Source organism: Salmo salar, chromosome ssa16 (assembly GCF_905237065.1).
Source record: "Salmo salar chromosome ssa16, Ssal_v3.1, whole genome shotgun sequence".
NCBI classification, from domain to species: Eukaryota; Metazoa; Chordata; class Actinopteri; order Salmoniformes; family Salmonidae; genus Salmo; species Salmo salar.
The window spans coordinates 53,265,771-53,523,864 of record NC_059457.1 but is presented as its reverse complement, the minus strand read 5'-3'; the positions used below and the strand labels follow the sequence as shown (position 1 = coordinate 53,523,864).

General features: G+C 42.3%; 5 protein-coding genes, 2 long non-coding RNA genes and 9 other non-coding genes across 23 annotated transcripts; 3 read left to right on the top strand and 13 right to left on the bottom strand.

The window, feature by feature from the left end:
• Positions 1–15,551: 15,551 nt before the first annotated feature.
• Positions 15,552–35,073, bottom strand: mfsd8l1 (major facilitator superfamily domain containing 8-like 1). Its single transcript, XM_014149862.2, has 13 exons — positions 34,852–35,073; positions 34,438–34,518; positions 32,518–32,703; positions 29,461–29,523; positions 29,080–29,199; positions 28,309–28,388; positions 27,479–27,983; positions 27,202–27,275; positions 26,644–26,857; positions 26,227–26,349; positions 23,633–23,763; positions 17,519–17,615; positions 15,552–16,970 (listed from the first exon to the last, which is right to left on the bottom strand). Exons 2-13 carry the CDS (start codon positions 34,511–34,513, stop codon positions 16,966–16,968), a joined length of 1,674 nt encoding a protein of 557 aa, XP_014005337.2. The 5' UTR covers positions 34,514–34,518; positions 34,852–35,073; the 3' UTR covers positions 15,552–16,965.
• A 2,235-nt stretch (positions 35,074–37,308) lies between these two features.
• On the bottom strand, positions 37,309–39,812 carry polr2h (RNA polymerase II, I and III subunit H). Its single transcript, NM_001146652.1, is given in 6 exon segments — positions 37,309–37,981; positions 38,226–38,309; positions 38,405–38,498; positions 38,621–38,704; positions 38,826–38,918; positions 39,649–39,812. Coding segments are annotated over 5 exon segments (453 nt in total). The 5' UTR covers positions 38,899–38,918; positions 39,649–39,812; the 3' UTR covers positions 37,309–37,863.
• Positions 39,813–42,822: 3,010 nt separating this feature from the next.
• Positions 42,823–139,962, top strand: armc9 (armadillo repeat containing 9). 6 transcript variants are annotated; one of them, XR_006759786.1, is made up of 26 exons: positions 42,823–43,018; positions 43,433–43,526; positions 47,817–47,942; positions 48,151–48,321; positions 51,168–51,323; positions 51,457–51,549; positions 56,600–56,624; positions 57,560–57,717; positions 59,347–59,445; positions 60,712–60,747; positions 63,758–63,792; positions 67,065–67,176; positions 67,653–67,745; positions 76,703–76,793; positions 79,965–80,088; positions 82,241–82,380; positions 85,975–86,051; positions 90,813–90,887; positions 91,248–91,338; positions 91,808–91,866; positions 94,520–94,618; positions 94,860–94,978; positions 110,057–110,217; positions 121,539–121,632; positions 121,892–121,979; positions 130,450–130,585. XR_006759786.1 is itself a non-coding variant. In XM_014149853.1 (26 exons), the coding sequence occupies exons 2-26, from the start codon at positions 43,452–43,454 to the stop codon at positions 138,138–138,140; spliced, it is 2,577 nt and encodes an 858-aa protein (XP_014005328.1). In that variant the 5' UTR covers positions 42,823–43,018; positions 43,433–43,451; the 3' UTR covers positions 138,141–139,962. The 6 variants fall into 6 exon arrangements, 4 of the variants coding, with proteins under 4 accessions (XP_014005328.1, XP_014005329.1, XP_014005330.1 ...); XM_014149853.1 differs by lacking the exon at positions 121,892–121,979 and adding an exon at positions 138,079–139,962 and having other exon boundaries at positions 130,450–130,655; XM_045697413.1 differs by lacking the exon at positions 121,892–121,979 and adding an exon at positions 138,079–139,962 and having other exon boundaries at positions 42,825–43,018; positions 43,437–43,526; positions 130,450–130,655.
• Positions 139,963–169,576: 29,614 nt separating this feature from the next.
• b3gnt7 (UDP-GlcNAc:betaGal beta-1,3-N-acetylglucosaminyltransferase 7) lies at positions 169,577–185,339 on the top strand. Of its 2 annotated transcripts, XM_045697412.1 has the most exons (3): positions 169,589–169,868; positions 179,379–179,481; positions 182,751–185,339. In XM_045697412.1, exon 3 carries the CDS (start codon positions 182,752–182,754, stop codon positions 184,015–184,017), a length of 1,266 nt encoding a protein of 421 aa, XP_045553368.1. In that variant the 5' UTR covers positions 169,589–169,868; positions 179,379–179,481; position 182,751; the 3' UTR covers positions 184,018–185,339. The 2 variants fall into 2 exon arrangements, with proteins under 2 accessions (XP_014005331.1, XP_045553368.1); XM_014149856.2 differs by lacking the exon at positions 179,379–179,481 and having other exon boundaries at positions 169,577–169,868.
• A 28,398-nt stretch (positions 185,340–213,737) lies between these two features.
• LOC106574188 (uncharacterized) lies at positions 213,738–217,912 on the top strand. Its single transcript, XR_001321497.2, has 5 exons — positions 213,738–213,835; positions 214,249–214,357; positions 214,497–214,714; positions 217,197–217,268; positions 217,462–217,912. It is a non-coding gene; the product is annotated as an uncharacterized lncRNA (long non-coding RNA).
• Positions 217,913–221,847: 3,935 nt separating this feature from the next.
• Positions 221,848–224,223, bottom strand: LOC106574187 (uncharacterized). Of its 2 annotated transcripts, none has more exons than XR_001321494.2 (4): positions 223,609–224,223; positions 222,759–222,841; positions 222,446–222,572; positions 221,848–222,101 (listed from the first exon to the last, which is right to left on the bottom strand). It is a non-coding gene; the product is annotated as an uncharacterized lncRNA (long non-coding RNA). The 2 variants fall into 2 exon arrangements; XR_001321496.2 differs by lacking the exon at positions 223,609–224,223 and adding an exon at positions 223,322–223,339.
• LOC123727946 (small nucleolar RNA SNORA57) lies at positions 222,174–222,310 on the bottom strand. The gene has a single exon (XR_006759908.1). It is a non-coding gene; the product is annotated as a small nucleolar RNA SNORA57 (small nucleolar RNA).
• LOC123727942 (small nucleolar RNA SNORD82) lies at positions 222,638–222,710 on the bottom strand. The gene has a single exon (XR_006759904.1). It is a non-coding gene; the product is annotated as a small nucleolar RNA SNORD82 (small nucleolar RNA).
• Positions 224,106–224,242, bottom strand: LOC123727945 (small nucleolar RNA SNORA57). Its single transcript, XR_006759907.1, has one exon. It is a non-coding gene; the product is annotated as a small nucleolar RNA SNORA57 (small nucleolar RNA).
• A 916-nt stretch (positions 224,243–225,158) lies between these two features.
• ncl (nucleolin) lies at positions 225,159–232,883 on the bottom strand. The gene is made up of 16 exons (XM_014149857.2): positions 232,604–232,883; positions 231,445–231,546; positions 231,243–231,357; positions 230,943–231,050; positions 230,461–230,568; positions 230,014–230,163; positions 229,451–229,534; positions 229,139–229,265; positions 228,658–228,794; positions 228,083–228,209; positions 227,842–227,978; positions 227,521–227,653; positions 227,060–227,205; positions 226,711–226,840; positions 226,096–226,382; positions 225,159–225,888 (listed from the first exon to the last, which is right to left on the bottom strand). The coding sequence occupies exons 1-16, from the start codon at positions 232,619–232,621 to the stop codon at positions 225,827–225,829; spliced, it is 1,971 nt and encodes a 656-aa protein (XP_014005332.1). The 5' UTR covers positions 232,622–232,883; the 3' UTR covers positions 225,159–225,826.
• Positions 226,536–226,669, bottom strand: LOC123727939 (small nucleolar RNA SNORA75). Its single transcript, XR_006759901.1, has one exon. It is a non-coding gene; the product is annotated as a small nucleolar RNA SNORA75 (small nucleolar RNA).
• Positions 227,272–227,402, bottom strand: LOC123727938 (small nucleolar RNA SNORA75). The gene has a single exon (XR_006759900.1). It is a non-coding gene; the product is annotated as a small nucleolar RNA SNORA75 (small nucleolar RNA).
• Positions 228,867–229,003, bottom strand: LOC123727947 (small nucleolar RNA SNORA57). The gene has a single exon (XR_006759909.1). It is a non-coding gene; the product is annotated as a small nucleolar RNA SNORA57 (small nucleolar RNA).
• Positions 229,330–229,402, bottom strand: LOC123727941 (small nucleolar RNA SNORD82). The gene has a single exon (XR_006759903.1). It is a non-coding gene; the product is annotated as a small nucleolar RNA SNORD82 (small nucleolar RNA).
• LOC123727940 (small nucleolar RNA SNORD82) lies at positions 230,242–230,314 on the bottom strand. Its single transcript, XR_006759902.1, has one exon. It is a non-coding gene; the product is annotated as a small nucleolar RNA SNORD82 (small nucleolar RNA).
• On the bottom strand, positions 230,667–230,801 carry LOC123727944 (small nucleolar RNA SNORA57). Its single transcript, XR_006759906.1, has one exon. It is a non-coding gene; the product is annotated as a small nucleolar RNA SNORA57 (small nucleolar RNA).
• Positions 232,884–258,094: the final 25,211 nt, after the last annotated feature.

The window sequence follows — 258,094 nt, the reverse complement described above, 5'->3', positions numbered from 1 at the left end:
CACTGAAAATAAATCATCCAAGAAGAGTGCAATCCATATTTTCCCCTGCAACGTGAATTTTCCTTATATCAATGTTTTGAGTGAAAGGTTCATGAGCAAATGAGTTATGAGTCAGCGGGTCATGCTCGACTATCATAAATTAAAGGATAGTTATGAGTCAGCGGGTCATGCTCGACTATCATAAATTAAAGGATAGTTATGAGTCAGCGGGTCATGCTCAACTATCATAAATTAAAGGATAGTTATGAGTCAGCGGGTCATGCTCAACTATCATAAATTAATGGAATAATAAAGGAAAGGAATATAATAGATGAATAATTTAGTAACCATAGGACGCAGAAAAATTATGGGAATTCATATAAAAATATGACAGTTCTCTACTCAAGTACGTTAAGACGATTATGCCAGTAAAAAAAAAAGTTTAATATATTTATTTCTGCTTTTCATTTGATTATATCTTAAAGTGGCAATCAGCAGTTGAAACAATAACAAAGTGTCCCCACCCCTGTCTCGGTAAAAAGCTGCTGGAGAAATGTAACCACTCTCAAATTCATAGACAGAGCTATGGATGAAAGGACTGACCATCCATGAGATGAAAATTATAGTTTTAACCACGTTTTGATGCTGTTTGTTTACATGTATTGTGTAAAACAAGCTCATGTTTCGGTTCTGATGGGGTACGACAGTTTAACTAAGCTCATGAAGCATTTCTAAGTTACATTCTTTAAGAATCAATGGGTACATACCATTTATTAATTAATTTAAGTCCAAAAATGTATGTAGCAACTGCAGATTGCCCCTTTAAATAAATATATACAGTTGAAGTCAGGAAGTTTACATACACCTGAGCAAAATACATTTAATCTCAGTTTTTCACAATTCCTGACATTTAATCCTAGTAAAAATTCCCTGTTTTAGGTCAGTTAGGATCACCACATTATTTAAAAAATATGAAATGTCAGAATAATTGTAGAGAGAATGATTTATTTCAGCTTTTATTTCTTTTATCACATTCCCAGTGGGTCAGAAGTTTACATACACTCAATTAGTATTTGGTAGCAATGCCTTTAAATTGTTTAATTTCGGTCAAATATTTCGGGTAGCATTCCACAAGCTTCCCACAATAAGTTGGGTGAATTTTGGCCCATTCCTCCTGACAGAGCTGGTGTAACTGAGTCAGGTTTGTAGGCCTCTTTGCTCGCACACACTTTCAGTTCTGGCCACAAATTTTATATAGGATTGAGGTCAGGGCTTTGTGATGGCCACTCCAATACCTTGACTTTGTTGTCCTTAAGCCATTTTGCCACAACTTTGGAAGTATGCTTGAAGTCATTGTCTATTTTGGAGACCCATTTGCGACCAAGCTTTAACTTCCTGACTCGTGAGATGTTTCTTCAATATATCCACATAATTTTCCTCCCTCGTGATGCCATCTATTTTGTGAAGTGCACCAGTCCCTCCTGCAGCAAAGCACCTCCACAACATAATGCTGCCACCCCCGTGCTTCACGGTTGGGATGGTGTTCTTCAGCTTGCAAGCCTCCCCCTTTTTCCTCCAAACATAACGATGATCATTATGGCCAAACAGTTCTATTTTTGTTTCATCAGACCAGAGGACATTTCTCCAAAAAGTACAATCTTTGTCCCCATGTGCAGTTGCAAACCGTAGTCTGGCTTTTTAATGGCGGTTTTGGAGCAGTGGCTTCTTCCTTGCTGAGCGGCCTTTCAGGTTATGTCGATATAGGACTCGTTTTACTGTGGCTATAGATACTTTTGTACCTGTTTCCTCCAACATCTTCACAAGGTCCTTTGCTGTTGTTCTGGGATTGATTTGCACTTTTCGCACAAAAGTACGTTCATGTCAAGGAGAAAGAATGCGTCTCCTTCCTGAATGGTATTACGGCTGCGTGGTCCCATGGTGTTTATACTTGCGTACTATTGTTTGTACAGATGATTATGGTACCTTCAGGCATTTGAAAATTGCTCCCAAGGATGAACCAGACTTTTGGAGGTGTACAATTGTTTTTCTGAGGTCTTGGCTGATTTCTTTTGATTTTTCCATGATGTCAAGCAAAGAGGCACTGAGTTTGAAGGTAGGCCTTGAAATACATCCACAGGTACACCTCCAATTTACACAAATTATGTCAATTACCCTATCAGAAGTTTCTAAAGCCATGACATCATTTTCTGGAATTTTCCAAGCTGTTTAAAGGCACAGTCAACTTAGTGTATGTAAACTTCTGACCCACTGGAATTGTGATACAGTGAATTATAAGTGAAATAATCTGTCTGTAAACAATTGTTGGAAGAATTACTTGTGTCATGCACAAAGTAGATGTTCTAACCGACTTGCCAAAACTATAGTTTGTTAACAAGAAATTTGTGGAGTGGTTGAAAAATGAGTTTTGATGACTCCAACTTAAGTATATGTAAACTTCCGACTTCAACTGTGTGAAGGTAGAATGCCATTCACCATTCCCATTGATTCATACAGTAAACACGAGGTTGGATTTCAGCTTTCTGCAGAAGAACACAGATCACCCTCCATTTGCTCTGATGAAATTCAAGGCTATTTATACAGCACAGTAGCACATAATTATATTAATTTGCAATTCGTTCCCAAAGGACAATATAGGAATGAATCCATTAAGTACAATGAGTTATGTGAAAACAGACATTACATTATTTTTCTGTGATTCATTTTCTGCTCCAGTTACCAGTACGCATCACTTATCTATCTCTACCCATCCAGTCTACCATAGCAACTCTTCCAGTCTACCATAGCAACCCATCCAGTCAACCATAGCAACCCATCCAGTCAACCATAGCAACCCATCCAGTCAACCATAGCAACCCTTCCAGTCTACCATAGCAACCCATCCAATCAACCATAGCAACCCATCCAGTCAACCATAGCAACCCATCCAGTCTACCATAGCAACCCTTCCAGTCTACCATAGCAACCCATCCAATCAACCATAGCAACCCATCCAGTCAACCATAGCAACCCATCCAGTCAACCATAGCAACCCATCCAGTCAACCATAGCAACCCTTCCAGTCAACCATAGCAACCCATCCAGTCAACCATAGCAACCCATCCAGTCAACCATAGCAACCCTTCCAGTCTACCATAGCAACCCATCCAATCCACCATAGCAACCCTTCCAGTCTACCATAGCAACCCATCCAATCAACCATAGCAACCCATCCAGTCAACCATAGCAACCCATCCAGTCAACCATAGCAACCCATCCAGTCTATCATAGCAACCCATCCAGTCTACCATAGCAACCCTTCCAGTCTACCATAGCAACCCATCCAATCAACCATAGCAACCCATCCAGTCAACCATAGCAACCCATCCAGTCAATCATAGCAACCCATCCAGTCTACCATAGCAACCCATCCAGTCTACCATAGCAACCCATCCAGTCCACCATAGCAACCCATCCAGTCCACCATAGCAACCCATCCAGTCCACCATAGCAACCCATCCAGTCCACCATAGCAACCCATCCAGTCCACCATAGCAACCCATCCAGTCTACCATAGCAACCCTTCCAGTCCACCATAGCAACCTGTCGTGTCTTTGGGGTACCATTAAACTGAAGACATGTTTATCAATTAACTCCCTGTAATTATTATCACGCGATTAAACTGATTAATCGTTTAATTGTAATTAACTAGGAGATCGGGGCACCAAGGAAAATATTCAGATTACAAAGATATAATTTTCCTAATATAACTTTCCTATATTATAACATTATATATTATATTCTGTTATAGTATAGGCCGATTATCTTCTGGTGTATTTTACCTCGCGTCCAGTCTCATTCCAAACGTCGTAAATTGTTGTATCTGCACAAACCCAGTCTTTACTAAGAGTCATCCATACATCAATTGTCTTAAAATCATTTATTTACTAAACTAATTAATTCACAGAAAGTATACAAACAGTAATTATCATCACAAAGAATTGGTAGAGTAATGTGCCCTAGTGGTCTAAAACAGGCATGGCTGGTGTCTTGTTGAACAATGGGTCATAAAGGGCAGCTGAGAAGGTACACAGAGTTCATTAATATTAACAATTGACAATTGAACGCTCACTCATTCGGGAACAATTGCAATCAATATATATTTACGCTCAGTGTGTCGTCGGGATCCTTGTTGGAGCGTCGTTCGGTTGGAGAGTTTTGTCCGCGTTCTCTCTCTCTCTCTCTCTCTCTCTCTCTCTCTCTCTCTCTCTCGGTTAGAATGGATCTTTCAAAGCGACATTCATTAATGTCGTCATAGAATGGATGTTTCGTTGGTCTTCGCGTTCAATGATATAATTTACTTAGCTGCAGACTAATAATTAATATCAAAGACTTGTTCTTATTCTGTTGGTATCGATAGTCTAAAAGTTAACCACGTGGTATAGTTCACTTTCAGTAGAGTACTTGGATGGTCAAACCTATTGGCCAACTCGCAATGGAGTGGAGGCCGGGGTCTGGAGAAATGTAAATCAGTGTATAGTTTTATAGTGACCATAGAACAGGCTTGTCAAATGACGCCTGGTCCTGTATGTGTCCCTGGGGGCGTGCCGATGACTGAGTTAAGCTTGGTACAGAAATATAATTCTATCACATTAACATCAGTACATAGCATCTCAATGTATTACAAATAGCTTTATCCTTATTAATACATTCTATACAACCATGTGAATGCAAGTCTCAAGGCTGAGGCTATTATATTAACCGTTTTATGGTAATATGGCTATATTGTCTCTTCTGAGTATCACAAAATTGTACCAAGCGGACCAGTTCGTAGCTGGATTCTTCACCAGTCTTCCATACCTTCTCCAGAACACAAATGTCGCTTGGCTCCCCAATTCTGTGAGTTGGAAGAATTTCCTGTGTCTCTCTATGGGCCATGTGGCCAGAGACTCTCCTGGAATTTTACCACTCCTTCACACAGGGACTGGGTGGGGGAAGGTAGGTTGGGGGATGGTGCAAAGGGGGGAGGGGGTCAACTGTCCTCCCTGTACTCAAAGAGGCCAACGTCATGACAAACCCATCCAGTCTACCATAACAACCCATCCAGTCTACCATAACAACCCATCCAGTCTACCATAACAACCCATCCAATCTACCATAACAACCCATCCAATCTACCATAACAACCCATCCAATCTACTATAACAACCCATCCAGTCTACCATAACAACCCATCCAGTCTACCATAACAACCCATCCAATCTACCATAACAACCCATCCAGTCTACCATAACAACCCATCCAATCTACCATAACAAGCCATCCAGTCTACCATAACAACCCATCCAGTCTACCATAACAACCCATCCAATCTACCATAACAAGCCATCCAGTCTACCATAACAACCCATCCAGTCTACCATAACAACCCATCCAATCTACCATAACAACCCACCCAATCTACCATAACAACCCATCCAATCTACCATAACAACCCATCCAATCTACCATAACAGTAATCAAGTACAGATATTATTGAATCTTTAATTGACATCCTCTGATGCACCGCATTGTGCCACCACATTCCATAAGAGTGACCTTGAAAATCATAAAACCTTGTGTTTTACCATTCTGAATTGTTATCATTGCTTACAGCAGGCAGTTGCATCTGCTTTTCCGCAATCAGACAAAACATCAAACTAGGACATTTCTGTGCGTGTTTCTGTCTTGTTTTTTTTCTTTACAGCTCTCGTTACAGCAGGACTACAAACTGTATCTCTATCTCTCTCGCCTTTCTCTCATATACACACACTCAGCTTCGCTCTCTCTCTCGCTCCATTCCCCTGCCACCCTCCCTCTGCCCAATTTTCCCTCGGTTCAGTGGCAGGGCACTGGGTCACAGCATACGCTTGATTTTCACACTGTTTCTCCACAGAACGCCACATCAAGTTAATCAGGGTTAACAATCCCGGGCGCCTCGCTGAGCAGGGCACCCATCAGCTTAGCACTACAGCCTTGCACTGGCGATACAGACGCGGCGTAATCCCTGGGATGGAAGGGAAAGGGGGTTGGGGGGGCAAGCCAGGCAGAGGGAGTGGAGTGGGGGGGGGTAGCCATCACAAAACAAAAGTTGGGGTGAATGCGGAGGTTGGTGCAGGATGGTGTGATGGGGGTTGAGGTGGTGTGAGGTTTTGGTTGTACACACTGTACTTAAGAACATTATATTGTTTTTCCCGAAAAAGGAGGAGGGTGGAGGAGAGTGACGTAACTGACCCCTTTCCCCTCTGTTTTTGTTTGTGGTAGAGATGTGATCCGCCATGTGGCGACAGAGCTTTGGCAAACACCACCTGTTGGGATGCTGGGGTCATCTAGGTGGAGAGTGTTAAAGGGGAGCTGGGGTCATCTAGGTGGAGAGTGGGGGGGCTGGTTAAGGGGAGCTGGGGTCATCTAGGTGGAGAGTGTTAAAGGGGAGCTGGGGTCATCTATGTGGAGAGTGTTAAGGGGAGCTGGGGTCATCTAGGTGGAGAGTGTTAAGGGGCGCTGGGGTCATCTAGGTGGAGAGTGGGGGGCTGGTTAAGGGGAGCTGGGGTCATCTAGGTGGAGAGTGTTAAAGGGGAGCTGGGGTCATCTAGGTGGAGAGTGTTAAGGAGAGCTGGGGTCATCTAGGTGGAGAGTGTTAAGGGGAGCTGGGGTAATCTAGGTGGAGAGTGTTAAGGGGAGCTGGGGTCATCTAGGTGGAGAGTGTTAAAGGGAGCTGGGGTCATCTAGGTGGAGAGTGTTAAGGGGAGCTGGGGTCATCTAGGTGGAGAGTGTTAAGGGGAGCTGGGGTCATCTAGGTGGAGAGTGTTAAGGGGAGCTGGGGTCATCTAGGTGGAGAGTGGGGAGGGGGCTGGTTAAGGGGAGCTGGTTAAGTGATGTACAGGAGGCAGGATGGAAGAGATGTGTTATTTAAGGAAACATGTCATACAGTTGAGAGGACTCAACCGTGACCCCATCTGAAAAGACAGGGCCATCTGTATGAGATGTGACCAGCTATGGGGGGAATACAGCCCTGGGTGTCTGCTGCTGCGTGGGCTATGGAGTGTGGACACGATCAGCCATCCAGTTGGAAAAAAAACCACATGACTGTTGTACTTTACTGACAGACCAAAAGGATGTCAAGATCAGTTCAAATGTCAAACAGCACCAGGGGCAATTTCACAACATAAGGGCATTGCAAGAGGCGCTTACGTAGGACTTAAAAACAACATGAGCAACTATAGAATCGGAATTGTGTTTTTCAAACTTTTATCCTAAAAATGTTCAACTATCAACTGAATGTGACATGAATTCACATTTCACTCTAGAAATAGCGTGTGATAACAGTGAGTTATATAGGTAGAGAGATGTAGAAACGGAGGGTAATGGTGAAAACAGTGAGTTATATAGGTAGAGCGATGTAGAAACGGAGGGTAATGGTGAAAACAGTGAGTTGTATAGGTAGAGAGATGTAGAAACGGAGGGTAATGGTGAAAACAGTGAGTTATATAGGTAGAGAGATGTAGAAACGGAGGGTAATGGTGATAACAGTGAGTTATATAGGTAGAGCGATGTAGAAACGGAGGGTAATGGTGAAAACAGTGAGTTGTATAGGTAGAGAGATGTAGAAACGGAGGGTAATGGTGAAAACAGTGAGTTGTATAGGTAGAGAGATGTAGAAACGGAGGGTAATGGTGAAAACAGTGAGTTATATAGGTAGAGAGATGTAGAAACGGAGGGTAATGGTGATAACAGTGAGTTATATAGGTAGAGAGATGTAGAAACGGAGGGTAATGGTGATAACAGTGAGTTGTATAGGTAGAGAGATGTAGAAACGGAGGGTAATGGTGAAAACAGTGAGTTATATAGGTAGAGAGATGTAGAAACGGAGGGTAATGGTGATAACAGTGAGTTATATAGGTAGAGAGATGTAGAAACGGAGGGTAATGGTGAAAACAGTGAGTTATATAGGTAGAGAGATGTAGAAACGGAGGGTAATGGTGATAACAGTGAGTTATATAGGTAGAGCGATGTAGAAACGGAGGGTAATGGTGATAACAGTGAGTTATATAGGTAGAGCGATGTAGAAACGGAGGGTAATGGTGATAACAGTGAGTTATATAGGTAGAGAGATGTAGAAACGGAGGGTAATGGTGATAACCGTGAGTTATATAGGTAGAGAGATGTAGAAACGGAGGGTAATGGTGATAACAGTGAGTTATATAGGTAGAGAGATGTAGAAACGGAGGGTAATGGTGATAACAGTGAGTTATATAGGTAGAGAGATGTAGAAACGGAGGGTAATGGTGATAACCGTGAGTTATATAGGTAGAGAGATGTAGAAACGGAGGGTAATGGTGATAACAGTGAGTTATATAGGTAGAGAGATATAGAAATAGAGGGTTATGGTGATAATAGTGAGTTATATAGACTACCGTTCAAAAGTTTGGGGTTACTTAAAAATGTCCTTGTTTTTGAAAGAAAAGCACATTTTATGTCCATTAAAATAACATCAAATTGATATAGTGTAGACACTGTTAATTTTGTATATGACATGTAGCTGGAAATTGATGATTTTTAATGAAATATCGACATAGGCATACAGACGCCCATTATCATTAAACCATCACTTGTGTTCCAATGGCACATTGTGTTAGCTAATCAAAGTTTATAATTTTAAATGGTTAACTGATCATTAGAAAACCCTTTTGCAATTATGTTAGCACAGCTGAAATCTGTTGTTCTGATTAAAGAAGCAATAAAACTGGAGCATCAGCATTTGTGAGTTCGATTACAGGCTCAAAATTCTGAAACTCGTCAGTCTATTCTTGTTCTGAGAAATGAAGGCTATTCCATGCGATAAATTGCCAAGAAACTGAAGACCTCGTACAACGGATGTTGACCTTCTAGGCAGAGTTGCAAAGAAAAACCCATATCTCAGACTGGCCAATAAAAAGAAAAGATTAAGATGGGCAAAATAACACAGACACTGGACAGAGGAACTCTGCCTAGAAGGCCAGCATCCCGGAATCACCTCTTCACTGTTGAGGATGAGACTGGTGTTTTGCGGGTACTATTTAATGAAGCTGCCACAACAAATTCAGATTTACAATGATGGCCTACCAGATCTGGGGAAGTCTGATGAAACCAAGATTGAACTCTTTGGCTTGAATGCGAAGCGTCACGTCTGGAGGAAACCTGGCACCATCCCTACGGTGAATCATGGTGGTGGCAGCATCATTCTGTGGGGAAGCTTTTCAGGGGACTGGGAGAATAGCCAGAATCTAGGGAAAGATGAACGGAGCAAAGTGCAGAGAGATTCTTGATGAAAACCTTCTCCAGAGCGCTCAGGAACTCAGACTGGGGCGAAGGTTCACCTTTCAACAGTTCAATGACCGTAAGCACTTAGCCAAGACAACGCAGGAAAGACTTCGGGACAAGTCTCTGAATGTCCTTGAGTGGCCCAGCCAGAGCCCGGACTTGAACCTCGATCGAACATCTCTGGAGAGACATGAAAATAGCTGTGCAGTGACGATCCCCATCCAACCAGACAGAGCTTGAGTGGATCTGCAGAGAAGAATGGGAGAAACTCCTCAAATAAAGGTGTGCCAAGCTTGTAACATCATACCCAAGAAGACTTGAGGCTGGAATCGCTGCCAAAGGTACTTCAACAAAGTACTAAGTAAAAGGTCTGAATACTTATGTAAATGTAATATTTCAGTTTAGTATTTATTTTTTTTTACATTTGCAAAATGTATAAAAATAATGGCTTTGTCATTATGGGGTATTGTGATGTCATTATGGGGTATTGTGATGTCATTATGGGGTATTGTGTGTCGATTGATGAGGGGAAAAAAACTATTGAATCCCTTTTAGAAGAAGGCTGTAACGTAAGAAAATGTGAAAAAGTCACGGGGTCTGAATACTTTCCCGAAGGCACTGTACAGGCAGAACATGGCTCCTATTGCCAATAAAAGGCTCTATAGGTAGAACATGGCTCCATCCTGTGCTGCTCGACCACAACAACACTACGCTAGTCTGCACTGTCACAGCAGCACATCTTTAACATTCCTGGCTTACCCCACACCACACCAACCCCACCTGATTTAGTCATTCCCAGGGGATGAGCTTTCAAAAAAATAAAATCTAGCACTCCCCTTCTCTCATGCTTCTGCATATTTGGGCCCCCCCCTCCCAGATGCCCTGCCGCCGACCCCAACCTGCCCCATTGCCCTCCCCGTTGGAAAATAAAGCTCAGAGTTCACCCAAAGTTCACACTTCCAGTATCATAGACTGCACTGAGCTGCAATTGCCTTCTGTTTAAGTCTCTTAACCCATTTTTTTTATTTATTTATCTTTTTGCGGGGGGAATGGGGTGACGGAACTAACCCACCAACCATTGCCTCAGTCGACACGTTTTCTAAACTTCTGACCCTGATCGGATGGGTCACTGTTCGGTCAGACTGCTCCCGCGGGCGGAGCTAGCCCGGGTTGGTCTAGTAGTACAATACTACAACGTCATTCGCCCCGTGCCATAAGTCCATCCCTCTATCCCCCTGTAACCCCCCGGCGTGGAAAAGGGTTCAACAAGAGTGCAATCACAGTGGCTCCGCCCTCTTCGGCGACATGCCACGCTGTAGACGAGGGGGTCTGGTCTTCAGAAATGGCCCCCCCCCCCTCGCTCCCTTGGAGTTATTTGCTCAAGCCACCTCTGTGGGCCGTCGGCTTGGTCAGCGTCGGTGGAATCGCACGGGCCATATCGACCCCTTCTGGTAGAAATGGAGCGTTATTGTGATAATAGTGAGTTGTATAGGTAGAAAGATATAGAAATGGAGGGTTATGGTGATAATAGTAAGTTATATAGGTAGGGAGATGTAGAAATGTAGGGTTATGGTGATAACAGTGAGTTTTATTGGTAAAGAGATATAGAAATGGAAGGTTATGCTGATACTCAAGGCTCCAATTGCCAATTAAAGGTTCTGCAGTGGCTTCGGAAAGTATTCAGACCCTTTTACTTTTTTTCCACACTTTGTTACTTTACAGCCTTTTTCTAAAATGGATTAAATAAAAAAAATCCTCATCAATCTACACACACTACCCCATAATGACAAAATGAAAACTCATCAGAATCAGAAATACCTTATTTACATAAATATTCAGACTTTGCTCAGAGACTTGAAATTGAGATCAGGTGCATCTTGTTTCCATTGATGATCCTTGCGAGGTTTCTACAACTTGATTGGAGTCCGCCTGTGGTAAATTAAATTGATTGGAAATTATTTGGAGAAAAAAAACACACCTGAATATATAAGGTCCCACAGTTGATAGTGCATGTCAGAGCAAAAACCAAGCCATGATGTCGAAGGAATTGTCCGTAGAGCTCCGATTCAGGATAGTGCTGAGGCACAGATCTGGGGAAGGGTACCAAAACATTTCTGCAGCATTGAAGGTCCCCAAGAACACAGTAGCCTCCATCATTCTTAAATGGTAGAAATTTAGTACCACCAAGACTCTTCCAAGAGCTGGCCGCACAGCCAAACTGAGCAATCGGGGGAGAAGGGCCATGGTCAGGAAGGTGACCAAGAACCCGATAGTCACTTACAGAGCTCCAGAGTTCCTCTGTGGAGATGGTTGTCCTTCTGGAAGGTTCTCCCATCTCTGCAGCACTCCACCAATCAGGCCTTTATGGTATAATGGCCAGACAGAAGGCACATGACAGCTCGCTTGGAGCTTGCCAAAATGCACCTTAAAGACTCTCAGACCATGAGAAACAAGAATCTCTGGTCTGATGAAACCAAGATTGAACACTTTGGCCTGAATGCCAAGCGTCACGTCTGGAGGAAACCTGGCATCATCCCTACGGTGAAGCATGGTGGTGGCAGCATCATGCTGTGGGGATGTTTTTCAGCGGCAGGGACTGGGAGAATAGTCAGGATCAAGGGAAAGATGAATGGAGCAAAGTACAGAGAGACCCTTGATTAAAACCTTCTCCACAGCGCTCAGGACCTCAGACTGGGGCGAAGGTTCACCTTTCAACAGGACAACGACCCTAAGCACATAGTCAAGAGAATGCAGGAGTGGCTTCGGGACAAGTCTCTGAATGTCCTTGAGTGGCCCAGCCAGAGCCCGGACTTGAACGTCGATTGAACATCTCTGCAGAGAACTGAAAATAGCTGTTTAGTGACGCTCCCCATCCAACCTGACAGAGCTTGAGTGGATCTGCAGAGAAGAATGTAATCGCTGCCAAAGATGCTTCAACAAAAGACTGAGTAAAGGGTCTGCATACTTATGTAAACATGATATTTCAGTTTTGTATTTTTCATACGTTTTCAGAAAAAGGTTTTTGCTTTGTCGTCATAGGGTACTGTGTGTAGATTAATGAGTAAAAAAAAAACGATTTAATGAAATTTAGAATAAGGCTGTAACATAACAAAATGTGGAAAAGTCACGGGGTCTGAATACTTTCCCGAAGGCACTGTACAGGCAGAACATGGCTCCTATTGCCAATAAAAGGCTCTATAGGTAGAACATGGCTCCATCCTGTGCTGCTCGACCACAACAACACTACGCTAGTCTGCACTGTCACAGCAGCACATCTTTAACATTCCTGGCTTACCCCGCACCACACCAACCCCACCTGATTCGGTCAATCTTCGGTCATTACCGGGGGAAGAGCTTGCAAAAGAATTAAGTCTAGCACTCCCCTTCTCTCATCCTTCTGCATATTTGGGCACCATCCCGCCCCATTGCCCTCCCCGTCAGAAAATAAAGCTCAGAGTTCACCCAAAGTTCACACTTCCAGTATCATAGACTGCACTGTGCTGCAATTGCCTTCTGTTTACATCTCTTAAGCCGATTTTTTTTTTTATTCTGTTTTTTTTTTTTGCGGGGGGAATGGGGTGACGGAACTAACCCGCCAAACATTGCCTCAGTTGACACGTTTTCTAAACTTCTGAACCCGATCGGATGGGTCACTGTTCGGTCAGACTGCTCCCGCGGGCGGAGCTAGCCCGGGTTGGTCTAGTAGTACAACGTCATTCGCCCCGTGCCATAAGTCCATCCCTCTATCCCCGTTACCCCCTGGCGTGGAAAAGGGTTCAACAAGAGGGCAACCACAGAGTCTCCGCCCCTCTTCGGCGTCGTGCCACGCTGAAGACGAGGGGGTCTAGTCTTCAGGAACGGGCACCCCCCCACTCGCTCCCTTCGCGTTATTAGCTCAGGCCACCTCTCAGTGGGCCATTGGCTCGACCAATGTCGTGGGAATCGCACGGGCCATAGCGACCCCTTCTGGTGCGGTGTGGTACTCGGCGGTACCCAACACGTGGGCCAACGTCCAAAACTCTACTCAACTTCAAATTAATGTAGGGATAATGACCAACTAATGACTTTGCATAGATGTGAAAAGTTCTAAATTCTCCTCCAAAAAAATCCAGTTTTATTACCACAGCACTGGTACTCGTTAGAAATGACAACGGCTGTGTAATTTCATTACAAATTCAGACCGTGTAAGGACAATGACTATCCAAATGCATACAGTAAGTTATCTTGTTAAAATATTATTTTAGATGTGTTATGTTTTTGTGATCATTTTGATCAGGACATTGTGTTATGACTTTAGGGGTTATCTTTGATTCAATTAAGGATATATACCAATTAATTATTGAAGAATATAACTTAGATGCCTTATGAGTTTAATTCATCTGTCGTACCCCATCAGAACCACAAAACATAAGCCTGTTTTACTCCTTTGTAAACAATGTAATTGCAAGAAAATACTAAATAGCCTCAAAACATTGTGAAAAGTACCATTTTAATATCATGGATGTTCAGTGTTTGTATCAATAGATCTGTCAATTAATTTGAGTGGTTACATTTCTCCAGCCCCATCCATTTAAATGTTAGTCATTTAGCAGACACTGCTATCCATTCATTGCAACTTACAGGAGCCCTCAGCTGTTTACCAAAAAAGTGTTGCGGTCGTTTTATTGCTCGAACTGCAGATAGCCCTTAATAAACTACTATATAGATAAGAGAAAAATACAAAGTAAACTATTAAATCATTGCAATGACAAATCACTACAGACACCCTGGTTCGAATCCAGGCTGTATCACAACCGGCCGTGATTAGGAGTCCCATAGGTTGGCGTCATCCGGGTTTGGCCGGTGTAGGCCGTCATTGTAACTAAGAATTTGTTCTTTAACTGACTTGCCGAGTTAAAGGTTCAATAAAAATTGTAATAACATTTTTTTTTTTTTTAAATACTGTATCAATACACGGCCTAAAATAACTGCTTTAGTTACTTAAAAGTTGTCGTCCACTAACCTAAGACAATATATAGTTTAAATACAGTATGTATCTTCTTGCGGCAAAGACCACATTAATCCATACAGTTAATGACTTCGAGAACATTCAGCAATGTTAGTGTAAAAAAAAAAAAGTGTACTTTAATAAGTAAAATATTACTTCACTAGCTATCACTAAACTACACAATCCCATTAAGGCATGTGATATAAGACGTTCATTGAATACCGGTAGTACGTAAGCAGTAAAATAAAACAAAATAAAAAGCATCAATGTGAACAATCTTAAGACACTTGAATGTAGATTATTTTTTACATCCCCTGACGTGTATCACTTTATTTCCACCACATTTCAAAAAAGCTGGACCAGACAAAACTAATTTACTCAAATTATTTTCCCTCAAAATGGTTTGCTTATTAGTAAAGTGATGGCATGTGGATACATTGAGAAATGTATATGGTACAGAACAGAGGACTTTGCTTTCTAAAATGTATTTTAAAGCCGTTTTAGTCGTCAAGAGCGCTGTCAAATGTCAATTTATTATATTTTCAAATGGCTCGATTTGAAATTGATTCAGAGTTCATAAAAACAGATAAAATACTTGGTTTTTCATCTCTTAACAAAAATGAATCCGTTATTTATAAGAGCCCTGTAATTTTGAACATCGGTTTGGAGTTAAGACAGGTTATATTCCTTTTAATAATATCTTTCAAAGAAAGTGAAATAACATTGCCTTGCCTTAGAATTATGACCAAGAGTAATTTTTACTGAAGACATTGTCATTAACCGAAAAGGGCTAGTCTAAATAAAGCTGATATTTGCGTATCATACGTAGAGCGTCTAATTTCTGATATTGAACATTTTAATAAAAAGTTCTTAACGTGGCAATGCATACTCAAGTCAAAGCTCTAATACAGCTCACATTTTGTCCACTTTCCAATGTGGCCTAACACTGACATATTTACTTGGCAGTTAAAGACAAATTGTTACATATCATGTACTAACTGTTAGTTTCTGTAATTACATGTTTGCATTTTAAATATGCATTACATTTGTTAACCTCAAATTGTGGCTAAATCTCTCCGGTTTTACAGGACATAACTCAAGTTACAGTACGCCCCCCTTTACCCGAGATGAATCTCTCACCCTTTAATAATTTTTGTTGAAATTACCATGGCAATCGGGCATCTATTTGAAAACTTTATAAACGGTGCACATAGGACGTCAGTAATATACCAATTAGAACTACTTTAAACACTGGCAAAAAAAACTTTATTAAGGACATTTCATTGTAAAATGATCAAGACACACAATATACTGTTGTACATGTACACCGTAGTGTTGCAGAGACTAGTGTAACATCATTTTGATAGAAAATATTTGACAGTTGATTAACAAAATGGTAGGTAATGTACTAGAAGATTATTCAAATAGCTTTCAAAAACAAATATTTCATCTACGTTCTAGACTTCTCCATTAGTAACCACACAAAAATATTACAACACATTCAGGACCATGACTACTAGCTATGTATAAAATGTGTGTGTCAAATCATATGCAACTTAAAGTATTCAAAAAGAGTAAGGGAAAAATGTCTCAAATAGAAAGGTGAATGGTGGCTATAACATTTAGCATATCCTTTACAAAATGAGACACTGCCGGATAAAAACAGCTATGCTCAAAAAGGGAAAACATGAATTCATTAACTAAGTGGTTATAGAACAGATAGGCGCTGACCAAAATATAATACCTCAATTGCAAAAAGAATACGTAACGGATTACATTGAGCCTTATTCATCTTTACAGCTATGTCACAAGACCTCCAGAACAGTATAACTTACAAACAGTTAAACATAACTCCATTCATAAAGCCATTACGCATTTATTACAGTCAGTAGTGATCTTGTACTTCCTCTTGCCCTCATTCTGTGGAACGTGTGATTTTCAGAAACATGTTCTCTTTGGCTATTTTGTTGCCAGAGTGGCAGTCTGTGCCAACTCCTTGTGACTGTAAACATGTTTGGCTTAACATCGACAGCAATGGCGTCGTCAAGAGCACAAACAGATCTGGGACCAGGATAGCTATCTACTTGAGGCTCTGCCACACAGTCTTCAGTAACGCCACAGTAAAGAAATACAGGATGAGGGCCCCCACCAGTGTAAGAAAAGGGTACTGCATTTCATAATCCTACTCAGCCATCAGAAACAGAACCAAAATGCTTTGATACATTTCCGTTAGCTGAAAACTGGACAGTGTGTGGGGTGAGGCATTATCAATGTTTTGACCATTGTCTGTCTCTCTAAAAAAAAAAAACCTGATCTGTTCATTTCCTATAAAATCTTGTCAGAGTCAGTGTGTGAAAGTACTTCAGTCAGTGGTACAATCATGTGAAATGTGACAGGAGGTTATGAGCAATAAAAATCAGAAACACCTTTACGAAGTTGTAATGTTTTGTGCATAACCAACACCTTTATAAAATGCTTGTACATTACACCTAATTCCAAAGTATTTCGTTTCCATTTTGATACTATAATTAGCAGAAGTACATTCATCTAGTACAGGCCCTACAGTCATCTTGTACAGTGTGTGTGCACAACGTATGGGAGTCTACAGAGATTGAGGAAGCACAGGTCCTGAGATGGATTCTGGGTAGGAAGAGACACTCGCTTCACACTGCAAAGAAAGAGAAAACACATTTGAAATACCGTGCCAAAGCAGATATTTTTTTTAAGTTAATTTTATAGAGTAGGATTTGTTTGGATGATGTGTTATACATGTAAATTGACAAGATCTGACATGGCCCAACAGCTGAAACATTTGTTCTACTCATTTCCTCACAAATGAATAAATATGCATAAAATAACTGTGGACCCTCTACAATGCATTAAATGATTTCATTTGAGACCACGCAACAACTTCTGCAGTTTCAAGAACATTTTGTGGTCCTCTGTAGCACAGTTGGTAGAACATGGCGCTTGAGTTCGATTCACAGGACTAGGGACAATTCACGCCATTTCGATACAAAGTGATTGTTGTAGCAGGTTAGAGCATTTCACTAACCTTAACCTCAGTCTCCAAACCAGCTACGTTAGTTCTCCTAGCCCGCTACAACAACGTCACTTCGGTATCGGAGTGGCATAAAGAGAGATACCCTACATAAAAATGTCCCTTTGGATAAAAGCATCTGCTACATGGCATATTATTTGTAAATTGAGACGTACCTCGAACCCCCCCGCATTCCTCACACTCCTCCAAGCCATCTGCATGTTCCACCACAGTGGGAGCCACCAGGCGGGGATAGGAGATAGAGAACATGATCTGATAGAGAAAGGTTCTCAATGTTAGACAAACATTAAATTAACATTAAACTGATTATTTACAGAGACCAAAATAACAGTTCTTTGGTTTGAGGTAAGCCAACCAAACGCGTTAGATATAATCTCCTCCACACAGTAACTCCGTTCTCACGCAGGCAAACAGGCACCAGTGACATATTCAAAACATAAGTGGTCCGATGAAGCAGATGCTAAATTACAGGACAAAGTTTTGCTAGCACGAACATTATTTATTGGATAACATTGGAGTTCACCACATTAGTCACCCTCTTCAATAATAAGGGCATCGACGACGTCTTCCCCACAGTGGCGCACATACAGTTGAAGTCGGAAGTTTACCTTAGATTTAAACTCAGTTTCACAATTCCTGACATTTAATCCTAGTAAAAATGCCCTGTCTTAGGTCAGTTAGGATCACCACTAATTTAAGAATGTGAAATGTCAGAAAAATTGTAGAGAGAATGATTTATTTCAGCTTTTATTTCTTTCATCACCTTCCCAGTGGGTCAGAAGTTTGCATACACTCAATTAGTATTTGGTAGCATTGCCTTAAAATTGTTTAACTTGGGTCAAACATTTCAGGTAGCCTTCCACAAGCTCCCCACAATAAGTTGGATGAATTGTGTCCCATCCCTCCTGACAGAGCTGGTGTAACTGAGTCAGCTTTGTAGGCCTCCTTGCTCACACACGCCTTTTCAGTTCTGCCCACACATTTTCTATAGGATTGAGGTCAGAGCTTTGTGATGGCCACTCCAATACCTTGACTTTGTTGTCCTTAAGCAATTTTGCCACAACTTTGGAAGTATGTTTGGGGTCATTGTCCATTTCGAAGACCCATTTGCAACCAAGCTTTAACTTCCTGACTGAGGTCTTGAGATGTTGCTTCAATATATATCCATATAATTTCTCTTCATGATGCCATCTACTTTGTGAAGTGCACCAGTCCCTCCTGCAGCAAAGCACCTCCACAACATCATGCTGCCACCCCCGTGCTTCACGGTTGGGATGGTGTTCTTCAGCTTGCAAGCCTCCCCCTTTTTCCTCCAAAACATAAATGGTCATTATGGCGAAACAGTTCTATTTTTGTTCCATCAGACCAGAGGACATTTCTCCAAAAAATACAATCTTTGTACCTATGTGCAGTTGCAAACCGTAGTCTGGCTTTTTTATGGCGGTTTTGGAGCAGTGGCTTCTTCATTGCTGAGCAGCCTTTCAGGTTATGTCGATAAAGGACTCGTTTTACTGTGGATATAGATACTTTTGTACCCATTTCCTCCAGAATCTTCACAAGGTCCTTTGCTATTGTTCTGGGATTGACTTGCACTTTTCGCACCAAAGTACATTCATCTCTAGGAGACAGAAAGCATCTCCTTCCTGAGCGGTATGAGAGCTACGTGGTCCCATGGTGTTTATACTTGCATACTATTGTTTTTACAGATTAACCTTCAGGTGTTTGGGAATTGCGCCCGAGGATGTAACAGACTTGTGGAGGTCTACAATTTTTTCTGAGGTCCCATGCTGTCAAGCAAAGAGGCACTGAGTTTGAAGGTAGGCCTTGAAATATATCCACAGGTACACCTCCAAATGACTGAAATGATGTCAATTAGCCTATCATAATCTTCTAAAGCCATGACATCATTTTCTGGAATTTTCCAAGCTCTTTAAAAAAGGCAGTCAACTTAGTGTGTGTAAACTTCTGACCCACTGGAACTGTGAATTATAAGTGAAATAATCTGTCTGTAAACAATTGTGGGAAAAAAATTGTCATCCACAAAGTGGATGTCCTAACCGACTTGCCAAAACTATAGTTAACAAGAAATTTGTGGAGTGGTTGAAAAACAGGTTGGAGTCATTAACTCATGTAAACTTCCACTTCACATATCCCAACCAGAAGCCATGGATTACAGGGAACGTCCACAATGAGCTAAAGGCTAGAACTGCCGCTTTCAAGGAGGCAGACACTAATATAAGAAATCCCACTACGACCTCCAACGAAACATCAAAAGAGTCAATACAGGACAAAGATCAACTCCTACTACACCGGCTGACGCTCTTCGGATGAGCAAACCATCACGGACTACAAAGGGAAACTCAGCAGCGAGTTGCCCAGCGACGCGAGCCTACCAGACGAGCTAAATGCTTGCCTCAAAGAGCTCATAGAAGACAACATCGAACCATGCATGAGCGCACCAGCTGTTCCGGACGACTGATCTTGCGCCCGTAACCGATGGGAGGATCACCTTTAAACAGGTTAACATTTACAAGACCACAGGGCCAGACGGATTACCAGGATGCATACTTTGAGCCTGAGCTGACCAGCTGGCTAGTGTCTTCACTGACATGACCCAGCTTGTAATACCTACATGTTTGAAAGACCACCATAGTCCCTGTGCCCAAGAACATCAAGGTACCATGTATAAACGACTACCGCCCCAAAGCACTCACATCTGTAGCTATGAAATACTTTGATGGCTGGTCATGGCTCACATAAAACAGACACCCTGGATCCACTTCAACTCACATACCTCCAACAAATCCATAGATGATAATCTACTGCACTTCAAACGTCGCTCTCCCACCTGGACAAGAGGAACACCTACATGAGAATGCTGTTCATTGACTATAGCTCAGTGTCCAACATCACCAGTGCCCCACCCCTCCCCGAGCGCATCACTAAGCTAAGGACCCAGGGACTAAACAACTTCCCATGCAATTAAATCCTGGACTTCCTGACAGGCCGCCCCCAAGTGATGAGGGTAGTCAACAACAATCTGCCACGCTGATCCTCAACACTGGAGCCCCTCAGGGGTGCGTGATTAGTCCCCCTTCTGTACTCCCTGTTCACCCACAGCTGCGTACCCGCACGACTCCAACATTAAGTTCACTGATGACAACTGTGGTTGGCCTGATCATTGACAACGACGAGACAGCCAGTAGGGAGGTGGTCAGTGACCGGCAGTGTGGTGCCAGGACAAGAACCTCTCCCTCAATGTCAGCAAGACAAAGGAGCGGATTGTGGACTACAGGAATCTGAGGACTGAAGTAGAGCGGGTCAAGAGCATCGAGTTCCTCAGTGTCCACTTCACTAAAGGAATTATCATGGTCCACAGTCGTGAAGGCACGACAATGCCTCTTCCCCCTCTGGTTTGAATCCCGGAGTCAACTAGGTGAAAATCTGTCTATATGCCCTTGAGCATGGCACTTACACCCAATTGCTTCTGTAAGATGCTCTGGATAAGCGCATCTGCTAAGTGACAAAAATGTAACCAAGGAGGCTGAAATAAAGTTGGGCATGAGCCCTCTGATTCTCAAACAGTTCTACAGCTGTACCACAGAGAATCTTGACTGGCTGAATCAAAACATTGTATGTTCAAATGATTGGCATCTGACTGCAAGGCACTACAGAGGGTAATGCATAAGGCCCAGTACCTCACTGGGGCTGAGCTCCCTGCACTACAAGGATGTCAGGGACAAGATTGTAGACCTACACAAGGCTGGAATGGGCTAGAAGACCATCGCAAAGCAGCTTGGTGAGAAGGTGACAACAGTTGGTGCGATTATTCGCAAATGGAAGAAACACAAAAGAACTGTCAATCTCCCTCGGCCTGGGGATATGTATTCCAGCATGACAATGACCCAAAACACAGCCAAGGCAACAAAGGAGTGGCTCAAGAAGAAGCACATTAAGGTCCTGGAGTGGCCAAACCAGTCTCCAGACCTTAATCCCATAGAAAATCTGTGGAGGGAGCTGAAGGTTCGAGTTGCCAAACGTCAGCCTCGAAACCTTAATGACTTGGAGAAGATCTGCAAAGAGGAGTGGGACAAAAATCCCTCATGAGATGTGTGCAAACCTAGTGGCCAACTTCAAGAAACATCTGACCTCTGATTGCCAACAAGAGTTTTGGCACCAAGTACTAAGTCATGTTTTGCAGAGGGGTCAAATACTTATTTCCCTCATTAAAATGAAAAACATTTTATAACATTTTTTACATGCGTTTTTCTGGACTTTTTTGTTATTCTGTCTCACTGTTCAAATAAATCTACCATTAAAATTATAGACTGATCATTACTTTGTCAGTGGGCAAATGTACAAAATCAGCTGGGGATCAAATACTTTTTTCCCCTCACTGTAAGTGGTTAGACTGTAAACTCTCCTTCCAGACTCACATTAAGCATCTCCAACCCAATTAAATGTTGAATCGGCTTCCTATATCGCAACAAAGCATCCTTCACTCATGCTGCCAAACATACCCTTGCAAAACTGACCATCCTACCGATCCTCGAATTCGGTGATGTCATCTATAAAATAGCCTCCAACGCTCTACTCAACAAATTGGATGCAGTCTATCACAGTGCCATCCGTTTTATCACCAAAGCCCCATACACTACCCACCATTGGAACCTGTACACTCTCGTTGGTTGGCCCTCGCTTCATACTTGTCGCCAAACCCACTGGCTACAGGTTATCTACAAGTCTCTGCTAGGTAAAGCCCCGCCTTATCTCAGCTCACTGGTCACCATAGCAGCACCCACTCGTAGCACGCGCTCCAGCAGGTATATCTCACCGGTCAACCCCAAAGCCAATTCCTCCTTTGGTCGTCTTTCCTTCCAGTTCTCTGCTGCCAATGGCTAGAACGAACTACAAAAATCTCTGAAACTGGAAACACTTATCTCCCTCACTAGCTTCAAGCACCAGCTGTCAGAGCAGCTCACAGATCACTGCACACAGCCCATCTATCCAACTACCTCATCCCCATACTGTATTTATTTATCTTGATCCTTTGCACCCCAGTATCTCTACTTGCACATTCATCTTCTGCACATTTACCATTCGTGTTTAATTGCTATATTGTAATTACTTCGCCACCATGGCCTATTTATTGCCTTAACTTACCTCATTTGCACTCAATATATAGACTGTTTTATTTTGTTCTACAGTATTATTGACTATGTTTTGTTTACTCCATGTGTAACTCTGTTGTATGTGTCGAATTGCTATGCTTTATCTTGGCCAGGTTGCAGTTGCAAATGAGAACTTGTTCTCAACTAGCCTACCTGGTTAAATAAAAATAAATTAAAAGTGACGAAGCATCGTGGCTATGAAACGTAAATAGACAAGCATGGTCTGTCCATCTGCATTTACCCCATTGGACACCACATCCTGACTGTTTCCATGATTTGTTATTTTATAAATGAATTAGTTAATCACTTTTACAAAGTAGGTTATCGCCCTTTTAAGACAGTTTAGGTGCCGTTAAAAAGGGCAATGCTATTGCTTGAAACTCAGGTTGTAAATGGAGAGAAATAAAACGTGAAAGCAATGTAAAACTGAGATGCCCCCTTTTAAAAACATTTTTTTTACAAAAAGGTTAGACAAAGGGGCATCTCAGTTTTACATTGCTACCACGTTTTATTTCTCTACACTTACAACCCGAGTTTCAAGCATAGTTTAGGTGCAGTTAAACGGGCAATGCTGTCTTAAAAAGGGCGAAACCTACCCAACAGAGCTTGAGTGAATCTGCAGAGAATGGGAGAAACTCCCAAAATATAGTTGTGTCAAGTCTTTAAAATCACTGCCAACGGTGCTTTAAGAAAAGTACTGAGTGAAGAATCTGAATACTTATGTAAATGTATTTTTACATATTTAAAATAAAGTCACATTTCTAAAAGCCGTTTTTTGCTTTGTTATAATGGGGTAGTGTGTAGATTGTTTTTTCTTCTCAATTTCATCCATTTTAGAATAAGTCTAACGTAACCTGTGGAGAAAGTCGAGTGGTCTGAACACATGCACTAGTAGAACATACACCTATGTTTCTAAACCAAGTTATTGTTACTCATTGTATATTTCTCTCTACATTGTTGGGAAGGACCTGTAAGCATTTCACTGTTGTTACTCCACACCTGTTTATCAATCAATTGATATGTTATAAGGTACATTTATTTATATGGGTTATTCTCAATTAAATCAAATCTATTTTACAAGAGACACAGTGAACTCACAGCGAACAGGACCAGTAGAGCCATCATCAAGCCCAGCATGATGTACATGTGCCCCGTCAAACCGCCCCCCCATAGGGGGCCCAAGATAGTGGCCAGGCCCCCCACAGAGCGACGCACCCCCTGGCTCAACCCTGGAGAGAGAGGGACAGGCAGACAAATACCAAAAAGAGACACATACCCGGGGTCATGTTCAGAAATAAATAAACAGTTGTAGTCGGAAGTTTACATACACCTTAGCCAAAAACATTTAAACTCCGTTTCACAATTCCTGACATTTAATTCTAGTAAAAATGCCCCGTCTTAGGTCAGTTAGGATGACCACTATTTTAAGAATGTGAAATGTCAGAATAATAGTAGAGAGAATTATTTATTTAATCACACTCCCAGTTGGTCAGAAGTTTACATACACTCAATTAGTATTTGGTAGCATTGCCTTAAAATTGTTTAACTTGGGTCAAACGTTTCAGGTAGCCTTCCACAAGCTTCCCACAATAAGTTGGATGAATTTTGTCCCATTCCTCCTGACAGAGCTGGTGTAACTGAGTCAGGTTTGTAGGCCTCCTTGCTCACACACGCTTTTTCAGTTCTGCCCACACATTTTCTATAGGATTGAGGTCAGAGCTTTGTGATGGCCACTCCAATACCTTGACTTTGTTGTCCTTAAGCAATTTTGCCACAACTTTGGATGTATGCTTGGGGTCATTGTCCATTTGGAAGACCCATTTACAACCAAGCTTTAACTTCCTGACTGATGTCTTGAGCTGTTGCTTCAATATATATCCACATAATATTCCTTCTTCATGATGCCATCTATTTTGTTAAGTGCACCAGTCCCTCCTGCTGCAAAGCACGTCCACAACATGAGGCTGCCATCCCCGTGCTTCACGGTTGGGATGGTGTTCTTCGGCTTGCAAGCATCCCCCTTTCTCCTCCAAACATAATGATGGTCATTATGGCCAAACAGTTCTATTTTTGTTCCATCAGACCAGAGGACATTTCTCCAAAAAATACAATCTTTGTCCCCATGTGCAGTTGCAAACGTAGTCTGGCTTTTTTTAATGGCGGTTTTGGAGCAGCGGCTTCTTTCTTGCCGAGCGGCCTTTCAGGTTATGTCGATATAGGACTCGTTTTACTGTGGATATAGATACTTTTGTACCCGTTTCCTCCAGCATCTTCCCAAGGTCCTTTTCTGGTGTTCTGGGATTGATTTGCACTTTTCGCACCAAAGTACGTTCATCTCTAGAAGACAGAACGCATCTCCTTCCTGAGCGGTATGACGGCTGCGCGGTCCCATGGTGTTTATACTTGCGTACTATTTTTTCTACAGATGAACGTGGTACCTTCAGGCGTTTGGAAATTGCTCCCAAGGATGAACCAGACTTTTGGAGGTCTACAATTGCTTTTCTGAGGTCTTGGCTGATTTCTTTTGTTTTTCCCCATGATGTCAAGCAAAGAGGCACTGAGTTTGAAGGTAGGCCTTGAAATACATCCACAGGTACACCTCCAATTGACTCAAATGATGTCAATTAGCCTATGAGAAGCTTCTAAAGCCATGACATCAATTTCTGGAATTTTCCAAGCTGTTTAAAGGCACATTCAACTTAGTGTATGTAAACTTCTGACCCACTGGAATTGTGACAGATTATTTCACTTATAATTCACTGTCTATAAACTATTTTTGGAAAAATTACTTGTGTCATGCACAAAGTAGATGTCCTAACCGACTTGCCAAAACTATAGTTTGTTAACAAGAAATTTGTGGAGTGGTTGAGAAAAAAAAAAAAAAAAGTTCTAATTACTCCAATCTAAGTGTATGTAAACTTCCAACTTCAACTGTGTGTATTTTTTTTTTTATTGTCACACTGGATAGGTGCAGTGAAATTAGTTATTTCACCAAGTCAACCATAGTAGTACAGTTGCCCCAAAAGTAAATTAAGGTTTCCTCAAGGGCAGACAGATATTTCACCTTGGTCAGCACAGCTATTCAAAAAACAGGGACCTTTTTGGTCCATAGCAAAACATTTTAAAAATGCTTTGAAACAGAAAAGTAAAAAAAATAATATTTGCATCCACGTGACTAATGAACAATGCTGAGAACATTGGTTCTCAAAGTCGCTTTGTAACTATTCTACTCAGAGGCAGCACAGTACCTGCAGGTTTGTTCTCTAGTCCCTTTACATCACACTGATCAAAAGTAATACAAGTCTGGGAACCTAATCTAAATAACCAAGTTATTAAAAGGGGGACTCTGAAGTTCAGAAATAACAAAGTGGCCACCCCACCCCAATGTTATGATAAACTGCCGAGAGATTCAAAATCCACTCTTAATAAAATGAATTACGGATGAAACCAGGCAGAACAGAACTGGGGTGTATCAGGGTTATGTTCATTAGGGTACACAATGCAAACCATTAAGCAACGGAAAAATGGAAAAAAAGCTTTTCTTATTGGACAAGTCTAGGTGATCCCTCCCTGTTTCAGTTAGTTTTCTTCCGATTGGTGCCTAACGAACACAAAAGACTGGTTTAGAGCACTTAGTTAAACTACAGACATCCATGTCCGAAAGGTGTCCTCTAGAGGGCGGCATTGCTCACCTTGTGACTTTAATGAAGTGATTTTGGAGAAGAGAGACACCTGGGCCACAGCTACAAAGGGGAGCCCCGAAATCTGCAGGAACACCCCAATGATGAACTCTGCTAACTGCCAGGGGAAATTACCTGAGGAGAGGAGAAAGAAGAGACAGAGGACTAATCGATTGGCTTTTATTAGCAATGGAAATATGTCACAAGTTCTAAAGTTATACTCAATGTTACATCGCATTAGTCAGTCAGCATCTTGAATCAGAATTCCTGCAATTTAAAATTTTTCAACATTTTTTTTTTTAGTAAAATTACCTTTCAAGGTTTCTCATTTGCTGTATGGTAAATAGCTTGTCTGAGTAGGCGACATTGTTCGACCTGGATAAAAATCAAAAAGGCCGGCTGAGTAGTGTGTTTGGCAACCTCACTCACCCTGTGGATTGGCCAAGAAGATGAGGCACCATACGCAGGAGATGTGGCAGAGGATGAGGCCCACGGCCAGCACCACCCTCTCGGTCGTGCGGCGGCACAGCCAGTGGACAAACAGGAAGCCTGTGATAACCTCCACACTACAGATGCAGTAAATTATGCTGTTCTCCAACTCCCCGAAGTTAAAGTACTGCTGGGTCAACGGAGTCACGACGGTCTGTGGTGGTGGTAGGAAATCAAGTGACGACACATTTTTCATAAACACTTTATGAATAGATAACAGTGTTATTAGCGCTCACACTAACATAGCATTAACAATGGCATATTCAAGAACATTACTATAAAGTCTAACAAGTACTTCGTAGTCGTCCAGCATGTACTTTAGCCAACGCCTCCGCAACCAAACATAACGATGACGCCATGAGGACAGTGAAAGTTGGTTTAAGGACATTGTGATTTGGCTAACTGCTACCCACTCTCAGTCACTTTTATGCAATGTAGTATGTGAAAGGCTCTTCAGTGAGAGAATAAGGGAGCACATGCACAGTTGGGCGAGCTCACCTCCAGTGCTGTCTGGTTAAACAGTATGACGAAGTGAGCTGTGAACAGCACAACCACCTCTTCCCTTAGGAACTCTAAACAGGTGAGGCACAGATAGAGGGAGAGACAGAAACAGGGTCAGAGAGAGATGGTGTGGAGGAGAGAAAGACAGGAAGGGGGAACACAGCGAGAGAGAAGGAACGAGAGATTTTCAAGTTGGACAGGTACGCCAAAAGATCAATACACATTTAAAAGTACGTATTTTACCAACTTGAGAAACGCATCCATCACCACCCACCTCGGCTCATGCTGAAACTCGCAGATCTAGTGTCACCCACCCCTTCGAGTGGGGGCGAGGGGGTAGGAGAGACGTGAGGCAGGTTGGAGATGGTCGGGTTAGCAGTTGACCTAGGAGGATCAGGGGTCACCACCGAGCCGTAGGACCCCAAGATGTCTGGGCGTGGCCCGAGCAAGGGCTTCCCCTCCCCCACCTCCCCGGCCCCCTCCCAGGCTCCCTCCAGCTCCTCCCCACCCACGGCTCCCTCCAGCAGCTCCTCCCCACCCACGGCTCCCTCCAGCTCCTCCTCCCCACCCACGGCTCCCTCCTCCCCCACGGCTCCCTCCTCCCCCACGGCTCCCTCCTCCCCCACGGCTCCCTCCTCCCCCACGGCTCCCTCCTCCCCCACGGCTCCCTCCTCCCCCACGGCTCCCTCCTCCCCCACTGGCTCCTCCCGGGGAGGGATGTCCCAGAACATGAAGACCACGACCAGCTGGAGGAGGGTCCACATCAAGCACATAAAAAGCTGTGAAAAGGGATAGTCTTGCAGTTAGAGCAGCTAACCGGTATTTACAGGTTTTAAATCCCCGTATGGGGCATTCTGTTTTAACAAAAACACTCACATGAACAAACCAGAGACATTTTAGCAAGTTTGTTCATATCGTTCTACCTCGTTTGTGACCTAAGTCCCAATTCAAACTAAGTATATTTACAAATTATATACACAATGAAATATGACAAAATAAAGTCTATAGATAAGACAACATACAGCATCTTACTACACGTGATGTTACCATATAACTATTTTTACTGTGGAGGGAGAAATGATTCAGTTCTTAAAAATGTCTTACCCCAGGTGCAGTGTACTTGTTCACCACGAACGGCCCCAACTTGAAGTCACAAAGCCTCAGGAAGAGATTCAATACGGGACCTGTGTGTGATTAGAGACATCAGACAGACCCTTACTCTAACAGAGAGATTTGTGGGTGCGTTCCAGGTAGTCTTTTTCACAGTCCTGCTGCACATGTCAGAATAGTGCAATGTCTTATTCCTGAGACATTAAAAACAATTCAAGGCATTGTGAGAGCAGAGGCCAAAATACAAAGTAGGAGTGTTGACCTAGGATCAGTTGAGCATTTTAGATCATAATAAATATGATTATTATGGACAGGGTGGATCTGATCCTAGATACTACTCTGAGGAGCTTTATGAATACAGGCCCTGATTAGGAGCAGGACTGAAAAAATAAATAAATAAAATAAAAAAAGGGACAACCTTGAACATCTCCATAAACCGAGTAAATGCCAACATGCTATGAAGCAGAATCGCATTACTGGAAACAATGCTGTTCTGGAGGGCTGCCCTGGTTGTGGCTAGATATGTTTTGAGTTGTGTCAGGAACAAGTTTAGCATTTTCGCTAAGCCTAAACGCTTCCCTAATTCTCTTAACCTGCTATGTTAATGATCCTAACCTGCTGTCCAAGTTCTAACCTGCTACAAAAAGTCATTATGTACTCCATCTTGTCAAAACCAGGCCTGCATGCAGAACAGCGTGCGTTTCCAAAAACACCATACTCCTACTATGAATGGCACAAAGGAAGCAGACAGACAACAGCACTGACCAATCATTAGGCCAATCTGTCGGCACGCCATGACCGATGCGAACACGGTGGAGCGGTCCTCGTTGGCTGTGCATCGGCCCATGAAACCAAAGATGGACGAACCCGCACCTGTACCAACACCTTTTGGAGCAGACCATGTACACGTTAGTAACATGGAGGTTAGCATTAAAACAGATGCAATAATTCTGAATGTCGTAACTTTTTTCAAAAAATCAATTTTAGAGTGGCCACAAGCATGTCATTTTTACTCTAAAAGACAGACAAAAAAGATGAATCACCCTGCAAACATTTTGATTAGGCTATAATGTAAATAATCTGGTAAATAAAATGTCCTTTACAGCTCAAAACAGCATTGCTCTAGTAGTATATGGGTAGTCTCACCTGCCACTAGTCTGCTAGAGATCAAAAGCCATTTGGAGTAGCCCATGAAATACATGAAGTTACCTAGAGGACAACATGAAATGCATGACATTACCTGGAAAACATGAACTACATGACAACATGAAAAACACATGATGTTGCCTGGAGGACAAAGACAAAACATCAGGGTAGAACGTCACAGTAGAACGACCCGGGGACCATGAGTATCAAGTGTCAGAGGAGTACTGATCTAGGATCAGGTCCACCCTGTCCATGTAATCATATTCACTGTGATCTACATGGCAAAAACTGATCACAAATCAGCAATCCTACTGAGCCACTTGATACAGTACGACCCCACCCCCCCCAAAGGTAGACCCGGGTATCTTACAGTGCCTTCAAAAAATATTCACACGATGAAGGAAAAAGGAAACCGCACACTGCTCTTGAATAAGCTTACGCATCGGCCACACGGCCTTCGTCAGAGCTCTGACGATACGTAAGCTTAAAGATCACTGATACTATCAAGAGCAGAGTGCGGTTTCCTTTTTTCCTTTCATCTTGTTCACCTGTTATCACGCACCTGCAAAAAAGATTGCTTAGCTGTGCAAGTGCCTTTTGAATTTAGAAAATATTCATACCCCTTGACTTATTCCACATTTTGTTGTTACAGCCTGAATTCAATTGACCCCCCCTCCCCCCCCCGTAGAACTAAGGATCTGAGGGCCTATTTCAAATCTTTTCAGCCTCCTGAGGGGGAAAGAGGCATTGTCGTGCCTTCTTAACGACTGTGTTGGGGTGTGTGGACCAAGTTAATTCTTAAAATGTGGACACAGAGGTACTTGAAGCTCTCGACCCGCTCCACCACAGCCCCGTCGATGGGGGGCGTGCTAGGCCCTCTGAGGACTACAGGAAACTATCAGCTCCTTTGTCTTGCGGACTTTGAGGGAGAAGTTGTCCCGGCATCACACTGCCAGGTCTGACGACATCCCTGTAGGCTGACGCATCAATCAGGCCTACCACAGTTGTGGCATCTGCAAACTTAAATGGTGTTGGAGTTGTGCAGCTACGCAGTCGTGGGTGAACAGGAGGGTTACTAAGCACACACCCCTGAGGGTGCCCCCCTCCCATATTGAGGGTTAGCGTGGTGCATTATGGTGTTTTCACGTGTTCATTGTGTCCATGTGGGAAAGGGCATTGTCGAATGCAATAGAGATGCAGATCCACAGATGACACTATGCAAATTGGAGTGGGTCCATGGTGTCTGGGATGATGGCGTTGATGTGAGCCATGACTAGCCTTTCAAAGCATTTCATGGCTACAGATGTAAGTGCTATGGGGCGGGTTGTCATCTGGACAGGTTACTTCGGCGTTCTAGGGCACAGGGACTATGGTGGTTTACTTGAAACATTTAGATATTACAGACTGGGTCAGGTAGAAGTTGAAAATGTCAGTGAAGACACTTGCTAGCTGGTCAGTGCATGCTCGGAGTACACGTCCTGGTAATCCGTCTGGCCCTGCGGCCTTGTGAATGATGACCTGTTTAAAGGTCTTACTCACATCGGCTGCGGAGAGCGTGGTCACAGTCGCCCAGAACAGCTGGTACACTCATGCATAGTTTAGTGTTGCTAGCATCGAAGTGAGAATAGAAGGTATTTAGCTCATCAGGTATGCTCGAGTCACTGGACAGCTCACAGCTGGGTTTCCCCTTCCCCTCGATCTTAGTTCTATATTGATGCTTTGCCTGTTTGATGGTTAGGCGGGCATAGCGGGATTTCTTATACGCGTCCGGATTAGTGTCCCGCTCCTTGAAAGCAGCAGCTCTAGCATTTAGCTCGGTGGACTGATGTGGTAAACTCAATGCCATCAGATGAATCCCGGAACATATACCAGTCTGTGCTAGCCAAACAGCCCTGCAGCTTAGCATCCGCTTCGTCGGACCACTTCCTTATTGGTACATCCTGTTTGACTTTTTGGTTGTAAACAGGAATCTGGAGGAAAGAATTATGGTCAGATTTGCCAAATGGAGGGCGAGGGAAAGCTTTGTCTGCATGTGGAGTAAAGGTGATCTAGAGTTTTCACCTCTAGTTGCACATGTAACATGCTGGTAGAAAATAGGTAAAACAGATTTAAGTTTCCCTGCATTAAAGTCCCTGGCCACTAGGAGTGCCACCTCTGAGCATTTTCTTGTTGGCTTATGGCACTATACAGCTCGTTGAGTGCAGTCTTAGTGCCAGCATCGGTTTGTGGTGGTATATAGAACGCAAAAAGCAAAAAGAAATGAAAATCACTCTTGGTAAATAGTATGGTCTACAGCTAGATATTCTAACTCACGCGAGCTGAACCTCAAGACTTCCTTAATATTACAGATAGCGCACCAGCCGCTAACAAAGAGACACACCCCCTCCCCTGAGCTTCCCCAACATGGCTGTTCTGTCAATGTATAGAAAAAAAAACAGATTGATTTATATTTACCATGTCCTTGTTCAGCCATGACTGAGAAACATAGGATATTAGAGTTCAGAGCACGTTAATAGGACAGTCTTGAACAGAGCTCATCCAATTTATTCTCCAGTGAATGCACGTTCACCAATAGAACAGTGAGTAGAGGCAATTTATCCACCCTCTGACGTAATCTCGTCTGGTATCCCGCATGCCGGCCTCAAAAGCGCCGTCTCCTTCGAGTGTCAGGATTTGGGCCTGAGCCGGGATCATAATCATATGTCTTTCACCTCCGACTTATTGAAATAGAAGTCCTCATCCAAATCAAGGTTAGTGATAGCTATTTCTGATATCCAGAAACTCTTTTCGGGTATAAGAAACGATTGTGGAAACATTACGTCCAAAAAACTAAAAGATGTTGTACAACATTTTTTTTAATTGCACAATTGGACAGGAGCCTGTAAAACAGACACCATTCCCTCCAGCACCATTCTTGGGTATATTGCCCTCTGGTAGGCCAGGTTGAATTGTCTCCATATTGCTTACACCTGCCGAATCAGATCTACAAAAGTGCCTAAGGGGTAGGAGTTGAGGGTTGATTTTGGACTCTGGGTAAGATTTCAGAGAATAACTTACCGACAATTTCAAAGAGGTTTGCAAACAGGATTATCTTCTTGGTGGCGTGTGTCTTGTCAGACCAGTGGCCAAACAGAGGGCCTGAGAGGAGACCAGACAGACTGAATGCCGATAGGCCCAGACCCAGGAAGTAAGGCGCTGCCCCCAGAGTCTGCAGGTACCTCCATATCGTCGGCAAGATAACAGCTGGGGAGAGGGGGGCATGGAATAAAATATTTGCTCCTTTAGTTCCTCCATTTACATTTATGCTGAACAGAGTTTAATCCAACACATTTTAAACAGATAGTTGAAATGGACAGAAACAAAGCACTTTCTTCTGAAACTTGTCAGTCTATTCTTGTTCTGAGAAATGAAGGCTATTCCATGTGAGAAATTGCAAAGAAACTGAAGGAAGTAGTACACAGCGTTGTATGAGATGTTCAGTTTCTTAATTTTTCGCATGGAATAGCCTTCATTTCTCAGAACAAGAAATGACTGACGAGTTTCAGAAGAAAGTTTTTTTTCTGGCCATTTTGAGCCTGTAATCGAACCCACAAATGTCGATGCTGAAGATACTCAACTAGTCTAAAAAAAGGCCAGGTTTATTGCTTCTTTAATCAGAATAACAGTTTTCAGCTGTGCTAACTTAATTGCAAAAGGGTTTTCTAATGATCAATTAGCCTTTTAAAATTATAAACTTGGATTAGCTAACACAACGAGCCATTGGAACACAGGAGTGATGGTTGCTGGTAATGGGCCTCTGTACTCCTATCTAGATATTCCAATAAAATAAAAAAAATAAAAATCTGCGTTTCCAGCTACAATAGTTATATACAACTTTAATGTCTACACTATTTCTGATTAATTTGATGTTATTTTAAATTGACAATAAAAAAAAAAGTGTTTCTCTCAAAAACAAGGACATTTCTAAGTGACCAACATTTGTATTAACCGTAGTGCATGTCTGGGAGCAAGGCTAACTACATTAATTTTCACTAAATGCAAGTCAATGATGACAAACGCTTGCATGTGGCCTGACTGACTTGCACTTGAGGTGTGCGTGTAACTTTTGAAATCATGCACAATGAAGCTAAAGCTTGCCTGAATCTGAGTGCAAACCACATGTGACCAGGGGCAACATCATCAGTTTCCATAGTTCTTAGATTATCAGACGTCATGAGACCGATCCTCTCTCTCCTCTGGATTCCAAGGTTTAAATTGTTTGCGGAAACCTGTCACCCTCTTTACATGACTCTGGTAGCCTGGTCCTACCTCCCAATGGAACTAAGGATTGTGTCGCGACATTGATTTCCTCGTCAAGTCACAAACAGTAGTTTATTCAAATTTGCCCAAAAGAAAATCCTACTCGCGAACTCATGTTTACATTTTACCTGGCTAATAATAACAATCATCCAACATAAGTAGGCCTATCAATGAGGTACCAAAGAAATAAAATAAGAATAGAAACGCTTAATGAATCTCTGTAGGGAGGTTATTTGACAATCAGTGCAGCAAAAGTTGACAAAGACAATTGTTCAGGTGTAAAAACACAATTCCCAATACAATGACTGTGGAATGTGCTGTAAAAATCAGCTGAGTTGACATGAAGCCAAGAGCAGAAATGAGTTAATGAACAGGCTTAAATTAGTAGAAAGACTGGAAAAGATGCAAGGGAGTGATTAGGAAATCAATTGGCCTTTACAAACCCCATGTTTCTGTCCATTAAAATAATTACTCATAACCTCTACACCAGGTCAACGAGCAGTAAACTGCAACATAGGAAAATAAGTGACATTTTATGACCGGGTACAGAACAGTCCTATCAGTGTGGCACTCAAACGTTAACTTCAGTTGAATGAGCATTTTTAATCTATATTGTAATTTGTTCGCATAGGCTACAGTAGCCACAATACACAAGTCCACCCCAAAAAACATACTTACCATATTCCATACCACTTAGAAGAAAGATCAATCCAATTGTGAAGTAAGTCATCTTCTTTTTTCGTTTATACTCCATTGTGCCTGTTATTTCGTGTGTCAATTAACATTTTATTTTGTTGTAGTGTTATCGTTATTCGCAATTGGAAGCAGTTTGCTGAGTAAATTAATCCAGAGGACAGTGCGTCCAATTAAATTCCATCGCAAGGTTCTTGAGGCTGTCTTACATTTAACAAATTCTTAAATGATATGTATTTTTTTGTTTGTTTCATTAAATATGAATCCGCATCTCATCAGGTTACCATCGACTGGAACCCAGTGTAAACGATGTGATTTCGAGATGCACTGTCCAATGCATTATACAATCTGCGAGACTGCAATGGACTCATCGTCAGAATACGTAGTTCTTGAACTCACCCTTCAACTAATGACTTAAATTTGCCGCTCCCAAATTGTTGGTTTTATGTGCAGTGTAAATTATGCAGCGACTACAACTGAAGTGTAAACCAGAAACTACTTTCAGTAGAACGTCTGCCAAAGCATGGAAACGCAAATTAATGACCGCACGACACAATCCCAATGTTTATCTCTTGGAGCTCACTTCCGGTTGTCAGGATGAGTGTGGAATAAAAATATTTATTTTTCAACAAATATGTTAGATTTCTGTGTGGAAATAATATTAATAATATGCCTGAATACACTTTAACTGAATGGCTACAATAACTATTAATAATAGCCTAATACAGTGTTTCCCAAACTCGATCGTTTTGTTTTTTGCCGTAGCACTACACAGCTGATTCAAATCATCAAGTAATCATCAAGCTTAATTTGAATCAGCGGTTCAGTGCTGGGGCTAAAAACCAAAACGTGCACCACTTGGGGTCCCCAGGATCGAGTTTGGGAAACACTGGCGTAATAATAATAAAAGCAACGGCTTTATATAATATTATCCTAAAATATATATCCACTCATATTCAGACTTTTCCCATTTTGGCAAACAGTGATTTTATCACGTTTTCTTAGGAGCCTATTAGGACCAAAATACACTATGAATGGAAGTCACACCTGCATGACAAAATAGCTGAAAAACATGTTTATAGACTGTTTAAAACAATTTTTTATCTTAAGTGCTTGCCAAATCTCCATTCACATTTCTTCATTGCTTGCTATTGCAAGCGTTTCAACCAACAAACCTTTATCAAAACATAAGTTACATTTGAGCATGTGATGTGATGTGTCTAAACTCTAATAAAAAGCATGAGCTGGCAAATTATTTAGTGTAGAGGTGCTGACAAACAGTGAATAAACTGGAAGCTATAGAAACAAAGAGAGTTGCACACTCCATATGTATAACCTCCCAGGAATTTATTGGGTAAAAAAAACCCACCAACGTTTCGGCATCACTTTGCATTCTTCTGGGTGAAATTAACATGAGTAGGCCTAGTTAGTCTTTGACAAGAGACAACACTTTTCCCCCCAAATCTGTGGAGCTGGGAGAGAAAATGCAGACATTATTCAGTAATGGAATAAAAACACTGATTCTGTCTGTCCTCCCAAACCAGGTGGTCACATCATTGACGTTGACCCAGTCCTGTGACTTCCATTACGACTGAAACTGAGAGGGCTGTGTTTGCACACATGGCCGCTTTCAGACGCACATTTAATTCAATTTCAATCTGCTTAGTCTCCACATTTATTTGCTGCCATGCAAGCGAATATCAAACTATGCCCCCCAGGCATGTTGCCGACATGACAGATATGGGGAAAATTCAAGTTATGACATTTTCAAGGGTGGCAATATGTACTGGTTTCCATCTTTCACATTATAAGTAATAGTAAAACTGACAAAATTCATAACTTTACAAGAATTTGCATGCATAATACACACTGAGTGACCAGGGGAATCCAGGTGAAAGCTATGATCCCTTATTGATGTCGCTTGTTAAATCCACTTCAATCAGTGTAGATGAAGGGGAGGAGACAGGTTAAAAAGAAGGATTTTTAAGCCTTGAGACAATATAGACATGGATTGTGTGTCAAATCAAATCAAATTTGTATTTGTCACATGCACCGAATACAACAGGTGTAGACTTGTACTTACAAGCCCTTAACCAGTTCTAAGAAAATACCTAAAAAAAAGTAAGAGATAAAAAAAATCTAATAATTAAGGAGCAGCAGTAAATAACAATAGCGGGGCTATCGGTACAGAGTCAATGTGGAGGCTATATACAGGGTGTTACGGTACAGAGTCAATGTGGAGGCTATATACAGGGTGTTAGGGTCCAGAGTCAATGTGGAGGCTATATACAGGGTGTTACGGTACAGAGTCAATGTGGAGGCTATATACTGGGTGTTACAGTACAGAGTCAATGTGGAGGCTATATACAGGGGGTACCGGTACAGAGTCAATGTGGAGGCTATATACAGGGGGTACCGGTACAGAGTCAATGTGGAGGCTATATACAGGGGGTACCAGTACAGAGTCAATGTGGAGGCTATATACAGGGGGTACCAGTACAGAGTCAATGTGGAGGCTATATACAGGGGGTACCAGTACAGAGTCAATGTGGAGGCTATATACAGGGGCTACCGGTACAGAGTCAATGTGGAGGCTATATACCAGGTGTTACCGGTACAGAGTCAATGTGGAGGCGATATACAGGGTGTTACAGTACAGAGTCAATGTGGAGGCTATATACAGGGTGTTACAGTACAGTCAATGTGGAGGCTATATACAGGGGGTACCGGTACAGAGTCAATGTGGAGGTTATGTTCCAGCCCCCTGACAATGCACTCCAAAAATAATATATTTGTTATATATTTATTATAGAAAAAAATTGTTTAATTTTTTGGTAATAATTTTTTTTTTTTTTTAAATCGGCCCAAAGCTGAATCTAGTTGATGATCCCTGCTTCACGGCTTTCTCAATCGTCTTTCCTTGTGCCTCATCCTCAAAATGCATTGGAGGACATGGTCAAAAGGGAGAGACCATGGAACTTCCCCAATGCGTTGAGAAAGAAGTAATGAAAGATCCACGAGGAAGAACAACTGAGAAAGCGATTATAACATATCAGAGACATGTCTGTTCTACACATTATTTATCTGAACATTCCCCCGACGTTGTATAATACAATAAAAAGTAACATTGAAACTAGCTCTGTACATACAGTAAGTGCACACCACATACAGATTATCAAAAAACATCTTTATTTACACGACTTTGCTTTACGGTCTCTCTAAGTCCATCTCTTTTGGAGAATCTAACGTCACTAAATATTAAAAAAAAACTAAAACATTCTACTGCTTCAAAGTGTCTTTAAAGATGGACATCCTCTCCACATTTTCCATACAGAATCAGAATGTACAGTAGCAGCCTCCAGTTCAGGGGGTACTGTAGACAGAGGAGCCGCTGTGGTCACACTGGGGGGTCTAGAAGGCAAGTTTCTTCATAAGCAGGTAGACTCGGGAGTCCACTTCAAAGCCGTGCAGATTGTTGGCGTCACCTTGTAGCCTCATCAGTAGGCCTCCGTAAGACACATAGGCAGAGCTGGACGGAGGAAGGACAGCGTGCAAACACACACACACCATTAATAATTGTGCTGTGGTCTAAATGAAGGAGCATACATTGGACAAAAACAGACAAGAGCTGAATGCGCAAGAAAACTTTTTGAAAGAAAATAATAATTTCATGAATTAATGAGTTGATTCTTTTCCTTTCCCATTCTTACAAAAAAAACGTGTTTGATTGAAAAACTTGTTTGATTGAACATCACTGCTGGATTGTCACTCACAGACGTGTAGCTGCTTCCGTAGAGGTCTCGTCACCCTCAATCTTGTATACCTTGCCATACATCACATAGTCAAACTGATCCGCCCTGACAGAGAGAAACATGGTTCAGACAACAACAAAAAAATCCAGGAAATCAATGTAGCCCAATATATCCAACACAGCAGTTTCACAATAATATACCTGGACGGCCGATCATCCTGTGGATTATATTCCCCATCGTCAGGAGTTCCATCTTCATATAGTGTGCTGGCTATTACCAATCTGAACTTGTCACCTAGAGGGATAGTTGGAAATGCATAAAATATACAAAACAGGCTACTACAACGGCAATCAAGTTCACATTTACTTAAAAGATTTTATTAGAAATTAGACAAGACACATTCACACGTCACTTACCAAGGTCAACAGGATAGATCTGAATGTTTACATCCAAGATGAGGTCCATCTTGAAAGACTCACTTTCACAGTGCAGACGAGAAACTGAAGCAATGACAAACCACAATAAATTATCATAGCTACTACATCATGCAGCCAGATTTATTTACAAATTTGGGACATGAAGTGCTGTAAAGCTAGCCTAAGCTTATTCCAAAACTCTCACCTCTGTCAAATTTCATCCCATCTGGATCGATGTCTTTCACATCAAAGATGTCCTCAAACAATATCCCAGCCATGTCTGTTCTGGTCTAGTGCCCTGGTCAATGAAACACAGAAAATCCATCCAGTTTACACTTTACTTTGTGCTAGTAGGTAGCCATATCATAGAAACTAACGCGTCTATTGAAGAACAGCAACAGCTCCACGTTACAGCGCTTGTTTAAAGAAGACAAGAGGTAACAAACAGCCTGTGATAATTATGCTGCGTTCAAAACAGGGAACACGGAAAAATACGAGGTCAATTAATGACGTGAGTGATGTTCAGGTCGGAGCTCTAGAAGAAAATGGACCGAGTTTTTCCAGAGTTTGAAAGCGGCATTAACCATACAGCGTATGGATCTGTGCAAATGTGCTTATGTTAAAAGTATAACTTACGTGTATATATTTTTTTAATTATTATAATAAAGATTTTCTTTCTGATGTTTCAAAATCCGTTTCGCTAGCGATGTTTGACGCTTAACCCGTGTCTGAATTGTAGTTCACATGGCCAGCCGTGGCAAAGTTAACGTAGAGGCTAACGTTACTGTTAGCTATGTTTAGTCGCAATGCTTCTGACCACCATTTCGATTATCTTTTACTTTTTACTAGCTAGTTACAGTAGCTAACTAGAGCGAGCATTGTCCACCCATGACGCCAATTTCATAATTTTTTATTATAGCTAGTTAATTTTACAAATTAACTATATGACTCAAAGCATCACTGGTTAGCAAGCTAAATCGGCATATTTAGCAAGTTAGCTTGGCGACAGCAACAACTTAATCACTTACCTTGATTAAGTGAATAATTCCTTTTTTTAAAGTTTTTTTTCGCTAGCTATAGTTGTTCCAATAAGGACAATTGTAATTTAATATGTGCTGAATAACCTAAATCAAACATTAATTACTGTGCCGCGCTGAGAAAACGTGCTCGATATTCGAACTCTAGCTATTTACTTCCGACAATACCCGGAAGTGGGTCTGTGCTATGTGGAATCCTTGGGACGCCCTACTTCTTCTTCTTCTTTAAAGTTTTATGGCAGACTACACCCATTGGTGTATTGCCGCCACCTACTGTTCGGGGCATTGAAACAAAACAACGATAGTATAGAAATTCGGGTGCATGTTCACCACCACAATTGCAGCATTTCGGCACAACTGGCATATAATACTTCTCCCGTCTACATACACTTGACACCACGGGGAGGTTGGTGGCACCTTACTTGGGGAGGACGGACTCATAGTAATGGCTGGCGTGGAATAGTATCAAATACATATGGTTTCCGTGTGTTTGATGCCATTCCATTTGCTCCGTTCCAGCCATTATTATGAGCTGTCCTCACCTCAACAGTCCTCACTACTTGACACAAATAGTTTACATTTATGGGTTTGGGCACGAAGGCTTTCACAGGGAATCTCATACAACCCAAATACACGTGAGAAGGCAGAAACTCTTCAGTTGTTGTGCATCAACCACTTGATCCATTGGGACACCCTACCACATTGAAGTTGACATTTAAAATGGTTAAGATTAGGGTTAGGTAAGAAGGGTAGGGGTTAGGGTAGGGATGCCCCAAGGATGCCAGATAGCACTGATCAGATGGGAAATGGGCTGACAAAGGAGATTTTTTTAAATATTGTAGCGACCTTGTCAAATCATATGTTATTTGTCACATACACATGTATAGCAGATGTTATTGCGGGTGTAGCAAAGTGTTTCTAGCTCCAACAGTGCAGTAATATCTAACGATTCACAACAATACAGACAACATAAAAGTAAAATAATGTAATTAAGGAATATATAAATATTAGGATGAGCAATGTCGGAGTGGCATAGCCAAAAATACAGTAGAATAGAATACAGTATATACATATGAGATGAGTAAAGCAAAAATATGTAAATATTATTAAAGTGACTAGTGTTCCATTGTTAAAGTGGCCAGTGATTTCAAGTCTATGTATATAGGGCAGCAGCCTCTAAGGTGCAGGGTTACGTAACCATGTGGAAGCCGCCTAGTGATGGCTATTTAGCCCAACACATAGCAACCTCATCAAGGGGTTCGGACCTCTTATCGTAATGGTTAAGGTATTGGCTTGATAGTCACTGTACACGGGTTTTAGTCCCAGTCGGGGCTACCCCCCAAATTTCCTACAATATCTTTGAACAAATAGTCATTGTTTGGGAATTATTGCACCAAATCAACTTCACTCTGAAAGTGAAACTTGACTCAAAAGCTATTAGAACTAAAACCAAAAGATAATTTCTGTGCTAAAACTATTTATTGAGCCAAATAATTTAAACTTCTTCTCAACCTAAAGATGTAACCTCAAAATGTAACAAAAAAGAATGTAATAGTTCACTGATCAACTGGCCAAGACCCACACCAGTGTCTGTGCAGAAAGGACAGCTGCAGCTGTCCCAGCCTCCTAAACAGTTGTACAGTGGATTAAACATTAAATAAAGCGTTGTGATTTCCAGTGGAGGCTGCTGAGGGGTGGATGGCTCATACTAATGCCCGTAACAGAGCATATGGAATGGCATCAAACACATGGAAAGCATGATTTTGTTACCGTTCCACTGATTCCGCTCCAGCTTTTCCCATGAGTCCGTCCTCCCAAATTAAGGTGCCACCAACCTCCTGTGGTGATTTCACATACTACTATCTGAATTGAATGTTCATGGCCCACCACAGATCACATACGTCAAAACATATAACTTCTTTTGGTTATCATTGTTATTATTTATATAGGGAGCAAAAGCAATGGCGTATTTTTGAAGACACAAACTCTGCCATTGCTTGTTGGTCACCATAGCAGCACCCACTCGTAGCACTCGCTCCAGCAGGTATATCTCACTGGTCACCCCCAAAGCCAATTCCTCCTTTTGTTGTCTTTCCTTCCAGTTCTCTGCTGCCAATGACTGGAACGAACTGCAAAAATCTCTGAAGCTGGAGACTCATATCTCGCTCACTAGCTTTAAGCACCAGCTGTCAGAGCAGCTGGTGCTTAAAAAAAGTGCAATAAAGCCTCTGAAATCAGGCCAAGCGCCACTGCGGGAAAACAAGTGCAATTGATTCCGGAACATTCACTGCACCTGTACATAGCCCATCTGTAAACAGCCCATCTATCTACCTACCTCATCCCCATACTGCATTTATTTATTTATCTTGCTCCTTTGCACCCCAGTATCTCTACTTGCACATTAATCTTCTGCACATCTACCATTCCAGTGTTTTAATTGCTATATTGTAATTACTTCGCCACCATGGCCTATTTATTGCCTTAACTTACCTCATTTGCACTCACTGTATATAGACTTTTTGTTTTCTTTTGGCCTACTGTATGTTTTGTTTATTCCATGTGTAATTCTGTGTTGTTGTATGTGTAGAATTGCTATGCTTTATCTTGGCCAGGTCGCAGTTGCAAATGAGAACTTGTTCTCAACTAGCCTACCTAGTTAAATAAAGGTGAAATTAAAAAAAATTAAAAAAACCTTTGGGGAAATGAATGTTTTTTGTCAGTTTTCTTGGATAATTGCAAAAAAATAAGGTCTGTGGTAAACACAGCTTTAGGAGATTTTATACGTTTTGTTCTAGATAATCTTCATCAGCTAACTTCACTTTTTGTGAACTTTTAAGCACTTAAAGGATTCATAATTCATAAAGGTCAAGTTAACTGACTGATATTATCTTATCGAACAAAACGTATACAATCTCCTAAACCTGTAACTTCAGACATTATTTCCTGTGTTTATCCCAAAACCATATTCTTTGCCTATTAATTTTCTGGTCAGTGCTATCCGGGATTTTTGGGACATCCCTACCGCTAAACCCTAACCCTAACAACTACTTAACCATAAAACCTTACCATTTTAAATCTTCAAAATTGGGTAGGGACGTCCCTTAGGATTCAGAATAGCATATACCCTGCTGTTTAGGACATTTACGTCATCTGTCTCCACTTTCCAGCCATAGTTTCACAACAGTTCGGTTGCTAGGGATTCTAGGCGTCTTCCTAGTCTGGTTGCTAGCTAATGTGTTAGCTAGCTGTCTGTCTTGTTTTTATGCATAACCTTGCACTTAGTCAACATATAAATAAAGATACATCTATTTAAAGGTTTAATATTAATTCATATTTCGAAGTAGACTGCAATGTGAAAAAGGTAAGGTTGTGCGTGCTATATAACTTTACAACATGTTTGGATGATTAGCTATCGTTAGCTAGCTAGGTCAGGTAAATGCCGATAAACAACTAACGTTACAACTAGCTATGGATGGGAAGGGCAAGTTATGTCTTGTGTAGCTAGCTAGTAGCTAGCTTTGACTTGTGTAGTTAGTACCAGTAACGTTAACTAGCTAACTATATAGTCACCAGTTCTGAGCTGCCTTATGTAACTTAGCTACCTAGCTCCTTAGCTAATAAGCTAAGTGTGCCTGCCTGCTGTGTCAATTATGTCAGTGTTGAAAACCATCCATACATAGCCTCGATTCCAGAAATGGCAGTATTGTTGGGATTTCACACTCACATTGTGAAGTCATGAGCAGAGAAACCAGTGCATGCTTTCCGTGTCTTTTAGCCAGTGTTTACAACTTCACATGAGTTCCGGGGAGATAAAGGAGATGGGGGACATCTTGGCCAATGAAGCTGATCTTCTCGGGATGATCAAGGAGGTATGTGAAAGGAACGGTATATTAACTTTTACACTCGCGGGAATTGGCCTATATGGATAGGGCTATGAACTTTATTTATAATAAGGATTACATGGAGAAAATCGGACATCTCTGAAATGAAAATGGATGGCCCTCCCTTCAGCAAAATATATTTTACCTTGAAAATAAACAAGTGACCCCCCCCCCCTCGATCGTTTAACCTCACTTCTTGGACAGACCAGAGCCTTAGATATGCAGTTTTAGAAACTGTTCTTCTTCCTGTAAGCATTACATGGCAACTCAGGAATTTTGATAGCATAGAGGGCTGCGGGCCAGAAGGTTGTGGGTTCACAGACCACCTCACACAAGAGTAGATAGGGGTGGACAGATCTCCTTCATAGTAAAATAATTGCATGAATCTATCATTGTATTTGCAGGTCAGAGGAAAACATTGAATTTTATAAAAATGTCAAGCAATTCTACATATTAGCATAATCCTTTTTAGTACCCCACAAATTACCAAATTTACAGGAAAAGAATATTCAGAAAGAAAGGCCTGTGTTTTCTTATCATAATTCTCCAATGCCAAATCAGTGTGTCTTGTTTGCAACAAAAGTGTTGGCAAATAATTACATCTGAGCTGTCATTAGGAAGCTGAACATGGTACGTTGAAAAGTTAGGCCTACCTTTCTACCCCAGACAGAGTAGGCCTTCCGACGCAGAAAAAATGTAAGCTTTAACTGCTGGCTACTCGTCTTCCGTGGCTTAACCCAACGAGAAAAGGTCACAAGTGTTTCCCTGAAAGCTGTCTGGGATTAAACATCTTCTATTGTGCAGAAAGTGAATACCTTAATCAATCAATTGATAGTGACAGAAATAGATTACTTCCCAGGCAAAGCACTTTTTTTTTGTCTCCTCAGCTATAGAAGGTTGAAGCTCAGCCTCTGAATGTCAAAGAAATGAAACAATGATATCCTCATATGCGTCAGAGTCACGTCTTTCCCGGGTATTTTACAATTTGTTTGTAGCATAAAGCATTGCCAACCCAAGCACTGTTATAAGTCACTTTTTACATAAATCAGATCCCTTTTATTTTCTTCAAAATATTAAGCTAACAAAGGGTAGGCCTGTGCTTTTTGCCATTTTCTTTAAGAAAAGGTAGACCTATGGCATACCCTCTCATACCCCTTCAATTCGAGTCTTGGTTTTAACTGAACAGCCCTTCACTGACACAGAGGTAGACTACTTAAAGAGTGCGTGGTGGTTGGAGGAACTGGCCGAGAAATCTATGGCTATCGCAGCCTATAGCCTAATGTCTGTCAAACAGGTAGGCCTACCTCTTATTTATTAAATAAGAAGAAATAGGTTCCAACATAAATCCCTCTTGTTGTTAGTAAACTGTAATTAAAAGGAAGTTCGTTGCTATGACTTATGCCTACTCGAGTTTGCCTACTTTCAGCACCGTGAGGTGTACATTTTTCCGATTGATTGTGCTGCGGCTGCTGAAACACAGTGTAAGTTACTTGAATCTTTCTTATTGTAGGGTCAATACATCATGGGGCAAGAAACATTATTTTTATGAAAATCAATTATAGTAGTGGCAGGCTATCAAAGTTGACCTCCGGTCCTCCTTCTCATCTTCGCACTCTTCTTCTCAAACTAAACAGAACATAGGTTATTGGCTAGTTGGCACGCAAGATATAAATAAGAAATTCGGTAGAAGCCTTGGACTCTCCTCCTGAACTGCCACTGTAGGCCTACACAGCACAGCTTTGGTTAGGCAGCACATGGAAAAGGTGTTTGATCAACAAGAGCAGAGCAGACCAGGGCTCAGGGTTGGAGTATCCATTGCAGTGTGTAATGCAGCCTAGTTTTATTTACAAACGTTCCAGCTGTTATCTTAGAAATATAACTTTGCTCTGAGCTTCTCAAAGCATTGACTATAGGTGCATTTGATATTGCGCGCCCAGCAGAGAATCAGAGATGAGGGGCGGCATCGGGTACACATCAATGTATAGCCTAATAAGCAACTCATTCTAAAAATTCTAAAACACTGAGAAATACTGAAAATTACATGATCCTTCAATGGACTAGATTAAAAAAAAAATACTAAACCCTCCCCTTGACTGAAATTGAAAAAGCACGACTTTCCCCCATCTTCCTCCAGGTACCCATTCTGTAAATTTCGATTCTAAATTGAAATATTTCTTACAGAAAAATATGAAAGCATATGCATAACCATGGTAGCAATTGAAGGGGAACAGTTAGGAGATTCTGTGAAAATGATTAGACCAAAGGTGAGGACAAAACAGTTCACCTGACACAGGACTTAATCCAAACATTACAATGTTGATTTTATATGCATTTTACATTTACTGTACTTTTTTCTGCATTTGTTGATAACATTTTACATTACATTTTAGTAATTTAGCAGACGCTCTTATCCAGAGCGACTTACAGTAGTGAATGCATACATTTCATACATTTTTTTTTCTCCGAAATAGGAAAATACCCTGGACACATTCAGTAACACGATAAGAATATTCCTGGAAAATGTGGGGTAGGCGCAACATAAGAGAAAATAATTCCAAGAGTTCTAGTGAGAGGACTAACTGGTGTCTCCAAGTGGACACACACCTCTCCAAAGTGTGCACAGTTCCGAAGTCATTTCAATGCACTTTTGTCACTCAAAGAAGAGTCTTCTAGCGATGCCGTTGAGGAACTAGAGCAAGCACACTTGTAGTTGTTTTGTATGGAACACAACCCTGCATCCCCGCCATCACACAATTACTGTTGTTGTTTAGTCAATCCAAAAATGGCCTTTATAAATCACAATCTGGGTCTTTTGACAGCTTGTGCAATTGCCAACATGACTAGCTAAGTTATAAAATACGATATTACAGCGTCAGGCTTTCACAATTAATTTCAGGCAAACAGTAATTTTGGTGTGCGTAGAAAGGAGTCCTGAGTACATTCAGGTGCATATGCCGTGGCAATTTCTTTTCACAATAGACAAACACAGGCTCATTCTGTTCAGAACAACCCAGGGTATGACGACATGTCAATCAAATTCAATCATCAATCAAATTTATTTATGAAGCCCTTTTTACATCAGCTGATTTCACAAAGTGCTATACAGAAACCCAGTCTAAAACCCCAAACAGCAAGCAATGCAGATGTAGAAACACGGTGGCTAGGAAAAACTCCCTAGAAAGGCAGGAACATAGTAAGAAACCTAGAGAGGAACCAGGCTCTGAGGGGTGGCCAGTCCTCTTCTGGCTGTACCGGGTGGAGATTATAACAGAACATGGCCAAGATGTTCAAATATTCATAGATGACCAGCAGGGTCAAATAATAATAATCACAGTGGTTGTAGAGGGTGCAGCAGGTCAGCACCTCAGGAGTAAATGTCAGTTGGCTTTTCATAGCTGATCATTCAGAGTTCGACAGCAGGTGCGGTAGAGAGAGAGTCGAAAACAGCAGGTCCAGGACAAGGTAGCACATCCGGTGAACAGGTCAGGGTTCCATAGCTGTCGTCTTGTAACTGTACATCAAACATAGAGATCATAAACGTTGACTCTGTATATGACATGAGTTTTATGATTTGGAAATGTGAAGTGCACATTTGGACTCACATGTATTTGGCTGGTTTGTATGACATCAAAGCGGTATTTATTATAATCTGCAACATCTCATCTTTCAAAATACATCGAGTCCTCTTTAATTTCCAGCATTTCCCCGTCACTCAGACAACACGAAAATGTTCAATAGTTGCCCAATCAGCAGGAGTGATGGGGGCAACTTCTCGTTGTGCGGTGCTCAAGTTCAGAACGGCTGTCAGTCAAAACACTGAAGCACAGTTCCAGAGCTCTGATGTCATGTATAGCATGTTACTGTAAAGCAACTGTGTTGCAATTTAGGCGTTTATCAGTGCCCAAATCTGCCATTTTACAACCCGTATACGAGTATGATTGTAAAGGGCTACGGCATCTCATTGGAAAGAGTATATTATGAAGGGTATGGGAAATCAAAGGTTTATTAACACATCTCATTGGTATGTGAAATCCAAGGGTTTAAGACATCTCATTGCGAACACATATGTGTCAAGTCAAATGTGCTTAATGTTGCTAACCATGCAGCGATGCGGCACCAGTGTCATTCTATGTAGCCCGTCTGGGACCAGTCTAACTGTAATCGACTCAGTCTCAGTCACTACATGCAATTGTGTAGTATTTGGATAAAAGTAGGTAGTGTTTGTTGTTTTAATCTGAATTGAAAACTATAACTTCTCTCTTTTTTTTTCTTGACCAGTATTTGAAGTATGGTGAATTTGAAGAGACAGTTCATCACTTTGAGAAGGAGTGTAAAAACAAGGGGAAAGTTGTTCCAAAGCCCAGAGGCAACAGTCTTCGGGACTCGAAAACGCTGATTATCCAGGTAAATGGTTGATTAAAAAAATAAAACAATTAAACAAATAAAGCTGCATTCTATGGCCATTGCTGGAAATGACAGATATCCGTCATAGATACCCCAAATAGTATACTAACCACAGACGTTGAAGTTCTAAAGGACACATTCCAAAATTCCTTGACGAAGATGATAGGTTCTATTTGAATGGTACTAACAAACTCCTGATTCCCTACAGAAGGACCTGTTGAGCTCATTTGATGACGGCGACTTCAAGGTGTTCTTCGAGCTGTGGACAGAGTTTGTCCCTTTGGAGGTCAGGGACTGTGACCCTCATGCCCAGAAACTGGAGTTTTACCTTCATGTCCACTTCACCATCTTCCCCCTGAAAATCCACTTGGGCAGACATGTATGTATAATATTCCTCTCCTTATTCTGAAGTACTACCACTAACTGGATCACTCTGTTGGATGTGCAATTCAAAAAAATATGTTAGAAGCTACACAAGCTCTAATTCTGTTTTAGTATGAGTTCCAGACCCAGGTTCAAATAGTATTTGTTTTCTTTCAAATACTTTGAGTGTGAAATTAAACCTGATTATGGAATGCAAGATGAGCAGTTTTGCCCTTTTTGGTTATCAACCTTGTTCGGTTACTGTACCACCAATGACATTTTGCTTTGCCCGTAGTACCCCTGATGTACATCCTCATGTGCATTTTACCACTAGGCTTATTGTCTCATGAGTCCTTCTTAAATACCTGCTGTGGATAGGCCGAGTACTCCTGCTTGAGAACCACTGCACAAGGCAAGCTCAATCGAGCACACCTTGAAATAACTATTTGAACCCAGGTGTGGTGTATTCCGTTTTCTGTCTCAACGTTGTACCTCTTATATCAGACTTATAGGCTAAGTGTTGCTCTTTTTTAGCACAAGCCTGGCTTTGTGTACTTTTGCATATCAGCTCCCTCATCTCTGTGGTGAGAAAATAGCATACAAAAAAAATGGATCAAATCACCATCAGCCAACAGATGGCCTCGCTGCACCATGCAGCCTTTCCTTAGCAACAAGCCATTCACACTGGTTAGTTTGGTGAAGTTCTCTTCACCACTCCTTGGTTCCCAGTAAATCAAAATGGTGGTCCTATCCAGTGCAATTGTATAACCTATAATCTATAGCATTTGTGAAAGTTGTGCACCATAGATAAGATTAGATTCACTTTGTATTATCCCATCAGAGTAAATTCATTTGGTCACGTGTTTAAAAAACGTAAGTTGTTAATACAATACAGTTCATAAACATATCAATGCATACACAGCCTATACAGTGCATCTGGAAAGTATTCAGACTCCTTCCCCTTTTCCACATTTTGTTATGTTACAGCCTTATTCTCAAATGGATTAAATATTTTTTTCCCTCATCAATCTACACACAATACCCCATTATGATAAAGCGAAAACAGGTTTTTAGACATTTATCCAAATGTATTAAAGTATTAAAGTATTTAGACCCTTTGCTATGAGACTCGAAATTGAGCTCAGGTGCATCCTGTTGCCATTTATCTTCCCTGAAATGTTTCTCCAACTTTGGAATTCACTTATGGTAAATTCAATTGATTGCACATGATTTGGAAAGGCACACAGCTCTCTATATAAGGTCTCAAAGTTGACAGTGCATGTCAGAGCAAAAACCAAGCCATGAGGTAAATTAATTGTCCATAGAGCTCCGAGACAGGATTGTGTCGGGGCACAGATCTGGGGAAGGGTACCAAAACATTTCTGCAGCATTGAAGGTCCCCAAGAACACAGTGACCTCCATCATTCTTAAATGGAAGAACTTTGGAACCACCAAGACTCTTCCTAGAGCTGGCAAACTGAGCAATCAGGGGAGAATGGCCTTGGTCAGGGAGGTGACCAAGAACCCGATGGTCACTATGACAGAGCTCCAGAGTTCCTCTGTGGAGATGAGAAAAACTTCCAGAAGGACAACCATCTCTGCAGAACTCCACCATTCAAGCCTTTATGGTAGAGTGGCCAGACGGAAGTCCGCTTGGAGTTTGCCAAAAGGCACCTAAATGACTCTGACCATGAGAAACAATATTTGCTGGTCTGATGAAACCAAGATTGAACTCTTTGGCCTGAATGCCAAGCGTCACGTCTGGAGGGAACTTGGCACTATCCCTCCGGTGAAGCATGGTGGTGGCAGCATCATGCTGTGGGGATGTTTTTCAGCGGCAGGGACTGAGACTAGTCAGAATTGAGGGAAAGATGAATGGAGCAAAGTACAGAGAGATTCTTGATGAAAACCTGCTCCAGGGCACTCAGGACCTCAGACTGTGGCGAAGGTTCACCTTCCAACAGGACAACGACCCTAAGCACACAGCCAAGACAACGCAGGAGTGGCTTCGGGACAAGTTTCTGTCGTTGAGTGGCCCAGCCAGTGCCCTGACTTGAACCCGATCTAACATCTCTGGAGAGACCTGAAAATAACCTGACAGAGCTTGAGAGGATCTGCAGAGAGGAATGGGAAGCACTCCCCAAATACAGGTGTGCCAAGCTTGCAGTGTCATACCCAAGAAGACTCGAGGCTGTAATCACTGCAAAAGGTGCTTCAACAAAGTACTGAGTAAAGGGTCTGAATACTTATGTAAATGTGATATTTCCGTTTTTTATTTTTAATACATTTGCAACATTTTGGAAAAAACGTTTTTTGCTTTGTCATTATGGGTTATTGTGTGTAGATTTGATGAGGGAAGGGGTCTGAATACTTTCCGCATGCACTGTATACAACAGTGATATGGTAGTACTCCCCTCCCAAATCAATACATACAGAGCCTGTATACAACAAGAGTACTACCGTCCCATATCAATACATACAGAGCCTGTATACAACAAGAGTACTACCGTCCCATATCAATACATACAGAGCCTGTATACAACAAGAGTACTACCGTCCCATATCAATACATACAGAGCCTGTATACAACAAGAGTACTACCGTCCCATATCAATACATACAGAGCCTGTATACAACAAGAGTACTACCGTCCCATATCAATACATACAGAGCCTGTATACAACAAGAGTACTGCCGTCCCATATCAATACATACAGAGCCTGTATACAACAAGAGTACTACCGTCCCAAATCAATAGTCCAATACTCTTAGCAATGTTGTCTCCAGCTGGAGCAGCCCACTACTTTTAATTACCAAATAAATTCAATCAATAATTTCGTTTTGAATGTGTTTCTCCCACAGGACCGAGCGGACTTTGAGGTGAGGATCACCCACTTCAAGAACTACCTGGAGACGCGAGGGGCAGCACTCAGTCAGACCACTGAGTTCCTACCCTACTACGCCCTCCCCTTCGTGCCCAACCCCATGGTGCACCCCTCCTTCAGAGATCTCTTCCAGGTGACACCATTGTCCCTGAACGTACTCACTATACATGTCATATCAACATTAGCTGATTGGGCACATAAATGAATGAATGAATATGCTGTACTTCACTAACTGCCCATGTTTTGCTATGGTATGTTGTTATCAGGATTCCTGGATTCCAGAGATGAAGCAAGAGTTGGAGAAGTTCCTGACTGTGACACTGAAAGTGTCCAACACTCCAAGGCTTCTGTCGTTATATGTATCCTTTTGACAAGAATCGTTAAATGTGACCCATATTCAGTTAAGCTGAGGTCACACCAGGAAGGTCAATCTGAGCAGCATAAAAAAAAAAAACGTTTACAACATACGTTCACAGCATAATATCATATAATAAAACCTATATACACTAGTGAGGCGGCAGGTAGCCTAGTGGTTAGAGTGTTGGGCCAGTAGCTGGATCGAATCCCCCGAGCTGACAAGGTAAAACTCTGTCGTTCTGCCCCTGAACAAGGCACTGTTCCCCGGTAGGCTGTCACTGTAAATAAGAATTTGTTCTTAACTGACTTGCCTAGTTAAATAAAGGTTAAATAAAAATAAATAAATATAATAGTGGCACCTTACGGGCAGGAAATCTTTGGAAATAAAACATTTGTTTCAATGCAATTCCCCCCCTCCAACAAATCAAATATGTGTTTATTTGTTCAGATTTTTGGTCTCAGGATTGTCTTCCAAAATTCTCAAATCTGGACGATTTAAAAAATAAATAAAAAAATCCCCAAAAAGTCAGCGAGATGTGTGATATGCCCGCTCGCTGATACGTGTGTCGGTGACTCGACGGCGGCGGCATGTTTTGATAAGCCTACAATGAACCCATGTTATCCATATCTGTTCTTTAAGAGTAGGCTGCAATAGATGTAGAGTTAGACTTACTATTGGGATCATAATTGCAATGCAAATCAAAATGTGTTCATCTGTTCAGCTTTTTTGGTGTCTGGATAAATAGCGGGAATATGTTCAAAAAAAGGCGCAATGCTCTCTCTTTAAAATGCAATGTTTTGATACCATGAAGCTGTCTTATCTACATTAGAAACAGTAGGCCTATAGGCGAGGGCTGGCATCTCCAATCTGGGAAAGGGGATGTGAATTCATATTTTCGTAATGTCTCTAAAAACCTTTCCCCGACACTTGCGAAATAAGCCCATACAAAGTTTATTCCCTTTTTTTTTAAGGATTCATTTTATTAATTTAAGCTATATATGTTTGGGGAGATGAAACTAACGATCCACTTCGACATTGTATTAGTTGGGATTCAGTTCATTTGCTATTTTTTTATTATTTTTTTATTTATTTCACCTTTATTTAACCAGGTAGGCTAGTTGAGAACAAGTTGTCATTTACAACTGCGACCTGGCCAAGATAAAGCAAAGCAGTGTGACACAAACAACAACACAGAGTTACACATGGAATAAACAAACGTACAGTCAATAATACAATAGAAAAGTCTATATACAGTGTGTGCAAATTAAGTAAGATTAGGGAGGTAAGGCAATAAATAGGCCATAGTGGCAACATAACTACAATTTAGCAATTAAACTCTGGAGTGATTGATCTGCAGACGATGAATGTGCAAGTAGAGATATTGGGGTGCAAAGGAGCAAAAAATAAATAACAAAATGGGAATGAGGTAGTTGGATGGGCTATTTACAGATGGGCTATGTACAGGTACAATGATCGGTAAGCTGCTCTGACATCTGATGCTTGAAGTTAGTGAGAGAGATATAAGACTCCAGCTTCAGTGATTTTTGCAATTCGTTCCAGTCATTGGCAGCAGAAAACTGGAAGGAAATGCGGCCAAAGGAGGAGTTGGCTTTGGGTGTGACCAGTGAAGTATACCTGCTGGAGCGCATGATACGGGTGGTTGCTGCTATGTTGACCAGTGAGCTGAGATAAGGCGGGGTTTTACCTAGCAAAGACTTATAGATGACCTGGAGCCAGTGGGTTTGGCAACGAATATGAAGTGAGGGCCAGCTAACAAGAGCATACAGGTCGCAGTGGTGGGTAGTATATGGGGCATTGGTGACAAAACGGATGGCACTGTGATAGACTACATCCAGTTTGCTGAGTAGACTGTTGGAGGCTATTTTGTAAATGACATCGTGAAAGTCAAGTAGGATGGTCAGTTTTATGAGGGTATGTTTGGCAGCATGAGTAAAGGATGCTTTGTTACGAAATAGGAAGCCGATTCTAGATTTAATTTTGGATTCGAGATGCTTAATGTGAGTCTGGAAGGAGAGTTTACAGTCTAACCAGACACCTAGGTATTTGTAGTTGTCCACATATTCTAAGTCAGAACAATCCAGAGTAGTGATGCTGGACGGGCGGGCGGGTGCGGACAGCGATCGGTTGAAGAGCATGCATTTAGTTTTACTTGCATTTAAGAGCAGTTGGAGCCAAAGGAAGGAGTGTTGTACGGCATTGAAGCCTGTCTGGAGGTTAGTTAACAGTGTCTAAAGAAGGGCCAGAAGTATACAGAATGGTGTCGTCTGCGTAGAGGTGGATCAGAGAATCACCAGCAGCAAGAGCGACATCATTGATGTATACAGAGAAAAGAGTCGACCTGAGAATTGAACCCTGTAGCACCCCCATAGAGACTGCCAGAGGTCCAGACAACAGGCCCTCCGATTTGACACACTGAACTCTATCTGGGAAGTAGTTGGTGAACGAGGCGAGGCAGTCATTAGAGAAACCAAGGCTGTTGATTCTGCCGATAAGAATGCGGTGATTGACAGAGTCGAAAGCCTTGGCCAGGTCGATGAAGACGGCTGCACAGTACTGTCTTTTATCGATGGCGGTTATGATATCATTTAGGACCTTGAGCGTGGCTGAGGGGCACCCATGACCAGCTCGGAAACCAGATTGCACAGCGGAGAAGGTACGGTGGGATTCGAAATGTTCGGTGATCTGTTTATTAACTTGGCTTTCGAAGACTTTTGAAAGGCAGGGTAGGATAGATGTACGTCTGTAACAGTTTGGGTCTAGAGTGTCTCCCCCTTTGACCGTGGCAGCTTTCCAATCTTTAGGGATCTCTGACAATACGAAAGAGAGGTTGAACAAGCTAGTAATAGGGGTTGCAACAATTGCGGCGGATAATTTTAGAAAGAGAGGGTCCAGATTGTCTAGCCCAGCTGATTTATAGGGGTCCAGATTTTGTAGCTTCCAGAACATTAGCTATCTGGATTTCAGTGAAGGGGAAATGCAATGAATCGAATCATGTGAATCTAAATAATAATTTGTGAATCTTAATAATAATTTGTGAATTGCGAACTGTATTTTTGGGATAAAATATTAGATGTAGCCTTTCTTTAAGATAATTTGGAGTAAAAACGTGTTTTTTTTAGATGCAATACTTCCAGTTGATTTAGGCATCCAATATATGGGACATTGCAACTCAATAGATTCTAGTCAGCATACAAAGTAAACACTTCCAAGGTAGCTAAGATAAATATGACTGATCTGGAAAAGGTACATTTCATGAAGATGTGTGTGCTTCCTTCAGCTGAATACAAATATTTGCAGCCTGCCATTGCCACTTGATCTTTGAAATATTGAATGAGCAAATTATTTAAAAAGGCATAAAATGTATTTGTTTGAAATGTTTTACATCAAGGGTGGTCAACCATCCTCCCAGGAGAGCTAATGGGTGCAGGCATTTTTTCCAACCCAACCCATTTTTTCACCAAATTTCCATACACGTTATATTTTTCTTTTTAGGAATCCCAGTTTTCAGTGAAATATTCTTTCAAGTCAGAGAGGGCTATTGCAACATACTACATAAGATCATTTTCCAGTTAATAATCATTCGTTTTTTTGAATTTTAAACACTTTTGAAAACACTTTTGAGTTTGAAGTTGGGATTCTTTGCTCCGGACAAGGGCTTTTCCGGGCATAGAGCCGACATGGAAATGAATAATATTTAAAATCTTAAAGCAAATCTTTCCCCTTATAAAATTCCCCTAAATGTAAATGGCATGGCTTCAGTACATGCTGATGCGAGCTGATGTTAGACAGCTAAATTACCAACCTTCGCGTAAGAGGTGGAAAAATGCCTGTGTGTCAGTTTTTTTAAATGGCAAAATTTGACAACTAACTTTCGTTCGACTCTTTCGACTCCTCATAGTCTGAGAATAGATTATTTACAGTCAGTGCACAACAACAATTTATTTCAGTCTCAAACGACCAATATCAGGATATTGTACTTAGTTTCCTAAACAGAGGGACTGAGGTGTTAACCAACAAGTAGTAACGCTCTATTCTCACCCTGCCAAAGTAGCCAGTGGCCAGTTTCCTAAGGTTCTCTGTATTCAAAGAATGCTTTTACCATCCTTAGTTACAGAGATGGCTTAGAAACTTTTGAGGCGTCAGTGAATGCTAAGTGAAAGTCCTGTAGCGTATTCTAGACAGACAAAGGACTCAAAAAAAAAAAGAAAGAAAAATCAGTGAGTGGGGAACAAAATCTGAGAATGACTCTCTGATTCAAGCCACTCCAAATACAGCTAACTCTTGTTCTCATCTGTGACGCGTATTCAAGACTCCAATAAAAAGCTTTTCTTTCAGCCACTAAAGTGATGGTTAAGGTTCAGGCAATCACTCGACTGTATACTATCCAGCAACCTCCCCAAGCGTTAGGCAGGGGAATAAAACCGATTTTGATATTGTGAAAGCCGGGCTATGTTCGAGTGTAACAACAACCATCTGATTCCGCCTCTGACCCTTGTAATGGTGTAAGGGCAACTGGTGAGAGAATTGGATAGGGCGATGACATCAGAACAATTGTAGCTTTCGTATGAAAACACAATGGATAGATTTTCCTTTCTCGTCCATTCACGTCATTAAACCTTATCCGCCCCGCCTTGAAAATCCTTCAGGATTATAATATTATCGTAATATTTATGGAGCTCAGCCTTTACCCAACAGGCAAGACGACAAGGCTTGTTTACTGTCTGCATGGGAGTTCCTCCACTCCACTGTTCCAGTCTGATGGACATTAATACTGGTAGTGTTGACCAACCAATGTTGACTTGAAACAACTTTCTCCCTTTTTCTGCTGGTGATGCATACCTTTAACAAACATTGAAATGCGGCCGTCATTTCAATTGGAAAGACAAACACCTGTCAGATAGAATGATGCAGGATATCCTTTGCATATTTTGAAAATGTCTCAGTAATCTGTTATCTCTGCTGCCGCATGGCAAGCGATACCGAATATGAATATGATTGTGTATTGTTTCTTTAACCGGGGCATTACGCAGAAGGATGGCGGAAGGAATACCAAAGGTGATTGTCCCCATAGAAATATAATTTATGTTTTCCATTCTATTGTCATTCTATTTCCGTCATTGTCCTTCTCCAGTCTTCTCCAGTTTTTTTACATCAGATGGCCTTTCATACCTTTCACTATCTAAACAAGTCTGTGGAATTCTTTCACTTGACAAAATAACTACTGTAGACTGTGCTGAATGAGCCCCATGAGTCATCATACTTACAATGATTCCTTGTGTTGTGACTTATCCTTCAGTAAACGTGGTATACACACATCTCAATATTGAAGGTTAGAGCCAATGACGGACACATACTGATACTGCAAATGTATTAGTCAATACTGTAACCTAAATGCATGTCAGGCAGTACAGTTGCCAGGGTAATTTGGATTGTTATCAACTGATGCTGAATTGCCATGGTAATATGGAATTTGCATTCACATTTTTGTAATGTCAGCAAAATTGACTGTTGATAAACCGCAAATTGAACCCTGGGCCGATTGCACTAGCTATGTGAAAGTTCAAACTAAGCCTAGTTATAACTTAAGTGTGTGCTTACTAAATTTAGATGTACACTTTACTATATTCAACCAGTTTGCATTTTATTTTCCACCGATGGTTTATACAGTGTTAGCTAGCTCACTGAACTAGCTAGCTAGCTTATTAACTTTCTGGTTAACAGGGTGATTGAGATCTTCTTCTGATTATTGATTGGCTAACACAGACATAGGTTATTACTGACTTGCTGCTGTACTTCCTGTGAATCCCATTCTAGTCATTCTACTGCTATGGAACTAAAATAATTGCTAGATGTTTGTGGGCTTATGTGTGTGACTGTTTGATTCTATTTGTGTGTGTGTGTGTGTGTGTGTGTGTGTGTGTGTGTGTGTGTGTGTGTGTGTGTGTGTGTGTGTGTGTGTGTGTGTGTGTGTGTACTGTATGTGTTTACAGACACCATACAGCAGCTGCAGCTGCAGCTGGCCGAAGCAGAGAAGAGGACCAGCAGCTACATGAGGAGGTTCAATAAGATGCAGGCCGACCACCACAACCTGATAGGAGTCACTGCCGAGCTGGTGGACTCTCTGGAGGCTACAGTCAGTGGGAAAATGGTAGGGCCTAACATGTACAGTTACATTAGCCTGGTCCCAGATCTGTCGACAATGTTTACATACTGTTTTACCCACTTTATACTGTATTCTAGTCATGGCTCATCCTATATAACTACTGCTGTACACATCTTTTCTAGTCACATACTGTCCATACACACCATTTATACACTGAGTGTACAAAACATTAAGAACGCCTTCTTAATATTGAGTTGCTTAAAATTCCTTCTTTATCCTGTCTCCTCCCTTTCATCTACACTGATTGAAAGGATTTAACAAGTAACATCAATAAGGGATCATAGCTTTCACCTGGATTCACCTGGTCAGTCTATGTCATGGAAAGAGCAGGTATTCTTAATGTTTTGTATACTCAGTTTTATATATATATATATATATATATATATATATATATATATATATATATATAACGGACGCTGACATTGCTCGTTCTGATATTTCTTCATTTCTTGTTTTTTACTTTTTGGGATTATGTGTGTATTATTGTATCGCTAGATATTACTGCACTCACTGTTGGAGCTAGAAACACAAGCATTTAGCTACACCTGTGATAACATCTGAAAATCTGTGTGCGCAAAAAATCACCTTTGATTCGATTTGAACTGGGGGGGGCGAAGCCTAGTTTGTTTGCCTGTTTAGCATGACAAGGAGTTGCATGATAGCCAACAGACTGTTATCTACACTACAGATACAACAAACCCTTTGAAACAGTGAACACACACACACATAATTCCTTAGTGATTTAGACACCGAGGAACTTGAAGCTCTCGATCTGCTCCACTACAGCCCCCGTCGATGTGGATATGGGTAGACCATCCGTTTCCTGTAGTCCACGATCAGCTCCTTTGTCTTTGCTTACGTTGAGGGAGTAGTTGTTGTGCTGGCATCACACCGCCACGTCTCACTGACCTCCTCCCTAAAGGTTGTCTCATCGTCGTTAGTGATCCGGCCAACCATCGTTGTGTCATCAGCAAACTTAATGATGGTGTTGGAGTCGTGGGTGAACAGGGAGTACAGGAGGGGACTCAACACGCAACCCCTGATTGGCCCCTGTTTTGAGGGACTGGCGAAATGTCCCCACTTGTCCGAATTTTCCTTGTTTTACAATCCTTGTTGAGACCAAACAATTGATTCCCATTCAAAATTATATTTTCCATAACCCTTAACCACCAACCCTAACTCCTAAACCTAACCCTAAAATAGCCTTTTTCCTTGTGGGGACCATCAAAATGTCTCCATTTGTCTGAATTTTCCTTGTTTTGCTATCCTTGTGAGGTCTTTGTTCCCCACAAGGATAGTAAAACCAAACACACACAAACAGTATAATAGCACCATCATACATCATTTTACATTTTAGTCATTTAGCAGACGCTCTTATCCAGAGCGACTTACAATAATGAATGCATACATTTAATTTCATGCATTTTTTCTTTTGTACTGGCCCCCATGGGAATCGAACCCACAACCCTGGCGTTGCACACACCATGCTCTACCAACTGAGCCACGTGATGACTGATGTATGCTACATTCACAACATACTTCCTTTCCTCCCTCCTCCCCACACACTCCTCTCAGAGCTCAGTTGGGATGTTCTGATGCTGTTGTGTTTTGCAGATCTCCCCGGAATACCTCCAGAGTGTGTGCGTGCGTCTCTTCAGTAGCCAGTTGAGGCAGAGTGCGGCGCAGAGCATCGACTTCACCAGGCCTGGCACTGTGAGTGACAACACACACCACCCTTCACTGATGAGGAAACACTCAATTTCCCATGAGCACTGTAGAGCGCTCATTTTAGTAGAAGAAGAAACAATTATGGGAAAGGTAGTGTACTTTCTACGGTATAGCCTCTCCACTTTCTCCTGAGTGAATGACTCTCCAATGCATTTCTCTACACCCGCAATAACATCTGCTAAACACGTGTATGTGACCAACAAAATTAGATTCTTTTTTTTTTTTTACATGTGACATAGCATTATGTAGCAATACATTATATTTCTTTAGCCTCACGTTGGTAGGACTAAAGGTTAACCAAGTAGGAAAGTTAGAACCCAATTATATAATACTGTATTTCCAGTGCATTAACTTGACTTTGTTTGTTACATTTTCATAACAACTCTAAGCTGTCCAGTTTGCTGTTAATACAGCGGCACTCCTCAGTCTGAGACTTATTCCAAGTTTCTCAAGGACGTCACCCCCAAACAGAACACACACAGGCACACCCCACAGCTTGAGTCTAAAATCTGAGCGAGATGGTAACATCCTTTACACGATATACTATAACTTTACGTAGCGTGCTGTACTGATGCAGAAGGTTGCCACGATATACTATAACTTTACGTAGCGTGCTGTACTGATGCAGAAGGTTGCCACGATATACTATAACTTTACGTAGCGTGCTGTACTGATGCAGAAGGTTGCCACGATATACTATAACTTTACGTAGTGTGCTGTACTGATGCAGAAGGTTGATACGAAAGTGCCTTGTCGTTGAGAGGTTTTAACAGAATGACTCATTCCGTTGACTCAACCCCAAAAGGTACTGTACCCACTGCAGCCAAAGGCTCTGTCACTCCACTTGTCAACGTAGGGTCTGCGTGGTAGTGTACTGTATGTATCTGCACGACATACACAGGGTACATCACATGTGTATGTGTTCCTCTAAGGTCCACTAGACTATTGTTGTGTTTCTGGAAAAAAAAACAGTTTGTCCTATGTTTGAAGGTCTGGCTGATGTGCTCTGATGATACCCTCTATTCTCATATCATTGAAATGGACTTATACAGTACATCAAAACCAATAGATCCGTTTCCTCACATTCAATGTTGTCCTGACCACATCCCAGATGTGCTTCTTCATTTTGGTTTGAACTGGCCTAGTGTATCTGTTAGCTTGTGTGTTTATGACTTCTTCAATTCAACTGCTTCTTTTTTTTATGTGTGTGTGTGTGTGTGTATGTTTCTGTGTGATTGTCTGTCCACGAAGGGATATTACTCTATGAGTCCTTATGATGACGGATATGTAAGTTTTACTGAAGTTTTCATCCATTTTGTTCTGTCGTCCCCCTCCCGTTCTCCCGTCTTGCTCGCGCCTTGCCTTGTCGGTCTATCCCTCCACCTCTCCACCTCTCCTCCTCTCCCCTATACCTTTACATGGCTCCTTGTATTGACCCCATACTCCAGTGTTTTCTCTACTTCTCATTAGATTCGTTTAATGGGATGTTTGTCCTTGTTTCGCGTAAGAATGGTTCCCTTTTGTCTGGCGAGGATGCAGCTTGTTTGGTGAAATCCCTCAGGGGGCATAGCCAGCGACTTCAATAAGCATCCACTTGTCCCCCGTCCATAGATTGCCATCATCTCTCTCTGTTGGCTATACCATTAGGAAGGTAAAAGGCCACTTGTACGTATGACAACATCGATCTCAGCCCTCTCTGTTTCTTTTTATACAAGTCCCAACCAATGTTCCCTCTAATTTCTTTCGGCACTGAGCAAATTTCAGGTCTGCCGCAAATTCCAGTGCGTGTTTACTGTGAACACTGAGGCTGTACCCACTGAATGTTGTTGTGTTATTTGATGCAAGAAACCACTTTACAAAATAAAATCCATTATTATTCCCATACTGTTATTACAGAGAAAGGCACATTATGCTACCCTCTGCCTATTGGCTACTTAGTTTATTCAAGCCTGTTTCAAAATACAATACTGCCCCTTTAAGACAAAAAAACTATTATTTACCTGACTCGCTTTTCAAAGATGTCTAGAAATGTACACGTTTTGTGCCCTTGTAGGAAGCAGTCACTCCCCTATTGCTGACTACAAATGATCTATAACTGGGCTAATAACTGACTAACTAGCAAAGGACATTAACAAAATGTGCACACGTGGATACATGCAGCTCTCGCTTTGATCTCAAAACAAACGCATCTACTCACAACCACTCATGCTGTAAACACAGTCCAGTTCAAAGTGAATGGTACAGATCCATATATGGCAATGGTCTATTTGCATATAGGCCTACTGCAGCTCTGATTGGTTACGCCACACCGGTCTGTATAGAGTACGGGATGAGCCGTGCGTGTCAATGCCGTAGAATCCTACTCTGAAACGTTCTAACCTTCTACAAAATCTCTTGCATAGTTAGTTTTGTCTTGGTATGTTGCATTGAAAGTGGCTAATATTGTATTGGTTCGATCACAGTTGCCACAGTAAAGGTAAACGTTGATAGTGTTAACTAACGGGGAAAACTCCAGAAAGTTGAGTGAAGTTTCATTTCGTGCTTCTCTCCATGGGTTGATATTTCTACTGCGCGCAGCTTAGAGGGAACATTGGTCCCAACTGACCGATGAGAATTAAAGAAGAATGATGATACCAGCGTACTTCTTATTTTAAGCACTTTTCCCATGCCAGAGTGCAAAACAAGATAGGGGAAAGTAGCTGAAAAACGTCTAAACTATTTTAAAAAGAAAAGGGAAAAAAAATAAAAAATTAGAATTGCATAATAGCCTACAACCAGATCTTACGTTTTTTAAGCTGTTGTTGATTTCCAGTTAGGGTCAACCTCTTCCACAGCCACACAGAGAATTACTTTGTTCTCCATTGGAATACAACACCATAATTGCAGTATAATTATCGTAGTCTTCTCCCATTTATTATAGATGGTTCTCAAAGATTTCATTGTGTCTACCTGCCTATGGGGAGAAACCAAAACTCAGACAATCCACCCAAATACCTGAATTATATTAGGATACAAATATTAAACCTACTTATCAAATAATAAGTGCAACAATGGCCTATTATGGGTCTTCCCCATTAGGCATAACAAAGAGATACGACGTTAAAGATGATAAATTGACTGTTTCTGCAATCTCAGTGTGGGAATTTAATTCCACTGTCTGCAATATTATTTTACATATACCATTAAAAGTGTTTTTTATTTTTTCATGCTAAAAACAATAACTTTTTGTCAGTCAATGACGTTTATTTTATAGACTGTACGAGGCCAAAAAAAACTCAATTTTCAAGACGAAAATTGATAGTCTTCTTGCCTTTTTGAAAATACTCCTTTCCCATTCTAGCTAACCATATTGCATGTTCTGGCTTAAAGTCCCTGTCGTCCATTTCAGTTCGGTTTGGGGCAATTAAACTAACAGAGGCGAATTCATGGGAAAGGCTAATCTCCTTAACATTCCTATATCTCAATGTCCTCTCTGGTGGAAGTTGCTGCAGGAGACTGGTCTCAGTAAATCCTCTGTCAAATGTCACAGGCTGAACATGACATGAACACCTGCCACCCCTTCATGCTTTATGGGAACAGACATTTTTAGAAAGTAGGATCCAAGACAAGTCTTTCTCCCAATCACGTTCTAGCTACACCAACGCCAGAAATGATATGGATCACCTCACTGACCTTTTCCTCAAGCTAATCATCCAGTTTTGAGGTTGGATTTCAGTTGGAAACACGCTAATTACTACTTTGAAACCTCAGCTGAAGCCTTAGTTTGTAGGTTTGTTCCGTCCACAGCTCTCTTACAATACCAGGCCTATAGGACAGGTGCAGCAATTCCTGAAACACGAAAGGAATTGGTTCCTGCTCACTAACACCTCGCCCCTTTGTGTTCCTCCTTGCTCATTGGATTGGGCAGTGTCCCTGTCACTCATTGCATGGGCACTGTTGCCATAGGTTACGCCCAGGGATTGTGCATGTGACCAAACCATAACCTGCACGCATGAACCCCTGCCCGTCCGTTAGCACATTTAGTTAACCTAACTTAACCACCGTTGATTTAGGGTGACGGGGGAAACTTGGGTAAGTATGAGACAGCTGAGCAAGAACATACCTCTTCTGCTGGATACGAACAACCCGAATGTTTTGGCATCTTTTCTATGTCAAAAGATGATCGATTAAAAACACAAAAAGTGACTCTAAATATGTCAGTAATCTCAGTGTGTGTGGTCACTGGGATGGTGTTGTGGTTGAAATTTAAAATACTACAATTTGCTCTAATACTACAATTTGTCTTTCTCTCTCCCAGGCTTCCTCGTTGCTACGAGCGTCTATTGCACCTCAGTAAGTCCCCTCATTGAGTTGTTCTGTGGAACCTGCTGGGAAAATGGCATATTGAAAAAAGCACTTAATAAATGTTAAAAATGGCACACAGTGTGCAGGAGTCCCATTACATTACCTTAGATTACATTGCATTACGTTAGATTACATTGCATTACCTTAGATTACATTACCTTAGAATACATTGGGGCGACAGGTAGCCTAGTGGTTAGAGCGTTGGACTAGTAACCGGAAGGTTGCAAGATCGAATCCCCGAGCTGACAAGGTAAAAAGTTGTTCTGCCCCTAAACAAGGCAGTTAACCCACTGTTCCTAGACCGTCATTGAAAATAAGAATTTGTTCTTAACTGACTTGCCTCGTTAAATAAAGGTAAACAAAAAAACAAAAAACATTACCTTAGATTACATGACATTACCTTAGGTTACATTACCTCAGATTACATTGCATTACCTTAGATATACTTCTTAGTTTAATATGGGCTCATTGGTAAATTTAATTCCATAAGACATGAACTAATTTACCATCACAGTGAACTGTCCTTAGTTTATTATGACCTGAGATTTACCATCACAGTGAACTGTCCTTAGTTTATTATGACCTGAGATTTACCATCACAGTGAACTGTCCTTATGTTATTATGACCTGAGATTTACCATCACAGTGAACTGTCCTTAGGTTATTATGACCTGAGATTTACCATCACAGTGAACTGTCCTTATGTTATTATGTTTTGAGATTTACCATCACATTGAACTGGCAGGTCCTACAGGCCCTAGATTTGTCTCACCTGGACTACTGTGGACTAGGTTCCACAAGGAGGGGCTAAGGAAAATTACTATTGTTCCTGAACAGGGCAACACGGCTGGCCCTTAGATGTACACGGAGAGCTACACGGATGTACACGGAGAGCTAACATTAATAATATGCATGTCAATCTCTCCTGGCTCAAAGTGGAGGAGAGATTGACTTCATCACTACTTGTCTTTGTGAGAGGTATTGACATGTTGAATGCACCGAGGTGTCTGTTTTAAACTACTAGCACACAACTCAGACACCCATGCATACCCCATAAGATATGCCACCAGAGGTCTCTTCACAGTCCCCAAGTCCAGAACAGACTATGGGAGGCACACATTACTACATAGGGACATGACTACATGGAACTCTATTCCACTTCAAGTAACTGATGCAAGAAGGTGAATCAGATTTAAAAACAGATAAAAAAATACACCTTATGGAACAGTGGGGACTTTAAAGAGACACACAGGCACAGACACACGCGTACACACACGATAACATACTGTATACACTGTACACACATGGATTTTGTGTTGTAGATACACTATATATACAAAAGTATGTGGACACCCCTTCGAATTAGTGGATTTGGGCTATTTCAGCCACACCTGTTGCTGACAGGTGTATAAAATTGAGCACACCGCCATGCAATCTCCATAGGGAAAAAAACATTGGCAGTAGAATGGCCTTATTGAAGAGCTCAATGATTTTCAACGTGGCAACGTCATAGGATGACATCTTTCCAACAAAGACATGACATTTTTCCCTACTAGAGCTGCCCCGGTCAACTGTAAGCGCTGCTATTGTGAAGTGGAAACGTCTTGGAGCAACAACGACTCAGCCGCGAAGTGGTAGGCCAAACTGGCTCACAGAACGGACCGCCAAGTGCTGAAGCAGGTAAAAAGTGTCTGTCCTCGGTTGCAACACTCACTACCGAATTCCAAACTGCCTCTGGAAGCAACAATCGCGAGCTTCATGAAATAGGTTTCCATGGCCAAACAGCCGCACACAAGCTTAAGATCACCATGCGCAATGCCAAGTGTAGTATAGTAGTATAAAGCTCGCCGTCATTGGACTAAAGAACAGTGGAAATTAGTTCTCTGGAGTGATGAATGACGCTTCACCATCTTGCAGTCCGACAGACAAATCTGGGTTTGGTGAATGTGAGGAGAACGCTACCTGCCTGAATAAATAGTGACAACTGTAAAGTTTGGTGGAGGAGGAATAATGGTCTGGGCCTGTTTTTCATGGCCCCTTTGTTCCAGTGAAGGGAAATCTTAACTCTACAGCATACAATGACATTCTAGATTATTCTGTGCTTCCAATTAGTTTGGGAAGGCCCTTTCCTGTTTCAGCATGACAATGCCCCCATGCACAAATCAAGGGTCACACAGAAATGGTTTGTTGAGATCGGTGTGGAAGAACTTGCCTGGCCTGCGCAATGCCCGGACCTCAACCCCATCGAACACCTTTCTGATGAATTGGAACACAGACTGCGAGCCAGGCCTAATCGTCCAACATCAGTGTCCGACCTCACTAATTCTCTTGTGGCTGAATGGAAGCAAGTCCCCACAGCAATGTTCCAACATCTAGTGGAAAGCCTTCCCAGAAGAGTGGAGGCTGCTGTAGCAGCAAAGTGGGGACCAACTCCATATTAATGCCCATGATTTTGCAATGAGATGTTTGACAAGCAGGTGTCCACATACTTTTGGTCATGTAATGTATATGGTAGTAGAGTGCCTGAGGGCACATACTTAATGTGTTGTGAATTATATTGGGTAATGTAATGCAATGTTTTTAATTGTATACAACTGCCTTAATGTTGCTTAACACCAGGATGAATAGCTGCTGCCTTGGCAGGAGCTAATGGAGATCCATAATAAACCCCAGGAAGAGTAGCTGCTGCCTTGGCAGGAGCTAATGGGGATCCATTATAAACCCCAGGAAGAGTAGCTGCTGCCTTGGCAGGAGCTAATGGAGATCCAAAATAAAACCCAGGAAGAATAGCTGCTGACTTGACAGGAACTAATGGGGATCCATAATAAACCCCAGTAAGAGTAGCTGCTGCCTTGGCAGGAGCTAATGGAGATCCAAAATAAAACCCAGGAAGAATAGCTGCTGACTTGACAGGAACTAATGGGGATCCATAATAAACCCCAGTAAGAGTAGCTGCTGCCGTGGCAGGAACTAATGGGGATCCATAATAAACCCCAGGTAGAGTAGCTGCTGCCTTGGCAGGAACTAATGGGGATCCATAATAAACCCCAGGTAGAGTAGCTGCTGCCTTGGCAGGAACTATTGGGGATCCATAATAAACCCCAGGAAGAGTAGCTGCTGCCTTGGCAGTAACTAATGGGGATCCATAATAAACCCCAGGAAGAGTAGCTGCTGCCTTGGCAGGAACTAATGGGGATCCATAATAAATACACACTAGAGCAGATAGTTTGTGAAAAACACCCACCATCTCCTCTATACAGGAGGCCTAAGGAGGTGCCACTGCTGCCCTCTCTGGACTATGACAAGCTGAAGAGAGACTTGCTGGGGGGATCAGACAGACTCAAGGCCCTGCTGCTCCAGGCCCTGTGCTGGGTCAGTCAGACAGCCTGGACATGGCTAGGCATACTGCTACTGCTCTGTCTCTATCTGTCTCTATGTGTCTCTGTCTCTGTGTCTCTGTGTATATGTGTCTCTGTCTCTATGTGTCTCTGTGTCTCTGTCTCTATGTGTCTCTGTCTCTATGTGTATGTGCTATGTATATGTGTCTCTGTCTCTATATATATATGTGTGTGTCTCTGTCTCTGTGTCTCTGTCTCTATGTATATGTGTCTCTGTCTCAGTCTCTATGTATATCTGTCTCTGTGTCTTTCTTTCTCTCTGTGTCTCTTTCTCTCTCTGTGCCTGTCCGTCTCTGTGCCTCAATGTCTCTCTGTCTCTGTGCTTGTCTGTCTGCCTGTCTGCTGGTCTGTCTGCCGGTCTGTTTGCCTACCTGCCTGTCTGTCTGTCTGTCAGTTTGCCGGTCTGTCTGCCTGTCTGTGTCATCACCTTGTGTGTTCTCCTATCCCCAGAGACTGACCCGTTCTCTCCAAGGTGAGCAGCGGGACACGGTACTGCAGGCCTACATTAGCAACCACCTCCTGGATCACCACAGCACCAGACAGGTGGGTTAACATTAGAAGCCTTCTCCCTAAGTTTGTTTTATTCACTGCTTTAGCACACTCCGCCAGCCCGGATGTCCTAGCTGTGTCTGAATCCAGGCTTAGGAAGGCCACCAAAAATCCTGAAATGTCCATACCTAACTATAACATTTTCCAACAAGATAGAACTGCCAAAGGGGGCGGAGTTAGCCTGCAGAGTTCTGTCATACTATCCAGGTCTGTGCCCAAACAATTCGAGCTTCTACTTTTAAAAATCCACCTTTCCAGAAACAAGTCTCTCACTGTTGCCGCTTGTTATAGACCCCCTTCAGCCCCCAGCTCTGCCCTGGACACCATATGTGAATTGATCCCCCCCCCATCTATCGTCAGAGTTCGTACTGTTAGGTGACCTAAACTGGGACATGCTTAACATCCCGGCCGTTCTACAATCTAAGCTAGATGCCCTCAATCTCACACAAATCATCAAGGAACCTACCAGGTACAACCCTAAATCCGTAACCATGGGCACCCTCTTAGATATCATCCTAACCAACCTGCCCTCTAAATACACCTCTGCTGTCTTCAACCAGGATCTCAGCGATCATTGCCTGCGTGCGTACTGGGTCCATGATCAAACGACCACCCCTCATCACTGTCAAACGCTCCCTAAAACACTTCAGCGAGCAGGCCTGTCTAATCGACCTGGCCCGGGTATCCTGGAAGGATATTGACCTCATCCCGTCAGTAGAGGATGCCTGGTTACTCTTCAAAGTGCTTTCCTCCCCATTCAAAAAATGTAGAACTAAGAACAGATATAGCCCTTGGTTCACCCCAGACTTGACTGCCCTTGACCAGCACAAAAACATCCTGTGGCGTTCTGCATTAGCATCGAATAGCCCCCGCGATATGCAACTTTTCAGGGAAGTTAGGAACCAATATACTCAGTTAGGAAAGCTAAGGCTAGCTTTTTCAAACAGAAATTTGCTTCCTGTAGCACTAATTCCAAAAAGTTTTGGGACACTGTAAAGTCCATGGAGAATAAGAGCACCACCTCTGAGCTGCCCACTGCACTGAGGATAGGAAACACTGTCACCACCGATAAATCTACGATATTCGATAATTTAAATAAGCATTTTTCCACGGCTGTCCATGCTTTCCACCTGGCTTCCCCTACCCCAACATCTCAGCACCCCCCACAGCAACTTGCCCAACCCCCCCCCCCACTTCTCCTTCACCCAAATCCAGACAGCTAATGTTCTGGATCCCTACAGCCTGGCTAGACAATCTGGACCCTCTCTTTCTAAAATTATCCGCCGAAATTGTTGCAACCCCTATTACTAGCCTGTTCAACCTCTCTTTCGTATCGTCTGAGATCCCCAAAGATTTGAAAGCTGCCGCGGTCATCCCCTTCTTCAAAGGGGGAGACATTATACACCCAAACTGTTACAGACCTATATCTATCCTACCCTGCCTTTCTAAAATCTTCAAAAGCCAAGTTAATAAACAGATCACCAACCATTTCGAATCCCACCGTACCTTCTCCGCTGTGCAATCTGGTTTCCGAGCTGGTCATGGGTGCCCCTCAGCCACGCTCAAGGTCCTAAAACGATATGATAACCGCCATCGGTTAAAGACAGTACTGTGCAGCCGTCTTCATCGACCTGGACAAGGCTTTCGACCTTGTCAATCACCGCAATCTTATCGGCACACTCAATAGCCTTGGTTTCTCAAATGACTGTCTCACCTGGTTCACCAACTACTTCTCAGATAGAGTTCAGTGTGTCAAATTGGAGGGCCTGTTGTCCGGACCTCTGGCAGTCTCTATGTGGGTGACACAGGGTTCAATTCTCAGGCCAATACTTTACTCTGTATATATCAATGATGTCGCTCTTGCTGCTGGTGATTCTCTGATCCACCTCTATGCAGACGACACCATTCTGTATACATCTGGCCCTTCTTTGGACACTGTGCTAACAAACCTCCAAACGAGCTTCAACGCCATACAACACTCCTTCCGTGGCCTCCAACTGCTTTGAAATGCTAGTAAAACTAAGCACATGCTCTTCAACCGATTGCTGCCTGCACCTGCCCGCCCGACTAGCATCACTGCTCTGGACGGTTCTGACCTAGAATATGTGGACAACTACAAATACCTAGGTGTCTGATTAGACTGTAAACTCTCCTTCCAGACTCACATTAAGCATCTCCAATCCAAAATTAAATCTAGAATCGGCTTCCTATTTCGAAACAAAGCCTCCTTCACTCATGCCGCCAAACATACCCTCGTAAAACTGACTATCCTACCGATCCTTGACTTCGTCGATGTCATTTACAAAATAGCCTCCAACACTCTACTCAGCAAACTGGATGTAGTCTATCACAGTGCCATCCATTTTATCACCAAAGCCCCATATACTACCCACCGCTGCGACCTGTATCCTCTCGTTGGTTGGCCCTCGCTTCATATTTGTTGCCAAACCCACTGGCTCCAGGTCATCTATAAGTCTTTGCTAGGTAAAGCCCCGCCTTATCTCAGCTCACTGGTCACCATAGCAACACCCACCCGTAGCACACGCTCCAGCAGGTATATTGCACTGGTCAACCCCAAAGCCAACACTTACTTTGGCTGCCTTTCTTTCCAGTTCTCTGCTGCCAATGACTGGAACGAATTGCAAAAATCACTGAAGCATTAGTTTTATATCTCCCCCTCTAATTTTAAGCATCAGCTGTCAGAGCACCTTACCGATCACTGTACCTGTACACTGCCAATCTGCAAATGGCACACCCGACTACCTCATCCCCATATTATTACTTACCCTCTTGCTCTTTTGCACCCCAGTATCTCTACTTGCACATCATCATCTGCACATCTATCACTCCAGTATTAATGCTAAATTGTAATTATTTTTTGCCTCTACGGCCTAGTTATTGCCGACCTCCCTACTCTTCTACATTTGCACGCACTGTACATAGATTTTTCAATTTTTCTTTTCTATTGTGTTATTTACTGTACGTTTGTTCATGTGTAACTCTGTGTTGTTGTTTTTGTCGCACTGCTTTGCTTTATCTTGGCCAGGTCGCAGTTGTAAATGAGAACTTGTTCTCAACTGGTCTACCTGGTTAAATAAAGGTGAAATAAAAATAAAACAGGCAGGGTGGTATTGGGTGAAGTTGCCCCTTGACACTGATCTTGGGTCAGTTTAGCATTTTTCCCAATAATGGTGAATGTTAGGATTGGCAGATGGAGAAGCTGATCCTAGATCTGTACCTATGGGAAACTTCAGCCCGGCACTTACAGGGCGGCATTAGGTTCTGGTACAACCATGAGGTAACCATTAGACATATTATCTGACAAAACCATAGGGGCTTTGTCACGATTCTCTCCTCCCCAAAGTTGGCACTCGTTCACTTCCCGTTAAGGATGTGAAGCGTTGCTAAGTTCACTCTTCAGAGGGAAGAGAGAAGAATCTGAATTAGGCCTTTTTGTTTCATTTAATGGATCTCTTGAATGACTCTTTAAAGAGTCCACTCACAGGCTTTCACAGGTTCTAAATGTTGGGATATAAATGTTGGGATATCATATTGGAAATGGTGGTAGGTCATGAACTCTTTTGGTATCTAGCCTCTCTCAAGTAGGCTAGATACCACATTTAATTTGACAGTAGTAATGTGCCGGTTTAAAATGCCTCTCACACACGCACACACACACACGCACACACACACACACACACACACACACACACACACACACACACACACACACACGTTCTCTCCTGGTAAGAAAGACAATCAATTGAACATGTGAACATCTCACTGTCTTGAGTAAACATGCTATCGTAATCTCATTATTTTAACCTTTTACGAAACATCCTCTACCTCCGATTCAGTGCAATACAGTTTTTCTCCTGTCTTCTAGAATTACCACAATAGGGAAGGAGGGCCCCTGTATCATTGGTCCTACGATTCACTAGTTCACTAGAAGATTGTTTGCCCCGAGAGTAAGGAGAAGCGTCTTTGTAACGATGTTTGTTTTTGTTTTTCGCAATAACAAAAGAGAGAACTCCCCTTTTTTTCCACTGTAACTGCCAACTACAGGAGGATTCATGAGCCCACTCTCAATGAGTGTAGACAGCATGCCGGTGTCGCTCTGCTAATCGTCAGATGAGGAGAGGAGGTAGGGCGCCCACGTGGGTAACTGGGGGGCCCTGCCTTGATTGACTTATTAAAACAATTATTTAAAAAAAGAAAAACAGCATAATAAATACATTTGACGGGTCAATTGTGTGAGTCAGGGGCTGGGCACAAGAGGCAAAAACACTACAAAAAATACAATTACGTTAATATTTTTATTTTTTATTATCCAACCAGAGGAGCCCGCTCTCAATGTTCATAATACACCGGAGAGCATCATTTTTGCCACAGAGGGTCAATAGTTTAAAAAAAATAACTCTGTATTAAATTTGATCAGAAGTGCATACAGGTAACTGCCAAAATAAAGGAAACACCAACATAAAGTGTCTTAAAACCTCTTACATCTAGATGTTCCGCTAGCGGAACACCGCTCCAATATCTAATGATAGGGCGTGGCGCGAATTACAAACTCCTCAAAAATCCCAAAACTTCAATTTTTCAAACATATGACTATTTTACACCATTTTAAAGACAAGACTCTCCTTTATCTAACCACATTGTCCGATTTAAAAAAGGCTTTGCAACGAAAGCAACGAAGCATTAGATTATGTCAGGAGAGTACCCAGCCAGAAATAATCACACACCCATTTTTCAAGCTAGCATATAACATCACAAAAACCAAAACCACAGCTAAATGCAGCACTAACCTTTGATGATCTTCATCAGATGACACTCCTAGGACATTATGTTATACAATACATACATGTTTTGTTCAATCAAGTTCATATTTATATCAAAACAGCTTTTTACATTAGCATGTGACGTTCAGAACTAGCATACCCACCGAAACTTCCGGTGAATTTACTAAATTACTCACGATAAACGTTCACAAAAAACATAACAATTATTTTAAGAATTATAGATACAGAACTCCTTTATGCAATCGCTATGTCAGATTTTAAAATAGCTTTTCGGTGAAAGCACATTTTGCAATATTCTGAGTAGATAGCCCTGCCATCATGGCTAGCTATTTTGACACCCACCAAGTTTGGCACTCACCAAACTCAGATTTACTATAAGAAAAATTGGATTACCTTTGCTGTTCTTCGTCAGAATGCACTCCCAGGACTTCTACTTTACACCCAATGTTCTTTTGGTTCCAAATAATCCATAGTTATATCCAAATAGCGGCGTTTTGTTCTTGCGTTCAAGACACTATCCGAAGGGTGACGCGCCGGCGCGTATCGTGACAAAAAAAATCAAAATATTCCATTACCGTACTTCGAAGCATGTCAAACGCTGTTTAAAATCAATTTTTATGCGATTTTTCTCATAAAATAGCGATAATATTCCGACCAGGAGACGTTGTTTTCCTTCAAAGACTGAAAATGTAAAACGGACTCTTCACGTGCACACGCGCACCCGTTTCATTGTTCTCAGATCGACCACTATCCAAATGCGCTACTGTTTTTCGCCCAGGGACTGCAGAGTCATTCCCCGTTCTGACGCCTTCTGAGAGCCTATGGGAGCCTTAGAAAATGTCACGTTACAGCAGAGATCCTCTGTTTTCAATAAAGAGGCTATAGAAGGCCAAGAAATGGTCAGAGAGGGCACTTCCTGTATAGAATCTTCTCAGGTTTTGGCCTGCCATATGAGTTCTGTTATACTCACAGACACCATTCAAACAGTTTTAGAAACTTTAGGGTGTTTTCTATCCAAATCAAACAATTGTATGCATATTATAGTTTCTGGGCAGGAGTAATAACCAGATTAAATCGGGTACGTTTTTTTATCCGGCCGTGAAAATACTGCCCCCTATCCTAAACAGGTTAATAGGGTTTTGGGCCACAACAAGCAGCCAGAAAAACTTCAGTACACCTTGGCATAGATTCTACAAGTGGACCTAAACCATACCAGGAAAATGAACCCCACACACCATAACATAAACTTTGTATCCCTCGTTTACTCAAATGTTTTCTTTGTTTTGGCAGTTACCGGTATGCCTACAGTCGGGAAGGCCGCAATTTGGGCAGCATGTGTGCCTAATATAGAACAGCTTGTTGTGTTGTGGCCATAGACATATAATCCATAGAAGGTATTTGGAACCTCTTACCCTGGCAATTTGACTGTAAACTCATGGGTACACTAGCAATGACTGCCAGTCCGGACTTGAACAGGAACTGCCATCTATGGATTATATGTCTATGGTTGGTAGCGGCTGTCTGTTTGGCTTTTGCAGATTTCTAAATACATTTGCAGGAAAAAAGTACAGTTTGGAAAAGAGAACTAATCTGTCTGTAGAAACAATAGAAACAACTCCCAATGTTGAGCAAACAGCAGCACTGTTTTTCAAAGTAGCTCGTCTTGAGATAGGCTATTGCCAAGAGGAGCGCATCGGCCATCAGCATGAGTAGTAGCCTATGGCTTCATCTTCATCATTGAGTGAGTCAGTGTGCCACTGGAAATGTTACTTAGTAGCCTACTGTAGCCTATAATACATATATACAATTCCAGTCAAAAGTTTCGACACACCTACTCATTCAAGGGTTTTTCTTTATTTTTACTATTTTCTACATTTGTAGAATAATAGTGAAGACATGAAAACTATGAAATAATACATATGGAATCATGTACTAAACCAAAAAATATATTTTTGATTCTTCAATGTAGCTACCTTTTGCATTGATGACAGCTTTGCACACTCTTGGCATTCTCTCAACCAGCTTCACCTGGAATGCTTTTCCAACAGTCTTGAAGGAGTTCCCACATATACTGAACATTTGTTGGCTGCTTTTCCTTTACTCTAAGGTCCAACTCATCCCAAACCATCTCATTTGGGTTGAGGTTGGGTGATTGTGGATGCCAGGTCATCTGATGCAGCACTCTCCTTCTTGGTCAAATAGCCCTTACACAGCCTGGAGGTGTTTTCGGTCATTGTCCTGTTGAAAAACAAATGTTTGTCCCACTAAGCGCAAACCAGATGGGATGGCGGATCGATGCAGAATGCTGTGGTAGCCATGCTGGTTAAGTGTGCCTTGAATTCTAAATAAATCACTGACAGTGTCACCAGCAAAGCACCCCCAGACCATCACACCTCCTCCTCCATACTTCATGGTGGGAACCACACATGTAGAGATCATCTGTTTGCATACTCTGCGCCTCACAAAGACACAGCGGTTGGAACCAAAAATCGTAAATTTGGACTCATCAGACCAAAGGACAGATTTCCACCAGTCTAATGTCCATTGCTTGTTTTTCTTGGCCTAAGCAAGTCTCTTCTTCTTATTGGTGTCCTTTAGTAGTGGTTTCTTTGCAGCAATCGACCATGAAGGCCTGATTCACGTAGTCTCTTCTGAACGGTGGATGTTGAGATGTGTCTGTTACTTGAACTCTGTGAATCATTTATTTGGGTTGCAATCTGAGGTGCAGTAAACTGTAATGAATTTAGGTAACTCCGGGTCTTCCTTTCCTGTGGCGTTCCTCGTGAGAGCCAGTTTCATCATAGCGCTTGATGGTTTTTGTGACTGCACTTGAAGAAACTTTCAAAGTTCTTCTTAAAGTAATGATGGACTGTCGTTTCTCTTTGCTTATTTGAGCTGTTCTTGCCATAATATGGAGTTGTTTTTTTACCAAATAGGGCTATCTTCTGTATACCACCCATACCTTTTCTCAACACAACCGATTGGTTCAAATTCATTAAGAAGGAATGAAATTCCAGAAATAAACTTTTAACAAGGCACACCTGTTAATTGAAATGCATTCCAGGTGAGTTCCTCATGAAGCTGGTTGAGAGAATGCCAAGAATGTGCAAAGCTGTCATCAAGGCAAAGGGTGGCTACTTTGAAGAATCTCAAATATATTTTGATTTGTTTAACACATTTTTCATTACTAAATTATTCCATATGTGTTATTTCATAGTTTTGATGTCTTCACTATTATTCTACATGTATGTAGAAAATAGTACAAATAAAGAAAAACCCTTGAATGAGTAGGTGTGTCCAAACTTTTGACTGGTACTGTATGTTTATATGTACAATATTAGGAGGCAATATACAATCTGTCACTTCATTGGCCTGAGCTATTGTTTGTTTGAATTCAAGATCAGATTGATCTGAGTTTGTTAGGGCCAGAGTAGCCTCTCGTTTATTCGTACCATTATTGTCTTAGAATTATTATTATAATATATTTTTTAGATTGAACACAAAGATTGCAATTTTTCCAATCGCTATAATGTTTTCTGTTAACAATGCCTGCTGTACCACAGTTGACCTTGAACTTCCATTGCTTCAATGAGAAGGAGGTGGTGGTTCTCCCCTGGCCTGCTCCAATGTCATGTGATGAGGGTAGTTTTGTGCGGTGGCTGGCTTAAGACTTTGGCTCGTAGTCCACATATGAATGGAAAAGTTTTTGAGAGATACTTTGACAGTTTTAATCTTCATTGATTACAATGAGCATGGCCAAATGTTGGCCTACCAAGCACTTTCATTGTTCATATAGATCAAATGAATTCGTTTTCCATTGTGACTAATGAATATTTAATTTTGTACATAAAAATATATACAACTGAAATCCTGGATAGTCACCAGACCAAAAAGCTATGCTTTAACACCACATACAACTGAATTTGCGGGTTTTACGCACCAGCCAAGCTTCTGGGAGAGCGCGATGGTTCTCTTTTGCCAACCAGATACAACCCCACAGTGTTTTTTGAATTGCCTATGGGAAATTAATCAACAATAGATGTTAGACAGTAACTTACATTTGAAACAGCTCATTGTCCATTGTCCATTATACCGAATCTCCCAGTGGCTTTCCCATAAAAAAAATCTGCGTTGGAATATGTTTTGCAGAAATCTGTGCTCCTCTTGATGAGGTCGAAGAACGAGATGGTCAGGCAGTACATGGCTCGTCTCATCAATGCTTTCGCTTCCCTCGCAGAGGGTAAGTCAAATGTTATTTAATGTGTTGTAGTATACAGTGCCTTCAGAAAGTATTCACTCCACTTAACTTTTTCAAAATTGTGTTGTTACTGCCTGAATTTAAAATGGATTCAATTCAGATTTTGTGTCACTGATCTAAAGACAATGCCCCATAATGTCAAAGTGGAATTGAGTTTGTAGAATTTTTTTTAATTAACTAGAAATGAAAAGCTGAAATGTCTTGTGTCAATAAGTATTCAACCTCTTTGTTATGGCAAGGTTTTTCAACATCTTGTAGAGAAGGGCACCAATTAGATGGATGGTGTTAAGAGCAAGATGGGAGGGGTTGAATAGAGCTGAAGGTTGGGACTAATAACAAGATAACCATTGTAAAACATATGGGTGTCTGTAAAATGTATATAAGTTCAGAAATGTTGTGAAATAGCACAGTTACAAATAGAAATCAAATTGGATGGACATCAGAAATAGAAGGCAAGGACTAAAAACAAACAAAATATAACTATTGTAAAATAGATTGTGTCTGTGAAATGTGTATAAGATCTATAAACTGAAGGTAGAAGCCAAAGTGTTATTGTTTATTAGTTTACTCCAATTGGGGGAGGGGTGGTAGGGTTTGCAGGGAATAATAAAGGTATATTCTAAAAAAAGTGTCTGTGTATGTATAAATGTATATATGTATTATATATGTGTATATATGTATGTATGTATTATATATATATATATATATATATATATATATATATATATATTTGTATAATATACAGTGGGGGGGGAAGTATTTGATCCCCTGCTGTTTTTGTATGTTTGCCCACTGATACAGAAAGGATCAGTCTATAATTTTAATGGTAGGTTTATTTGAACAGTGAGAGACAGAATAACAACAAAAATATCCAGAAAAACGCATGTCAAAAATGTTATGAATTGATTTGCATTTTAATGAGGGAAATAAGTATTTGACCCCCTCTCAATCAGAAAGATTTCTGGCTCCCAGGTGTCTTTTATACAGGTAACGAGCTGAGATTAGGAGCACACTGTTAAAGGGAGTGCTCTTAATCTTAGTTTGTTAACTGTAAAAAAGACACATGTCCACAGAAGCAATCAATCAATCAGATTCCAAACTCTCCACCATGGCGAAGACCAAAGAACTCTCCAAGGATGTCAGGGACAAGATTGTAGACCTACACAAGGCTGTAATGGGCTACAAGACCATCGCCATGCAGCTTGGTGAGAAGGTGACAATATTTGGTGCGATTATTCGCAAATGGAAGAAACACAAAAGAACTGTCAATATCCCTCGGCCTGGGGCTCCATGCAAGATCTCACCTCGTGGGGTTGCAATGATCATGAGAACGGTGAGGAATCAGCCCAGAACTACACGGGAGGATCTTGTCAATGATCTCAAGGCAGCTGGGACCATTGTCACCAAGAAAACAATTGGTAACATACTACGCCATGAAGGACTGAAATCCTGCAGTGGCCGCAAGGTCCCCCTGCTCAAGAATACATATACATGCCCGTCTGAAGTTTGCCAATGAACATCTGAATGATTCAGAGGACAACTGGTGAAAGCGTTGTGGTCAGATGAGACCAAAATGGAGCTCTTTGGCATCAACTCAACTCGCCGTGTTTGGAGGAGGAGGAATGCTGCCTATGACCCCAAGAACACCATGTCCACCGTCAAACATGGAGGTGGAAACATTATGCTTTGGGGGTGTTTTTCTGCTAAGGGGACAGGACAACTTCACTGCATCATTTGACGGGGCCATGTACTGTCAAATCTTGGGTGAGAACCTCCTTCCTTCAGCCAGGGCATTGAAAATGGGTCGTGGATGGGTATTCCAGCATGACAATGACCCAAAACACACGGCCAAGGCAACAAACGAGTAGCTCAAAAGAAGCACATTAAGGTCCTGGAGTGGCCTAGCCAGTCTCCAGACCTTAATCCCATAGAAAATCTGTGGAGGGAGCTGAAGGTTCGAGTTGCCAAACATCAGCCTCGAAACCTTAATGACTTGGAGAAGATCTGCAAAGAGGAGTGGGACAAAATCCCTCCTGAGATGTGTGCAAACCTGGTGGCCAACTCCAAGAAACGTCTGACCTCTGTGATTGCCAACAAGGGTTTTGCCACCAAGTACTAAGTCATGTTTTGCAGAGGGGTCAAATACTTATTTCCCTCATTAAAATGGAAATAATTTTATAACATTTTTGACACGTTTTTCTGCATTTTTTTGTTGTTATTCTGTCTCTCACTGTTCAAATAAACCTACCATTAAAAGTATAGACTGATCATTTCTTTGTCAGTGGGCAAACATACAAAATCAGCAGGGGATCAAATACTTTTTTCCCCCACTGTATGTACAATTGTTTGAAAAACAAAGTAGATGTCCTAACCGACTTGCCAAAACTATAGTTTGTTAACAAGAAATTTGTGGAGTGGTTGAAAAACGAGTTTTAATTACTCGTACTTAAGTGTGTGTAAACTTCCGACTTCAACTGTGTGTGTGTGTGTGTGTGTGTGTGTGTGTGTGTGTGTGTGTGTGTGTGTGTGTGTGTGTGTGTGTGTGTGTGTGTGTGTGTGTGTGTATTTATATGTATTTATTTGGGTATATGTGTGTGTATATAGTAATATATATATATATATATATATATATATATATATATATACCCAAAGATTATATGGGGGATTGGAAATCATGCAGACAATTACATTGATGGAAGCAACAATCTATCCACAATATCAAAGCTGATCCACCCCCTGGAATTGTTTATTTCTTTTTATAAAAAAAATAAGGGCACCGATTGGTAGATGTGTACACCCAGTCACTGCAAACATCAAATCAAATGGTATTTGTCACATACGCCGAATACAACAGGTGGAGACATACAGGCGTCCTTCCTAACTCAGTTGCCAGAGAGGAAGGAAACTGCTCAGGGATTTCACCATGAAGCAAATGGTGATTTTGAAGCATGGATTCCAGGCTATAATTCTCGGTCGATGGTGGTGACCCCTGGTTGTGTGTGTGTGTGTGTGTGTGTGTGTGTGTGTGTGTGTGTGTGTGTGTGTGTGTGTGTGTGTGTGTGTGTGTGTGTGTGTGTGTGTGTGTGTGTGTGTGTGTGTGTGTGTGTGTGTGTGTGTGTGTGTGTGTGTGTGTGTGTTGTGTTCGTGTTCCAGGTCGTGTGTACCTGTCCCAGGTCCCGTCTTTGTTGAGGCTGCTCATTGAGTCTCTAAGGACAGAGGAGAAGGACTCTGTGAGCAGAGAGAATGTCCTGGGAGCCCTGCAGAAACTCAGCCTCAGGTACACTCACTTCCTGAAACACACTCCCACTCACTTCCTGAAACACACTCTCACACTTCCTGAAACACACTCCCACTCACTTCCTTAAAAACAATCCCACTCACTTCCTGAAACACACTCAAATCAAATCAAAGTTTATTTGTCACGTGCGCTGAATACAACAGGTGTAGACCTTACAGTGAAATGCTTACTTACAGGCTCTAACCAATAGTTCAAAAAAGGTATTAGGTGAACAATAGGTAAGTAATGAAATAAAACAACAGTAAAAAGACAGGCTATATACAGTAGCGAGGCTATAAAAGTAGCGAGGCTACATTCAGACACCGGTTAGTCAGGCTGATTGAGGTAGTATGTACATGTAGATATGGTTAAAGTGACTATGCATATATGATGAACAGAGAGTAGCAGAAGCGTAAAAGAGGGGGTGGTGGGGGGGACACAATGCAGATAGCCCGGTTAGCCAATGTGCCGGAGCACTGGTTGGTCGGCCCAATTGAGGTAGTATGTACATGAATGTATAGTTAAAGTGACTATGCATATATGATAAACAGAGAGTAGCAGCAGTGTATAAAGAGGGGTTGGGGGGACACGCAATGCAAATAGTCCAGGTAGCCAATTGATTACCTGTTTAGGAGTCTTATGGCTTGGGGGTAAAAACTGTTGAGAAGCCTTTTTGTCCTAGACTCCCACTCACTCACTTCCTCAAACACACTCTCATTCACTCACTTCCTCAAACACACTCCTACACACTCACTTCCTCAAACACACTCTCATTCACTCACTTCCTCAAATACACTCCCTCAAACACTCTCCCATTCACTCGCTTCCTCAAACACATTCCAACTCACTTCCTTACACGTGTGCATGCACACACACCATTTGGACCGCTAACCTATATGTTATTGTGCTGTATTGTTTAGCATCCTGGTGTGGTGTTGAATTATGCTAACCTATATTATTATATGACAATCTTATACCAGTCATACTACCTACCGCTCTGCATCCACAGTCACACTACCACTCTGTATCCACAGTCACACTACCGCTCTGTATCCACAGTCACACTACCGCTCTGTATCCACAGTCACACTACCGCTCTGTATCCACAGTCACACCACCTCTCTGTATCCACAGTCACACCACCTCTCTGTATCCACAGTCACACCACCGCTCTGTATCCACAGTTACACTACCGCTCTGTATCCACAGTCACACTACCGCTCTGTATCCACAGTCACACTACCGCTCTGTATCCACAGTTACACTACCGCTCTGTATCCACAGTCACACTACCGCTCTGTATCCACAGTCACACTACCGCTCTGTATCCACAGTTACACTACCGCTCTGTATCCATAGTCACACTACCGCTCTGTATCCACAGTCACACTACCGCTCTGTATCCACAGTCACACTACCGCTCTGTATCCACAGTCACACTACCGCTCTGTATCCACAGTTACACTACCGCTCTGTATCCACAGTTACACTACCGCTCTGTATCCACAGTTACACTACCGCTCTGTATCCACAGTTACACTACCGCTCTGTATCCACAGTTACACTACCGCTCTGTATCCACAGTCACACCACCGCTCTGTATCCACAGTTACACTACCGCTCTGGTTAACTATCCACAATCAGCCCTAGTAGACTAGAGAATGTGATATGCCAGTGTCTCCACTTTTTTTTTTATTATTCTTTTTTTTTTTCAGAAAACTATTGGTTTGAAACACAAGCTTATAAAGGCACATTTTTGCAACAGTTAGTGGTTTCCCGGTCTAACCCTGTGAGCTGTGTTTCTTTCTGTTTGCTCGTTGTGCAACACCTAGTGGTGTCCGGGCCTAACCCCATTGTCTTTGTTCCTCTCTGTTTGCTTGTTTCGTGAGTTTTGTGTATATATGCATGTGTGTACGTGCAAGCGTCGTGTGTTTTTATATGCATTCGCGTGAGGGTGTATGCATTTGTCTTGTCTGTGTTTCTGTGTGTGTGTGTGTGTGTGTGTGTGTGTGTGTGTGTGTGTGTGTGTGTGTGTGTGTGTGTGTGTGTGTGTGTGTGTGTGTGTGTGTGTGTGTGTGTGTGTGTGTGTGTGTGTGTGTGTGTGTGTGTGTGTGTGTGTGTGTGTGTGTGTGTGTGTGTGTGTGCGCTCTAGGAGGAGCCAGCAGTCAGCCATGATAGAGGACGGTCTCATTGACTGGCTGGTAGATGAGCTGCAGGACTCTGACTGTCTGTCTGACTACACTCTGGAGTACGCTGTGGCCCTGCTCATGAACCTATGTCTACGCACCAGAGGTAGCCTGTCATCACCTGGTATACCCATCACCTGGTACCACCCATACCTGGTACACTCATCACCTGGTACCACCCATACCTGGTACACTCATCACCTGGTACCACCCATACCTGGTACACTCATCACCTGGTACCACCCATACCTGGTACACTCATCACCTGGTACCACCCATACCTGGTACACCCATCACCTGGTACCACTCATACCTGGTACACTCATCACCTGGTACCACCCATACCTGGTACACTCATCACCTGGTACCACCCATACCTGGTACACTCATCTCCTGGTACCACCCATACCTGGTACACTCATCACCTGGTACCACCCATACCTGGTACACTCATCACCTGGTACCACCCATACCTGGTACACTCATCTCCTGGTACCACCCATACCTGGTACACTCATCTCCTGGTACCACCCATACCTGGTACACTCATCTCCTGGTACCACCCATACCTGGTACACTTTCTACCTAGTACGACATCCACCTGATGGCACAGTCCATTAGCCTGGTCCCAGATCTATTTGTGCCATCTTGCCAACTCTTAACATATCAATGACAATAGGAGTTGCCTGTACAACAAAAACAGATCTGGGATCAGGCTACGTTTCCCTCAGATTATTTACCATCCGCGGTGCAAAAGCACCCAAAACAATAAACAGGCCCTCAGTTGAAACCAATAGAAGCAAAAGTATTTTGGACATGGGTTCCCACACCACCTATACAGGGAACACTAACACAGTCCACATCAGTTGTGTGAAGTGAACTGGAAATTCAGCATCTTTATAGGAATTTTATCAACTTCCACTGTCCTCCAAGAGTTGCTGAAATTCCTCTTCACTTCAGTTTGCTCCTTAAAGACATTCTCCGGAACTTTGGCGACGACTAAGTATTTTTTGAAAGCTCCCGCTTTGTGCTGGATGTGTCAATATGTAGTCCAAACATGTATAGTCTATTAGCAGAATTACTGTTTTACCTCAACTAAGACATGAAATCCCTAGTTTGAAAGAGACGTTTTTTTCTGGAAGCTGTGACATTTTCCTTACATTTTCCCCCATGTGGGCCAGCCAATGAGTTCCTAGCTATTCGAAGACTAGCCAATGAGCTTCTGCCTCTCACCATTTCGGTGACATCTAGCAAGCTGCACGTCATAGTGGTACGCAATTTTCGGGGACCACTTTTGGCTCAGTACTACTGGGTAAAATGTATACAAAAGTACTGGAGCATCTCTTTCCTTTATGCACCTTGGCTAAAGAGTTAGGTAGGGGCAGTGATCCCTTCTCTCTATCTCCCACAGAATTATAATGAGTTAGCTAGTTAGATCTTAAATTACCTATTACAATATACATCATATTATCTGCCATTCAGCAAATGCTTTTATCCAAAGCCATTTACAGTTATACGTCCATTCATTTTTCCGTATGGGACCCATACTATGGTTGGCCCCAGCAGAAATCAAACCCACTACACCTTGGCGTTGCAAGAGCCCATGCTCTACCAATTGAGCCACACAGGACCATTTACTTCTACTCACGACTCATCAAAGGAGTGTCTTTGCATACCAACCTGCATCCCACTGCTGGCTTGCTTTTGAAGCTAAGCAGGGTTGGTCCTGGTTGGTCCCTGGATGGGAGACCAGATGCTTCTGGAAGTGTTGGAGGGCCAGTAGGAGGCACTCTTTCCTCTGGTCTAAAAAAACGTATCCCAATCCCCCCAGGGCAGTAATTGGGGACATTGCCCTGTGTAGGGTGCCGTCTTTCAGATGGGATGTTAAACGGGTTTCCTGACTCTCTGTGGTCACTAAAGATCCCATGATACTTATTTTAAGAGTAGGGGTGTTAACCCTGGTGTCCTGGCTAAAATTCCCAATCTGGCCCTCATACCATCACTGCCACCTAATCATCTACAGTTTACAATTGGCTCATTCATCCCCCCTCCTCTCCCCTGTAACTATTCCCCAGGTTGTTGCTGTAAATGAGGATGTGCTCTCAGTCAACTTACCTGGTAAAATAAGGGTTACATAAAATAAATTGTCCCTAGGCCTTGTATAGACTTCTGGCCCTGGGTCTAATGTTAAATGCCCATTGAATGGATTGATTAAAATCAAATTGAGTTAGATGGAGAGAGCAGAATGAAACCTTCTTGTTCTGTCAGACCGTATCCAACCCTAACCCGTATCTCTGTCATGATGACTTGTCTTATTGTTCTGTCAGACCCGTATCCAACCCTAACCCGTATCTCAGTCATGATGACTTATCTTATTGTTCTGTCAGACCCGTATCCAACCCTAACCCGTATCTCTGTCATGATGACTTATCTTATTGTTCTGTCAGACCGTATCCAACCCTAACCCGTATCTCTGTCATGATGACTTGTCTTATTGTTCTGTCAGACCCGTATCCAACCCTAACCCGTATCTCAGTCATGATGACTTATCTTATTGTTCTGTCAGACCCGTATCCAACCCTAACCCGTATCTCTGTCATGATGACTTATCTTATTGTTCTGTCAGACCGTATCCAACCCTAACCCGTATCTCTGTCATGATGACTTGTCTTATTGTTCTGTCAGACCCGTATCCAACCCTAACCCGTATCTCAGTCATGATGACTTATCTTATTGTTCTGTCAGACCCGTATCCAACCCTAACCCGTATCTCTGTCATGATGACTTATCTTATTGTTCTGTCAGACCCGTATCCAACCCTAACCCGTATCTCTGTCATGATGACTTATCTTCTTGTTCTGTCAGACCCGTATCCAACCCTAATCCGTATCTCTGTCATGATGACTTGTCTTATTGTTCTGTCAGACCCGTATCCAACCCTAACCCGTATCTCAGTCATGATGACTTGTCTTATTGTTCTGTCAGACCCGTATCCAACCCTAACCCGTATCTCTGTCATGATGACTTATCTTATTGTTCTGTCAGACCCGTATCCAACCCTAACCCGTATCTCTGTCATGATGACTTATCTTATTGTTCTGTCAGACCCGTATCCAACCCTAACCCGTATCTCTGTCATGATGACTTATCTTCTTGTTCTGTCAGACCCGTATCCAACCCTAACCCATATCTCAGTCATGATGACTTATCTTCTTGTTCTGTCAGACCGTATCCAACCCTAACCCGTATCTCAGTCATGATGACTTATCGTCTTGTTCTTTCAGACCCGTATCCAACCCTAACCCGTATCTCTGTCATGATGACTTATCTTCTTGTTCTGTCAGACCCGTATCCAACCCTAACCCGTATCTCTGTCATGATGACTTATCTTCTTGTTCTGTCAGACCCGTATCCAACCCTAACCCGTATCTCTGTCATGATGACTTATCTTCTTGTTCTGTCAGACCCGTATCCAACCCTAACCCATATCTCAGTCATGATGACTTATCTTCTTGTTCTGTCAGACCGTATCCAACCCTAACCCGTATCTCTGTCATGATGACTTATCTTCTTGTTCTGTCAGACCCGTATCCAACCCTAACCCGTATCTCTGTCATGATGACTTATCTTCTTGTTCTTTCACACCCGTATCCAACCCTAATCCGTATCTCTGTCATGATGACTTATCTTTTTGTTCCAGGAAAGAGGAAGTGTGCTGAGAACCCTAAACACGTGCTGAAGGTTCTAACTGACCTTCTGGGACACGAGAACCACGAGGTAACACACACAAACACACAAACACACACACACTTTCATAGACACACACAACTCTCACACACCCACACACACAGACAGACACCCGCAGTTGTGAATGTACACAAACTACTCGCATATAAAACACACACACAAAGAGAGGTTAATCTATAAATCTGTTAATCTGCACCAGTCCCAGCTGATCACTAGTCTGCTTGCTGGCGCGATGGTGGCGTACTGTATGGTAGGGTTGAGCTGTATTCAGATGTTCATATCGTCATACAGTCCTTCTCTCATCCCGGGATTTACTGTATTACTGGCTTAGTACACAAAGGGGTGCCAACAAACACCTTAATTCAGTAATTTGCTTAGATAACTAGCAAGTTAAATTTAGGGGCCGCGTTAATGCAGAATTTATCATTTTTCATGTCTGTTACCAGTATGCTAATTAAATTAGCACAACTAATAATCACTTTCCATGGAGGCTGCTAGCGAAATATGTTAACAAATTTTAGACAGGCGGTCCAGCTCATAAAGTTATACGTATATAGGTAGGAGCTACCGAATGTCATTTTTGGTGAGTTTGGACATTTACAAGTGAATGTGAACGAGAGACATTGTGCAAATGAACAAAGTTTTGACGCATGCTTGTTTAAAGCAAGATCAGTACTGTCTCTGAAGCAGCATGGTTACACACTGTGTCTGTTTGGAATCTGGAGTCGCTAGGGAAACGGGCCTGCTTGCTCTGCTTGGAGAAGAGGGGGAGGAGCAGACGGCTGAGAACAGAGCTGCAAAAAAACTCAAGGAAATCAAAAGATACTAGTGGCAGCTGTACAGATAACTCATCCAAAGGGCTTTGACTTCTCAAACACGGCAGAAAACTTACACAATATGATGCCCTGTCACCTTAATTCAGTAATTTACTTAGATAACTAGCAAGTTAACCTCTTACATCTAGACGTTACGCTAGCGGAACACCGCTCCAATATCCAATGATAGGGCGTGGCGCGAATTACAAATTCCTCAAAAATCCAAAAACGTCCATTTTTCAAACATATTACTATTTTACACCATTTTAAAGACAAGACTCTTGTTAATCTAACCACATTGTCCGATTTCAAAAAGGCTTTACAACGAAAGCAAAACATTAGATTATGTCAGGAGAGTACCCAGCCAGAAATAATCAGACACCCATTTTTCAAGCTAGCATATAATGTCACAAAAACCAAAACCACAGCTAAATGCAGAACTAACCTTTGATGATCTTCATCAGATGACACTCCTAGGACATTATGTTATACAATACATGCATGTTTTGTTCAATCAAGTTCATATTTATATCAAAAACCAGCTTTTTACATTAGCATGTGACGTTCAGAACTAGCATACCCACCGAAACTTCCGGTGAATTTACTAAATTACTCACGATAAACGTTCACAAAAAACATAACAATTATTTTAGGAATTATAGATACAGAACTCCTTTATGCAATCGCTATGTCCGATTTTAAAATAGCTTTTCGGTGAAAGCACATTTTGCAATATTCTGAGTAGAAAGCCCGGCCATCACAGGCTAGCTATTTTGGCACCCACCAAGTTTGGTACTCACCAAACTCAGATTTACTATAAGAATAATTGGATTACCTTTGCTGTTCTTTGTCAGAATGCACTCCCAGGACTTCTACTTCAACAACAAATGTTGGTTTGGTTCCAAATAATCCATAGTTATATCCAAATAGCTGCGTTTGTTCTTGCGTTCAAGACACTATCCGAAGGGTGACGCGCCGGCGCGTATCGTGACAAAAAAATGCAAAATATTCCATTACCGTACTTCGAAGCATGTCAAACGCTGTTTAAAATCCATTTTTATGCCATTTTTCTCGTCAAATAGCGATAATATTCCAACCGGGCGACGTTGTTTTCGTTCAAAGACTGAAAATGTAAAATGGACTCTTCACGTGCACGCGCGCCCATTACATTGTTCTCAGATCGACCACTATCCAAATGCGCTACTGTTTTTCAGCCAGGGACTGCAGAGTCATCATTCAACGTTCTGGCGCCTTCTGAGAGCCTATGGGAGTCTTAGAAAATGTCACGTTACAGCAGAGATCCTCTGTTTTCAATAAAGAGGCTATAGAAGGCCAAGAAATGGTCAGAGAGGGCACTTCCTGTTTAGAATCTTCTCAGGTTTTGGCCTGCCATATGAGTTCTGTTATACTCACAGACACCATTCAAACAGTTTTAGAAACTTTAGGGTGTTTTCTATCCAAATCAAACAATTATATGCTTATTCTAGTTTCTGGGCAGGAGTAATAACCAGATTAAAATCGGGTACGTTTTTTATCCGGCCGTGAAAATACTGCCCCCTATCCTAAACAGGTTAAACTTAGGGGTTGCGTTAATGCAGAATTATTCATTTTGCACGCACAGAAGAAAATATATAAAAAGCTTTAAATCTTTTAATGCGTTTTGTAAACACAGATGTAAAATTATTTTATTGTAATTTCTTCTCGACATCACACTAATATTGCACTTTTCCACTCGGATGAGAATTCACAAAAGGGAATTCTATCAGTAGACAGCGCTCTGACTGATGTGTAGCTACTTTTCTCTGGTAAAATGCAAGATTAACTTTAAGCCAAACATTAGGAAATGTACCTGGCTACATTATTTCTATGATAAACATTAGAAATATGATGGCCATGCATCCTTTTGGCAAAAAATACCTTGCTTTTTCATTGTAAGCTCATTTACTTGTGACTGCCAGCCAAATATGTTAAGCGGAGCGACACAGGGGAACCCAAGAGCAGACTCAGATGAGGAAACAGGGATGAATTAATCAAAATATGTATTGTTACACAGAGAGATATGGAGTGCAGATCCGGGAAAGCTCGGATGAGTTGCAGAAAAAACAGATGTGGAGGTTGGAGTTAGCTGAGTAGAACAGGGTAAACCGGTCCTGATGGGAATCCAAGGTAGTGGTGGTGAGTAAAATCCACAGCAAGGTAGTTGGGTGGTGAGATGAGGAACAGGAGACAGGAGCCAGAGACAGAGCGGTAACTGCAATGAGAGGATAAACAATGTCAGGCAGGGATACAGGCAGAACAGTGTAACAGGATCTTGAATAATCATAAATGGCTAGAATCATGAACTGACTGAGCAGAGATAATGATCTGGCAGAGTGGACGTGGCAGGACTGAGTATTTGTAGAGGTCTTGATTATGGAACGAGTTGCAGCTGGTAGGGATCTGCTCTGACTCCAGCACACCTGTCTCCAACCACACAATCACACAGAGAGGGAGAGTGTACAGGGACTGCAGGTCAAGAAGACACCGGATGAACACCAGAGGGCGGAGCAGGAGCAGATGTGATAAAATAGCATTGGACTTCTGTTGTCATCTGATGAAAATGAAGCTGTTTCCTGTCTGAATGTGTTGCACTAATGGATTTTCTGTGAAGGAAAACTATAGTTGCACGTCCCTGATCACCCTGATCACTTCAATATAAAACACGACCCCTTACAATACACAGCTTTCACCCATTGTGCTATTTACAAACAAACACATGACTGGCTCAAATGTTCTGGGGAACTGCGGTAAGCTTTATAACGTAAAATAATGTGACAGATGAAATTAGAAGGCGATCTGCTTTATCTTCTAACACATTGCACAAGTTGACTGCAGGTATTTACTTAAAAAAAAATAGTTACAAATATAAAAATGTATTGGGAAAAACTTCAAATAAATTGAATGGTATTGAAAAACCATCCCGTGGCTATTTCCAAATACCTTGGTATACGCTATAGCGCCCAAGCCTACTCTATGGCTGCCGTCTTGTGAGCTCTGCTCCAACTTTGCTATTTTGTGATTCTTTTGGCGTTTATGTATCCGCTGTGATTATTATGATCGATAAGATCTTCTGAACATCAGATCGACAGTTACTAACCTCAATTCCGGCTTAAACTTCGACTCATCTGCCCTGGGCTCTTTGTGTAATTCTGATCCAATTCTCGGGCTATCCAAGAGGAAACGCCGCCGATAAAGAGGCAGGAGAGGGGATGTCCTGGCGAGATTAAGGCGAAGGGAAAACCGGCCACGTCTTCCCTCCATTCTAGTTGCCAATGTACAGTCTCTTGGTAATAACATGAATGACCTCCGATCGCAGATTTGTTATCAAAGAGATTCTCGTAACTGCAATATTCATGGCTATCCAACTTGATGGATTCTTCATTCACCGAGCAGACAGGACATTGGATTGAGGGAAATCGAGAGGGGGAGGGGTATGCCTCTCATCATCAACAGCAAATGGTGTGCTGACTCATGCGCAGTGGAAGTCTCGACCTATTGTTCACCCGTCTTGGAATACCTGATGGTCAAATGCCGACCTGTTATCGTGACTGCTGTATATGTTCCACCTCAGGACAATAAAAACAGCAAGCTGGTACTTAATGTACGAGGCTATAAACAAGCCGGAAACCGTGCACCCAGAGGCTGCTTTCCTGGTTGCCTGTGATTTTAATTACGCGTCATTAAGATGTGATGCCCAACTTCCATCAACACTTCTCCTTCACCACTAGGGGGCAATAGTCCTAGACCACTTATACTCTACCCACAAGCAAGCATACAAGGCCCTCTCTCGTCCCCCCCTTGAGAAAATCAGATCATGACTCTATAGTCCTGTTTACAAGCAGAAGCGCAATCAGTGTACTTTACAGGCTTGTGTGTGTTTTTACAGATTCGTCCGTATGTGAACATGTACTTTACAGGCTTGTGTGTGTTTTTACAGATAAGGCCGTACGTGAACGGAACACTGTATAGCATCCTGTGTATTCATGCAGTGCGAGAGGAAGCCAAGGAGATGGTTAGTGTGTGTGTGTGTGTGTGTGTGTGTGTGTGTGTGTGTGTGTGTGTGTGTGTGTGTGTGTGTGTGTGTGTGTGTGTGTGTGTGTGTGTGTGTGTGTGTGTGTGTGTGTGTGTGTGTGTGTGTGTGTGTGTGTGTGTGTGTGTGTGTGTCAAGGGCTTAACAGATTAACATTGTTGGTGATTGGTTTCCGTGTGTGTGGCTCAGTTGCTAAAGCATAGCGCTTGCAACGCAAAGGTTGTGGGTTCGATTCCCATGTGTCCAGTACGAAAAAGTATAAGAAATGTGTACACTCACTACTGTAAGTCACTCTGGATGAAAGCATCTGCTAAATGAGAAAAATTCTGTCTGTTTGTCTAGAGTATGGAGGAGATCCTTCGCTGCTACAGTAAAGAGGAGAACCCGGAGCTCAACAGGCAGATTGAGTTCATTATCAAACAGCTCAACTCAGGTCAGTCACACACACAACAGAGGTATAAACACATAGAAGTAGTCCATTTCATCATGTATGCACACAGACCTGCATTGGCACATATTGACACGCACCAGCACAATATACTGTGCATTTGGGAAAAAATGTAGACCCCTTCATATTTTCCACATTTTTGTTGCATTACAGCCTTATTCTAAAACGGAGATCTTTTTTTATTTTCTTCCCCTCATCAATTTACACACAATACCCCATAATGACAAAGCAAAAACTGGTTTTTAGAAGTTTTTGCAAATGTATAAAAAATATTGTTGTGGAAATTCAGTACTGAGAGAGACACTCCCTCGTGCCTTATTGCTTAAGTATACACAATCCCACCTATATACACTGTTCTGTTGGAGGCCACTGTATGTACAAGCTGTGGTTTCTTCATGTTCTATTTGACCTCTCACCTTTGTGAGCTGACCTGATGTGTCTCTTTTGTAACCAGGGGAGGCGACTGAAGAGGGACCAGAGTCTGATGACGAAGAGGAGGATGACGATGATGAAGTAAGCTCGTCATCTCACCCTCGTTGCCATGTTGATCATGATCTGGACACACACGCAAATATCCAAAGACGCATCGCCTCTGTCCCCTAGACACTCCTCCACAGATGGGACATACATACTTCTACCTACCGACCCTGCCGGCTGCCACACACCACACACACACACACACACACACACACACACACACACACACACACACACACACACACTCCTACTAACCCTGACACACTCACACACTCGCCATTTGTCAAACCATCCCAGAGTCCTTTGAACCACACAGACACACACACACACGCACACACACACACACGCACACACACACACACACACATTACTACCTCAAGAACACCTCCCAAAAAAATTAGATATGAAAAGAGAGGGAGGGGATCAATGATAACACATACTATATTTGACGTCTTTCCCAGCTCGACACAGATATTGGGTGTCTCCCACCTGTGTGCTGTCTGATGGGGCTGCCAGGTTGGATTCTCTGGGAAAGTGGGTTATCAGATAAGGGCCACAGAAGTGCCTTGGGACCCGGGGTCACCCAGGTGTATGCTGGGTTTGAGAATGTGTGTGTGTGTTGGTGGGTATGTGCCCCCATTCGCTGACCCTCTACGAGCAAATATGTGAAACACTTTACTTCCATTGACAAGTGAGATCAGTACAAAGTGAAACCACCCTATTGTGCTGAATGTGATGCCATTCTAGAAAATGCCCCATATAACCTAGAAAAGTAGTGTTACCATTTTGCTTATAATATAATGGTGTTATTGTTGGTGTTATCGGCATGATCACATACCTTCCCCCGTAAACGGAAAAACAGCGCCACTGTTCGCCCCCCCCCCCCCAGCATCTGGGTACCGCAGCACACATTCTCCTGTTCTATCGCATGTGCATTGATGTCCAATGGGAGAAAAAAAATCAGTGTTCGTTGTTGGAATCTCCCAAACGGACGTGGCCGTTTCACCGAGAACGGACTTCAGTTTTAAAGTCTTTACAAACAGCAATACTGCTTCTCTCTCCATGATCTCACAGCTATCTCACAGACTTCACTTCTCTCTCCATGATCTCACAGCTATCTCACAGACTTCACTTCTCTCTCCATGATCTCACAGCTATCTCACAGACTTCACTTCTCTCTCCATGATCTCACAGCTATCTCACAGACTTCACTTCTCTCTCCATAATCTCACAGCTATCCCACAGACTTCACTTCTCTCTCCATGATCTCACAGCTATCTCACAGACTTCACTTCTCTCTCCATGGTCTCACGGCTATCTCACAGACTTCACTTCTCTCTCCATGGTCTCACGGCTATCTCACAGACTTCACTTCTCTCTCCATGGTCTCACGGCTATCTCACAGACTTCACTTCTCTATCCATGGTCTCACAGCTATCTCACAGACTTCACTTCTCTATCCATGATCTCACAGCTATCTCACAGACTTCACTTCTCTATCCATGGTCTCACAGCTATCCCACAGACTTCACTTCTCTCTCCATGATCTCACAGCTATCTCACAGACTTCACTTCTCTCTCCATGATCTCACAGCTATCTCACAGACTTCACTTCTCTCTCCATGATCTCACAGCTATCTCACAGACTTCACTTCTCTCTCCATAATCTCACAGCTATCCCACAGACTTCACTTCTCTCTCCATGATCTCACAGCTATCTCACAGACTTCACTTCTCTCTCCATGGTCTCACAGCTATCTCACAGACTTCACTTCTCTCTCCATGGTCTCACGGCTATCTCACAGACTTCACTTCTCTCTCCATGGTCTCACGGCTATCTCACAGACTTCACTTCTCTATCCATGGTCTCACAGCTATCTCACAGACTTCACTTCTCTATCCATGATCTCACAGCTATCTCACAGACTTCACTTCTCTATCCATGGTCTCACAGCTATCTCACAGACTTCACTTCTCTATCCATGGTCTCACAGCTATCCCACAGACTTCACTTCTCTATCCATGATCTCACAGCTATCCCACAGACTTCACTTCTCTATCCATGATCTCACAGCTATCCCACAGACTTCACTTCTCTATCCATGATCTCACAGCTATCTCACAGACTTCACTTCTCTCTCCATGATCTCACAGCTATCTCACAGACTTCACTTCTCTATCCATGATCTCACAGCTATCTCACAGACTTCACTTCTCTATCCATGGTCTCACAGCTATCTCAGACTTCACTTCTCTCTCCATGATCTCACAGCTATCTCACAGACTTCACTTCTCTCTCCATGATCTCACAGCTATCTCACAGACTTCACTTCTCTATCCATGGTCTCACAGCTATCTCACAGACTTCACTTCTCTCTCCATGATCTCACAGCTATCTCACAGACTTCACTTCTCTATCCATGGTCTCACAGCTATCTCACAGACTTCACTTCTCTCCCAGTACAATCTTATGTCATGTTATTCTCAGATGTGTCGTGTTCATTAGGGCATGCAACAGAAAACGTTTTGCAACGGAAAATGACTGTTTCTTATTGGACTAGTCCATGTAGTCCGCCCCTGTCTCAGTCTGGTGTGGATCTATCAGGGTTGGGATCAATTCCTGTTCTCTTCAGTAAAATGAGGGAAATGGTGTGGTTCTATGATGACCGTGTCCTGTGTTTGTTAACAGGAAGACGCGATAGAAACGGACCTGGACAAAGAGGAAGTGCTTCAGCTGCAGCCCAGAGAGTTGTCCGGAGAGACACTACTGACCACAGAGTACCTGGGGGTGAGAGACACACACACACGCACGCACGCACGCACGCACGCACGCACACACACACACACACACACACACACACACACACACACACACACACACACACACACACACACACACACACACACAATAATGCTATACTGAACAGATCTGGGACCAGTTATTATGGCACCTTGTCCTGTGGGAACATGATGCGTGTTTGGCACATTGCCGTTGGCGTGTGATTTTAATTGTGTGTGTGTGTGTCCAGATCATGACCAACATGGCGACGAGGGTGAAGAGGAGATCGGCTGCTCCTCTTGGACGAAGTGTCGACGAACCCCTGCAGCGACCCGTGACCCCCAGCTCCCACCGAAACACACACATCATGCAAGTAGTACACACACACACACACACACACACACACACACACACATATACTGTATACGCACATCATGAAGCAATGCATTCTGGACTAGAGGCTCTTAGTATCGGATGCTGCCCACCCCGTGGTCAATACAGTATTTGCCAGTACCCAGTGAATAGGGAGGGCTAATGTTACAGCATGATGTATTGGTGTCCTTCAGAATGTCAGAGTGGTGTCGGACAATACCACAGTGGATAACTAATGTATTGGTGTCCCTCGGAACGTCAGAGTGGTGTCAGACAATACCCGGAGGTGATAACTCATATTTGGGGATTTTGTTAAGTATTCCATGAGGCCATCCTAAGAACAAATGAATGACCCAATAGCAGTGACAGACAGTCGACAAAAATAGCAACAAAGTGCCAGTACACTGCTCCAGCCAAGTGAATTCTCTGCTTCAGGAACGGTGAATTAGCCTAGTGTTTAGAATGGGACTGACATTTATCTGTCGGTGAAAGTACAAAGAAAGCACCAACTAAGAAAGTACTTTGAAGGGGCCATGAAAATACAAAGAGGACCCAATGGAATACTAAGCAACAACCAGGGACATGCTAAAAGTCATTCAAAGTGTTTATGACACATTCATAAATCACCTACAGTGCTGTAAAAAACTATTGGCCCCCTTTTCTGATTCTATTCTACTTTTGCATATTTTTGATACTGAATAATTATCAGATATTAAACCAAAATATAATATTAGATAAAGCAATTACCTACTTATTTCACAAGTTATACAGCACCCAGTGCCCCTCTGTGAAAAAGTAATTGCCCCTTTTATGCTCAATAACTGGTTGTGCCACATTAAGCTGCAATGACTCCAGCCAAACTGTAACGGCCCAGCCGACATTACGCTTCCCCTTTTTAATCCCCCTGTTAAATAGCCACCAATCAGCTGCACAAATGAGGGGTTGTGACAGTGGTGCTAATTAGGGAGTGTTCGACCCTCAGTTCCAAAGCTCCTTTAAGTCGTTTGTTTTGTTGTATTTAAAAGTGTGTATTGTAGCCATATCGCAAGATTAACCAGGATCGGATCCAATCATATATTCAATTGGACTAACCATCTCAGTTGTGTGATTTATACCGTGTAGGTTTATGTGTTCAGTTGTAGGTGAAGACCGCTGAGATTTCTGATAACATTTATGTGTGTGGAATGGGAGTTTATTACAATCTGATTGTATTTATTTTTATTTAACCTTTTATTTAACTAGGCAAGTCAGTTAATAACAAAATCTTATTTACAATGACGCCCTTGTATGAGTAATACCGTTTTTAAGCATCACTTTATGAATGAACAAACATTGTGTAACTGAGTTCACTTGAACTCATTTAACAAACTGGACTCTTTTTAGGCTCGAGGTACGTGACTTCAAGTCAAAAAGTGCTCGGTCTGAAACACAGTAGGTGTAACCAGTGACTCTCTTATTGGCATGGACCTGTGTTGAAGTTCTGCACTAGCCCTCCCTCTGACACCCAACCTTCCTCCTTCTTCTGGTTTCTCTACAGAGGTTGTAGTCTTACAACTTCAAGGTGACATACTTGATATTCGTCGGAGTCAACAACATCTCCAAACTCTAATCCACCGTAAATTCAGACGTCTGAGTGAAGAGCAACAACTGAGCGCAATGGAATTCGGAGACTCACTGAGCACTCTCACCCACAAGCTAACAGAGCTCAGTGAGCATAGAAGGGAAGTTACTGCCGCCATGGACAGGCAGTTTGAACACCAAAGAACTCAATTCTCCACCACCCTCTAGTGGCGCCTGAAACATCACCACACTGAGGTCCTCAAGGACGCAAATTCAGTATTTTCTCCTCTGGTTAACACTGTAGACCACTTGCAGACAGAGCTCTCCACTAGGCACCTTTGTTTGTACAGAGCTTCTCTGGTGTCCACTTCTGGTTCAGACCACTGAGGGCCAGGCTGGCACCTCAGAACAGTCAAGACAAAGCCATGCTGCAGCCACCCCTTACAGTTACCCAAGCCAGACCATCAACCACAGCCAGAGTTTCCAGCCAAGACTCCTTCGGTGTTCTGTTGGAGATGTAGCAAAGGGGGACATTCTCCGACTGCATGTCCAAATCAGTATCAAGTAAACCCCTCCTGAAACCACAAACCGTACAAGTCACAACAGGCCAACACTCCCATCACAAGAACGACTATACTACTCTGGCTGCTCTGACTAGAGCTGAAACCCCAAGAGTCTCTGCCTGCACCCACCCATAGACATCCTCTTCCTTTCAGCCCGTACCGCACCAGCTGGTGTTACCCCCATCTATAGGCCCTTGGACAGGAAGAGCCATCCTGGACACCGGGTCATCCTACACATTGCTCAATGAGAAGCTATGTAGGTTCATCCTACACATTGCTCAATGAAAAGCTATGGAAGGAGGTGAAAAGTCCACAATACAACATGAAGCCATGGACAGAAGGTCCATTATATCTGGCTAACGGTGAGGCTAAACGACCACTTGGATAGAGTGAGGTAGAGTTCCGCCTGTGTAACCACTCCTATATGATTCCTTCTGTTATTCTGCCTTCCAAGACCTTTGCTTTTTCTTTCATGTTGGTAATTGATTTCATGTACTTCTGTGGTGTCCAGATTGACATTGCAGAGAGAGAAGCATTTCTTCCAAGTCAAAACTACGAAGTTGCATGATTGGGCTCCAAGTATGGGACTCTTCTCTGCCGTTGCTCCGGTACAGTTAACCCCTGGTAATCCGGTTGATTATCTCTTTTTACAGGCTGCTAGAAGAGCTCAGCTGGAACAGCCAGAGGAGTTACGACTTGCAACAATTGCAAAATATCTCAGATGTATATACCTCGAAGCTGGGATGCATTGGGATCCTGAAGCACAAAATATTCCTTACACAGGAAATTCCTATCAAGCAGAAGCCATATTGTCTGTCCCCAGCAAAGCTCATTATCCAAAAGGCACTCATTAATTATATGTTGACACGAGATATAATTGAACGTTCCTCCTTTCCTTGGGCTCCTCCTGTTATCCTCATCCCTAAAAAGACTGGTGGTTTTAGATTTTGTGTGGATTATAAGAAGACAAACAACATCTCCCAGTCTGATGCCTATCCTCTTCCCACCATCCAAGAGATCCAGAAGTTATTGTCTGGCAATGTTGTGTTCACCAACCTCCTTTCTCTGCCAGAGATCTGTTAAGGATTGGATTGACTGACTGCTCGGCTGACTACACTTTTTCTTCCAACTGGTATTTATTTTGTTTTAGTGTGATTTTATACCGTGTTGGTTTAAGTGTTCAGTTGTAGGTGAAGACTTCTGAGATTTCTGATCATCTTTATTTTCTGTGGAACTGGAGTTTATTGAAATCTGTTTATATGAATGAGACCGGTTTTATGAATCGCTTTATGAATGGACAAACATTGCGTGACTGAGGTGACTTGAGTTCACTTGAAATCATTTACCGGGCTGGACTCTTTTTTAGGCCGGAGGTATGTGACTTTTCTTGAGGAACCAAGTGACATTGTTTTTTAAGGGTTTATGAAAAAAGTGTATTTGTATACTGACTTTTACATGAGTCCTTTGTATTGGTGTAGACTTGACGGATCAGACGGGACTCATTCCCTCACAAACAAAAAAGGAAAAATCTATATTTTCTCTGGTAGCCACGACCTAACTGGCACCCCTAACAAACAGTAACCTTAAGTGAAAACCGTTACAAAACGCTTTCTGTTGTTGTTGATCAGTCTCTCATGTCGCTGTGGAGGAATTTTGGCCCACTCTTCCATGCAGAAGTGCTTTAACTCAGCGACGAGATGGGTCCCATTATGTCTGGCAAAAACCAAACACTGCATTCCACAGTAAGAACCTTATACCAACGGTCAAGCATGGTGGTGGTAGTGTGATGGTTTGGGGATGCTTTGCTGCCTCAGGACCTGGACGACTTGCCTTAATAGAAGGAACCATGAATTCGGCTCTGTATCAGATAATTCTAAAAGCCATCTGTCTGTGAGCTGAAACTGAAGCGCAGCTGGGTCATGTTGAAAGACAATGGTCCAAAACACACAATCAAGTCTACATGAAAATGATTAAAAAGCAACAAATTAGAAGTTTTGGAATGGCCTAGTCAAAGTCCAAACATAATCCCAATTGAGATGTTGTGGCAGGACTTGAAACGTACAGTTCATGCTTGAAAATCCACAAATGTCGCTGAGTTAAAGCAGTTCTGCTTGGAAAAGCTGTCCAAAATTCTTCCACAGCGACATGAGAGACTGATCAAGAACTACAGGAAGCATTTGACTGGAGTCATTGCAGCTAAAGGTGGCGCAACCAGTTATTGAGCGTTAGGGGGCAATTACTTTTGAACAGGGGAATTGGGTGTTGCATAACTTTGTTAATTAAATAAATAAAAGTATAATTTGTTGGTGTTATTTGTAAGCTCAGGTTCCCTTTATCTAATATTAGGTTTTGGTTGAAGATCTGATAACATGCAGTATAAAAAATATGTGAAAATCAGAAAGTGGACACGGCACTGTAACCAAAGTAACATATAATGACAAAGTAACCTGACACTGCTTGATAAATACCTCAAAATCAACAGGGCCAACAAAGTAACCTGACATTGCATGATAAATACCTCAATATCAACAGGGGAGACAAAGCAAAAACATGACACAAGGCATTGGCAGAATAAGGCCCCCGAGGACCAACGATGCATCATAGTGTAGGTAGACAGACACCTTGCAATACAACGTATCAACTTATGTAAACACTAAAAATTGCTATTAGCAAAGGTGCTTAGAGTGATTTGAGAGAGAGATAACGTCAGACTAGCAGCAAAAGTATTGCTAATGGATAATTGGTAGTGTACCAATGTATACTGCTAAAAAAAAAATAAAGGGAACACTTAAACAACACAATGTAACTCCAAGTCAATCACACTTCTGTGAAATCAAACTGTCCACTTAGGAAGCAACACTGATTGACAATACATTTCACATGCTGTTGTGCAAATGGAATAGACAACAGGTGGAAATTATAGGCAATAAGCAAGACACCCCCAATAAAGGAGTGGTTCTGCAGGTGGAGACCACAGACCACTTCTCAGTTGCTATGCTTCCTGGCTGATGTTTTGGTCACTTTTGAATGCTGGCGGTGCTTTCACTCTAGTGGTAGCATGAGACAGTGTCTACGAGCTGTGGCAAGAAGGTTTGCTGTGTCTGTCAGCGTAGTGTCCAGAGCATGGAGGCGCTACCAGGAGACAGGCCAGTACATCAGGAGACGTGGAGGAGGCCGTAGGAGGGCAACAACCCAGCAGCAGGACCGCTACCTCCGCCTTTGTGCAAGGACGAGCAGGAGGAGCACTGCCAGAGCCCTGCAAAATGACCTCCAGCAGGCCACAAATGTGCATGTGTCTGCTCAAACGGTCAGAAACAGACTCCATGAGGGTGGTATGAGGGCCCGACGTCCACAGGTGGCGGTTATGCTTACAGCCCAACACCGTGCAGGACGTTTGGCATTTGCCAGAGAACACCAAGATTGGCAAATTCGCCACTGGCGCCCTGTGCTCTTCACAGATGAAAGCAGGTTCACACTGAGCACGTGACAGACGTGACAGAGTCTGGAGACGCCGTGGAGAATGTTCTGCTGCCTGCAACATCCTCCAGCATGACCGGTTTGGCGGTGGGTCAGTCATGGTGTGGGGTGGCATTTCTTTGGGGGGCCGCACAGCCCTCCATGTGCTCGCCAGAGGTAGCCTGACTGCCATTAGGTACCGAGATGAGATCCTCAGACCCCTTGTGAGACCATATGCTGGTGCGGTTGGCCCTGGGTTCCTCCTAATGCAAGACAATGCTAGACCTCATGTGGCTGGAGTGTGTCAGCAGTTCCTGCAAGAGGAAGGCATTAATGCTATGGACTGGCCCGCCCGTTCCCCAGACCTGAATCCAATTGAGCACATTTGGGACATCATGTCTCGCTCCATCCACCAACGCCACGTTGCACCGCAGACTGTCCAGGAGTTGGTGGATGCTTTAGTCCAGGTCTGGGAGGAGATCACTCAGGAGACCATCCGCCACCTCATCAGGAGCATGCCCAGGCGTTGTAGGGAGGTCATACAGGCACGTGGAGGCCACACACACTACTGAGCCTCATTTTGACTTGTTTTAAGGACATTACATCAAAGTTGGATCAGCCTGTAGTGTGGTTTTCCACTTTAATTTTGAGTGTGACTCCAAATCCAGACCTCCATGGGTTGATAAATTGGATTTCCATTGATTATTTTTGTGGGATTTTGTTGTCAGCACATTCAACTATGTAAAGAAAAAAGTATTTAGTAAGATGATTTGTTTCATTCAGATCTAGGATGTGTTGTTTAAGTGTTCCCTTTATTTTTTTGAGCAGTGTATGTTTAGAGAGTCCAGCTTGAGATTGGAAGGTTGAGAGTTCGACCCCCTATGAGTCATACTTAAGACTACATACGGGTCCTGATGCCTTCTCTGCTTTACACTCAGCATTAAGAGTTTAGGCCCTGTGGTAGACTAGCGTCCTGTCCATCAAGCTGCCTCACGCCACTTACTACTAGTGTATGCACCTGTTGGCTGTTTTCTACTGTCAGTATACTATGTATGGGTTACTGTATGGGTTACTGTATGGGTTACTGTATGTGTTACTGTATGGGTGACTGAATGGGTTGCTGAATGGGTTACTGAATGTTTACTTATGGGTTACTGTATGTATTACTGAATGTTTACTTATATGTTCCTGAATGGGTTCCTGAATGGGTTACTGAATGGGTTACTGAATGTTTACTTATATGTTACTGAATGGGTTACGTATGGGTTACTGTATGTGTTACTGTATGGGTTACTGAATGTGTTACTGAATGGGTTACTGTATGTTTACTTATATGTCACTGCATGGGTTACTGAATGGGTTACTGTATATGTTACTGAATGGGTTACTGTATGTGGTACTGAATGGGTTACTGTATGTGTTACTGAATGGGTTACTGTATATGTTACTGAATGGGTTACTGTATATGTTACTGAATGGGTTACTGTATGTGGTACTGAATGGGTTACTGTATATGTTACTGAATATGTTACTGAATGGGTTACTGAAGGGGTTACTCAATGTGTTACTGTATGTGTTACTTTATGTGGCACTGAATGGGTTACTGTATATGTTACTGAATGGGTTACTGTATATGTTACTGAATGGGTTACTGTATGTGGTACTGAATGGGTTACTGTATATGTTACTGAATGGCTTACTGTATATGTTACTGAATATGTTACTGAATGGGTTACTGAATGGGTTACTCAATGTGTTACTGTATGTGTTACTGTATGTGGCACTGCATGGGTTACTGTATGGGTTACTGAATGGGTTACTGTATGTGGTACTGAATGGGTTACTGTATGTATTACTGAATGGGTTACTGTATATGTTACTGAATGGGTTACTGTATGTGGTACTGAATATGTTACTGAATGGGTTACTGAATGGGTTACTCAATGTGTTACTGTATGTGTTACTGTATGTGGCACTGGATGGGTTACTGAATGGGTTACTGTATGGGTTACTGAATGGGTTACTGTATGTGGTACTGAATGGGTTACTGTATGTATTACTGAATGGGTTACTGTATATTTATTTATATGTTACTGAATGTTTACTTATGGGTTACTGTATATCCATCCAAGATGGCGTAGCAGTCAGACATCTTTGTCCTTCGTGTTGTCCTTCGCATATCTTTTTTTATATATTTCTAAACCTCAACTTCAAAATACTCTCTTGCAACCCACCTCACCCAATGTGGTGTGGATCTGCTTTTTTCTAAAGTATTTTTCTTTACCTCTGAATCGGAATCCCCCAAACGGAAGCTAGTCAGCTAACCACTGCTAGCGGTCATCAGCTACCTTTAGCTCCGAGAGCTCTCGCTAGTTTGTACAACGCGATTCAAACCAGAGCATACCGGACCTATTTTCTCTCCATATCCCCAGATTCCTACCGCAAGCTCTGAACCTTCTTATCTGGATCATCGCAGCTAGCTAGCTGCAATCCAAGTGACTACTAATGGATAACGTCTCTGTCCCGAAGCAAGCACCAATTAGCCTGGAGCTAGCCCATGCTAGGCCCATCTCCCGGCTAGCTGAAGAGGTCCATCAGCCACTCCTGGACACCTTTTACTGCCGGTACGAGGTACGGAACCCTGACGATTCTTCACGACTGGACTACTGATGTAATCTGCTCTAGGGGGTTACTCAACTGGCTCCTACGTCGCAACGTCCCCTGAATGCCCATCTGCTAGCCTGCTTGCCGTGGCCGCTAGCTGTCTAGAGCATATCGGACTGTTGGCTAATAGGTCCATCGGCCAATTTCTCGTGCCACTATCCTATTTTGCCAATCAGCCTGAGCCCCTTTTACCACACAAAGCCCTGCTTATCCATCACGACTGGTCTACCGACATAATCTGCCCGAGGGTTTTTTTTACCCACAGGCCCCTTCGTCACGACGTCCCCTGAATGCCCATCTGCTAGCCGCGGCCCGCTAGCTGTCTAGAGCATATTGGACTGTTAGCTGAATAGATCCATTTGCCAATTGGACTGGACCCCTCTGCTACATGGAACACTACTAATCCATCACGACTGGTCTATCGACGGAACCGCACGAGGAGGCTAAAACAGACTTTACTCCATTGCAACGTCCCTCTAAGGCCCTTCTGCTAGCTTGCTACATTTACATTCCATTTAAGTCATTTAGCAGACGCTCTTACCCAGAGCGACTTACAAGGCCTGCTAGCTGTCTGAATCGCCGTGTCTCCAGCCAGCCCAACCATTCACTGGACCCTTATGATCACTCGGCTACGCATGCCTCTCCCTAATGTCAGTATGCCTTGTCCATTACTGTTCTGGTTAGTGATTATTGTTTTACTTCACTGTAGAGCCTCTAGCCCTGCTCAATATGCCTTAACCAACCATTTAGTTCCACCTCCCACATATGCGATGACATCACCTGGTTTAAATGTTTCTGGCGACAATATCTCTCATCATCATCACTCAATGCCTAGGTTTACCTCCAATGTACTCACATCCTACCATACCTTTGTCTGTACATTTTGCCTTGAATCTATTCTCTCGCGCCCATAAACCTGCTCCTTTTACTCTCTATTCCGAAAGTACTAGGTGACCAGTTCTTATAGCCTTTCGCCGTACCCTTATCCTACTCCTCCTCTGTTCCTCTGGTGATGTAAAGGTTAACACAGGACCTGCAGTGCCTAGCTCCACTCCTATTCCCCAGGTGCTCTCATTTGTTGACTTCTGTAACCGTAAAAGCCTTGGTTTCATGCATGTTAACATTAGAATCCTCCTCCCTAAGTTTGTTTTATTCACTGCTGAATCCTGGCTTAGGAAGACCACCAAAAACCCCGAAATTTCCATCCCTAACTATAAAATTTTTCCGACAAGATAGAACTGCCAAAAGGGGTGGAGTTGCAATCTACTGCAGAGATAGCCTGCAGAGTTCTGTCTTACTATCCAGGTCTGTACCCAAACAATTTGAGCTTCTACTTTTAAAAGTCCACCTTTCCAGAAACAAGTCTCTCACTGTTGCCGCTTGCTATAGACCACCCTCTGCCCCCAGCTGTGCCCTGGACACCATATGTGAATTGATTGCCCCCCATCTATCTTCAGAGCTCGTGCTGCTAGGTGACCTAAACTGGGACATGCTTAACACCCTGGCCATCCTACAATCTAAGCTTGATGCCCTCAATCTCACACAAATTATCAATGAATCTACCAGGTACCACCCCAAATCCATAAACACGGGCACCCTCATAGATATCATCCTAACCAACCTGCCCTCCAAATACACCTCTGCTGTTTTCAACCAAGATCTCAGCGATCATTGCCTCATTGCCTGCATCCGTAATGGGTCCATGGTCAAACGACCACCCCTCATCACTGTCAAACACTCCCTAAAACACTTCAGCGAGCAGGCCTTTCTAATCGACCTGGCCGGGGTATCCTGGAATGATGTTGACCTCATCCCGTCAGTAGAGGATGCCTCGTTATTCTTTTAAAGTGCCTTCTTCACCATCTTAAATAAGCACGCCCCATTCAAAAAATGTAGAACCAGGAACAGATATAGTCCTTGGTTCACTCCAGACCTGACTGCCCTTGACCAGCACAAAACATCCTGTGGCATACTGCATTAGCATCGAATAGCCCCCGTGATATGCAACTTTTCAGGGAAGTTAGGAACCAACCAAGCTAAGGCTAGCTTTTTCAAACAGAAATCTGCATCCTGTAGCACAAACTCAAAACGTTCTGGGACACTGTAAAGTCCATGGAGAATAATAATAATCCTCCCAGCTGCCCACTGCACTGAGGCTAGGAAACACTGTCACCACCAATAAATCCACTATAATTGAGAATTTCAATAAGCATTTTTCTACAGCTGACTATGCTTTCCACCTGGCTACCCCTTCCCCGGTCAACTGCCCGGCACCCCCCATAGGAACTCGCCCAAGCCTCCCCCATTTCTCCTTCCCCCAAATACAGATAACTGATGTTCTGAAAGAGCTGCAAAATCTGGACCCCTACAAATCAGCCGGGCTACACAATCTGGACCCTCTCTTTCTAAAATGATCTGCCGAAATTGTTGCAACCCCTATTACTGGCCTGTTCAACCTCTCTTTCGTATCATCTGAGATTCCCAAAGATTGGAAAGCTGCCGCGATCATCCCCCTCTTCAATGGGGGAGACACTCTAGACACAAACTGCTACAGACCTATATCTATCCTACCCTACCTTTCTAAGGTCTTCGAAAGCCAAGTTAACAAACAGATTACCAACCATTTCGAATCCCACTGTACCATCTTCGCTATGCAATCTGGTTTCAGATCTGGTCATGGATGCACCTCAGCCACGCTCAAGGTCCTAAATGATATCATAACCGCCATCGATAAGAGACATTACTGTGCAGCCGTATTCATCGACCTGGCCAAGGCTTTCGACTCTGTCAATCACCACATTGTTATCAGCAGACTCAACAGCCTTGTTTTCTCAAATGACTGCCTCGCCTGGTTCACCAACTACTTCTCTGATAGAGTTCAGTGTGTCAAATCGGAGGGCCTGTTGTCTGGACGTCTGGCAGTCTCTATGGGGGTGTCACAGGGTACAATTCTCGGGCTGACTCTCTTCTCTGTATACATTAATGATGTTGCTCTTGCTGCTAGTGATTCTCTGATCCACCTCTACGCAGACGACACCATTCTGTATACTTCTGGCCCTTCTTTGGACATTGTGTTAACTAACCTCCAGATGAGCTTCAATGCCATACAACTCTCCTTCCGTTGCCTCCAACTTCTCTTAAATGCATGTAAAACTAAATGCATGCTCTTCAACCGATCGCTGCCCGCACCTGCCTGCCCATCCAGCATCACCGCTCTGGACGCTTCTGACTTAGAATATGTGGACAACTACAAATGCCTAGGTGTCTGGTTAAGCTGTAAGCTCTCCTTTCAGACTCACATTAAGCATCTCCAATCCAAAATGAAATCTAGAATCGGCTTCCTATTTCACAACAAAGCATCCTTCACTCATGCTGCCAAAAATACCCTCGTAAAACTGACCATCCTACCGATCCTCGACTTCGGTGATGTCATTTACAAAATAGCCTCCAACACTCAACTCAACAAATCGGATGCAGTCTATCACAGTGCCATCTGTTTTGTCACCAAAGCCCCATATACTACCCACCACTGCGACCTGTATGCTGTCGTTGGCTGGCCCTCACTTCATACTCGTCGCCAAACCCACTGACTCCAAGTCATCTGCAAGTCTCTGCTAGGTAAAGCCTCACCTTATCTCAGCTCACTGGTCACCATAGCAGCACCCACCCGTAGCACGTGCTCCAGCAGGTATATCTCACTAGTCACCCCCAAAGCCAATTCCTTATTTGGCCGCATTTCCTTCTAGTTCTCTGCTGCCAATGACTGGAACGAACTGCAAAAATCACTGAAGCTGGAGACTCATATCTCCCTCACTAGCTTTAAGCGCCAGCTGGCAGAGCAGCTCACAGATCACTGCACCTGTACATAGCCCATCTGTAATTCGCCCTTCCAACTACCTCATCCCCATACTGTTATTTATTTATTTTGCTCCTTTGCACCCCAGTATCTCTACTTGCACATTCATCTTCTGCACATCAATCACTCCAGTGTTTAATTGGTATATTGTAATTATTTCGCCACCATGGCCTATTTATTGCCTACCCCCCTTATCTTACCTCATTTGCACACACTATATATATTTGTTCTACTGTGTTATTGACTGTATGTTTGTTTATTCCATGTGTAACTCTGTTGTTGTATGTGTCGAACTGCTTTGCTTTATTCTTGGCCTGGTCACAGTTGTAAATGAGAACTTGTTCTCAACTAGCCTGCCTGGTTAAATAAAGGTGAAATAAAATAATTAAAATAGGTTACTGAGTGGGTTACTGTATGTGTTACTGAATGTTTAATCAAATGAAATCAAATGTATTTATATAGCCCTTCTTACATCAGCTGATATCTCAAAGTGCTGTACAGAAACCCAGCCTAAAACCCTAAACACCAAGCAATGCAGGTGTAGAAGCACGGTGGCTAGGAAAAACTCCCTAGAAAGGCCAAAACCCAGGAAGAAACCTAGAGAGGAACCAGGCTATGAGGGGTGGCCAGTCCTTTTCTGGCTGTGCCGGGTGGAGATTATAACAGCACATGGCCAAGATGTTCAAATGTTCATAAATGACCAGCATGGTCAAATAATAATAATCATAATAGTTGTCGAGGGTGCAACAAGTCAGAAACTCAAGAGTAAGTGTCAATTGGCTTTTTCATAGCCGATCTTTGAGAGTATCTCTACCGCTCCTGCTGTCTCTAGAGAGTTGAAAACAGCAGGTCTGGGACAGGTAGCACGTCCGGTGAACAGGTCAGGGTTCCATAGCCGCAGGCAGAACAGTTGAAACTGGAGCAGCAGCACGGCCAGGTGGACTGGGGACAGCAAGGAGTCATCATACCAGGTAGTCCTGAGGCATGGTCCTAGGGCTCAGGTCCTCCGAGAGAGAGAAAGAAAGAAAGAGAGAAAGAGAGAATTAGAGAGAGCATATTTAAATTCACACAGGACACCGGATAAGACAAGAGAAATACTCCAGATGTAACAGAGTTTACTTATGTGTTACTGTATGGGGTACTGTATGTGTTACTGAATGGGTTACTGAATGAGTTACTGTATATGTTACTGAATGTTTACATGTGTTATTGAATGTGTTATTGAATATGTTACTGAATGGGTTACTGTATGTGTTACTGAATGGGTTACTGTATATGTTACTGAATGTTTGCATGTGTTATTGAATGTGTTATTGAATATGTTACTGAATTGGTTACTGAATCGGTTACTGTATCTGTTCCTGAATAGGTTACTGAATGTGTTACGTATCCTGAAATCCCAAACCTGTTTTACTAAAATTCCACTCGTGTCATTGTTTTGCATGACAAAGACTGGTAAGGAGTGGAATGATAGCAGAAATAGACTGGTACCCAGGCTATGTGTTACTGTATGAGTGTGTCACGGATCCCTCCGGAACTGTGTCATTGCGCACACCTGGTCCCCATTCCCACTGATTGTATTTGTATAAATGTGCCCTTTGTTCACCATTGTCCTGTTGATTATTGTTACAATGTCCGTTGGTCGTGTGAGTACTTGTGCTGTGTTGTTTTGGCTTTCGTGCCACGTTTATTGTGTAGATGATTACGGATCTCGTCCCATGTGATAATCATTGTGCACTAGTGTTATTTATTCCAGGTACTCCTCGCTCTTTTGTTTGGGGTTCAACCCTGTGTTTTGTATAAGTGTTTGTTTGGTCTTTACACGGCACGCTGTATTTTGGGAAAATAAAAACCCCTATTACGCATTCCTGCGCCTGTCTCCAGTCATACCAGCGTGACAGAATAATCTACCATTAAGGGAGACAGCGGGAATGGCCCGTCCACCGCCGATGCGACTGGTCCGTCCGGCACCGCCGCAACTTCAGCAGCTGCAACTGGCCCGTCCGACGCCGGTGCAACTGGTCCATCCGACGCCAGCGCGACTACGGCAGTGGCAACTGGCCCGTCCGACAGCGACGCAACTTCGGCAGCTGCATCGAGTCCTGTAATTTGGGAAATAAAACCCCCTATTACGCATTCCTGCGCCTGTCTCCCAATCCTTCATACCGACGTGACAGTGTGGCTGTTGTTATGATAGTGGGGGTAATCCAGTCAGTCAACTGTGCCAAAAGGAGGTCAGCCAGCCTGAATCAAACGGCTAGCAGGATGTCTACCTCCCTCCCTGGATGTCTAGGTCTTCAGGGCTTAGGTTCTGCACCGCCATTGTTCCCCCGTTGGACTCCCTGAATAACCCACTCAATAACGCACTGAATAACCACCTGAATCACTGGCTGAATCAGCCGAGCGACAACAATGGCCTCTGCTACAGTTTAGGAGGTTTAGGTTTGCTGTCAGTCCATTGTTTCCAGGCCTAAGTGCCAGTGCTTCCCAGGACTAGCGATGACAAATCAGAGGAGAAAGTATGGTCAAGTGGTACACTGTTATTATCAGGGCATTATCAGGGCAGAGGCCAGCAGTTGTAAGCCAAAGCACTTGAGAGGCACACTGTCTGTTACTCTTGGGATTCTCTAAATTGAGTGTTGTAACAATAGCCTGGTCCCAGAACTGTTTGTGCTATCCAACTCCTAGTAGGCAAGGCGGTACAGCAGATCTGGGATCAGGCTATTATAATGAATGACACCTTACCTGCGGTCTGGAGGGACAGAGACCTGGGGATAAGAATGGTGTTAAAGCAGCTGCAACATATTCTGTCTAAAAGATCTGCAGATAATAACAACATGATGTATTTCAACCAATGAAGAAGTCTAAGTGTGACTAAGACAGTATCCTGTTCTGTGAAATGGTCTAATACTAAGACAATCAGTTGAGTCCAGTGTCCTTACCCCGATGTTGTTATTGATTGTGTGTGGTTTGTAGGGACTTCCGAGGAGGCAACGAGAGCGACAGAGGTGAGGTAGGGTACCCCTTGAGCAGACAGAGGAGCGAGGACAGCCTGCCCCCGTCCCGCTACAGCTCCCGCCCCCCCACCCGCTCCGGCAGCCGGCCCAGCACCAGCGAATCCCTGCACCACTCCATGGGTAGGTTAAGCTGTATCTTTTGTGTCAGCATGGACGTGTGTGTGTGTGTGTGTGTGTGTGTGTGTGTGTGTGTGTGTGTGTGTGTGTGTGTGTGTGTGTGTGTGTGTGTGTGTGTGTGTGTGTGTGTGTGTGTGTGTGTGTGTGTGTGTGTGTGTGTGTGCAGACAGAGGATATAACATATATTTATTTATTTAAGGGGTAGATGAGCTTTAATATTGCAGATAGATTGTTGCTTCTATCAATGTAATTGTCTGCATCACTTCCAATCCCCCATATATGGATATCATAAGGTGAATGCACCAATTTGTAAGTCGCTCTGGATAAGAGCGTCTGCTAAATGACGTAAATGTAAATATATTTTTTTGCAAATATACAGTACAAGTCAAAAGTTTGGACACACCTACTTGTTCAAGGGTTTTTCTTTATTTGTACTATTTTCTACATACATGTACAATAATAGTGAAGACATCAAAACTATGAAATAACACATATGGAATCATGTACAGTTGAAGTCGGAAGTTTACATACACTTAGTCATTAAAACTCGTTTTTCAACCACTCCGCAAATTTCTTGTTAACAAACTATAGTTTTGGCAAGTCGGTTAGGACATCTACTTTGAGCATGACACAAGTAATTTTTACAACAATTGTTTACAGCCAGATTATTTCACTTATAATTCACTGTATCACAATTCCAGTGGGTCAGAAGTTTACATACACTAAGTTGATTGTGCCTTTTAAACAGCTTGGAAAATTCACAAAATAGATGGCATCATGAGGAAGAAAAATGACGTGGATATATTGAAGCAACATCTCAAGACATCAGTCAGGAAGTTAAAGCTTGGTCGCAAATGGGTCTTCCAAATGAACAATGACCCCAAGCATACTTCCAAAGTTGTGGCAAAATGGCTTAAGGACAACAAAGTCAAGGTTTTGGAGTGCCCATCACAAAGCCTTGACCTCAAGCCTGTAGAAAATTTGTGGGCTGAACTGAAAAAGCATGTGCGAGCAAGGAGGCCTACAAACCTGACTCAGTTACACCAGCTCTGCCAGGAGGAATGGGTCAAAATTCACCCAACTTATTGTGGGAAGCTTGTGGAAGGCTACACGAAACATTTGACCCAAGTTAAACAATTTAAAGGCAATGCTACCAAATACTAATTGAGTGTATGTAAACTTCTGACCCTCTGGGAATGTGATGAAAGAAATAAAATCTGAAAGAAATAATTATCTCTACTATTATTCTGACATTTCACATTCTTAAAATAAAGCGGTGATCCTAACTGACCTAAGACAGGGAATTCTTACTAGGATTAAATGTCAGAAATTGTGAAAACTGAGTTTAAATGTAGTTGGGTAAGGTGTATGTAAACTTCCGACTTAAAATGTAGGTTCCAAAAAAAGTATTCAACAAATCAAAATATATTTTAGATTTTAGATTCTTCAAAGTAGTCACCTTTTGCCTTGATGGCAGCTTTGCACACTATTGGCATTCTCTTAACCAGCTTCATGAGGTAATCACCTGGAATGCATTTCAATTAGCAGTTGTGCTCTTTCCTTAATGCGTTTGAGCCAATCAGTTTTGTTGTGGCAAGGTAGGGTTGGTATACAGAAGATAGCCCTATTTAGTAAAAGACCAAGTCCATATTATGGCAAGAACAGCTCCAATATGCAAAGAGATACAACAGTCCATCATTACTTTAAGACATAAATGTCAGTCAATGCAGAACATTTCAAAAACGTTGAAAGTTTCTTCAAGTGCAGTCTCAAAAACCATAAAGCGCTGTGATGAAACTGGCTCTCATGAGGACCACCACAGGACAGAATGACCCAGAGTTACCTCTGCTGCAGAGGATAAGTTCATTAGAGTTACCAGCCTCAGAAATTGCAGCCCCAATAAATGTTTCACAGAGTTCAAGTAACAGACACATCTCAACATCAACTGTTCAGAGGAGACTGCGTGAATCAGGCCTTCATGGTCGAATTGCTTTAAAGAAACCACTACTAAAGGACACCAATCAGAAGAAGAGACTTGCTTGGGCCAAGAAACACAAGCAATGGACATTAGACTGGTGGAAATCTGTCCTTTGGTCTGATGAGTCCAAATTTGAGATTTTTGGTTCCAACTGCCATGTCTTTGTAAAACACGGAGTAGATGAACAGATGATCTCCGCATGTGTGGTTCCCACCATGAAGCATGGAGGAAGAGGTGTGATGCTTTGTTGGTGACACTGTCAGTGATTTATTTAGAATTCAAGGCACACTTAACCAGCATGGCTACCACAGCATTCTGCAGCAATACACCATCCCATCTGGTTTGCGCATAGTGGGACTTTTTCAACAGGACGAAGACCCAACACACCTCCAGGCTGTGTAAGGGCTATTTGACCAAGCAGGAGAGTGTTGCATCAGATGACCTGGCCTCTACAATCACCCGACCTCAACCCAATTCAGATGGTTTGGGATGAGTTGGACCACAGAGTGAAGGAAAAGCAGCCAACAAGTGCTCAGCATATGTTGGAACTCCTTCAAGACTGTTGGAAAAGCATTCCAGGTGAAGCTGGTTGAGAGAATGCCAAGAGTGTTTTAAGCTGTCATCAAGGCAAAGGGTGGCTACTTTGAAGATTCTCAAATCTAGAATATAACACTTTTTTGGTAACTACATGATTTCATTGTTTTGACGTCTTCACTATTATTCTACAATGTAGAAAATATATATTAAAAACAAAAGAAAAACCCTTGAACAAGTAGGTCTGTCTTAACCTTTGACTGGTACCAAGACTACCGGTCAAAGGTTTTAGAACACCTACTCATTCAAGGGTTTTTCTTTATTTTTACTATTTTCTACATTGTAGAATAATAGTGAAGACATCAAAACTATGAAATAAAACATATGGAATCATGTATTTTTTTGTAATCCAATGTGTAATAAAGTGCATTTATCATAATTTGGTTGTAATCCAGAGAGGTATGAAAAAGTATCTAGATCCTCTATGAGGCTGCGGAGGGATCCAAATTGTGGATATAAAAGAAAACATGAATCATCAGCGTACAATGACACCTTTTGTTTTTAAACCCTGGATATTATATCCCTCATTAAAATGCTAATCAATTTATAACATTTTTGACATGCGTTTTTCTGGATATTTTTGTTGTTATTCTGTCTCTCACTGTTCAAATAAACCTACCATTTAAAATTATAGACTGATCCTTTCTTTATCAGTGGGCAAACGTACAAAATCTGCAGGGGATCAAATACTTTTTTCCCCCACTGTATGTTATGTCTGAAAAGTCAGTTATAAATTATTCTGTCCTGGTTAAAAACAAGTTGTCATCCAATAGGCTTTGATTAAATTTCCAATATCCTCGCCCACGTGGAAATTCAGTAACAGTAATGTATATGCCAATTATCTGATTGTCTGACCGCATTCTATCCCCTATCAACACTTTTTTTTTTACTTTTAGTGCCAACAAGAATGACATAAGAAAGTTGTCAAGACGACTAGCTTGATTGAGCCTCCGCAATGTATATCTCACTAGGTCGGGATATTTAAGCCTCCATATATCCACTAATTCTAATATATCCATGATATTTGTGATTTTCCTTTAGAGCATGAGGATGATAGTTTGCAGTGTGATTTCCTTTACGGTCCATTGAGGTATTTAAAATGGTATTATAATCTCCCACCATAATAATAGTAGTAGTCTATTGCTTGTAGGTTTGATCATTTATTATATATATTTTCAAACGTGGATCGTCATTATTTGGTCCGTAAAGGTTAATGAGCCATATGTGTTAATGGTCCAATAACATATTTAAAAATCATCCATCTTCAGCGGATATAACCTTATAATAGCTTTATTGTCCATAGTCACAGCAGACAACTTTAGAAAGTAGTACATTTACATTTACGTCATTTAGTAGACGCTCTTATCCAGAGCGACTTACAAATCGGTGCATTCACCTTATGATATCCAGTAAGTAGACTTCACAAACATTAAAAAGCAAACATTCATGTAGAGAGTTTTTGTTACAGCATTATGTGTTTGTTAGCAAAGAGATTAATGGTGGCTAGATAGCCAGGTAGAGTTGGTTACTTTATTTAGCAATCGCTCCTACACTCTTTTGTCCAAGAATGACAAGGTGTCTCCAGTTTTGTTTACATTTAGCAATTGTGAAACCCCTTCGATGTGGATTCCCTTTTCAATGTGTATTAGAAATCACCTCGGTCAATAGAGGTTTCCTATTGAACTTCAAAACAGAAGTGTTCTTTTGATCAGCGATGAATGATTCGGGCTTTGTTTTTAAAAGAGTGAGAGTTCGCCATTGACATAACTGATAAATGAAACAGGCTTTGTTTTGAAGCGTGTGAGAGTTAGCCATCGACTTTACTGATAAATGATATTTTAGAAATAACAAGATGCTTCTCTTTCACCTAAATGTTTCATTGCAGTAGCCTAGATTACAAATGAGCTACATTAGCTTTACAGTCTTTGCACCTTAACTGTAATGTGGTCTTGCTATAAAAAGATGACCTGGTACACTCTTAGAAAAAAAAAAGTTGCTTTCTAGTACCTAAAGGGGTTCTTTGGCAGTCCCTATAGGATAACCTTTTGAAAAAACTTTTTTAGTTCCATGTAGAACCCTGGGTTCTACATGGAACCAAAAAGGGGTCTGCTATGGGGACAGCCGAAGAACCCCTTTTGGAACCCTTTTTTCTAAGAGTGTATATTTCCAAGAAGTGTTCCTTGTCGTTGTAGGGCGATTTCATTTCCTGCTGCTACTACTTCTTCACCATCCCATGTTTTATTTTTTTTTATTTCTTGTGATGTCTACAGGCCCGGGCGATTCCTTAGAAGTCGGCAGTTCAAAATGACTAGTCCGAGTTAGTGCCACCCACAGACACATTTACATTGTAATCATTTAGTAGACGCTCTTATCCAGAGCGACTTACAGGACCAATCAGGGTTCAGTGCTGGAAAATAATGTTGGCTTTCTATCCGGCCCCCACCCACTGGCTTTCTATCCGGCCCCCACCCCTTGGCTTTCTGTCCGGCCCACACCCACTAGAATGTTGGTGAGACTTGCAATGTTTTAAAGCCGACATTTTAGGACCGGGACGATTTTCAGACCGAGACAAATATGGGTGATCAATATTTATTTATAGATAATATAGTGAACTATAGCTTAATCATATTTAGGAAGTAGATTTCCTTGGTAAGATAACTGCCCCCGTGCTTACACAAGCACCTAATCTCACACGTATGGCTACTGAACTGGAAGCAGCAAGAATGATGACAGCGGGCACTTGCACTTTCTCTTGAGCTAGGTTTTGCGACTAGGATACAGCCTGCCTTTTAGCAGCAGGACGATTTGCAGGCGGAGACAAATAAATGGGGTAATCAATATTCAAAGAAAATTAAAAAGCGCATAGTTTGCTCATAGCAAAGGGTCTGAATACTTATGTAAATAAGATATTTCCGTATTAAAAAATATATAAATAAAATATTCTACAATCCTGCTTTTTCTTTTGTCATTATGGGGTATTGTATGTAGGTTGATGAGGGGGAAAAATGATTAAATCAATTTTATAATAAGGCTGTAACGTAACAAAATGTGGAAAAAGTCAAGGGGTCTGAATACTTTCCGAATACCCTGTAGGTGCAAGGGGGGGCCCCAGGACCGACTTTGGGAAATCCCTGTTCTAGAGCAACATAAGAGAAGCTCCATGAATCTAATTATAGACAAGTTGACTAACCGTATATCCTACCGAAATGTCGGAAATTACAAGCAGAAACATATCAAAATCAGGCAAAAGACATGGTGCAAAAAACTAATTCAGCTTACGGACAGAGGAGCTATAGGAGGATGGGTTCATTGTAATGGCTGGAATGGAATCAGTGGAATGGAGTCAAACACGTTGTTGTTTCCATGTGTCTGATGTGTTTGGTACCATTCCATACATTCTATTCCAGCCATTACCTTGACCCCGTCATCCTATAGCTCCTCCCACCAACCTCCTCTACCTACAGCTCTTTTTTTTTATATTAGGGTGTTAGGGTCACAGAAGTTCCAAAAGAATAAAGACATTACACATGTCATATTATGTATATATACAGTGTTGTAACGATGTGCAAATGGTTAAAGTACAAAAGGGAAAGTAAATAAACATAAATATAGGTTGTATTTACAATGGTGTTTGTTCTTCACTGGTTTCCCTTTTCTTGTGGCAACAGGTTACAAATCCTGCTGCTTTAATGGCACACTGTGGTATTTCACCAAGTAGATATGGGAGTTTATCAAAATCGGTTTGTTTTCAAATTCTTTGTTGATCTTGTGGCGAATGAATCAGAATTAGGTGGGTGACATAGATAATTAAAATGTTTTATTAGCATAATATGCTTATGTGAGATACTTGTCATTAGAATGTATCTCTTTGGACTCTGGTGTCTTTCAGTTGCACTTCCTCAGTCACTTGGGGCCCAGAGAGGGGAGAGGTCAGGCTTGTCATTCACATATCCCTGGGAAGGGAAGAGGACAGAATGGAACATTGTCTTCATATGTGAATGTGTCTTTACCTATTCTTAAACCATGTGAAGGGATGGCGTGATTAATGTGGAACCAATTATTTGTCTCCACAATGTCTTGTGCGCAAGTCACTCCCCTCAGTGAGCTTGTCCAGGAGTGGGATCAAGAGGGGGTTTACTTGAGATGGGAGTATCTAGAGTTGACAATTGATATATGCCATTGGATGAGTTGGTGTTTTTGTACTATGAAGTACCAGGAACGAGATTAGAACCTCGTCATAGGGACCAAACTGAACGATAATTTATAGCGAATGTTATCTGGATAAGGGATACTCCTTTCTCAAATATAAAGTCCCTTTGTGAACTGTTCCTAAGATCTGTGGTTCGTCATGTACGTTGAGAGGGGTGTATCTTGGCTATAAAAGATCTTTGTACTTTTGTGTTGTCACTTTCAATGGTTCATTAGAGAGAGCGCATCATTAAAAGTCAAGTGCTTTTGCAAAGCTCTTATTATTAAAGATGTAGTTTAAGTATAACTCTGACTGGTGTGTGAAGTTTGTAACTCTCCTCATTTGGTAATGCAGAAATTAGCCACCACAATCTGTGTAATTTGAGGGAAATATGTGTCTCTGATATGGTCATACATTTGGCAGGAGGTTAGGAAGTGCAGCTCAGTTTCCACCTCATTTTGTGGGCATTGTGCACATAGCCTGTCTTCTCTTGAGAGCCAGGTCTCCAGGTTCATCTCTCTGTAGGTGATGGCTTTGTTGTGGATGGCTCTTTTCTGGATTTTGATCATTAGCGTGTCGTGTCTTTGGCATCATTAAATTGATGACTGTTATTTTATCAAATCAATTCTCTGTATTTATTATTACGTGATTAAACTAATCACGTAAGTGTTATTAACTAGGAAGTTCGGGGCACCAAGGAAAATCTTCAGATTACAAAGTTATAATTTTCCTACTATAACTCTTCAGATATTTTAATATCTGATCAATTAGTCTTCTAATTAATTAAGTATTCTTTACCTCACGTTAGTCTCATTCCAAAAGTTGTAAATTGTTGGTTGTCTGATTGAACCCAGCCTTTACTATGAATCATCCATACACCAATTCTCTTAATCATTTATTTACTAACTAACTAAATAATCACAGAAATCAAACAACACAGTAGATATGGTTACAAGGAAATGATAGGGGAGGTTCCCTAGTGGGCTAAGCCGATATGACGGCTTGGTGGACAAAGGGAAGTGGGTGTGGACTGGGAAGGGCGGGAAAGACAAAAAAGTCACTACACAGTTGATAATTATATTGATTGAAATGCTAATCCTTTGCACATGAACGCTCACTCATTTGGGAATAATTGCAATCAATACATATTTCTGCCCAGTTTGTCGTCGTGATCTCTGTTCGTCCGTCTGAATCGTCCTTCTTTCTGTTCGGAAGTTCATCCATGCGTCTCTCTCTCTCTCTGCTTCCCTGAAGTCTTTTGTGGTTAGAATGGATACTTCAGAGTACCATTCAGAAATGTTCTTATAGAATAGATGTTTCGGCGGTTGTCGGTCCTCGCATCTCAGGTTGACATAATTTCTAGCTGCAGACTAGTAATTAGTATCTAAGATTTGCTCTTATTCTGTCAGGATCGATAGTCTCAGAGTTTCACCATTTCCCGCCATGTAGCCAATGCTCCACGTGGTATGGTTAGGAGTTCAACAACCATTACAACCTTAGCTTAGACTGAGGTTTTTGTGGTCTCTACTCAAACCTTTGCCCCCTCAGCTGTCTGAGGTAAGCATGGTCTGAAGAGGATTTCTTCAGCTGGGGGTTTTATTCGTAACAGTAGAAAAGGGCTGTCGATTGAGCCAGATCATGTCTGTGCTCATGGAGGCGGGCCAATGACTTAGTTAAACTTTAAAGGGAATACAATTCTCTCACATTAACATCATTACATCATTTCACAAATAGTTTCACACATTCATTTTATACAATAATTAGACGCAAACCTCTTATTGGAGGCACCTGTATAAGCAGAGTTATGGTAATGTGGCCGTATTGTCTTTCATGAGGTCACAAACATGAAACAAAACGGACTGGGTCATAGCTGGCTTCTCCACTGTCCGTTTACACATTCTCCAAAACATGGATATTGTTCAGTTCTCAAGTTCTGTGATGTAGAAGAAGTTCCTTTGTTCTACTGTGAAACTCTCTCTCTCTATACTGTATGGCCAGGAGGAGAGAGTCTCCTCCAGGAATTTACGACCTGAGATTACAGAATCTGGGTGTAGGAGGGAGAGAGAGGGATGCCACGCTCTATACCCAGAAAGGGCCACGTCATGATAAGCGGCTATCATCCTAATTCTGCTCTGCATGCATTATTTGCTGTTTTACGTTGTACACAGAGGATATTTTTGCAGAATTTTGCATGCAGAGTCTCAATTTGGTGTTTGTCCCATTTTGTGAGTTCTTGGTTGGTGAGCGGACCCCAGACCTCACAATCATAAAGGGCGATGGCTTCTATAACTGATTCAAGTATTTTTAGCCAGATCCTAATTGGTATGTCGAATTTTATGTTCCTTTTGATGGCATAGAAGGCCCTTCTTGCCTTGTGTCTCAGATCATTCACAACTTTGTGGAAGTTACCTGTGGTGCTGATGTTTAGGCCAAGGTATGTATTGTTTTTTGTGTGCTCTAGGGCAACAGTGTCTACATGGAATTTGTATTTGTGGTCCTGGCGACTGGACATTTTTTGGAACGCCATTATTTTGGTCTTAACGAGATTTACTGTCAGGGCCCAGTTCTGGCAGAATCTGTGCAGAAGATCTAGGTGCTGCTGTAGGCCCTCCTTAGTTGGTGACAGAAGCACCAGTTCATCAGCAAACAGTAGATATTTGACTTCAGATTCTAGTAAGGTGAGGCCGGGTGCTGCAGACTGTCCTAGTGCCCTTGCCAATTCGTTGATATATATTTTGAAGAGGGTGGGGCTTAAGCTGCATCCCTGTCTCACCCCACGGCCCTGTGGGAAGAAATATGTGTTTTTTGCCAATTTTAAGTCAAAGGCTTTTTTGAAATCAACAAAGTGTGAGAAGACTTTGCCTTTGTTTTGGTTTGTTTGTTTGTCAGTTAGGGTTTGCAGGGTGAATACGTGGTCTGTCATATGCTAATTTGGTAAAAAGCCAATTTGACATTTACTCAGTACATTGCTTTCACTAAGGAAATGTACAAGTCTGCTGTTAATGATAATGCAGAGGATTTTCCCAATTTGATTGAGGATACCATCAACACCACAGGCTTTTTTGGGTTGGAGGGTTTTTATTTTGTCCTGTAGTTCATTCAAGGTAATTGGATAATCCAGTGGGTTCTGGTGGTCTGTAATAGTTGATTCTAAGATTTGTATTTGATCATGTATATGTTTTTGCTGTTTGTTCTTTGTTATAGAGCCAAAAAGATTGGAGAAGTGGTTTACCAATACATCTCCATTTTGGATAGATAATTCTTTGTGTTGTTACTTAAGTGTTTTCCAATTTTCCCAGAAGTGTGTTAGTCTATGGATTCTTGAGCTGATTTCTGACGTGCTGTTCTTTCTTTTTCCGTAGTGTATTTCTGTATTGTTTTAGTGATTCACCATAGTGAAGGCATACACTTCTCAATTTCATTCTTAGGTTTTTACATTCTTCATCAAATTTTCTTCAGTTTTCTGTTTAACATTTTTAGATTTTATAGGGAAGCTGAGAGGTCAAATATACTGTTAATGTTTTCTACTGCCAAGTTTACACCTTCAGTATTACAGTGGAATGTTTAGTCCAGGAAGTTGTCTAAAAGGGATTGAATTTGTTGTTACCTAAATGTTTTTTGGTAGGTTTCCACACTATATTCCTTCCAGCTGTAGCATTTTTTTTTAATATTACACAGTTCCTTTGGCTTTGATGCCTCATGATTGAGTATTGCTTTGTTCAAGTAGACTGTAATTTTGCTGTGATCTGATAAGGATGTCAGTGGGCTGACTGTGAATGCTCTGAGAGACTCTGGGTTGAGGTCAGTGATAAAGTAGTCTACAGTACTACTGCCAAGAGATGAGCTATAGGTGTACCTACCATAGGAGTCCCCTCAAAGCCTACCATTAACTATGTACATACCCAGCATGCGACAGAGCTGCAGGAGTTGTGACCTGTTTTTGTTGGTTACGTTGTCGTAGTTGTGCCTAGGGGGGCATATGGGGGAGGGAATGCTGTCACCTCCAGGCAGGTGTTTGTCCTCCTGTGTGCTGAGGGTGTCAGGTTCTTGTCCGGTTCTGGCAGTTAGGTTGCCACGGACTAGTACATGTCCCTGGGCCTGGAAATGATTCATTTCCCCCTCCAGGATGGAGAAGCTGTTTTCATTAAAGTATGGGGATTCTAGTGGGGGATATATGTAGCACACAGGAGGACATTTTTCTCTGTGAAGATCATTTCCTTTTGAATTTGTAGCCAAATGTAAAATGTTTCTGTTTTGATTAATTTAATCGAGTGAGTTAGGTCTGCTCGATACCAAATTAGCATACCCCCTGAGTCCCTTCCCTGTTTCACGCCTGGTAGTTTGGTGGATAGGACTACCAGCTCTCTGTAATCTAGAAGGCAACCAGTGGTGGGTCCGTCTCCTATACCATGTTTCTTACAGGATGACAATCTCTCTCTATCTCTCTCCCTCTCGCTCTCTCTGTTTCTGTCTCTTTCTTTCTCTCTCTCTCTCTGTCTCAATCTCTTTCTTTCTCTCTCTTGCTCTCTCTCTCTCTGTCTCTGTCTCTCTGCTTACACACAGACTCAGAGTGTGGCCGTTCGTCCCAGGAGTCTGGTGTGTCGTATGAAGGACGAAGAGCCCAGGAGGGGGAGGAGCGCAACGGACACTCTGCAAGGTGAACACACACACACACACACACACACACACACACACACACACACACACACACACACACACACACACACACACACACACACACACACACACACACACACACACTAATGTATCGACTTACAATAACATTACTTACATGCACTCACTTACACATAAACAACACTTATATTTACATACGGTACATCCCACACACTCATGTTTATACACTTTCTCTCTCTCTCTCTCTCTCTCTCTCTCTCTCTCTCTCTCACACACACTAGTGGTGCCCTGGCCCCCTTTAGCTGTGTCAGACTGTAGGAGAGGGAGGGTCACGTGACAGAGTGTGACATTCTACGCTGAGAGTGACATGTCAGTACTGGAATGTCTGAAGAGACTTTCCCTCTATCACTCCTTCTTTCTCCTGCTCTCTCTTCCTCTCTCTTTCTTTTACAGTCTCTCCCTCTCCATTTTTTACAGTCTCTCCCTCTCTTTCTTTTACAGTATCTCTTTCTCTGTCTCTCTCCCTCTCTTTTACACACACAGAGAGAGAGAGAGAGAGCGACACAGAGAGACACACAGAGAGGATATAGGACTAGCAGTGTTGAGAGCAATGACACCAGAGCAAGCAGTGGATAGGAGGAAACGACGGACAGTAGAAGAGAGAAGGATAGAGGGCTTGAGTCAGAGAAGGCAGGGGGGAAGGGGGAAGGACTACACTAATGTTACAGACTTTGGTTTTTCCATTTATATTTCGAGGTTGGACCTTAGCACATTAGCAGTTGGAGCGCACCGATTGATGTCACCTTGTTAGTCATTATGTGTTACACCTGTGCTGGCCCAGGTGATATTTAAGAGTGGTTGGCCCAGGTGATATTTAACTTCCCTGGGCTAGGTGGGACGCTTACCTAGTCAACAGCCAGTGGAATCGCGTGGCGCGAAATACAAATACCTCAAAAATGCTATAACTTCAATTTCTCAAACATATGACTATTTTATACCATTTTAAAGACAAGACTCTCGTTAATCTAACCACATTGTCCGATTTCAAAAAGGCTTTACAGCGAAAGCAAAACATTAGATTATGTCAGGAGAGTACCCTGCCAAAAATAATCACACAGCCATTTTCAAAGCAAGCATATATGTCACAAAAACCAAAACCACAGCTAAATGCAGCACTAACCTTTGATGATCTTCATCAGATGACACTCCTAGGACATTAAAGCTATACAATACATGAATGTTTTGTTCAATCAAGTTCATATTTATATAAAAAAACAGCTTTTTACATTAGCATGTGATGTTCAGAACTAGCATACCCGCCGCAAACTTCTGGTGAATTTACTAAATTACTCATGATTAACGTTCACAAAATACATAACAATTATTTTAAGAATTATAGATACAGAAATCCTTTATGCAATCGCGGTGTCAGATTTTAAAATAGCTTTTCGGCGAAAGCACATTTTGCAATATTCTGAGTACATAGCCCGGCCATCACGGCTAGCTAATTTGACACCCACCAAGTTTGGCCCTCACCAAACTCAGATTTACTATAAGAAAAATGGGATTACCTTTGCTGTTCTTCGTCAGAATGCACTCCCAGGACTTCTACTCAACAACAAATGTTGTTTTGGTTCCAAATAATCCATAGTTATATTCAAATACCTCCGTTTTGTTCGTGCGTTCAGGTGACTATTCGAAGGGTGGCGCGCGAGCGCATTTCGTGACAAAAAATGTCAAAATATTCCATTACCGTACTTCAAAGCATGTCAAACGCTGTTTAAAATCAATTTTTATGCTATTTTTCTCGTAAAATAGCGATAATATTCCAACCGGGCGACATTGTATTCATTCAAAGGCTCACTGTTCCCAGGCTGACCACTCACAAACAGAGCTGCTGTACTTCGCCCAGAGACTGCAGACACCCCATTACACTTTCTGGCGCCTTCTGAGAGCCAATGGAAGCCTTAGAAAATGTCACGTTACAGCAGAGATGATGTATTTTCGATAGAGATGCAACTGAACGACAACAAATTGTCAGACAGGGCACTTCCTGTATGGAATCTTCTCAGGTTTTGGCCTGCCATATGAGTTCTGTTATACTCACAGACACCATTCAAACAGTTTTAGAAACTTTAGAGTGTTTTCTATCCAAATCTACTAATTATATGCATATTCTCGTTTCTGGGCAAGAGTAGTAACCAGTTTAAATCGGGTACGTTTTTTATCCGGCCGTGCAAATACTGCCCCCTAGCCCCAACAGGTTAAGAGTGGCTGGCCCAGGTGATATTTAAGAGTGGCTGGCCCAGGTGATATTTAAGAGGGGCTGGCCCAGTGCTCCAGTTGTCTTGAGAGATGTGGAGGGTTAACTCCTTTAGTTTTTTCTCCCTATTTGATTTCTAGACAAACAATCCTTTATCTGACCGTCCCTGTTTTAATTTTGCTCCACTGTTTGGTTTGCTTCCTTTCTTTAAGTTTGGTTTGGTTTTTCCTTTTGTTTGCCTCTTCTTGGGCAGATTTAGTGGGTCTCATGGTGGGTGTCTTTTAGGTCCTAGTTGTTGTTGCTCGTCAACTTTCAGTGGACAGTGAGTGTCTTTCAGAACCCCTCCATGAGTGTCTTTCAGAACCCCTCCTGAAACCCAACCTGTTTCGTTTTGGTTGTTGTCAGTGACTCTTTGTTAGTTCCTTTTTTGTTTTTGTTGCTGGGGAACATAATACTAATCTGTGACTTAGCACTAGCCAGGCGGTATGTGACATGCGTTTAAACGAGCAGTCAACAAAGGGGCTCATTCAGTCAGCCTTTTTTTGTTGTTGTCCAAATCCCACAGGAGCTTGACTTCTGCATCTCCCTGCGTGTAATGAGCCTAGGAAACACCACTTAAATTAACCTCTTGGGGCTAGGTGGGACGCTAGCGTGCCACCCGTGGTGCACTCCATCAACAGCAGGTGCATTTCAAGAGCGGCAAATTTGAATCCAAATAAATGTCAAAATTCAAATTTTTCAAAAATACAACTATGTTACACCATTTGAAAGATAAACATCTCCTTAATCTAACCACGTTTTACGATTTCAAAAAGGTTTTACGGCGAAAGCATAAATTTAGAGTATGTTAGGACAGTACATTTACAAGAGTTGTGTGTAATGTTTTGTCAAGTCAAAGACAGGGTCACCAAAACCATAAAACCAGCTAAAATGATGCACTAACCTTTTACAATCTCCATCAGATGACACTCCTAGGACATTATGTTAGACAATGCATGCATTTTTAGTTCTATCAAGTTCATATTTATATACAAAAACAGCGTTTTACTATGGCATTGATGGTGAGGAAATCGTTTCCCTCCAATAACCGGCAGTCAAGTCAGCGTCAGAAATTAAATAATTAAAATTAGAAAACATTGGTAAAATATTATATTGTCATTTAAAGAATTATAGATTTACATCTCTTGAACGCAATCAACTTGCCAGATTTAAAAATAACCTTACTGGGAAATCACACTTTGCAATAATCTGAGCACTGCGCCCAGAAAAATACGCGTTGCGATACAGACTAGACGTCATGTTGGGGAGATCTAAAATCGAAAATACTATGTAAATAATCCATTACCTTTGATTCTCTTCATCAGATGTCACTTCCAGGTATCACAGGTCCATAACGAATGTAGTTTTGTTCAAAAAAGCTCATCATTTATGTCCAAAAATCTCCGTCTCGTTAGCACATGATGTAAGCCAGCCGGACTTCTCGTCATGAACGAGGGGAAAAAATATATTTCCGTTCGTTCAAACATGTCAAACGTTGTATAGCATAAATCATTAGGGCCTTTTTAACCAGAACATGAATAATATTCAAGGTGGACGAATGCATACTCTTTTATAACGTATTGGAACGAGGGTACCCAACATGAAGTAGCGCGCCAGGTGTCTAATGGGACATCACCGTTCCATGGCTCTTGTTCGGTCAGATCTCCCTCCAGAAGACTCAAAACACTTTGTAAAGGCTGGTGACATCTAGTGGAAGCAATAGGAAGTGCCAAAATATTCCTAAACCCCTGTGTTTTTCAATGGGATAGGTTTAAAGTCAATACAACACATCAGGTATCCACTTCCTGTCAGAAAATGTCTCAGGGTTTTGCCTGCCAAATGAGTTCTGTTATACTCACAGACACCATTCAAACAGTTTTGGAAACTTTAGAGTGTTTTCTATCCATATATAATAAGTATATGCATATTCTAGTTACTGGGTAGGATTAGTAACCAGATTAAATCGGGTACATTTTTTTTATCCAGACGTGCAAATGCTGCCCCCTAGACCCAACAGGTTAAGCACTCTGCTCCCCAGGAATGCCAAGGGCTAATGTAAAAATGCCTTCACTTCAACCCTCTGCCTGCATGGAGGGCAGTTTCCTCTCTCTAGGTAGAAAATTCAGTGGTATCGATTGTAACTGTGACTTTATTGCGGCTCAAATGGGGGGGGGGGCATTACTGTTCTATAGGACTTTATTTTGGCTCCATTGTGGTGTAGAGGTTGCTACTTTTGTGGACTCCATTTTGGTTTGACTGGGGTATCAAAGCCACAGTTTCTTGCTGAGACATGGGGTCTATTAGGCTCTACTAGCCACTCGTAGGGGCCACATGATGACCGACCAGTTTATAATTCCTATGATAGATTATGTTGTGAGGATGATTTATAACAGTGATGATTCAGGAATTATCTTCGATCACTCCTCTCAGGATGTTTGTCTCACATTCTCTGTGGAATAACAAGTAATACAGATACACACAGACACACAGGAGAGTGTTGATTGATCTTTATACCAGACATCCAACACCACAAACCATTTTTAAAGGGATGGAATCAGAGGCTGGGATTATGAGTCAAATAAGATACCTGGAGGCCTTAGTGAAATGGAATCTTTCCATTGTCTTATTCAGTGGCCTATCAAATCACAGTAAGGCTCATTATGAGGACTTTCAACGGACCAATGCCAACTGCCCTGAGAGTGTCTCAAATCCAAGCCGCCTGTTTAATTAAGGAATCAAAGAATGAACAATTATTGGCATGATTTGAAATCATTGTCCGACAAGATAAGGCCTACTGTACACACTCACATCCATTGTCTTTGAGCAGGGGCTACAGTAGATATAGATAGAACAGAACTATCTATCTAGATACAACAGAACTATCTATCTAGATGTAGATACAACAGATATATATGTTCAGCAAAATGATACACTCTCATTGTCCTCCTATTTCAAAATCAACTTATTCTTTTCCACCATCAACAAATAATCCCCATAAAGGGATACAGTGTTATAGTAATACAGTGTTATAGTAATACAGTGTTATAGTAATACAGTGTTACAGTAATACAGTGTTATAGTAATACAGTGTTATAGTAATACAGTGTTACAGTAATACAGTAATACAGTGTTATAGTAATACAGTGTTACAGTAATACAGTAATACAGTGTTATAGTAATACAGTGTTACAGTAATACAGTGTTATAGTAATACAGTGTTATAGTAATACAGTGTTACAGTAATACAGTAATACAGTGTTATAGTAATACAGTGTTACAGTAATACAGTAATACAGTGTTATAGTAATACAGTGTTATAGTAATACAGTGTTATAGTAATACAGTGTTACAGTAATACAGTGTTATAGTAATACAGTGTTACAGTGTTACAGTGTTACAGTAATACAGTGTTATAGTAATACAGTGTTACAGTAATACAGTGTTATAGTAATACAGTGTTACAGTAATACAGTGTTACAGTAATACAGTGTTACAGTAATACAGTGTTATAGTAATACAGTGTTACAGTAATACAGTGTTACAGTAATACAGTGTTATAGTAATACAGTGTTATAGTAATACAGTGTTACAGATATTTAGTAATACAGTGTTACAGCAATACAGTTATATAGTAATAGTGTTACAGTAATGCAGTGTTAGTGTTACAGTAATACAGTGTTACAGTTCTATAGTAATACAGTGTTACAGTAATACAGTGTTACAGTAATACAGTGTTACAGTGATAGTGTTACAGCAATACAGTGGTATAGTATTACAGTGTTAGTGTTACAGTAATACAGTGTTACACTGTTACAGTAATACAGTATTACATATATATATATAGTAATACAGTGTTACAGTTATATAGTGTTACAGTGATATAGTAATACAGTGTTACAGTAATACAGTGTTAAGTTATACAGTGTTACAGTGATACAGTGATAGTATTACAGCAATACAGTGATATAGTATTACAGTGTTACAGTGGTATAGTAATACAGTGTTACAATATCAATCAATCAATCAATCAAATGTATTTATAAAGCCCTTCTTACATCAGCTGATATCTCAAAGTGCTATACAGAAACCCAGCCTAAAACCCCAAACAGCAAGCAATACAGGTGTAGAAGCACGGTGGCTAGGAAAAACTCCCTAGAAAGGCCAGAACCTAGGAAGAAACCTAGAGAGGAACCAGGCTATGAGGGGTGGCCAGTCCTCTTCTGGCTGTGCCAGGTAGAGATTATTATGGCCAAGATGTTCAAATATTCATAGATGACCAGCAGGGTCAAATAATAATAATCCCAGTGGTTGTAGAGGGTGCAACAGGTCAGCACCTCAGGAGTAAATGTCAGTTTACCCTATTACAGTGACTCAGCCCCTGTAATAGGGTTTTAGGCAGAGAATCCCAGTGGAGAGAGGGGAACCAGCCAGGCAGAGACAGCAAGGGTGGTTCGTTGCACCAGTGCCATTCTGTTCACCTTCACACTCCTGGGCCAGACTACACTCAATCATAGGACCTACTGAAGAGATGAGTCTTCAATAAAGACTTAAAGGTTGAGACTGAGTCTATGTCTCTTATATGGATAGGCAGACCATTCCATAAAAATGGAGCTCTATAGGAGAAAGCCAAGCCTCCAGCTGTTTGCTTAGATATTCTAGGGACAGTAAGGAGGCCTGCGTCTTATGACCGTGGCGTACGTGTAGGTATGTACGGCTGGACCAAATCGGAAGGATACGTAGGAGCAAGCCCATGTAATGCTTTGTAGGTTAGCGGTAAAACCTTGAAATCAGCCATTGCCTTAACAGGAAGCCAGTGTAGAGAGGCTAGCACTGGAGTAATATTATCATTTTTGGGGGTTCTAGTCAAGATTCTAGCAGCCAGGTTTAGCACTAATTGAAGTTGATTTAGTGCTTTATCCAGGTAGCCGGAAAGTAGAGCATTGCAGTAGTCTAACCTAGAAGTGACAATAGCATGGATACATTTTTCTGCATCATTTTTGGACAGAAAGTTTCAGATTTTTGCAATGTTACGTAGATGAAAAAAGCTGTCCTGTAAACAGATTCAACAGAAGATCTCTTTGTTTCTTGGGACCTAGAACTAACATCTCTGTTTTGTTCGAGTTTAAAATAAGAAAATTGGCCGCCATCCACTTCCTTATGTCTGAAGCACAGGCTTCCAGGGAGGGCAATTTTGGGGCCTAACCATGTTTCATCGAAATGTACAGCTGTGTATCGTCCGCATAGCAGTGAAAGTTAACATTATGTTTCCGAATGACATTACCAAGAGGTAAAATATATAGTGAAAACAATAGTGGTCCTAAAACGGAGCCTTGAGGAACACTTAAATGTACAGTTGATTTGTCAGAGGACAAACCATCCACAGAGACACACTGATATCTTTCTGACAGATAAGATCTAAACCAGGCCAGAACTTGTCCGTGTAGAACAATTTGGGTTTCCAATCTCTCCAAAAGAATGTGGTGATCAATGATATCAAAAGCAGCACTAAGGTCTAGGAGTACGAGGACAGATGCAGAGCCTCGGTCTGACGCCATTAAAAGGTAATTTACCACCTTCACACGTGCAGTCTCAGTGCTATGATGGGGTCTAAAACCAGACTGAAGCGTTTCATATACATTGTTTGTCTTCAGGAAGGCAGTGAGTTGCTGCGCAACAGCTTTTTCAGAAAAATTTAGAGGAATGGGAGATTTGATATAGGCCAATAGTTTTTTATATTTTCTGGGTCAAGGTTTGGCTTTTTCAAGAGAGGCTTTATTACTGCCACTTTTAGTGAGTTTGGTACACATCCGGTGGATAGAGAGCCGTTTATTGTGTTCAACATAGTAGGGCCAAGCACAGGAAGCAGCTCTTTCAGTAGTTTTGTTACTGTAACACTCTATTACAGTAATAGAGTAATAGTGTTACAGTGTTACAATACAGTGTTACAGTGTTACAGTAATATAGTGTTACAGTTATATAGTAATACAGTGTTACAGTAATACAGTGTTACAGTGTTACAATACAGTGTTACAGTTATATAGTAATACTTATATAGTAATACAGTGTTACAGATATATAGTAATACAGTGTTAACAGTGTTAGTGTTACAATACAGTGTTACAGTAATACAGTGTTACAGTAATAGTGTTACAGTAATACAGTGTTACAGATATATAGTAATACAGTGTTAAGTGTTACAGTGTTATAATACAGTGTTACAATTATATAGTAATACAATGTTAACAGTGTTACAATACAGTGTTACAATTATATAGTAATACAGTGTTAACAGTGTTACAGTGTTACAATACAGTGTTACAGATATATATAGTAATACAGTGTTACAGTGTTACAATACAGTGTTACAGTTATATAGTAATACAGTGTTACAGTGTTACAATACAGTGTTACAGTAATAGTGTTACACTAATAGTGTTACAGTAATACAGTGTTACCCCCTGTCCTCAACAGTGATAATGACTTGACTGCGTAGCTCACCTTCTAACCTTATCCTTTCCCCCCTGGCCCTGTCCTCAGCATTGAGAATGTCCCCGGGTTTACAAGCCGGCCCAAGATTCCCCGCACGCCGGAGAGTGACGCACCAGGCGTGGATCCTCGGAGGGGTCGCGTTGTCCCACCACTGGCCCCCCAGTTCTCCCAGTCTGAGCCCCAGCAGAGCAGCAGCCGACCTGGATCAGGGGCCTCCGTCACCGTGGGAGGGCCAGGGGGCGGCAGACAGAGGAGTGAGTGTGAACTGTGAAGTCTTAAACATCACAGCTCTCTAACACACACACACACACACACACTCTTTCTCTCTCTCTCTCTCTCTCTCTCTCTCTCTCTCTCTCTCTCACACACATTCCCCCTCTCATTTCTCTCTCTCTCTCTCTCTCTCTCTCTCTCTCTCTCTCTCTCTCTCTCTCTCTCACATTCTCTCTCTCTCTCTCTCTCTCACATTCCCCCTCTCATTTCTCTCTCTCTCTCTCTCTCTCTCTCTCTCTCTCTCTCTCTCTCACATTCCCCCTCTCATTTCTCTCTCTCTCTGAGCCATGGGCAAGCCAAACATTGTCAATAAAAAATACTAATTTCACAATTAATACACAATTAATAGACATTGAATAATTAGAATCAAATATGAAAATAGCTGTGACTAATGCCACAAACACAGCAGAATAGTTAAGGACTTCAGTTTAACAGCATTTTACCCTCTCATAAAATGTAGACGTTACTTTTCACAGACAAGTTGCAGATGTGTACATGAAATGATCGTACCTAGGCAGATTTGGATGCAGTGTGTCCAACCATGTCTAAATACGTGGGCATATAATATTAAGGAAATGTAGACTATGGAGGGTTTTATGCACAGCCAAACTTTTTACAGGATCTGGACAAAGATCCATTGTAAAGACATAAGAGGATACACTGCTCCCAGATGGACTGTTTTACACAAGTCATGGGAACCATCTTACAGATCGCATTTGCACTTCTACAGAAATCAATTGCATTGCATGCGAGCCATGGACGTTTTGCACCATAAATCCGTGGATGGTGAATCCTTCTAATAAGTTTTGGTTTGTAATCGAATTAAACAAAAAACAAGATGTTTTTTAAACAACAATATTTCTAAATAGGATGGGGTCAGAAGATATTATAAATAAATAAATGAATAACGCTCTGAGTTTATGAACGCCCAGAGCACACTCTGGCACTCCAGATAACATTTCCGAACGCACCCAAAATCGATATTTGAAGTTGATCAACTTTCAAAGTAGAATCAATCAATCAATCAAATGTATTTATATAGCCCTTTTTACATCAGCTGATATCTCAAAGTGCTGTACAGAAACCCAGCCTAAAACCCCAAACAGCAAGCGATGCAGGTATAGAAGCACGGTGGCTAGGAAAAACTCCATAGAAAGGCCAGAACCTAGGAAGAAACCTAGACAGGAACCAGGCTATGAGAGGTGGCCAGTCCTCTTCTGGCTGTGCCGGGTGGAGAATTACCTTCCCATTGTTCCGCAACTATATTGTATGATATACAATTTTCTAGTCTCTGCTTTTATCCAACGTAAAAAACTAAATTTCAAGTTTTGCTACATTTGCCCAAATCGAGCCGGTTGGTCACATTTTGTTATGTTGTAACATATCAGCCTTATCCTAAAATGTATTAAATTGTTTTTTTTCCATCAGAGATTGAAAAATCCAGAGATGTTTGATCGAGTTCAAGTCCGGGCTCTGGCTGGGCCACTCAAGGACATTTCCGAAGCCACTCCTGCGTTGTCTTGGGTGTGTGCTTTGGGTCGTTGTCCTGTTGAAAGGTGAACCTTTGCCCCAGTCTGAGGTCCTGTGCCCTCTGGAGCAGGTTTTCATCAAGGATCTCTCTGTACTTTGCTCCGTTCATCTTTCCCTCTATCCTGACTAGTCTCCCAGTCTCTGCCACTGAAAAACATCCCCACAGCATGATGCTGCCACCACCATGCTTCACTGTAGGGATGAGGCCAGGATTCCTCCAGACGTTGATGTTTGGCATTCAGACCAATGAATTCAATCTTGGTTTCATCAGACCAGAGAATATTGTTTCTCATGTCCTGATAGTCCTTTAGGTGCCTTTTGGCAAACTCCAAGCGGGCATGTCATGTGCCTTTTACTGAGGAGTTGCTTCCATCTGGCCACTCTACCATAAAGGCCTGCAGAGTGCTGAAGAGATGGTTGTCCTTCTGGAAGGTTCTCCCATCTCCACAGAGGAGCTCTATCAGAGTGACCATCGGGTTCTTGGTCACCTCCCTGACCAAGGCCATTCTCCCCTGATTGCTCAGTTTGCCAGCTCTAGGAAGAGTCTTGGTGGTTCCAAAGTTCTTCCATTTTAGAATGATGGAGGCAACTGTGTTCTTGGGGACCTTCAATGCTGCAGACATATTTTGGTACCCTTCCCCAGATCTGTTCCTCGACACAATTCTGTCTCTGAGCACTACGGACAATTTATTCGACCTCATGGCTTGGATTTTGCTCTGACATGTACTGTCAACTGTGGGACCTTATATAGACAGGTGTGTGCCTTTCCAAATCTTGTCCAATCAATTGAATTTACCACAGGCGGACTCCAATCAAGTTGTAGAAACATCTCAAGAATGATCAGTGGAAACAGGATGCACCTAAGCTCAATTTCGAGTCTCATAGCTAAGGGTCTGAATACTTTTTTATAGATTTGCAAAAACCTGTTTTCACTTCGTCATTGTTGGGTATTGCCTGTAGATTGATGAGGAAAGCTTATTTCTCTCATGTTTTTGACAAATTTGTTTATATCCCTGTTAGTGAGCATTTCTCCTTTGCCAAGATAATCCATCCACCTGACAGGTGTGGCATATCAAGAAGCTGTTTAAACAGCATGATCATTACACAGGTGCACCTTGTGTGGGGGACGATAAAAGGCCACTCTGAAATGTGCAGTTTTGTCTAACAACACAATGCAACAGATTTCTCAAATGAAGGGAGTGTGCAATTGGCATGGTGACTGCAGGAATTTCTGCCAGAGCTGTTTCCAGAAAATTGAATGTTACACCCAACCGACCTCACAATTGCAGACCACGTGTAACCAGGCCAGTCCAGCAACTCCACACCGGCTTCTTCACCTGCGGGATCGTCTGAAACCAGCCACCCAGACAGCTGATGAAAATGTGGGTTTGCACTATCGTAGAATTTTTGCACAAACTGTCAGAGACTGTCTCAGGGAAACTCATCTGCGTGCTCGTCATCCTCACCAGGGTCTTGACCTGACTGCAGTTCAGCGTTGTAACCGACTTCAGTGGGCCAATGCTCACCTTCAATGGACACTGGCATGCTGGAGAAGTGTGCTCTTCACGGATGAATCCCGGTTTCAACTGTACCGGACAGATGGCAGACGGTATGGCGTTGTGTGGGCAAGAGATTTGCTGATGTCAACGTTGTGAACAGGCATAAGCTACGGACAACGAATTTGAACGCACGGAGATACCGTGACAAGATTCTAATGCCCATTGATGTGCCATTCATCCGCCGTCATCACCTCATGTTTCAGCATGATAATGCACAGTCCCATGTTGCAAGGATCTGTACACAATTCCTAGAAGCTGAATATGTCCCAGTTCTTCCATGGCTTGCATACTCACTAGACATGTCACCCATTAAGCATGTTTGGGATGCTCTGGATTGACATGTATGACAGCATGTTCCAGTTCCCACCAATATCCCGCAACTTCACACAGCCTTTGAAGAAGAGTGGGACACCATTCCACAGGCCACAATAAACAGCCTGATCAGGCAAATGGTGGTCACACCAGATACTGACTTGTTTTCTGATCCACGCCCCTAACTTTTTTTTTAAGGTATCTGTGACCAACAGATGCCTATCTGTATTCCCAGTCATATGAAATCCATAGATTAGGGCCTAATGATTTTTTTTCAATTGACTGATTTCCTTTATATAAACTGTAACTCAGTAAAATCTTTGAAATTGTTGCATGTTGCGTTTTATATTTTTGCTCAGTGTACATGCCAAGTTGTTAACTAACGTGTGTTTGACAAGAGCACCTCCTTGGTACCCATAACCCACTGGGGGATGTTGAATGATTTGTACCAGGACATTCTGGTGTCATTCACTACGGGCATCTTTTTTGCCTCTCATTCGTTGCTGGCTGTTGTAGGCCAAGCTTTTAATTGGTCCTCTTTGGTGTTGTTGTGATCAACCCTAATCACGGGCTACTGTTAACCTGGGTAGACAAGAAGTGGAATGATAGCACAAACAGGTCTGCTACCCAGGCTGTTTCCCCAACATTTTGTCATTCTAAGGCGGTGCGCCAAAAAAGCAGCATCCTGTGCTCTAAATGTTACACTTTTCTACTGAAGCCAATCACAGGGAAACAGATTCGGAGAAGAACCTATCGTCTGGCCCCGCTGGACTTTTAGCTGGAGGTCAGGAATCTTACAGTTGCTCCAACACTTAGTGTTGTGTTGTGTACGTACGCTATTCAGTAAATGAATTGTTCAGGACATTTCTGTGGCTGTTGTATAACACTAAGCATGATGCGACAGAATGGATATTTTAGCTCAAAGTGTTCTGAACAGAATGGCTTTTTAAGCTCAAAGTGTTCTGGACAGAATGGCTCTTTAAGCTCAAAGTGTTCTGGACAGAATGGCTCTTTAAGCTTAAAGTGTTCTGGACAGAATAGCTCTTTAAGCTCAAAGTGTTCTGGACAGAATGGCTCTTTAAGCTCAAAGTGTTCTGGACAGAATGGCTTTTTAAGCTCAAAGTGTTCTGGACAGAATGGCTCTTTAAGCTCAAAGTGTTCTGGACAGAATTGCTCTTTAAGCTCAAAGTGTTCTGGACAGAATGGCTCTTTAATCTCAGTGTTCTGGACAGAATGCCAATTTTAACTCAGTGTTGTGGACAGAATGGCTCTTTTAAGCTCAAAGTGTTCTAGACATAATGGCTCTTTAAACTCAAAGTATTCTGGACAGAATGCCTCTTAGCTCAAAGTGTTCTGGACAGAATGGCTCTTAACTCAGTGTTATGGACAGAATGGCTCTTTAAGCTCAAAGTGTTCTGGACAGAATGCCTCTTAGCTCAAAGTGTTCTGGACGGAATTGCTCTTTTAACTCAGTGTTATGGACAGAACAGCTCTTTTAACTCAGTGTTGTGGACAGAATAACTCAAAGGGCAGGCAGACAGGCAGGCCTATGTGTGCCTGTGGTGTGTGTCGTATTATTACACAAGCCATTGTGTCATGCCTCATCTGTCAAAAGCAAAGCCATTTCAAAACGAACAAAACATGACAGCAATATTGGCTCACGCCTTCAAACCACACGCTGCTCTTATTGCTAGCACAATGGCTAATGTTGGGAGAGCTTTTATCAGACTTTAAAATAAGCCGTTTTGACGTAATGGCTGCCAAGTAGATGTCACGCTGTCTTCTCAAAGATCGATGATTGGGCAACGTTTTAGATACTGTGTTAGCTTTATTGCGTCCTGATAAAGCTATGATGACACGTCTTAATTAAACATAGAGATAAGATGGATGGATGGACAGTCGGTTGTTTGCAGTGTGATCTCTTAGTCCCTAGATAACATATTGGGTATTTTCTCTCTCTCTCTCTGGGTCTCTCTCTCTCTATCTCTCTCTCTCTCTCTCTCTCTCTCTCTCTCTAGCTCTCTGTCTCTCTCTAGCTCTCTTTCTCTCTCTAGCTCTCTTTCTCTCTCTCTCTCTCTCTGGGTCTCTCTCTCTCTCTGGGTCTATCTCTCTCTCTCTCTGGGTCTATCTCTCTCTCTCTCTCTGGGTCTATCTCTCTCTCTCTCTGGGTCTATCTCGCTCTCTCTCTGGGTCTATCTCTCTCTCTCTCTCTGGGTCTATCTCTCTCTCTCTATCTGGGTCTATCTCTCTCTCTCTGGGTCTATCTCTCTCTCTCTCTCTGGGTCTATCTCTCTCTCTCTCTCTGGGTCTATCTCTCTCTCTCTCTCTGGGTCTATCTCTCTCTCTCTCTCTGGGTCTATCTCTCTCTCTCTCTCTCTGGGTCTATCTCTCTCTCTCTCTCTGGGTCTATCTCTCTCTGGGTCTCTCTTTCTCTCTCTGGGTCTCTCTCTCTCGCTCTGGGTCTCTCTCTCTCTCTCTCTCTGGGTCTATCTCTATCTGTCTCTCTCTTTCTCTGTCTCTCCTTCACTGTCTTTAATACATTTGGAAGTCATCGTTATAATTCTCTATAGGGTGGTGGACCTTCTACACTGTAGTTTAACATGACTTTATAGGGTGATGGACCTTCTACACTGTAGTTTAACATGACTCTATAGGGTGATGGACCTTCTACACTGTAGTTTAACATGACTCTATAGGGTGATGGACCTTCTACACTGTAGTTTAACATGACTCTATAGGGTGATGGACCTTCTACACTGTAGTTTAACATGACTCTATAGGGTGATGGACCTTCTACACTGTAGTTTAACATGACTCTATAGGGTGATGGACCTTCTACACTGTAGTTTAACATGACTTTATAGGGTGATGGACCTTCTACACTGTAGTTTAACATGACTCTATAGGGTGATGGACCTTCTACACTGTAGTTTAACATGACTCTATAGGGTGATGGACCTTCTACACTGTAGTTTAACATGACTTTATAGGGTGATGGACCTTCTACACTGTAGTTTAACATGACTCTATAGGGTGATGGACCTTCTACACTGTAGTTTAACATGACTCTATAGGGTGATATACAGGGGGTAACGGTACGGGGTAACGGTACAGGGTACCGGTTCAAAGGTTGCGTGTTCAAATCTCATCACGGACAATTTTAGCTAATTAGCAACTTTTCAACTACTTAACATGTTAGCGAACTCTTCCCCTAACCTTAATCCTTTAATCTAACTCCTAACCCCAACCCCTAACACCTAACACCTAGCCTAGCTAATGTTAGTGTTAGCCACCTAGCTAATGTTAGTGTTAGCCACCTAGCTAGCATATCATACATTTAGCAGTTGACGTGTTATGCTCGACCATAAAGAGTACAACCAGCTCACCTACTTTTACACTATGATTTGACTATTAGTTGACTATATATTTAAAAAGGAACAGTTTCACCATATTAAAACAACAGTTCATGTAACAGTGTTGACCAATGAGGGATAGATGTAAATGAATCACTAATCACATTAAATAAATCATCTTCATAAATGACTGTCAAAGCAACACAATAACTAGGGCTTTACAATGATGGTGAAATGCTGGGTTTAAGTGGGTTAATATCTTCCTAGATGTCACAGAGGGAACACGGAGGGATATAGAAAAATGATGAATTTTGGCAATTTAGCAAGTCTTTATTCATATAAAAAAAAAATCAGATTTATTGAATTCTCCATCTGATCTTTATTAAAAAGTACTTCATTTAATATAACAGGCTTTTAAAATTCAATATTGATTCACAATATCTACTTAAAATTTGGAAGGACGCAAAAGTCTTAACCCAATCACACATAAGTTCTAACAATAATGTTGGCTATGATAATGCTCCCTGTAGATTAACATGATGCTGTAGGGGGGACTCAATAATGTTGGCTATGATAATGCTCCTAGTATAGCCACCTAACCCCTCACTCCTTCCCTCTTGCCACGCCCCCCTCCCCTCTCTGCTCTCCAGGCAGCCAGTCGTACACAGGAAGTGAAAAGGACCTTTCACCACGGGGCCGCCATATCTCCTGAGGAGCATCCAGCTTCCTGTAACTCCATCCGCAGGTTGTAATCATCCAGCTTCCTGTAACTCCATCCGCAGGTTGTGATCAGTGTCAGGGCATTAGAGAGGCTAGAGGTCGGTGGAGAGATGGAGGGAGGGAGAGAGGGGGCAGAAGGAGGGAGAGGTGGAGGAAGGGGGAGAAAGAAGAAGGAGGTGGAGGAAGAGGGGGAGGGAGAGCGAAGGCATAGGAAACAATGTGCAGGATTGTAGCTCAGGGAGGGGTCCCTTTCAACCTCGGTATAGAACACGTTGGTAACACAACACGGCTCTCAAATAAGCACAAAAACAAATAAGCTCGCAAGCCGCCTGATGTGCCCTACCTACCTAACCAGCTGGCCAAGGCTTTCTTCTCTTTACCCATCTCTCTCTTTTAACTCTCTCTCCTGGAGAATAAATACCAAAGTACTGGCTCTCCAATGTCACCTTAAACACATTGGACATTACATAACCAGCTACTGGACAAAATTAATTCATTCCAATTCTGTGTACCATGTACATTACCAGCTATAATGTAGTAGCACTATTGCTAACCAAAGGCTTTGTCTCATCAAAGATGGGGGAAAGGGTTGGTAGAGGGTTCCTTCCACCATGTTGCTTTTCCACTTGACTGTTAGGAATTTGAAATGAGTGACCCATTGAGGAAGGAGGAAATTAAAGTATTTATGACTAACACTATGGTGATGGAGTAGGGCTCCTTTACAGACATCTATTTATGATTAACACTGTGGTGATTACAGTAGGCTGTATCAATAAAAAAAAGATGTTATCAGTGTCTTATAAACTCCTCCATTTCCGGTGATCAGGCGGTCGTAGTAAAGGGTCTTCCTAGTCCATTTGGAATGTATCCAGTGGTGTGTGTGTGTGTGTGTGCACAAATTGCAGCACACACCCTCAATGACTGATTCTGCCCCCCCTGCTTTCCATCTGAACTTTAATGCTCTCAAGTTAACACCAACCTTTAAGCCTGTAAATGCTCTCAAGTTAACACCTACCTTTAAGCCTGATCTTAAATGCTTAACTAATACTTTCATATGAACTACATAAACAGCTGTAGAGGGTATTTTACAACCAACCGTACATGTCACATTATGGACAAATCTCTCTTTTGTCCAGGAATTCATTTTTCCTTCGTTCTATACGGATGCTTATAAAGAAACCCGGGATTGAATTACTTATTTACTAAGGCTTTTTTTGTGTTTATCGAAATCACGTTGTTACGCTGGTCTGGATCTTCTCTTGACCTGTAAATAGTTTGTTGGTTGCTCAGCTCTTTGAAGGGAAATGTCAACTAAGTGAATATCAGCTTTACTTTGATTTGTTATCGTAATTCGCTTTGAATAGCTGCTTTCATTGAACTTCTCGTTATCTTAAATTATAGTGTTTACAGGAAAGACACAAAGATGAAGTACTTCTGTCAGGCTAGTGTACATTAGACTGTAGATAATTATCTGTCAGGCTAGTGTACATTAGACTGTAGATAATTATCTGTCAGGCTAGTGTACATTAGACTGTAGATAATTATCTGTCAGGCTAGTGTACATTAGACTTATTAGGTTGTATTCACGTATAAAATCAATCACATAACGTAGACTACTTGAATCCGGGTGACATTTGAACTAGTCTTAATCTAGTCTTGAATTTGCCTTTTAACATTTCCACAGTCTCACCGATGCTTTACTGTACAATATTTCTGTAATATGTAGTTGAATTTGTGTGATAATGTATTTTGACACAGTTGCAATGAATTGTCATATCTTTGTATACATGAATTAAATAAACTTTTAAGTGTTATGTATGCTATCTCAAATCAAATCAAACTGTACAGAAACCCAGCCTAAAACCCCAAACAGCAAGCAATGCAGGTGTAGAAGCACGGTGGCTAGGAAAAACTCCCTAGAAAGGCCAAAACCTAGGAAGAAACCTAGAGAGGAACCATGCTATGAGGGGTGGCCAGTCCTCTTCTGGCTGTGCCGGGTGGAGATTATAACAGCACATGGCCAAGATGTTAAAATGTTCATAAATGACCAGCATGGTCAAATAATAATAATCATAGTAGTTGTCGAGGGTGCAACAAGTCAGTAACACAAGAGTAAGTGTCAGTTGGCTTTTTCATAGCCGATCTTTGAGAGTATCTCTACCGCTCCTGCTGTCTCTAGAGAGTTGAAAACAGCAGGTCTGGGACAGGTAGCACATCTGGTGAACAGGTCAGGGTTCCAGCAGTTCTGGGACAACAGGTCTGGGACAGGTAGCACATCCGGTGAACAGGTCAGGGTTCCATAGCTGCAGGCAGAACAGTTGGAACTGGAGCAGCAGCACGGCCAGGTGAACTGGGGACAGCAAGGAGTCATCAAGCCAGGTAGTCCTGAGGCATGGTCCTAGGGCTCAGGTCCTCCGAGAGAGAGAAAGAAAAAAAAAAGAGAGAATTAGAGAGAGCATATTTAAATTCACACAGGACACCGGAAAAGACAAGAGAAATACTCCAGATGTGACCGACTGACCCTAGCCCCCCAACACATAAACTACTGCAGCATAAATACTGGAGGCTGAGACAGGAGGGGTCAGGAGACACTGTGGCCCCATCCGATGAAACCCCCGGACAGGGCCAAACAGGTAGGATATAACCCCACCCACTTTGCCAAAGCACAGCCCCCACACCACTGGAGGGATATCTCCAACCACCAACATACCATCCCGGGACAAGGCCGAGTATAGCCCACAAAGATCTTACACTTGTAACACTAAGGGCTGGTTTCCCAGACACAGATTAAACTAAATCCTCCTAAACTAAAGCATATGTTCAATGGAGATTCTCTATTGAAAATGCTTCTTAGTCCAGGAATAAACTTAATTCATCTGTGTCTGGGAAATTGGTCTAAACCATAACAAATGATTGCAAACTTATTTTCTTAAGTGTACCTTTTCAAGAAATGTTGAAAGGGACACATTGTCTTGCCCCTCATCTCAAACAATGCATTATCATTAGAGTTATAGACTCAGTGGCCAGTTTATTAGGTACACCACCCCGTTCACGAAAATGGTTCGCTCCTACAGACAGTGAGTCACATGGCTGTGGCTTGCTATTTAAAGCAGGCAGACAGGCATCAAGACATTCAGTTACTGTTCTATTAAACGTTAGAATGGGCAAAGCAAGTGACCTAAGTGACTTTGAGCGTGGGTATGATTGTCGGTGCCAGGCGCGCCGGTTCCAATATCTCAGAAACAGCCAGCTTCCTTTTCACGCACCACAGTGTCTAGAGCAGCGGTTCCCAAACTAGGGGTTGCGACCAATATGGGGTTGCCTGATATGAAAATGGGGTCGTGGGAGAATTTCCAAACTCAAAAAACTCCCCAGCTTATGCTCTCCAAATGGACGTTAGTTGTAAGGACGGAGATGCCCGTACATTGACTTTTGTTCGCTATACATGTCAGGGGATGCTATTCACGAGGACGTATTCTTCTGTCTCGTGATTCCTGAGCATGACACGGCACAGGGGATGTTTACAGTGCTGTGGGGCTATATTAACAAAAAACGGATTCCATGGGATCGAATGGTGAGCTTATGCACAGATGAGACTCCATCTATGGTGGGCAGGCCTCTGCACTCTAGTTATGAATGAGTCTCCTTCTGCCAGATGGATGCATTGTATGATACACCGAGAGCAACTGGCTGCAAAAGAGCTGAGCACAGAACTCAGGGATATACTGCAGCAGGTAACTTCGATAGTAAACGACATCAATGCACATCCACTGCACGCCTGTTAGCAAAACTATGTGAAGATATGGGATCAGAGCACGACATTAGTCTATTTCACACCGAGGCTTGGTGGTTGTCAAGGAGGAGTGTTGGAAAGATGTTTTGCATTGAGAGAGGAACTGTTGTCATTCACAATGGATAGAAAGTCAACCAAGTCTTTTTGTGTGTTTTTTTTTTTTTTTACATCCATTCATGAATGACAACAGTTCGATAACCACCGTCTCGGTGTGAAATAGAACTTTGTCATGTTCGGTTTCCCAAATATGTGTGTTACATAGACAAGGAGGCACATTTTCTTTTCATTACACAGAAAGTCAACTAAGTCATTTTATTTATTTTTTTACGTGTAATGAAAGGAAAATGTGTCTCCTTGCCTATGTAACAGACATATTTGGGAAACTGAATGAACTGAATGCAAGCATACAGGGAAAATACAAAAAAATTCTACAGATGAGTGACCGAATCAGTGGATTCGGAGGAAATCATTCTTATTGGAGAGTCTTTCAAAAACGAACCATGACCCCCTTCCCTCGGCTGTGCATGTTTCTAACAGAAAACAGTTGTGATGACTGCACATATCCAACGCTTGGAAGAGCACTTTGGGACATACTTCCCTATCCGTTTGGCTGTGAGCCTGGCTCAGCGGACATGCTGGTTAGTGAAATCGAACAGCTGATCGAGCTGTCATAATACCGAATGCAGACAACATATTCATGTGTCACTACGGAGGAGTTTTAGTTCCTGACTCAAACGGAATACCCTGCCGTCTCCATCTGAGCATTAAAACTCATGGTACCCTTCGCCAGATCATATCTGTGTGAAGCTGTGTTCAGGGCTCTTGTCTACATTAAAACCAAATATAGATCCTGGTTGGATGTGACCGCAGGGAAATAGTGTTAGGATGTTTTTCAATTGACTGACATAGCCCCAAATATTAAAGTAAACATTGGCTGGTCTAGGGTTTACCGGCTATGGTACGACAAACAAAAAACCTCCAGTCAGCGGCAGTACTGTGGGCAAAAACAGCTTGTTGACAAGAGAGGTCGAAGGAGAATGGCAAGAATCGTGCAAGCGAACAGGCAGGCCACAAACAGGCAAATAACAGTGCAGTACAACAGTGGTGAGCAGAACAGCATCTTGGAATACACAACTCGTCAGCCCTTGTCACGGATGGGCTATTGCAGCAGATAACCTCCCTGTGTTCCACTCCTGAAAGATAAAAACAAGAAGAAGCGGCTTCGATGGGCACGCCACCACCAACACTGGACAATTGAGGAGTGGAAAAACATCACCTGGTCTGATAAATCCCATTTCCTGTTGTGTCATGCTGATCGCACAGTCAGGATTTGGCGTAAGCAGCATGAGCACATGGCCCCATCCTGCCTGGTGTCAACAGTACAGGCTGTGGTGTAATGGTGTGGGGAATATTTTCCTTGGCAAACGTTAGGTCCCTTGATACCAATTGAGCAATGTTTGAATGCCACACCTTTATAGAATTGATGCCCCGAAGAATTCAGACAGCTCTGGAGGCAAAGGTGGGTCTGACCTGGTACGAAATGGGTGTACCTAATAAACTGGCAACTGAGTGTATAATACCACATTTTTATATATCAAAATGTATTGGTCGCGTACACATTGTGCAGATATATTGCGGGTGTAGCTAAATGCTTATGTTCCTACCTCCAACAGTGCAGTAATACCTAACAATACACGCAAATTAAATTAAGAAATATTAGAACGAGCAATGTCAGAGTCCGCAATATAAATATACAGTGAGCTCCAACAGTATTGGGACAGTGACATATTCCAATATTCAACTACTTGCATTTTTTTTTTTAAACGGCACAATGTGAGGAAATGGTGTGACGGTGTGACCCACTCTCCAAGTGACCACTTGAACCCAGAGCACGAGCCACGGCAGCATCGCTTAGCAGTCACTGCGACAGAGTAAATAGGACACTTCTTATCAAAACAAAAGTGTAGATACAGAGAGAGAGGAAGTATGGAGAAAATGTGGAACAGTCTTTTATCATCAAAACAGCCTAACCATGTCAATCTATCAACAGTGTATCACGAATTTACGTTACCACTCTCTTTTTCTTCAGCATGAGTAGCCTGACTGGACAGGCCTATATTAATTCCTTCAGCATGAGTAGCCTGACTGGACAGGCCTATATTAATTCCTTCAGCATGAGTAGCCTGACTGGACAGGCCTATATTAATTCCTTCAGCATGAGGAACCTGACTGCACAGGCCTATATTAATTCCTTCAGCATGAGTAGCCTGACTGGACAGGCCTATATTAATTCCTTCAGCATGAGTAGCCTGACTGGACAGGCCTATATTAATTCCTTCAGCATGAGGAACCTGACTGCACAGGCCTATATTAATTCCTTCAGCATGAGTAGCCTGACTGAACAGGCCTATATTAATTCCTTCAGCATGAGTAGCCTGACTGGACAGGCCTATATTAATTCCTTCAGCATGAGGAACCTGACTGCACAGGCCTATATTAATTCCTTCAGCATGAGTAGCCTGACTGGACAGGCCTATATTAATTCCTTCAGCATGAGTAGCCTGACTGGACAGGTCTATATTAATTCCTTCAGCATGAGTAGCCTGACTGGACAGGCCTATATTAATTCCTTCAGCATGAGTAGCCTGACTGGACAGGCCTATATTAATTCCTTCAGCATGAGTAGCCTGACTGGACAGGCCTATATTAATTCCTTCAGCATGAGTAGCCTGACTGGACAGGCCTATATTAATTCCTTCAGCATGAGTAGCCTGACTGGACAGGCCTATATTAATTCCTTCAGCATGAGGAACCTGACTGCACAGGCCATTATTAATTCCATCAGCATGAGGAACCTGATTGCACAGGCCTATATTAATTCATGATAACTTGAACACATTTAAACTCAAACAATTAAACCATTAAATCAATCAGTTTATCCAGCCTTGACACTTCCTTGTAAAAATGTTTATATTACAAATTCATTAGCCTGGCTACAGTTCTGTTTGTGCTGTCTTACCAACCTGGAGTGACAATGAGCCTAAGAGTTAGAATGACACAGCAAACAGATCTGGGACCAGGCTACACATTCATAGGGCTACAGGCCTACAAGAGTTTGTTATCCTTGTAAGTTTTAACATGAGGGGTCTTTCTGAGTTCTCCCTGCTGTTGCAACAGTTGTTTGTGAGCTTCAGGTGTTCGCTGAAGAAAGACCCACAGAGATCTCCTGCAGGGTCGCCATCTGAGGGCCCTCCATGACACGAGGCTCACTAACACTCACTGACACTCGCTGACTCTCCGTCAGCTGTGTTTATCTCTAGACAGCCAAAGTGTTGCACTGATACAAGAGGACGCCAGGCGAGAGCCAGCTTTTCTGTCTCTCCAACTGTTTTACTATCCTAGCCCCCCCCCCCTTTCCTGGACCCACAGCAGAGTAGTTAGGTTCCAAGACTCCATCCACCCATCCCCAACGTTGCTCGTCTGACTTCACCAACGTTTGAAATTGATCATGTGGCTGGTTTCTTTAAAGACGCATTTTCAGTGATTGATTGTCACGTTTACCAACTTAAGATGTGAATAGCGATGCCATGGAATTAATGCACCGTTTTTGTTTTTGTCATTATGTGTTATGTAACTTATTTTACGTGTCATAGGATTTGAAGTGACGTTCAGTCAAATACACCAGCAAAACTGTAAATCCACACTAACACCTTCGACACACTTTCAACATTCCCCTTATCTAATGTTGTCGCCAATTCAGGGCAACGCTGTGAGTTCACAGATTGTTTAATTTTACGTGTGTGACCTTTACAGAAATGTCCTCAGAAAGTCCCTCTAAACCTCAGAAAACCTGAACAAAACCTTCCTTATATTGTTGAAGGCCATTTTATACTGTGGTTTTAGCCTGGTCTCATATTTTATTTAGTTTATTTAACTAGGCAAGGCAGTTGAGAACAAATTCTTATTTACAATGAGGGCCTAGGAACAGTGGGTTAACTGCCTTGTTCAGAGGCAGAACGACAGATTTGACCTTGTCAGCTCGGGGATTCGATCTAGCAACCTTTACGTTTACTGGCCCAACGCTCTAACCACTAGTCTACCTGCTGCCCCTCATAGACGATACGTAGACGTTACGCCTACCACAGGTGGGTGGTTTGGGTGTATGTTTTACTACATTTACATGTTACTCATTTATTAGACACTCTTATCCAGAGCAACTTATTACTGTCCCTTACCCCATTTACACACTCACGTTGTATGTACAACTGATGTACAACGCCTTTGGTTTTTCTTCACAAAGTTAATTACACAAGCATTGTGTAGATACCGCACGGTTTTGGCAGCATTTTTGTGCAGACCAAACTCTCTGTTGTCATACAAAAATATGAGTTATAGGTTGGTCATATCATAGTGTTGGTCTAGGGAAGGCAGTTCTCAAAAGGTACAGGACCATAGTGTTGTTCTGAGGGGGATGGTTCTCAAACGGTACGGGACCATAGTGTTGGTCTGAGGGGGATGGTTCTCAAACGTTACGGGACCATAGTGTTGGTCTGAGGGGGATGGTTCTCAAACGGTACGGGACCATAGTGTTGGTCTGAGGGGGATGGTTCTCAAACGTTACGGGACCATAGTGTTGGTCTGAGGGGGATGGTTCTCAAACGGTACGGGACCATAGTGTTGGTCTGAGGGGGAAGGCAGTTCTCAAACGGTACGGGACCATAGTGTTGGTCTGAGGGGGAAGGTTCCCAAACGGTACGGGACCACAATGTTGTTCTGAGGCGGATGGTTCTCAAACAGGAAGCAGCAGGAGATAAAAAGGTTAAGTCTTTGCCACAATTTCTCGTATAGCAAGGCTTCGGTAAATCTTGATGAAGATCACCAACATACATGGAGGCCATGGGCTGCTGTAGGGAGACACCGACTCGACCCCAAAAACTTCAGTACTCAAGAACTCGGAAACCTGTGTCAACACCTGCTACCAACTAGCCAGCTAACTAGCTAGGTTGCAATAGAGCCCTTTGCCTGGAGCTAACAAATGTTTCCAGCGCTGTAGAAGTTGTTTATTACATCTCTTGTCCGTGACAATATTGACAATCCGGAGTTCCAATGTGGCAATTGTTTGCTAGCGGAGGACTGCAGAATTGAGGTGGCTATGCTTAGCAAACAAATCTAAATTCTGCACAAACTAATGGGGAAAATAGAAATTGGAACTCCTATGGCAGGATGCCGCTCGGGCCTAATGGATGTTTACTGGCGTCATCTGTCCCTATCCGAATGGCCTGTGCTGTATTGACAATTTTGATACTTTCTGGAAACAAAGCTCGTATTATAAGAAGGATGGGATCCCACCCAAATCATTTGGGTTCCTGGATCCTTTCACAGCATTATAAGGCTGCGTTGAGATAGTGACTTATAAATGAACCAAGCCCAGCTCGTTTAATCCCTACCATTGTGTCGCTGAGTTGTCATAATGCTTCAGCAAATGTACATTATCCCAGGGGCACTGGAAGACAAATTCTATAACTGCCTTAATTCTTCCGGTCCCCGGGAAGAGTAGCTGCTGCCAATGGGGATCCATAATAAATACAAGTAAGTAGTCTAATTTAAGTCCCTCTTACTGCCCTGAATGCCTCAACTGATCCTACAGCTATTGTATGCAGTAATCATGTGCCTATGAACAAGAGTTATACTGTTAGCACTGAGGCGGTGTACCCTCAAAGAAAGTCCACTGTGTGCAGCTCACCCTGTACTAACATAAATAACCTGAGCATGTCTACCTCTGCTAAGCATCCCAGTAAAGCAATAAAAACAAGTACTAAAAAGTACTAAAAATAGCCCATGTTAACATATGTAGCTTAAGAAACAAGGATAATGAAATCCGTAATTTGCTAGTAGCAGATGACATTAATATTCTGACAATCTCTGAAATGCACTTAGACAATGCTTTTGATGATACAGAAGAAATGCATGATTATAAGATGTACAGAAAAGACTGAAATGCCAAAGGTTGAGGTGTGGCCATTGATATTCAGAACCACATTCCTGTAAAGCTTAGAGAGGACCTCAAGTTAAATACTGTTGAAGTAATATGGCTACAGGTTCATCTGCCTCACCTAAAGCCCATTCTGGTGGGAAGCCGCTATAGACCACCAAGTACTAAGAGTCTGTATCTGGATAACATGTGAAATGCTTGATCATGTATGTGATGTCTACAGAGAGGTCTATTTTCTGGGTGTTTTTAAATATTGACTAGTTTTCATCAGGCTGCCCACTCAAGAGAAAGCTTCAAACTGTAACAGGTGCCTGCAAACTGGTTCAGGTTATCAATCAACCTACAAGGGTAGTTACAAACAGCACAGGAATGAAATCACCCAACGTATCGATCACATCTTTACTAATGCTGCAGAACGTTGCTTGAAAGCAGACGCTGTAGTTGACACATTTATGAAATTGCTTTTCCCAGTTACTTATTAGCATGCACCCATTAAGAAAATTATCTTAAAAACAGTTCAATCCCCGTCAATTGATGAGTAATTGATCAATTCTGTGTTTGAGAGGGATGAGGCAAAATAAATGGCAAATAAGTCTGGCTGCACAACCGATTGGCAAACATACTACAAATTGAGAAATCATGTGACTAAACTGAATAAAAAGAAGAAGAAACTACATAATGAAACAAAGATAAATTTAATAAAGAATGATAGTAATAGCTTTGGAGCACCTTAAATGAAATTGTGGGCAAAAAGGCAAACTCCTCTCCATCATTCATTGAATCAGATTGTTCATTCATCACAAAACCCACTGATATTGCCAACTACTATAATGATTTTTTCATTGGCAAGATTAACAGACTTAGGCATGACATGCCATCTAACGCTGACACTACACATCTAAGTATATCTGACCAAATTATGAAAGACAAGCGTTGTCATTTTGAATTCCGTAAAGTGAGTGTGGAAGAGGTGTAAAATTTATTGTTGTCTATAAACAATGACAAGCCACCGGGGTCTGACAATCTGGATGGAAAATAACTGAGGATAAAAGCAGACGATATTGCCACTCCTATTTGCCATATCTTCAATTTAAGCCTACTACAAAGTGTGTGCCCTCAGGCCTGGAGGGAAGCTAAAGTCATTCTGTTACCTAAGAATAGTAAAGCCCCCTTTACCGGCTCAAATAGCCGACCGATCAGCCTGTTACCAACCCTTAGTTGGTAACAGTAACAATGCTATTTTACAGAAAACAAATTGACAGCAGACTTTCAGCACGCTTATAGGGAAGGACATTCAACAAGCACAGCACTTACACAAATGACATGATGGCTGAGAGAAATTGATAATAAAATTATTGTGTGGGGCTGTCTTGTTACACTTCAGTGCGGCTTTTGACATTATCGATCATAGTCTTCTGCTGGAAAAACGTATGTGTTATGGCTTTACACCCCTTGCTATATTGTGGATAAAGAGTTACCTGTCTAACAGAACACAGAGGGTGTTCTTTAATGGAAGCCTCTCCAATATAATCCAGGTAGGATCAGTAATTCTCAGGGCAACTGTTTAGGCCCATTACTTTTTTCAATCTTTACTAATGACATGCCACTCGCACTGAGTAAAGCCAGTGTGTCTATGTATTGCGGATGACTCAACACTAAGCAAGTCTCTCACCGTTGCCACCTGCTATAGACCACCCTCTGCCCCCAGCTGTGCTCTGGACACCATATGTGAACTGATTGCCCCCCCATCTATCTTCAGAGCTCGTGCTGCTAGGTGACCTAAACTGGGATATGCTTAACACCCCAGCCATCCTACAATCTAAGCTTGATGCCCTCAATCTCACACAAATTATCAATGAACCTACCAGGTACCACCCCAAAGCCGTAAACACGGACACACTCATAGATATCATCATAACCAACTTGCTCTCTAAATACACCTCTGCTGTTTTCAATCAAGATCTCAGCGATCACTGCCTCATTGCCTGCATCCGTAATGGGTCAGCGGTCAAACGACCTCCACTCATCACTGTCAAACGCTCCCTGAAACATTTCAGCGAGCAAGCCTTTATAATCGACCTGGCCCGGGTATCCTGGAAGGAGATTGACCTCATCCGTCAGTAGAGGATGCCTGGTAAATTTTTTTAAATGCCTTCCTGACCATCTTAAATAAGCATGCCCCATTCAAGAAATTTAGAACCAGGAACAGATATAGACCTTGGTTCTCTCCAGACCTGACTGCCCTTAACCAACACAAAAGCATCCTGTGGCGTTCTGCATTAGCATTGAACAGCCCCCATGATATGCAACTTTTCAAGGAAGTTAGAAACCAATATACACAGGCAGTTAGAAAAACCAAGGCTAGCTTTTTCAAGCAGAAATGTGTTTCCTGCAACACAAACTCAAAAAAGTTCTGGCACACTGTAAAGTCTATGGAGAATAAGAACACCTCCTCCCAGCTGCCCACTGCACTGAGGATAGGAAACTCTGTCACCTCTGATAAATCCACTATAATTGAGAATTTCAATAAGCATTTTTCTACGGCTGGCCATGCTTTCCACCTGGCTACCCGTACCGCGGTCAACAGCACTGCACCCCCCACAGCTACTCGCCCAAGCCTTCCCCATCTCTCCTTCTCACAAATCCAGTCAGCTGATGTTCTGAAAGAGCTGCAAAATCTGGACCCCTACAAATCAGCCGGGCTAGACAATCTGGACCCTTTCTTTCTAAAATTATCTGCCGAAATTGTTGCAACCCCTATTACTAGCCTGTTCAACCTCTCTTTCGTGTCGTCTGAGATTCCAAAAGATTGGAAAGCAGCTGCTGTCATCCCCCTCTTCAAAGGAGGGGACACTCTTGACCCAAACTGCTACAGACCTATATCTATCCTACCCTGCCTTTCTAAGGTCTTCGAAAGCCAAGTCAACAAACAGATTACCGACCATTTCAAATCCCACCGCACCTTCTCCGCTATGCAATCTGGTTTCAGAGCTGGTCATGGGTGCACCTCAGCCACGCTCAAGGTCCTAAACGATATCGTAACCGCCATCGATAAGAAACAATACTGTGCTGCCGTATTCATTGACCTGGCCAAGGCTTTCGACTCTGTCAATCACCACATCCTCATCGGCAGACTCAATAGCCTTGGTTTCTCAAATGATTGCCTCACCTGGTTCACCAACTACTTCTCTGATAGAGTTCAATGTGTCAAATCGGATGGCCTGTTGTCCGGACCTCTGGCAGTCTCTATGGGGGTGCCACAGGGTTCAATTCTTGGGCCAACTCTTTTCTCTGTATACATCAATGATGTCGCTCTTGCTGCTGGTGAGTCTCTGATCCACCTCTACACAGACGACACCATTCTGTATACTTCTTGCCCTTCTTTGGACACTGTGTTAACAACCCTCCAGACGAGCTTCAATGCCATACAACTCTCCTTCCGTGGCCTCCAACTGCTCTTAAATACAAGTAAAACTAAATGCATGCTCTTCAACCGATCGCTGCCTGCACCTGCCCGCCCGTCCAGCATCACTACTCTGGACAGTTATGACTTAGAATATGTTGACAACTACAAATACCTAGGTGTCTGGTTAGACTGTAAGCTCTCCTTCCAGACTCACATCAAACATCTCCAATCCAAAGTTAAATCTAGAATTGGCTTCCTATTTCGCAACAAATCATCCTTCACTCATGCTGCCAAACATACCCTCGTAAAACTGACCATCCTACCGATCCTCGACTTCGGCGATGTCATTTACAAAACAGCCTCCAATACCCTACTCAATAAACTGGATGCAGTCTATCACAGTGCCATCCGTTTTGTCACCAAAGCCCCATATACCACCCACCACTGCGACCTGTACGCTCTCGTTGGCTGGCCCTCGCTTCATACTCGTCGCCAAACCCACTGGCTCCAGGTCATCTACAAGACCCTGTTAGGTAAAGTCCCCCCTTATCTCCGCTCACTGGTCACCATAGCAGCACCCACCTGTAGCACGCGCTCCAGCAGGTATATCTCTCTGGTCACCCCCAAAGCCAATTCCTCCTTTGGCCGTCTATCCTTCCAGTTCTCTGCTGCCAATGACTGGAACGAACTACAAAAATTTCGGAAACTGGAAACACTTATCTCCCTCACCAGCTTTAAGCACCAGCTGTCAGAACAGCTCACAGATCACTGCACCTGTACATAGCCCATCTATAATTTAGCCCAAACAACTACCCCTTCCCCTACTGTATTAATTAATTAATTTATTTATTTTGCTCCTTTGCACCCCATTATATCTATTTCTACTTTGCACTTTCTTCCACTACAAATCTACCATTCCAGTGTTTTACTTGCTATATTGTATTTACTTTGCCACCTTGACCTTTTTTGCCTTTAACTCCCTTATCTCACCTCATTTGCTCACATTGTATATAGACTTATTTTATCTACTGTATTATTGACTGTATGTTTGTTTTACTCCATGTGTAACTCTGTGTTGTTGTATGTGTCAAACTGCTTTGCTTTATCTTGGCCAGATCGCAATTGTAAATGAGAACTTGTTCTCAACTTGCCTACCTGGTTAAATAAAGGTGAAATGAAATAAAAAATGTCAGCTACTACAGCGACTGAAATGACTGCAACACTTTTAACAAAGAGTTGCAGTTAGTTTCAGAATAATTGTTAAGGAATAAGTTAGTCCTAAATATATATTTTTTTAAATCATTGTATTTGGGACAAATCATTCACTAAACCCTAATCCTCAACTAAATATTGTAATGAATAATGTGTAAATTGAGCAAGTTCAGGTGTCATGTGTCACTGTCATGGTCAAAACATATTGAAACAACAGTAGCTAAGATGGGGAGAAGTCTGTCCATAATAAAGTGCTGCTCTACCTTCTTAACAACACTATCAACAAGGCAGGTCCTACAGGCCCTAGTTTTGTTGCATCTGGACTACTGTTCAGTCGTGTAGCCAGGTGCCACAAAAAAGTACTTAGGAAAATTACAATTGTCTCAGAACAGGGCAACACGGCTGGACCTTAGATGTACACAGAGAGCTAACATTAATAATATGCATGTCAATCTCTAGTGGCTCAAAGTGGTAAAGAGATTGACTTCATCACTACTTGTCTTTGTGAGAGTTACTGACATGTTGAATGCACCAAGCTGTCTATTTGAACCACTAGCACACAGCTCAGACACCCATGCATACCCCATAAGACATGCCACCAGAGGTCTCTTCACAGTCCCCAAGTCCAGAACAGACTATGGAAGGCACACAGTACTACATAGAGCCATGACTACATGAAACTCTATTCTACATCAAGTAACTCATTTAAGCAGTAAAATAAAAAACAGATAAAAATACACCTTATGGAACAGCAGGGATTGTGAAGCAACACAACATAGTCACATGCATACCAACACATGATAACGTACTCACTATACACACACATACACATGGATTTTGTGTTGTAGATATGTGGTAGTAGGGTAGGGGCCTGAGGGCACACACTTAATGTGTTGTGAAATCTGTTGTGAATGTATTGTAATGTTTTTAAAATTGTGTAACTGCCTTAATTTTGCTGGACCCCAGTCAGCAGCTAATTGGGATCCATAATATATAGAAATAGAAAACGGTCTGCATCGTTTGAAAAGTGAGCAACGCTGGGTGCCTGCCTCCGGTCCTTCCTGTCTAGCCTCTGGGTGAAGTCAGCACACACACACACACACGCACAGAAAGACACACACAGTTACAGGGAGATATCTGTGATCTCTGTGGCAATATCGTCTGCTATTATCTCTGTTAACAATGCATATTGCATGGTTGTTCTGGCACCTGAAGGATATATCTGTAAATAAGTGACACCTTAATCTATTATAAAGCTGATGAGGAAGTGACCTACTGAGTTTGAGTAACAGCCAAACACAAAACCACTTACCCGAAACTCAATGCTAGAAAAAAACAACATCTGCAGCAGTATATTCCAGTCTCAGATTGCTTTTTAAAAACCCTGAGGTCTACGCTTGTGTGTTGATTTACGGTAACCTTAGAGTGATGTTTACTAAACGATGGGCTTTTGAATGGGTATGGGGGAGCTGTTTACCTTGAGCCACAGCTGACAGAGGTTTCATAGCACACTTTTGTTCCATCTGCATTTCACAGAGGAACATCCTCAGTTGACATGTGGAAAAGAGAGAGAGAGAGAGGCAAAGTTGACCTCGGCCCACCTCTTTTCCCAGCAGTGAATTATTTCATGGTGAGAGTGATGTGTGTTTGACTAACAGGGCCACTCACTTCTCCTGGGAGAGACAAAGGTGTCTTCTTGCCTTGTTCCATTCTAACGAGAGAGAGAGAGAGAGAGAGAGCAGACTGATAGACGGACAGAATGGGACAGACAGACCACTACTCTTCCCTTTCGGTAAATCGTGTGCAGCAAATCCAACATAGGATTATGGCTTCATACCATTTTACGTGTGGAACAAGCTCTCACGTTTCCTGGTCTGTCGAGTTGAAATCAGAATTAGCCCTTTTCATCGTGGGGGACATGTCCTCCCGTTATTTGGAACTGAGTTGACTTTTCGTCACGGAGGCTTTTATTCAAGAGTGGAAAAGGGATTGGTTCATCATTTCCAACCAATGTCTATTCGCTTGGGCGTGGCTGCTGACTTAGTTAAACTTTACATGGGAGGCCAATTCTCTCATTTTAAAGGTTAACTTTACAGAATTTCGCAAATAGTTTCCTCTTTACTCATTAATTTTATACAAGATTTAGATGCAAGCCTCATAACTGAGGAACCTGTATAAACAGAGTTATGGTAATGTGGCTGTATTGTCTTTCATGAGGTCACAAACATGAAACAAAACATGAAGCAAATTCAAAAAAGGATTATGGTTGCCATAACAAAACAGATGTAGACAATTGCTTCTAGGTTTCCATTTCTTATTAAGAGTCTGTTTCATAGGACCCCCCAGCACTCCTTTACTTCCTCATTCCTGAGAGATGACAGATTTAATGTGAAGGGAAGGGGGGGGTAAAGGTACAAGTAGTCTTGGAGCAGCAGATTTATGGTACTCAATAAACATAGACAGTGAAATATGGGGGGGGGGCAATATAATTTGACTTTAGCATATAAATTCACACACTGTCTCTCTCATATCCACCGAATGTACAAAACATTAAGAACGCCTGCTCCTGAGACATGAATTGTGCATGTGTGCCATTCAGAGGTAGTAGGTGTCAGGCGCACCAGTTTGTGTCAAGAACTGCAACGCAGCTGGATTGTTTCACCGCTCAACAGTTTCCTGTGTGTATCAAGAGTGGTCCACCACCCAAAGGACATCCAGCCAACTTGACACAACTGTGGAAAGCATTGGAGTCAACGCTTTCGACAACTTGTAGAGTCCATGACCCGACGAATTGATGCTGTTCTTGAGGGCACAAGGAGGGGGAGGGTGCAACTCAATAATAGGTTGATAATTATTGGCACCCTTGATAACGATGAACAAAAAAAGACTATAAAATAAATAATACAAAATACTGAGCTTTATTGCATGCTCAAATGTTTGTTTTAATATATTTTAAACTAATACAATTGTTCAGAGAAAAATATTTAGTTTAACAAGTCATTAAAATTAAAAAATCGCAAAAAGATAGGGGTTGAAATTATTGGCACCCGTTTTCAATACTCCAGCACGCTACTTGTGAGGATAACGACTGTGAGCCTTTTTCTAAAATGCTTTATGTGATCGGAGAACACATTGGGGAAGGGATTACATTTACATTTTAGTCATTTAGCAGATGCTCTTATCCAGAGCGACTTACAGTAGTGAATACATACATTTCATTAAAAAAAAATCCTGTACTGGTCCCCTGTGGGAATTGAACCCACAACCCTGGCATTGCAAACACCATGCTCTACCAACTGAGCCACACGGGACCAATAAGGGATCTTAGACCATTCGTCCATACAGACTCTTCCTAGGTCTTTGAGATCTTTCGTCTGCGCTTATAGACTGACCTCTTCAATTCCAATCACAGGTTTTCAATGACTATTTGCAACATTTGGATTTTGTGGTAAATTATTTTCTTTGTGGATTTTGATGTATGCTTGAGGTTATTGCCCTAACCCTGGGATAAAGTTTTACAAATGTTAATGCCAAAGACACACCAGAATCGCTTTCCAAGAGGTGTTGAGTGTTCCTGAATGGTCTAGTCTCAGTCCTGACTTAAATTTACTTCAAAATCAGAGACAAGGTTTGAATATTGCTGTCCATCAATGATTCCTGACCAAATTTAATGAGCTTGAGCAATTTTGACTAAAACAATTGATATATGCTGCCTCAAGAGTTTTGGAAAGTCAGAAAAATCTTATTCAACATGATTCACAGCTGTAATGGCAGCCAAAAGGTGCTTCCACCAAGCATTAACTCTGGTGTGTGAAGATACTGTATATGAAAACAAGATATCTTTGGTTATTTATTTATTTATTATTCCTTTGGAAAGTTTTCTACAATTTCCTTTCATTTTTAAAATGTGAAGTAGTTTGTGTAGATCTGTCGTGGGGAGAAAAATAAATGTATCGTACAAGGTGTGCAGACTTTGACTAGACACTGTATATATCATGCATGCATGCACACACACACACACACACACACACATTGTCATCATAGTCAGCTTGTTTGAAAGGTGGGCCAATTCCTGGTAAGGAAATAAATAACCTAATCAAAGCATATCAGGTTTCCTCGTTTTGTTAATATTTTCTACAGTACACCAAACCTGTTGAGAGTCGACAAGCCTTTTAACAGCCATAAGGAAGAAAGGCAATCCATTTGGGGGAGAGAGAAAACGGAAAAAAATAAAACCCAGCAAACGACAGGATGCACATGGTCCATGGAGGACGGCTGGTTGAATCCAGGAAATGGAACCGAGAAGGAGAGGAAGAGGGGATTTTGGAACACAGATGGCTTCAGATTTTAAACAATTCCTGTTTTGTAGCACACCTTTTTTCTGTTCTTTCTCTATAGGCCGTTCGGGGACGGTGAAGCCTCTGCTTACTGTGGGTTAGGCGCGGTTGCACTGTCATCTGTACCGTTCTGTCAGCATATGAACAATCATAAAAGAGAAAGACAGCACATCAAAAAACAATAATCAATTATCAGTGTATTGTTCTACATGGACGCATTTTGACTGCAGCCTTCTTCAGTGAACAGTATACATTGACTGCAGTCTTCTTCAGTGAACAGTATACATTGACTGCAGTCTTCTTCAGCTAACAGTATACATTGACTGCAGCCTTCTTCAGTGAACAGTATACATTGACTGCAGCCTTCTTCAGTGAACAGTATACATTGACTGCAGCCTTCTTCAGTGAACAGTATACATTGACTGCAGTCTTCTTCAGTGAACAGTATACATTGACTGCAGCCTTCTTCAGTGAACAGTATACATTAACTGCAGCCTTCTTCAGTGAACAGTATACATTGACTGCAGCCTTCTTCAGTGTACAGTATACATTGACTGCAGCCTTCTTCAGTGAACAGTATACATTGACTGCAGTCTTCTTCAGTGAACAGTATACATTGACTGCAGTCTTCTTCAGTGAACAGTATACATTGACTGCAGCCTTCTTCAGTGAACAGTATACATTGACTGCAGTCTTCTTCAGTGAACAGTATACATTGACTGCAGTCTTCTTCAGTGAACAGTATACATTGACTGCAGCCTTCTTCAGTGAACAGTATACATTGACTGCAGTCTTCTTCAGTGAACAGTATACATTGACTGCAGCCTTCTTCAGTGAACAGTATACATTAACTGCAGCCTTCTTCAGTGAACAGTATACATTGACTGCAGCCTTCTTCAGTGTACAGTATACATTGACTGCAGCCTTCTTCAGTGAACAGTATACATTGACTGCAGCCTTCTTCAGTGAACAGTATACATTGACTGCAGTCTTCTTCAGTGTACGTCTTCATTTGCTGTTCTTATGCTATTAAACATTACATCACTGTGCAAAGGATACTAGAACAGTGACTTCTGCTCTAACAACTTAGTCCCCTATTCAACTAGAGTGGTTTCTGCCCTAACACCTTAGTCCCCTATTCAACTAGAGTGGTTTCTGCCCTAACACCTTAGTCCCCTATTCAACTAGAGTGGTTTCTGCCCTAACACCTTAGTCCCCTGTTCAACTAGAGTGGTTTCTGACCTAACACCTTAGTCCCCTGTTCAACTACAGTGGTTTCTGCCCTAACACCTTAGTCCCCTATTCAACTAGAGTGGTTTGTTCCCTAACACCTTAGTCCCCTATTCAACTAGAGTGGTTTCTGACCTAACACCTTAGTCCCCTATTCAACTAGAGTGGTTTCTGCTCTAACACCTTAGTCCCCTATTCAACTAGAGTGGTTTCTGCCCTAACACCTTAGTCCCCTATTCAACTAGAGTGTTTTGTTCCCTAACACCTTAGTCCCCTATTCAACTAGAGTGGTTTCTGCCCTAACACCTTAGTCCCCTGTTCAACTAGAGTGGTTTATGCTCTAACACCTTAGTCCCCTATTCAACTAGAGTGGTTTCAGCTCTAACACCTTAGTCCCCTATTCAACTAGAGTGGTTTGTTCCCTAACACCTTAGTCCCCTATTCAACTAGAGTGGTTTCTGCCCTAACACCTTAGTCCCCTATTCAACTAGAGTGGTTTCTGCCCTAACACCTTAGTCCCCTATTCAACTAGAGTGGTTTCTGCTCTAACACCTTAGTCCCCTATTCAACTAGAGTGGTTTCAGCTCTAACACCTTAGTCCCCTATTCAACTAGAGTGGTTTGTTCCCTAACACCTTAGTCCCTTATTCAACTAGAGTGGTTTGTTCCCTAACACCTTAGTCCCCTATTCAACTAGAGTGGTTTCTTCCCTAACACCTTAGTCCCCTATTCAACGAGTGGTTTCTGCCCTAACAACTTAGTCCCCTATTCAACTAGAGTGGTTTCTTCCCTAACAACTTAGCCCCCTATTCAACTAGAGTGGTTTGTTCCCTAACACCGTTGTCCCCTATTCAACGAGTGGTTTCTGCTCTAACACCTTAGTCCCCTATTCAACGAGTGGTTTCTGCCCTAACACCTTGTCCCTTATTCAACTAGAGTGGTTTCTTCCCTAACACCTTAGTCCCTTATTCAACTAGAGTGTTTTCTTCCCTAACAACTTAGTCCCCTATTCAACTAGAGTGGTTTCTTCCCTAACACCTTAGTCCCCTATTCAACTAGAGTGGTTTCTTCCCTAACACCTTAATCCCCTATTCAACTAGAGTGGTTTCTTCCCTAACACCTTAGTCCCCTATTCAACTAGAGTGGTTTCAGTTCTTTGAGAGAGCGGACAGCCTGTGCACAGTCGGGTGTCCAGGCCTAGTACACCTCCTTCTTCAATAGCTGACGCAGAGGGGAAGTGATGGCCGAGTACTAGGGCAGGAAGCGCATGTAGTAACCTGTCATTCACAGAAATTAGCTAAGTTGTGTAGCAAATGTCCGTTCTGGGACACGATGGATGGCTTCAATGTTTGACTGCAGCAGCTAGAGCCCTCGGGCTGACACATGGAACCCGACAAAGTCGATCTCTGGCACTGAGAACAGGCACTTCTCAATGTTGAGTGTGAGGTTGTATTGACTGAGTGCTGCGAAGGCTACTTGCAGACGTTCATCATGGACGGCAGTGTTTGGGGCCATGGATGACGATGTTGTCCAAGTAGACAGCCGCTCGAAAAAACCCGCCAAGGATGGTAGACATTATCTTCTGGAAACAGCTTTGGGATGAACTGAGACCATTAGGCATCCTTGTGTAGTGAAACACCCCGGTATGACAGACGAAGGCTATCGGGTTCCTACTCTCTGGGTGTAGGGGGAACTTGGAGGTAGCCCTTGCGAAGGTCCAGCTTTGTGAAGACCGTCGACCCGTAGATTGTGAGTGGTCAATTCCTCCATGGTCGATAGTGGGTACCGATCAGGTATGACGGCCTTGTTGGCCACTCTCAGATCCAAGCAGACCCGCAGCTCTCCAGATTTCTTTTTAGTGATGACCAAGTTGGACACCCATGGGGAGGTGTCCACCGGCTTGATGAATCCATCCTCCAGCTGCTTCTGTATATCCTTAGTGACGATCTCACATAAAGCCAGTGGAATACGGCGTAGAGGTTTGAGTGACTGGAGTCACCGTAGGGTCGAGGAGGGGCTTATGTGTGAACCCCAGGCTGGTGAACAGGTCTAAGCCTAAGATATTAGTGCCCTGCCATGTAATGTGGAAGGGGAACTGAGTTAGGGCCTTGTGTCCATACTGCACAGGTGAGTGTATAAAGCCGACAACATCAATCACTGAGCTCCGTACAGGCTAAGGCTGGGTGGCTGGAGGAGTAGGTGGGACAAGACCTGCTCATAGGAAGCCATGTTGAAGAGCAACACCTTTGCTCCTGTGTCTAGCACGAGAGGAATGCAGGAGTTACCCAGGTATACCGAACAAGTGGAAAACTCAGCCAGGTTTGAGCCAACAGTGGGAATGACAGCAAGGGGTGTGTACATGGGGCGTGAGCTTTGGTGCACGTGAGCCTGGGCTGGAGCTGACCTACACCACTTTGCAAAATGGTTTGGTTTCTGACATCGTCTACATGTCTGTCCAGTCAGGGGCATGTGAAATTGTGTCTATTGGAACCTACAGTTGGCACACCATTGGCGCGCCTGGGGTCTCATCAACTGCACTGAGGCACTCATGTCACTGTCTGAGTGACAGCTACAGTCTGAGCATTGAGACTGCTGCACGGCTTGAACAGCACTGGAGGCAAGTGTCTATGACTCAGAGATCTTAGTTGCCCAGTGAGCTGCTGATTCCACTTGGGAAGCTATGGGCTTTTAGCTTTTGCAAAAGTCAAATCATCATCTTCAAGGAGAAGCCTCTCCCGCACAAGTGAGCTTGAGATTCTTTCAATGAACTGGTCCCCGATCATTTCATCTCTAAGATAACCAAACTGACATGACTGTGCTAGCCCTTTAAGATCATTGACATACTGTGTTACTAACTCACCAACGCGCTGTGCTGTGCTCTCTGACGAAAATACAGCCTCTTCAGTAGCACACTCTGTTTCTTTGCGAAATGTCCTTCCAAAAGTTCAACAGCTGCATCATATGTTTGCGGCTCCCCGAGCGTTTGGAAGTTGCACAGGCCCTCGGCGCCCAAGACAGTGGAGACGAATGGCCATTTTACTCTCAGGGCTAACCACATCCAGTCCAGGTAACTAGCATGTACGTCTCAAACAACAACTTCAATCTGTCCCATGAGATTGTTGGTTCGCCTGCATGAGGCAAGAACTGCTCCGGTAGAGGTAGGGATATTGTAGATGTAACGATGTACGCTGAGAGTCGGGAAGCCAGTTCAGGGAGTGAGTGTTTTAATAAATAAATGAGACAATAACCACGTAACATAAACAACGCACAGACATGACCCAGGAACAGAAACAATAACGCCTGGGGAAGGAACCAAAGGGAGTGGCATAAACTCAGCAAAAAAAGGACCCTGTCTTTCAAAGATAATTCGTAAAAATCCAAATAACTTCACAGATATTCATTGTAAAGGGTTTAAACACTGTTTCCCATGCTTGTTCAATGAACCATAAACAATTAATGAACATGCACCTGTGGAACGGTCGTTAAGACACTAACAGCTTATGGACGGTAGCCAAATGTGATCCAAGATGGCTTGGCAGTCAGACGTCTTTGTCTTCATCTTGTCATGTCCTGTGTATATATATTTTTATATATTTTTTCTTCGCATATATTTTTTAAATATTTTTCTTAACTTCAACATACTCTCCTGCAATCCATCTCACCCAATGTGGTATGGATCTGCTATTTTCTTTACTTCAGAACAGGAACCCCCAACAGAAGCTAGCCAGCTAACTAGCTACTAGCCAGCTAACCACTGCTAGCAGCCATCAGCTAACCTTTAGCCCAGACAACTCTTGCCAGTCTGCACAGCGCGATTCAAACCAGAGCATATCGGACTTATTCCTACCGCAAGCTCTGAGCCTTTTCACCTGGATCATTGCTGCTAGCTAGCAGCTATCCGAGTGGCCACTCCTGGCTAACATCTCTGTCCCAAAGCAAGCATCAATTACCCTGGAGCTAGCCTATGCTAGGACCATCTCCCAGCTAGTTGAAGAGGTCCATCAGCCACTCCTTGGGCTACAATACCTTTTTGCCAATTGGCCTGGACCCCTTTTTCTGCCGATACAGAGCCCCGCCGATCCATCACGACTGGACTACTGATGTAATCTGCCCAAGGGGGGGTTTTTCAACAGGCTCCCCCGTCTCGACGTCCCCTGAATAGCCCATCTGCTAGCTGTCAAGAGCATATCGGGCTGTTCGCTGAAGAGGCCCATCAAACTATGTCTTGGGCCACTATACCTATTTTGCTAATTGGCCTGGACCCTGCAGATCCATCACGACTGGTCTGCCGACATAACCGCACGAGGGGGCTACAGCAGACTTCTTCCGTCGCGATGTCCCTTTAAGGCCCTTCTGCTAGCTTGCTATCCCCGGCCTGCTAGCTGTCTGAATCGCCGTGTCTCCAGCCTGCCTAGCTACTCACTGGACCCCTATGATCACATGACTACGCATGCCTCTTCCTAATGTCAATATGCCTTGTCTATTGCTGTTTTGGTTAGTGATTATTGTCTTATTTCACTGTAGAGCCTCTAACCCTGCTCAATATGCCTTAGCTAACACTTTAGTTACATTTTAGTCATTTAGCAGACGCTCTTATCCAGAGCGACTTACAGTAGTGAATGCATACATTTCATACATTTTTTTCTCCGTACTAGTCCCCCGTGGGAATCAAATCCACAACCCTGGCGTTGCAAACACCATGCTCTACCAACTGAGCCACACGGGACCATAGTTCCAACTCCCACACATGCGGTGACCTCACCTGATTTAAATTATGTTTCTAGAGACAATATCTCTCTCATCGTCACTCAATGTCTGTATTCACTGTGTTCACATCCTACCATACCTTTGTCTGTACATTATGCCTTGAATCTATTCTACCGTGCCCAGAAACCTGCTCCTTTTACTCTCTGTTCCGAACGTACTAGACGACCAGTTCTTATAGCCTTTAGCCGTACCCTTATCCTACTCCTCCTCTGTCTCCTCTGGTGATGTAGAGGTTAATCCAGGCCCTGCAGTGCCTAGCTCCACTCCCATTCCCCAGGCGCTCTCATTTGTTGACTTCTGTAACCGTAAAAGCCTTGGTTTCATGCATGTTAACATTAGAATCCTCCTCCCTAAGTTTGTTTTATTCACTGCTTTAGCACACTCTGACAACCCGGATGTCCGTGTCTGAGTCCTGGCTTAGGAAGACCACCAAAAACCCAGAAATGTACATCCCTAACTGTAACATTTTCCGACAAGACAGAACTGCCAAAAGGGGTGGAGTTACAATCTACTGCAGAGATAGCCTGCAGAGTTCTGTCTTACTATCCAGGTCTGTGCCCAAATAATTTGAACTTCTACTTTTAAAAATCCACCTTTCCAGAAACAAGTCTCTCACCGTTGCCGCTTGCTATAGACCACCTTCTGCCCCAGCTGTGCCCTGGACACCATATGTGAATTGATTGCCCCCCATTTATCTTCAGAGCTGCTAGGTGACCTAAACTGGGACATGCTTAACACCCCGGCCATCCTACAATCTAAGTTTGATGCCCTCAATCTCACACAAATTATCAATGAACCTACCAGGTACAACCCCAAATCCGTAAACACGGGCACCCTCATAGATATCATCCTAACCAACCTGCCTTCCAAATACACCTCTGCTGTCTTCAACCAGGATCTCAGCGATCACTGCCTCATTGCCTGCATTCGTAATGTGTCGGCGGTCAAACGACCACACTTTATCACTGTCAAACACTCCCTAAAACACTTCAGCAAGCAGGCCTTCCTAATCGATCTGGCCTGGGTATCCAGGAAGGATATTGACCTCATTCCGTCAGTAGAGGATGCCTGGTTATTCTTTAAAAGTGCTTTCCTCACCATCTTAAATAAGCGTTCCCCATTCAAAAAATGTAGAACCAGGAACAGATATAGCCCTTGGTTCACTCCAGACCTGACTGCCCTTGACCAGCACAAAAACATCCTGTGGTGTACTGCATTAGCATCGAATAGCCCCCGCGATATGCAACTTTTCAGGGAAGTTAGGAACCAATATACACAGGCAGGTAGGAAAGCAAAGGCTAGCTTTTTCAAGCAGAAATTTGTTTCCTGCAACACAAACTCCAAAAAGTTCTGGGACACTGTAAAGTCCATGGAGAATATGAGCACCTCCTCCCAGCTGCCCACTGCACTGAGGCTAGGAAACACTGTCACCACCGATAAATCCACGATAATTGAGAATTTCAATAAGCGTTTCTCTACGGCTGGCCATGCTTTCCACCTGGCTACCCCTTCCCCGGTCAACAGCCCTGCACCCCCCACAGCAACTTGCCCAAGCCTCCCCTATTTCTCCTTCACCCAAATCCAGATAAATTATGTTCTGAAAGAGCTGCAAAATCTGGACCCTCAGCCGAGCTAGACAATCTGGACCCTCTCTTTCTAAAATGATCTGCCGAAATTGTATCAACCCTATCACTAGCCTGTTCAACCTCTCTTTTGTATCGTTGAGATCCCCAAAGATTGGAAAGCTGCCGCGGTCATCCCCCTCTTCAAAGGGGGAGACACTCTAGACCCAAACTGCTACAGACCTATATCTATCCTACCCTGCCTTTCTAAGGTCTTTGAAAGGCAAGTTAACAAACAGATCACCGACCATTTCGAATCCCACCGTACCTTCTCCGCTGTGCAATCTGGTTTCCAAGCTGGTCATGGGTGCACCTCAGCCACGTTCAAGGTCCTAAATGATATCATAACCGCCACCAATAAGAGACAATACTGTGCAGCTGTACTCATCAACCTGGCCAAGGCTTTCGACTCTGTCAATCACCACATTCTTATCGACAGATTCAACAGCCTTGGTTTCTCAAATGACTGCCTCGCCTGGTTCACCAACTACTTCTCAGACAGAGTTCAGTGTGTAAAATTGGAGGGCCTGTTGTTCGGACCTCTGGCAGTCTCTATGGGGGTGCCACAGGGTTCAATTCCTGGGCCGACTCTCTTCTCTGTATACATCAATGATGTCGCTCTTGCTGCTGGTGATTCTCTGATCCACCTCTACGCAGACAACACCATTCTGTATACTTCTGGCCCTTCTTTGGACACTGTGTTAACTCACCTCCAAACGAGCTTCAATGCCATACAACTCTCCTTCTGTGGCCTCCAACTGCTCTTAAATACAAGTAAAACTAAATGCATGCTCTTCAACCGATCGCTGCCCGCACCTGCCCGCCCGTCCAGCATCACTACTCTGGACGGTTCTGACTTAGAATATGTGAACAACTACAAATACCTAGGTGTCTGGTTAGACTGTAAACTCTCCTTCCAGACTCACATTAAGCATCTCCAATCCAAAATTAAATCTAGAATCGGCTTCCTATTTCGCAACAAAGCATCCTTCACTCATGCTGCCAAACATACCTTCGTAAAACTGATTATCCTACCAATCCTTGACTTCGGCGATGTCATTTACAAAATAGCCTCCAACACTCTACTCAGCAAATTGGAAAGTCTATCACAGTGCCATCCGTTTTGTCACCAAAGCCCCATACACTACCCACCACTGCGACCTGTATGCTCTCGTTGGCTGGCCCTCACTTCATATTCATCGCCAAACCCACTGGCTCCAGGTCATCTATAAGTCTTTGCTAGGTAAAGCCCCACCTTATTTTAGCTCACTGGTCACCATATCAGCACCCACCCGTAGCACGCGCTCCAGTAGGTATATTTCACTGGTCATCCCCCAAAGCCAACTCCTACTTTGGTTGCCTTTCCTTCAATTTCTCTGCTGCCAATGACTGGAACGAACTGCAAAAATCACTGAAGCTGGAGACTCATATCTCCCTCACTAACTTTAAGCACCAGCTGTCAGAGCAGCTCACAGATCACTGCACCTGTACATAGCCCATCTGTAAACAGCGCTTCCAACTACCTCATCCCCATACTGTTATTTATTTATTTTGCTCCTTTCCACCCCAGTATCTCTACTTGCACATTCATCTTCTGCACATCTATCACTCCAGTGTTTAATTGCTATATTGTAATTATTTCACCACTATGGGCTATTTATTGCCTACCTCCCTTATCCTACCTCATTTGCACACACTGTATACAGACTTTTTCCTATTGTATTATTGACTGTATGTTTGTTTATTCCATGTGTAACTCTGTTGTTGTTTGTGTTGCACTGCTTTGCTTTATCTTGGCCAGTTCGCAGTTGTAAATGAGAACTTGTTCTCAACTAGCCTACCTTGTTAAATAAAGGTGAAATATAAATAAATACAATTAAGATCACAGTTATGAAAACTTAGGACACTCAAGAGGCCTTTCTACTGACTCTGAAAAACACCAAAAGAAAGATTCCCAGGGTCCCTGCTCATCTGCGTGAACGTGCCTTAGGCATGCTGCAAGGAGGCATGAGGACTGCAAATGTGGCCAGGGAAATAAATTGCAATGTCCGTACTGTGAGACGCCTAAGACAGCGCTACAGGGAGACTGGACGGACAGCTGATCGTCTTCGCAGTGGCAGACCACCTGTAACAACACCTGCACACGATCGGTACATCTGAACATCACACCTGCAGAACAGGTACAGGATGGCAAGAACAACTGCCCAAGTTACACCAGGAACGCACAATCCCTCCATCAGTGCTCAGACTGTCCGCAATAGGCTGAGAGAGGCTGGACTGAGGGCTTGTAGGCCTGTTGTAAGGCAGGTCCTCACCAGACATCACCGGCAACGACGTCGCCTATGGGCACAAACCCACCATCGCTGGACCAGACAGGACTAGCAAAAAGTGCTCTTCACTGATGAGTCACGGTTTTGCCTCACCAGGGTGATGGTCGGATTTGCGTTTATTGTCGAAGGAATGAGCGTTACACCGAGGCCTGTACTCTGGAGCAGGATCTATTTGGAGGTGGAAGGTCCGTCATGGTCTGGGGTGGTGTGTCACAGCATCATCGGACTAAGCTTGTTGTCATTGCAGGCAATCTCAACGCTGTGTGTTACAGGGAAGACATCCTCCTCCCTCACGTGGTACCCTTCCTGCAGGCTCATCCTGACATGACCCTCCAGCATGACAATGCCACCAGCCATACTGCTCGTTCTGTGCATGATTTCCTGCAAGACAGGAATGTCAGTGTTCTGCCATGGCCAGCTAAGAGCCCGGATCTCAATCCCATTAAGCACGTCTGGGACCTGTTGGATCAGAGGGTGAGGGCTAGGGCCATTCCCCCCAGAAATGTCCGGGAACTTGCAGGTGCCTTGGTGGAAGAGTGGGCTAACATCTCACAGGATGAACTGGCAAATCTGGTGCAATCCATGAGGAGGAGATGCATTGCAGTACTTAATGCAGCTGGTGTTACTTTTGATTTTGACCCCCCCTTTGTTCAGGGACACATTATTCAATTTCTATTAGTCACATGTCTGTGGAACTTGTTCAGTGTATGTCTCAGTTGTTGAAACTTGTTATGTTCATACAAATATTTACACATGTTAAGTTTTCTGAAAATAAACGCAGTTGACAGTGGGAGGGCATTTCTTTTTTTGCTGAGTTTATATAGGGAAGGTTATCAGGGAGGTGATGGAGTCCAGGTGAGTCTGATGATGCACAGGTGTGTGTAACAATGGTGACAGGTGTGTGCCCTAACGAGCAGCCTGGTGACCTAGAGGCCAGAAAGAGAGCACAAGTGACAGTAGAAATACTTTCATCCATCCTCGTTCGCCAAATGTAATGTTTAAAAAAACAACAACATTGTTCTCAGTTGAGGCTGACGTTTATCTCAACGAGTAGCATCTGAAAATACAACTAAAATAGAACTACCATATACGTAGTCATTTCCGATAAAAACATATCAACAAAATAGACTGTCCAATCGATGATACGAATCATGGATGCTATACTTAAGCAATAAGGGATGACGGGGTGTGGTATTATGCCAATATACCATGGCTAAGGGCTGTTCTAATGCACAACACAACACAGAGTCGTGGTTTATTGGCCATATACCACTAACGCCACGACGTGACTTATTGCAATTTTAAAATGGTTTGCCAATGTAATTAGAACAGTAAAAATACATGTTTTGTCAGCCAATCAGCATTCAGGTCTCAAACCACCCAGTATATAATAGACAATCAGTGCTGAACACAAGACAACAAATGTCAAGGGAAGGGGGGTTATGAAGTGTCAACTCCCTCCACCTGAGGACTCACTTCGGTTAAAATCAAACATCGTTTTTTGAAAGTGCTATCAGGAAAATCACTAGCAACTGATTGAGTCCGCTGTCAGCTAAGTTTTATTTTTTTATGATCATGGAGAGAAGTCGGTTTCCAAGTATCTGAAAGAGACAAATGGAGTGCTTTTGATCCAACACCAAGCCCTAAACGTCATGTGTCGAAATACCCGGCTATATAAACACAACGCTGTTGACTATTCTTTTAAAATCACTTAACATGCCGTTGCTAAGCGATAGAAATGTACATCTCACAGACCAGCACTGACTGACCACAATACGCCTGGACGATACATCTTTTTAGAATAAATAAGAGACATCCCTGAGTACACTACGCCTGTGTGCACCATAGACCTATCGGCGTGCACACATTAGGAACAGCTCATTACCTCCAGAAACACATTGTTGACGTCAGATGCCCTTTCTCAATCCAGTCAGCGTACCTGCTTGTATCCTGTTAGAGCGGTGACTTGCACGTTATTGCTATTGACAAGGTTAAGTGTGCTATTATCCAAAGGTCGATGTGACACTCTCGACTCACAATTCAAATGAAGCACAGACATACCTGTCTACAAACACCTTTCACCTACACATCCATTGTTCCACGTGGCAAAGTAACTACCAATGTTTTACAATAGAAAACAATGAATAATAGTAATAATAATATACATACTAATTAAAATATAATACATAATAAAAGTAACATTAATCATATCAACAAGATTCGTCATATAATTATGAACATCATCAATTCAAAACAAGGGAAAGAATATTAGTATTATACTATATGGATATAATACTACAAGATAACATAATTACTGTTATCATGTAACAACAATCGTAACAATATTCATTATTATAATTATACAGCTATGCTTATATTATTATGTATTATGAATATTAGTATTGATAATATTTTTGTTATTATTCCATTGTTATTATATTGATTATTTAAAAAAATATATATATATAATAAATGCAACATGGTAATAATATTTTTGCTACAGCCGCAGATCACATCTGTGTCAATTAAGTTACATCTGGAGACAGCTTTGCCAAATCTGAGGGGGGGGAGAAAAAAAAAACATTTTCCTTGTAGGTCTTGTTTGTTGATGGAGATGTGATGAAATAAAAACATGAAATCAAGACAACTCTTGTGAACACAACTGATGTATCCATCGCTAAAATATTACCAGAGAGATTGTTTGCCTATTTTAGAATATGGGCGGAAGGACCTCATCATGCGTGCATCCTCTCACTATTTGCATACAGCCTCGGTCATGCTTTTAAAGATGCCGAGCTGTCGAGGGTGACCACTTGATGGCATTGATCCCAACGTACGCTTCAGAGAAATACGCGACCAGAGGCAAAGTAACGTTTTTTGGTTTCTTTGTTCACTTCCAAGAGAGAATGGACTATTTCTTGGCATCCATTTGAAAGGACCGTACGCAAGCAAGCCATCCCTTTTAAGGCACAGTAAGGTGATATTCAGTGACTTTACTTGCACTTGGAATCAGCATTCGAGAGAAAAAAAATGTAAGTATAATATTTTTTTAAATAATAGCCTAGCGACCGTGTAATGCTGTGCGTTGTCCTTGAGTAGAAGCAGGCCATGTAATATTATTATTATTGTTCTTCTTGTTTATTATGAGGTTATAGAAATCCTTATGAAGAATATATGCGTGTGTTCTTCACCTTTGCAATTTTGTAATAAGGCCAATGGTAATGCCTTATTGAGACAAATAAATACGATACATCGACGCCCTGTAACTATAATAGCACGGTTCACCATTCTTTTCTTCAATGGTTACGTCTATTTATTAACGCGTAATAGGCATATTTTATATTGAAGTGTATTAGCCCTCTTAAAGGGAGAATCGACTCTCGTTAGGTTTTTGATGACAGCCTTGACAGTTGTCATCACACATCATAGTAGACCACTAAAGTGACTAAAAACGATCTAACAACCGAAATGAAACAGTTTTCGACATTAGTCTACTTTCTAACTGTGTTTTGAAATAGTTTTCACAGGCTACTCCGTGCAAAGATTTCAGTGCGTCTGACTGGGAATGTCTCGAACTAGTTCCAACAGCAGTCATTTAGAAGACGCTCGTAGCCAGAGCGAGTTACAAGTAGGGTAAAGTGCCTTGCTCAAGGGTACATCGACAAATGTTTTACATAGTCAGCTCGGGGACTCGAACCATGACTTTTTGGCCCACCGCTTTTAATCGCAAGGCTACCTGCCACCCTAGAGAGGAAAGACCTTGACTTTATCACCAGGTAGAATTGGCATAGTTTGTTCTTACTCAATCTTTCAACATAAGGACTAGGCATTCATAAATGACAATTAGTTACCAGAAGTTACAGAAATCAAATGGGTTACCGGAAGTTACAGAGATCAAATGATAATGAGTTAACAGAAGTTACTGAGATCAAATGATAACGAGTTAACAGGAGTTACTGAGATCAAATGATAATGGGTTAGCAGAAATTACAGAGATTAAATGATAATGGGTTAGCAGAAATTACAGAGATTAAATGATAATGGGTTAGCAGAAGTTACAGAGATTAAATGATAATGGGTTAGCAGAAATTACAGAAATTAAATGATAATGGCTTAACAGAAATTACAGAGATTAAATGATAATGGGTTAGCAGAAATTACAGAAATTAAATGATAATGGGTTAACAGAAATTACAGAAATGAAATGATAATGGGTTAGCAGAAATTACAGAGATTAAATGATAATAGGCTAGCAGAAGTTACAGAGATTAAATGATAATGGGTTAGCAGAAATTACAGAGATTAAATGATAATGGCTAGCAGAAATTACAGAGATTAAATGATAGCCTATTTACAAACACAATGACACACAGTAGACCTATCAGAGTATGAAAAAAACAATCCAACAAACACAATTGTATACTTTTTATCCATCATATAATTATTTAAACAAAGCATTATAAGAAGTCAAACTGAAGTTACATGCTGTCTTTGAAGAGAACATCTTGCTCAGAATAGGGGGGGGGGGGGGGGGGATAAATTGAACACCCTTCTCCTCATAGAAGTAGCTCAAGATAATGTTTACGACCACAAATAACACAACCCTGTGTTTATAAATGTGGATATCGACTTTGCCAGTTCAGCACGCTTTTGTGGCACAGTCAATTTCACACATGGCTACAGGCCAGTAGGTTGAGGGTTCGCCAACCACCACGGAAGAGCTCACTCTCCCTGGCTGTCTTATTACACTACGATCAGAGCCAGCTGCAGACAGTGATCAGCTTGGGAAAAATCTGATTTTCAACATTTTGATGCCATATTTATAATTGCAGTGCATTCGGAAAGTATTCAGACCCCTTTTTCCACATTTTGTTACGTTACAGCCTTATTCTAAAATGTATTAAATAAAAACATTTCCTCATGAATCTACACACAATACCCCATAATGACAAAGCAAAAACAGTTTTTTCTGTAGGGATGTTTTTCAGCGGCAGGGACTGGGAGACTAGTTAGGATCGAGGGAAAGATGAACGGAGCAAAGTATAGCGATATCCTTGATAAAAACCTGCTAAAGAGCACTCAGGACCTCAGAATGGAGCGAAGGTTCACCTTCCAACAGGACAACGACCCTAAACACACAGCCAAGGCAAAGCAGGAGTGGCTTTGGGACAAGTCTCTGAATGTCCTAGCCGTGTCTGAATCCTGGCTTAGGAAGTCCACCAAAAACTCTGAAATCTTCATCCCTAACTACAACATTTTCAGACAAGATAGAACGGCCAAAGAGGGCGGTGTTGCAATCTACTGCAGAGATAGTCTGCAGAGTTCTGTCCTACTATCCAGGTCTGTACCCAAACAATTTGAACTTCTACTTTTAAAATCTATCTAAAAACAAGTCTCTCACCGTTGCCGCCTGCTATAGACCACCCTCTGCCCCCAGCTGTGCTCTGGACACCATATGTGAACTGATTGCCCCCCATCTATCTTCAGAGCTCGTGCTGCTAGGTGACCTAAACTGGGATATGCTTAACACCCCAGCCATCCTACAATCTAAGCTTGATGCCCTCAATCTCACACAAATGGTCAATGAACCTACCAGGTACCACCCCAAAGCCGTAAACACGGGCACCCTCATAGATATCATCCTAACCAACTGGCCCTCTAAATACACCTCTGCTGTTTTCAACCAAGATCTCAGCGATCACTTCCTCATTGCCTGCATCCGTAATGGGTCAGCGGTCAAATGACCTCCACTCATCACTGTCAAACGCTCCCTGAAACATTTCAGCGAGCAAGCCTTTCTAATCGACCTGGCCCGGGTATCCTGGAAGGATATTGACCTCATCCTGTCAGTAGAGGATGCCTGCTTATTTTTTTAAATGCCTTCTTCACCATCTTAAATAAGCATGCCCTATTCAAGAAATGTAGAACCAGGAACAGATAAAGCTCTTGGTTCTCTCCAGACCTGACTGCCCTCAACCAACACAAAAACATCCTGTGGCGTTCTGCATTAGCATCGAACAGCCCCCGTGATATGCAACTTTTCAGGGAAGTTAGAAACCAATATACACAGGCAGTTAGAAAAGCCAAGGCTAGCTTTTTCAAGCAGAAATTTGTTTCCTGCAACACAAACTCCAAAAAGTTCTGGGACACTGTAAAGTCCATGGAGAATAAGAACACCTCCTCCCAGCTGCCCATTGCTCTGAGGATAGGAAACTCTGTCACCTCCGATAAATCCACTATAAATGAGAATTTCAATAAGCATTTTTCTACGGCTGGCCATGCTTTCCACCTGGCTACCCCTACCGCGGTCAACAGCACTGCACCCCCCACAGCTACTCGCCCAAGCCTTCCCCATTTCTCCTTCTCCCAAATCCAGTCAGCTGATGTTCTGAAAGAGCTGCAAAATCTGGACCCCTACAAATCAGCCGGGCTAGACAATCTGGACCCTTTCCTTCTAAAATGATCTGCCGAAATTGTTGCAACCCCTATTACTAGCCTGTTCAACCTCTCTTTCGTGTCGTCTGAGATTCCAAAAGATTGGAAAGCAGTTGCTGTCATCCTCCTCTTCAAAGGAGGGGAAACTCTTGACCCAAACTGCTACAGTCCTATATCTATCCTACCCTGCCTTTCTAAGGTCTTCGAAAGCCAAGTCAACAAACAGATTACCAACCATTTCGAATCCCACCGCACCTTCTCCGCTATGCAATCTGGTTTCAGAGCTGGTCATCGGTGCACCTCAGCCACGCTCAAGGTCCTAAACCATATCGTAACCGCCATTGATAAGAAACAATACTGTGCTGCCATATTCATTGACCTGGCCAAGGCTTTCGACTCTGTCAATCACCACATCCTCATCGGCAGACTCAGTAGCCTTGGTTTCTCAAATGATTGCCTCGCCAGGTTCACCAATTACTTCTCTGATAGAGTTCAATGTGTCAAACCGAATGGCCTGTTGTCCGGGCCTCTGGTAGTCTCTATGGGGGTGCCACAGGGTTCAATTCTTGGGCCAACTCTTTTCTCTATATACATCAATGATGTCGCTCTTGCTGCTGGTGAGTCTCTGATCCACCTCTACGCAGACGACACCATTCTGTATACTTCTGGCCCTTCTTTGGAGACTGTGTTAACAACCCTCCAGACGAGCTGCAATGCCATACAACTCTCCTTCCGTGGCCTCCAACTGCTCTTAAATACAAGTAAAACTAAATGCATGCTCTTCAACCGATCGCTACCCGCACCTGCCCGCCCGTCCAGCATCACTACTCTGGACGGTTCTGACTTAGAATATGTTGACAACTACAAATACCTAGGTGTCTGGTTAGACTATAAGCTCTCCTTCCAGACTCACATCAAACATCTCCAATCCAAAGTTAAATCTAGAATTGGCTTTCTATTTCGCAACAAAGCATCCTTCACTCATGCTGCCAAACATACCCTCGTAAAACTGACCATCCTACCGATCCACGACTTCGGCGATGTCATTTACAAAATAGCCTCCAATACCCTACTCAATAAACTGGATGCAGTCTATCACAGTGCCATCCATTTTGTCACCAAAGCCCCATATACTACCCACCACTGCGACCTGTAGGCTCTCGTTGGCTGGCCCTCGCTTCATACTCGTCGCCAAACCCACTGGCTCCAGGCCATCTACAAGACCCTGCTAGATAAAGTCCCCCCTTATCTCTGCTCGCTGGTCACCATAGCAGCACCCACCTGTGGCACGCGCTCCAGCAGGTATATCTCTCTGGTCACCCCCAAAGCCAATTCCTCCTTTGGCCGTCTCTCCTTCCAGTTCTCTGCTGTCAATGACTGGAACAAACTCCAAAAATCTCTGAAACTGGAAACACTTATCTCCCTCACTAGCTTTAAGCACCAGCTGTCAGAGCTGCTCACAGATCACTGTACCTGTACATAGCCCATCTATAATTTAGCCCAACTACCTCTACTGTATTTATTTATTTATTTATTTATTTTGCTCTTTTGCACCCCATTATTTCTATTTCTACTTTGCACTTTCTTCCACTACAAATCTACGATTCCAATGTTTTACTTGCTATATTGTATTTACTTTGCCACCATGGCCTTTTTTGCCTTTACCTCCCTTATCTCACCTCATTTGCTCACAGTGTATATAGACTTATTTGTCTACTGTATTATTGACTGCATGTTTGTTTTACTCCATGTGTAACTTTGTGTTGTTGTATGTGTCGAACTGCTTTGCTTTATCTTGGCCAGGTCGCAATTGTAAATGAGAACTTGTTCTCAACTTGCCTACCTGGTTACATAAAGGTGAAATAAATAAAAATCAAAAATATCGGTGAGCATATCAGAATCGACCAATGTCTAGTTTAACGCTGTCATGACGTTGACCTGTGGGTAAGGTTTATGACCCCCCCATAAATACCTTTCTCCCTTCCCCTCTCTTTCTGACCCTACTGAAGGACTTGAATAGCCTGTGTTAAATATAGAGAGTCTGGGAACATCAAACAAATGGGGAAAAGGAACCATATTTTGGTAATAAAACCAGTTGGAAATATGCTTGGGAACGTAATGAGTATGGATGTCAGTTCGGTTGTCATCTGAGACATTATGACTGATGACAGGACGACATAAACTGTACCTGAGAAAGTATACACCCTCTAGTTATCAGAGTGAGTAACATGGAATTGTTATGCAATTTAAATGTTTGATATTGAAATTGTTTGTTAGGAGATTAAATGTAATTTTATCTTCCAAATGAGAGAATTGGGTTTTCATAAGGAAAGTGCCCTGCTTGATCAGTGGCCCACCCCTGTGAAGAGACAGGGGTTATAAACGATGAAACACATCCTTCCCCCTCTCCACTATATAAGCCTTTGACGAAAAGATAACCACATGTTCCAGTACGTGAGGTCTGCAGCCTCTACATTAGAAGGACACACGTCAAGTACAGAACTAAGCCAACCTCGGCGTGAGCTTTGGTGGCGAATGGTATGAACTTTGAGCTTATTCACTACAGAAGTGATACTTCCTAGCCGTTGAGTTAGCAGCGGCCGCTGTAGACGTGGGCTAGGAAAGGACGGACGACGGATCCAGTCTAACAGACAGACAAAGATACCACCACGTATCCAATTTACCACCAGAGACATTCTTCCGAGGACAGGAAGATCTGTTGGCCAACCCGGCCAGCATCTACGACCAATCTACCGAAGCGCAGCTCAGAGTAAATATTTATTGCATTTTCCTTTTCCAAATGGGCGGTAATTTAGAATGCATAAGATAAAGTATTTACGATAGCATAGCTGCTGTTTCTTCGTTCCTAAGTCTTCCCGCTCTTTCATTCAAGCCCAACCCCCTTTCCTTTATGTAACCAGCCATCATACAGGTTCCGTCCACCAGGACGTTTTCTGTATGACATCATTTTATTCTGTGTATATGTAATTCTGTTTGATTAGTTTAGGTATTTAGTAAATAAATAATTAAACCCAATTTTGTATTGCTGATTCAACTTGTTAGCCAGGGTTCGTGAAGATAGCCAAGAATTTACAACTTTCATTATGAGACTGAAAATAAGATAAGGGTTAATATTGACTGCTATCGATGTAAAATATTACTAAGTATTTTAAGAGTTTATTCGGAAGATAACGGCTCTATAAACGTTCTTCCAGGGTGCCCCAACTTTCTAGTTAATTACATTTACATGATTAGCTTAATCAGGTAATATTAATTAGAGAGAAAGGATTTTATAGGTTAGCATGTCATATCACTTAATCCGGCATAGCCAAAGACACGACAACGCCGATGTGCAAAACCGATGTCAAACCTGACGTGCATCCCTATATAACGTAGGTACATGACGTGCATCCCTATATAACGTAGGTACAGGACGTGCATCCCTATATAACGTAGGTACATGACGTGCATACCTATATAACATAGGTACATGATGTGCATCCCTATATAACGTAGGTACATGACGTGCATCCCTATATAACGTAGGTACAGGACGTGCATCCCTATATAACGTAGGTACATGATGTGCATCCCTATATAACGTAGGTACATGATGTGCATCCCTATATAACGTAGGTACATGACGTGCATACCTATATAACATAGGTACATGATGTGCATCCCTATATAACGTAGGTACATGATATGCATCCCTATATAACGTAGGTACAGGACGTAATGACGCCATGTAAAATGTTGCGCTATACATGCAACACAGCATTCCTAACCTAGCCCACAATGTCTGCTGTGTGGATTGAGCAGTCAACAAGTCGAGCAGTCATTTGAAAGAGTAACACCATTTCAGCGAGACAACTCAAAGGCGAAATCCATTAAAGCCAAGATAATGGGATTCATTGCCCTTGAGAATCAACCGTTCTCTGTCGTGGGTGATGTTGGCTTTCGCCGACTGGTTGAGCACTGTAAGGGAAATCTGCCCTATGCTTATACAAGAGACCACAGGAAACTTCTTTGATCAGAGGTTAGTTTGTTTAATAAGGATTGCAAGCCAGATTGCAACCTGGAGTATACACTTTATTACACAATTACACAGTAATTTGCAAGTAACACACTCAGTACAAAAGATGGTGTTTTCCCTTTTTATCCCCTACTGAGGATCATCCCGCCCAGAGTGATGTCCCTTAACTTTAATACCATATAAGCTCATAATTAATAGATGCTAATACAAAGTTGTCTCTGCTAGAGTTCAGCTTATTGTTATTTGCAGTTAGTTTCCCAATCCTTCTTCCTCCTATTGCTACAGTGGTTCCTCCTTTAAAAGTTGCGAGCTTGCACCACGGGACTTAGAGGTACCCAGCGTCACGGCTTCATTGCTCTGGACCACCACAAGGAGGAGTTAGAGCACTCATTATGCATTTGGGTCCAAAGATTTTTATATGACCAATCATATCGAGTGGTTCCAATGACGAATTTTGACGCGAGCCACCATTGTCGTGTGGCGTTCTTCAACAAAGATGGCTGACAAAACATTACGGTGGAACCAAATGTAAGTTGTTATAACGTCATAACTTGTCAAGCAAAACATTTACAATTGAGAGGAATATGTTAGTTAATGTTGAGACAAACGTTTGTGCATATTTTTTTGTCATAAAGTTAATTAACAAAATCGCTATTTAGAAAGTTATCTGACTAGCTAACATTAGCCAGCTAGCTAGTGTTAGGAGAATTAATTTTGTAATTCGTGTTGTTTAATGTTTTAGGGACTCTTGAGAAAACCATCAAACCAGGCTGTCATCTTGTGAAACAGTGGCTGTAAAAAATCTAGCTAGCTAAAGCATTTACTGAAAATTGAATGTACAATTGCGTAAGCTTGCCTTGCAATTGTACATTCAATTTTCAGTAAATGCTTTAGCTGGCTAGATTGTTTACAGCCACATAGTTAGCTAACTATTTACTTGCTTATTGTGTAGTGGAGGATAAAAAATAACTGTATATCTATGGATGTGTAGCTAGCTACAGTATGTAGTCGATCTGTGTATGGACCCTAAAACGTTAGGTTCTGAACTAATTATCATACCAATCTATGAACCTCAGCTATCATAGTTGTTGTATCGACTTCAAGTCTGAATGGCATTAATGAAGCTTATGGACAGAGTAGAATATAATAACTTTATTGTGCCAAGGATGCAAGTACTATTTTTATTTTTTATTTCACCTTTATTTAACCAGGTAGGCCAGTTGAGAACAAGTTCTCATTTACAACTGCGACCTGGCCAAGATAAAGCAAAGCAGTTCGACACATATAACAACACAGAGTTACACATGGAGTAAAACAAACATACAGTCAATAATACAGTAGAAAAATAAGTCTAAAGGCAATAAATAGGCCATGGTGGCAAAGTAAATACAATATAGCAATTAAAACACTGGAATGGTAGATTTGACAGTAGATGAGTATGCAAAGTAGAAATACTGGGGTGCAAAGGAGCAAAATAAATAAATACAGTAGGGGCAGTGGTAGTTGTTTGGGCTATTTATAGATGGGCTATGTACAGTTGCAGTGATCTGTGATCTGCTCTGACAGCTGGTGCTTATAGCTATATACACATGTACTGTAGTTATTACCACGCATGAGATTCCCACATTGTAGCCTGTACATTGAATATATTCACTGATCATGTACTCTTCCTTGGCAAATAAAGGTGCGGTTCAGGTATGAATCTCGAGACATTCTTTTTTCACTCATATCAAACTCCATTCTTTGAATGATGCTGTGTCTGCATGAATGTATTACAATTATACACTTCAACAGTGTTTACCACTCCTGCTCCTGGGACATCAATGATTACACATTGTAACTATGCAATAGACTAGAGACCTGATTGATTTGTAATTCATATATACAGAAAACAAACTATGCATATCAAACTCCCTTCATATGCATTAATCTGAGGACACAGGATAGTATTTCAATGAGATAATTCATTTCAACCAGTGGAGAATGTGAAATGCTTTATTGAAAGAAGTTCATTATCCAGGTGTTATAAATACATAAATTCATTATAATTATGATCATTCTAACATTATAGATACAAGTTCAATCTGTACTTCAATGCACATATGGTGTGCATTATAAAACGAGGAAGAAAGACGAGGTGGGGAGAGAGGTGTAGAAGACATAAAGGGAAAGAGGTAAGAACAGCGGCAGACAGCATATGATTCATGAATTACAGTGTGTTACGTGAATTAAGTTATCAATGTTCTTAAACCGAACTTCAATTAAACTACTCAGTCTGCCCCCCAGAGGGTGTAAGATTCTGGTTGAATGAAGCAGACGGAGACCCAGCCTACAATGGTCAGAATGTTTATTTACGAGAGCTCTGCTTTTTATATGCACACACACACACACACACACACACACACACACACACACACACACACACACACACACACACACACACACACACACACACACACACACACACACACACACACACACACACAAATGAACTCACATCAGTAGAGAACTCCACCCCGCTGTAGGCGGCTGTATTTGCCCACAGTACACATACATTCTTTATCACACTTCTGCAAACTGTCTCCTAATCTTCTGCCCACCTAGCCGTTTTCGGGCAGTTGTTCCCCTCCCTAACTCAGGGAGGCCCCGTTTCCTGTTACTTTCACAAGGTCGTCGTATCAACTCTGCCCTGCTCATTTTGAAATAGTAACAGTGTCCTAGTCTTAAAAAGTCTACTCACACACAGTATTGGATTATAGTCTTTAACACATTATTCTAGCCTTATAATTCTAATACATTTCACAAAGTTATATGGTTTCAGAGTGGAATACTTTAGTCAAAACCTTAAACAGATAAATTATTTTATCACAGTGCTACCCTAATATTCTCTCAGTTCATCACAATTGTGGTGTCTCCTAACCAGCCTTGGGCCTCCAGTTGGCCCGAAGGTTATCTTAAGAGCGGGTGAGGTGGTGATGACGGGACTAGCTTCCTCTCTCACATCAAAACATACCTGCAGACGAGAGACAGATGGATAGAGAGAGAGCATGATTAAGCCTTGTGTTTTTTATTCTAACACGGTCAGTTATCTTAAATCAGGAGGTGAAACGCAAAACTGATCTTGGATCATTAAATCTGGGACTACTACATCTCTGTCTGTATTTCAATGTAAAGCATCTCTTTAATAATACTTCCTGTTGACCCGACCAAGTGACCTCTCACCTATGATCATGCTGTGCCCTCTGTGTCAGCCAGTTCAGATGCGGGAGGGGTTCACCAAAACAGCGGATATAACCTAGAGGATTTAGGGAGAAGGGGGAGAGGGATGAAGTGAAGGAGAGAGACTGTTATTGTGTGTGTGTGTGGTCTCACCTAGTGGCTACATAGTACTTCATGCTGAAAAACAGACACATGAGGACAAACAATAGAAATTAATGTCAGTAGAAGATACTGTATGTGACGCAGACACCTATCGGAGTGTACCTGAAACATGTAAATATAGAGGGCTATGTGTCTCACCACTTGGTTATTGCAAGGCTAACCCACAGGGAAATCATGACTTGGCAGCAACAGATAGTCCAGTGAAAATGGTTGTGTTTATGTGGTGTAAATCTGAAAATTAGAAGCTGACATCTTAAGGGTTTTTTAATTAATGCATGCGAGACAGGTTCCGTGTACAACAAGACAGGCAGAGATGGAGAAAAAGAACACAGAACAGTTTAATTACATCTGGTTATGGACACTTTTGCCAGCAATAAAGCTTCCACGGCCTGTTCCTCGGACAGTGAACATCTGGCAGCAATATCTACATTTTCGACCCCTTGGTCAGCTCGCTCTCTGAAAGTAAAGAAAGCAGCTTATTTTTTATAGATATGAAAACAATAACTGAGATATGACCGTTCAATCTAAAGCAGCAGATGTTATTTTTAGGATACATCAATACAGCCCAGTGTTGCTTACCTGAGATGCCATCTTCGTAGGTGTCCGCTTTGACTTCCTTTGTGTCGGAGAGCAAGGGGAACAACGACTTCAAGGTCTCAGAGCGAGTGACGTCACCGATTGAAATGCTATTAGCCCGCACCCCGCTAACTAGCAAGCCATTTCACACCAGTTACACCCGACTTGAATTTTTTTTTAATATACACATTGCGAGATATTTGGCGAAATAAACAGACATGCCTATATTTCCCCCATAGGAAACAATGGGAAGACCACAGAGTTCCAATATTATTTTTGTTGTTTACATTTTGTTGTTTACATTTTAACTATAAAACAATGTGAGCAAGTCTCATTGCCAACAATAGCGAAGTAGACATTGTGACGTTGAACAATAAGCTGGGAATAGAATGTTCGGAATGCGAGTTGGTGCCACGGTGCTCAATAGAACTAATAGGAGCTGTCAGGGTGAAAAAATGCCCTAAAATAAGGCTTGTTTTTTTCGCGATTACCTCAAAATGATGGCAAGCAGCTGGGAAATATGGTCATATTATAAAACTGGGCTCCACGGTGGATGCAATGAACTAGTTTTTATCAGAAAAGAACGTTGTTAAAAATGTCATGTGGCCAGCCTACAATCTAAACGGATTTCAGAGCACTCTCGTCTGAGTGTACCAGAGCCCAGAATAATTACTTTACTAGCGCTCAACACCCGTTGAATATAGCCGGTGTCAGTAAACTTTTGAAAAAAAGCGTAATTAAATTGTTTCCAGCAGCACATTTACAGTCACCAACGCTCTGGTTAACACGAAAACTGCCTAACCAGCTCTGCTAGGGCGAGTAAAATGGTCAGAGTGGTCTCATTTGTCTCTGGAAGTAGCTAGCAAGCTAGCCAACATTAGCTTGGGTGCTTGACTTCTGTTGTAAGGCCAGAACGCTCAAATCAACCCTACTCCTCGGCCCGAACGTCCAGTGTGCGTTCCGAGAGCGAAACGGTCTGAATTTACAAACTGACAATTTTTCTCTGAATGGAAACACCATAATATTAATCAAATTAATTAAGCCAAATTTCTTAAAATCAATCCCATATACTATGTTATTACAAAAAAGGTTTTAAATTCTCTGGTAATGCCAATACGGAATACTATCAAATGCTTCTCAAAGATGCCTTCTGGTGGTCAAACTAGCAATAACTTGCAGTAACAGAAGAAATGGCTAAGAATTAAATGACGTGCCAAAGAATGCTGCAGCAGCACGCAGGGTGTGCCGCAGTAGGACACAACTTTTAAAGGAGGAATCACTGTATCATGTGCTAGCAGAAGTAAGTCTGGAACATAGTATCAACAGGAACAGAAAGTATAGTTTCAACACACAGACATCAGATTTTTGTACAGAATGCAGAATGACAGTCTTTCATTATCAAAGTTAGTTGATGATTTGAAATGGTAGATGACTTTCATTCCTTCTTCATCTGACTAACAGTCCCTTTCCCTCTGTCTCTCTCCAGGATGACCACTAGGGATAAATGGAGGGTTTACAAGCGGGTATGTGTCGTGTTCTTTCTGGCTGCGGTGACGTTGACGGTGGTCCAGAGAGGGGCTCCCTTCCAAATTGAGAGGCAGGGTCGCATGGAGGCCCCCTCCGAGGGAGGGGAGAACAGGGCCCAGCAGCAGAATACGGGCCTCTACCCAGGGACCAACACCTTCTGGAAGGCTAGCAAGCCCAAACACGTTGTCATGCATCCCTTAGAGTCTACAGCCACCGCCACTGGCACCACGGAGGAGCCCAGCATCACCCAGGAGCGAGCTGGCTCCCGGACCTGGGACGTGTCCAGTGCCAACTGCAGTGCCAACCTCAACTTCACCAACCAGGACTGGTTCAGGGGCTTGGAGGAGAACTTCAAGCAGTTCCTTCTGTACCGCCACTGCCGCTTCTTCCCCATGCTCATCAACCATCCGGAGAAGTGCTCCGGGGAGACCGACCTGCTCATGGTCATCAAGTCCATCGCTACGCAGCACGACCGCCGCGAGGTGATCCGCAAGACGTGGGGCAAGGAGCAGGTTGTTGACGGCAAGAAGGTGAAGACGGTGTTCTTGCTGGGGACGCCGTCCAATGAGGCTGAGAAGGCCAACCATCAGAAGCTCCTGGAGTACGAGAACTACATCTACAGAGATATCCTCCAATGGGACTTCCAGGACAGCTTCTTCAACCTGACCCTCAAGGAGACCCACTTCCTTAAGTGGTTCTCCACCTACTGTGCCGACGTGCGCTACGTCTTCAAGGGCGACGACGACGTCTTCGTTAGTGTGGAGAACATCTTTGAGTACCTGGAGGCCAGCGCCCAGGTCAAGAACCTCTTCGTTGGTGACGTGCTCTTCAAGGCCAAGCCCATTCGCAGGAAGGAGAACAAGTACTACATCCCACAACCACTTTACAACAAGACCCACTACCCTCCATACGCCGGAGGCGGTGGGTTCCTCATGGACGCACCCCTGGCCAGGAGGCTCTACTGGGCCTCAGACTCTCTGGAGCTGTACCCCATCGATGATGTGTTCCTGGGCATGTGTCTGGAGGTGCTGCAGGTCACACCCATCAAGCACAACGCTTTTAAGACATTTGGTCTGGTCAAGAACAAGGACAGCAAGCTCAACCAAGAACCTTGTTTCTTTAAGAGCATGATCGTGGTCCACAAGCTGCTACCATCAGAGCTCATACACATGTGGAACCTGGTGAACAGTAATCTCATCTGCTCGCAGAAAGTGGAGATCTTATAGCCTGTTGAGAACACTTAACTAGGCAAGGGGAGAAGAGTTGGGATGTGTGAGCGGGCCAGGAGGCAGATGTTGACATCCAATTCAAGTTCTCCTTTGTTCATAGTAGGACCCAGACAATATTTGATTTATTACATTTTAGCAGACATTCTTATCCAGAGCAATTAGGGTTAAGTGCCTTGTTCACATCGGCAGATTTTTCACCTAGTCGGCTCGGAGAGTCAAACCAGCAACCTTTTGGTTACTGGCCCAACGCTCTTAACTGCTAGGCTACTTGCCTCTACTGCATCACAGTGGAAGTAAATTATCTGGTGATGTTTTTTTATATATTCTGGTGGCATTTTGAATGACTCCCAATGTCAGCAGGCACATTCAGAGACGCCAAACCAAGGGGCCTGAGGTACTGGAAGATAGTGCTGCACGTTGTCATGCATCCCTTAGACTGTGTACTGAAAGTCAAACACCTTGTTCATTTGGACCAGGCTTTACCTAATACTGTAGTAACATGGACCTTATAAAATAGGAAGAAACAAAGTGTCTCTACCTCACCAATGTAGTTTAAATTTCTCTTCTCATATAGGTTCGTCATTTTAATAATATTCGTCAAGACAAAATGTCTTGTAAGCATGTTTTACCATGTTAATAGTAAAATAAATAATAATGGCATTTTTTTTCTTTACATCTGACCCCGCAGTCCAACCTTTGTTATGGGTCACTGCACTTCGATGAGATTGTTCAGTTTTCAGAAAGAATTTTGACTGTATACTGTATGCGTCAATGGATTTGAATGTGCTGATATACTTGATATGAATTGGGTTGAGGGTTTATGAGAGGCTCCCGAGTGGCGCAGCGGTCTAAGGCACTGCATCTCAGTGCTAGAGTTGTCACTACAGACCCTGGTTTGATCCCGGGCTGTATCGGGAGTTCCATAGGGGGGTGCGCAATTGGCCCGGTGTTGTCCGGGTTAGGGGAGGGTTTGGCTGGGGTAGGCTGTCGTTGTAAAATAAGAATTTGTTCCTAACTGACTTACCTAGTTAAATAAAGGTAAAATTACATTGAAACTGTGAAACAAATAAACTACTGCTGATACATATATCACAATATGTTAATTTAATAGCCCCACAGACAAAGGGGGCAAAAGAGGTTGTTTGATATCTAATTAATTGCAGGGAAGGTATTGGAATTAATGGAAATGTGCAAAGATTATAGTTCCTCATGTTTAGAGGGCAGTGAATATGTGTGGATGATGTATATAAATGTAAAAAAAATTGAAATATATATATAGGTTTAAAAATCACATTTGTAAATAAATTAAAAAAAAATCATATGTTGGTCTTATCATTTTATTTATTTAAAATGTACTAGATTAATGTCTTTTTTTTACAAGTTCAGATGACAAAGGCTCACATGATATTTGATCTTAAAGTTGATAATATGATCAAAATGTTCATTGTTCATTTTATTTCAATGTCCACTTGTTATAGGTCAATGGGATTATTTTAACCTCAAATGTCCTTTTATCCTCAACATTGTAGATGTTTTAATATCAAAACATATCTTTATACATTCAAGGCTGATTTATCACTTAAACCAATGTAAGTACATTTCTTAATTTATGCCTTAAGGTAACTTGTATTATAGTATAATTTCTATTAGTGTTTCACATCAAATGTTACATTTTTGTCACAAATGAAATGCATATGACAGAACTAGAAATACATTTAACATATCTGGTATTGATCATCTCCTGAGAGTTTTTAATCAGTGGTTTTAACTGGTTTCAGAGGAAGTTTTAACGGTCCTGATTGGTGTTCCCATGGTTTATGTTCTCCTGCTGGATATCATATAACAGCCATATTATCAGCAGATATGGAAGATAGTGTTCTTGTCCTTGAAGTTGGACCATAAAAAAAACAAACACAACAATTTACATTCCTTTTTTGTTCTTGTTCACATAACCTCTTCTAGCTCAAAGATAAAAAAGCCCATTCAGAAACTAGATATTTGCTGTATACAATTTTCATGGGAGCATCCACATCAAGGGTATTTTCTGTGAGAAAGGAAAAGGCAAAAGGCGAGTGTCTTCAGCTTTGATAGTCCTATAGAAAGACGTCTGAGACTTCTCTTAAACAGGCTATCGCTTTCTGCTCAAGACGATATGTGTGTGTGATGTAACACTAGTGTGGTCCGAAAAACACAAACATCACAATAACTTGATTTTTGTTTTTTATATCGACATCGTAGCGTAAATGTCAGGAAGAGACAACTTAATCTTGACCTGTTTATTTCTTGGTCTGACAAGAGAAAATCAAAACTATTGTTATTAAGCCCTTGAAGAGAAACTACATAATCAAAATCGCATCACTTCCTGACACAACATCGTCAGGACGTTGTGTCATGGTCCCCTGGAGGTTTTTGTCTAGTTCCTGGTTTGTCCCGGGGATGTCACCTGATGGTTGCAAAGAAACCCCCCCCACCCCCCAATTTTTTAAAAATGTTTTCACTCAGGGCACATGCAGCCTAGTTCCATTACCCATCAACCCTTGTTACTTTTCCCATCAAGGCACTGATCAGTGAACAACTGATCCAATCACAGCTCTTTGTCTTCTGGCAATGCTAGACAGACACAGATTTTAACATACAGGGATTTCAACTTAAACACACAATTATATTGTGTATGTTTATTCCAAGTAATTATTAGTTAATATGTCGTTGCCTGGGATTTAAACCTCTTGGTTCACGGTTTTTCAGTCTTCCTGCTACACCACCAGGTCTGTATCAATAACTGATTTCACCAGTAGGCATATTCCTACACTTTACACTTCAATGTGAATCTCAGCTCTGTTCAAAAATACACTGAAGACAGAAAAACTATTATATTTATCATAGTGATTCAGGAGTAACATTAAAACAGAGTAATATGTCCCACCTCCAGTAAACAGCTATACTGAAAACCCAAACTCAAATGGCTGAAATAAGTCAATGAAATCAATGAGAGAATAGTCAGATTAACTGATAACTAAAATAGCAGTGCAGATTGGCACTAATTTGTTAAGTGCAGAGATGTGTTATAGGTAATGAATGTGTAGGGCACATTGGAATTTCAACAGATGTTGTGACACAGCAGAAAGATCAGCATACCCCAAATCCAGAGGTTGAAAGTTCAAATCACCAGGTGGGGTCATATTGAAAAGTCAGTACTAAGTGATCATGTCAAATGTATTCATGTTGGTCATTGATTAAAGATTTTTATCTGAACAGCGTACCACTTACCTTAAAACTCATATACCATTTTATTACTTTACTTATAATTATTTAGGACACCTGGGACCATCACGTCCCAAGAACCTTCAGGGGACCTTCATGGGACCATGACACAACGTTCCAAGAACGTCATAAAAACATCCCCGGGAACTATGAAAAAGGTCCCTCCGAGAACGCTCCCTTGAGATAATCGTGCGACATCCTAAAGACTAGTAAAAATTAAGGTCCTGAGAACATCCTAAAGACTAGTAAAATGAAGGTCCTGAGAACATCCTAAAGAGTTCCTGACATGGTCCTCAACAACGTCCTGGAAAATTACAGGGAACTAGACAAAGGGCCACCAGAGACTTGTGCGGTTGAGCCAGCGGTTGGATTTTAACAGTGAGGAGGCTGACAATAAGGATCGTTTTTCTTGCCCAGTGTGAGGCTTTTATTACCAATGTGAAGAATTAGAATCATAATCCCTGAGCTGACAAGGTACAAATCTATCATTCAGCCCCTGAACAAGGCAGTTAACCCACTGTTCCAAGGCTGTCATTGTAAAATAAGAATTTGTTCTTAACTGACTTGCCTAGTAAAATAAAAAGGAGAAACCCCATGCTTCAAATATGCCTGATCAGGTAATACATGTTTAAAAAGAGAAATACACTGCCTTCAGAAAGTATTCATAGCTCTTTATTTATTCCATGTCTTGTTGTGTTACAGCCAGAAAGCCCAATTGATTAAATGTATTTATTTCCTCCCCCATCTACACACAATACCCCATAATGACAAAGTGAAAACATGTTTCGCAGGTCATCAACAATCAAGACATCGAAATTCATTGCTAATCCCACATTATATTACATAAATACACACCAAGGGCATAACTTTGTGTTGTATATTGGGGGGGGGGTCAAGGTCAATGGGTTCTGCGAGAGAGAGAGAGAGAGAGAGAGAGACAGAGAGACAGAGAAAGAGAGAGAGAGACAGAAAGTGAGAGAGAGAGAGACAGAAAGCGAGCGAGAGACAGAAAGCGAGAGAGAGACAGAGAGAAAGAGAGAGAGAGAAAGACAGAGAGAGAGAGAAAGAGAGAGAGAGAGACAGAGAAAGAGAGAGAGACAGAAAGAGAGAGAGAGACAGACAGAGAAAGAGAGAGAGAGAGAGAGAGACAGAAGAGAGAGACAGACAGAGAAAGAGAGAGAGAGAGAGAGAGACAGAGAAAGAGAGAGACAGAGAGAGAGAGCGAGAGAGAGAGAGAGAGAGAGAGAGAGAGAGAGAGCTGCAAGTAGTGAGGAACTTCATGCTAGGAGTGACAGTTCACTCAAGTGTGATGCAATGTGGCAAAGGCAACAGAGATATTTAGTGGACATTGCAGTATACAGGCTCTATAACCTATTCCTTCATTCGCCACCGTGATATACAATAAGACCATGACAACAAAAAGACAACAGTCGAATAGTGGCAGAATAAATTAAACTACACTTTCCAAGAGTGTGCAAAGCTGTCATCAAGGCAAAGGGTGGCTACAAGAAAGAAAGAAAGAAAGAAAGAAAGAAAGAAAGAAAGAAAGAAAGAAAGAAAGAAAGAAAGAAAGAAAGAAAGAAAGAAAGAAAGAAAGAAAGAAAGAAAGAAAGAAAGAAAGAAAGAAAGAAAGAAAGAAAGAAAGAAAGAAAGAAAGAAAGAAAGAAAGAAAGAAAGAAAGAAAGAAAGAAAGAAAGAAAGAAAGAAAGAAAGAAAGAAAGAAAGAAAGAAAGAAAGAAAGAAAGAAAGAAAGAAAGAAAGAAAGAAAGAAAGAAAGAAAGAAAGAAAGAAAGAAAGAGACACTAATAACAGGAACTGACAACTAGATGTTTGTAGCGACAAACTAAAATAGCAGGCCTCAGAATGACTGTAAGTTGCATTTGTCTTTAATAAGTAAAGCAGAAAGAAGGAAACAGAAGGTAAGGTCAGGGGGAGTTGAGCCAATCAGAGAGAACTCTACGGTGTATTCGGAAAGTATTCAGACCCATTCCCCTTTTCCACATTTTGTTACGTTACAGCTTTATTCTACACACACACACAATACCCCATTATGACAAAGACATTTTTTTTATAGACTTGTTTGGTCATTTATTTACATAAGTATTCGAAAATGAGCTCAGGTGCATTGTGTTTCCATTGGTCATCCTCCAATCAAGTTTCTACAACTTGATTGGAGTCCACCTGTGGTAAATTGCATTTATTGGACATGATTTGGAAAGACACACACCTGTCTATATAAAGGTCCCAAGTTGACACTGCATATCATAGTAAAAACCAAGCCATGAGATCGACAGAATTGCCCGTAGAGCTCTGAGACAGGATTGTGTCGAGGCACAGATCTGGGGAAGGGTACCAAAACATTTCTGCAGCATTGAAGGTCCCCAAGAACACAGTGGCCTCCATCATTCTTAAATGGAAGAAGTTTTGAGCCCCCAAAACTCTTCCTAGAGCTGGCCACCCAGCCAAACTGAGCAATCGGGAAGAAGTGCCTAGGTCAGGGAGGTGACCAAGAACCTGATGGTCACTCCGACAGAGCTCCAGAGTTCCTCTGTGGAGATGGGAGAACCATCCAGAAGGACAACCATCTCTGCAGCACTCCACCAATCAGGCCTTTATGATGGAGTGGACAGACAGAAGCCACTCCTCAGTAAAAGGCACATGACAGCCCGCTTGGAGTTTGCCAAAAGGCACCTAAAGGACTCTCAGACCATGAGAAACATGATTCTCTGGTCTGATGAAACCAAGATTGAAGTCTTTGGCCTGAATGCCAAACATCACGTCTGGAGAAAACCTAGCAGCATCTCTACGGTGAAGGATGGTGGTGGCAGCATCATGCTGTGGGGATGTTTTTCAGCGGCAGGGACTGGGAGACTAGTCAGGATCGATGGAAAGATGAATGGAGCAAAGTACAGAGAGATCCTTGATGAAAACCTGCTCCAGAGCTTTCAGGACCTCAGACTGAGATGAAGGTTCACCTTCCAACAGGACAATGACCCTAAGCACACAGCCAAGACAACGCAGGAGTGGCTTCGGGACAAATCTCTGAATGTCCTTGAGTGGCCCAGCCACAGCCTGGACTTGAACCCGATCGAAGAGAGACCTGAAAATAGCTGTTCTACGACGCTCCCCATCCAACCTGACAGAGCTTGAGAGGATCTGCAGAGAAGAAGGGGAGAAAATCCCCCAAAAAAGGTGTGCCAAGCTTGTAGCGTCATACCCCAAAAGACTTGAGGCTGTAATCGCTGCCTAAGGTTCTTCAACAAAGTACTGAGTAAAGGGTCTGAATACTTATGTAAATGAACAAACATTTCTAAAAACCTAGTTTTGATTTATCATTATGGAGTATTGTGTGTAGATTGTTGAGGAAAAATGTAAGGATGCCGGTTAATGTAATAACTTGCCAGATAACGTAATAAAATGTTGAACGGTTAACGTAAAACATTTTTGCAGTTAATGTAGGCTAATAAGTTATTACATTATCTGGTGGTTATTACGTTATCATGTGAGTCACAACGTTTTTGATGAATGAAGTAAAAACTTCAACCAATCATGTAATAACAATACCAAAATAAAATAACTATGTATCACATCCCTCTCAGTGTCTGCCGTCTCTCTGCTCTAACGTTCTCAATGACTTTTACATATACAGTTGAAGTCGGATGTTTACATACACCTTAGCCAAATACATTTAAACTCAGTTTTTCACAATTCCTGACATTTAATCCTAGTAAAAATTCCGTCTTTGGTCAGTTAGGATCACCACTTTATTTTAAGAATGTGAAATGTCAGAATAATAGTAGAGAGAATGATTTATTTCAGCTTTTATTTCTTTCATCACATTCCTAGTGGGTCAGAAGTATACATACACTAAATTAGTATTTGGTAGCATTGCCTTTAAATTGTTTAACTTGGGTTGAACGTTTCGGGCAGCCTTCCACAAGCTTCCCACAATAAGTTGGGTGAATTTTGACCAAATCCTCCTGATAGAGCTGGTGTAACTGAGTCAGGTTTGTAGGCCTCCTTGCTCGCACACACTTTTTCAGTTCTGCCCACACATTTTCTATAGGATTGAGGTCAGGGCTTTGTGATGGCCACTCCAGTACCTTGACTTTGTTGTCCTGAAGCCATTTTGCCACAATTTTGGAAGTATGCTTGGGGTCATTGTCCATTTGGAAGACCCATTTGCGACCAAGCTTTAACATCCTGACTGATGTCTTGAGATGTTGCTTCAATATATCCACACAATTTTCTTCCCTCATGATGCCATCTATTTTGTTAAGTGCACCAGTCCCTCCTGCAGTCAAGCACCCCCACAACGTGCTTCACGGTTGGGATGGTGTTCTTTGGCATGCAAGCCTCCCCCTATTTCCTCCAAACATAACGATGGTCATTATGGCCAAACTGTTCTATTTTTGTTTCATCAGACCACAGGACATTACCCCAAAAAGTATGATCTTTGTCCCCATGTGCAGTTACAAACCGTAGTCTGGCATGTCGATATAGGACTCGTTTTAATGTGGATATAGATTTTTTTGTACCCGTTTCCTCCAGCATCTTCACAAGGTCCTTTGCTGTTGTTCTGGGATTGATTTGCACTTTTTGCATCAAAGTACATTCATCTCTAGGAGACAGAACGCGTCTCCTTCCTGAGCGGTATGACGATTGCGTGGTCCCATGGTGTTTATACCTGCGTACTATTGTTTGTACAGATGAACGTGGTACCTTCAGGTGTTTGGAAATTGCTCCCAAGGATGAACCAGACTTGTGAAAGTCTAAATAAAGGTTTTGGCTGATTTCTTTAGATTTTCCCATGATGTCAAGCAAGGAGGCACTAAGTTTGAAGGTAGGCCTTGAAATACGCATCTACAGACAAACAGGTACAAGGAAAGAGTTTCATAATGAATTTGTTTTTAAAGTATTGACCTTGGGAGAATTGATGTAGTTGGAGCTGAATTTCACAAAGTCGGGTGTCTGCTAAAATCATTTGGTGAAGTTCATATGAAATTTCCTTCACCTTGGAGTGGAGTTTAGTCAGCTATTCGCCTCTAAACTTGGAGCCGGTTCAATGGGGCATTGTTCACAGAGAAGATATTGACACTCACTTTGAGTTGTTTGTTTGAAGGCTGGTCTGAATGGGTCCTTTTAAAATGGGGTCACACTGCTCTATTTCTGATTACAATGCGTGTTTGTCCAGGACATGGTGTTCCATAGCACAGTGCCATAAGTGCATCCAAGGTCCCCATTCCTACATGATGCAGACAGACACTGTTCTCAGTTTCTTCTGACAGAGAAAAATGCAATTTTCAGCCCAAAACTGCTCGACACACACACACACACACACACACACACACACACACACACACACACACACACACACACACAGCCAATGGAGTGCACTAAATCCAACGATCAATATAGTGCCTTCATTCCAATATACCCACTACGATCAATATAGTGCCTTCATTCCAATATACCCACTACGATCAATATAGTGCCTAACATTTACATTTTAGTCATTTAGCAGACACTCTTATCCAGAGCGACTTACAGTAGTGAATGCATACATTTCATGCTTTTTTTTGGTTTGTTTTTATACTGGCCCCCCATGGGAATCAAACCCACACCCTGCTGGCGTTGCACACACCCTGCTGGCGTTGCACACACCCTGCTGGCGTTGCACACACCCTGCACTACCAACTGAGCCACAGGGAAGACCTGCATTCCAATTCCTTCATTCCAATATACCCACTACGATCAATATACGCAAGCTCAAGAAATAAAATAAAGCCATCCAATTATTTCATTATCCTCATCATTTGAATATTTCTGTGAATAAACAAATCCGGGGGGGGATATAAAAAAACGATGTATAAAAAACTATGAAGCCAGACAGTAGCCGGTGTTATGAACTGAGTTCTAACCTGACCTCTTGTTACCTTGCTGAACTATGCTGGTTTCAATACTGGGTCTGATGGGAAGAATCCTGTGGATTTGAACCTGTAGATACAGATGACGTTTTTCAGCTTGCTTAACACGCCTCTGAAGGATTGAACCTGTAAGAAGTGTCTCACCATCATGTTTATTCATATTCACCATCATGTTTATTCATACAGTTGAAGTCGGAAGTTTACATACACTTAGGTTGGAGTCATTTAAAACTCGTTTTTCCAACCACTCTACAAATTTCTTGTTAACAAATTATAGTTTTGGCAAGTCGGTTAGGACATCTACATTGTGCATGACACAAGTAATTTTTCCAACAATTGTTTACAGATTATTTCACTTATAATTCACTGTATCACAATTCCAGTGGGTCAGAAGTTTACATACACTAAGTTGATTGTGCCTTTAAACAGCTTGGAAAATTCCAGAAAATGATGTCATGGCTTTAGAAGCTTCTGATAGGCTAATTTACATAATTTGAGTCAATTGGAGGTGTACCTATGGATGTATTTCAAGGCCTACCTTCAAACTCAGTGCCTCTTTGCTTGACATCATGGGAAAAACAAAAGAAATCAGCCAAGACCTCAGGAAAACAAATTGTAGATCTCGACAAGTCTGGTTCATCCTTGGGAGCAATTTCCATACGCCTGAAGGTACCACGTTCATCTGTACAAACAATAGTACGCAAGTATAAACACCATGGGACCACGCAGCCGTCATACCGCTCAGGAAGGAGACGCATTCTGCCTCCTAGACATGAACGTTCTTTGGTGCAAAAAGTTCAAATTAATCCCTGAACAGCAAAAGACCTTGTGAAGATTCTGGAGGAAACGGGTACAAAAGTATCTAAAAGTATCTATATCCACAGTAAAAAGAGTCCTATATCGACATAACCTGAAAGGTCGCTCAGCAAGGAAGAAGCCACTGCTCCAAAACCGCCATAAAAAAGCCAGTCTACAGTTTGCAACTGCACATGGGGACAAAGATCGTACATTTTGGAGAAATGTCCTGTGGTCTGAGGAAACAAAAATAGAACTGTTTGGCCATAATGACCATCGTTATGTTTGGAGGAAAAAGGAGGCTTGTAAGCTGAAGAACACCATCCCAACCGTGAAGCACGGGGGTGGCAGCATCATGTTGTGCGGGTGCTTTGCTGCAGAAGGGACTGGTGCACTTCAAAATAGATGGCATCATGAGGAGGAAACTTATGTGGATATATCGAAGCAGCGTCTCAAGACATCAGTCAGGAAGTTAAAGCTTGGTCACAAATGGGTCTTCCAAATGGACAATGACCCCAAGCACACTTCCAAAGTTGTGGCAAAATGGCTTCAGGACAACAAAGTCAAGGTATTGGAGTGGCCATCACAAAGCTCCGACCTCAATCCTATATAAAATGTGTGGGCAGAACTGAAAAAGCGTGTGCGAGCAAGGAGGCCTACAAACCTGACTCAGTTACACCAGCTCCATCAGGAGGAATTAGCCAAAATTCACACAACTTGTGGAAGGCTACCCGAAAAGTTCGACCCAAGTTAAACAATTTAAAGGCATTGCTACCGAATACTAATTGAGTGTATGTGTAACAGGGTTGGTTATGTTTCCACTTGCCTCTAAAGAAGTGTATTTAATGTTCAAGCATTCTTATTGGTTGTTTCAACTCTGATGACAATAAGGTGTGTTGTGATTGGCCCCGCCTGCAGATAGGGGGAGATCGCGAACGTCAGGTCTTCCCAGTATGAAAATGTGATGCAAGGGGTAGTTCACGTTCTGAATACTGTCACAGGCCGGCTCATAGCCTGTGGCAAAAATGAGGGAACACGAACAACAGGTATAGGCCAATCAAAAAGGTTCTTTAATATAAACCAAAAACTATTAACTTTAAACAAAGAAAAAGGAATGAGATATGGAAATATCATAATGTAGGGTGTATGTAAAGTGCAGGGATGCATGAATCTGTGAATATGACTGAGTGGAAACTACGTAAAACTACAAAGGAACAAACAAAACAGGATCATACCTGGGGGAGCAGAGAGAGAGAGAGAAGAGAGGTTAGTGAAGCAGTTTAAATACCCCGAGCCCAGGTGGCTCCAATCACTAACGACCCTCCTCTGCCTGCAGGAGGAACCGCCACTGCACTGCAGAGGGGCCTTGACACCCCCCTCCTTAAAATGAGTGTCCCACCCTCAACCCAAATTTCGACCCAACATATTTAAAACAATCCAAAGTCCCCCCCCCCCCAAAAAAAATAACAGATACCAGTCCCGGCTCCTAGCAGTAGCCCCGTGTCCTCTAGCTGACTGTCCGCCCCTCAAACTCTGCAGCCCTGGTACCTGGGGAGCAATTTAAGAGGAAAGAGGCGCAGACAGCCCGAAAGGGTCAGCAGAGAGAAAATACAAACTAGGCTAAAGGAGCACGGGACAGAGCATCAGCAATCCTTACAAAATAGAGTCTAATATCGAGGTTGAATGGTTGCAAGAACAAAGTCCAACGCATCAGGTGCTGGTTGGGATTTTGCAGGGACTTCAGAAAAATTAGTGGGTAGTGGTCAGTGAACACAGTTAAAGGGGTCAAACCAGAACCAACATAGACTTCGAAGTGCTGTAAAGCCCAAATGAGACCTAAAGCCTCCTTTTCAATTACAGAATAGTTTTGCTGATACTTATTACATTTCCGTGAAAAGAAACTGACTGGACACTCAACATTGTCATCATTTTCCTGGAGAAGCACAGCCCCAGCACCGATTTGACTGGCGTCTATCTGCAGTTTGAAAGGTTTCCCAAAATGTGGTGCTGCCAACACGGGTGCCAAACACAAAAGAGCCTTAACTGCATCAAATGCCTCTTGACACTGGGTGGACCAGAAATTCAGCCTTGGCCTTCAACAGATTGGTCAGTGGGGACACTACTACCGAAAAGTTTTTACAGAAAGCACGGTAGTACCCCGCCATTCCCAGGAAGCACATCAGTTATTTCTTTGTGGAGGGCTGTGGGAACTGCTTCACAGCCTGGACCTTGGCTTCCACGGGACAGACAACACCCTGACCAACAACCTTGCCTAGGTATGTGACTGTAGCTTTGGCAAACTCACACTGCCAAATTGATAGTCAACCTGGCCCACACCAGTCTTTCGAACAGGGCTTGCACTCTCCAGACATGCTCCTCCCAGGAGTCTGAGTAGACGACCACGTCGTCCAAATACACGGCACACCCTTCCAGACCTGAGACCACCCGATTCATCAGCCTCTGGAAGGTGGCTGGAGCATTCCGCAAGCCGAAAGGCATCACTGTATAAGAGAACAAACCAGATGGAGTTATAAAGGCAGCAATCTCACAAGCTCTTTTGGTAAGGGGTACTTGCCAATATCCCTTTAAAAGATCAAATTTTGTAACATACTTTGCTGACCCAACTTGATCAATACAGTCCTCCATCCTAGGAAGAGGGTAAAGGTCTGCTTTAGTAACATTGTTAACTTTTCTATAATCAGTGCAAGGTCTGAAAGTGCAATCAGACTTTTTGACCAGAAGACAGGGTGAAGCCCAATTTGAACAACATGGCTTCGCAATACCATTTTCCAACATATACTGCACCTCTGTTTCCAGTTGCAGTCTCTTCTAAGATACACAATAAAATCTGTTTGATAGGCTTAGCATCTCCGATGTCTATGTCATGCTCAATTAAGTGGGTTTGCGATAGTGTCAGAAAAGAAAACAGATTAGTTTCTAATAAGAGCTACCAATTAATCACGTTTCTCAGAGTCTAAATGATTTACCAAAACCCCAAGGTTTTGCAAAGTCTGGGAGTTTTTCAACCGACCTTGTAAGACCTCATTGAAACCCTAACTACCTCCTCTTCTCCCCCCTCCACAAAGTTAAAGCCACAAGATGCAGTGACTGGAGCAGCAGTCAACGCTGACCTCACTGCTGGAGTGCCTTCCACTTTGCTTAGATCACGGGAGTGATAACATTTGAACAGGTTCACATGGCATAATTTAGAGGACTTCCTATGACCAGGGGTTTCAATAAGATAGTTCAAATCTGACACTTTGCGCAACACAGTGAAAGGACCACAGTATTTTGCCTGAAAAGGTGAACTTACAAGAGGCAAAAGAGCAAGTACACGATCACCGGGACTAAACTCACGCAGCTCAGCCTGTCCGTCATATTTCAGTTTCATTTTCTGTTGAGAACATTTTAGTTTTTCTTTCGCCAGTTCACCAGCCCTATACAACTTGAACCTAAAACCATTTACATAGTCAATAAGGTTCCGAGGTGGTTCCTCAGGCAAACAGCCATCCTGCAGTACTGCTAAAGGCCCACTCACCTTATGACCAAACACTAAGTCATTTGGGCTAAACCCAGTGCTTTCCTGCACTACTTCACGAGCAGCTAGTAACAGCCAAGGTAACCCCTCCTCCCAATCTGCAGACAGTTCTGTACAGTATGCACGAAGCAAGGATTTTAAAGTTTGATGAAAACGTTCCAAAGCTCCCTGACTCTGGGCATGGAACGCAGTAGACTTATTGTGTTTAACTTTAAGCTGTTTGAGAACCTGAGCAAATAAATGGGAGGTAAAGTTAGACCCCTGATCTGACTGGATGATTTTTAGAATCCCAAATGTTGAAATAAATTGGGTTAACGCTTTAACTACTGATTTTGAAGTTATGGTACGCAAGGAAAAAGCTGCCGGATATCTAGTTGCTTGACACATAACAAGTAGCTATGACCTGACTTGGACCGTGGTAAAGGCCCAACACAATCGATACAAAGATGCTCAAAAGGTTGCCCTACGGCTGGTATTGGATACAAAGGTGCTGGCTTTACAACCTGCTTTGGCTTGCTTGTGCGCTGACACGTATGACAAGTTTTAATAAACTGAGCTACATCCCGCTTTAAACGTGGCCAGAAAAAATAACGGAGTATGCGATCATAAGTTTTACGAACACCCATATGACCTGCAACATCACCATGTGAAGTTTGCAACGCTTTATTTCGCAAAGTTGTAGGTACAACTATTTGAAAGACTGGTTCTCCTAGACCCTGATCATAGTGTGGAACCCATTTCCTAACCAACAGCCCATCAACAAGAAAATAACACTGAGCACTATTCCTCACCACTGAATCAGGAACCACTTTATCAAACAGATCAGCCAAGGTAGTATCAGCCTTTTGCTCAGCCATCAATGAATCTCTAGAACTAGTCAACTGTTCTGTCTGGAGTTTGACTGGCAACTCAAGACTTTCTGGCTTACTCTCAACCTTATTACGAGAGACAGCGCAAGTAACAGCACAAACTGGAAATACCTCAGGAGATACACAGTTGCGATCTGGAGATACTCTTGCTGGGGACACTGAAGGTTGCTTCGTAAAGATGTTTAGTTTGCTATCTGCCCACACCTTACTACCTGCCAAGTCATTCCCCAAAATCATGTGGACTCCCTCTACTGGCAACTGGGGTCTAACCCCAACATCTACATCACCCTCTACCAGACCACATTTTAGGGTAACTTCATGTAAAGGAGAAGAGAATGGAACTAAACCCATATCACGTACCATTACACAACTGCCAGTATCAGACTCCTTAGAGAAAGGCAAAACAGATACCAGAATAAAAGAATCAAAAGCTCCAGTGTTTCTTAAGATCTTGATTGAAACATTTTGTTTGCCATCTACCAGGGACACTACACCATCTGAAATAAAGGCTGAAAAATCACAGTGGGAAGACTGAGAATCAAACTCAACTAGTGGCTGAAAAAGCTCACCCTGGTGGTCAGAGGCTGTAACAGGAGCTGCCATCACAGCAGGTTTAACTTGACCTGACTTTTTTTTATTTAAGTAGAGGACAATCTTTCTTCCAATGTCCTTCAACTAAACAGTAGCGACAGGTATTAGCATTAACCGGTGCTTTAAGTCCTCCAGACTCAAACTTCTGCTGAGGCCTTTGGAAAGAAGCTCCAAAAAAGGTGACCTACTATTCCTAGAAGTAAAGTTATTTTTATGGTACATGTCACTGTTTGACTCAAAATGGCTTTTATGTGTTAGCCTGTACTCATCTGCAAGGACTGCTGCATCACTTGGAGACTTAACTTTACGTTCATTCATGTATGTAGCAACCTGGTCACACACAGAATTTTTTAACTGTTCTAACACAATCAAATTAGACAGACCCTCAAAAGTACTAACTTCAGAAGCTGTACACCAACGATTAAATGCAGAAGTCAAATCATGAACAAACTCAGAATTGGTTTGTGAATCTAACTTTTTCCTGTAATGAAAACGTTGACGATATGCCTCTGGCACAAGCTCGTAGACCTTCAGAACTGCTGATTTAACTTTAGCATACAGTTTACTGTCAGCTACACTCATTGCTGCAAAAGCGTCACGTGCTTTACCTGTAAGTACACATTGCAACATAGTCATGTCCAAATCAGACCAAGCTCTAGCTTCCGCAATACGCTCAAATAAAACAAAGTATGTGTCTGGATCTGACTCATCAAATTTAGGCAACAAACGAAGATTCTGTGAAACATCAAACTGTGGTAGTCCTTCTGGTCTATTAGCATTTCTCAATCACGCTATCTCCAACTGCATTTGCAACAGCTCCCTCTGTTGCTCAAAAGTTAATGAAGGGCTAGACTGAACTTGTACCTCCACTACTACAGACTGACCCCCAAAAACACCTATTTCCCTAAGACCCTGCTTTAATTTAGCTTTAACAGTCTCTTTAAAAAAAATTATCAACAATCTCAATCTGATAATGTTCAGCAATTTCAATTAACTGCTCCTTAGTACACAACTCTAAGGCTACCTCTGAAGGAGCTTGAACAAAACTACTCAGAATGGAAGACATTTTCCTCAACCAATACAACTATTACAAATGCTCCCAAAAAAAATACACAACTCACCTGCTGTCAGTCTGGGTTCAAGGACAGGAGCCACACCCCACTATCCTCCAAAACAACTAACTAACTGGCCCTGGTCTTCGTGCAGTCACATGTGGTGGGGTTTTATGCACACAAAACCAGTGGAGTGGAAAAGACAACCAGAACTGGTGGCCCCCCCCATAACCACGGAGGTGCTCCGGAGCCGATGTAGGGGGGGAAGGAAAAGTCTACCCATGTTCACTGCCACCTAAAACAAAAACACCACGAGCCTCCTATTGACACTCGCTGATAAACCTGAACAGGAGAGGACTCCCACTTGAACAAAAACCCAGAGTGAATTGCTAACCAAATTTAGCTATCAAGCTAACTGAACCAAAAGAACACATGGATCTCAACGCTCTCTTCAACAATATTGGCCCAACCAAAACATCCCCTCAAATAAAAAAATGTGGCAATCTGAACTAAACTAACCCAAGTTAACTATAAAACAATAGTCAAATAAGCCAAATTACAAATAAACAAACATATCAATAATAAAGCAAAGACAATCTAGACAATACCTTAACCAACTATGACAAAATGTTAAAGTAAACAAATACTAAAGTAAGACTAAAGTACAACTAACTTCAACATACGGACGAGCCCCCACTTGTCACAGGCCGGCTCATAGCCTGTGGCAAAAATGAGGGGACAAGAACAACAGGTATAGGCCAATCAAAAAGGTTCTTTATTATAAACCAAAAACTATTATCTTTAAACAAAGAAAAAGGAATGAGGTGTGGAAATGTCATAAGCAAAGACAATGGTCCCATGTGGCTCAGTCGGTAGAGCATGGTGTTTGCAATGCCAGGGTTGTGGGTTTGAATCCCAAAGGGGACCAGTATGGAAGAAAAAATAAAATAAAATGAGATGTATGCATTCACTACTGTAAGTCGCTCTGGATAATAGCATCTGCTAAATTACTAAAATGTAAATGTAATAATGTAGGGTGTATGTAAAGTGCAGGGATGCATGAATCTGTGAATATGACCGAGTGGAAACTACGTAAAACTACAAAGGAACAAACAAAACAGGATCATACCTGGAGGAGCAGAGAGAGAGAAGAGTGGTTAGTGAAGCAGTTTAAATACCCTGAGCCCAGGTGGCTCCAATCACTAACGACCCTCCTCTGCCTGCAGGAGGAACTGCCCCTGCACTGCAGAGGGGCTGTGATAATACTGTTTTCTATTTTACAATGTGTACAAGTTTGCTGTACGTTACTGATTTATACATGTGTGGGTATATGGTACCTGTTAGGGATTGAGGGGCTTTCTGGGATGTGCTTTGGCATATGATTGTTGTAAATAAGTGTGTTAGCTAGCAGACATCGACGTAATGGTCACATAAGCCCACTGCTAACACAGTTGTCTTCATGCAACAGATTTTGCCATCGACAGCCATCAATACCATTAAGCCCTGCACAACTAACGTGCTGTTTCCCATTTAACAACAGATAATAAATAATGCTCAACTGGGACCACTGGCTGATGTGATTTATTAGGAGAAAACACAACGCAAGGAGAGTACGATATACATCTGTTACATATGTACACTTCTGACCCACCGGGAATGTGATGAAAGAAATAAAAGCTGAAATAAATCATTCTCTCTACTATTATTCTGACATTTCACATTCTTGAAATAAAGTGGTGATCCTAACTGACCTAAGACAGGGAATTTTTACTAGGATTAAATGTCAGGAATTGTGAAAAACTGAGTTTAAATGTATTTGAATTAAGTGTATGTAAACTTCCCACTTCAACTGTATGCACGTAGCACTTTTACGTTTTAAATTTGTTATAATTTTCTTTAAAAAGTAATTTTTTTCACTTCAACAATTTGTACTATTTTGTGTATGTCCATTACATGAAATCCAAATGAAAAACTATTTAAATTACAGGTGGTAATGCAACAAAATAGGAAAAACACCACGGGGGTGAATAGTTTTGCAAGGCACTGTACATGAGCAATTAGAGTTAAGCTCAAGGGCAAATCAACAGATTCTTCAGCTATTCAGTTCAGCATTCAAAACAGCAACCTTACGGTTACTGGCCCAGCAAGCTTAACCGCTAGGCTACCTGGCACCCCAATACATAGTTAGGATAGAGGGGGCTCTCATTTCTTCTTCACCAACGCTGCTTGCCTCTGCTGCTTGCCTCTGCTGCTTGCAGCTGCTGCTTGCAGCTGCTGCTTGCCTCTGCTGCAGCTGCTGCTTGCCTCTGCTCTCAACCTCTCCTCCAGGAAAGTCTTGTACTCCTCTGCCTATAAATTGTTGACGATCTCAATGCCCAACGAGCGAGCCGAGCTGATGATGCTCCTGGCGACCATCTTTAGGGAAGCATTCTGCATCTTGAAGGCTTGTCCTGGGCCTTGACCTGAGCGATCTCATACACAGCCTTCACAGACACCATCCCAGCTGTCTCATGGCCTGTTTTACTGGCCCCTTTCTGGATGCCAGCCGCCTGCTAGAGGAAGTAAGACACTTCCTGTCAGGCTTAAGGTGGATATTGATGGGCAGAGGGATTCCTTCCTTGAGCCCCATTGGCCAATTGGGATGGCCTTCTCTCCCAGGACAGGGCCAGAGAGGGGGTCCAGAGGCCGCCTGGCCGGATCTCACTATGGCCCGTATCACCCCACCCCCCCACCCCATTGTCCACCTTCTTGGCGGCGGTGAAGAATCTTGGACATCCTGGTCTGTCTTTAACGCTCTCTATCTGTCCATTATTCAAGGTAAGCGGTTCATAATTTACATTTCGAATCCATGTAGTCCGAGCTGAATTCCACAAAGCTTGGTCTCTGCTCCACTCCTTTGGTGGAGTTCATCAGAAACTTCCTTCACCGTGGAGTTTAGTCAGCTCTGAGTCGAGCTGATTTCAGAAAAATAACATTTAAAAAAACCCATCTCTGAGCGAGAGATAACGGCAAAAAAAAAAGAGGTGTCATCCTAGAAGGCTGACATAATGCCAGGGACAGAGGCTAGCACGACCCCTGTCAACATCTGACAAGGCAAGGGAGCAACAAATCCCTGGATCCCTAAATGGGGCATTCAGTGGGCTGTCTGCGGCCCGTCATCGGTGCCTCCTGCCCGAGAACCTCTGGGAACAAAGCACCCTGTTCAGGTGCTGGGTCACTGGGATGACAGCACGGTGATGTCCGCTGTCCTAATATCATCAGTACCTACCTACCTACTTGACCAACCTCAGACCTTGAAACTGTTACCGAACAGAACACGAAGTGAGCACAAAGTATGACCGTATGAGACTGCCATGTTGATAACGAAATATGTTTCCTTAGGGCCTCTTTGAAAACGTGTCAGCAAGGCATTGACTCCAGGGCCCATATTCATAAAACAAGAAGAAGCGCTGATCTAGGATCCGTTTTGCCTTTTAGATTATTAATGAATGGATAGAGGGACCTGATCTCCGATCAGCACTCATAACAGGCCCTTGAATATGATATGTTTTAAGGAATAGGAAAGTCATATCAATCAGTAGAATACAAATGTTTTATTATTAAAAAACGGATCGATCAAGCAAGTCTATGCCGAGGCTGCTGTCTGCTATTTTGTTATCCTTCATTTGATTAGCAGACCTTTCACTTTTATGAACAGAGACTCTGGTTTGAAATCCACCCCCCCCATGAATTATCCCATAAGGGCCGTAAAGTCACAAACACAACGGTTTGATAGGAACCTACTGTTTCATACACTCGGGAAGTGTTTTATTCTGGATGTTGTCATATGATCACAGCTCGCTCACGTCACTCTCTGGCCCGTCTATACTGGAGTGAACAGGACACCCACTTCATTGAGTAGTGGAGTATAGCCTTTCCCAGTGAAAGGGCTCAAAATGGCTTCTCCAGGCGACTTGGTTCTCATTCACCCAGTTCTTCAACCAAAAGGTATGTCAGCCCAGGAAGTGACCTTAATTGCAGTCAATACACAAAACGTAAAAAACACAGAAAAATGTGACCATGGCACAAAGGTTGGTGAACCAATCCTAGTTGGTGTCATTTAATAAATGTGACCTGATTGCTATTGTTGAGACCTATTCTCTGTAACAGGTTTACCAAGTTTCATTCACTTATTCAACCGTAAGGTAATTGCGAAACAAATGTCATTCAATAATGTCAACTAACCAATAACGTATTGTTGAGTGTGTGTGCGCGTGCGCGTGCCATACATCTTCTATGGAACAAGTTCACCAAGCTCATCAGAATTCCCCTAAGGTCATCAGTAGAGGTGTGTGGGTAAAATCATTGAGGAAGTGGCAGAATAAATTCAAACACATTTGTTTCATCACAAAACCCATGGTTTCTCAGGCCTAGTTTTTAAAAAGGGAAGAAGGAAAACCTTCAGGAAAATACTTTAGCCCTGTTTATACCTGGTTCTAACATGTTTCCTTTGTTCTGATCTTGTCCACATTCTGATTATGCACTAATTTTTTTGCCAGGTGTAGATGATTAAAAACCGCATTGTGGTCTGATTGTGATCAGATCTTTCCTGACCACCTCCAGAGGTAGACAAACACACATTGTGTCTGTATATCTGACAAGGGTAGATGGATCTGGACAGTGAAACCATTGAAATCATCATTATCCCACCCTCTACAATCATTGACAGGTGACGCTATTGACTTACGGCATCAACATGCATCTTAAAATGAATAAATATTATTTTGAAGTAGTATTTACTAAATAACTTGTATACAGGGATGGGCCAGGATATCTAGTCACAATGCAGACACAGTGGACTGATAAGAGACACATTTTACTACCATGTGTAGATGTAACAGCAGATCAGAGACACATTTTACTACCATGTGTAGATGTAACAGCAGATCAGAGACACATTTTACTACCATGTGTAGATGTAACAGTAGATCAGAGACACATTTTACTACCATGTGTAGATGTAACAGTAGATCAGAGACACATTTTACTACCATGTGTAGATGTAACAGCTGATCAGAGACACATTTTACTACCATGTGTAGATGTAACAGTAGATCAGAGACACATTTTACTACCATGTGTAGATGTAACAGCTACAATGCAGGCACAGTCAGAATATGGATAAGATCAGGACAAATGACGCACGTTAGCACCCAGTATAAACAAAGCTTTAGACACCTGTGGTTTGAGGCTTTACCAGGATCCTGCAGTATAGCCTATCCTTCCATTGTCTACGTTAGCAATGGACAACATTTCCTACTGAGCATTGTTTACTTAGGATGATGTATGCTTTCTCTAACAGTGTCATACGATGATGATACCCCTCTATATATACACTGAACAAAAATATAAACGCAACATGTAAAGTGTTGGTCCCATGTTTCATGAGGTGAAATTAAAGATCCCAGAAATGTTGAAACGTATTCTCTCAAATTTTGTGCACAAATTTGTTTATATTCCTGTTAGAGAGCATTTCTCATTTGCCAAGATAATCCATCCACCGGACAGGTGTGGCATATCAAGAAGCTGATTAAACAGCATGATCATTACACAGGTGCACCTTGTGCTGGGGGCAAAAAAAGACCACTCTAAAATGTGCAGTTTTGTCAACACAATGCCACAGATGTCTTAAGTTTTGAGGGAGCGTGCAATTGGCATGCTAACTGCAGGAATGTCCACCAGAGGTCCTGTCAGAGAATTGAATGTTCAATTCTCTACCATAAGCCACCTACAACGTCGTTTTGAGAATTTGGTAGTACGTCCAACCAGCCTCACAACCGCAGACCACATGTAACCACATCAACCCAGGTCCTCCACATCCGGCTTCTTCGAATGTGGGATCGTCTGAGACCAGCCACCCGGACAACTGATGAAACTGAGGAGTATTTCTGTCTGTAATAAATCCCTTTTGTGGGGAAAAACTCATTCTGATTGGCCGGGCTTGGCTCCCTAATGGGTGGGCCTGGCTCGCAAGTGGATGGGTCTATACCCTCCCAGGCCCACCCATGGCTGTGCCCCTGCCAAGTCAAGTGAAATCTATAGATTAGGGCCTAATTTATTTCAATTGACTGATTTCCTTATATAAACTGTAACTCGGTAAATTTGTTGAAATTGTTGCATGCTGCATTTATATTGTTGTTCAGTATAGTTACATACTCAAAGGACTAAGTGAACAGCCCTATTGAGCAACAACTTCATTCCTGGTAGAAATTCTAGCAACCTCACTCATTTCTGTGTATCTAACTGGAAGATGTAAATATGTCCCATAGTTTTCCATAATTCATAGGCCATTGGATGGAGGCTGCATTGAAGAAGACAAACTTTGGTTTTGCTTGAGTTGCCCAACTTCAGTTATTACAACACCAAACCAAAGATGTTAGTGCCCCCTGCTGGAAATAATGGGCATTGTCGTTTTCTGCACAAAAAAAACAGTTTATTTTTTATTTCACCTCTATTTAACCAGCTAAGCCAGTTGAGAACAAGTTCTCGATTACAACGGCGACCTGGCCAAGATAAAGCAAAGCAGTGCGACAAAAACAACACAGAATTAAACAAACAAACGTACAGTCAATAACACATTAGAAAAATCTATGTACAGTGTGTGCAAATGTAGAAGAGTAGGCGATAAATAGGCCATAGAGGCGAAATAATTATAATTTAGCATCAACACTAGAGTGATATATGTGCCGAAGATGATGATGTGCAAGTAGAGATACTGGAGTGCAAAAAAAAAAGAGCAATAAAATAGCAATGTTACTTATATTGGCTACTTTTCCTGTTTGAAATCATTATGACCAGATGTATCCCTTTAATGTAATTCAGTTGATCTAAATGAGATTAGTGCTGCTTTAGGCCAGTAGTAATGGTGTGTGTATACTGTTGCTTGGTAGGTATGTGTATGTACTATGTATGAATGCATTGTATTATTGAATATGTGAATATGTTGGACATGCACTGGCAATGCAATTGCTATAATACAACGCTGTCTATTCTGCCTTTTTTGCTTTAAAAAAAAAATCTATGATTTAAAAAAAAACTGTTGATCTCCAAAAAGAAAAGAAAAAAATCACCCGCCATTCATTTTGAAGTGGAGATGGAATAAATGGAATTTCAAACAATTGCTATGTGTATTTACAATCCCCTTCTCCAAACAAATGATTAAATTACCTCTTGCTTATCAACGGCTCTTACACGATTTATAAATTACAGTGCATGGAGATTACATCTGAAAATAGAAAGACGTTTTTTCACTTGGAACAGGCAGGTTTGCTCGACCTTATTCATGGTTTCCTCGTGGGTAAAGGTGGTGGAATTATCAGTGAATTAAGTCAAGGTCAGAATACGGCTTACCTGTAAACACCTTCTCCACACCTTCATTTCTTATATTTCCACCCCAAATTAATAACGGGGTGAATAGCATACTATTCTCATGCTTAAATTCAAAGTCAGAATACGCGTAAAGAGAAAAGTGCATAAATATTTACGCGTGCTTAATTAAGGTCAGACAGTAGTAATGTCACATAAAGCCAAGTTCCTGCAAAATACTGCAAGATTTTGCAGTCCCAGGCTACGGAGCCTAAGAATTCATCTGGTAAACAGATCCGGGGGATACTCCCCATTGATAAACCATGAACTGGGGAAAAAATTAAGTTTTAACAAATATTTCCAGAACTCTAAAGTCTAATATACAGCTTGTTTGAAGTATGACCTGCTCTGTATGAATAGGATAATGAGACTTCTACCTTGTTGAGAGATTAATCAATAACCAGGCATGGACTGGTTAATCATTAATCAGCTTAGTGGTGTTAAAATGGTATTAAATCTAGTTTTGTGGATATTATGAAAGGTGTACAGCAGGGCTCCGTTTTGGGACCTGTTCTTTTTGCTATTGGTATAACTAATACTGGTTTATCTGTTAAAATGTGTAATATTCATGTGTATGCAGACGATACCATAGTCCCAACTGTAGACCAGGTATTGTTAAGAGTTGCAATCTGACTTTGTTGCCTTACAAAAAGCCCTGGTTGGTTTTAAAACTTTTTAGATTCCGACGCAACGCAATTCATTAATGTAATTAATATTTTTCTATAATAGTAGATTTATGTTCTCAAAGGTGTACTTTCAACGCTCGGGATATTTTTCCAATATAAATCTTATTGCAATGTTACAGTGCAGAAAAGACACATCCCTGATTGGCAGATGTGTGGCAACCGTGAATAGAAGCACCTTCTGCTCATTGGTTGTTCTTTACAAAGGCTGTTTTGAATTAAACAAAAATTGTACCTACACATTGAAGGCTGTAAAGCTGAAACGTCTGTGTATGCTATCCCCGATGCAGTAAAAAAATATATATATTTTATCAAATAATTAAGTAATATTTGTGCGACATCTTTTTGAGTGCCAACCCATTACACCGGTTTGTCTGAAATGGTTTTTTTTATGCACCAGCCAAGCTTCTGGGAGAGCGCAAGAGTTCTCTTTTGATTGGTTAAAACATGTAAATAACGTGGGCAAGACTAAAAACAATAAATGACCAAAAGTATGTGGACACCTGCTCGTTGAACATCTCATTCCAAAATTATGGGCATCAATATGGAGTTTGTCCGCCCTTTGCTGCTATAACAGCCTCCACTCTTCTGGGAAGGCTTTCCAGTAGATGTTGGAACATTGCTGCGAGAACTTGCTTCCATTCAGCCACAAGAGCATTAGTGAGGTCAGGCACTGACTTTGGGCGATTAGGCCTGGCTCGCAGTCAGCATTCCAATTCATCCCAAAGGTGTTCAATGGGGTTGAGGTCAGGGCTCAACCCCATTGACTGGTCAGGGACAGTCTAGTTCTTACAAACCAATCTTGACAAACCATTTCTGTATGGACCTCACTTTTGGACGGGGGCATTGTCATGCTGAAACAGGAAAGGGCGTTCACCAAACTGTTTCCACTAAATTGGAAGCACAGAACCATTTAGAATGTAATTGTTTGCTGTAGTGTTAAGATTTCCCTTCACTGGAACTAAGGGGCCTTGCCCGAACCATGGGGCCTTGCCCGAACCACGACCATTATTACTCCTACACCAAACTTCACAGTTGGATGGTGAAGTGTGATTCATCACTCCAGAGAACGCGTTTCCAATGCTCCTGAGTCCAATTGCGGTAAGCTTAAACACCAACCACTCCAGCCGACGCTTGGCATTGCACATGTTGATCTGAGGCTTATGTGCGGCTGCTCGGCCATGGAAACCCATTTCATGAAGCTCCTGACGAACAGTTATTGTGCTGACGTTGCTTCCAGAGGCAGTTTGGAACTCTGTAGTGAGTGTTGCAACTGAGGACAGACGATTTTTATGTGCTACGAGCTTCAAGACTTGGCGGTCCCATTCTGTGAGCTTGTGTGGCCTACCACTTCGCGGTTGAGCCGTTATTGCTCCTAGACGTTCCCACTTCACAATAACAGCACTAGCAGGGCAGAAATTTGACAAACTGACTTGTTGGAAAGGTGGCATCCTATGACGGTGCCATGTTGAAAGTCACTGAGCTCTTCAGTAAGGCCATTCTACTGCCAATGCTTGTCTGTGGAGATTGTACGGCTCTGTGCTCGATTTTATACACCTGTCAGCAACTGGAGTGGCTGAAATTCACTCATTTGAGTGATTCATTCATTTGAAAATTCACTCATTTGAAAATTCACTCATTTGAAGGGGTGTCCACATACCTTTGTATATATAGTGTATACGTTGCTGATTAATTCTCACAATTCTCAGATGGACTAAATATCGGTTCTCCTAAAACATACTGATGAGCTAGTTCAAATAATATATTTGTATTTCTTCTTTTTAAGAAATAGATTTTAGAAATAACCCTAACCCTATCCTTAAATAGCAGGATTGTACAGTCAACTTTCCAGCCAATTATTGGCTATAGTGACACCATTTACCAGAATGAAGCAGCCAATACTGTTAAACCGTTGCATGCCGTTTGCCATAGCGCCCTTCGCGTTATCACAGGTGACAGTTTTAATACTCATCACTGCATCCTGTATGACGTAAATGTAATGTAATGTATCAAAATGTATCAGAATGTTGTCTGATCCTCATTAAAGTCCCATAGGTCACTTCATTATTTACTTTTTGTTTACAAAGCTCTACTACACAAGCTTTCCGGCTTACCTAACTTTACTGTTAAAATCTAAATACATGAGATACCAAACCCATTCACAGGGTTGGTTAACCTGTTGGGGGTAGGGGGCAGTATTTACACGGCCGGATAAAAAACGTACCCGATTTAATCTGGTTATTACCACTGCCCAGAAACTAGAATATGCATATAATTATTGGCTTTGGATAGAAAACACCCTAAAGTTTCTAAAACTGTTTGAATGGTGTCTGTGAGTATAACAGAACTCATATGGCAGGCAAAAACCTGAGAAGATTCCTTACAGGAAGTGCCCTCTCTGACCATTCCTTGAGCTTCTTGTCTCTGTTTATTGAAGACTGAGGATCTTTGCTGTAACGTGACACTTCCTATGGCTCCCATAGGCTCTCAGAGCCCGGGAAAAAGCTGAATGATGTAATTGCAGCCCCTGACTGAAAAACATTATCGCCTTTGGCAAGTGGCCGATCAGAGGACAATGGGCTTAGGCGCGTGCACGAGTCGACCCCATGCTTTATTTTCTTTCGTCTTTTTACCTAAACGCAAATTCCCGGTCGGAATATTATCGCTTTTTTACGAGAAAAATGGCATAAAAATTGATTTTAAACAGCGGTTGACATGCTTCGAAGTACGGTAATGGAATATTTACAATTTTTTTGTCACGAAATGCGTCGTGCTCGTCACCCTTCTTTACCATTCAGATAGTGTCTTGAACGCACGAACAAAACGCCGCTATTTGGATATAACTATGGATTATTTTGAACCAAACCAACGTTTGTTATTGAAGTAGAAGTCCTGGGAGTGCATTCTGACGAAGAACACCAAAGGTAATAACATTTTTCTTATAGTAAATCGGACTTTTGTGAGTGCTAAACTTGCTGGGTGTCTAAATAGCTAGCCCTGTGATGCCGGGCTATCTACTGAGAATATTGCAAAATGTGCTTTCACCGAAAAGCTATTTTAAAATCGGACATATCGAGTGCATAGAGGAGTTCTGTATCTATAATTCTTAAAATAATTGTTATGCTTTTAGTGAACGTTTATCGTGAGTAATTTAGTAAATTTTTAGTAAATTCACCGGAAGTTTGCTAGTTCTGAACATCACATGCTAACGGAAAAAGCTGGTTTTTGATATAAATATGAACTTGATTGAACAAAACATGCATGTATTGTATAACATAATGTCCTAGGGTTGTCATCTGATGAAGATCATCAAAGGTTAGTGCTGCATTTAGCTGTCTTCTGGGTTTATGTGACATTATATGCTAGCTTGAAAAATGGGTGTCTGATTATTTCTGGCTGGGTACTCTGCTGACATAATCTAATGTTTTGCTTTCGTTGTAAAGCCTTTTTGAAATCGGACAGTGTGGTTAGATTAACGAGAGTCTTGTCTTTAAAATGGTGTAAAATAGTCATATGTTTGAGAAATTGAAGTAATAGCATTTCTAAGGTATTTGAATAACGCGCCACAGGATTCCACTGGCTGTTACGTAGGTGGGACGATTTCGTCCCGCCGACCCTAGAGAGGTTAACTCTTGAGGTTCCTCGGGTCTCCACCAAAGTAGGTACAGTGCCTTCAGAAAGTATTCAAACCCCTTGCTTGATTGACTAGCTAACTGAGACTTGCTACATCCGGTTCATGTCCTTTGCAGATGCCACATTACTGACAAAAGTTTGTACTTAGAAAAAAGATCTGTAATGGGAGATGTAAAGTAAGAATTTTGTGTAAATGTTCATTCATAGTCATAACATAGGGTTTGTACATTTACAGATCTAATTTAACGTTTACGTTTCATGTTTTCTTACAATCCTAACAATTTACATATGGATTTTCTTACGATCCTAACGATAGGTATGTTCAACCTTTTGGCAGCTATCTTGCTCCACAGAATTCCCACATCACACTTGTAGGCGACTTCATAAAGCTGACTTTAGCGGGTCTAACTGCCATCTCGCACCGAACTGCGCATGTGCACGCCGTCAAATCAAAAGGCACTCCTTCGATATATCGTTGTTTTTGATGAAAATGTGAAACGTGTCAGTTTCAGGGGCGGTTCTGGGGGGGGGGGGCCTTGTGGCTCCCCTAAATGTGGAGTATGAAATAATTTTTACATAACTAATATTTGCTATCGTTCTTTTTTTACATCCGTTATTAGACAGTGGCAACGCGGAACACTAATGATTATGAACATGGTCTTTTGCCTGCTAATGCCTGCAATGCAGTGAAGAAAACGATATGACAACAATAACGTCTAATGTAACTAGCGCCTCTAACAGTACAACTGGCCCCAGCTTGCCCCCCCCCCAGTTGAAATGGTCTAGAAACGCCACTGGTCAGTTTGTCAGTCTCACGAGGTTGGGGTAATAACAAGATTATATACTTAAGACATTTGCTCGAATCTAGGTTTGTGTCTTTAGATTTCGATAAAATTAACAGCTAAAGGAAGAATTTTTCACTTCTCTCTTCTCAAACCCCAAACCCCGGGCCCGTCTGGTCTGTTTCGCAAGCATTCCCGGAAGTCGATGTTGCACCTCTGGGTTTAGAAACTCTGTGGTTACAAATGGAGGTAAATTAATGACGTAATTATACAAGCACGTAAAGTATGAGTTGCACCTGTATAATGAGTTTTGCAGTTGCCTTTTTTGTTGTTGCAAAACATTTAACTTCTTTTGCGAATATATGAAACACTTGCAAGCGCATAACCTGATGTGTGAATAAATATAACACTTGCAAACATGTAAGTTGAGATGTGAATACTTTCAATAAGATTTGCAAGGATGCAACTACATTTGAGAATGAATGCAACTCGCAACTGTTGACTCTTCTTCTGTGAAACAAAACTATACTGTGAAAAAATATAAACACAACAAATATCAAATCAAAACATGCAACAATTTCAATGATTTTACTGTGTTACAGTTCATATAAGGAAATCAGTTCATTTAAATAAATTCATTAGACCCTAATCTATGGATTTCACATGACTGGGCATTGTGCAGCCATGGGTGGGCCTTGCTGGGCATAAACCCGTCCCACTGGGGAGCCGGGCCCAGCCAATCAGAATGATTTTTCCCCACAAAATTGCTTTATTAGAGACAGAAATACTCCTGAAATACTGCGCTGTTTAACACCTTCTTGATATGCCACACCTGTCAAGTGGATGGATTATCTTGGCAAAGGAGAAATGCTCACTAACAGGGATGTAAACACATTTGTGCACATTTGAGAGAAACAAGCTTTTTGTGTATATGGGAAACGTCTGGGATATTTTATTTCAGTTTATGAAACCAACACCTTACATTTTGCGTTTATATTTTTGTTCAGTATACATTTGCCAATGTCGAATCTGTGGGCTCAGAATTTTGTCACTAATTTTGCGATTTAACTGTGCCAAAAGTTTAGCAGTTGTAAAAATAAAAAAAAATCTGCAAGCAAGCTACACAGAAAAAACACGAGCTCTGATGGACAGGGCTTTTTATTCTGACCAATCAGGTGAGGTGTTGTCATTCTGGAATGTGCAGGACGTGTTTCACCCTATACCTCAGTGGTTTCACCTCGGAGACAGGTGAAAGCATGGCTCGGCGAAATCCACCTCAGGTGAGTTTCTGACATCCTTTTAGTTAGGAATATGACTAATGCATGTGTAAAGCAGCACAGGAAGATTGTGAATAGAAGCAACATTAACGTTAGTGTAAACTATTCATAGATAAACCTCCGTGCAAATAGCTATCAAAGCTATCGTTGGCAAGCTACAATCCGGTGTTCTCCCCTCAATCTAAGCTAGCTATCGTTATACTGCATCTAAAGTCAATCTGCATGGTGACACAAAATGATGACAAAAGGTTTTCCTACTAATCATTTGCATCCTGTGGAAATATTGTATATCCAATCCACTATAATGCAATTTTGATGTTCATCAGCTCCATTTGACAATGCATTATTGTGACGAAATGTGCAACCATGACTAGCTTGTATAGCTGTAGGCTAACGTTTCGTCTTGGCGAGCGCAGAGTGGTTCCCCTTGTCCGAGTGGCCTACCTGGGGTCGGCCAGCCGGTCACTGGCTGCGAGTGACCTACCTGCAGGTCCAACAGACAACTATCCACCAAGAAGTGCGAAGGTTATTATTGGCTTATTTCTTATTTCTCAAATAATTTTACATAGCGGAGAGTGAAAATGTGGTGCCTCCATTATTAGCGTGAACCCTAGTAATTACTGCTACATGTTACCTTCTCTTTTATCCATCTGTGAAATCATAGATAATTTCCAGCTACGTTCCGCCGAGATCACCAACGGGGGGATAAGGAGGTTTCTGGAACAACCAAGGGTCATTGCCGTCAAGCAGGTGTTGCTCCAGTTCTATCTTATGTCTGAAAACACTGATTGAACTCTCAAAGGCTCAGATGAGCTAATGCTCCTGCAAGCAGGGCTTGGAAGGAGAGTCATATCAATGGCAGAAGATGCATGTTACAGCGAGGTTAGTATCGTTTCTAATATAATGATCTAGATGAGATATACACTACCGTTCAAAAGTTTGAGGTCACCTAGAAATGTCTTTTCACAGAACAGTGCAAACTGTCTCTTACCAGAATTGAAAGAGTGGGAGGGCACGGTGCACAACTGAGCAAGACGACAAGTACATTAGTGTCTAGTTTGAGAAACCGACGCCTCACAAGTCCTCAACTGGAAGCTTCAATAAATAGTACCCGCAAAACACCAGTCTCAATGTCAACAGTGAAGAGGCGACTTCGGGACGCTGGCCTTCTAGGCAGAGTTGCCAAGAAAAAGCCATATCTCAGACTGGCCAATAAAAATAAAATATTAAGATGAGCAAAATAACAGACACTGAACAGAGGAACTCTGTAATGTACACTAATGGACTTGATCTCTTCCTCTTGAGGATCTGAGGATCAATGCCAAATCTTTTCAATCTCCTAAGGGGAAAAGGTGTTGTTTTGCCCTCTTCATGACTGTCTTGGTGTGTTTGGACCATGACAGTTTGTTGGTGATGTGGACACCAAGGAACTTGAAACTCTCGACCCGCTCCACTTCAGTCCCGTCGATGTTAATGAGGGCCTGTTTTGCCCTCCTTTTCCTGTAGTCCACAATCAGCTCCTTTGTCTTGTTCACATTGAGGGAGAGGTTGTTGTCCTGGTAGCACACTGCCAGGTCTCTGACCTCCTCCCTACAGGCTGTCTCAGCGTTGTCGGTGATCAGGCCTACCACTGTTGTGTCGTCAGCAAACTTAATGATGGTGTTGGAGTCATGCTTGGCCACGCAGTCGTGGGTGAACAGGGAGTACAGGAAGGGACTAAGCACGCACCAACAAGGGGCCACAGTGTTAAGGATCAGTGTGGCAGATGTGTTGATGCCTACCCTCACCACCTGGGGGCGGCCGATCAGGAAGTCCAGGATCCAGTTGCAGAGGGAGGTGTTTAGTCCCAGGGTCCTTAGCTTAGTGATGAGCTTTGTGGGCACTATGGTGTTGAACGCTGAGATGTAGTCAATTAACAGCATTCTCACATAGGTGTTTCTTTTGTCCAGGTGGGAAAGGGAAGTGTAGAGTGTGATTGAGATTGCGTCATCTGTGGACTCAGTACTTTGTTGAAGCGCCTTTGGCAGTGATTACAGGCTCGAGTCTACCTGACGCTACAAGCTTGGCACACCTGTATTTGGGGAGTTTCCCATTCTTCTCTGCAGATCCTCTCAAGTTCTGTCAGGTTGGATGGGGAGTGTTGTTGCACGGCTATTTTCAGGTCTCTCTAGAGATGTTCGATCAGGTTCAAGTCCAGACTCTGGCTGTGCCACTCAAGGATATTCAGAGACTTGTCCCGAAGCCACTCCTGTGTTGTCTTGGCTGTGTGCTTAGGGTCGTTGTCCTATTGGAAGGTGAACCTTCGCCCCAGTCTGTGGCTATGAGCGCTCTGCAGCAGGTTTTCATCAAGAATCTCTCGGTACTTTGCTCCGTTCATCTTCTCCTCAATCCAGACTACTCTCTCAGTCCCGGACGCTAAAAAAACACACACACAGATGGTGCATGTTTCCTCCAGACGCGACACTTGTCATTCAGGCCAAAGAGTTCAATCTTGGTTTCATCAGACCAGAGAATCTTGTTTCTCATGGTCTGAGTCTCTAAGTGCCTTTTGACAAACTCCAAGCTTCTGTCTGGCCACTACCATAAAGGCCTGCTTGGCGGAGTGCTGCAGAGATGATTGTCCTTCTGGAAGGTTCTCCCATCTCCACAGAGGAACTCTCTCAGTGACCATCAGGTTCTTGGTCACCTCCCTGACCAAGGCCCTTCTCTAGGAAGTCTTGGTGCTTCCAAACTTCTATTTAAGAGTGATGGAGGCCACTGTGTTCTTGGGGACCTTCAATGCTGCAGACATTTTTTGGTACCCTTCCCCAAATCTGTGCCTCCACACAAACCATTCTCTGAGAATTCCTTCAAACTCATGGCATGGTTTTTTGCTCTGACATGCACTGTCAACTGTGGGACCTTATATAGACAGGTGTGTGCCTTTCCAAATAATTTCCAATCAATTGAGTTTACCACAGATGGACTCCAAATCAACTTGTAGAAACATCTCAAGGATGATAAATGGAAACAGGATGCACCTGAGCTCAATTTCAAGTCTCATAGCAAAGGGTCTGAATACTTATTTACATAAGGTATGCGTTTTTATTTTATTAGCAAAAATGTGTAAAAAACGTTTTTGCTTTGTCATTATAGGGTGCTGTGTGTAGATTGATCCCACCTCTTTAAGGAATACCTGGGATAGAATTAAGTAATCCTTCTACCCCCCCCCAACAAAAAAAATCTATATAGATGTACTATTGTAAAGTGGTTGTTCCGCTGGATATCATAAGGTGAATGCACCAATTTGTAAGTCGCTCTGGATAAGAGCGTCTGCTAAATGACGTAAATGTAAAATGAAATATTTTTATTTCATCCATTTTAGATTAAGGCTGAAACGTAACAAAATGTGGGAAAAAAATCAAGCCGTCTGAATACTTCACGAATGCACTGTATAGTAAGTGTATTTCTTTTAAATGACTATATTACCTGTGTTAACCTTCCTTCAGAGTTCTGTCAGGGAATTTGAGTGTTAACATTTCTCCAACCCAACCCCGCCAAGACTTCATAGTATCCAAGTGCTGGGGGGGATGTTTTTTGTACAAAGATTGTGAATTACATGTCATTATGTAACTATGAATGTATTCCAGAGAGGAATCAAAAGCAGCAAGACCATGGCTATGGACTAGTGATGCGCGGGGTTGACTCATAACCCACAGTTCCCGCCGTTATATCCGCTTGGGAGGCCGGTCTCGGATCATGAAATAAATATATATATATATTTGGGGGTTATTGCATTTTCTCCCTGGTCTCAACATCTTTGCTGCATGAGAGAAGCAGAGATGAAAGATTGAAGCAATAGTTATATGGATATAGGACTTTCTGGTGAGCAAGGGTTTATTCAGTATTCTAGGGCAACAAGTAATGGCAGAAGAAAAGCTGCATGTAGGCCTCTCTCATTATAGACAAGTGGACTAACAAATATCCTACCAAAATGTCAGAACAGTCTTAATTCGTCAGGGGATGGACTCTACAAAGGTGTCAAAAGCGTTCCATAGGGATGCTCGCCCATGTTGATTCCAACGCTTCCAGTTGTGTCAAGTTGGCTGGATGTCCTTTCGTTGGTGGACCATTGTTGACTGTGAGAAAAAAAAACAGCAGCGTTGCAGTTCTTGACACAAACCAGTGCGCCTGGCACCCACTACCATACCCCGTTCAAAGGCACTTACCGTAAATTCCGGACTATAAGCCGCAACTTTTTTCCCACGCTTTGAGCCTCACGGCTTAAACAATGACGCGGCTAATATGGATTTTTCCAGCTTTCAATTTTTTATTTTTTTTAAAACATTCTGTGACGTGCTCAGTTTTTTGGCGGCATGAAGCTTTCATTAGACCAATGAAATTGCCGAACGGGTTAAGGTCAAACAACTTTTTTGTTTACTGTTTAGATTAAATTGAGCGCTCTCAAACTTCCCATCATTCTGATTAGGGTAGTCATTTTGTCACCCTCATCATGGCAAAGACACGGAGAAATGCATATGATGCAGCTTTCAAGTTGAAGGCGATTGATCTGGCTGTTGGAAAAGGAAATCGAGCTGCTGCACGGGAGCTTGGTCTTAATGAGTCGATAAGACGTTGGAAACAGCAGCGTGAGGAATTAACTCAGTGCAAATTAAATAACTGCAAATATAAAATCTCACTTTTTCTATACTAAAGCTTGAAATGGACAATGTCAGCGGCCTCAATTTATCAAAAGTATGGTTTCATTTCCGAATTTGAACTAAAATAAATATTCTCATGGCTCTAAACATTTTAGACTGAGTTCCACAAAAAAATTAATATTTCATAAACTTTACAAAATTGTAACGGGGACAAACAGATGCATACGGCTTCCATATAAATTGGTTTACTCTCAAACGCACTCCAAGATTTTCAATAAAAAAAAAATTGTATTTCATAGATATTACCATGTAATGACAACATATCAATTTTAATTAAACAGAGCTTTATTAACCCAACTGCAGTAAGACACTAAACAAAAACATAGCAGACATTAACACTGAACAGGTCATCAGAGCAGGTCATGAGAACCGGTCAGGTCATCAGAATCATAAAAGCGTGTGAACATTATTACCATTTCAGAGGTATGTAGGCTCCCAGAACCGCTGTTACAACACCTATGTCATCACAATCATCTTCTACACGCAACAGCTAATGGAGGAATGGAAAGACCGGAAGAAACACTACAGGCTGGGTTCACTTCCTGTTGTCAGGCTGTGGCGTTGAGGTATGTTGTGTGTGTGTAGCATGGAGCTGGTCTCACAGGTAGGTAGATACTTTTGGGTTGTGTGTGTCTGCCTCTTGGTGGCCCACACCTCTGCTTCAAGTTCTTTATGTGGCAGGATGTCACAGGCTGTGCTGGTGGAAACATTTCAAGGACATCAAAACAGATAGTAGTGGATGTCAACACGAGCAGACCAGAATAATCCGTTTGATCAAACACAATGTATACACTTTACCTGGACATGCATTTTCATCTGTTTTAAAGATGATTCCTGGATACACAATGTAGGTCTTCATTGTATGAGACTACACCACTGCCCAAGCAGCCTTGGACTTGCCCCACTATTTCCTTCCATGGCTGTGGGTTTCCTTCATTGACTGGCTGTGGCGCAACAGTGGGCACCTTCTAGCTGAGATGGAAATATCATGTTTTGAAGTACTTACAGTCGAGTTGCTTCTGTGTTGAGCTCATGCAGCTGACACCATGATATCTCAGCTGCACAGGAGGTTGGTGGCAACTTAATTTGGGAGGACGCAGTCGTGGTAATGGCAGGGGAGGAACGGTATCAAACACAAACTCATGGTTCCATTCGCTCCAACAAATTATTATGAGCCGTGCTCCTCTCAGCAGCCTATACAATTATTAGCAGGGCAATTTACTGTGAAAAATCTAAGCAAAACTTCTGATTGACAAAGAATAGAAAGCTCTCCAGTGGCGTCACTCTAATGGACTACTACTGTATGTACTCTTAAACTGGACAGTCAACATATGCATGTGGTTATAAGAATGAAGATGAACCATTATTAATTGGATAACTGACTGTCAGTCTAAACTCTTATGATCAAACAAGTATCAGGATTGAGCGTGACGGGGTTTAGTTGTTGGGCACAAAATGGCCACTGCTCCGGTGAAGAACTGGAGACCACATGGCATGCAAGAAATAGCAACTTTAAAAAAAAAGAACTCAATAAAAAAAAAAAAATGTTTTGGTAAGTAATAGTTTAATGTAACAGAGTTGAACCCAATCTAACAAAAATCTATGAAATATAGAAACAAGAACGTGAACTTGTCTGTCTTTGCGCCATGTTGTTCAGAAGACTTGTATAATGTCGCATAAGTACACTATTTTTTATGGGGGGGAAATTCGTTGGCGCAACGGGGTTGAGGCTAGACTAAGGTACGCAACTAAATGGTGTGATTAAAGTTAATAATCATGCATTTACTTGGGGGAAATATATTCTCAGCAAACGAGCACAAATTGATGTTTACATCAATGGCAGAATTTGGCTTATTTGCACATTCTATCCAAAGTACAAATTCAGTGAAGGCCACGGAGGACATGACAAACCGCTCAGTGTCAGTTGAACACATTTTCTGATATTAAAGAGGAACGTAATGTAACCTTTCTTATACTTCATTACAGGGGACATTGACTAAGGTTTGTGACCCAGTATTTAAAATGTACTTTTAGAAGGTCAGAGGGACTCAAATTGTACTGGTTTCATGGAATGACCCAATTACATTTGACATTTTTACAAATAAAAATTGGAAATCTGAAATGTATTTAGTCAATAAGTATTCAACCCCTTTATTATGGCAAGCCTAAGTGTATGACTACCTAATCTCTGTACCCCACACATAACATGTATTCTCTTTAAGGTCCCTCAGTTGAGCAGTGAATTTCAAATACAGATTTAACCACAAAGACCAGGGAGGTTCCAGGTATTCTTGTAATCATTAAGGACTGGGTAGCGTTTCCAGATAAATCAAGAAACGGAACAGAGTTAAACAAGCAAAATCCTAGAGAAACCTGGTTACTGGGTGCTGAATTCACCTTTCAGCAGGACAATAACCTTAGACTACAATAGTTGATTTCCAAGACAGTGAAAGTTCCTGAGTGGCTGAGTTAATTTATTTAAATCAGCTTGAAAATCTACAAGAAAACCTGAAAATGCCTGTATAGAAATGATCAACAGCCGTCTATGGCACTGAATCTCAGCGCTAGAGGCGTCACTACAGACCTGGGTTCGATTCCAGGCTGTATCACAACCGGCCATGATTGGGAATCCCATAGGTTAGCGCCCAATTGGCCCGTTGTGGTTAAGAGTTTGGCCGGGGTAGGCCGTCATTGTAAATAAGAATGTTCTTAAAACTTTCGTAGTTGGGCAAAGCTTACTCGCCCAGAAAGACAGCTGTACTCACTGCCAACTGTGATTCTAACATGTATTGACTCAAGGGTGTAAAATATAGTATTCATACAAGCAATTTATTTGTTTCAATAAATGTGCAAAAAAATAATAATACTTTGTCCTTACGGGGTATCCTTTGTAGATGGGAGTAAAAAAAATGAATGTAATCCATTTGATTTCAGGCTTTAACACAACAGGAATAAGTTAAGGGGTATGAATACTTTCTGAAGGCACTAAGCCCGGTTTTATTTAACACACCTCAGTGCTGGAGCAAGTTACATAAATTGGACGATCAATTTCAAGTGTTGATTAAGGACTGAGTTTTGCTCAAATTGTGCTGTATTTTTTAACATTGGATTACTGTTATCAGAGCACCCTTGAGAATGAGACCCTGGGCTCAATCGGTCAAATACCTAAATAATTAGCTAGCTTTAGTTAATGGCTTGTTGTCATTAGTCAACTTACTCATGTCACACTAAGTTAAACCACTTCAAAAAGTACCATCACAGGAAAAAATAATAACAAATTAATCTTTGGAAGAGCGAGTTTTATGAAAGGAAAGGTTTAAGACTTTAAAATCACTTCAGTTTATTCAATTATCACATTTGTGAAAACATTACATTTACAAACAGCAAGATTTAGTCAATGCACTACAAATAGCAGAAGTAATATAAAGGTACCTTCCTTGTCCTCCTGGGAGTTCCCTTTGCTGCGGGCCTTGTCCATCTTCAACTCCTGTCCCATGCACTTCTTGCCGTTCAGCTCCAAGGCCGTCTGCATGTCCTCCGCGGAGCCAAATTCTACGTAGCCAAACTTCCTGGTGCGCAAGACAAGCGTGCATTAGAAGACTGCAAATAAAACCCATCAATTAGGCTTCATTGTCTTTTTCAAGTGTGCCAGCGATTGAGGATAGGACCAGCAGACGATAACACACACTGGTACCGAAGACATAGCACTGGCTTTGTTCTACCTCCGTACAATCACACGTGAGTACTGAGCAACTACAGGTGTGCCAAGAAATGGAGGGGATCCCAGTTAATGAAGTCAAATCAACTACCTTATCCCCATCAAGAATGCCATTTTTGTCTGGCCAATTGAAAAGTAGGAATGATCAGAAGTCCTGAGTGGGTCATCATAACATAGGAATCCACCGTCACTTACTTTGATGCACCAAGTCTGACATCCTGAACGTCAAGGTTCTTCTTTGAGAAGAAAGCTGCCAAGGCTTCTTTGATTTCATCAAAGTCCTTGTTTGAGTTCAGGTTGCCAATAAATAGACAGAATGTTTCTGAGGGGGGAAACATTAACAATTAGGTCACGCATTAAATGATCGTCATCAACGGCAACCTATGAACACAGTCAGAATAACATGAAGGTGACATCAAATGAATCAGTATTAAGTCCCTTGTTGTTCATCATGCATATTGTGGTTCAGTGTGGGAGCAGGTGTTGGAGGGCTGAATCTAAGGCTTACCATCGCTTTCGGACTTGGCCTTCTTGGCAGGCGGGGTCTCCTTTTGTTGTCAGCCTTCCTCTTTGCAGGAGTCGCTGGGGCCTCTGTGGAACAAAACAGCCTGCTTAGGAACCAAAAACCTTAACCAAATAACAGAGGTGAGGGGGGGGAATCTTTCATATAGACATGCTCTGTACTTGACCATCTTTGAAATCCTTGCAGTGTCAGGAAGAAAAGTTAACCATAACCTGTCCTGAATTAAAATCTACAGCCCTTATGCATTTCAGTCCCAGCCCTTTCTCCCTTAGATGTGCCAACACCAAAAAGGTGAAGGCAGGGGCTAATGTCACCTTCACCTGCTAGTCACAACTAGGAAACGGAAATGTCCAACTTGATAACTGGTTGAATGTGGCATGTGTTTACCTACAACATATTAGCAAGTCGGACATTTCAGAGTACTGACTAACATGTGAACGTGGTGTAAGGGCAATAATACCCAGCTGTGGTGACTGCCGGAGACCACGACACCCCTTTCACCAAGTGAATGGAGTATAAAATATTAGACCTTGGTAAGGAATAGTGACCATCTTCATCATCATCATGACTCCTCCTTAGCCTTGACCATGCCTGCTTTCTTTGCTGCGGGTGCCGGGGTGATGTCCATCTCAAATAAGTAGTGACATCAAATACATTCAGTATTAAGTCCCTTGTTCATCAAGTGTGCTTGTGCTCAGCTGACCCCTATATTGATCTGCCAGTGTGGCCTGTACCACATTGAAAGAACTACCATAATGTTGCGTGCCACCCATTCTTTCAACCAATAAGCCCTACGTGCAACGCCCAAGATAGACAGCTGGCCCCCCATCCTTACCATCATCATCGTCAGACTCCTCCTTGGCTGCAGTGACCTTCACTGAGGGCCTAGCGGCAGCCTTTTTTGGGGTGGTGCCTCCTCGGATTCTTCATCTACAGAGAAGACAGTAACAAACATCAGCGTTTGCAGTCTAGTTGGTAAAACCACTTAAACATGATGCCCTAGCAGAATAAAACATTCTAAGGGTTTACCACCTTAAAGGTACTAACGTGAAAATGGTGCATGTTGATGTTGTGTAGTAAAAATGTTAGTGTTTCCAATGACATCAGTGTGCATTGGAGTGATTGACCAATAGTGAGTAGGCATTGCCTACAAACACATCTTCCTCTGTTACAAGAAACACGCCATTCTTACATGTTGATGTGGTGCTGGAGATTAATATATAGACTTTATTTTAAAAATGTCCCTTTAAGGAATAAATGTTTCCTTAAATACAGGAATCGTTTAAGAGTGTCGCATAGAGCCCATTTAATGAGGCCCCGTTCCATATTTGTAAGTGTGCCAGCGATTGAGGATAGGACCAGCAGACGATAACACACACTGGTACCGAAGACATAGCACTGGCTTTGTTCTACCTCCGTACAATCACACGTGAGTACTGAGCAACTACAGGTGTGCCAAGAAATGGAGGGGATCCTGGTTAATAGTAAAGTAAATGTATTATCTTTCAAACCATAAACCACTGATTGTCCTGTCACTGTATCCAATTGAAATATAGAAATTAAATATGGGGAGAGACTCATACCATCATCATCTGACTTGGCTTTCTTTGCAGGTGTTGCTTTGGCTGGGGTCTTTTTGGGTGGGGGGGGGGGGGCTTCTTCTGAAAGGGCAACAAGTGTCAGGGCAGTGTAATTGAATTAGCCCAAACTACAAACATTGATGGTCCGTACACAGCCTTAGCAAACAAAATTCACTAAACAGAACCTTGAAAGGGAAGCGTTTAAACAGTTCCTTTGAAACTAATGCTGCTGATTGAGAGCTTAATTCAATATCTACCATCAATTATCTTTAATGACCAAGTACAGAAAATGACATGGTTCTTACCCGAGTAGTCATCTTCACTTCCCATTTTTAGCTGCTTTCGGTGCTGGCTTGGCTGGTGTGACAGCCTTCTTCGCTACTGCTTTTGGTGGGGCCTGGAACATAAACATTGTCAACACATTAAAACCAAGTTATTTTTCTGGAGAGATAATGTGTCCACTTGAGTCTTACCTGTTCCTCACTGGATTCCTCTTCAGGTGGTAAGCCTGTTTCTTTGGGTGCTTAATTTCAAGTGTTTAGGACAGTGGCAGCTTTGCTCAAATGGTGCATTTTTCCTCTTTATATTTACTGTTATCAGGGCACCTTTGAGAATGATCCTGGGCTCAATCGGTTCTCTTTAACTACCTAAAGGAGTTAGCGCCACCTCATGCTTGTCATTAGTCAACTTACTCATGTCTCACCAAGTTCGTTTAACCTCTTCAAAAATAACCCAGCCAAAACAGGAAAAGTACAAATTATTATTTGGAAGCGCCAGAGTATTATGAAAGGAAAGGTCAAAAGACTTTAAAAAAAAAATCACCACTTCGGTTTATTCAATCACATTTGTGAAAACCTTACATTTTCAAACAGCAAGATTTAGTCAATGCACTACAAATATCATATGATACATTTTTTTTTAATAACGTTATTTGAGGCCTCTAGTACCTCTGACTTCTAAAGACATTGACTGTACCCCACCCAAAACATGACAAAACACCGATTTACGAGATTCTAAACGCCCAACAGACATGGGCTGATTTAATCTTCCATCCATTACAATATGCCTCGCACATTTTACCGTTATACAGTCTCACCTAGAGCAAACTAGAACAAAACAAGGATATTAAAGGATAAAGGACTTTCTTACAAAAAAGGTAAAATGAAATACAAATTGTTGAATGTACAATATGTACCTGAACAAACAGGGCTTTTTCACAGCAAACAGGGTTGCCAGACATTCCACTAACTCTTTTGGGAAAAACAAACTCATATGGATGATGCAGGAAGGACAATGCAAAACTGACAGGCAGCTCTCAAGCTGAGAGGGTGAAAAGGTTGGTGCAGGGCGGTAGAGAGCCCATTACAGTTATACATCAATGAAGCTTTCTGGAATGTCCAAAAGGCTCTGCCAGCGTATGGGTACGGTGATGAAAACAGAGTCTTTTCAAAACAGTAAAATAGACAGGGATTTTTAATCATCAAATTTGATCTTCTTGCCCTGGGGCTTATCTCCGAATCCACCGCCTCTTCCACCTGGGGGGGGGGAAATAAAACAAGTTACGGTCTGTTCCTTTGAAAACAGCACATTAACACAATGGTCTAAGTTAAGGAGACTGCTTTAGCAGTTCATTCAACCAGATCAGTACCTACTATCTATGAGATTCATCACAAGATATCAGAGTGAAAAGTATACATCATCTCTGGTCTACGCAGCACAAGAGCCAAACTTTGAACCTTTACCTCTGAATCCACCACGTCCACCCCCGCGGTCACCTCCTCTGCCTCCCCTGAAGCCACCGCCACGTCCTCCCCTGCCACCGCCGAAACCACCACCGCCACGGCCAAATCCACCACCGCGACCTCCCCTGCCACCGCCGAAGCCTCCGCGACCCCCACGGAATCCACCGCTGTCGCCCTTTGGCTTGGCGTAGTCCAGGTTCACGCTGCTGCCGTCAATTTCGCCACCCTCCATGGCCTCTTTGGCAGCCTTACAGTCGTTCTCGCTGTCAAAGTCGACAAAGCCAAAGCTGGAGGGGAAGGAAGGTGACAAATGAAGGGAGGAAAGAAAAATGCATGTCTGCAGAAAGGAACAGGTGATATCTCACAAGCACAATTGATTTGCAATGCAAATGCAGTAGTCCTTTAGTCACAACTAGAGGACTATTGCTACCATCTAGTAGTTTTGTTTCACATCAGACATGGGCACACTGCCACTGAGTTCAAGGTAGGAGCCTGTTTGACTGTGATTTGGCTCTACTTCTCGTGCGAATCCATTCACTGTCACCGTGTGGACAGGAGGAGCTCATGAGAAGAAGTCCAAGGCTATAGTAGTGTTACAGTTACAACATCATTTACCATTTAGAATTGCCTGTGTCACGGTCTGTCACCACTCGGGCTCCAGTGGCACTGTCAAAGGCGTCTCTGAGTGACTGGTCTGTGGTGTCTCCAGATAGCCCTCTGACAAACAGGGTTTTTGTGGGACCTCCTGGCAACGAAGGGGGGTGAAAAAAATGTTATCAATGCTACATTTAACAGACATTCTTATCCAGAGAGACTTACTATTAGTACATACATCTTAAGATAGCTGGATGAGCCATACCACTCATACAGTAGCCAAGAACCCAACTTCCTTTCTAATTGACAAGTCTACAACTACAGACTGACAACAACAAAAAAGTTTTAAATATGGAGAAGTAAAACCTACCGGATCCTCCTCTGCCTCCAGCGTCTCTCCCTCCACTGTTCTGGCTATACTCTAGCCGGATTTGCCTGCCCTCAATCTCTGTTCCATTAAGGTTCTCCAGCGCCTCCTTGGCTGCCTCTGCACTCTCAAACTCTACAAAAGCAAACCTGCACAGGAGAGAAACAAATAGGTTCAGGAACATACCACTATTGGGGGGGGGTGTGATGAGGTTACATTGTTTCACAGCAGACATAGGCAACACCTGTTGAGATTAGGGGTGCCTGTTCATTTTGTGATTAGTCTCTACTTCTCGTGCGAATCCATACAACGCCACTGATTGGCAGAGAGGAGCTCATGAGAAGCCCTGGGGGTGCGGTCTGACCCATCCCATGAGGTCACATCCAACAGAGCTCTAGGCACTACAGTTGACCAAACAAAACCCCCTAAACTAAGGTGATGCTGTGGGAACCCCCCCCACTCACCCTTTGGGCCTGCCGTTGTTCTGTGGTACTCTGATGGAAACAGCCCCTTCGAATGCACTCTGAAGGGAGTCTTCTGTAGCACTGTAGGACAGGTTGTTAACGATGAGGGTCTTGCTTTCAGCAGCTGCCTGAGCTGAGAGAAGGAACAAGATGATTAAGGTAGATGTTGGTGTGCATCAGCACCATGGAAGTATATATTGCAGACCAGTATTTCAGTACTTGACTATCTTTGAAATCATCACAGAGTTTCAGGAAGAAAATGTTGCATCACGACTGGTCCTGATTGAAGAACTAAACGGTCCTGTAGTCGGTGGTGCGTACCTGGTGGTCTGCCTCCCTTCTGGCTCTTGATGCCTGTGTAGTCGACCATGATGGAGCGTCCCTGGACATCGGCGCCCTGGGCCTCTGTTAGCATCTTGTCCGCAATGGCTTCAGTCTTGAACGCAATATAGGCAATGCTGTGGGGAAAATGCAGCTTGGTTATATTTACTAATATAATCAGGCATTAAGAAAAGATACAATATGCAAATACATTAACCAGGATATAGAGGCAAGTCCTCACCCTCTGTTGGAACCATCCTGGCCTGGGGGTATTCTGATTTCAACAGCATCCGCAAACACTTCCTTCAAATCGTCTTCTGTGGCCGAGAAGGGCAGGTTTTTCACAAATAAGGTCCGTGCGTCCCTATCTGTTAAACGAGAAGATGAGCATGAATATTCCCATTGTGATGATACAGTAGACAGCTTCCTGTGTTTACAAACATTGACACAATAGGGCGATGTGCACGAGTTGTGACCCAACACAGGTGAGGTCTTAAAAGACCAGCAAAAAAAGCCCCCATTTCCATGTTGCATACTACTTTTGAATTATAGAATTCAAAAGGTTTGTATGAATGTCCTGCCAAATGGCTCTGGCCAGCCTTTGCTACAGCCCGGCAATGAGCATTAGCATTCTAGCTAACAGCTGCATCCAAAATAGTTAATAGTCTGTTCAAGCAAGAATCAAAACATCATTCTAAGTTAGTGTTCAGAAGTAACAGAAGTGTAAATCTAGGCTGTTGAACAAGCACAGATGTCTATGGCTTTCTCACTTCAGCCAAGAGCGCACATCTGTGTCTGCAGGGAAAAGCCCCCTACCTTTCTTCTCCTCCTGGGAGTTCCCTTTGCTGCGGGCCTTGTCCATCTTCAACTCCTGTCCCATGCACTTCTTGCCGTTCAGCTCCAAGGCCGTCTGCATGTCCTCCGCGGAGCCAAATTCTACGTAGCCAAACTTCCTGGTGCGCAAGACAAGCGTGCATTAGAAGACTGCATATAAAACCCATCAATTAGGCTTCATTGTCTTTTTCAAGTGTGCCAGCGATTGAGGATAGGACCAGCAGACGATGACACACACTGGTACCGAAGACATAGCACTGGCTTTGTTCTACCTCCGTACAATCACACGTGAGTACTGAGCAACTACAGGTGTGCCAAGAAATGGAGGGGATCCCAGTTAATGAAGTCAAATCAACTACCTTATCCCCATCAAGAATGCCATTTTTGTCTGGCCAATTGAAAAGTAGGAATGATCAGAAGTCCTGAGTGGGTCATCATAACATAGGAATCCACCGTCACTTACTTTGATGCACCAAGTCTGACATCCTGAACGTCAAGGTTCTTCTTTGAGAAGAAAGCTGCCAAGGCTTCTTTGATTTCATCAAAGTCCTTGTTTGAGTTCAGGTTGCCAATAAATAGACAGAATGTTTCTGAGGGGGAAACATTAACAATTAGGTCACGCATTAAATGATCGTCATCAACGGCAACCTATGAACACAGTCAGAATAACATGAAGGTGACATCAAATGAATCAGTATTAAGTCCCTTGTTGTTCATCATGCATATTGTGGTTCAGTGTGGGAGCAGGTGTTGGAGGGCTGAATCTAAGGCTTACCATCGCTTTCGGACTTGGCCTTCTTGGCAGGCGGGGTCTCCTTTTTGTTGTCAGCCTTCCTCTTTGCAGGAGTCGCTGGGGCCTCTGTGGAACAAAACAGCCTGCTTAGGAACCAAAAACCTTAACCAAATAACAGAGGTGAGGGGGGGGGAATCTTTCATATAGACATGCTCTGTACTTGACCATCTTTGAAATCCTTGCAGTGTCAGGAAGAAAAGTTAACCATAACCTGTCCTGAATTAAAATCTACAGCCCTTATGCATTTCAGTCCCAGCCCTTTCTCCCTTAGATGTGCCAACACCAAAAAGGTGAAGGCAGGGGCTAATGTCACCTTCACCTGCTAGTCACAACTAGGAAACGGAAATGTCCAACTTGATAACTGGTTGAATGTGGCATGTGTTTACCTACAACATATTAGCAAGTCGGACATTTCAGAGTACTGACTAACATGTGAACGTGGTGTAAGGGCAATAATACCCAGCTGTGGTGACTGCCGGAGACCATGACACCCCTTTCACCAGATGAGTAATAAAAATAAACCATCGTCACAAAATATTACTTACCATCTTCCTCCTCATCGTCATCATCATCTTCCTCCTCATCATCTTCCTCCTCCTCCTCATCTTCATCATCAGACTCCTCCTTAGCCTTGACCATGCCTGCTTTCTTTGCTGCGGGTGCCGGGGTGGTGTCCATCTCCTCTTCCTCAGAGTCTGGACGGCACAACAGGTGGCTTTAGTCTCATTAGACCCAAATCATCAACTACAGACCATTTACTGACCAGGGATTGGGCACATCAGATCAAATAAGTAGTGACATCAAATACATTCAGTATTAAGTCCCTTGTTGTTCATCAAGTGTGCTTGTGCTCAGCTGACCCCTATATTGATCGGCCAGTGTGGCCTGTACCACATTGAAAGAACTACCATAATGTTGCGTGCCACCCATTCTTTCAACCAATAAGCCCTACGTGCAACGCCCAAGATAGACAGCTGGCCCCCCATCCTTACCATCATCATCGTCGTCTTCGTCAGACTCCTCCTTGGCTGCAGTGACCTTCACTGAGGGCTTGGCGGCAGCCTTCTTTGGGGGCGGGGCCTCCTCCTCAGATTCTTCATCTACAGACAAGAGTGTAACATTAAAAAAAAAAATCCTAATTTCAGCCTAGTTGGTAAAACCATTTAACGGTGCATATAGAACTTATCAATTAGGCTTCAAGTGTGCCAGCGATTGAGGATAGGACCAGCAGACGATAACACACTGGTACCGAAGACATAGCACTGGCTTTGTTCTACCTCCGTACAATCACACGTGAGTACTGAGCAACTACAGGTGTGCCAAGAAATGGAGGGGATCCCGGTTAATAGTAAAGTAAATGTATCATCTTTCAAACCATAAACCACTGAGACTGGTGTCCCCAACCATCATTAATTGTCCTGTGACTTTCATTGTGTATCCGATAGAAAAATTAAATATGGGCAAAGACTCATACCCTCATCATCATCATCTGACTCTTCTGCCTTGGCTGGAGCTTTCTTCGCAGGTGTGGCTTTGGCTGGGGTCTTTTTGGGTGGGGGGGCTTCCTCCTCAGACTCTTCCTCTGAAAGGGCAACAAGTGTCAGGGAAGTGTAATTTAAGTCACCAAAACTACAATCATTGATGGTCCGTAACTTCACTAAACAGAACCACGAATGGAAGCGTTTAAACAGTTCCTTTGAAATGAATGCTGCCGATCGAGAGCCTAATTCAATATCTACCATCAATTAAGTACAGAAAATGACAAGGTTCTTACCGGAGTCATCATCCTCTTCACTTTCTGCTTTTTTTGCTGCTTTCCCATTTTTAGCTGCTTTCGGTGCTGGCTTGGCTGGTGTGACAGCCTTCTTCGCTACTGCTTTTGGTGGGGCCTGGAACATATGAACAGTGTCAACACATTAAAACCAAGTTATTTTTCTGGAGAGAGAGAGTGTGTCCACTTGAGTGGTTAGTCTTACCTCTTCCTCCTCCTCATCACTTTCTTCTTCACTGGATTCCTCTTCCACCTCTTTAGGAGGTGGTGGGGCCTTTTTCTTGGGGTTAGCCTGTTTCTTTGCTGCCTATTAAAATTGGAAATGTAGGTTCAGCATTAAAAGTTATGGACAATAAGTCAAATCTAGAAGTTGTCCAGTGGTTTTACTTGCTAGCCATTTACCTGAAAACAAAAGCGACTTGCTATGAACATATGAAAGGAGAAAAAAAAGGTATTTTAAATGTCAGTAACTAACCTATTCACTTAATTTCAGACAATTTCGAGCGAATGTGACAAACCATTCACACGGGTCATCGTCACTTTAACGTTTGTCTAGACGCTTGTAACTTGGGCTTGTACCTCGTGTGTGGCATTTGGGGGCTGGTGCACAACCCACGTGGAGAGCATAAGTACGGCGCTAGTTAGCTAACTGCTAACGTTAATTATTTAGTTAGTTTTGTTGTACTCCAAATTGGCGTCTCAATTTGTCGCCACGTTTAACAAGCAATATGCCCAGTTGAAGAAACATTAAGTTCATAAATAACGAACATATTACACGACAGACCTCAAAACATTTTGGCTAGCCAGCTAGTTAGCATTAGCTAGCTAAACGTATGGCAGCACATTGCCTTACAGAAGTCAGTTCCAACTTCTCTTAGATCGAACAAATAAAATATTTGTCATAACTCCATAAAAAAAATACACACCATTATTAAAATTACATAAATAAGTTGTTGACTAGTTAACGAACGAGCGAGCCAGCAGGGTACGAAAGAGCACGCTTGATTCGCGAACGCGCATGTATGGCCATTTTAGGCAGAACTGTAAGAGCAGAGTGCAATGAGAAAACATGGCTGATCAAATCTGGGTCGAGAAAACGTTTAACTGCTTAACCTCCAATAATTAAGGCCATAAAACTACGATTGTATCAGGCTTAACATCAAATATTATCTATTTTTTGGCTAAGTAGTAGAATTAAAATGGACAAGCCAACATAATGCGTGTTTCTCTGCCATTTTCTAATGTCGGGACTGTCGTCTTTGCAATACAGGATACTTCATTTTGGATTTAAAAAAAGAAATACACCCGCATTGACAAACCACACGATTTGAGTCACAAACATAGAGTATACGAAATTGTCTTACCTTAGCTAATTTCACCATGGTTGCGTTCGGACGATTTTGGACGTGTAGAATATTTATTTAAAAGCTCAACAACCCCGGGAAAAAAAACGGATTTACTGTTCCGCTGCACGTGGCCCAACCGACTCTTTCGAACACCGAGGAAGAAAGACAGATACGTAGAGAGACGCGCGGGTTACTTTCCTGCTCTGCGCGTGCCCTAAACTCCGCCCACATTTACAATCTCCCTCCACTCACAGATCAAACATTTGCATAGTTGTCTGCGTATGGAGGCTTTTTTCACGTGCACGCGGATTTGCAGTTGATTTAAAAAAACAAGCCCCCCCCCCCGGAAAAAAAGCAGTTAAGTCGAATGTGAATTTTAAACGAATCGGGCATCGTTGAATCACACGCTTGATTATTTCAATTATATTTCTTTGTTCACATTTGACTAATTATATAACTGCAAAAAATAATATCTTTGAGGGTTTTGGGCTTTGCTATGCATGTCCAATGTAAGCCTATAATGGTGAAGCGTCCTTGGTCCACCATGCCTACACATATATTGAAGCCATTGTGTATATATGTTTGTACATGCCACCTAGGTATTAGACAGCTAAAATGTAATTATATGTCGATTTGTCCAATAATACACTATAATGCTCAATAAATTGCTCGAATTGGTTAACATTTGTCGATTGAAATGACACTGTATTGATACACAGCTGTTTCGATTTGAGCCACGTGGTCTCCTCCAGCTGCCTATCAACCACGTGCTTCTTCTTGACTAGTGTGCTGATGTTCAGCACTGCACTAATTATCTGATCTATATCAACTCTACGTTATACAACAGAACTGTGACTGGTATAATGATGAAGACATTATACGCTTCATATTTATTACAGATCAGGGAATCTGCGCAGGCTTTGAGCCACAAGAGTTTCTAAAGCGAGACTTTCCGAACCGCATGTGAAGCAGACCGGGAATTTGAGAAGTCAATGCAAGAAGTGAACAATTCCTCCTTATTAACTGGTCGTTTTCTTGAAATCTAAAGGCACAACCTAGATTCGAGCCAAAGTCTTAAGCAGTTGGACATGTTATTACTCAAACCTATTGGAAGTGACAAACTGACACGTTTTCATTTTCTTTAAAAACGACTTTTAAATATCGGAGCGTGACGACCGTTCAGACCAGATGACGTATTCTGCTCATGAGTTTTAGATAGCCGACGTCGCCTTACAAGCGTGATCGGGGGATTTCTATAGTAGAAGCAGTTTCTGCCTATCTTCATACTGTTACTGACTTTGCATGAGCCTTGTGAACAAACTTTTTTTTTTTTTTTTTTAGGCCACACAAATTTACCTTCCTGCTCTGTGCGTGCACTGAACTCCGCCCACATTTACAATCCTCTCCACTCACAGATCAAACATTTGCATATTTGTCTGCGTATGTTCTTCACGTGCACGAGGTTTGCGATTGACAAAAAAAAAGTTTAAAAAAAAAGTAGTTACTCGAATTAATCGACAATAGTGAATTACACGTTTGATATTTAAATGTAATTTCTTTGTTCATCATACAGGTCATCTATTTAAAAACATTGAATAATTACATAACTGCAAAAATAATACCCTTGAGGACTTGGGCTATGCATGTCCAATGTAGGCCTACAATGGCTTCCTTAGTCCACCATGCCTATACATTATATTAATGTAATTATGTATATATTTGTACATTCCACCCAACTAGACAGCTATAATTGCAATATGTGTTGATTTGTCTAAATAATATACCAAAATGCTCAATAAATTGTTCGAAGGTGGTTAAAAATTCTAGATTGAAATTACCATTTGTATTCATACATAGCTATTTGGATTTGAACCCCTTTTAAAAAATTCAAGATTAAGGGCAGAGAGAACCCTTGGTTTACTAAGGAACTTACAAAAATCATACGGGAACGAAATGCTATGTGGGCTAAAGCAAGAGGGACTGGTTTGGCAGATGATTGGATGGCTTTTAAACGTCTTCGAAATATGGGTGTGGCTATGATCCGTAAATTGAAAGCAGACCACTACCTGAAATCTACATCACAAAATGTAAATAATCCATCCAAATTTTGGCAAGTAGTGAAAGGTTTGGAGTGCAGAAAAGAACACAGCTTCGTAAACAATTGTTGGTCGACACACAGATTGTAACTGAGAGAACCTCCATTCTGAAAGCCTTGAACCAGCATTTTTTAGACGCAGGCAGTTTATTTGAAAAGGTCAGAGGTATAATTGAGCCCTCTATAAATTTACCTGACACCCCTGTGCACTCCTTCACCAGGTTCTCCTTTTCATCCTTCTCTGTTTCAGAAGTGTGTAAAGCCCTGAAAGAAATTGATTTAAAAAAATCCCCTGGCCCCCGCCTCCTACACCTAGCTGCAGACATCATTGCTCCCCCCTTAACATGTATTTTTAACCTTACGCTTGATGTTAAGGAAATCCCCAAGTTATGGAAATCTGCTTTTGTACTGCCTCTCCTGAAAGGTGGAGATCCCTCGCTACTTGACAACTATCGACCCATATCAAAATTGTCTGTACTATCAAAGGTACTGGAGTTCTTAGTTAGTAGGCAGCTAAAGACCTACTTCCAAGAAAACAACATCTTAAATGGAATGCAATCAGGTTTTAGGTCTGGCCACAGCACTGTTTCAGCAACATTGAAGGTTTTAAATGACATCCACTGTGCTCTTGATAAGAAGTTACATTGTGTGTCTGTTTTTATTGATTTGTCGAAGGCTTTTGACACCGTGGACCATTCTGTGTTGGTGCAAAGGTTAAAATGTTGTGGAATTACTGGTCATGCTCTAGATTGGTTTATAAATTAGCTATCAAATCGAGTCCATAGAGGTGTGCTCAGGTGTTCCGCAAGGTTCTATTTTGGGCCCACTGTTGTTCATTTTATATATCAACAACATTTGGGATTCTATTGAAACAGCAGATGTTAATTTTTTTGCAGATGATACTGTTCTTTATTCAAACGGTAGTAGTTTATCTTTAGCCTTTGAAAATGCCCAAAGAGCATTTAACATCATACAACAGAATCTGTATGATTTAAAGCTGATTCTAAATTCGGGTAAAACAAAATGCATGGTATTTTCAAATGTCAGGCATGTTACAAATCATGTCATTGCTACATTGGCTGGACATACTATAGAGCAAGTTAAAGTGTACAAATATTTGGGTGTGTGGGTTGATGATAAGCTGAGCTTCACTGTGCATGTAGAGAACTTGATAAGGAAGCTCAAGCTGAAAATAGGATTTTATTACCGGCATAAGGCTTGTTTTTCTTTTGAGGCCAGGAAGGAGCTGGTACAATGTACATTACTGTCGGTTTTAGATTTGAGTGATGTTATATATATGCAGGCCTCAGCCAGTACCCTGAGAGCACTTGATTCAGTGTATCATGCAGCCCTCAGGTTCATTACAAATCAGAAACGTCTAACACATCATTGTGATCTCTACAGCGCTGTTGGCTGGTCGTCATTGACCTTGCGTAGCCTTAAACACTGGTATACACTGATTTATAAGGCCATATTGGGTCAAATGCCATTTTATCTCTGTTCTTTTTTAGTCAGGTCAGTAACTAAATATTAATTGCGGTCCCATTCTGATTTGCTTCTAACAGTACCAAAAATTAGAACAGGTCATGGTAGAAATAGTTTTAGTTACTCAGCTCCGTGGTCCTGGAATTCTCTCCTGAACATTTTAAAATGTGATGATCTAGTTTCGTTGGTGGAGTTTAAACACTTGATCGATGTATATATCATAGAAGGGTGTAATTGTTTTTAGGCCAGCTGTTTTTAGTCAAGATTTTTGTGTTTTTAAATGTAATATGTAATTTTTGTACTGTATGTGTGTTTATAGTTTTGTTTAATGTTGTGTTAGTGTATGTAAGTTGTTTTGTCTGAAATGTTGTTCCCCTTGCAGCTATTGGACCAGGTCTATCTTGGAAAAGAGATATTATCTCAATGAGAAAAAACCTGTGTAAATAAAGGTTAAAAATAAAAAAAATCAACTCGATGTCATACAGCAAAACAGTGACAGGTCTATAATTTGATAAAGAGGTTATATACTCTTCCTCAAATCAAATCAAATTTTATTGGTCACATACACATGGTTAGCAGATGTTAATGCGAGTGTAGCGAAATGCTTGTGCTTCTAGTTCCAACAATTCCCCAACAACTACCTAATACACACAAATCTAAAGGGGTGAATGAGAACATGTACATATAAGTATATGGATGAGCGACGGCCGAGTGGCATAGGCAAGGTGCAGTAGATGGTATAAAATACAGTATATACATGTGATATGAGTAATGTAAGATATGTAAACATTATTAAAGTGGCATTATTTAAAGTGACTAGTGATCCATTTATTAAAGTGTCCAGTGATTGGGTCTCAATACAGTATATACATGTGATATGAGTAATGTAAGAAATGTAAACATTATTAAAGTGGCATTATTTAGAGTGGCATTGTTTAAAGTGACCAGTGATCCATTTATTAAAAGTGTCTAGTGATTGGATCTCAATGTAGGCAGCAGCCTCTCCGAGTTAGTGATTGCTGTTTAGCAGTCTGATGGCCTTAAGATAGAAGCTGTTTCTCAATCTCTCGGTCCCAGCTTTGATGCATCTGTACTGACCTTGCCTTCTGGATGATAGCGGGGGGAACAGGCAGTAGCTCGGGTGGTTGTTGTCCTTGATGATCTTTTTGGCCTTCCTGTGACATCAGGTGCTGTAGGTGTCCTGGATGGCAGGTAGAATTCTCTGGATTGTGCATCTGTACAATCCACATTTTTGGTGACAAGCCAAATTTCTTCAGCCTCCTGAGGTTAAAGAGGCGCGGTTGTGCCTTCTTCACCACACTGTCTGTGTGGGTGGACCATTTCAGTTTGTCTGTGATGTGTATGCTCAGGAACTTAAAGTTTTCCACCTTCTCCACTACTGTCCCTACACTGCTGTCCCTTCGATGTGGATAGGGGGGTGCTCCCTCTGCTGTTTCCTGAAGTCCACGATCATCTCCTTTGTTTTGTTGACGTTGAGTGAGAGGTTGTTTTCCCGACACCACACTCCGAGTGCCCTCACCTCCTCCCTGTAGGCTGTCTCGTCATTGTTGGTGATCAAGCCCACTACTGTTGTGTCGTCTGCAAACTTAATGACTGAGTTGGAGGCGTGCGTGGCCACGCAGTCGTGGGTGAACAGGAAGTACAGGAGAGGGCTGAGCACACACCCTTGTGGGGCCCCTGTGTTGAGGGTCAGCGAAGTGGAGATGTTGTTTCCTACCTTCACCACCTGGGGGCGGCCTGTCAAAGTCCAGGACCCAGTTGCACAGGGAGGGGTTGAGACCCAGGGCCTCCAGCTTGATGATGAGCTTTGAGGGTACTATGGTGTTGAATACTGAGCTGTAGTCAATGAACATCATTCTGACGTAGGTATTCCTCTTGTCCAGATGGGCTAAGGCAGTGTGCAGTGCGATGGTGATTGCATCGTCTGTGGACCTATTGGGGCGGTAAGCAAATTTAAGTGGGTCTAGGGTGTTGGGTAAGGTAGAGGTGATATGATCCTTAACTAGCCTTTCAAAGCACTTCATGATGACAGAAGTGAGTGCTACAGGGCGATAGTAATTTAGTTCAGTTACCTTTGCTTTCTTGGGTACAGGAAGAATGGTGGACATCTTGAAGCAAGTGGGGACAGCAGACAGGAATAGGGAGAGATTGAATATGTCTGTAAACACTCCAGCCAGCTGGTCTGCGCATGCTCTGAGGACGCGGCTAGGGATGCTGTACCCCACAATGCCAAAGTGGAATTATGTTTTCAAGTTAATTAAAAATGAAAAGCTGAAATGTCTTGAGTCAATAAGTATTCAACCCCTTTATGGCAAGCCTACATAAGTTCAGGAGTAAAAATGTGCTTAACAAGTCACATAATAAGTTGCATTGACTCACTCTGTGTGCAATAATAGTGTTTAACATAATTGTACACAGCACACACAATTATCTGTAAGGTCCCTCAGTCGAGCAGTGAATTTGAAACACAGGTTGAACCACAAAGACCAGGGAGAATTTACAATCCCTTGCAAAGAAGGGCACCTACTGGTACAGTAAGTTGGTAAAACATCCAGTCACTATAAAGATACAGGCGTCCTTCCTAACTCAGTTGCCGGAGAGGAAGGAAACCACTCAGGGATTTCACCATGAGGCTAATGGTGACTTTGAACAGTTGCAGAGTTTAATGGCTGTGGTAGGAGAAAACTGAGGATGGATCAACAACTGCAAAGAATGTGGCAAAGAAATACATTTTATGTCCTGAATTCAAAGTGTCATGTTTGGGGCAAATCCAACACAACACATCACTGAGTACCACTCTTCATATTTTGAAGCATGTTGGTGGCTGCATCATGTTATGTGTATGCTTGACATGGCTGCATCATTTTATGGGTATACTTGACATGGCTGCATCATTTTATGGGTATACTTGACATCGGCAAGGACTATGGAGTTTTTTTAGGATAAAAAGAAACGGAAAAGAGCTAAGCACTTGCAAAATCCTAGAGGAAAATCTGGTTCAGTCTGATTTCCAATAGACACCGGGAGACAAATGAACCTTTCAGAAGGACAATAACCTAAAACACAAGTCCAAATTTACACGGGAGTTGCTTACCAAGACGACATTGAATGTTCCTGCGTGGACTAGTTACAGTTTTGACTTAAATCCGCTTGAAAATCTACGGCAAGAGTTGAAAATGGCTGCCTAGCAATGATCAACAACCAACTCGACAGAGCTTTAAGAATTTCTAAAATAATAATGTGAAAATGTTGTAAAATCCAGGTGTGCAAAGTTCTGAGAGACTTACCCAGAAAGACTCACAGCTTTAATCACTGCCAAAGGTGATTCTAACATGTATTGACTCAGGGGTGTGAATACTTATGTAAATTAGATATTTATGACTTAACATTTTTTTATACATTTTACAGTGCCTTCAGAAAGTATTCATACCCCTTGACTTATTCCACATGTTACATTACAGCCTGAATTCAAAATGGATTAAATAGACGTTTTATTTTCACACAATACCCTATAATGACAAAGTAATAACATGTTAAAACAGGTTTAGACATTTTGGCAAAAAACAAACAAACAAATAAACAGAAATACCTTATTTACATAAGCATTCAGACCCTTTGCTATGAGACTCAAAATTGAGCTCAGGTGTATCCTGTTTCCATTGATCCTCCTGGAGATGTTTCTACAACTTGACTGGAGTTCACCTGTGGTAAATTCAATTGATTGGACATGATTTGGAAAGGCACACACTTGGCTATATAAGGTCCCACAGTTGACAGTGCATGTTTTATTTATTTAATTTTATTTCACCTTTATTTAACCAGGTAGGCAAGTTGAACAAGTTCTCATTTACAATTGCGACCTGGCCAAGATAAAGCAAAGCAGTTTGACACATACAACAACACAGAGTTACACATGGAGTAAAACAAACATACAGTCAATAATATAGTAGAAAAATAAGTCTATATACAAAGTGAGCAAATGAGGTGAGATAAGGGAGGTAAAGGCAAAAAAGGCCATGGTGGCAAAGTAAATACAATATAGCAAGTAAAACACTGGAATGGTAGATTTGCAGTGGAAGAAAGTGCAAAGTAGAAATAGAAATAATGGGGTGCAAAGGAGCAAAATAAATAAATACAGTAGGGGAAGAGGTAGTTGTTTGGGCTAAATTATAGATGGGCTATGTACAGGTGCAGTGATCTGTGAGCTGCTCTGACAGCTGGTGCTTAAAGCTAGTGAGGGAGATAAGTGTTTCCAGTTTTAGAGATTTTTGTAGTTCGTTCCAGTCATTGGCAGCAGAGAACTGGAAGGAGAGGCGGCCAAAGGAGGAATTGGCTTTGGGGGTGACCAGAGAGATATACCTGCTGGAGCGCGTGCTACAGGTGGGTGCTGCTATGGTGACCAGCGAGCTGAGATAAGGGGGAACTTTACCTAGCAGGGTCTTGTAGATGACCTGGAGCCAGTGGGTTTGGCGACGAGTATGAAGTGAGGGCCAGCCAACGAGAGCGTACAGGTCGCAGTGGTGGGTAGTATATGGGGCTTTGGTGACAAAACGGATGGCACTGTGATAGACTGCATCCAATTTATTGAGTAGGGTATTGGAGGATATTTTGTAAATTACATCGCCGAAGTCGAGGATCGGTAGGATGGTCAGTTTTACGAGGGTATGTTTGGCAGCATGAGTGAAAGATGCTTTGTTGCGAAATAGGAAGCCAATTCTAGATTTAACTTTGGATTGGAGATGTTTGATGTGAGTCTGGAAGGAGAGTTTACAGTCTAACAGACACCTAGGTATTTGTAGTTGTCCACATATTCTAAGTATGAACCGTCCAGAGTAGTGATGCTGGACGGGCGGGCAGGTGCAGGCAGCGATCGGTTGAAGAGCATGCATTTAGTTTTACTTGTATTTAAGAGCAGTTGGAGGCCACGGAAGGAGAGTTGTATGGCATTGAAGCTCATCTGGAGGGTAGTTAACATAGTGTTCAAAGAAGGGCCAGATGTATACAGAATGGTGTCGTCTGCATAGAGGTGGATCAGACTCACCAGCAGCAAGAGCGACATCATTGATGTATACAGAGAAAAGAGTCAGCCCAAGAATTGAACCCTGTGGCACCCCCATAGAGACTGCCAGAGGCCCAACAACAGGCCCTCCGATTTGACACACTGACCTCTATCAGAGAAGTAGTTGGTGAACCAGGCGAGGCAATCATTTGAGAAACCAAGGCTGTGAGAGTGAGAGCAAAAACAAAACCATGAAGTCAAAGGTATTGTCTGTAGAGCTCCAAGACAGGATTGTGTCGAGGCACAGATCTGAGGAAGGGTACCAAAAAATGTCTGCAGCATTGAAGGTCCCCAAGAACACAGTGGCCTCCCATCATTCTTAAATGGAAGAAGTTTGGACCCACCAAGACTCTTCCTTGAGCTGGCCGCCCGGGCCAAACTGAGCAATCAGAGAAGGGCCTTGATTAGGGAGGTGACCAAGAACCCGAAGGTCACTCTGACAGAGCTCTAGCGTTCCTGCGTGGAGATGGGAGAACCTTCCAGAAGGACAACCATCTCTGCAGCACTCCACCAATCAGGCCTTTATGGTAGAGTGGATAGACGAAAGCCACTCCTCAATAAAAGGCACATGACAGCCTACTTGGAGTTGGCCAAAAGGCACCTAAAGGACTCTCAGACCATGAGAAACAAGATTCTCTAGTCTGATGAAACCAAGATTGAACTCGTTGTCCTGAATGCCAAGCATTACATCTGGAGGAAACCTGGCACCATCCCTAAGGTGATGCATAGTGGTGGCAGCACCATGCTGTGGGGATGTTTTTCAGCGGCAGGGACTGGGAGACTAGTCAGGATCGAGGGAAAGATGAATGGAGGAAAGTACAGAGAGAGCCTTGATGAAAACCTGCTCCAGAGCAGACTGGGCCAAAGGTTCACCTAACAACAGGACAATGACCCTAAGCACACTGCCAAGACAATGCAGAAGTGGCTCCGGGACAAGTCTCAATGTCCTTGAGTGGCCCAGCTAGAACCCGGACCTGAAAATAGCTGTGCAGCGACGCTCCCCATCCAACTTGACAGAGCTTGAGTGGATCTGCTTGACAGGGTCTGATAATGGCAATAGAAATTCAGGTTTATTTTTGCTTTTTACTGGATATCCTTAAAGGTTTTGGCAGATAGCCGCAGCAAGAAAATATGAAAACGTGATTAATACAATACAAATATGGCTGAGGCTTGGTGAATCTGACTATATATAATTGCAGGTGCAATAAATGTGCCCTGACCCCAGGTATAGATCCACTGCTGCAAGTTTATTTTAGGATAAGGTGTACATTATGAGACAGGTGCTTGTGTTCCCTTCCCAATATGTCATAATTATATGTAGGGTCGTTGTCTATCAGCATGGCTGTCCTTAAGAAAGTAACTAATAGTTAAGGATGTATTTTCATACATATAATAACACAAACAGAATTTAAATCGATGCTTTAAAATTATATAGGCCGCTTATGAATTTTTTTTCCACTGCCGTGCTGTGAAAATCACAGTTCCTATTTAATTTCCACTTGCCCATGGCCCGCTTGATTCCTGGAACCAAGCCTGGTACTGACCTAGAACCAAGCAGGCTACGGTGGGTGGAGTTACCTAGAACCAAGCCTCGTTTGATATCTGGTACTGACATAGAACCAAGCAGGCTACGGTGGAGTTACAAATGGCCGAACTCAACGATTGGTCTCACGCAATGATGTCACAGTGTTGTTAATACTCATGCCCGAGTGGAGCAAAGATGGCGTCGCTGTGAGAGGGAGTGTTTTCTTGCTTGTCCTAGTAACTTTGAGGGTTAGGTGGTTAACAGTCTAACATTGGCTATCAATCTAACTATAACTTGTTTTAACTACATATGGCAAGTTTAGAGTTCGTTTTTGTCAAGTTGAATGGGAAGAACACGACAGAAAGACAACAGAAGATGGAATATCGAAGCCTCACAGAAGACAGCAGGCATGCTAGCTAGCTACGAGGAGAGCAGCATGGATACACAAGATGCCGTGAGCTCAAGCAAGAGAAAGAACAAGACAAACCAGGACGAGATCCTTGCAACCTCTTTACCTCAGACCCCAATTAAAAATCCACCGGGGGAAAAAAGTGAAAGAGGACATTTCCATGTCTGAAATTTTCTCTGTAATCCAGTCCCTGACTACTAAACAAGACGCCACGTTCTCCAAAGAGTCCATCATAGAGCAGGCTACTGAAGAAACATCAAATGTCACGCTTGTCGTCGGTTAAAGAGGACCAAAACGCAGCAGGTATGTGAATGCTCATCTCGACGTTTTAATGAATACAAAATGAACACCAAAATAACAAACAGAAATAACGATCGACTGACAGTCTACAAGGCTAACACAGAACAATCACCCACAAATAACAAACACACCCTAATATATGGGACTCTCAATCAAAGGCAGATAGACAACACCTGCCTTCAACTGAGAGTCCCAACCCCAATTAACCAAATATAGAAACAGACATACTAGACTAAACATAGAATACCTGAAAACCAAACAGTGCCCAAAAACCCCGGAATACTTAAACCAAATGCCCCTTCAACAAAACACACCACCCCGAACCACATAAAACGAATACCCTCTGCCACGTCCTGACCAAACTACAATACCAATTAACCCTTATACTGGCCAGGACGTGACATCAAAGAAGATCGACAAATAGTCAGAGAATGTCTGTCAGCTTCATACAGTTCTGAACAAGAACAAGATAACGTTCCTAGAGAATGAGCTGAAGAAACTGCCAAAATAATGAGCTGTGTGAGAATGTAGCTGAACTTCAACGGTACTCTGGCAGGTGGAATCTGAAAATCCAAGGTGTAAGAGAGGTAGAGGACATTAGGGAAGCAGTCATCAATATCCTGGGAAAGGTGGCTCCGTGCATCAAACACAAGCTAAGAGACGTGATCGACGTGTCAGATCGAATTGGGAAAACGAAGATCTGATGGACCCCCCCCTCCTTCGCAATGTCATCCTGAGCTTCACTATGCGCCACTACAGTGACGTCATCTGGAAAAATGGCCAAGGGGAACACGTTTTTTGGACGAGATGAAGCTCAGCATCAAAAAGGCTCTGATACCGCAGGATCAGACTGCCAGGGAGAAACTGGCTGCTTATACAGAAGACACGACAAGAGGGAAAAATGGCTGGGCTCAAGGGCCCACGCGTTCATCGAAGGAAGAAAGATTACTGATTTAACTCTGAACCACACTTGAACTGTGAGTACTGCCAAGAGTACACTTGCTGTACTGCCACGAGCAAATTTACAGTTCGAACTACAATTTATGAACACTTGCCAACCAAAAAAAGAAAAAAATAAGTTTTATACTGTTAACCACCGCTACCTCAACTGAGCGTAGTTTACCATCGGAGTAACCCTCTCAAGGTATACTGTTTGTTTTATTGTTCACATTACTACATCTGTTGTTTAATTTGTGTCTCTTTATTTTTTAACGCAGGAGTTTGTTTTCAACTCACTCAATATCGTTAGCCTGAATGCTAGGAGTTTGAGAAATCTTACAAAAAGGAAGATCTCTTTTCTGCTGGTGTTTTGACGCTTATCCACAAGTTTAAAGGCAACGCTCTAGAATCCACATCTTCACAGGATGGAAGACAGGTCATAGTAAGTGTTAAACAATGCTATTTTGCCCAATTTACCAGAAAATTACAGGATTTATGCAACAAATACTCAGAGGCTTTTCTAATTCTCTCAGGGGATTTTATCGAAACACCTGATGGCTTTGCTGATCGTTTTCCTCCTAGAATGAGTCAAAGCTCTCAAAATAGCAATATCATCACAACATTATGCAAGGATCTCTCTGTTGATGACGTCTGGTATTATTTCAATTCAGATGCAAAGGGTTATTATACCTGGACCAACAAAAATATGTCACGTAAATCTAGAATAGATTTATTCCTAATTTCCCCCTTTTTATTAGTTTGTTATAGACATAGATCATCAGCTGGCTCCTTTTTCTGACACTCATTTGATTTCCCTGAATTTACAAGCTACAAAAAAATCTAAAGGTATTTGATGATATTGGAAATTAAACAACACACTTCTTAAAGATCCTATTTTCATTGGAAACATCAAATCGTTAGCCGAAGATATTTTTGCAAGAAAAGACTTGGGTCATGGAAGTAGATAGGAATTCTTCAAATATAAAGTCACAATTAATTAAAGCCATTAAACGAAGAACCTTAGAGAAAAATATTTGATGCGCAAGCTTGACATTTTTCAAAAGAAAGAAGAGTCTGTATTTAAATATTTATAACTATAATTAGAACAGCTTTATAAGGATCTGTCAAAGGCTGCCTTTGACATATCAAGAGCAAAATGGATTGAAGTAATTTTTTTGCACTTGAAAAGAAAAACTAAAAAAAATCTATAACTGCACTCAAAATGAATGATGCATTATGCAAAGATCCCATTACAATATCAACATTTGTCAATTCCTTTTATGAAAACCTTTTCAACTCACAATTTCAGGAAGATGGATATGAAAGCTACATTTGTCACATTCAGAATTCCGTCCCTGAAATTGAGGATGATTTCTACTCAGTTTGCAATTCACCTCTGTGAATCGAAGAAATTAGAGACTGAATTCAATGAAAAAAGGGAAATCACTTGGCCCCGATGGCTTGTCAGTTTAATTCCATAGGCAGTTTTGGGAGTTACTGGTGTTTTCTGTAATGAACTTAGTGATCACTGTTTTACAGCCTGTGTTCGTAATGGCTGCTCAGTGAAACGACCTGTCCTGATTTGTCAGACGCTTGCTAGAAAACTTTAATGAGCAAGCCTTCCTTCATGACCTGGCCTCTGGTATAGAATCAGCTTGATCCCCTCTGTCAAAGACGCTTGGACCTTCTTTTTTAATATTTTCAGTGGTTTTGTTAACAAACACGCCCCCATGAAGAAAAGTTGAATTAAAAACAGGTTCAGCCCTTGGTTCAACCGTATTCTGGCAGAGTTACTGCGCCTCAAGAATTCCATTTGGCGAAAGGCTCGGCACACGCATACTCAGGCTGACTGGCTCTCGTTCAAGAAAATGAGAAATAAGTGCACTTTAGACTGTCCGGAAGGCCAAAGTTAGTTATTTTAAGGAGCAGTTCTCTCTCTTTGGGACTAACCCCAAGAAGTTCTGGAAAATGGTTAAAGACCTGGAGAATAAACCCTCCTCACAGCTGCCCATGTCCCTTAATGTTGATGATGTGGTTGTTACTGACAAGGAGTACTTGGCTGAGCTCTTTAATCACCACTTCATTAAGTCAGGATTCCTATTTGACTCAGCCATGCCTCATTGCCCATTCAACATTTCCGTATCTCCCACCCCTTCTAATGCGACTAGCCCCAATGCTCCTCCATCTTTCTCCTATGCCCCCGCTACAAAGGTTCTCAGTCACTGAATCTGATGTGCTAAAGGAGCTCCTGAAACTTGACCCCAAAAAGCAGTCAGATGGTATAGATCCTGTCTTCTTTAAGGTCGCAGCCCCTACCATCACCAAGCCTGTCTCTGACCTTTTTTAACCTCTCTCCCCTCTTTGGGGAAGTTCCCATTGCTTGGAAGGCAGCCATGGTGCATCCTTTATTTAAAGGGGGAGATCAAGTTGATCCTAACTGTTATAGGCCAAGTTCTATTTTGCCCTGTTTATCAAAAGTGTTGGAAAAACTTGCCAATAATCAACTGACTGGCTTTCTTGATGTCTATAGTATTCTCTCTGGTCTGCAATCTGGTTTCCGCTCGGGTTATGGATGTGTCACTGCAACTTTAAAGGTCCTAAATTATGTCACCATTGGCATTGATTCTAAGCAATGTTGTGCTGCTATTTTAATTGACTTGGCCAAAGCTTTTGATACGGTAGACCATTCCATTCTTAAAGGCCGGCTAAGGAGTATTGGTGTCTCTGAGGGGTCTTTGGCCTGGTTTGCTAACTACCTCTCTCAAAGAGTGCAGTGTATAAAGTCAGAACATCTGCTGTCTCAGCCACTGCCTGTCACCAAGGCAGTACCCCAAGGCTTGATCCTAGGCCACACGCTCTTCTCAATTTATATCAACAACATAGCTCAGGCAGTAGGAAGCTCTCTCATCCATTTATATGTAGATGATACAGTCTTATACTCAGCTGTCCCCTCCCTGGATTTTGTGTTAAATGCTCTACAACAAAGCTTTCTTAGCATCCAACAAGCTTTCTCTGCCCTTAACCTTGTTCTAAACACCTCCAAACAAAGGTCATGTGGTTTGGTAAGAAGAATGCCCCTCTCCCCACAGGTGTGTTTAATACCTCTGAGGGTTTAGAGCTTGAGGTAGTCACCTCATACAAGTACTTGGGAGTATGGCTAGATGGTACACTGTCCTTCTCTCAGCACATATCAAATCTGCAGGCTAAAGTTAAATCTAGACTTGGTTTCCTCTATCGTAATCGCTCCTCTTTCACCCCAGCTGCCAAACTAACCCTGATTCAGATGACAATCCTCTATACTACGGAGATGTAATTTCTAGATCGGCAGGTTACGGTGCTCTCGAGCGGCTAGATGTTCTGCACCACTCGGCCATCAGATTGGCCACCAACGCTTCTTATAGGACGCATCACTGCACTCTATACTCCTCTGTAAACTGGTCATATCTGTATACTCGTCGCAAGACCCACTGGTTGATGCTTATTTATAAAACCTTCTTAGGCTTCACTCCCTCCTATCTGAGATATCTACTGCAGCCCTCATCCTCCACATACAACACCTGTTCTGCCAGTCACATTCTGATAAAGGTCCCCAAAGCACACACATCCCTGGTTCGCTCCTCTTTTCAGTTCTCTGCAGCTAACGACTGGAACGAGCAGCAAAAAACACTCAAACTGGACAGTTTTATCTCCATCTCTTCATTGAAAGACTCAATCAAGGACACTCTTACTGACAGTTGTGTCTGCTTGTCGTGATGTATTGTTGTCTCTACCTTCTTGCCTTTGTACTGCTACCATGTTGTTGTCATGTTGTGTTGCCACCATGCTGTGTTGTCATGTGTTGCTGCCATGCTATGTTGTTGTCTTAGGTCTCTCTTTATGTAGAGTTGTCGTGTCTCCCTTGTCGTGGTGTACGTTTTGTCCTATTTATATGGGACGGGGCTGGGAGGCTTTTGGTAGGCCGTCATTGTAAATAAGAACTTGTTCTTAACCGACTAGCCTAGTTAAATAAAATAAATAAATGTGATAGGGACAGTATATAGTAGTACTGTATTAATCTCCAAGGGTACCGTCATGTGATAGGGACAGTATATAGTAGTACTGTATTAATCTCCAAGGGTAACGTCATGTGATAGGAGCAGTATATAGTAGTACTGTATTAATCTCCAAAGGTACCGTCATGTAATAGGGGCAGTATATAGTAGTACTGTATTAATCTCCAAGGGTACCGTCATGTGATAGGGACAGTATATAGTAGTACTGTATTAATCTCCAAGGGTAACGTCATGTGATAGGAGCAGTATATAGTAGTACTGTATTAATCTCCAAAGGTACCGTCATGTAATAGGGGCAGTATATAGTAGTACTGTATTAATCTCCAAGGGTACCGTCATGTGATAGGGACAGTATATAGTAGTACTGTATTAATCTCCAAGGGTACCGTCATGTGATAGGGGCAGTATATAGTAGTACTGTATTAATCTCCAAGGGTACCGTCATGTGATAGGGGCAGTATATAGTAGTACTGTATTAATCTCCAAGGGTACCGTCATGTGATAGGGGCAGTATATAGTAGTACTGTATTAATCTCCAAGGGTACCGTCATGTGATAGGGGCAGTATATAGTAGTACTGTATTAATTCCCAAGGGTACAGTCATGTGATAAGGGCAGTATATAGTAGTACTGTATTAATCTCCAAGGGTACAGTCATGTGATAGGGGCAGTATATAGTAGTACTGTATTAATCTCCAAGGGTACCGTCATGTGATAGGGGCAGTATATAGTAGTACTGTATTAATCTCCAAGGGTACAGTCATGTGATAGGAGTAGTATATAGTAGTACTGTATTAATTCCCAAGGGTACAGTCATGTGATAGGGGCAGTATATAGTAGTACTGTATTAATCCCCATGGCTCACCGCTGAGCTAAAGCACCAGGCTTGGTTTGTCGTGCTAGTCGTTTTGTTGGTCCAGGCATTTTGTTGTCCAAAGGGTGATGGTGGAGCTGGGTGTCTGTGAGAGGAGGGAGAAAATCACAGAGCAAGTGATGAGAGGAAATATGTTAATAAATATTGTGTTAATTTGCCTTGTGGTTATTTTCTCTTTATGTTGCCTAACTACACACCAGAGAGCACCAACCTTCATTTTAGCAATAGCAATCCTGTGTAATCCACTCTCTGATGTACCTAGTTGTTGAAGTGTTGCAGGAGTCCATCACACACTGTGTTTACATTAGCTCCCATCCTCTCTGGAAGTGGCCACTGCAGGCTGCTGAAATGCTGCATTCGCTTTCGGAGAGGGCCACAAAGGCGTAACAATGCATCATGTCTCTCCCATAATAGTACTCAGCCCTTTTGCAGAGGAACTGGAAAGTCTCTGCCGACATGCAGAAGTTATCAATCCATTGTGGGTCTGAAAATTGTAGAACAGGGTCCAGACAGTGAGTGGTCGCCTGCGGTTCTGCAACGTGATAGATCTGAAACATATATATTACAGATTGTTTCTATAGCTTCATGATAATGTAATAGTATTTTGTCTGCTGTTAGTACTTTACCCCAACCCCCACCCACAGAGTTCCTGAGAGCAATCACAGTGAGCATCCAGATGGCCTCTTCTGATCAGACAGTCTGGAACCGGGGAATCAATAGAATGTAAGCTGGCCACTCCAGTCAATGAAGGGACACACATCAACTCACCATAGAATAGGTGGAGGTAACATAGTTGATTAATTATCACCTGACTAGGTCAGGAAGTGTTTCTGATAACAATGTTCAGCTAAAGTACTCTTCTAGTATTGAATGAGGATAGCCAGCTATTATACTTGCAAAAGGTGCAGTCTGCAATATTACTCATGCAGTATGTCATGTATGATGTAACGTTAGGCCTAGGTATGTAGTGGATCTAACCAAAACACAGATAAACATAATGTAGTTAGCTAGCTAAACATATACATTGTACTATCACACCAGCATACTGCAGAGTAATACAGTATTGCAGGACTGACCCTTATTGCAAAGCAACTGTTACAGCTGTCCTCTTTCAAAATATGTTTTGAACAATTCATGAAGACAGATGGAGCATCTCTTTCCATGCATCTTTCAACCGGCTGAAGCGATCCTTTTCTCGCATGATTATACGTTGTGTATTTCTTCTTCTCCTCTATAGTCTGTTCAGTCTCCATTGCTGCCCACCAATGAAAAAAGGATGGCACAAATTGCCCGGCTGACTCTTACCCAGCACATCTCCCTTCTCCATACTTAATGCCAGTCACCGAGGATCACAACAATATCGCTGTCGAATGTTGCCGTCCTAAAATAGACACTAGCAGTTTTTTCCCCCCGCAAATTAAACCTAATCATGTTTCCAGTTCCACGGCAAATGTAAAAACAACCAAGAACCAACAAGGCTAGTTCGTGTTGGTTCCGGTTTCCTTCAAACGCAGTTTGGTTCCTCTTGTAGAATTGTGCCATTATAGACTGCTTAAGAATAGGGACTCCATGCACCACAGCAGGAGGCGTGCATGTAGCCTAGTTGTTAGAGAGTTGGACTTGTAAACAAAAGTTTGAATCCCTGAGCTGACAAAGTAAAAATCTGTCCTTCTGCCCCTGAACAAGGCAGTTAACGCACTGTTCCTAGGCCGTCATTGAAAATAAGAATTTGTTCTTAACTGACTTGCCTAGTTAAATAAAGGTTAAAATAAAAATAAATAAAAAATGTGCTTTGCAAACATGTCTGGGTTTATACTGGCGTACTGTATTTGGGGCAATTTTTTTTTTTAGGACTCCTGGGTTTTTAGATCTTGGTGAAAGCAGAGGTTTTATGTAAAAGGGGCTCTGTATGACAAGGTATGTGTCGGTGGATGTCATGGTGCCATGCTACTGTGACAAAAAATAAGAAAAGGAAGAAAAAAAATGTTCAGGCTTGTGGAAAGGTGGGTTGCATGCATATTGGTCAAACGTAAAGACTCCTGAAATAGGAGCTCTGCGATTGAATGGGTGTCAGCCTTGACAAACTGCTATAGTGCTTCTGTTGTTTGTAGGAGTGGATAAAAATGGCCAATAGGCCTTCACGGTTTTGAATATCTAAGCTATGGATTTGTTGACTTTGCGTTGTTGAAAACACAAAAAAATGTAACAAATCGGCTCAAGAAAGAGGTTGTCTTAACCCGCAGGTCTAGGATCAGATGACCCATTACGCAGGGGTGAACAAATATTTGACCCTTTATCAGTAGTTAGTGTTAACTTCTACTAACATGTTGCAGCTCAGCCATGTTGCTACATTGCTGAGGCTTGTCTACTTATTGACTAGAGAATACGCTGGTGAATCTAACTAGAGGCCTAATAAAAGACCCCACCCCAAGTAGAAAACCACTGCTCTAACATTTCTGTTGTTGTTGTTGCAACAAAACCTTTGTGACGATGTCCATGCACTCCAATGATGTCATAATTGTCTGCGGATTCTATGTTGTCTGTCAGCTTGGCTGTCCATCAAAAGGTAGCTCATAACTTGTAAGCAAATGACAATATCCAGAATTCATAGCGATTTCAGGACGTAGTACCGCCCCGGTGGAGATGGATCCAGTTGATGGAGAAAATATCAAAATGTCTGTCTTTGTAGCCAGCACTTTCAGCCAGAGGATTTCGAAACGGATCTGAAGTCTCAACTGATGGGGTTGCCAGGTTGTCGTATGTTGAAAAGTGATGCTATTCCATCAATTTTCCAAAATTGAAAAAAACAAGTTGAATTGAGCTGAGGTAATGCAGTTAGTGTTACTTAGCTAACTAATTACACTGAACAAAAATATAAACGCAATATGTAAAGTGTTGGTCCCATGTTTCATGAGCTGAAATAAAAGATACCAGAACTGTTCCATATCACAAAAAAAAGTGTCTCTGTCAGTGAGCATTCTTCCTTTGCCAAGATAATCCATCCATTTGACAGGTGTAGCATCTCAAAAAGCTGTTTAAACAGCATGATCGTTACATTGGTGTACCTTGTGCTGGGGACAATAAAAGGCCACTCTAAAATTCCACAGATATCTCAAGATTTGAGGGAGCGTGCAATTGGCATGCTGACTGCAGAAATGTCCACCAGAGTTGTTGCCAGATCATTTAATGTTAATTTCTCTACCATAAGACGCGGTTTTAGAAAATATGGCAGTACGTACAACCGGCCTCACAACCGCAGACCAGGTGTAACCATGCCAGCCCAGGACATCCACATCCGGTTTCTTCAAATGCGGGATTGTCTGAGACCAGCCACCGGGACAGCTGATGGTACAACGGGGACTGTGAAGAGACACACACAAAGGTACAGACACATTCATATGCGGCTTGTGATATTGTTGTATAGGGGTATCAAACATTTTGTATTGTATATACAGTTGAAGTAGGAAGTTTACATACACCTTAGCCAAATACATTTAAACTCAGTTTTCACAATTCTTGACATTTAATTATAGTAAAAATTCCCTGTCTTTGGTCAGTTAGGATCACCACTTTATTTTAAGAATGTGAAATGTCAGAATAATAGTAGAGAGAATGATTTATTTCAGCTTTTATTTCTTTCATCACATTCACAGTGGGTCAGAAGTTTACATACACTCAATTAGTACTTGGTAGCATTGCCTTTAAATTGTTTAACTTGGGTCAAACGTTTCGGGTAGCCTTCCACAAGCTTCCCACAATAAGTTGGGTGAATTTTGGCCCATTCCTCCTGACAGAGCTGGTGTAACTGAATCAGGTATGTAGGCCTCCTTGCTCGAACACGCTTTTTCAGTTCTGCCCACAAATGTTCTATGGGATTGAGGTCAGGGCATTGTGATGGCCACTCCAATACCTTGACTTTGTTGTCCTGAAGCCATTTTGCCACAACTTTGGAAGTATGCTTGGGGTCATTGTCCACTTGGAAGACCCATTTGCGACCAAGCTTTAACTTCCTGACTGATGTCTTGAGATGTTGCTTCAATATATCCACATAATATTTCATCTATTTTGTGAAGTGCACCAGTCCCTCCTGCAGAAAAGCACCCCCACAACATGATGCTGCCAACCCCGTGCTTCACAGTTGGGATGGTGTTCTTCGGCTTGCAAGCGTCCCCCTTTTTCCTCCAAACATAACAATGGTCATTATGGCCAAATAGTTCTATGTTTGTTTCATCAGACCAGAGGACATTTCTACAAAAAGTACGATCTTTGTCCCCATGTGTAGTTGCAAACCGTAGACTGGCTTTTTTATGGAAGTTTTGGGGCAGTGGCTTCTTCCTTGCTGAACGGCCTTTCAGGTTATGTCGATATAGGACTTGTTTTACTGTGGATATAGATACTTTTGTACCTGTTTCCTCCAGCATCTTCACAAGGTCCTTTACTGTTGTTCTGGGATTGATTTGCACTTTTTGCACCAAAGTACGTTCATCTATAGGAGACAGAAGGCTTCTCCTTCCTGAGCGGTATGACGGCTGCGTGGTCCCATGGTGTATATACTTGCGTACTATTGTTTGTACAGATGAACGTGGTACCTTCATGCATTTGGAAATTGCTCCCAAGGATGAACCAGACTTGTGGAGGTCTACAAAAAATGTTCTGAGGTCTTGGTTGATTTCTTTTGATTTTCCCATGATGTCAAACAGAGGCACTGAGTTTGAAGCTAGGCCTTGAAATATATCCACAGGTACACCTCCAATTGACTCAAATGATGTCAATTAGCCTATCAGAAGCTTCTAAAGCCATGACATAATTTTCTGGAATTTTGAAAACTGTTTAAAGGCACAGTCAACTTAGTGTATGTAAACTTCTGACCCACTGGAATAGTGATACAGTGAATTATAAGTGAAATAATCTGTCTGTAAACAATTGTTGGAAAAATGACTTGTGTCATGCACAAAGTAGATGTCCTAACCGACTTGCCAAAACTATAGTTTGTCAACAAAAATTTGTGGAGTGGTTGAAAAATGAGTTTTAATGACTCCAACCTAAGTGTATGTAAACTTGCGACTTCAGCTGTAGTAGTGTAATAATGTTATATGATGTACTGTTTTATCTTTTGATTTATATGTAATGTAAGTGCTTTAATATGTTTGAACCCCAGGAAGAGTAGCTGCATTACAAAAATACCTTGTTTGAGTGTGAATTGATGAGAACAAAGTAGTAAAATGTTGGCAAATCACTGATTAGTGTATGTCCTACAGACTAATCCTGCTGCTGCTGCTGCTCACTGGGTCGAGAGTTTCAAGTTCCTTGGTGTCCACATCTCTAACGAACTATCATGGTCCAAACACACCAAGACAATCGTCAAGCGGGCACGACAACACCTTTTCCCCCTCAGGAGACTGAAAAGATTTGGCATGGGTCCCCAGATCCTCAAAAAGTTCTACAGCTGCACCATTGAGAGCATCTTGACCAGTTGCATCACCGCCTGGTATGGCAACTGCTTGGCATCTGAACGTAAGGCGCTACAGAGGGTAGTGCCTACGGCCCAGTACATCACTGAGGCCAAGCTCCCTGCCATCCAGGACCTCTACACTAGGCGGTGTCAGAGGAAAGCCCAAAAAATTGTCAGACTCCAGTCACCCAAGTCATAGATTGTTTTCTCTGCTACCGCATGGCAAGCAGTACCGGAGCGCCAAGTCTAGGACCAAAAGGCTCCTTAACAGCTTCTACCCCCAAGCCATAAGACTGCTGAACAATCAATCAAATGGCCACTGGACTATTTACATTGACACCCCCCCATTTGTTTTTTACACTGCTGCTACTTCACCCCTTCCTACATTTACATTTTAGTCATTTAGCAGACATTCTTATCCAGAGCGACTTACAGTAGTGAATGCATACATTTCATTTCATGCATTTTTTTTGTTTTTGTACCGCCCCCCCGTGGGAATCGAACCCACAACCCTGGCATTGCACACACCATGCTGGCGTTGCAAACACCATGCTCTACCAACTGAGCCACAGGGAAGGCTACATGTACAAATTACATGTACAAATTACCTCGACTAACCTGTACCCCCACACATTGACTCGGTACCGGTACCCCCTGTATATATCCTTGTTATTGTTATTTTATTGTGTTACTTTTTATATATATTTTTTCTTTCATTTATTTGGAAATTATTTCTTAAATCTTATTTTGAACTTCCCCGTTGGTCAAGGGCTTGTAAGTAAGCCCTTGACGGTAAGGTCTACACATGTTGTATTCGGCACGTGACAAATAAAGTTTGACTTGATGATGATCTTGACACCCGCTTTAGTAATACAGAGCCTGTAGACCCATTGGATGAAAGATTTCAGCCTGGAATAAGCTGAAGCTCAACATCATCTGACTCGGAAACAAGCCAGGACTGCCAAAGGTATTTGTAAAAGTACAATACCCTCTTGAGTAAAAAAACAAAATCACCAATACACTTAACTGTCTACAAGCTCAGTGCTCATCAAACTTATCACACCCTTGCAGTCAGTTCTTTGGCATGATGGAGAGGTGCTGTTAGTATACTATTCATTCTATTGTTGGCAGTACTTGTCTACTCAAGACAACAATAAACTAGACTGTCTACAGGTCAAGGGCCCCTCAACCTTTTCACACCTTTGCCAACTGCTCATCTCAAGGCCCCATCAATGACTCTGAGTGTAACAAAACACATGCCAGTCTACTGTACACTTTTTTGTTTACAGGTGAACATCAAATCCAATCGTATTGGTCGCATACACATATTTAGCAGATGTTATTGCAGGTGTAGCAAAACACTTGTGTTCCTAGCTCCAACAGTGCAGTAATATCTAACAATACACACTAATCTAAAAGTAAAAGAAGGGAAACAGCCTAAGTCGTTCACTTCGGATGTCCCTGTCAGGTCTATGGGCCATGGCCCTGTGATGGAACCCTCTGCTATTGTCAGGGGGCTCCAATGGGTTGAGTTGTATCCCACAAGGTGATCATGACAGATAAATCCCTCCGAGGGTAGGGGTGCACTGAACGAAGGCAACTCGATTCGGGGGGTATGGACATAGGTACAAAGAGCACTGCATATCAATTACCCAGATCTCCTAATGGTGCATACCCTATTATGCACCGTTTTGCTCAACCGCTTCCCTATGCTTTTGTCAGGCTGGCTTGTCTTGGTCAGAACCGTCAAAACTGTGTCTCTCTCCCTCCTAACCTTGGCTCGCTCCCTTCGGGCGGCGCATGTCCCCGTTTGCCTCAACTCGGGTGTAGATCTTTTATTCAGGTGGTGCCGACTCTTTCAGGAGTGGAGGCTACACCCCTGAGTGGACTCCCAGGTATGGTGCATTTTCGGCAGGGCTGACGTGCATCGCGAGAAAAAGCCTAGTGTCGTCTATTTTTCTCAATGAGGGACCCGAGTGTCCCGTTGGGAACGGACGCTGTGGCACACCAGTGGTCTTGGACCCTCCTTTCCGCATTTCCGTCAGTGGTTCTGGTTCAGCCCACGTTGGAGAAGGTGGCTTCTCGTTGGCCCCTGCAGCCTTGGTTCGCGAAGATCATTCTAATTTTAGGCAGGGGACCAGCGGTAACTCCCGTTGCGCAGGGTCCTGTTGTCCAAGGCGCTCAGGCAGGTTTGTTAATTGAGGCCAGAGATTTGGGCCTGGCCCCTAGGAGGGCCAATCTGATGGCTTGAGGTTTACCTCTGAATGTTATTGTTACCATTCAGTCTGCAAGGGTGCCCTCCACGAGAGGGCTGTATGCATATAAGTAGCAAGCGTTTGAGCTCTGGTGCCAAGAAATGCACCTTGCTTCTCCACAGTGGGAAAGTATCTGATGTGTATGTGGAGGTCAACCAGTGGAGGCTTCTGAGGGGAGGAAGGCTCATAATAATGGCTGGAATGGAGTCAATGGAATGGAGTCAGTGGAATGGAGTCAGTGGAATGGAGTCAGTGGAATGGAGTCAGTGGAATGGAGTCAGTGGAATGGAGTCAGTGGAATGGCGTCAGTGGAATGGAGTCAGTGGAATGGAGTCAGTGGAATACTATCAAACACATTAAACACGTGGTTTCCATGTGGTTGATACCATTCCATTCGCTCCATTCCAGCCATTATTATGAACCTTCCTCCTCTCAGCAGCCTCCACTGAGGTCATCGGCTTGTAAGTTCTGTGTTCTGTCTCAGCTGGAGAACATCTCCTTGTCAAGGTCCCCAACAACATGTGAAAACATGTTTGAACGTCTCCAAGATTCTCTTGAGCGAACCTCTCCAGTTAAGTCTAGATGGCAGCACGGCTACCTCCAAAGGCATTGCATCTCAGAAAAGATCTTTAAAGGTCAGACACAACACTTGGTTCAATCAAAATGTTTACATTACCAAAGCAGTTCTGCATCACTAAGAGCTAGTCTCGGCCATCTTGAGGTCAACCAGAAAAGATGCCTGCGTGGACATTCCGCATGGAATATTAGTCTTCGAAAAAATGGTTTCAAAAGGGTTATTCAGCTGTCTCCATAGGATAACCCTTTTTGGTTCCAGGTAGAACCCTTTTGGTTTCCATGTAGAACCCTCTGTGGAACTCTCACGATCCATGCTGGAGGATATAGGCGCGATCCGCTGACAGCCAAAAGACAAGCAAGACCTCTTCTTCACGCTCCTCCATGGACAACTGCCAGAAGTGATTCAGACTCCATTCTTTCAAAACTGAAAAATGGGGAAAGGAACAATGTGCCGTATTCAAGAAGCTC

What these genes read in the sequence shown, in the direction of transcription:
- mfsd8l1 (XM_014149862.2), bottom strand. Translation starts at nt 34,513, where the DNA reads ATGGAGTATAAACGAAAAAAGAAGATGACTTACTTCACAATTGGATTG. An exon ending in TCTAAGTGGTATGGAATATG is followed by an intron (nt 32,704 to 34,437) that starts GTAAGTATGTTT and finishes CCCTCTCCCCAG; the next exon opens with CTGTTATCTTGCCGACGATA. An exon ending in TTAACCAGACAGCACTGGAG is followed by an intron (nt 26,858 to 27,201) that starts GTGAGCTCGCCC and finishes CCACCACCACAG; the next exon opens with ACCGTCGTGACTCCGTTGAC.
- armc9 (XM_014149853.1), top strand. Translation starts at nt 43,452, where the DNA reads ATGAGTTCCGGGGAGATAAAGGAGATGGGGGACATCTTGGCCAATGAA. An exon ending in CGAAAACGCTGATTATCCAG is followed by an intron (nt 47,943 to 48,150) that starts GTAAATGGTTGA and finishes GATTCCCTACAG; the next exon opens with AAGGACCTGTTGAGCTCATT. An exon ending in CAAGGCTTCTGTCGTTATAT is followed by an intron (nt 51,550 to 56,599) that starts GTATCCTTTTGA and finishes GGCATTACGCAG; the next exon opens with AAGGATGGCGGAAGGAATAC.
- ncl (XM_014149857.2), bottom strand. An exon ending in GTCAGACTTGGTGCATCAAA is followed by an intron (nt 228,795 to 229,138) that starts GTAAGTGACGGT and finishes CTTGCGCACCAG; the next exon opens with GAAGTTTGGCTACGTAGAAT. An exon ending in GAAGGGAGGCAGACCACCAG is followed by an intron (nt 227,654 to 227,841) that starts GTACGCACCACC and finishes TCCTTCTCTCAG; the next exon opens with CTCAGGCAGCTGCTGAAAGC.